Below are 232,455 nucleotides of genomic sequence, written 5' to 3' on the forward strand. Positions count from 1 at the left end.
ACGCAAAGAGGAGCCACACAACCCAACGTATTTTTTTTTGCACTGTTGACAGCTGCTTCGCCTTCCCCCAGGACCTTAACACAAGTTGCCTTTCCATAAAGACACCCACAATTTGTTTTAGGTTGAGCTCCAATGGACTCTCAACAGAGATCTGCTGCTTTTAGCCTTTCTTCATTTACTCTCTACCATGGCTGCTCTGGGAGAGCTACGACTCGGGGAACTCCCCTGTTCTGGGCAGTTTAGGGTTGGGAAATTGAGAGACCGCTACAGCTTCCCCCCCCGAGGCCACCACCGCTATGACACCTCCCAGGCTTCATGGACTGGATTGGTACAGAAACTATTTAAATATGGTTAACTTAGCAGAAATTTGCATTGTTTTATCACCACACCCTGTGCATTAATGAAGAAGTGACAGTAAAAACACAACAAAACATGAGGTTTTAAGTTACCACCAAAAAGCGGCAGTCTTCCAAACGAAAATTACTTGAAAGAGATTGCAGTTTTGCTATGTAAGCACAAAACTGGACTAAACATGATTTTGCCTCATTTTGACAAAAGTTTATTGAAAAAGGATGTAGAGTAGCAGGAAGCAGAGATCTTGAGGATCCTGCAGGCATCCGTACGTTACTCCGAATCCTGTTCCTATAACAGAAAGGCTTCCTAGTGAAAGGAGACACCTGCTTTTCCTTAGTGCGCAGTTCCCCTATGGGCCATGAATAATCTGATATACTTCAGCAGTGGTTTTCATCCTTCTGAAACCAACAGTAATCCAATCTAAAATAAAGAATGGATTTTCCAAGGTAATAAATTATATTTATTATTGACATAAGATTTTCAGGCAAATTTGTGTTTACAAAATTAACTAGAGTTTTCTAAACACCTGGATAATTGGTCAGTACTGTCTATTTAGGTATCCAGCTTTCTCTGTATTGAAATTATACTATTCAAGCTGAAATACAAGTCAGAAACAAGGCAAGAAGGCTAGCTTATGTTTCATATTTTCACATTGTTACACGTTGAACCAAACGTTTAGAAACAGCTGGGAAACTAAAAACACTGGCGGAAAGCTAAACCACATGATATATTTAGTACTGGCACACTAATATCTTTCCCAAGTCCAAAAGTCCAAGGCTAGAAGAAATATTGATTATTAAGGACTCCCTCTACTACGACTTTTAAATCAAGTGTTCCTGTTCAAGTTTGTTTATACATGCTATACTGAATTAAAAATAATAATCTTCAGTTAGCTAGCGATGCTTTTGCTTTCTTGCTCTTTCTGGCCTCAGGAATATTACACAATCTTTGCTGTGCATGTTTTTATAAAACATAGCGATGTTAGACGCACAAAAATAGATGCTCTGTATATACGGCACTGGCAGCAAGAAGCTAAGTCAACGTTATGATCGCATTAAAAGTGAACATATTTCCAGGCACCTGTAGCATGAACCTAGTGAATCCAAGAAATGCAATTCAAAACCAAATTACTGCTAATTTTCTAATTAGCATTAGTCTAGCAACTGCCACTAATTGTCGTAGATTAGGGATTGCAGTTCTGCTGCAAGTTTATGCAGCATCTACAACAGGGTCCTGGTGCTACAATGGTAATACTGGGAAACAATGACGAGCTGACGTCGGACTGTCCCAGCAAGCGGCCCGTTTTCAAAGGCCACTTGCCACATCAGAGAGCAGCATTAGTGACAAGTTCAGGGGTAAGGCCTTTTATACCTGTAGCTCAGGACTGTAAGCGATACAGGTTTAAAAAAAATTACCTGCAAACTCCATCAGCAGCTCAGAGCTCTTTTGAAGGGTTTCCACAAATGTACACTCATTTTTAAAAAAAAAAAAAAAAAAAATCCCTTTCTGTAAAGCTTACTGCAAATTCTATTTGATGAGTTTATTTTAGTATTATTTTACATGGCTACGTTAATTTCAGCAGCCCAGAATGGATAATGAAAATCATTCAATACAATTGCCTTTCCAGCTGTAGTTCTAGCTGAAACATTAAGCTATCACATAACAGTGGCAACTCTCCAGGCAGGGAAAAAAAAATGTTTTGCACCTGTTTACGAATGTATTTAGTCATTATTCATCATTACCTTGACTCTACATCTGATTAAATACATTCATGCCACACTCACTTTCCTTCCCAACTGCTCCAATGCCCTTTTACAGTCAAGCTTCAATCTTTCTCAATGACAGGGAACCCCAAATGCACGTGCCATTTTATTTTCCTGCATCTATCTGCCCAGTCTTCTGTGATTTAAAGAGATCTTTATATGTGTTCATTCGACATTTCCTTGAAGATCTTTGAAACTACCCGTCTGCCAACCTACGTTAAACGTACTTGAACAACCTTCTCCAAGATGCCCCTTTCCAACTGAAGACTGTCATTTGCTACTGACCGTACTCCTCAGCTCCAGCAACTACAAAAGCATCCTTCCAAGTGCGGAGGCGAACGGCATTTTTATTTATGCAAACACTAACCAGTCTTACTTCCCATTTTCAGTATTACAGTTGTTCTGGGAGTTTGAATCAGGCTTGAATGATTGTGAAAGAGTTACACAGCTTGGGAACTGAAATCAAAAGCACAAACCAAACATGAGGACAATATTTAGTTGTTTTGGAGTCGTAATATGATGTAAGGAACTACTGGGAAAATGTAAAACTAATGTAGTTCCTTTGCTGAACTTTGTCCAAGACACTGACATCAATGCTAAAACCAAAAAAATACAGGAGGTTGTTTGAGGAGCAAGTAGGACCATAAGGAAGATGTATGAATTTCGCCATAGCAAGACTTTGATGGATTCCAGCCATCATCTACCAGCTATGGTCAATGTATTTCCCCTTAATTTCCCAGACTGTCTCCTGTTCTTAAGGAACGTGTCAAAGATGATAGTCATAGAGGAATATATGTTCAAAATGTGTTTTGCCCACGCAGGTTATGCCTAAACTGCATATTTGCTAAATGCCTCCAATCAGATTTTCTTGGAACAAGCATTCCTTTAGGGGTGACTGTTACTTTGTTTGCCTTAACTGCACTTCAGCAGCGTTGTTTGGGGGTTTTTGTTTGTTTGTTTGTTTTTTTTAACCTAGACTTCAGAATTTTGAATCTATATTGCTTCAGCTAATTGGGACTGAGGTGGGGGGTGGGATGAGGGAGTCAGAATGAGGACCGCTGCAACTATGCACAAATTTACTTTGGAGGTATACACGTATTTCAGCATAAAGGAAATTTATTCCCCAAGCAATTGCCCACACAGACACTCATCTACGTGACTGAAAGGTATTCATTGAGCTTCAAGAGAGACAAGTGCTCTAATTTGAAGAGGTGGGAGAAGAGACTACCAATCCTTTCTACATCTCTGCACCAACAGGTAAAGGAAATGAATGCACATCTAACTCTAAACAGCAATACCTGAAAAACCTCAAGAAACTGCTGTAGTTCCTAGGGAAGCAGCAGGGACTGTCTGAGCCTTAGAGGAGCAGGGCTTTAATACGTTCCTTGTTATTTGATAGCTAGTCTTAATATAGTTAGAAGACTTTGAAACAGATGAAGACTGCATTTAACAAGACAGGATTGATAATCACAACTCTTCATTTTTCTCTGCATTGAACCACAAAAACCTGTGTGAAATCTGGCACAGTTCAGAATAAAACGTGGGCTTTGCGAGGAAAAACAGAAGATAAATTATTTGGTTACATCGAAAGTCTAAAACTAACTTTTACAGAAACTTGAGAACATACCTAAATTTTCTTGTAACATAGGATATGAAAGATTTTCCACAAGATCCTTCCCATACCATCTCTTCCAGCTGAAGCAACAGCCCTAAGAAGACTATATTAATTTTAAATTCCCAATACTGGGTAGGTGGTTTCTTGGTACGGGTCCAATGACAGAACAGACACGTGAAGCTCCTTGCAAGTTCCCTCTGATGGAGCTGTGGCTTCCTGGCAGGCAGCCGTCGGGAGAACAGGAAGGTGTGCCATCACCGCATCCGAAAAGGACACGGACACAGGGGCTCTGTCCTACACAGACACTGATCATAAGTAAAAAAAAAACCAAAATCCAACCCCAGGTTGAATGGAAGATGAGACTCTGTTCAGGGAATATTTCCTTTAGATGCTCTACAGGACAGAGCCAAGAGAGACAGAAGTGCTAAAAAGGGATTTGTGCTGGAACAGTCCATGAAGGCAAGAACAGGACCTTTAAGGAGATGATCAGCCCTGAGGGCGAGGCAGCCCATAACGTTCTGTCCAGCAGGGAACATGAAATACTGAAAAAGTGGGTTGGAGGAGGAGATGACGATGTGGTTGAAGGGACTTACCTTTAGGTCTTCAGACACAAAGGTGCCTGCCACAGTACAGGTGGCGGCAGTGTTGTTTGAAATAATCAAACTTACATCTGTAGGACTCACACAAAATTATACTAGCATATATACTAACACAAGAATTTTCATATTTCCAGAATGAAGTGTGCGTTACCATACAGTTATATATAGGTTATCTGCATCTATCATACACCTTCAGCTCTCGGTGTCCAAGACCATCACAACATACTCTTCGTTAGTCACACAGACTTTCCACATAGTCTTGAAGCCGCACGTAAGCTGGAAGCCCAAGTAGATGCAAGGAACAGGGTGGTGGTATTCTTCAGAGACACACCTCAACAACAAATCGCTGTTGTGTTTCAGGAATGAAAGAGAGAGCATACAGACAATACATCAGTAACACAATGACTTCCCAAACATCTCCAACCTAAGCTAAGGAAAAATGGACAACTGAGGCACCTGAGAGGAGCAAGTAGAGCATAAATTCTGTTTCACTGATGCCTTAAAAAAAAATAATGAATTAGAATTGAGGTTAAATTCAGATCATTTGGTCATCAGTTAAGGAAAAAAGGGAGATACTCTAAAGGATATAAAAGGCTAGAATAACTTTTGAACCAGATGATGAAGCAGTGGCAAACTTTACTTGATATCACTGAGTTTGTGATGAGTTCTGAAGAGAGTGACTTCTCTTCAAGACAAGGCAAAGGATCGGGTTTCTAAGGAAACCAAGAAATTTAAATTACAAAAGTAATTTAAATGTGAGAACATTTTGAGGAATTCACATATACACCTCATCATCTTTATAAATGACTAAAAAGAAGAAAAAAACCCAACCCAAAACTGACAGCACGTGGAAAGTGCCATTGAGTGTGTGAATCTTACAGTGTGAAAAATTAATAGGAAAACGGCATGAGATAACTCTAAATGGCAACGTCTCCATATTAGCAATTGTCTTTGGGTGATTCTGTCAGTCCAGTAACTCTGCCAATGCAACAGGAACAACAGGTACAACACGAACCGGTCACAGGTGTCTAGTTTTTCTCCCGGGCACAGACAAGCCATACAGCTGCAGCTGGCACCCGTCCAACAGTCACAAGCTCCTCTTGATGTCACAGATTGACTCCAGGCTGGCAAAGAGGGGAAAAAAAACCCTCCCAAATTCATGCTCCGCTGTGCATCGAGCGGCACAAGTGCCAGAGGAACTACAGTGGGGAGAGGGAGGCTGCGGACTCGGCCATGCGAGGAGCCCTGGCCAAGCTGCTGCTCCCACTTCTGCCATTGAGGGCTCGGCCCGTGGCCGCTGCTTGCCCTCAGTGGAAAGTTAAAACGCCAGAGTGGGAAGAAACAGGAAGGTTTTGCATTATGCTGTTATTTGCAGTGCCAGCAACAGCCAAAACAGATTAGTCGGTGTCCAAATTCATGAGCACGTGCTTCAGAGCCAGCTTCCCAGTTGTTCACCATTTATCTACCCCTCATCTCCTCCTAAAAGAGCGTTAACTGTTTCAAAACTTGAGTAAGTCACCCTCAAATTATTTATCTCAATTGCAGCTAAAGTGAGTATTCGTGGTATGACTGGTTTCCCCAAGAGTACAGCGAATTTTTGTGTAAATATCCACCTGTCTCCACAACCAAGTTAACAAAATAGCTATAAAAAAAAAAATAATGGAATTTAGAGCAGTCATTAGAGACAGCATCCCATAATGATGATGAATTTTTGGACTATGTACAGATACTGCTACAGTTTCACTCTAACAAATGGCAATAATAATCTACTCTTCGGTGTAGACTACACAATCGCCTAAATACGAGGAGTTTGGGGCTCTGAGAAAAATGGCTTTAATGTTGTTTTTTTGTTCAAATTTCTAAAGTATGTTTTCCTACGTTGACTGAGATACTAGCACTGAAAATTATTTGCCCCCAAAAGCTTAATGCAAATCCACTGAAGTGAATTTTGTACATATTTTAGAATATTTAATTATCAGACTGTGTCTTTAATCACAGGCAACCACAGAAGGGGGTTTTTGAGCTTGGAGTGCTAAAGAGACAGGTTGAGAAAGAAGAAAAATAGCATCAATGAGGGGGAAAAAAAAAGAAGAAATAGATAGGAAACTGTGTGGAGCAGAAAAACACTAAAAAACTTTTTCTTTCAACTGTAGATGTGAAAGCTTCTACTGAGTCCTACAAAATTGAATTTATAGCTCAACAAAAAGGCAGTTCTTTTTAATTTGAAGTTGTTCATGAGAGCAGCGAGTGTTGGGGGGAAAAAAGCTGTAGATGGAGAGACAGAAATAAGAAAAAACAAGACAGTGATGGGTAACAAAAATAAAGAGCAAGAGACAGTGAGAAAGCCATGCATGAGTAAAAGGAAAGAGCACATTCCTCCTTTCCAGAGGGAGAGGATGCAAGAAGAAGCAGCAGCAAAAAAACAGCAAAGGAGAGAATTTACCAGAGAAGAATGAAGTCTGATAATTTGGGATGGGGGCGGCAGAAACAGCAGAGACTATTTGCTGAAGGAATAGAAAATCAGAATTTCAAATAATTCAAAATATAGGTAAATTGAATACACTGTTCTTTGATATTAATTTCTGAAAAAATAAATTTGATACTTACATTAATGGAAAACAGATACTTAAAAAGTTACACCATACAGTCAGGTAAAGAAAAAGAATACAAAACAAGACAAGCTAGAAAGAAAAGCACAAAATTATGGGGTATGCATCTCCACGATATGTAGCTATGAATCATCTTCCATTTAAATAAACCCTTTGCTGCCTTATTCTATTAGATTAACTTTACCTAAAAATATTATTTGATAAAAGAAGTGTTCCTATAGTCTTAAAATACATGGGGTTTTTTCTGCATGAAAGTTACCAGGAGTTTGTGTCTCATCTTGGAAACAGAAGCTAGTACAAAACACGAAAGGATGCTGATTTACCAAAGCTCAAACAAATGAAACAATATAAACACTTTAGAATGCTTAGAAGACATAAGCGCATGTGAAAGTTGATGGCAAGAGAGAGTACATTGCTCTTGTGCCTGTCAGGAGACGACTATGAATAAAGCTATTTATATTTACTTACACATAAACTAATTAAAAATAACACATTTCCTTCTGTAATAGAATTACGAGCTAAATGTATTTTTAAACTGCACTGGTAATGTTAACTATAAATGATCATAAGAGAAATGCTTCAAGCACAGCCGCATTTTATTCAAATATTTACTATTATGTATTGCAATTTAAAAAGCACGTTCTTAAAGGTTACAGTACTAAAACTATACAAATGGCTTATTTTAATTGGCAAACTGTTTTTAAGTAAGAATATGTCTGAATTGGTCATAGGCAAGAGAATGAAATTTCCTACTCCAAGTTAGAATGCGTTAAAGCCACACTGAGCGGGTGCACATAGGTATAACCCCTGTTAGCATCCGGCCACGTAGTCAGTACGGGCTCCTTTCTAAGCAACAAGCCGTAGAGCACATTGACCTAAATTCAGTGTCAAATATTTAAATAAATTTATTTCAGCTTTCATCACAGGTCAAAGAGAAAGATATTTATGTTCATAATAGCATACTTTTTTTTTTTACAGCAACACCTTGCAAGACATTTTATGCTTCGATCTTTCAAACTTACTCTATCACAGTAGCCAGGTATTTTTTTAATGTCGTTTTTACATAAAAAGGAGTTTCTTCAGTTTGTTGATTGGTTGGGTTTGCTTTTTTAACCTTCCTCAGAAGCCCCGGAGAGCGACTGGCTGATCGGGGCGCTTGGAGATCTGCACTGACTCGGGAAGGAACACCAAGAATCCCCTCAGGATCTCAGGTAGTGCCTCGCATTCACTTGCACGGGGTCCATATATTGATCTTTGCCAACTGGAAATACATTTCTCATGCTACCAGACAAGTCGCCTGCAAAATATGCAACTTTCCCTGCAGCGTGGCGAGTAGGTGACCTGCTGAGACCACCTTGAGAGATGTCACTTCACTAGCGAGGACGTTATGGCACAGGTGAACTGTCATCTTCTGTTTCTACCAGTAGCCTATGTGCTGATGTTCCAGGAGGGAAATATCTGACCTAACCAAATATTTAGGCTGGACACTAACACCAAGTGAAATGCCAGACACAACAGACCAGACTAAGTGATCTCACTGTCCTGTTTTGAGGTAAAACAGAACCAATTTTCTGATTTGTAATTTTACTTTTTAGCTGGGCCTCTTCTAACTGACTGAAGTCTGAAATTGACAGCGTATTGTTCAGACGCTGTTCACTCTCAGAGTGATAAGACCTGGTTACACCAAGGAACGGTACGCACAGAGGCTCTCGCTTAGACTTATTGCTGTAACAACCAAGGTCAGTTAACTTTGCTGTTTTGCCCCGTTAGAGGGTTGGAAGCGGAGAAGCATAGAGGGGTCCCACCCGTAGGGAGGAGCAGACGGGACAGGTGACCCAAAACTGACCAACAGGGTATTCCATCCCATCTGCATCACGCTCAGTATAAAAGCTGAGGGATCAAAGGGGCAAAGGGGGCTTTAGTTCATTCACGTAGTACGGTTAGGCTCCGTATGAGTCACACCACAAGTGAAGAGAGAAACTAACTTTAAACTAAACACAAACGCATCCCCCAGCATTGCTTTATCCTAGTGGTATTGCAGGTACATGATAAGCAAATCCCACATTTAGAGAACACTGTATTTGAAGTCTCTGTGTATTTGGCACATGCAGATATTCCCTGACTATCTTGTCGAACATTGAGTACTAACTCCGTCTCTGTCTGCTTATAGGCAACATTTAAATTTACATATGATTTGTCTACTGCCGGTAAGTATGCAATATCTTTGATAAAAATTATAGTGTTTTAATAATAAAAGGCATTTCTAGTATAAGAAATAGTAGAAAAATCGTGAGTTTTAGAACATGAGTGTTTAGATGCTGCTCTTCAGGTTACCACAGAATCCCTAAGCAGAAGCAACATATACATATACCTATATATATATTTCAATATGTACTTCAACTGAGGCAAAAATCACATTAGGCTTACTACATAGGTCATAGTCTTCCTATTTTGTAATGAACCCCTTAGAAAAGCCTTCCTACATTTTTAGTTTGGTCTGTGACTTCTTCTGTCTAAAAACCCCTGGGATGAAGTGCAAAGGAAAACCGAGAACAGTTGTCGATACTGCCTCAGTCCAGGTCTGTTGCACACAGTTCACACGCATTCAAGGCTCAGATTAACCAGGTCCATTTTAAATAGCAGATAATGACAAAAAAAAAAAATTAAGCATCGTAAATTACATTTAATCCAAAAGGCTCTTAAAATGCTTTGTAGACTCTACACACAGATCACTCCAACAGTCACTGAGAGCAAGTACCTCTGGGATGAAATGCAACAACTGTTCCACGGGGCACGGCAGAGGAGAGGAAGTGAGGAATACCAGCACATCGAATTGCAATTGCAGGGGGAATTTAGGTAGGAAGAATGTAATTACCCCGTTTGGAGCCTGGCCAGACCACGGGGGTTAACATCTTATGAAGAGCCCTATGAGAATTTTAACAACCCCTAGTGCTCAGGACCTTTAATTTATGTTAGCCCTGGGGAGCAAGGCTAACAGCTCAGCTCAACTGGTTTCGTATGCCGCTGCAGGAAACGGGGAAAAATCAACCTCTCGTCATTCCCTGTGGTTTCCACCCAACTACTAAGCAGATTAATAGTCCTTAGCCTGCAATATCTGATGAAAATGCAGCAGAAGGCAACATGATTGAAAGCTGCAAGGCATCAGAGACATTTGTACTGATCCTTCGAAAGCTGTAGAGGAGGAAAATGTTTCCTACTCCAGTAAGTCCTAAGTCCTCATAAAGAAAGCATTCAAGACCATCTCAGCAGGTATAATAATAAACAAAGACTGTAAAGATACAGAGATAGGAAGATAGCATCAGAAATAGCAATTCTCTCTCCCCAAGGGCAATCCCTGAGAAAGAGCAGCAAACTAAAGCATGTATACAAATCAGTTTCTTTCATACACCAAGTAAGCAATTGTCACCAATTACACTTATTAATATATCATATGTTAGTAGATACATGTGTGTGTGTATTTTAATGCTTTTTTGCTTAAGTAAGACTGGAAGTTAAAGGCAACAATGAAAGTAAGAAAGATGAGCAGGTAGGAAGAAATACAAGCATGCAGCTCATCTTACTTTTTTTCCACTGTCACCTTTCAGCAATGAAAAAAAAAAACGTAGACGTGCTTCCAAGTTTCCTTCCTCCAAAATCAAATATCAAGTGAGGCTATAATGGAGCATAGCTTTTCACTCCCATTGAACCAAAAGCATTTGGAGCAAATTCCAAGGCGCTGCCAAATAGTCTTTGAAATTGTTTACATTATGTGTCCATACCCCACAGCAGTATCTTATTTCTTCAAGTAGGTTACACGCAATTTAGAGCCATTTAACTTCTTTAGCACAGTCTAATGTAACGCACCACAGATATTTTTATTTCATTGTTTTTAAACTTTTGAATGTCCACAGGGGTGCTTTTTAATTTTCTTTTGCTAATTTATTTTGTTCACATCAGACATTGATACTAATAAAATTATCATGGTTTTCTATAGGCTTTTCTCTTAAAAACTGTTATTTGTACCATCTCATAACCAGAATTACTCATTAGGATGCAAGAAACTGTGAAAGAAGAAACAATGAAAGGTTTCTCCAAATCAAGCGAAGTGGAGCGTTTTGGGCTGTAAATATGCCTTGGCCACAGCGGAGATGCTGTATATCATATGGACAATGCTACTGCTGCAGGAGCTCTGTGATTTATGCTAATGAGAAAAGCCACCTTGACGAACAGAAAACAAAGGACAGAATAGTTCAGTGCTGATGCAGATTTTGAACATTAGGTTTATGTTTCACAGGAAATACCGAAGGCCAGTGGTTGCAGGAATCTCACCATGCTGGTACGTATCTGGGAGTCTTCACCAGAGGGATGTCAGTCAGAGGCACAAATCAGTTACGAGTGATTTCTACCATGCAGTTCTATCCCAGGTCTTACCAGCTCTCCTGCATGCTCTGGTGAAGAGTGGATGGTCCCCGCTTTTTAAAGACGACTCACAGACCAGTACTTCAACTACAAAAACACCCTTGAAAAAGCGCATCATTCAGTCTTTTATGTAAGACCATCATGCAAGAGTGCTCCGTACCATTGCAGCTATAAGGGAGAACTTGCATTGCTACAAGTTTATGTTTAAGCAGGTCTCAGCACTGGATTGGTGTGATCCTCTCCTCCTTCTCAAACAGTTCCGGTACATTTTTCAAGAGCTAAGCAAGTGTTTAGGAGCCTATTTCTTCACTGACTTTCAAGATCAAATAAGCTTTCCTGAGTCCCTAAGCAGCAGCTTTTGAAAAGCATTTAGGCATATGCGAAGTTTTCGCATGTGCTCATCCCTCACCGACCCTAGAACATTGAGGAAAATCCTAGCGCTGGTTTAGAATCTGTGTGTCCTTCCTACATTCAAAGATGACCAAACCCAACAGTGTAAGGTCTTTGAAAGGCCATAAAAGGCAGAAATTCATACTCCATGAACTTACAACTTGTTACAGAAGACACAGATCAGCTCTGCTTGAAGGTCTGACTTCGCTCCACGGAAACTGATCCAAATAGGTAGGTTACTTTTAGAGATAACATGTGGTTTTAACCATATAAAGAACCAGTCTCTAAGTTACAAACTCATTTCTTGTCCATACCTACTAGGCGGAGATCATGTCAGCTTGTTGGCAAACAAGAGCCAACAGCAGTGACTTGAGAAGTGGATTTATTACTTTATAACAATCACGCTGTGCAAATTATCATGTCCATGAATTATCTCATGCTTTCACTTTTCACTTAACAGAGTATCACAGGCCATGGAGCAAATTTTGTCCTCGTGATTGCTAGAAGCGCTCTCCCCCTCCAACATCTGTGAGGAGGAGACCTGTGCTCACATGTTATTTGCTTTCAAGCTATTCATGCCTCACCCTGAATATAAAAAGTGCTATACAAGTAAAGAAAATGCTACACAGGTAAAGACAAAATACAAAACCCCCGACGCAGACAACCCAGGTTGGATTTAGGAGGAATTCCAATCAGGCTTCCATGCAGATAGCAGCTAGGAAGTGTTCCTATGATCATGAAATGGATGATTAAAATAAAACTGATTAAAAAACGTAGCTAAACTCACTGGCTGGAGGGGATTAAACTGCAGAAATTTTTATGCTGTTGAAACATAAGTAAAATCTTTTTCAAACAAACAAACAAACAAACAAGAGCACGCGTGTGATTTGCAGGGTCAGCACTGTTGATTTATAGCATGACCATGGCACACTGAGGACCCTTTTTGTATTTCTCTAAACACATACTATCGTACAGATGCTGCGCACTGTGTCCCTAAGCACAATAGTCGAACAACAAGGACAACTTCATCTAGTTGCTTGCTATGACATATTAAAAAAAAAAAAAAAACGGGAGTTTTTAGGTTTAATAAAGGTGGGGAAAAACAAGGACTGCATTTTGCCCCATCGGTTAAAAAGTGAACAAAAGTGGCCATGTATCTTAACACCTGGGAAAAGTCAGGGCATGCACAGCTGGCCGCGAGCTGGTCACACATTCCTGAGGTTACAATTACGACCAGTGTTCTCAAACCAGGCTCATTGACAAGCAGTTGCAGATGGCCAAAACGCTTATGTATGGAAATAGCTTTACTCAGCAAAATCTTAGAAAAATAACATATCAATAGGAACACTTGTATATGGGGCTATAGCACTTTCTCAGTGATGTTTTCTTCAGTTAGCCCACAGGTCATGTCATATAAACTGAAAACAGGAAATCTTTTGTATTGCACATCATATATATCATTTGGTACCAGCATATCATTTTCCCCCACAAGTAGACTTCCAGTGTAGTTAAAGTGGGGAAACACTATCAGCGTGTTAGGTTCTGTTCCCAGATTTGCCAACAACCAGCTACGTGGCCAATCCTCTTTTCGATATGCCAGTTTAATGAGCGGACAAATGGGCATAATGTGACTCTCATCTGTGTATACAACTTCACGTTTACGACCCTTGGACAAACAGCAATGAACACTGTAAAGTATCATTTTATTATCTGTGTAAGTAACACAAGAAAATATTCTCATGTTTTCTCCCTTCAGTAATGACATTTAAAAAAAAAAAAAAAATGCACTTACATGAAAACTTCTCTGATATTCACTGAAACAACCAAAATTCAAACATGGTAAAAACTGAAAAACATCCTGTTTAGATATGATAATATAAAGTGAAGGTTTTAGTTATTTGCAAAACAATCCTTGCAAGATACTTCTTTAGTAGTGATGGGGTGATCACATGATCAGGTGACATTTTCTGTGATGCGGAAAGCCTGGACACTTAATACAGAAGAAAGGAAAACAGTTGTTAACATCTTAAAATACAGGAGGAGAAAGATATTCAAGCGCAACTTATAATACACTTTCAATTCAATGTTTTCAAACTCCTGTTTGGCAAAATCTATACCAGAAATGATATAGTAAAAATGATCAGACTTCACACCAACATTGCCAGCGCCAGCAGTAGGGACGGAAATTTGCACCACTAAATGAACCTTATTTTCATAGGAAAAGAACTACTATCTTTTCCAAAACTGAATATGGAAAAATTGCATCAAGGTGTTTCATTTCAAAATTTTCTCAACAGAACTACACAAGAGCGTTGGCTCCTGCCTGCTATCCCCCGAGCAAGAGCCCTGTCACTGTGATTAGCACAGACCAACAGATGAACATCTTTACGCACATGATCAGCAAGACCAAAAGGTCACTATGGTTTTAATTTACTATTTGCTATAAAACTTGTATCTTTAAACACACTTCATATAAATTTTTCAGATATTATGCATACCTGAAGTCAACAAATCACAAGTTAGATTACAAATTACTCAATATAAATTCCTATTAATATTTTGACCCAAACCAGTAGAGAAGAACTCTCCAGAACTTCTGGCTTTCCATTTTATTGGGCCTAACACTGCACTCCTTGAGACAGAGAAATCTTCCTCTATGAAGATTAGGGAATTTTACCATGGTAAAATATGCAAGGTCAGAGCTAATGTACAACAATAATCATAAAACTCTCTTAAAACTATTAGAGTTTGCACATAGCACTTGAACTCATCATTGAAAAGATTTGTAAATAAAATAATAAGTGTGATTCACAATTTTGTAGGTTTGTATTACCGAATATGCCAAAGCCACTTGAGAGAGAATTAGTTGCGAGGTAAATTTGGACTTGCATACTCCCTTCTGTATATTCAGCTTTTCAAAGATTATTTTATTCAGCTTGCAACTACCAGCACAAATGCTGATTCTAAATATATCTGCTGAACTCTAAATGACTTCTGTTTATAGAAATAGGACACAACAAGCTATTAAATCTTCCTTACAAACCGTGCTATGCCAAAATACTTGCTCCAGATTTTTGAGCTACAGTTAAAAGACTTTGACAACCAGAAGAAAACTGGTAAGACAGCTATTATAGCAATATATTTTATCATTTAAATCTTTCCTTAGCTGGACTTGATTTTAGTCTTACTAATTCTGCATCCACACAGGTTAAAAAAAAAAAAAAAATGAAAAAAACAATCTGGTGGTGCTTGAAACCTTCATTGCTTTACACTATTTAAGAATTCAATTCGCTTTCTTGCTATATAGCATCCAAATAAATTCAGAAGAAATACAACACAATAATAAAAACCCACATAACTCTCAGTGACTCAAAGTAGTATAGAGTCAGAAATTACAGTCCTGATGACTCCACAAAGAGCTCATACTTCGGCAAGAATTAACTGCACCCACCCATTAACCATTAGGTGTCATTAAAGTAAATGCTCATTATAGTAAAAACGCAACAGTGGGAGCTGAGTTACAGAGTTTGGTTTTTTTCCCCCTGTAATGTCTGCCCCCAGCTCAAGGCCGATTGAGCTGTTTCTTCAGTTTCCTTAATCTACAAGTCATTGATGCACTAAAGTGTTTTCAGGTTCTACAGTAAAGATAACTAATAGTGTAAAATACTACAATTCTAAAAGGCCAGTATCCATTTTATTGCTGTTCTAGTTGACGCATAATCACGTTTACTGATCTGCAAATGTAGACCAAAACTGAAGTTTCAAATCCATACTTCCTCAAGGAGTTGGCAGCATTTTCAGTTGCTCAAAGGTCACCGTAAATAAAGCATAGAAGTTATGTCTCTCCTAAATGGCAACGGGATCTCAGGCAGGCAGTTCTGAAAAAGAGGATTCTGAAGCTGAATGTGAAGCTGTGGGAGAAGTAACTGTATGAATTCCTCTGATGAGGGAACATTTTTCTAGAACTACATGCATATAGTTTCACACGTCTTAGTAACTATTAACTTGTTCTAAATTATACACACCTAAGCTGTCAGAGAACATCAGGAATGTTAACTGACCCAATGACAGTCAAAGTCTGCCTGCTTTAAGTGAAGAACAGAAATCTAACAGCACGTTCCTTTGAAATTTATTACAAGTGAGTTTTGGCCAAGTTTGACAAAAATCATACCTAGATCTGCTCCTCACAGCTGAAACCATTAGCCTTTCAACAACTACTTTACATGAGATAAACTCAGACTGTCTCCAAAAGAATTTTCCTTTCCATTCTCTTGAAGTGACATGACAGAACTCTCTTAAAGCTACTTAAAACACGAGAGGGTTCCTCCCTCCCTCTTCTTTTAACCGAGAAAGTAAATTCTCTCACCTTTTGTCAGGAACATCTCTCTCATTTATCTAACATAAACAGTACCAGGCTAACAAGAACAAGGAAAGATATTACCTCTTTGTTATTTTATATCAATTTGGATAATTTTACCTGACTGAGCATCTTTAAAATCCTCCAAAAATAGTCTGTCCTGACATTAGAAAGAAGGTAGAACCTTAGTTCTACCAATGCAATTTTATTACTGCAATGACCTGACAAGGGAACGCTCATATATAAACGCTTCATACAACGTTCCTCTGTCAAAATGCTTGCTGCTTGTGAATATTTTGATTTAAACAGGCATTTTAAGTGCTGAAGCAAAAAATATCAGTGACCTAAAATATCTAAAAAATGTAATGATTCAATTAATGCTGAGTTACTCCATGCATGAATGAACAATTTGACCTGGGCTTGAATACAGTATTTTAATAACGCAGCTGCCATATTCATTGGTCTCTACATTTCCTGAAAACTAATCTGCCAAATAAGTTATACAGTATTAATCTTCTGCGCTTCCGTTCTTGGAGTGCTGAGTTAGTAATGCTCCACAATCGCATGCCATTTCATTGAAAAGCCAGATTTTTTAGAACATTTACAGATACTAGAATTCTAAAATGAAGACAGACACGTTTTCCAGCAGAAGAACTGCTACTATCATCTTAGAGCATCTGAGCAGCAGGTACTGGTTTCTTCAGGTCAGTTTAGGCACTAATCTTTAAACATTTTGACATACTTGTTGTTTTTTTTACTAGGTACATGTGGTATTGCATCTGCAGTTTTGAGGTCTTTTTTTCCCGGAGGCTGTCAGAACCGTAGCTGTTCTGTATTTCAAAACTTCAGCAGCACAATACGGTTGTCATGAGACATACAGGAAATAAATGAGCTAAGACTAAACTTATTTTCACATAAACCAAAAAATTTCACGCGCTAAAGAACCCCTCCTGGAGCACTTGATTGGGACTATGCCCATGCGCAGTGCTGGACATGACCAGGCGTGCTCTGGCAAAGCTTCACCTGTAATACCAACCCACCTCATACGGAGCTCCCAGGAAACGCCTGTTAGCCTGGGCCCTCAAGATCAATTTTTTTCTCCCCTTACAAAGACAGCTTGTTTCATTTCAGGGTTAATATACAAAACCAGAAATAAACCTTTGAACAAAACTAAGTCAGAGCTGCTTTGGCCGAGTAATTCAGCCCGATGAAATCATCAATAAAATTACTGATGTGCAAAAAGACTTACAATGGGTTGATGAAAGACTACAATAACTTTGGATGAACATTTACAACTTCAGATACAAAAGTGATTAAAAAAATAAGAATTCTGTAACTGCAGATGACAGCAGCATTACAGTTAATATTTAATCATGATATTGTGAGAATGTTCAGTAGTGGAAGACAGGATTAACATATTGCTTTAAAACATTCCATTACTTTCTGCATCTGTTTACTGATAATAAAAGAAACAGCTGTTCTAAATGTAACATTAACAGGTGTAAACCGTTCATTTGAGATTTTAAAACAATAATTCTCCTCCATTTCCTCCATAGCTATTTTGAAATGACATGATGAACACCCCTCCTATTAGCTTACACAATTAACTCGTAATTGTTTAACCTCTCCGCATGTCCGCAAAACGTATACATGTGGAGTTAGCTTCCTTCTCGTTTTGTGCAAAAGGCTCTGTTCTTCTGCAGGGCACATCCTGAACTAATGCACCAGATGTGTCCCATAAAACGGTTGGTCACACTATTCAGCAGCTTGCCTTTAGCAACTGTTCTATATCAAATTTACTGTAAAAAAGCATCGTAATTATGAAGTAACACTGTATCAAATTCACAGACTTAATATCTCACTATGTTTAGTTAAACTATGAATGATAATTGAGCTTGAAATTGTATATTTACTTTAAATAAGTCCTCCAAATCATCTGCAACAATGTGTGCTTAATTCGAAGCCATTAACAAAAGATTTAACATTTCCACATTTATACTCTCCATAATTTCAGATATGATACTCCATACTTAGAGAGAGAGACACACACAGGGAGACGAAAAAAATAAAAGCTATTCCTGGTAGCTTTCCATTTGCAAAGTTAAACGGACATACCCTAAGTTTCTTACAATTGTTAACCCAGGCCATTAAAAGCTACATACAAAAGAAACAAAACATTCAAAATCCTTCAATATTGCTGTTGAAACCAAAAAAATTAATTCAGTATTATAGGTTTAATAAAACCACCCCAAAAAATCCTGCCAAACCAAAACCCGACTTGCTTTTATGCAAGATAAAACAAGCTCTGACGACCAAATGTTACAATCCTTTCAAAACCCTAAAAAGCTGGTCTTTGATGCTTACTTTCATGACAGTAACACCAATATGCACCTAGGGAAAAAAAAATGGAAGGAAACCACTTGCATAAATTGAGACCGAAGAATCGGTGCTTGTATAACTGAATAGTGTGTTGCTCAGGAGTATTGATTCTATTGCGAGATATTTTAATTATTCCATATTAGAATATGGAAATACAGAAGAGCCTGTTTTAACAAATCACAAAATACATCATGCAGATTTCACTGTCGCCAATGACTTGCTAAGTGCTCCTGAAACAAGTTAAGCGTTCTTCTGTTTTTGCTATTATTCTCTGAACTGCTACTACTCATACTAAAGGAAGAAAAAAATCCACAGAAATACTCCAAATCTCTTCACGGACACTCTTAACTGAGAGGAAACAGAAACTTCATTATTAAGATGTCTAATACGTTCAGAGAAGAAACAGGTAAAAGGCACTACCTCCGTTTCATGCTCATACCCATATTTATATGCAGGGAAAATCATTCTTTTTTAAATTTAAGAAGAAAATTCATATTCAATAATTTCCTATTTAAAGAATAAGAGCTTTTCAGGATTTGGGCAAGGTGGGCACTTGAGCTGCAAATAGACCACCAGAACTGAACCTGCCCAAACCGACCACACAAATCACAGAATCATAGAGTGTGTTGGGTTGGAAGGGACCTTTAAAGGTGATCTAGTCCAACCCCCCTGCAGTAAGCAGGGACATCTTCAACTAGATGAGGTTGCTCAGAGCCTCATCAAGCCTGGCCTTGAACGCCTCCAGGGATGGGGCCTCCACCACCTCTCTGGGCAACCTGTTCCAGTGTCTCACCACCCTCGTTGTAAAGAACTTCTTCCTAATGTCTGATCTAAACCCGCCCTGCTCTAGTTTAAAACCATTGCCCCTCGTCCTATCGCTACATGCCCTTGCAAACAGCCCCTCCCCAGCTTTCTTGATGAGCCTCTGAAAAATTAAAAACTATGTACCAAGGCATTTTATAATTTTTATTACGAGATTGTGCTTTAGCCTGGGAAGCTCCAGATTATCACACAGGAAACGCTGCTACGTGCACTAGGCATGCTTTGGGAAGGCAAATATAGACATCATGAGAAATATCATAAGCGATAACGCTTTGACCTAAGGGTGACCAAAATTAAGGAACGAATGATGCTCATTCACGGTAAACCTCAGACCCGCCTACCCATCATTTTTAAGTGGACAAAATTGTACAAAAATAAAATGCCAGCAGAGGGCAGTGCAAATACTAGAAGTCCCCTGAAATGCCCCGACCTGGCCACTTGTGGTGGAAACAGCTGCGTAGGACCGTGGTGTGGGGTACAGCGATGTGGCAGCCTGTCCACTCACTGCTGGGACATGCCCCCACCGGGTCCTGCCCCGCTGCTTTTTCCTCTAAGGTAAGAGGTCAAGCACAACAATAATCAAGTCTACTCATCATTACACATTTTAGGTTTTGTTCCTCCTTTCAAACAGCCCGTACAGCTGGGGACTGAGGGACTGCAAGGACAGGCAGCTCTCCAGGGAGCCTCATGGCATTCATCACTTCATGAAACATTTGAGTGGCATCAGGTGTTGATGCATTAGCAATAAGTTGGTGTGCCTTCCTTTTTGAGAACCATTAAATCAAGTGCACCATTTGACTTCTTTTAAACTTCTAAATCTAGAACTGGGGTACTTCTATTGTTTAAATACAGAACATAAAACAGATGCATCACCAGAGGCATCAGTAGCATCTCTAGGAAAAGAAAGAGCATCTTTAGGAACAGGAAACAACATTTCCTTTTGCGCACACTGGATAAAGTAAGGAGACACCCAGCCTATGTAAAGCCATCTCCCGTCAGCACAGTACCAGAGCAACTCATAATTTCAACCTTGCACCCCCAACTGCAAGGACCGTGGTGGAGAGACACCCAGACTTACAGCTCCAAAGCCATTCTACAGCACTTGCTGCTGGCACCTAGCCACATGACAAGCCCTGATACCCCACAGAGACAGAAAACAAACTGTACGTGCACGTACACGTGGAAGAAATTCATAGCAGCCCTCTGAGGTTGAGAACAAGAGCTAATGGGCACAAACTCAGGACAAGAGGTAACGGGCACAAACTTGAGCATAGGAAGTTCCACCTAAACATGAGGAGGGACTTCTTTACTTTGAGGGTGGCAGAGCACTGGCACAGGCTGCCCAGAGAGGTGGTGGAGTCTCCGTCTCTGGAGACATTCAAAACCCACCTGGACGCGTTCCTGTGCCACCTGCTCGAGGTGACCCTGCTCTGGCAGGGGGTTGGACTAGATGATCTCCAGAGGTCCCTTCCAACCCCTGCCATTCTGTGATTCTGTGAAGTGCAGCAAACCTAGCCAGGAGAGGAGGAGGTACGGGACTAGGGAAGACCCAGCTCCCAACTGCCTAACCTGGTGCACCTGCACCCACAGCAATGCCTGACACTAATTTGCTTCCTTAGCAACTAAGCCCACCTTGGCACCTGTGCATACCAATTTACCAGTCCCTTATTATCCTCAGCCTCGGGTCTGAACACCTGTTAAACTTGTTCTCTACTAAACAGCAGCCCAGTTAAGTGAAAGTACTTGAGGTTGATAACAGTCTTACCAAAGATACTAGCATTTGCTCCAGTATAATTAAGAAACAGCTATTTTACCTTTTGGAAAAGAACCGGCAATTATTAATCTCTTTCTATTCCCAACTGAATAAAAGAGGTTCCAAACTTAGTTTAGTGATAAACTTCCTTTCTCCAGCTTGCCTTTGGCTTTTCTCACTGTAATGGCTACTCTCTAAACTCTCTCAGTTTGTATCTAAACAAGAATAAAAATAAACAAACTATAACCTTCTGCATCTACCGCAAGGCTGGGATCTTGTTTCCTCCTCGGAGCCAAGAGTCACGTCTCCTTCCTGTGTCTCCATCCACCTTCTCGCTTCCATTCTAAAAATTCACATCTTCTGCACCGAGTGACATTTACAGCCAACAAGCGTCCAGTTTTCCAGTGACATTCTCATCTCGTGCCTCGCTCACCGGTTAAGTTTGGAAAGATAGCCTAACTTGTGCCCTCCAAACATCCCTGCTCTCTCCCCCCACCAATCCCTGTGCTGCCCACCTTCAGTATAGCAGTAGATAGCAAACTTTCTCTTCCTCCAGGAAGAGACCTCTCCTTCCCAATTTACACTTAACTACCATCACACGCCGTTCACTTGATGCCCTTCCGCTGTTCCCACTCTGACCTTGCACATGGGCAGGGCAGAGGTGGGGAACAGCAACAGAGGCTGCACTTTCTTGTGCTCCTGTTCCTTTGCAGCTGTGAAGGATGCACACCCCAAGGCAGCAACAGGGAGAGAGCACCATGTTTGCTACTCCATCTTATCTTAGCTTGGGCCTTTGCACCACTCTGCCACATCTTAGAAGAGGTAATAAACAAAACTTCCCTTATGCATTTGCATTCTTTAAACCTTCCTCTCTGTGCCTCCTGGGCAAACATCAGCACGTGTTATGAATGGAGCAGATGATGGCCCAGCCACCTGCTGCTGAACAGAGCAGACTGTGGAGTTCAGCCTGACTTTCACCTACGTGGGGGCACAAGGTACTCCCAGCTTGCTGTCAAGAGCATCCCCTAACCAGTTCATTCCAAATGCACATATATGAACTCTACATAAGACTAACAGAGCTACTTTGAGGCAAACACACTATAATTAATGGGGGTAACTACTTAAAACAAGCATTGTAATTTAAAATGACTGCGAGAATGCAGTTAGCGTTTTCTGTACTTGTTTATTCTTTCTCCAGTTTGAAGTTATAAACCCCTCTTCTACAGGAAAACGATAAAATTACTTTAATGGCATAAAAATATAATCATTAGCTTTCAGTTTAGAATTTATACGTTTTCATGTATTGCTGTGATGTGATTTCTTAACTTAGTTCACCCGTTGAGCATTGTTTGAGAAAGAGCAACAGGTCAGTAATTTACACATTTGGATTGTACATTTGCTCGTCTGGTCCGATACTCCTGTCCACAAACCATCTCACACTCAGGTCTTTCATCAGCAACCTTCAACCATTTACCTACCAGCCACAGAAACACTACAAAGCTAGGTCTTTCCTAGTTTTCCTAGTGCAAAGGTTTGTTAACAACAAAACAACTGGGGATGGACAGGAATTTTCAGGTGATCTTTCTTGAGACTTTTAAACATACTCTTCCAGAGACGCTGCACCTGCTATGTACAGAAGGCACAATCCTGTAGCTTTACAGAAGTAGGCTACTACCTGAAATAGAGGAGTATAAATTATGTTCGGGTAGAAAGAGAATGAACAAGTTTACCAGAATCAGGAGTGCTTTCTCTAGCAGACTTTGCCTGAGTTATGCCACATTCTCCTTGAGGGAGGACTGTTTTATGTTTCCCAATCCCAAACAGTTTGTCTTTAGCATTGCACCAACACACATGTATTGGCATCATCTGCTTTCAGCGCTAACCTGGCCTCCTGTGACTCTGATCCCTTCATCTTTAAGGTCATTGGCCAGTTTTTTTGTTGATCTAAAGTTTTAAGAGTGTACTATTCTTTTAAGAATCACACTTTTGTAAGCTAAGGTTAAAAATACTCTGAATTATTTGCACAGGTTAGAGAAAAGCTTTTTGAAGACTGGACACTAGGACTTCAATACCCATTTACGCAACCTAACACTTTCCAAATAGAACACCACAAAAGTGTAACTATAACAACTGCACATGGTAACGCCGCATTTAAATACCTACAGCTATCTGGCATTCCTTTGAAAATTAACATCTCATGCCCTCAGTACAATAAACTTTGCCAGGCTCTGTTGAAAGCATCTTCTAACCAGTTCACGTATAAAAAATTTTGAAATGCTGATATTTTCTAAATCTGCAGCAATAAGAAAAAGCATCAAACCAGTTCGGAACATTTCTTTAATTTAAAAAAAAAAAAAAGATAAGTTGTTTCTCTACATAATTTATTTCCAATCTTCAAGTAGCATTTGAATTTAAATAAAAAAAAAGTCTCTAGGAGGTGAACATATGATAATGAAAAGTCATTATACAAAAGCTTTGCAAAAAACATACTGAAATTACAAAGTAATGATCAAAATTAAGCAAGAGAAATATGATCCCAAACAAAATGTTCCATTTACTGAGTAATTTCCATGGAGCCGTGCTTGTCAACTTCTGGAATATCTGTTAAATGATGAAAAAAAGGACGACCATGAACACAGCCTTTATTTTCCTTTCCAAGCTGTTGCTTCATCCTGTAAATTGTGTTTTGCACATCTTCTTTTGACAAATGTAAGGGCAGCTGCCGAGCTAAACGTACTGCTTCTCCCTGTGGAAAGGAAAAACAAAAACAAAACCCCAATAGTTTTAAAGTACCACTTTTTAACACATTAACCTGGGGCTATCAGGAATTAAGCACTCACTGTTTAAAGGTCACTATTCTCTTTTCTGCTGATAAACATTCCAAATTCCAGAAGCACAAATGTAACTAATCATATCTTATTGGTCATTTCATGACACTTCTACAATGGAGTTACACACAGTCAGTCCCCTGGTCACGTTTGCACTCTTTTTCTTTTAGGGTTGTTTGCAAGATGCTTTGTGTTTCTGACTGTCTGATTTCCTGTTGGCACCATTATCAGCTGAAGATGTTTATCAGTTCACGTGGCACACTCTACACCACAAACTTTAGAACTAACATAAATGAAGTCAAGCAGTCAGCTAAACAAAGTTTTAAAAATACTATACTGAAATTTTAGATTAATATTGTATTAACTATTGTCTATTGCATCCAGTTACCTCACCACACGTGAAAGCAGAAGTGACTGATAAACAACTACTGAAGCAGTCATCCTCAAAGAATCAAGCAACTTCAAAAAGAAGTTGTCAGTTTTTTTTCTTTCCTGCTCCAAGACGGGCCTTCCTGCCATTGCCTTCTCTTCTGTACTTCAGTAGTGCTGCCTAGACAGAAATGGACGTGCCATACAATCTCCCTTCACACTGTACCAAACTGAAGCAGTGTTTATGTTTTAATCTGAATATTCTCATTTTGTTTGTCTGGGATTTTCTCCCACTCTTCAAGTGGGAAAAAGAACATTGTGGTCTATTTCTCTACCTGGGAAGGTGGCTGCTTTAACCATTATCCTATTCTTTCTTCAGTATCTACCAAAGACAGCAAAAGCTGCAGACACGCTGCCTGCTCAAACATGAAATTTCTGATAAAAGTTGCAATTCTGAACATGATAGTGAACGGCGTTTCCAGTGTTTAACCCCCCAGAATGGTGAAGAAAATGCAGGGCTTATTTTTCTATTTTTTTTTCATGACAGCAAGCCATATACTTCCTAGTTAATATGTATTTTCCAGCTGTTACTGCTGCACATACATCTTCTAACAGTTTCTCAGACTCAACATTGCTCTTAATAAGCCTTCCTTTGATAATGTCTTGAAATGTACCTTTATGTGCATATGTGTGTGTTTATCTATGTATGTATACAGATACATACATATATATGTACATAAGTGTGTATGTATATGTATATAGATATATACAGGTATCTGCGTATACGTGTGTGTATGTATCTCTCTCTATATATAAACCAACTCCATCACACTCAATCTGACTGATGGGTATTTTGTAAGTAGACGAAATAAAGCTTCCGCCTCCAAACCAAGTTACAAACCATTCCTGTTTCAACACAGAACTCATCCCTTCTTTAAGCTTCTTTCATGAGTGCACAAGAACGGTTCAGTAGTATACACCAACTCGCACCAAAGGCAGCTGTATACTTACCGCCCCAAAAAGACAGGGACAGATTTGTGTAACAAATGTTTGAAAGATAAAACACATACCCTCTGTAAATGCCTAGGTTCCATTTTGAAGTAGCCTGATTCAGGAAAGCATGTTAGCGAATGCTTAAACAGGAAGAGACCTGACATGTATTTTGGTAACCTTTTTGAATAGAGATCCTAAGAACCGTGATTAAAGATAGCATTAGTAAAACAGAAATGATAGAAAGTGACAAGACAAGAAGCGATAGAAAACTACTGTTGTTAGTTACTCAGCTTTAACTAGTACCACATATATTAGTTGTCTCTGAAACTTCACGCCCATTATTGTCTCTGGATGGAGGATTTTATCTATTTGCATATCAAATATTAACAAGAGTCATTCCAGTTCCAAATGTCGCATAATAACTTCTGTAAGAAAACAGATTAAAGATTCTTTTACTCAAGTACTGTCTTTCTGGCAACTAATAATGCTGGCTGCTTGTGAAGAACACATGGTTTGCTCTCTGTCAGCACACTGCAGAACTTAGTCACTACTGCATTGGATAGAGTGGACTCACAAGGCTCTTGGTTGTCAGTATGTGCTTCCTTTAACTGCAGTAGTTGTTGATGTTAACTAAACACAAGCATTTGCAGAGGTATATGGGGTACACCGTATGTGAAACTTCATTTTTTACTTCAACATCTCAATTCCAGTGGCAGCTTTTCTGGAAAAAAATTTTTCCCATTTGTCTCTCTCTACCCTTTCTTCCAATGAATCATAGGATTTTTTTCTTCTTTAAGTGGAAATGGTGCACTTTCTGATTTTCAGGATGTACATCTTGTTGAGGTTTACATGAGAATTAAGCTTCAGTTAAAGCCTACTTTTCATAAACTATTACCTTAATTAATTTTATAACTTCTTCATAGGTTGGTTTATAAAGGAGTTAAATCTTGGTGACCGTTCTGGATTCAACTGCCTTCTGGACTTTGTAAAGCAATTTTATGGCAGTTCGGTATTCTAACATGGAGAAATGCCTTTCTAGTCTGAAAACTGCCTATGTAAAAACATTTTGTGCACATCAGCTTTCAGCATGTATGATATCACATTGGATGACTTGTTTTGGATATGTCCAATGGAAACACTTGGATAAGCAATGCAGAATCCATACACATTAGAGAGGATACAGCATTCTCCTTTTCAAAAGTAACTTCTGTTTAGAATAGCGCTACATTTAATTAAAACAGAAAGCTGAAGAAAGATTTTCAAGCTGTTTAAGGATTTATTATAAGCTTAGCTGGCCAATACCTAAAAGCAAACTTCTGTCTCACCTCCAAGTAATTTATCACTTTGAGAGGCCTACATTCATGTACTTCCTTTGCATTTCCATGAACTACTGCATTCAGAATTTCTTTCAAATCAGAAATACCATAATATTGCAGACAATTTGCCATCCCTTCTATTTCCAGGTGACTTTCTGTAGCTGAAGCACCTGAAAATACAAAAACAAAACAGTAGTTTATACACTGCTTTGATTTCTATTCTGGAGCAAGTGAGAGAAAATTAAATAGATGTAAAATCACCTAGTAAATTAGTCTCACAAAGTCAATAAAATCAGGAAACTTTTTTTGCTCCTCCCTAGGAGTGAAAAGCATCTATTTGTCCAATGTTTCATTATGATGATGTGTGCCTATTCACATCACATATACCTCATCTTATTTTAATTCAAATCCTAGCTGGCATTGTTTAAATGCTTGAAACATTTTGCAGCATTCCCAGTCTTGAGCCTACCTTTAATTAAAGCTTCTATGGCTTTAATTAAACATATATGAAATTAAAGTAGAAACAAGCAATAAAATACAATTTAGGTCAAAAAAATTAAAACAGAGTGTTGGCTCTGTTTTTTCTTTATACCTCTGTAGAGTTCAAACGTTATCATAACAAATTCAGCTTCTACTGAAATAAAAAGCAGTTTTTTCTCCTACCGCAGCAAAGAACAGCTCAAGCCCATGTAACTAAAGGCTCTATGACAGACTTCATACTATCACTCATATGGTACCACTGCTACAACAGGTACCACTCTGAATAGGAATGATGGATAAAACATTTAAACAACCTTCCCAACAAAATATCTAGTCAATCTTTGACGTGTAAGAGATTTCACTTCTCGTTCACGCTACTCACAAAAAATTTTAATGAAACTGCTACTGTACAGCTAACTTTTCTTCCATTCCCAGTCAGAAGGAAGTTCTCCAGGGGTCAGGCTCACATATCCTCGCGTGGTCCTTCAGGGCTCCTCCTCTCATTCACGTTGGGTGCACAGAATTCTCAACCCAAACCACACGGCTACCTTCCCTTTCCCTGCACAAGTCTAAGTAGTGAAGAGCTTCAACAGGGAGGGCATGGAAGACGACAATTCATAATGAAAATAAACCCACCCTTGTGTAGTGACCCCAGGTAGGATAAATTATAGTCAGCCTGCTTCAGGAATGTTTTTTGCCTTTTTGCAAAGTCAAAAAAGCTGGAGACAAATAGATTGCTACAAGGTGGCTTAAATTAACAAGCTGTTATAAGGGATCATTCACATTTCTGATTCAAACGATGTGAAATATTTCAGAAGTGCAAGAAAAAATACATGCAATATAAGTCACCACAATGTACTTTCATTAGCTAGTAGAATGAGACTGTTATCCATGACCAGGCACCGTTTATTTTACAGTCATTAAATAAGAGCACAGATGAACAGGAGGACTGTGCAGGTTGAAAATTTTTCTAATATGGTGTGTCACCAAGTAAATAATGCTGTTGGGCCTTTTTAAGCTTCACGGCTTTAAAGGTCGGTTACAAGAGCTGAGATACTTTGACAAGAGTGGGAATTTGATATAGGGAAAAAACTCCCCAGCCCCCCAAAAAGTCACGTAACGTCCTTCCAGCTACATATTGCTTTAAGTTTGAAATTTTATTTCCTTTTTCACCCAGCATTGTCTTCCTTCTCTTTTTCAAGCTGTCTTTCCCTCATCGTGGCCAGCAAAAACAGACATATTTTTTTATGTACTACTGTAAGCCTGTGATCAGATTCAGCTTAAAGTAAAATGTTAAACTACCTGAAAGTTCGCCAGTTATTAAAGGTGAGATAAGATGATGTACTATGCCAATATTTCCCCATGGGAAAGTCTGCCAGTAAGAGGCAGGAGCATAAGATAAAGTCTGTTTTTAATCTCCTTAAGCTCTTTTCTCTTCCTTTTTATCCTGATTTTGCTTTAATGAAAGACTAGATTTGAGAAACTGTTTCAGACCATCTGATTACACTGCTTTCTCTCTAAAAGGAAAACTTAGTCTATTTGACAACCTTTCAATAATTACCTCTCTATATGCTACTGAAGACAGTACAGAAAATTTTGTTAAGTATCAAGTGTTAAGATTTTAATTTTAAAAACTTGTATTTCCAGTACTTCCTTTTAAAATTTCATGACAATGAGGTTCTGGATTTGCAAAACATTTTTTTTTTTTTTTTTTTTCAAATCCACTAAACCAATGATACACGCTTGCTAAGACGACTGCTAATGCTCAATACTCTTCACTTTTACCAACAGCAATTTTACTGTCTGCAATTTTGACAGACAGATTTGACTTCACCATGTTGCTCATTAATCTGAAGTCAAAGGGGGCTTTAAAGAGTCTAACATAAAAACAAACAATACAAATCCTGGCTAAGAGATTTTCTTCTTTGGTATTTCTGTTTGTGTCATTCTCCTTTTGTGCTTACATTCTTTAGACTGAAAAGTACCCCATTGTATCCTGATTAACACACATTTATCTGCAAGCCTTTGCAGGAATTCTGATATTGGCAACATTTGACGACATAAGCAGACATCTGAGCCTCAGTGTACTTGTAAATTTTTGACAAAATATACATTAAGATTTTTGAGTATTCAAACAGCAGTCTTCAAGCAGTTTCCACAGTAGTTTCTATGAAATGCTTTGGAACTTCCAAGGAAAATATTTCCGTGAACAAATAAACTAGCTTTCAATTGACTAAAAATGTGGATTTCTCATTGCTACAAATTTCCCCTTTCTCTTTCCAAACAAAGCATTCGCAATCATCTTTGGATAATTCCTTCCTGATGGCCAGGAAAAACTCTCCTCTTCCAGCTGCCACCTAGATTAGGTGACACTATAAGACTATCCATCTTCCAGTCTATGGTCAAAATCAAAGTGAAATTAAGTAGCAGCATGATTTTCCACTGGTCGGTTACAAGAGCTGAGGCAGCTTGTATTACCAGGGAAGATGGGTTATTTACCTATTACTGCTCTTCGAGGCCTTGTAAGCACATTCTTTGGATATACATATGTTGGGTACACATATTCTATCAGGCAGACAATTCCACCCTAACAGTCTGCCTTGGACCTCGGCCCAAGGCCCACCATTGTTACAAAAACAGGTAAGACATGTTCCTTGCTCTCGGTTCCTTTCCATCCAAGAATTCACATCTCTCTCGGAGTTTCACGGCGGGAAACACACAGATGTGCTGTGAAGGTATATAACAAACACATCTTAAGAAGAAGTGGATGGAAAGCAATCCATCCATCTTTTTTGAAACGCTCCTCTGTATGCAGGGGTCATTGCAAGCTATACCCAGCAAAAAAATGCCTGGCAGATCCCAGAATACTGAGTTAAGTAAAAGCAAACAGTCTGCTCTCCCAAAGGTAGCATCACTTAAACCTCAGTAAGGCCAGGACATGAGGGGGCGGGAGGGCAGTGGAAGACGGACTGGAGCTCAGCGTCACAGCTTTGCAAATCACAACAACTGGCACGTTCCACAAAGAAACCATTGATTTTGCCTAACTGACATACTTACAGCAAGAAGCTTTTTCTGAGCTATTTCACAATTTGTTTTTCACTGTCAGCTATCCAGAGAAAATCTAGTTGAAAACTCCTTAGACTGCTGAGAAGTCAATACAAAGAGAAACAAGGAGACATTAAAAAAGATCTTAGTCTACCAAAACAAGAAGATAGGGCATGTTCAAGACCTAGGATACTTGCAACAACTTTGGCTGCAATTATACAGAGTCTTTGAACAGTAAATTACATTCCTGTCTTACAATAAGAGAGCATATTAGCAACAAGAGAGCAACAGGACTTACCCTCAAATGAAAAAATAGGCAAGTAAGGCCTGAAACTCTTGCAGTCTTGTGAAAATAACTATCCAAAGGCTGCATTTGTGAAAAACTAAAACATTCCCAGAAGTTCAGTTTGCCCACCAAAATGACAGAACAAGAATGAAACTCCATGTGGAACTGAGTCCTTGTTAGGAAGAAAAGGCCTAATAAGACCTTTCAAAAACCGACTAGGAAGAGTCCAAGAAAAACTTCTCAGAAATATAAGGCTGACATAATTGAAAATGTAACCACCTAAGCAAACAAGTCTAATAAATAGTTGATAGCTTTCTATTATTAAGAAAAATCAAAAGACCATTTGTGATTGAAAAAATCCAGCCCAATTCTAACTCCAAGAACAGTTCAACATCCCAACTCTAACATGGCAGAAGGTGCCCATGTGCAGTGGCAGAAGATCTGGTAATAAGGGCATGGTTCTGGGCTTCCAAACACTAGGCACAAAATCCTGAAATTAAAACTGCCTTGACCACTGATGAACTAACGGCATTGGCAATGCTCAAGCTGAGGTCAAGTACATCAGTCTTGCTGTCTGTGGGATCAGAAATACACCAGAATCAAAAGAACGGGCTCCTCAATCAGAAAGAGAAGTGCCTGCAACTAAGCAAGTGGACCACAAGAGGGAGGAGAACGAGAAGGGGAACAAAATGGCATTACTATACAGATGTTATTTAGCACCTGCCCAGACAAAGAGAACAGAAGACATGAGTTAGGACAGATATCATAATTTCCAACTGAATACTGGGAAGACAGCCTGGTATTCCAGAAACAGGCGAATTTCTGTCTGCTTGTGCATCTGGTGTCACATGGTGCCACAGGGTTCAGAGCGAGCCATGTCTGTGCTATACCTTTGAGAAAGGCTACTGGAGGTTATTGGAGTAACTAAAGTTCAAAACCACCCTACTAGCTAAAAGGTCTTGGCCATTAAAGAGTATAGTTGTATTTCTGCAAATTCCAAGCACTGTGAGGGAATAAGATTCAATTTCTGAGTATTAATCCCATGACCTGCCAAATTTCGTGCAAGACAAATGAATTATTTTTTATCCTGTAAGAGAAGTTGTCCCTTACAGACAAGTCATCCAAATAAGGAAAAACTAATACTATGTAGGGTGTGGTCTTTGTTAAATAAGAAAGTGTCAGAATCAAAATCTTTATATGAAGTTCCTCAACGCCGTAAGTTGCCAAAAGGCAGGAATTTAAACTGCGAGAAGCATCTTTAACAAAGACCAGTTGAGATGCAAGCCCAATGCAACAAGGGAACTACCAAAGTCACCTTCCAAATTAAGGCAGCTGTTCAGATTTTCTTGTTATTTAATAACCAGTCCTGTAAAACACCCCTCACACCAAGAGGAAATAAGGAAAGAATTTATGGTCTTATATTCAAGCCATTACGCTCACCTAGGAAACAGTCCTAGCGAGGTGCTCAATATCAAAGCAAGAGGTCTTGCGTTCCAAATTACTGAGTATTATGAATAGACTTAATATATGATAATGGACAGCACTTCTCCTTTGGCAGCAGGGTCCTTCTCCTTTGGCTGAATATGTGTGGAGATTTAAACAAATAATCAATGCAACCTACTAGACTGACAGTCCTCTTCAAGAGATCACCATGGGTCAAGGAAAGCCTCTTCTTCTGCTAAAACTGCCAAACATTGAATTGGAGCAGCTAAGTTTCCTTTCTTCTTGTTATGGAAGGTATCTTAGAGCTACTGATGGCATCACAGACTTATCCACGCAGATCAAGAGAAAGGCTTGTTATTTTGCAAGAAGAAATCACCAGAAATAACACTTTCACATTCGAATTCAAAGCTAAAAACATGGAACCTTTGCTTGTGACATAAAAAAGGATGTCTCTGTCAGAAAAAGGAAATTTTGTACCACAGAAAATAAAACTCCTAACCCACGATGAAAAAGGAAGCCATGCCCTAGTGGCTATTAATAAGAAAATGACCAGCAGTGAGAACGGGACATCTAGTATGACCATGTCAAGGTTGGAATCCCAAAGGAAAGTACAGACCTTCAAATATACTACAGAGGAACTTGACAGTAAGGAAGAGTTGATAGTTTGGTTGAGAAACAACAAATACTAGGACTGATCCAATTCACCCCAAAAGTTGGAAAAAAAGGAGTTATAAAGGTAGGTGCACAGCGAATAGGGTTCAGGTGTGCTCCTATGGATGCTGCTAAGGTGAAACTAAGGGTTAAGTGCACATTTGCATTCTGGACACCTCTCTCTACAGCAAGCTATGACTTTATCATTCACCGTGCAAAGCAGCAACTCCTGTCACAAAAAACTAACAATATATCCTGAAGGAATAAAACTTTTCTGAGGCAACTTATAGTTCAACATCTGAATGCCTCCCTTTCAGGCTGCGTCTGAGTTTCAAGAAACCACAAAAATAGACACTGAATTCAGACAGCAAACAAACAAACAAAAAAATGCTTCTATAAGGATAGTGAAGAATGTTTTACGAGATGAACTTATTCTCTCAAAGTTGAGAAATCCTATAGAATACTCAGGTATAAGTGGGACAAATCACTCCTGGTCTGCAGGTCACTTTCCTGTAAAGATTATACAACAAGAATCTACAAATTAAAGAATCGCAAACTGCATAGTGAAATTCCCAGAGAAGGGCGCATAAGGAGTGTTAATAACCAATATCCGTGTTTCTAAAAATCATCTTTAATAAGTATTTGTAGAAGACGGTAGCATATTTGTAGAAGACAGTAGCATATTTCAGGGATGAGTTTAAGAAAAAAAGAAAAAGGAGGGTCTGATGAAGTATTAAGTAAAAATCCTTGGGTCAGCTGGAAAAAAGGCCGCAAGAAATTCCATTTGTTTGCTGGTATTTCTACCTTCATCTGCAATGGTATGTTCTTCTAATAACAGAGGCTGTAACTGCAATAATGTCATCAGCAGAAGCTTATAAACATGACTGACAAGCCTCAGATGTTATTAACGTTTCATTGAAGTAGTTAAAAATCTAAGACTGGGACAAAGAACTGAATTACATTCCCATTCTTCATACGGACGAGCCGTATGGTACTGATCAAGTCCGCGACCACGGTGCATCGACCTGTATAGTGCATATAAAGCACTTTTACCTTCCCTAACTGTAAACCAAATGAGAACAGTTTCCTCACAAGATTTCATTTCCTTAATTTCATGTACTTGGTAACACAAGTTTGGAAGACGGTTACTACTTCCTGGTTACTGTGTGAAATCGCTTGCTGTTATACTGTACAATTCTGCTCTTAAACTAATCAAGCTATCCTAAAACTAGTTTCCCATTTCCAGCACCACAAGGCCGGCCAATCACGCTGTTGCCTAGAAACTGTCTTCAAATTTTCACATGCAATTTATTCACATCCAGTTTACATTAACTAGATTTTGAGCAAACTTAAGGTATCAGGAGGTGGAAAAAAAGAAAAAAAAAGAGTACGCAAGCAAAAGGCAAAGCAACAATCCCTTTCTCCCACATTTGTCTAGAGACATTTCATAGACCTCCTCAGCTTCTGATTTGCTGGACTGAATAAACCTTTTAAGAGCTGCCTCTGACAACATGCACTTTATTCCACTAGTCATACAATCTACGATTATCACTACGAACACCTCTGCTACAAAGTTTTTGCTATTTATCTAGGAATTTAGCCAGTCAGAAAGAAGTCTCCTTGGATTTGCTGTGCATGATTCAGTAAAGAAAACTAAGCTTAGGCTCTGTTCTTCCCAAGAGCCAGCCTCTAAGTGAAGGAGTTGCTCTACATCCCTTTTTTTGTACCTACCCTTAAAAGATCCCATATGTTACAGCAGATCTGTCATCACTGTACATATGTGGGGATCTGTAACACATGAAGCTATAGCATTTCTAACAGCTCTTATAGTGAATCCTTTCTCTGAGCTGTCAGCTAGGTACTACCCCCAAAGACGTCTGCTTTTCTCGGAATTTTCCTGGAGAAGTCCTGGTCTGAAGAACTGACCCTTGGTGGGTTGCCCCTGGGTTTCCAACAGCATCCCTATAAATCATTCTTCAGAAAAATATATAAACATTTGATCTCTCTTGCTAAGGTAAAAGGATCTTATGTGAAACAGATTTATTCTGTGATCAACATAGAGGCATTTAAAAATAGGCTGTCTCAAAAAAAAGTTCAGATCGAACTCTATGAAAAGGTATGTTGATGATCCTGTCACCCTTTCTTTATTGGCCCCTTTGGGCTCTGTGTTGCAACCCTGATATAAAAGTGAGTCAATAACCAGATCCATCTCCTCACTGGACCTCCTCAACTGCTCAACAGCAGAGGACTAGTCAGCTAAAGCGTGTACTGGCATAATCTTCATCTTAGAAGAAACTGCCAAGACCGAGGAAGTCTTATCAGTTTAATATAAGCTCTGACAGAATGCCAATGAAGGATATCAACACCCAGCATTTTGAGAAAAGGTGAAAAAAATAAGTCAGGATAATGTGGATTTCAGAGCATTCTTTGAAATACTATTGAAGTATTCTGTTCAGCTATCAGTTTCTATTACTCAGTGTTCTATGTAGGAGATTACATTCTTTGCCAAGGAATAAAATCTCAACATTAAGCAAAGCAGGATGTCAGTACTTTAAATGATAAAGTGATGTAGAATAACATGATCTACATTAACATCATTTAAATCATTAAATCAGAAGAATATGACTAAAAGATTTTAAAACCATCATACCTTCTATCACTTTTATCTGGAATCCATTTGCTACAAGCCTTGGATCTGACAAATACCCTGATCCATTGAAACTTTGGTAATCCTTCTGCATTTTATAAAGAGCAGCCATATATTGAGATCCACCAAGGAGACTGGAAAAAAAAAATATCCCCAAAGGGTTAAAAGCCAAAATCCTTAATTTGAAAATTAAAACTGTGAGAAAAATACTGACAAAAGTAGTTAAGTGATTAAAAGTGACCAAGATTTTTAAAGGTATTCTGAAAAAGTGATTGGTTTAAAGAAACAAAATAGCAGCTATTCACATATCTTAAAGAGTGATCAAGTTTAGGCATATAATAACAATTACATAATCCATGGGGGAAGTCAGGTAAAGTTGTGAAAATGTGGAACACTTAATTTTCTTTTGGGGGAGGAAATTTGTCTTCACTGCATTACCGATGAAAATGGTCAAAATTCATACTTATTTCAACTGGAGTATGACCAGGCCTGCTCATTACTAGAAGGTAACAAAAATCTGTTCTTACAGATAAATGAATGTGCAAATAATCACATAATTAGCAAACAGGGCCTTACCAGAGTTTTCTGTAAATAGTTATCAAACAATACTTGAAATAATATACAATTTTTTTGCTCAATTGTACTATACCTGTCCATTAACACAATTGGCTTGTCCAGTTTCTCTACTGGAAGCTTATGATTCATCAGTAACCTTTTATGTAGCAGGGCTTCTTCCAATCTATATGGATTCAGCAACATTAACTTTTTTTCAGTAGCAAATATCCAGACATCAGGAAAACTCTGACGACGGATCAGGAAAAGCTTCTGTTCATCTGAATTATTTTTCTCATGTCTCTGAAGCTGACATCTACAGGAACTCAGAGAAAAAGGCACTGTCACAATTTTCGTAGGCTGTTCAGGTTTCCGCTTCTTTTCAGTTTGAGCATGAAATATCTTGTCAAGCTTCTGCTGGTCGGATGGCGAAATCTTCAGCTTGGGTTTCTGTTTTTCTGCCTCCTTTGTTGGTCGGTGCACTGTCTGCCCCGTAGCCTTCTTGACCTCTCTGTTGTACCGTTCCAGGTCTTTAGCAGCTTTTATTTCATAACTTAAAAGAAAACAAACCAGTAGCATAATCAGATAAAAAACCAAACCAAACCCCAACTCCTAACATTCTAAAACAAAAGGCAAGGTAACCACTCCAACAGACAAGAATGACTCCTATGGTTCATTCAAGTATCCAAATCACTATGCTTTCCACAACGATGCAGGTGGAAGGTGATCAGGGACTGTGCCCCTATTACATTATTCTGTAAAGATGATAAGTTGGAAATTTTCCTTTATCATGACAACCAGCAAAACCTGAATGACTGAAGGGGGCGGAGTAGAGCTCATGCAGAGTTACAGCAGGCTGCTTTTGACCTCAGTCCCAAAGACTATGTTTAACCCTAATTCACAAGCAGGTATCTAGTTTTGGAAGGAGTTTTGTCCCGGGCATATCCAGTCCAATTCACAGAGTCATTTAAGCCTCTAGAGCTCTACAGACTGCAAGGGGGGTCCACATGGTTAGGTAAGAGCTTGGAGCCTAAATAACTTTATATTAAATAAAGCCTGAGGCTTATACAGAAGTACTTTTTACTTCAAATGGCCTAAAATTAACCACAAATAAAAAGCATGAGAATACAGCATAGGTAAGATTATTACAAAATTCTCTAACTTACAGATTTTTTTAAGTAGTACTTAATAACGAGCTACTCCTAGATGCTGTCTAAATAGTTAAAACACTACTACATACTTAAGCTCTGCAACCTGAATCGATTCTTAATGAGTTTGCAAATGTCAGAAAGATAGCTAAACTTGTATAGATGCCAGGTTTATGCTTGCCTACTACATACGAATCTTACTTTTTTGAAGGAGAAAGGCGGGATTTGCTGAATTCCCTCTTTTTGCCATTATTTGATATTCTGAATTCTAGCAGGTAATTCAAGGCAGTCCGATTTTCAATTAAAAAAAAGTAGTACTATCACATGTAAGTATTGGAAAGAAGTATTTTAGCTCGTCATATTTATTTATTGCTACTTGCTGGAACAGTTTGATTCAATTATGTGTATGCATGCTGGAAAATTAAGGTCAACAAAAGGGTCAACATTTGCAATTAATTATGATGTGCTAGCATTCACATATGGTACCAATATTTAGTTAACTAAAAAAGTCAGCTTAAGTAGTTTCTTGCAATAAATCATGTCGTAGAAAATATGGAGTAAACGTTAAGATAGAAAACATCTGCTCCTTTTAAAATGAATGGATGAAATCACTTGACCAGAAATTTTTTTATCCCAAATACATTTATAGCTTTGACCAGATCAATAAATACTTTGTTCTGAATAGACTCAATTGTAATGCAGGAGAATATTTAACTATAAGAGAAATGAGCTTTCAGTGATACACTGATAATCCAAAAGCAAAGCACTTCCAAAGAAAGTCCAACTTGCCTGTCACTATAGGCTACCAGAAAAATTCTAGCCTTACAAGCTTTGATTGTGAGGGTTTTGCAAATTCATATGTATCACTATCAGTGAGTTCACAATCAAAGAAAACAACAGGTTTACAAACTACGAGGCAACATCTTTGCCTTTCCAAAAATCCTTCCACAAAGGCAGGTATAATCAACAAACGCTACAAGAAGAGTTTCTTCTCTGCTTTGTGAATTCAGCATCCTTTCCTCAAACTACAAAACCCAAAGCCAAGGAAATTTGCAAAAATGTAAGAAGGGAGGTGGAACACTAGAATGAAGTGTAATTTCAAAGGCAGCTTTGGTTTAACTAGAAAAGTGGGTATCACCACTTACCACTTTCCCTTGCTTCTTAAACCCAAATGAAATATTTAGCATATAACAAAAACCTTTTAATATAAGGTCTCTCAGACCTTGTAATACAAACAAGACTATCTGAATTTGACTATCTGGAGTAAACTCTGACTGGAGATCTCCACTTGTGTAGATTCATACGTGTTCAGAATAGAGAGGCATCCCATTCTGAACATAGTATCTCTCAGCATCAGCCTCTTCACATAATGAAACCAAATCAACTGGAACTATCACCATGAGTAAGTATTACATTCTACTTCTGTGTTTCCTTCCTTTGTGAAGAGGATAATAAAAACAGCTTTTAATTGCCCGTATAAGCATTTCACAGTCGTCTTCTGAAATGCATAGGTTTCAGGTACTAGCACTGTTTCCCAAGGGTGGAGAATATGGACCTACTGTCATGACTGAACAGATGCTGGGGGCAAGCAACAGATACCAATTATTAATACCATTATTCATGATTAATATCTAGCAGCAGATGAATGGCACTGGATACAATGGATGGCCAATGACCACATGGTACCACCAAAGTACCCCCATCCAAAGGAAAGAGAACACGTTAACTAAAAAATTAAAATACAGTAAAAAAGAATTTTTATGGAATTGCTAAGCAAGCGTATTTGCCCCAGTGTAAAAGAGTTGCAAATAATGCATATACACACATACAAGCCATGAGATGCATGGAAAGTTCATCAGACAATAAAAAGCTATCACACATGAGCTAGTTATGACGAGCCACTAATTACTGTCTATGTGCACACTCTTACCTGTCAACAGACAGCAGCAAAGGCCATGCTACCTGAAATGATGTTTCTCCCACAGTACAAATATACTCATGAAGAATTACTGTAGAGCACTGATGAGGTAATTTGTTAGCCCCAAGATAACGTGTGTGTGGCTCTGAACCTTTCCTATGCCTTCAGGATAACTTCTGCTGCCATTCTCAGGGAACTTGGAGGGATTTCTCCCACTACTACCTAAGCCTGATACAGAGAAATATTAAGACCAGAAACACACGCAAGCTGTATTAAGTAAGAGCAGCGTGAGCGCAAGAAATTAAATCCTGGCTTTGTAAGGCAGGGGGATATATGATGCTGCCAACATGGACACGCATGGAAGCTTTCCTTTTCTATTATAACCTAAAGACCATAACATTTTACATTCCGGTTGAGTAATAAATGCTGACTTGTTTTGAAAAGGCTATCCTATGTCACTGTAAGACATCTGTTGGTTGTACTAGTCCCAAAAAGGATTTAGACTCATTTCGACCTGCTGGAGAGGCAACACAGAGGAAAAAAGAGATGCTGAAGCCAAGCACACCCATTGTAGCATAAATGCATGACTATCACAGAAGGAAGGAGGACTAGAGCCCAGGAAAAGTGGTGTCTTGCCAGAAAGGTTGCATGAAGTTGGAGGTATAGCGTGCTCGGTAGAACTGAGGCAGTTTGGCTGCCCTGTTGTATATACATTTGTTGTTACCTCTAGGTGGCCCAATTTATCCAGAGTATCTGGTAGGCAAGACTTAACGTTCTCTGCCAGACATACAACAGTTCTTCTGGATTGTTGCCTTGGAGGATATGACTGCATATCTCTTCCTATTTGTTATTTTCTGAGGCAAATTAAGAAGATTAAACGCAGAAAAGAAGTACATCAAAGCTGAAACGTATGGATACAACTAGTGGTAAATTCTTCGTTCACTTCAACATCCACTGGACCATACTTCATTCATTCTTACATATAAGGAAAACTTCATTACCAGAGAGGTTTCCTTCCTGAACCAATACAAAGCTAATCTGTAGGCACGCTCTTAAACATAACAGTTGTACCAGGAAAGCAACCATGAAATCTCAAAAGCTAAAGCAGAGCAAATTAAAATTTTCTGAAACAGCTGGCAGAACCTTTTGTTTCATTTCATTAAAAGCATGAATATAATTGGAGTAGATTTCTACTATTACATTAATATTTCTGCTAATGCAGAGATGGACAAACCACCTTCTCACACGTATGATTTTGTGTTCATGGCATGTTGCTTACTTAGTGAACTTTAAGTTTGTTGAGAAGTTAGACAAAAAGTTAGAGAAGTTAAAGGTTTCATTTAACTCTGAGACAGCTGGTATTCAGAACAATGCAGATGTTTTCAAACAAAGTCAAGAAGTCAAGGAAAAAACAGTAATTCAACAGGTACAGCTTCTCTTTCTTACCATTTTCTTAATCGAATCTCTCATTAGAGTTAAAATTACACTGTTTTGGCTAGTGTAATTTCCTTTTCAGTGCTCTTTCTTAATGCCCTCTCCTTGCTTCCACAACACGAAGAAAACACATTTTCACACCACTTGCAATGAGTTTGTTCTTCAGAACCAAAATTTCATTTCCCAAACTTTCTGCTACAAATCACAATACGCATTCAAATCATTACACATAAAACAACTGAAGAACTACTTCTATTTTCCTTGTTTGTGTGATGCCCTACAGTGTTTCAGATTTTATAAAATTACAAACAAAACGTGGAAGGTTTGGTGTTTTGGTATTTTTATAAACTGTCTTAGAATGTCTCACAATCTGTTATTCTAATTTATCTTTTACCATAATATAAGTTCCACCTAAAGGACAACATATACCTAGTATTTTAACTAATCCTCCCCTGCCCCAGATTTGGCTAAAGTATTTCCCTTACTTGCAGATAGATTTCAAAAACTCAGTGACAATTTGTTTTAGAAGAATATGGAATTTAGCTGTTCAGATTGTAATCTAAAAAAAGATTTGGTATTGATTGAAACAGGTTAAAATTCAAACTGTACTATATTCTCTGAACCAGCACTGGAATAGCTGTTTAAGGGAAAAAGAAATTCCTAGCATGATTTCATTGGGTTTTATAAACACAATTCTGAGGTAGCCAGGGTTGGAATACATACGAAATCTAGAGGAAAGGAGTTTACCAAATGTTCAAGTACTAAAGATCCTGAAAAGAATTCTCACTTAGTAGCAATAAAAAAGAACTGTTGGTTGGAAAAAGCTCTGTAGGAACTATACGGTGTCTCGTCCGTGACCATGCTGGTTTTCATTCACAGTGTATCAGGAGTGACAATATACAGGCAGCCCTTAGAAAACAGAAGCTTGTATAATTAAAACAGTACATTTTCTTGCCTGTTAGCTCTAAATAACAACTCAGCGAAACTGTCCCTACCTAACTGCTGCATGGCACAGTGGCAAAATGAGTAACTGAGGTCAGCAGTGCAAGTATGCACACAGCAAAGGACGACAACTCACAATATCAATGCTGATCTTGAAAAGCCAAAAATAATTTTCGTTCTATTTTTACATAAATAACTGGGAAGTTATAATTCTTTTCATTCACTAAAGGTTGACTTACTAGTAACTACCAGATTTAGAAGCAAGACAGTCTGAAAACTTACTTCTTTTTTTCCTCTTCATTCAAATTCTTCCACTGCTCTTCAATTTTCAGAAGGATGTCCTCCATGCTGGTCTTTGGATTATCAGTTATCAATTTTGGACGACATTCTTGAGTGAAAAATCCAATTGCAGACTTTGGTTTCCTTATTATTCTACTACTAATTAAGTCATAAGCTGTCACATGTCCAAATTTATCATTTATCACATTTCTTTTCTTTATGCTTTGATTTGAGATTTGTGGATCATTGCTTTGTTCACCACTATGTTCATTTTGCTTATTACTTGTTCCTCCAACTTCAGGAATCAAAATCTTAACAGGTTCCAGGTTGTCTCCTAGATGGTTTTTAAATCCACTTCCCATACTCCAATTATCAGCAGAGATTTCAGGTAAGTCTTTAGGGACTAAAGCTTCCTCATTTTTTTCTGTTTCGTCAATATTATCAGAACTCAAAATATGCTCATCGGCTTTTTTCGACTGGGGGTCCACGGGAACACTGTTGCTTTGAATATCGGTCATATTCTGTCCATTCTGTTCCTCCTCACACAATAAACTTAAGGAATTGTCTGGGAAGGCATCACTCTTAGAAACCTCTTTTTTGTCCCGGCAACTATGTACATTATCACCACAAAACGTCTGATGATTTAAGCAGATCTCTGTGTTTTTTCCTGCTTGACAGTTTTGCACATCACTGCTGAATGAAAGGAATGAAGTATGAGCGTGTACATCATCGTTTCCAGATGGTCCCGTTTCATTAACAACCACATCTGTTTGTTCTGTTCTATAAACAAACATGTCTTCTGAGGTAACATCTGTTTTATTACTTTCACCAGGGACTGTAGCAGGTAGTGGCCCATACAGTGATTTCAACACGTTTTCAACAGCAAGTAAGACAGATTCCTAGGAAAAGAAAAAGAAAAAAAAAAACACCAAAAAACAAACAAAACACCAAAACCAGAAAAGCCACACACAAAAGCACACCTCAAAATGTAACTGACATATTGAGAATATAGAGCAATAAGCAAAGTGATCTTATACAGAATAATTTTCAGACAAATTTAGACAGATTACTGCATTTCAGTTGTTCAGACATGCTCAAAGAGACTCTAAACTGGACGCCTTTAGTCTCAAATATTGTGTGATAGGTATTCTGTTTCACTGGTTTACTCTGATATCACAAAACCAACTAATTGCTTTCTTTATAACAGGGTACTGACTGCTTAAACCAGTATCAGGTAAAGCTATTCCCACCTAATATGGAGTTAGAAGCATACAGTCAAGACAGATGCACCAATAACATCCCATTTCATGTAAATGTGTTTGTGGAGGTGTTTTTATGGTGCATGCTTCCAAGACAGCTTTGCACCAAATGACAGAAATCAAAATGAATAAGAGGATTAATGTACTTGTGTGACTACCTACACTCACTTTGAATAACCACCTTACCTATGTAGCCTTCTTAATTTCTGTGGCACTATTTTTCATATGAAATGCTAATAAGTGAAAGTGAGTTTATGGAAATTTATCACTGCACACCCTCTAAAACACAGGTATATATGGTCTAAATTTCAGGTCTTGATAGTATGAACAGGATACCCTACAACTTAAGTGATATCAACGATAATCTATACACATAATGGCAAAATATTGCTTTGAATGGAATTCAGCCCCCCCCCCCCTTATGTACATGGTGTTTAAAAAGTGATTACTTAGTGTATTTATGAAGTTAAGAATGAGATTTATATAGGGTCACACATCATAATTCTATTTAGCTTCTCTCACTATAATGCCATCTGAAAACAGTGATACACACATATCTGACAGCATAAAAATAATCTTTGAAATCAACTAGTAAATGAATTTTGAATAATCCTCCACTTAGCCTACTTAAGACTTTTCAAACAAAACAGTCCTGTGATAAAGGCAAGCTATCATGTAACTAAAAAAGAAATAAAAAAATAAAAAATCAGTGGCACTGTTTACCTTCAACCATTTCAGTAGTCCCAGAAGCCCTTATTATGCTTACATAAGTAAAAGGTTGACAACTCAAAACCAGATTAAAACCCTAGTTACCTTATAATGCAGTAAAACTTGAGTTTTGTCAGGTGTTAAATTCACATCCACAGCAGAGGCAGGTACAGTAATATTCAAAAAGAAAACTGGATATAAACGAGTACAGTCCTTGTGCGTCACCAGACTGTAGTACTGTCGAATTAACTACAGATTGATTTAATAAAGAGATGTCAGTAAAGGCAATAAAATAGACACAAAGGCAAAGAAACAAAAATTGACATTATAAAAGTGTAACTGGTTTGTTGGTTTGGGTTTTTTTTTTTTTTTGAAGGAATGCTAAAAAGGTCCTTGTGGGTATACATGTATGCCAGAATAATCACCAAAAAAAGGGCATGTACTGGTGGTCTCCATGTCTTCACAGATAAATTAAAAAAAACAACAACAAAACAACCAAAAAAGGAACCAATCCCAAGATGCTAATGGTAGCTACTTTGATGTTCTGAAAGAATGTATCAATCACACTTGGAAGAAAAGGTACAATATGACCAAGTTGGACTGCAACTCCCACAATTACTTCCTCAATCAACACAAATACTACTATTTGTTTGTTATTTAAAGAAAATCTTGTAGCATGCAAATACACTGCTGTCACTTTCAGCCAAACTAAAGTCTGTTTGAGAAAGTAGCTCTTGCACCACCGACCTACACCCTTCCCAGAACAGGATTAATTTGTTCCTTGTATTAACCCAACTATAAATTTACATCTTTTCTCAAACTCTGCTCTCCCTTACTATTTTCTCTATAATGCTCCCAAAAACTCCTCTAAAAGATGACAGAATTATTCAGTTGTTTCAGAATTTTGGTCTCATTAACCAGAAGAATCAAATAAAGATCCTTGCATTTCCCTCTAGTACCAGGGATCCTTCAACAGACACACCTACTGGAGAAAATAACACATTAACGAGACAAAAAAAAACCCTGAAAGCATAAAAAAATAAAGAGTCACTGCGGATTAAATTTTAATTTAATTAATTTTTAATTCATAAATAATGTTTAAATAACTTCAAGCTTATTTAAATATTTTCAGGTTATTCTAACCTTAATATTCCCATAGTCTGTCCTCAGCGGGCACTGAACTGTAGCAATAAGAGGTCTACCAGCACTTCTTCCCCATACGTTGTGTGGAAACAAAAGTCATCTATAGCTTGTTTTGCATACCCACCAAAATGTATTCTTATAGATGTATTGTTAATCTCACCTGGCCAAAAAAAACCCTAACAAAAAACTGGCAGGAAAAAAAAAAAAAAAAAAAAAGGCAGTGGAAGACTATTGCTTGCACTACTTCAAGAACAGCCCTGAATGAAGGACAAAGTATTTTTACTTTACGTGATAGTACTGTGAATCCCACCTTGAATCTAGGCCTCCGTGCTCTGGTTAAAAAGCTGTCTCTGACATGGAATTCAAGTTGAGCTTTGAAGTCCCGGAAGAACCCGGCACATCTAATACTACGTGGAGATGGATTAGCTTCATTTGTCACTTAACGTACCAACACAAGTTCAGGGTTTACATCTACAAAGCTCTGCTTGCCAACTGAAAACTACTTCATTGTTTCCACTTTAAAACCTACACGTATGCTCTGGCATGAATGTGATTTTCTTTTCTGGGGAGGGCAAGGACTAGGAGAGCAAGGCTGCTCCAAGGGAGGCGCTGCAAGGTTCAGTAGTGTGAGAAACCCAAGAGTATCAAATTCTGCCTACACAATGCCTAGCTGTAGCCAATGCTGCTGCACTATCACTTTCATTTTTATCCAATGCATACACAAATTTAAAGGGAAAGTACAACTATTTGCTTGATAAGCCCACATCAAGAAGCGGACAAAAATCAAACCTTCATTTTCTGAAGAATTCTCTTACAAGAAACCACATAAAGTTTCCTCACGGAAAACTGCACAGGTGTATTTCTGCAAGCTAATACAAAGAAAGAATCCACTATTCTATGGGAGAGACCAGAGTATCTGAAATGACATTTTTTTTAAACAACCATAAACATAACCTCCAGCTCTGTGGTTGTAAATGACTGCAGCAAATGCAATAGAACTGAGGCACCAGGAGCATCAGACTTGTGGAGGGCGTTTCTGTTGTAAATGCTCGTATCTTCACCTGTAATACTCCAGTTATTTTATGTGGGGAAGAGGCTGTAGGTTGCATAGGTGTATCTATCCTCAAATAAGTCATGTTTCTATTTCTTGCATAAAAAGCTAGACGATGTTACCTTCAGTATTTCCTTCTGATGAACTGGACGATTATTTATAAAAACGAAACTCCTTTCTGAACTTGAAAGACTTGTCAAAGAAGCGTCTGACTCAGCTTTTGGGAGAAATCCAGAAAGATTTATCTGCAATGATAAAAGAAATACAGTACAAAAGTCTTTAAAAGAGAACCCTAAAAAGTTTTTTTTAAGAGGTGAGATATTGAAACAAAATTGTACAAGAGTCCAAGTCATTCAAATGCAGCACACACTGCTTCTTGAAAGTTATGATTTTAAAAAATAAAAGTACTAAAAATAAAAAAAAAAAGAAAAAAAAAAGAGATTGAGAAGGATGGGTTTGTATCTATTTTCCTCAATCAATTTATTGAGAAATTTCCCTTTTGGACTGCCAGTTGCACCTGGTTGTTGTCTGCAGCTGAGGGCTACAGAGAACACCACCAGCCAGCTTTAGGTTTGCTGACTGTATGGTTGCCAACTTAACCCCTACAAGCCAAAGGCATGCACTGCTGCCCAACCTGGTGAAGGCAGCAGTGAATTTCCCCTACGTGAACAGCCCGAATCACACAATCCCTCCTTTCTACATGCAGGGCACCTTAAATAGCCTGTCATGGGGCATTTATTCAGGGCACTAAATTTACCTACGCCACCTGTATCCAAATCATCTGACTCTCAAGAGCGCTGAGCACCCACGATTCACAGAACCTGTGGGCACACACCACTGCCAAGGAGCCTTAGATTTGAGTACCTAACATTAACTCCAAGTTTTAAGATTTTTCTGTTGTCTGAGTTTTTAGCTTTTTTTTTTTTAGGTCAAAAGGAGGCCGATGACTTGTGCTGCCCGTCCCGTCACCTCCCCCCCTCTTCCCCAACACGCAACTTTGACACTGTTGGATTGGTTTCAATTCAATCTGGTGAAGAAGCATAAATCCCAATGATATTATATTTCCACAATTTCTGTCATAACTGACAGCTGTTTGGAGAGGAGAGCCTAAAGATAATGACCTTACTGAGGAAAAGACAATTGTAACTTTTCAAAAGACAGGATCTATCAGCATGTAAGCACTGACCAGCCCCCATACTGCCTCACGCATCACCCCACTGCCACTTGCCCAAACTAACAGGTGAAGGAACACCAGGGCATCATCAGGATGGAGGTTTTGGAGATATGGAAAAGTCTGGAGAATGTTCGGGTAGCAGGGTGGATCACAGAACACAGAAATCAGACCTCATTAGCTTTGCTTTTGGCAGAACCACTTGTATTTACTAAAATCCAAATTATCATGCATTTGAAACGGAATTTAAAATCCCTGGGATTTGGCCTATCCTTCCCATTCATCTACGTCACACCAGCTATCTGCTCATGTGCTCCCTTATTCCCTCTTGACCTTGTAATAAGCATTCTGTGCTAAAGCTGGAGTGTTCTGGTCAGCAACGTCGCACATAACCAAACACCACTGGTCAAGTTAAAGAGGTGTCAAATATCTGTTGGATGATTATCAGAAAACAACATGCAGCACTTCTAGATTTTACTTTGCAGCTTTAGCACATCCTCCCTGAATGTTCCTCCTCTAAGCTTCAAACTCCTTTTCTAATTCCCAAATATTTGTACAAGTCTTTCACTTCAAACAATATTTTTATATACAGACAGCATTAAAGCAAAACTGAAAGTCTCTAAATAACTCATTTAAGGAGTTGCCAGATTTAGAAATGGCTGACTGCTGTTACTATTTAAAGCCATGCAGAATATCAGTATGCTCATTAAAAGTTAGCACCAATTTCTAAAACTAGTCTTAATTATTAGAATTTTCATGTACAAAAGTATACGAAGTTTAATGACAAAGCTACAGAGACTGGAAAATGTTAAAGATGTTTTGTTTCTAAACTAGATCCACTGTTTTCAAAGTTAATACTTTAATTAAAAAAACCCTTATAGACCTATTAAAACATATCTGTGTTGAGTGGACAGTAGAACGTATTTCTTAAGTACTTATCTTTTTCCCAGGGCATGTGTATCCATGCCACTTAACCACAAAAAGAAGAGACTAGGAAAATTTCCTGTGTGAAAGTTTTTGGTCTTTTACAAGACTGGGGATGTGAAAAGCAGAGATGCTGTTTTGTACATCTAAACAGTTGTGTCAATTCTTTATTTTCTCAGTTGAGTTTGCATGCTTTGGAGACAGCTTGAAATTTGTTCTCATTTCATTCAGACCTCATAATAGAGATGTTTTGAAGAAAAGTCTTTAAAACCCCTGGATCACTTGTTACAGAAGCTTCACCTCTGCAGTTAGTAAAGTACAGCTTACAGAAAGTTGTTTATAGCAACATTAATTTTGTCTTCAGAATAGACTTTGCAGCAAAGGAGTATGAAGCCACACATGTACGAAAGGAAAGGAATTAAAGAGCTGCCCTCTGGTCTGTGTACTGAATGAGGCAGGCACCTAATGGGAAGGAAAAAAGAAGCATATGCTTTGTCAATAAATACCTATCCCAATACCTGCACGCAAGGGAGAAAGAAAGGGATACACAGGCAACCTTAATTCTGTCATTTCATAGTGTTTGTGTGCTTAATTTATCAATGTCCATGGTTTCTGAACGTAGATTTGTGTGTGAGCAATATGCATGGATCACTTATACACCTATAAATGATGCACGTGGTATTTTACACACTATTTAGAGACAGAGAGAGACAGGGAATGTTCCCCAACTTCTATTCAAGGAATATGGATGCCTCATGATATAGCAGAGAGGTAATGTGAGACCCTGAGTGCCTCCTTCAAGCTAGTCCCTTCTAAATACCCCCATGTCTTCCCTTCGGAGCCTGCTGCACTTGCGCTGCCGGGCACATCCAGGCTCATTCAGGTAGGAACAACTCTGGATGTTCTGTTAAGACATAAGAAACTAAAAGTTTGTAAACTACAAGAAACAACTTTGCTTCTTCCCCCTCATTCCCCTGCATATGTGTACTATAAGCATTCTGACAAAGTCAAGATTTAAGTCTGAATAATGCTGCTAAACTCTAATACATGTATATATTCAGACTTTTAATAAAGGCTGAAAAATGCTACTAAATACAACTTACCATGACGAATGCAGCATGGTTAGTTGTGTTTAATAGCCACTGTGACTTTACAGATGGCAATTCACGTCATCTATGTGACTGGTCAAGATTTATTACTACAAGATACAGGAAAATGCAACTTTGAAGGATCAGCATAAGCAAGACTCCCTTTTATAAGAACGTCTCCAACAAAAATGAAGGCAGAGTAAAAAGTTTTTTGAAAATATTTGACAATTTCAACAGGTCCGAAGAAAGCCAAATGGACTAAGTTTTTTTGAATACTAACTAGTATTTCCTTGAAATATATGTTTAGTGGAAATTTTGCATAACTTGCCTTCTAAGCATGTGTTCCTTTTTCTGCTCAGGTGCCCCTCGCTGAAATTGAGGGGATGTTCTTTACAGTATAAGGCTAAGAGGCCACAAGGATGAGAATGATATAAATGCTTAGATATTAATCAGAGCACAACCTGCCTGTGGGCCAGGAATCCCAACTTAGACAGCTCTGAGCAATCAGCAATTCTGCATTTGTCATCACAACTGTTTTTACTGCCATTTGATCAGTGCCACATGAGTCCTGACTAGATGATTCTTGGAGTGGATTTTCAATCACCAAACCAATTAATTTTACAGAGAGGACAGTAATAGAATCAAATGCATTAATCAGATGTCAACCTGAAGATAATATTCTCTTTTTCAAAGTCTCCTTTTTGAATATCGATTTAGCTCTCTTGATTGACAGGCTTTAAGTGGATTTGGGAGAAGGAAGTTAAAACTCACCTCAGGATCTTCACAGCAGTGTTGAAAAGGTACCATACTGCCCATAACGGCTGTTCCCAGAACTGACATACAGGCCATTTTGTGATCCGACACCCTGGTCTTCTGCCAAATAACTGCCTGAAACAAATGGCACAGAGTCAAATTTTTGACATTATATTTATATTTGTTGAACTCAAGTCATGTCTATGAACATGCATATGCAACTGCACACATACTGTATATGTAACATTCTGTACTTTGACCCCCTTACATTCACAACTTTCAGTGTTAACACTCACGATATGGTACTTTTTGGCGTGTCTTCTCATATTGTATTACTTATTTAGACTCATAGCAATCAGAAAATTAAGCAAAGCTTTTATTTATGGATGTTACATAGCTAATAAGGACTTCTGCACCTGAAATAATTGTTAAAAACAAATCAATGAAAATACTACTTCTCCTCTTACATATATAGCGGTAGGCTTTGTGTTTTTTATGGAGCATATAAAGTGAGGGTTTACGACATGTTTCTGGCACAGTGGTCAATGTGTGAAGGTGGGCACTGCAATGCTTATGGTGCTTATACTCAAGAGACTGGCCGTTTTGGTAGAAATCAGGCTATTAGATGTCCATTCATAGCTCTCATCTGGATACTCCAGGTCTATGACAAGCCTGCTATTTAGAAAGGAAAGCAGCTTCTAAGAAAGTATTTATAAGGAAAGCAGTTGTTTGTCTAAGGAAAACTTTGTAATAGTTAGAAGGATAAAATGATATCTGCTCTATTAGCTACATATCTTGCAATACTATTGTCAAGATTTAATAAATACAGTAAGGTGGTATGAAATGCAACTTGCATCAGAAGATACCTGCCAAGTACACTTAGATATACAGAAAGCATTAGCTACTTGGCAAGGTGAAATTTTGTCACTCACTAATGAGAAGCCCTATACTAAACAGCCACAAATTTAACTTTGAACCTGCTGTCTTTTATTGCTGTGTATCAACAACAAAAAAAATTTTTCTTAGTTGGCTTTCTGCTCCTAGGCAACCAAGACCTGCTAGATTCAGATCCGCTTTATATCTATTTCTATCACTGTTAGCTGACTGAGTGTATTTCAACGTGCAACACTCAAACACAGAAGAAAAAAGGTGCAGCAAGTTGCACTTTAAATCTTACGTTACGGTGCTGTTTAGAATTGATATTTTAAATAGGTGCTAGGTGTCCAATGAATTAAAAAGGAGTTCACAGTATTCTGGTACAGGATGTTATGTGAAAGCATGGTAAGTGAGCAAAGAACACACATGCACCCATCTCAAGAAATGCAATACATAGCCTTAAAATTCCACCTGTCCAGTGGGATATTTGCTGGCCTTGAGGGGTAAATTCCATGGAAGAACACGGTGCTCCTGTAAAATGATATTCCCTTCCTAGAGGACAGGTGGAATTGTAAAGCTTTGAGACTGTTGAGCCTAGAACTATTCCCCAAATCTTTAATTTTGCATTTCCATGTACACTCTGCAGCATTTGTGAAGTGGGATTTTCAGTCCTGCCTGAATCTAACTCACCTCCTGCACATCAGCCCGACAGCCCTTTGCACATGCGGGATTACAGCGCAGTCACTCTACAGTGAGCACAAACCCCTTAAAACATTAAGGACAACTGACATCACGGAGAGCAGGGAATACAAAAGGGGGAGAAGGAGAAATGAGCAAGCAGAGCCATGGGCCGGGTGTCCACAGCTCTGGCAGGGAGAGTTCCCACCATGCTTCGGCAGCAGCGAAGGACAGCCCGGGGCTGCCTCTCTCCTCTACACCTGCTGTAAATCTCCTCAAAGACATTTTGGAGTGATGAAAGAATTTGTCCTCTTCTTTAGAGCTCCTCTTATAAAACATATCCTGTACTGCTTCTATTTTAAAATTGATTACTTAAAATGGAAACACAAAGTGCCAAGCAATTTTTTCTGTAGTGGATATATTTTAAATAAATGCATGTGACCAAACCGAGAAAGACACTTGTTACATGACTAATATAAACGTCATGCTGTTTATTTTAGGTTATACTAGTGTGATGCCACAGGTACAGATATAAATCTTAGCTGCTGATTAATGCAAGGTTATTACACTGCTTGACCTACTGAATGGCTGATACTCAGAACTGTGAAAAGATTGCTTCGGTAAGGTGGTTTTAAGAAAGCTGTGGAACACAAGAACTCCTTAAATGCAAACTTGCTAAAAGCAGATACTGTTAATAAGTTCATGGGGTATTTTTTTAACTAGTCATATATTTATTGGATATTAATACCCAGAACTACAGATAAAGTTTTAGAAACTAGTTACCACTGTAGGTAAAAATACCCTCTATAATTAAAAAAGCCTATATACTAAAGAGACCAGGCAACTCCTAAATTTCTATACTATATAAACACAGAATAGACTGTGTGCTCATTTTTAGCCCTGACTGCACATTATAAAGCAACAACATAGGAATAGCTGGTCATTTAAAGAAAATTATTTTTCTAGACTCTCCAGGTATATCAAGAGGCATTAAAAAATCCAGTAAGAAACAATGCCTGTTCCATTTCATTTATTTTAGAAAGTGCCTGTTTCCATGAGGTTCCTGCCATACCCTGTTTTTTTAACCTTGATTATACCCTTTACTTTAGCTAAAAATACACACCCACACACATCCCCCATATTTTTTTTCTAGGTCATATAAAGCGGGTGTCCAGGATGAGCCAAGGAAGAATCTGACTCTAGTCAGTATGATGACACTGCAGAAACAGCCTACTCAAAGATATATAATTACATATGGCCCATCTTAGGTTTTGCTAGAGCTAGTCAAATATATCCCACCTCCCTCCTTGTTTCATTGAAGGGGATTACAGGATCTAGATCTTACAAAATGTCATAACGCATATAAAATCTGTTGCACATATACAGAAGTACGTGTGCATGTATGTGTCTCTGTATGTATTTCTCCACCCCCACCCAGCCCTAGGACATACGCACATGCATAGTTTTGTGGAGGATGACAACATACATGCACACATGGAGCAGGCATCTCTGTTATTTCAGGATGCGTTATTTCAGGATGCACAAACGTAGCCCAGAAGGATTCCTTGAAAAATGTGAAAAGAGTGGAGGAAAGAGTATACAACCTCTTCCCACTGGGTTCCCTTGTATATGGCACTAAGGAGAATAAGATCTGCTCGCTATTTGTCTCCTCTAAGACACCAAGGAAGGACAAGGAAAAAATGCACCCACTTCTTGTCCCTAACTATCCTTTGTATTTTAGAACTTCTACCAGCAGCCACAATGATTTGCAATCACAGACAAAAGAAAAATGTTAATTAGAGCTGGGGACTGGATGCTGTTGCTGACTATGGCTACTTCAGTGCAACTATGATGCTACAAGTTAAACAGATTCATCCTGTTTATCTTATCACGACATAATGGCAGTAACTTAATGAAGTGGACTTTTACGACCCAGAAACCATCTATTTTCTTTATTTGTCTTGCGATAATCGTTGTGTTATTTATCCTGCAATAAAGTTTGAGGGTGTAAAAGTCTAGTAGAGCAAACGCTGTACACGAACTGTAGGTTGGTAATGTAACATGAGTTAGCTTTGTAAAAGAGAATTGTATTTCAGTCTCTCTAATTTTGTTTTACAATGCTTCAAAAATCCTGTGACCCTGGAATCCGAGATCTCACTGCAGATAGTTAACTCTTTGGGCCAGTATGTTCCTTAGCTTTCCTGACTTCAAAACAAATAGTTTATTAGGCTCCAACATAACTGAAAACATCGCTACCTACTTGTTAAGAGAGTATAAAAACAGGAACAAAGTCAGGCAGCAATATCCAAAAGTTTGAATTTAGCCTAAAGGAAACAAAAAAGACATCACCTTGTACCATGTGTATGATCTCTTTCGCTTACGATGCACAGACACCTAGCTGCAAGGGCTAGCACATTCTCTGCAGTGGAAGAAAGCCTGTCAGCTAAGATCAAGAACAGCCTTAACCATTTTCTGTAAAATCCCAGCCTTGAAAAGTGTCGATGTTGTTTATCAGCTCCATGCCAGAACTGCTGTCTCGTTTTAAAACCAATGGTAAGTTACCTTACTAAAAGAGAGCTCTTGCATAATCTTCCCTTGAAAACAGAAGTCATAGTAGTTTTTCAATTTAGCTTAAAGAAAAATAACGCAACTCTCTACATAATCATAATTATTCTCCCCAGCTATTTTATACTTGCCCCTGAGGAATCAGTTATCTCATCCATTTCATAAAACATGGCGGGTCAACTACCAGTGGAGGTATGCAATAGAGAAACTTAAGGCACCATTTTTCCCCTCATCAGATGCAGCCGACATTGCCCGTGGGATAGACAGGTATCGGACATTACACCTATCAAGGGGATTTGTTGAAAGACAGTAATGTTCCACAGCACTGTTCATCCTACAAATTCCGACATATTTCCTGCTGAGACTTCCCTTCTGTGATACGAGAGCACCCTCTTAATGAAAAGGTTTTCTTCAGCATCACACAGTGGAGAAATGCTTGGATTTGGGAGCTGGAAAGTAAGTTAGGAGGGGAGCTAACAGATACTACAAAGAGCCAAGGACCTTCATGTGGCAACGCATGTTTTCAGAGCCTTTCAAGAATTACAAAGACTATCAAGAGTTGTAAGTTTTTTGGCTGCTTTAACCACACACGTTCAGCTGTGGGTGTTTAGAGAAACTCCACTTCCATAGCAAAAGGAAAAAAAATAATAAAACCTCTCACACAGTTAAACTACTGTCAAAAAACACAGTTTCTAAGCCTAAACTGTCATTCAGATGTACATCATCACAGTGAATTCCATTTAAATAAAGGGAGGTTTAAAAGCCTTTTGCAAAAAGAGTGGTTAACAAAAATAACATACCTAACTGTGATGAAGTACATTGGTAAGGAAGAGGGAAAACTCCCATGCGGCTTTAGAAACATCCTTTTTCTGCTAACCTTTTTTAAGTGTACAAAGTAAGCGTGAAAGCCTAGCAAGAGCTAAAGGCACATCTCAGATGCTGCAACACACACTGCATATGTGAAACAGTAATTGTTTTGAGATTTCAGATATATACTGTGCTGTCATTTGAAAAAAGTGATGGATGAGAAACTGGAAACCTCAAGGAATTAGTAATAGGATATAAAGCATTTCACCTCTAGGTCACCAGTTCAAATTCAACCAGGTTGGTAGTGACCAAAAGTAGTTACCATCTGGCAGCTGTTCTCTGGCTGATGTAAATTGAGTTGAGGGTCTCAACGCATTTCCTAGTGGACAGGTGTCCTCAGCACAAAACCCACCATAATTAACTCTCTGTTTGGCTTTCTCAGCAAAGCCACTGAACAACGAATGGAAGTAAAGGCTGAGCTATATTCCAGGTCAGCATGAAAGCATGCTGGGTGCAGCGCACTGCAGATTCTTAATCATATTTCCTCTTTATATTTTAAGACACACAGATTAGGGAGGGACATAATATATCATCATTACATTAAAGGGAGTAGCCTTTTCAACTCAAGAAAGTGCTTACACGCTGCAGTTTCTGCTCAACGCAGATTTCTTTTCAACATGCTGCTACAGTAGAGTTTGGAAGCACAACGGATGAATGCAAAGCACAATCCCATTATTAAAAATGGTAAATCTACCCCAACACACTTACTTTGTCTCAAAGCCCCCACGCTTATTACAGAGGACTCAGAAACAGAAAACAAACTGGTTTTGGACTATTGGATACAGACTGTAGGTTGAGATTATCCAACTTTGGAAATGAGACTTATTGTAAAGAAAAAAAAAAAAAAAAAAAAAAAAAGAAGATGGCATCCCTTAGGTCAACACCAACCGCAACGGGCATCTGGGGAAGAATACTATCCACAGTTATAATAGCTTTAAAATGGTCCTCTTGCATCCAGAAGTTCTGACCTGTGTCTCTCTCAAGAAACAAACAGGACATAGTTCTACGCAGAACTGTGTGTGCCCAAGGCTTCAAAATATTATACATGAAAAAAACTCCGGGAAAAAAAAATAATTCCCTTACACAGATTTTTCCTTAACAGGAACTGGGAAATTTATTGAGTCTACTTATGGCCCACCTGTGCTTTGCACAAGACACGGACCAGTTGTTTATGGTGTGACCTGCTGATAGGCACCATCTAAACCACCTGTTGCCATAATTTGTTCAGCCCTATTATATCTGAAATTGTTAAAACAGGTATAGTTATTGGGTGTCCTCTCTCATTTCGGCGTTTGTGGAATAAAGGCAACTAGAATAGGATTAAAGTATTCCATATCATCATCCTTTCAACACACAAAGGCATTACTTGAACATCAGTGGCTTGTAAGACTGAGTCGGGGGCTACCAGTGTTAAACAGTGAAGAGTGTAAACCGTTGTTGAAGGGAAGAGCTCTCACCTCGGGTAAAATACAGCCAGAGCTCATAGGTGGCTAGAAGATGGCATTTCAGGCTGAAGAGTATGACGTGGTTTAAGCAGTAGCTGACTCTGGAATGTTCTTAGCATGCCTTCAGATAATGTTAACTTTAAATAAACTTGCTGAATACTCATGTAAATTATTTCCATTTGGCTGTCTCATTATTCAATATGCTTTCAAGGAACACGGTGATGAAAGAAGAAAAATACCTCTTTCTAACATAACCATACTGGCAAGAGGATCAACATTATCAGTATTCAAAGAATGTCTTGGCAGGATAAACCTTCATAAAAAGAAGGAGCACTAGCTAATCCAAGTCGTCAAAATAGCCATAGTACTTCAAGGGTTGATCTGTAAAGTGATTCATTATTTATTGCTAATGCAAACAAAACATTCTGACCAGAAAGAGCAATTGAGTGTTTCCTATCTTGGAAAGCCACTGACTGAGAGTACACGATAAATGAACCCTAGGATGACTGATAAAAGGATATCTATTTTCTTATTAAAAAACAACCCAAAGGCAGGAAAAGCATTGTGGTTCTTCACAGAAAAGAAATCAGACACCTAATGGTAATATTTTCATCTGAACTAACACAGATATGAGAAGTGGCACAGCAGCAAGAAAAATTTCTGGAAATTTCATTCAGAAGCACAAGACATACACCATTAAAAAAAAATGGTGGAAATAAAATATGCAATGTATTGTGCATCCTAAAAACATATACACACTCAACAGCTCAATAAGATGCCTGACGTTCCAAAATAAGTTTCTGCTAGAACCAATTAGGCACCCATTCTCAGATGCTTAACCTCAGACACTTCTATCAAAGTTGCAGCCTCATTATAGTCTTCCTCGATAGAGCCAGGGCTATGCTTTCTTCCGTTCTCCTTTCATTTCTCATAAAACCCAGGATTTTAAAGAATGTACTTAAAAATGTACTGGTTGTGTCACTTATTTTCAATATTTTTTTGAAATACACTGTATTGCACTACCCTTTCTACTCTTTTGACCCACCTTTCTTCATCTCCTTCTGTAATACCTCATCTCTGCTACCTTCTTGCTCTTTTAAGCCTCGGAACCCGATCTTACTCCTGACGTGTATCTTCTTCCATTGCAACAGAAAGTATTGGCTCAGCCTCAAGAATTTGGGATTCTAGGAACTCCTCTGAATAATTGCATATACCATTTTTTTAAACTAATATATAACCTATGAGATCCATGAAAAATAAAGCTAAGAAGTTGATTTTTTTCTCCTAGTACATTTCAAACAGAAACACAACAGCCTCCACAAAAAAAAAAAAATCACACACAACCCTATTATTCTAGCACAGACATACAGTAGTATCATTACAGTAAAAACACCTTCTGATCCAAATTAATAATTTTAATTACAATAATATTTAGCATCTGAAGGAAAAAGAACTAATGAATATTCATGTTTTGTGATATTACAGTAAAACAGAGGCACATAGACCTGTTGAATGTTGTAACACAGTGGAATTTCAGAATTTAAAATTTCTTAAAAGGTATGATGCAACAGGTAATTTTTATTTGACCAGGAATGACAACAGCAGTATAAAACCAGGAATCTGCATTCAAAGTTTTTTTAGCATTTTCAGACTATTATAAAGGATTTACACATGCACAGAGACAGACTACACTTAACTGTACAAGTTCTTTAGCCTTTGATTCTCCCAGCTCAGCATTAGCTACTGAGTGACCTCTTGTGTTGAAACATGTCTAAGCAGTTCGTTTCCTTTTTAGCTTTTTCGCTAAATAAATTAAATGAACATAAGGCTGGCAGGTCAAAGAGACCATCTCTGTCATTACACTGAATATATATATATTACCTGCAGACAGCACTTGTACTGATTTATTTTATCTACTGAAATTGTGTATTGAGGAATTTACCTCTGAAGCTAATACGATAGGTAGTCAAAAACCAATGTGCAATGGCTACTATCATGCCGCTCCCCACACCATTTTGGCAGTAAGTATTGTGAAAAAGACATGTGATCAACTTCTTGCACATTACTGCCATTGTATTAAAATAAGCATACAAAAAAAATTAAAGACAAGATATGTAATAACCTAATCAAAGGGGATAAAATCAAAATACCATAAAAAATTAGTTTGCAACTTGTCAGCAGCAATCTCACCGCCTCTCCCCTTCTCCTTATTCCTCTTTTCCCCCAAATCATTTCTGTCTTACTCAGGAGTCACATTCCCATGCCTCTCTGCCAGCACCCAGAAACATCAACAGAAGTTTCCAAACAGACTAGAAAGGCTTAACACAGACTCTGTAAGCAATCGTGCAATAGATGTCTAGTTCAGAAAGGTCAACTGAGCAACCATCTTCCACAATAAGATGTTTCCCAACACAATATATCAAACTTAAGATCTGTAATAGAAGATAACATGCTGCAGTTGCCACAGAGGGGGATAAAAAAAGGTCCACAGAAGGTACTGGAAATGAACTGTACAAAGTCCTTGCAGGAGCCACCCGGCACAACCACAGAAAAATTATACCACATCCATCAGAGAGGGCAAAACCAAACCACGAATAAAAGACTAAATTAGTTTTATTAACCAATATTTAAGACCAATACTGTGAAAGCACTGTTAGATAGTCAGGGAGCTTAACACAAATGAAGAAGTGCACAACCCTGAGATCTCCGTTTTCAAACTTTCTGTAGTCCCATTGAAATAAAAGCGAAAGTAGCTATGGTTATTCAGCTTTGGAATACTTATTCTAGACACAAGGCAGGCTTTTATCTTCTACAAGATCTATACTTTGATATTTGGAAATAGATACATAAATATAATCAGAGCATGTTATACAACTCCAGAAAAGGATGGGCAATCTGTTGTCTTTTCAATACAGTACAGCGTCATTCGTCATTTCCCCTGACAGGGGACTAAAGTGTTAATGTTTGGTTGATAGAGTAACTGATGAAAAGTGCTCAATGAACAGACCAAATAGCAAGATCAACAAACAAAAGTATTTTCTAACAGAACAAGAATTGCTGAGGGATCTGGCCGCAAGATGGCACTCTCTACTTTGTGGCAACTTGGAAATTCTTTAGCATAGCTTTTCTCTGAGGTGCCAAAACCAGGAGTACAGCCAATAAAGTTAGCTATCTTAAACCGGGGTCAGGTAATGGAGAACTGCTCAGTGTGTAATTTCTGTAGCTGTGTGTGCAATTTCCGTAGCTGTGTTGTAAAATTACTGTTCAGTATGCTCTGAAGTCAAAGCAGCCTCTGAATCTCTTCCTCCACGCCTAAAGAAAGAACAACTAGCTCAACTAAAGCCTGTTGTTATAACGTTATTCTTACTTACACCAATGTAGGAAATTGTTTTGAATTTTTTAGCCTTTTTAAATAAAACCATCATTATGTATTGACCTCTTATGACTCAGCATACAGGAAGCTACCTGTATGTGCTATAGTGTCTATCCAGATAGTCTAACAAAATGAGTTTTGAGAGTTTTTTCAGTTGTCTTCAGATCAGGCCTTGTAGCCCAGTAAGGTCTCACTGCTTTATTCTGCAGAACACCACCGACAACTTTACTAATCACTAGCATGTAAATTCACTAGCAAGTAAAGTTAATTTTTATGCTTCATATATCTAACCAGGCATCTGTTCGAGCATATGAAAAGGCAGATCCTAAGTTTTAGAAGCTTAGGATCAAAATCTGTAGCCATTATAAATATACATTTATGAAGGCAAGAAAGAAGTCCAAAAGAAACCTACGATGAAAGAAAATTCCTAGGAATGAAAGATTTTATGTAACTATTAGATGAACTGCATAAATTAATCAGAAACCAATCCTTAAGATAGCTGATAGAGTAAAACTCATTATTATTACCTTATTATGCGTTAAGGTTATCCTCAGGTCTGGTTTTATGATACCATATGCTACCAGTAGATCTTGGACTTTTTTCAGTTCTTCCTTACATTTTCTAGTTGTTGAGTAAAACTGCTTTCTTACAGGAAGATTCTTAAACAGCTTCAGGACTGTTACTGTAGTACCTTCGAGCAGGTGACAAAAAACAAGTAGAAATTATACTGAAAGCATACCACTGACTGGATATTGAAGAAAATTCAATTTTACTTGAAGACACCTGTCTGTAAGTTGCTGCATACAAAATAAACCCTAGGAATACTAAATTAGATTATATTAACATGAGAAGAAATATACCAAATAGGCAGTGATCCTCCCCAAAATGTACCTATAAACCTCAAGAGCTGTGATTCTCCTCCTTTACTTAGAGTTATGATAGCAGCATTAAGCTTTCTTTCTGTTCGCACTGACAATAGTGAGAATTAACAATAAAGCAAGCTAGAGACTCTTTCAGTGCATATTAAGTTATTTTCTATTACTAAAATGATTAACAGACTAGAATCTAACCAGACATATCTGGGGGAAAAGGAACACTGAGCTCCATTAAGGCTCTTCACAAGCGTTTGCTTTAGGGTAGTACCTGAAGAGCCAGATACCTCTGTTCAAGGCACAGCACACAGTAAGAGGAGGAATATTCATCTGCCAACTCATTCATATAAATTCCTAGCCTGTAAGGATACTGCAAAGTATTAAATGTGTGTCACAGAATTCAGTCAATCATTCAACAATTTTGACAAAAGACAAGGCAACACAACCCACAGACTTTCTGGCTGTGGAAAATACTACAGTCTAGATCTTTTTAAAAGGAGTCCCTGGTTAAAATCAGAGTTCTCGGCTTCAGCTCTTTCTTCAGTATTTGCCCTCTGACTGGCCCTCGGCAGTGTCTGGCTTAATGGCTCCCTGCAGCCAGTCAGTGCCAAGGAGGAAGGGAGCCGGGTTGGCAGTCAGCTCCCTGTTGGTGTACAAGCACTGCAGCCAGCTGGGGGACAAATTGTGGCCACAATATTGACAAGCAGCTGCTGCGGCTCAGCTGGGAAAAGTTGAGCTTTACGGAAAATCTGCACCTGTTTCGTCAGGAGCACATCCTCCTCACAAGAAAGGAGCACACCACTTCTCTCCTGGGAACACACACTGGCTGGAGTGTGAATGTGAAGACACAGCGTGGTCTTAATGGTCCTCACCAAGCAGCGCATGAAGTAGGGCAGATACTGCCCCAAACCTACACCATGACTGAACTACCAAGGCCCCCCTCTGAGGTGAGGGCAACCTTTAATCTTTCACACAAACACACAGAAGGATTACTAGGGACACAGCCTTCCTGCAAGTTGGAAAGAACTGTGATTTTGCCTGGTCCTATAGCCACGCTGCTTCCAGCAACACCTTCCTACAGCAGCAGGGCAACTCCTCCTCCTTTAAGCAACGATTTTGCTACTTACAGAAATGTTGTTTTGGTCCCGAACAAATCTTTCATATGCTAATACAGCAAGTCTGCCTGGACCCGGGGCATTGAATTTTTATAGCTTTTATTTCTGCTGTCAGCTTGAAGAAGTGAGTCAGAGAAGGAGAAACTACTTTATAATTACTATCCAAAGCAACTTCCAAGACGTATTATTTCTTACAATAACAACACATTCTCAGTTGACAGACATAAAGCAAGAAATGTTTATAGCTCCAAAGACTGCATACTCAGCCTTCAAGTACAGAACAGGTATTTCAACACCAAATAAAGTCTCAGAGAAACATAAAATACTTCTGTCACAGCACAATGCCAGAACAACAATATCCTACCTTGCCCAAGATGGGAAGGCTTTTTAGAAGTTACATGCCCATTGCTATCCAAAGCATACTGAGTGCTGAAATCATCGGCAGCTGTCTTTGTTGTGATCAAAACCTGAAAAGAGCAATTTAGAAAAAAAGTATGTTAATTAAGGATCCACAAAGTTCAGAATGAGCTTAAAGCTTTGCTACCACTCTTACCATTGCATTTAGTCACTACAGTTACATTTAATTAGTTTATAGAATTTTTCTTCCACGGGTGTTTCTTACAGTCACAGAAACATTCTGCATTATTTCTCATTTTTCCATCCATTTAACTAAAAGCCACACATTTTTATCACACTAATACACAAAGCATAGCAATCCCTAGTACCTACAGCACACACTCCTATACCTTCTATTCTAACACAGATTAAATAAACAACTACATCAATTGATAATTTTGCATTTTCATCCTCCGTGAGAGAAGGCATACTATGCCAACTTCTTAAACTCATGTGAGATTCCACAAACATAACAACTACTGTCAAACAAACAGTATATTATCTTTCCACGCCCAAACATATCTAGCAATGAGTAGTAGCATGTTTTGCAAGCTATTAACACAGATCAGCTTTAGCAAGACCAGACATAAACCAGAAGTTAAAAAAAAACTACAGTTCCCTGAGTTCAGGTAGCAATGTTTTGAACCATAGAACCACTGCACTTTAACCACCTGAAAGACATAAAGGTTATCACACATACAGAGCTTCGGGATATTTTGCTTTATTTTAGTGTCTCATATGAATCATTAAGAGTTCAGCCGTCCCTCTGGAGAGAAAAAACAGTGATTGATGAACTGGAAATGTACAGACCTACTTAAGGGCCAATAGTAAAGTACCTCTTAACTGAAACTTCAGGGGGCAGTTTGGGTAGGCAGAATGCAATTAATGCCAGGAGAGTTTAATTAACGTAATTACCGATCCAAGGATTAAAGTAATACCTATTAAAGTACTTAACACATTCAGGCCACCTCCCATCTCTTATGAAACGTACCACAGACCTGATTAAAAGCTCAGAACAGATGGCATCCTGCTCTGACAATTCATTAGAAGGAACCAATGATTGAGGTCTATCATCATCTGTCAAAACACCAAGACTTTTGAAAGCATCTTTGGAAATCTCCATCCAAATACACAAACCACTCCTGCTTAGTGCAACGTGAATATAGCCCAAGGTAGCAAGCAGTGAAGCTCTAATCTCTCCTGACCTTGAAAGTTGATGGTTCCAATCAGACACAGGTATCAGTGTCTTCTTGCAGGATCTAATCCTTGTCTGACTTTGAAAGAAGAATCCAAAACTTGACCTTGGCGCAGCATGAATACAGGAAGGCAGAGCACAATGGAACTGGCAGATGCTGTGCCCTTAACAGCCTGAACGCTTTTCAGATGGTTTTGAATCAACTTACTTTCGGTCAACAAGTTAAATCCTAAATATAAGTACACTGTCAGTCTTCTTAACATAAACAGATAGGCCAGGAAACAGGTTCCTGTTTACTCACACGGACAATGAAGTTTGTGCAACTGCAATCATATACATGTCAAGGAGCAATACAAGGCCCCATGACTGCCGATCACCTAGATAACATCAAGGCAGAAATTGTTACTGGAACGGTAGCTATGTGGGCTATCAGTTCCCTGAAATGATTTCTCCTGGTCACCTTCTTCTGTTCCTCATTTTGATTTACCCTAATTGAAGTAGCAAACTCAGCCGTACTCTTTGACATTATATTTGATGGTAACACTAAAGAGGATAAGCCAGTGTTCTAAGGAATCATGTATCCATACATGTATGTATAAGGAATCATTTATCTATACCCTGATACAAAAGAAAAGGAAACAACAAACAATCTGTCTCTGACCTGTTCTGACGGAGGAAAATAAATAGAGCACTGCTGTGACCAGTATGACAGAAAGGCAGAACTGACACTAATGAGAAATCCATATTGCTTCCTAATCAGGTGACGTACCTTCTGGGGAGGGGGGGAAAGGCAGTATATACAAGCAAAACTGTTCAGAAAACACAACCCTGGCAGCCTGCTGGAACAATTTAAAGCCTTTGCACTGATATTTTAATAAAACTTTCACAAACACACACACAAAAATAACACAACACAAAAGACTAGACACATTTACAGCAACTGCTCACCTCTGATATGCAGCAAATTGATCCCAAAGCCTCCCCACGGAAACCGTATGTTGTCAACCTTTCAAGGTCCTCAGAAGAGCTTATTTTTGAGGTGTAGTGTTTAATTGCCATAACTGGCACATCAGCAACCTTGATTCCACTGCCATTGTCTCTTACTTCTATTTTGTTAAACCCATAATTCTCCTAAAAAAGAAGAAAACATAAAGGAGCACTAAAACAGCTGAAGGAATTGAGATTGAAGCAGCTAAGGTTACAGCTGCTAGCTGTCTAGATAGAAGTGAGAGTTTTGCTTATTTGGAGAAACTGCAACCATTAAATGCATGGGGTTTTTTTAAAAAAAAAAAAAAAGAACAGAAAAGGACAGGACAGAACGGAACTGAAAAGAAAAATACAACGTGTTAGGATAGTAGTGAAGGTTTCTCTAATTAAACTATGTAATTCATACCCCGTGGTTTGGAAATAGCACATAAATATAAATACATTAAATTGAAACAGGAATTAAGTATTTATTTTTTTAAAACTATGATGAAACTTGAAAAACCCAAGCTTAGAAAAAGATCCATATCTGGAAAGCTAAAGACTTTTCACCTCTCTTATCTGTTTGTTGTCAATTTTTTCAAATCACCACAAATGCAGCCCTGCGTCCATTGAAATCAGTGAGCACTCACTGAGAATTGTTTTCAGTTTCACTCTCTTTGTGATTTCAATTGTGCAGAGGTTTTCAAGTCTCTGTATTGTCTCTCAATATGCAGAAACTGCAATTCTAATGGAGGCAGGGCATGAATGGGGAGAAGAGAGAAATAAGAAAGCTTGTAAAGAGGTGCAATGCTTTACAGAAAGAAGTAAAGGCTCTTAAAGGCTCTTCTAAAAACAGCTTTCTAGGAAGCAAAGTTCAATCTTTGTGATTTACCTTCACATATATGCAATACATATTTTACTGAATTCTGATTTAAATATGTCATTTCAATAAACACCAGCATAAATAGAGTAAAACTCTGAAAACCCAGATAATTAGGACAGCTAAATGAAATATGGGATTCAGGTTCTGTAACATTTCAAACAGGTGCAGCAAACAAATGCTTCCATCTACAGCTACGTTATAATCTGCACATGTAAATCGCACCCAAAAAGAATCCCAATCCATGAGGAAAAAGTAATTAAAGCTGCAGGATCACTAACTAAACTTCTTTTACAGAAGCACGCCTGACTCTTGGAAAAGATTATGATGTAACATACAGAAAAATGTGCTGTACTGTGTAATACATCTAGGAGACCTCAAAAGTGGTTTTGCTTAGAAAGGATTTCTTGAATGAGTGGTTACTACCACCGATGCTGCACAGACCACATGATGGTTGCTTACAGAAAGCCAACTGATGAAACAGAACTAACTTTGTTGTCCCATCTGGGCATATACTGAAGACAGTTATGAAAAAATACAGCGTACTCCCAGGGTTATTTCTCAAAGTAAAAAAATAATGTAATTAAAACCATAAGGAAGGTATCTAAAGAAATTATCTGTACTCACACACAATCTGCATTAGGAAACATCAAAAGCCTCTGAGATAGGCATAGAACCATACATATTTAATTAACTGATACACAATAGAAATGGGAGCACATTTCACTTTCCCTATTAATGAATGGTGCTAAAGCTATTTTCAGGAGAAAAACAATGCTTTTGCTAATATTTGAGACAACTTCCTACTGGGAAGCAAAACAGAACCTAAGCAATACCCCTCAACTGAACATAAAAACACATGCAGAGGTATAAACAGGAAACATTTCTACCCCGCTGCTGTATTCACTAATGAAGGGTTTGAGCATTTGACAATTAACCCCTGTTTTCTGTTCTAATTTTTGCTTCCAGACCACTTAACTGCGTAGGAAAAGTGAGATTTATCTTCTTCAACTTGAATTAAAATGTTACATGAATGATTCTCTATTTCCTTTCTAATATTAATCATTTTTACCTGCACACATTTTACTTAAAATATTACAGTGCTCAAACATTGTATTCTGTAACAGCTTCCACCACGCTACATAACCTAAATACTACTGAGGTCATGATCTCATGAGATGTTTAAGTTGCTCTGCCAGATCACTCATGCCAAACCGTATGGTTCAACTCTCTCCTCTTTTACTCACAACTCCACGGTCCCATCTTCGTTTCAGCTACAGCTCTGTTACTCATGAGAACTCTTAAGGTCAATTCAGCTTATTAAATCAGCACAAGTAATCTACCCTTCTTGCTGCGTTACTTTTCTTTTGCATTAGCAAGATAAATGGATCATGAGAGGCAGAAGTGTCTAGCAATGCCACGCAGATGGATGTAGGACTTTGCTTTTTCAGGTGATAAGATGGATGAGGTGTACGCTGCAACGTCACCCCGAGATAAACTTCCTCTGAGAAAGTTCTAAAGATTAAAAAGCACCCCCTTCATGCATTGGGAAAAAAGGTGCAGAAATTAATGTCTGCCTTTTATAACAGCCATTTTGTATAACAGTAGCAAACCCGTAGCTAAGATTTGTCCTTCCCGAATCCCAACTCGGCTCCAACTACCAACACAGGCTGTCGCACATCTTGTCTATTAATTAAAATATGCAAGTCTCAGTCAGCCTGTGAAGATTATTCTCCTAAATTCCTGTTGTTAGAGGTCAGTAGGGAAACTGACAGACTGATGCCCATAGAGTCTCTTTATCCATACACAAGCAGTTACATTGCTGCATCAATGGTTTTTAGCATACTTTAACCTGAAGCCAGGAGATCACGTCAAGAACAAAACCATCATTCTACATATGCTTAATACAAAGCCATGCTACAGAGGCAGTTGATCCCGCTGCTAATAATAAGGCAAGCTCCGCCATGTCCAAATTTCTAAAAGCAATAAAGCTGAGGTTCCAATGAATTAATAGATACCACTCAACACCTTATAGAAAGGTCATGGTTCGGTTTCTAATCAAATGACTGGCTTTTAATTGTAATTGAAGTAATATCACATTATCTAAAACTACAATATAAGCTGATGTTCTTCCCAGTGTTGTGTAAAAGCTAGTTAATACACAGTGCAAAGATGTTCAGTAACATCACTTATTGGAGTTTGGTCAACCAAGAAGTTAACAAGAATAAAACACCAGCCAAGGCTTCCCACTACAACTTTCTACAGTTGTAGAGAACCACAGTTTCTACCTGAGAACCATTCCACCTGCAGGTTAACTCCTGTCTGTCTGTCGCCAAAAAAGCCATTCTGGTCTTTGTTCAGGCAAATTGGGTAACAAGTTTGAATGAATCAGCTAACCTTCCTAATCCATAGGGAAAAGGTTAAAACAATGAAAACTCTCCAAGTTTCAGCAAAAACCCATCAAGCTGTAAAATGAAATTTCAAAGTTTCCATTCTCTGTTATGCTTTTGAACCAATCCAAAGTTAATGTGGTCGTTCAGGCCTATTATGCGGTCAACCTTATTTAAGTGTTGTGCAATAAAAATAGTATTGTGATATAAAAACATTCTTATCACAAAAAAAATCTCAGGAAGAGAATCCATGCTTTACATGGATTATTTTGTACAGTATTATGTACAGCTGTGCAAAGTGCAAATTTTCTCTTCTCCCCTAGTATTCACAGAATAACAATCAGCAAGTCTCATTTACTCACTGGCAACCTGTGTAAGGCCAGGTTGGTTTGTTTGTTTTAGAAATACAGCAATTTGAGCTGAACTGACAAAAAATGTAACAGTAGTGCTGATGACTCACGCGCTGGAAATGTTTGAAAATGCTCATTTAAATTGATTTGGGACCTCTCACTATGGAAACAGCTGGCTTTTGCACAGTGAAACCCACACTGATTAGAGAGCTTTCTCCCCCGGCTATCTCCATGGCTCTATATCCACACTCCAGTAAAACAGACAAGGTTTGTTCTAACAATTTTTGAAGGCTCCAAAACCTTCTGTTGACTTCTTGTGGTTATTGATCCACTCACAGCATCTGATTCCGACTGCCCTACCCCCTGAACTGTGCACACACTGCTCACTTTGGAGTTACTCATGAAGCGAGATACTACACAGTCTAAATATTGAGATGACAGAGGTCATCACAGACCATAGTTAAGACAGAGTATCTTTAGCTCACTTAAGGCAAATAACAAATAAGCACGTTCCTTGGCAGGAAACCATACTCAGATGGAGAACATTTGAGACTCGTTCAGAAAAGCCAGCAGTGACATGGACAAAAAACCAAGCAGAAATTGAATCGCCCTCCAAACTAAGACCATTTGTCTAACACTTAATTCAAGAATAGCTTATACATTCACTGTTATTTGCAGGAAAGAAAAGTGGATGCAATTCTGGACAAATGCATTTACACACACTGTAACTCCTACTAAGCAGGAGATACTGCTGCTATGCAGCTGTTGACAAAATACTGCAAAACCAGAAATACTCAGGAAAGAAAGAGGAGCTGATCAGCTAGCCATTTTACACCATTAGGGGGGGAAAAGCACAAATTTCTTATTATGAACAATATCTTATTTTTTTCAGAAATTATCCTTGAGTAATATGCCAACTTTTTTTAACACCTTATAAAAATAAAATTTTAAAGTAGCCAGAACTCATCATGCTGATTAGGGACCATGCGATAATTTGTATTACCAAAACATCTAACATGGCCATCAATGACCTCTTCCATTGTTTACATTTTCACCTTCCTGGCAGTATTTTGCAATAAGACTTAAACATGCCAGTCTAGAAGTGAAATGGGAAGTTCAACATCTTTTAAAACAAGTTATTAGCCAGAAAAAGTAAAGTAGGAAAAGAAGTATTAAAGAAGCTGACAGTTTTTCCCCTCAAGATACACTCAGGAGCACAAATATGACTTACTGTTTCAGTGGGGCCTCAAAAACATTACGGGAACCCAACTTTGGACCATTTTTATTTGAGGTTAAAATATACATGCATAAACACTGTTAATACCCTTCCATTCCCAAAACCACGATAACCTAAAAAACCCCAAAAAACATTTGCAGTGAAACAACTTTTCTTGCATCTTATTTTACATCCAATTATTTGTAAGAGTAAAAGAAAGAACTAGGATTTACCAGTTTAATATCAATATTTGTGGCACTGGCATCCAAGGAATTTTCTATAAGCTCCTTCACCACGCTGACAACTGATGTGATCACCTGAGAACTTGAAAGGAGACGAATAGTTTCTGCTGGCAGCTGTTTCATAGTGGAGTAAGATTCAAAGAAGCTGCATAGAAATAGAAAAAGAATGTAAAAGGAACATTACAAAAACACATTTCTAAGTAATTATTTTACAGAAACTTTTAAATGTAGATGAAACATAACATTACAGATAAAGAGTAAAATTTTCAAGATACAGTAAGACCCAGCCTCCTCTGCAGTCAACGGGAGTTTGACCTGTGGAAGAAACAGAACACAGGTCTAGACTAGAAAACATTATTTTAAGTAGATTAAACTTCTAATGAAAAACCTTAAGAATCCTGAGATACACTGAGCAAAGGAGTATATTATATCACATGTGCACGGTCATCTCCTCTAAATTACTGTAACATGTGCTCGTCATCTTGCAATTACAAGAGTAGACAGACCATATAGTAATCCAGAGTGCTAGTCAGAAACATCAGATACGGTATTTACCCAGCAGCAGGTCTAATTCCAGCACTGATGCAAAAAAAAAAAATAATAGAACTTTTGAATCTTTGGGGTTTTTTGGTTTTGTTTGTTTGTTTTTACAAACTCCTTACATCATTCCCCCCCCTCCCCGCTACATTTACAATTTCTGCATTTAGCACTGCTGTGTTGTGTGTATGATTCCTGGCACCTAAAAATTCATGGAAGAAATATGACCTGAAGGTAACTGTTTCGGAGTTGGTAAAGAAGTGGGGAGGAAGCATAGTGGTGCTGAGGCAAAAGTCCTATTCAATGGCGATGTGATCTACCGGCCATAATGAAAACCAAAACAAAACAACTTCAGAATTATCATCTTGCCTTTCTGATCTGATTTACTGTGTGCCCTCAGGCAGGTCGGTTTATTTCTATGTCTCTGTCTCTTCCACTTAAAAATGGAGACACCATTAAAAGCCAACGGAATTTTTTTTTTTAATCACTGAGAACACTTACAAAGGGTTATAAAACTCCTGCTACATTATAGAGACACTCTACCATGAAGAGATTGTAAGTGGATCTGCAAATTTTTGCATGCATTTCTGTTTAAGTACCCAAGTAGACACAATTAACCAAGCTCGGGGAAAAATCTTTGTCGATCCTTGTAGCCTGACACAAAGAACTCAAGTGCAGTTTTTCAGGCATATGAGAAAGGGGGGAGAAAGAGCATTGCTAGACAGCTCTTTGCACCTCAAGAATGGTTCAGACTTGGGTTTCTTCTCCCCACAGCAGCACGCTTTACCGGGTTACATTACATAACGATATTTACATTGAAAGGCAAACAATCCCGGCAGTCCTGGCTCCCAGGCTCGATTCAGTCCAAGCTATCTACTGGAGAACACAGACGGCAGGCTCAGCACCCATCCCAAGGATATGAGCACACGTGGAGGAATGGAGCAAACCCAGATTTCCTCCTGACACTGTCAGGACACAGCGAGGGGCTGCAGACAACACCCCAGAGTGCCACTATCCTGCAGGGTATATGCAGCTGATAGAACAATTACAGGACACTTCTCTGCCTTGATGTCCACTCTTTAAACATAAAAGACAAAGAACATACATGCTTACTTGGGAAAAAAAAAAAGGTACGGTGTTTTGAAGAGGAAGCAGAATTAAAACTTTCCTAAGAACAGCTACAGAGAGGTTTTCTCTTTATACTTATTTACATTCCAAAGGGAGTTTGCCTTTCAGATGTGGTAAAAAGATCTGACAAATCAGTTTTCCACCAAACAAACTGGAAAAGGAGCATGAAGACGCGTGTTTTTCAAGACAGGCTAATATTAATCACGTACACGCATTCAGAGAGGCAGGTTTCACCATTCTGTGATTCTATTTCCTCACACATTCATGTGTTACACAGGCCTCCCGTGTCAAGTGCCGCATGATTAACTAATGACAAGTGCCAGATGAAACACTGACTGAGACAAGGGAGGGTCTTAAAACAAAAACGTTGCAGATCCCAAAGACAAATTTTCTGTGAGGTGTGACTGATGCAGGTGCTGTGCCCTCCCCTCCCCTGGGCCCAAGCCACCCTGCACAGGGCTGCTGGCTGCTCCATGGATGGCAGAGGGTGGCCGCACGGCCACATCTCGGTCGGGGGCTCCTGCAGGGAGGGAGCGATCTCTAGTACCTGCTACCTATGGATGCATTTCCAGCCCCCAATTACTTTTAGGGAAGAGATATGTATTTCAGCTCAAGCCGTATTAGTACTACAGCTCTTTGCTGACTGGATGTGTTATAATCCGTGCTCAGTGGGAAGGACTTTCTGAGAGCACCATCACCCATACTGTCCTTTCACCCCTCTGAAAGTGGGCAGCCACCCCAGCACGGGGGGCTCTAAACAGCTGTAACACCGCATGCCATCAGGTAAAGCACGAACAAAGACTCCTAAATCTTCATAGCTGCAGCCCCGCGGATTTCTGGAGCAGCACCCACACCCCGCTCCAACAGCCACCGTTCTTAGGAGTCCACCAAAACACCAACTCAGGAAACTCTTTCCGAGGAAAAAAAGAGGGAGAAAGGCTGCAGCTAAAACCTGCGGACAGTCACCCTTCAGTTCACCTAAAACCACACGAACGGCCCCCGGTTCCCGCTTCTGCTTTTCGTCAGGGAAAACACGAGGAGCGCCGCGCCAAAACAGCGCAAGGGAGGGGAGGGAAAAATAGGGGAGGAGAGACAAGGGAGGGCAGCCACCATGGCAAGGGACGCGGCTCCCGCCCGGCCAGCACGCCTGGCTCTCCGGCACCGCTTCGGGGGCCGCCGCGCCGCACCGCACCGCACCAGGCCCAGCAGGCCCGGGCCTAGGCCCAGGCCCGTCCCGCGCAGCCCCGGGGCGGCAGCGGTTCTCGCCGCAGTGCCTCCAGCTGCCCAGGGGAAGCAGCGTCCCCGCCCCAGCCGGGGCCTCGGGGCAGACAGCAGCGGCGATAGCGTTCCCCACAGCGGGCAGGCAGCTGCCCTCCGCCGCCCTTCCCGGGCACCCGCCCCCCGCAAGGCCCCTGGGCTGCGCTACCTGCGCGTCCGCCGCGCCCCGCTCCCGCCGCTGCCGCTGCTGTGGGCGGTGCGGGCGGCCCGGCCCCTCCCCTGGCCGCCAGCCCTGCCCACGGGGCGGCCGGCGGGGTTCTACCTGCGGCTGGCAGCCCGCGCCTCCGCTCCTGCTCCTCGGGGGCTGTGGCCACAGCGCGGCCGGCGGCGCCCGGGCCGGTGGAAAGGTGGGGTGGCGCTGGGGAGGCGGAGGATGGGCGGGAGAGCTGGGCTGCCGCTATCGGCCGCCTGCCGGTACTTGCTAGCAGGCCTCGAGGCGCCCGGCGGCGGTGGCTGCTGGGCCGGGCCCTGAGGCGAGCGGCGGCGGGAGGGGGTCTGCTCGCAGGGTGGGCGGCCGGGAAGGGAGGTGGCTCCCCGGGGAGGCCACGGCTGCTGCGGGAGCGACCTGCGGCGGGTCTTGGCGGGCGCAGCGTCCCGCCGCTTCGGTGCGGCCGGGCTGCCGGCGGCGAGGGGGGGCGGCGCAGGGGAACGGAGAGAAGGTGCCCATCGGATTAAGTGAGAAACGTGAGGAAGGGGCAGGAGGAGGCGGTAGGCTGTGCCAAGATGTAGGTCTGGGTACTCGCTCAGCTGCCGTGCCGCCTCCCGCGGCGGCAGGCAGGGAAGCAGGGAGGACCTGGCTTCGCGCATCTCGGGTACCGTGCTCCCTCCTCATGCACCTTTTGAAATACTTCGCGGCAAGTACTGATTAAAATCAGCATTGCCCCCGGTTCGGTTTCAGGTTCATCGCATCTATTTTTATTCTGCAGCCTACTCTTACTTAACATTACAAAATACTTAGGTGTTACAGTGCTTTACAGCACTCGGCAAGTATCAGAGACAAGCTTCCTACCAAAAGCAAACTATTTATTCTGGTTAAACAACACCATTGTTGACTGACTTAGAAGGAAGTCAGAAAAACTCCATCCCGGACTCATAAATGAATATAAATAGTTTTACAGATCATGTGAATATGCAGCGTGCAATGAGGTTTTTTTAATTATCGTGAATTTTAGTACAACAGGCCAAGTGAGTCACTTCAAGTAAGTTCTGTCAATCTCCTGCAGAAATCAGCGTTATGAAACTGTTCTATCTCTGCATATGTCTGTCAATGTGAGAACTTTTGAACCCGTTGGCTAATTTCAGCCAGACTTGAAAGACAGAAATGTCTGCCTGAAAACTAACAGGTGGGGAGAGGAGGAAAATCTGAAATCTGGGCTCTGCTGCAAGAGAGGCAGGCATAAATTAGTCCTTATTTGTTCTTTCTAGCAGTAGGTAGCTGGGCAATTGCTATATGTAGAATTCTTCGTTAGCCGTTACATGAATGGGAAATGGGGAAAATTGTCTGATATGGGAAGTGGAGAAAGACCTGGGGATATTGTCGTGGATGGTGAAAGGAATTTAGAGGACAAAAGTTACAAAGCTTGTTTTCTTACAGGTTTGCAACTTTAGCTTCTAACAGCACAGCTTACTATTTTTTTTAAAATGTTCCTTCTGTAGCAGGCTTTGTGGGTTTTATTTGTTTGGGCATTTTTTAAGCAAACAGTTCCTAACAGCCCCTTTGTACTGACTTCTCTGTAAACCGTACTTGAAAGATCTTGAGGTACATCCTGGCTTATGCACTTACATGTTCCTTCCAGACTTTTAAAACAGCCTCTTCCCAATTTTGAAAATGGCGCATGTTAGTTGCCTTCCTATAACAGTAGTCTCAATCTTCAAACAGTTGTGTTTTGTAGAGTAAAAATGAACGTAGGAGTTGCCCACAGCGAGGTAAATCCAAACACACGGGTGATGAACAGTCGTGGAATGTGGCTGACGTATGCACTCGGAGTTGGCATGCTGCACATTGTCTTGCTCAGCATTCCTTTCTTTAGTGTCCCTGTCGCCTGGACTTTAACAAATGTGATTCACAACCTGGTAAGTACCCTCTCTTGTAACAAAGTTTGAAAAGTTGTTCATACGTATTTATTTTTAGTAGCAGGAGAGGAGGAAAACACCTAGCCAAAACGCCACCTCTGCTTGGTTTGTCCACTGTTAAAGAAGTTGGCTTTTTTGGGGAGGAGGAGTGAGTGATACACATGATCACTTCGGGTTTAAGCACAAAAGACGTGAAATATTCCTTATATATTTTATGTATTCTTTTAAAAGGCATTTAATTAAGCTAGAATTTTGCAAACATAAAATCATCATGCCAGCCGACTTTTACAGTGTTCTGCATATTATTAGAGAGCTGTACTGAATCCATAAAATATATTACATTTTTAATTCTTGCATATTATCTACTAATGTTTCTATACAAATCTGTTAGTATCCCAAAATGTTTAATTTCAGCACTTTACCTGTTCCTTGGCCAGAAACTTTTGTGTTCTTTTTCTTCTCGCTTTGATTTTTGGTCAAGCTAGATAAATTTTAGCTCAGAATGACTTCAGCATACAATTCTGTCACTGTACGTGCCATAAGAAAAATCTTACTTGAAAACAGTGAGGAAAAAACTGGACTACCTTGACCCAAGCCCTGAAATAATTTGTTATTCAGTGGGTCGTGATTTGCATGGTGACTTTTGTATGCAAAAGGATGTGGAAGCTGAAGACTTAAAGAATCTTTCTGCCCCCTCTCCCCAGGGTACTGTAACTTTGTTGTAATCATTTAACGTAAAGCAGCTTTGGATATTGGTCCTGCCAAGCTTAGAGAAAAGACATCCATAATCAGCAATTTCCATCATACTTGAAGTTTGCTAACTCAGCTTTCTAAGATTAACAGCAAAGTAGTCTTGACAAAAAGGTAGCTTATTCCTTATTTAGGAAAATGATAGTTCACTTTAAAGACTGAGGTTGGATAATACCCTCTTGAATCCTGTAAAAAAAAAAAAAAAATTGTTTTTTATTTTTGTAGATAGGTTTAAAACGAATAGTGGGATTGTAAGCATCATTAAAGCATTTTGTACATTATCTTTGACAGCATCAGACATGCCTGACTTTGGAAGATGTTGGCAGAGACAAGTATTACTAAATATTTCCCAAATGCCTTACCGAATTCATTGCAAGTAGCTATAATGACAACAGGGATGAGAGCATGCACTGGCAAGTAGTTTTCTAGTGGATCACTAGAAAATGAGTATAAACTGCACTTTTGGATATTTCAGCATCTAAATGGCACCTTTTTGGAAACCAATCCTTGAAGAGTTTGACAAACAAAAAAAATCCTGGATTTCCACTAATGGAAAACTCTTAGCTGACCTTGAAAACATTTTTGGTTGTCCTTTTTGCAAGTACCGGTGCAAAATAAAATGTGTATTAAGCATTTGTATCTGTCCTAAAAGTGCTTTTTGGTTAAGTTATTCAAACTGAGAGGCTGCAAACATCATGAGTTGAAGAAGTAATTAAGCAGATGAATTCTCTTAGGTTAATAGGCCTCCAGTCAGGGGGCAGTTCCAAAAAAAAGTGGAAGACGATGTGAAGTGATTTGCTCAACTTTTAACTCCCTTATAAGAGTTCAGAAGAAATGTGATTTTTCAATATAAAGCTTTATATAAAAATTTCTGTATGTGCATAAGTAATGAACACACCTGGAATAAAGGAAATGGAAGTCTCTCATATTTTCTGGTAGAGACTCATCCTTGGAGTCGGTATGCTCTCTTCGATAGCAAACAAATGTTCGTTAAAACTGGAAGAGGGTGGACACCCCTGTCTGATTGACCTCTGGGCCCAGATTGATCTTTCAGAACAGACTAGGCATGGCATGCTCCCATCGAGCAGAAACAACCGCAAAGAACAGGAGAAGCAGCAAAGAGAGGGACAGATGGCATTCAACAGATTGCTGGTAGTCAGCTTCGAAGTATTTGAAGCTGGTGGGGGGCTTGAGAAAGCTTTCAAAAGTTCCTGTAATATTGCCAGTGTTTGTAGATAGTTTTTTTGCTTTGTGCAGACTCTACCTCCTAACTCATTTAACACTGTTTTCAGAAAGCGGTAATATAAATTGGCAGCCCTAAACTTGTTACAGTCCTTGTTGAAATTCTGTTGATTTCATATAATTTTTGCCATCTAATATAGAAGACAAGGCAGTGGATCGGATGTCACATAGATTTTGGCTTTAATTCTGACTCTGCCACTGACTGCGCAACCTCGGGCAAAAAAAAAATCACTTTTTGTCTCTTCCTGCCTCTTCTGTAATTTGTCATTACACACTAGCAGCAATTTGGGTGAGAATTCATTTACTCTCCCTTTTTTTCTTTTTTTTTTTTTCCTTTACAATGTAACAATTATAAAAAAAATACAGCTAAAAGTGCCACTGTATTTACTTTTTATTTTCCCCAGGGAATGTATGTGTTTTTGCATGCAGTAAAGGGAACTCCTTTTGAAACACCTGATCAGGGGAAAGCTAGGCTACTAACACACTGGGAACAACTGGATTATGGAGTACAATTTACATCTTCAAGAAAATTCTTCACAATCTCTCCTATAATTCTGTGAGTTCAAAACTGTATTATGGATTAACTGAATCATAAACTCATGATTTCAAAAGCAGCAACAAAATGAGTTGCAATTTACATTCTAAAAGAATTTTCTCTCGCTTTTTTTTGTTTGTTTGTTTTTTTCCTTGCTTATTTGTTCTTACATCAGAGAGATAAGGAGTACATACTTACAGGCCATATAATCAACAGTCTTTCTTCCTGCAGCTTTCGACACTGCAGTTCACATACTGAAGTCGAAGTTCGTAAACAGTTATTAATGGGGCAGGTTTTAAAAACCAGAAACGTTATGAGGAAAACTTACTGTTAACTCTTGAAGTTCCTTAAGAGGTTGTGAAGTCATAAATATTGAAAATCGAAACTAAGTGCCTTTAGCGCATGCACATGGCGGCATTTATTAACCATTTTGCAACTTGTGAGTTACAGGGAAAGCGGCAGTCCTCACCGAATGGGGTCCAGGATTTTGTATGTCAGTTTTGCTTTGCAGTGATTATCTTCTGTTTACACTAGTTATGTAAAGAGGTTAGAAATTCTACGCCGCCTGTCTCTGTTGGCAAAAGTATGGTTGCATAACTGAAGAAAATCAGATACGTATTTAATATCCAATTCTAAAAAGTCTTTCCGTCTCCACTCAAGGAAGTTGTCCACTTGCGTGGCAGGATCAAGGGGAAGGGAAGAAAATGCATTGTGTTTACAAAATTGTTCACAAAGGGTAGACACTGAAAATATATATATTACTCCTCAAAAAAACCTTCTCTTCATTCGAAGATAGCTTCCCACGTTCCAGTGGAAATTGTGTGTAACACTTGTGTATTTCTCTTCATGCACTAATAATGAATGCATCAGCAGCTGAGTAAACATCTCCCTTTTGCTGGGGGAAAAACCCACAACCCCCGAGTCTGATAGCCTTGTTTCTGTGACTAGTTTTTGCGAAGAATGAGATGAAATTAGCGGCTCAGAGTGTAAAGAACCTGGTAGTGAATTGGATTTTCTGAGGCATATTTCTATATTCTTCCAGTTGAACAGGTTGTGGACTAGCTTAAAAGAAAAACGTGCTGGAAACATCTGCCAGGTGGGAAGCATTTTAAGATCACGCCAATCACAGATGTGCTCGGTGTAAATTATTTTTGCACTGAAAAATGTCAAATGCGTTGTCACTTGAGCTTGCTAGGGTAGCAGAACTGTGAGTATTTTGGTAACAGATGTTACGCTGTTTAAAACCTGTATCAGAAATCAGGCTTGTAGCTGTAGAAGTCAGAGACTCCAACTAGAGGGGCAGGGAGAAATTCTTGAGGAAAATACCAGCTGAGAGTTGCTTTTTAGCACCTTGAGAAGTACGGGAAGAAGAGACAGTCCATTTCTAGAACCTCGGGTGAGATATTTGATACAGGAATAGGTCGGTTGTTAATCGGAACACTATGACTGGTTACTAAAGCACCTTTTCCAACCGTGCTTTGTTTGTTCATGTTTTAGACAAGAGTGTTATCAGCTAAGCTTGCTCTCTTTTCCCCCGCAGGTACTTCCTGGCGAGTTTCTACACAAAGTACGATACAACACACTTTATCCTCAACACAACCTCTCTCCTGACTGTGCTTATCCCCAAGCTGCCACAGTTGCATGGTGTTCGAATCTTTGGCATCAATAAATATTAAGCAGGAGGTCTGACACTGACTGCCCCCTGCCGTGGCTACTGGTGCTCCCCAGGTGAAGAAAACGAGTAGCCTGCTGTGCTGCGTATCTAGTCGTATTCAGTGAGAGATGCATCTATATCTGAGATGCAATTCCTACTTCCTGCTGCAGCGTTGTCTGGGATGAAAGTTGAGTTTATATGAAGATGCCTTCTAATATTTAAATGTGAATCGGAAACCTCTAGAAGAAAGATTTCCATGAAGAACTGGGCAGGCCCAGCTCTAAAGCCTAATCCCCGCTGAGACTGTATATATGCCTGGCTGATGCGAGTGACTTGAGGAAGGTGTGAGTGACAGTTGAAATGGAGAGAGATGTTTCACAAATACCCGGTCAACCATAATGCAAATGGTGACTTTACATATAAATCCAGGATTCCCAATGCCAAGGACTGGTGAGGTCTCATTCGTAGATTAAGTGAAAGTAGGTAGTTTTCTGCTGTAGGGGTTGTAAGTGGTTGTGCTCGTTATTGCATTGTAAAAGTTTGTCTCACAGTAAATACTGTGACAGCTAGCATAAACAGATGGTGTAATTCCTGCCTTATCTGTTCTTGTGATTTTTATTTTTTTTTGTCACGAAAACATGAAAATCCTTAACTGTCAGCTCAGGGGATTTCTATATCAACTTCACAGCTCCGTTTATGTGTGCTTTTACAAGTTGCGCCGTGGTGTTTATTTCATTTTGCGTACCGGGATGCTGACTTTTCTATGTGTAAATGGCACATCCCGAAAAAGTGAAATTTCTTTTAAGGTGTGGATTTTTGACTGTTTTCTCTGATAGTTGACTGATGGGCCATTTTTTAGTAGTTGAGAGGCCTGTAATGGTGAGGGAAAGCACCTGCTGTTGTAGGAGAAGCAGCTCCATTGTAGAGCAACGATGTCAGAACACATAAGAGAAACTATTCAGGTCATAAGTTAGAACAGAAGCTGAATGAGAAGTAAGTGAATAGGCAAATCATGTGGACTAATTGTATGCAGAAAAAGGTGTAGATAATTTGCATGTCTTGGGAACGTGGAGGAATGCTGTGTTTGAAGGGTACCATGTAGTACAGAGTAATCTTGTATATAATCACCTGGAACTAGAGTGAAGGTGCATCTAGAGCTCTGAGCGTGCACTTCTCCATCTTGGAAAAAGGATGAATTTTGAAGTCTACCATACGTCTGCCAGCCAAAACCGGCCCAGATTTAACAGAAGACTCCATTTAAGACTTGATTGCCATTTTGGTTGCAGTGACAGACAGTGAGCTGGAAAAAAAAATAAAGGGGGGAAAAAAAAACCCGAAACACCTACAGTGGCACACTTATTTTCTTGTTAAGCGAATTTTCTGGCTCTTTACTGATAAAGACGCTGTTTAAAAGGAAAAAGAACACACGGTAGTAAGTTATGAATTTTAGCAATTAGAATTAATTCCTTGTGTTATTTGCACGGGAGGTGATAACGGGCTCATTTTTTAAAATAACGACCCTCACGAGGCTATGGCAGCCCCTTGAAAGGCCACTGTTTTGTGGACGAGTGGAGCGAAGGGACGGACGCGGGGAAGGGCGCGGCTCGGCACCTGCGGAAGGCCAATGACTCGCCCGCGGCCGCCTGAGGTTCCCCCGCGGGTGCGGCCGGCCCCGGGGTGACGCCCCGTGACGCGGCGGGAGGCGGTTCGCGGCGCGGTGCCTCCGGTGGGCCGGGCCGCGGCTGGCGGAAACGGGCCGCTCGGAAAAAGGGGAGGTCGAGGGGCGTGAGGGGGCGGGATATCGCGATGGCGGGGCGCAGCGCCACTGCGCCGTGACAAGCGCGGCTGCGGCCGGCGAGAAGCGGCCCCGGAGGCGCCGCGGTGGGGCCGGGCCCGGGCCCGGGCCGGGGCCGCTGCTCGGGGGCCGCTCGCTTGTGGCTTGTGCCCCTCCCCCGGGACCGCAGGTGAAGGGCTCTCTTGAGGCACGATTAAGGTAAAACAAAGACATTAGCTCCCAACTCTTAAATTATTATTATTTTTTTGTTGTTACGGTCTTAAAAATCATGTGTGGTCATCCATAACTTTAAAAGCAACACCGCCTCTTCAGAACATCAAACCACAGCACCTGCTTAGAGACCCTCCAGTAATAATAAACCGTACAGTTCGTTTCTAGGCGTAACCGCCACATAGGTTTTTAGCAATGAACAGCGTTGCCAAAAGCCTTCTGCCATGGGTTAAGCGCGGCCGAGCTGTGTGGCTGAGAAGCAGCTCTGCGCGCGCTGGAAAACAGCATCTTCGGAAGCTGGTTCTGGGCATAGAGACCAGCTGCGATGACACCGGTGCTGCTGTGGTGGACGACGCTGGCAACGTTCTGGGAGAAGCGCTGCACTGTCAGAAGGAAGTCCATTTACAGTAAGGGTATTCTTTTCTCAGGGCTTTTGCCTTAATAATGATTTTACTGTTTTTCTTCCTTGTAATATCATCCATATAAAAGTCTTCTCTCCTCCAGAAAACTCACTGAGAAGTGGGGAGGTGTAAAGACCCGGCTCTTGGGCCGTACCACATCTGCTTGAGATATTATTAAGTATGAGGAAAGAAAAGCTGTGCGTTTGACAAGTTTCCTCCAGTATTTTCTTTCAAAATGAGACAGATTACTTATCTAGCTTGAATTAAAGATGAATTCATTATTTTAAAACCACTAAATGTCTCAAATTTTTTATGGGAAAATTAATCAAATATAGGCATTGTTGGCTAAGTGCGTGAACTGACAAGTGATAAGTTACAGACATTATTTGGGAACATCATTGAGATACGTTTAAGAGTTATGCGTACCAAAAAAGGGCAAGTTAGATCCTTTTCTGACCTCCCAGCAATAATTGCGCTCTCTTCAGGGCATTGATGCTCTTTACGCTAAACAAGGCATTTGAGAACGTACTAAAGAAACAGCCGGGTTGTGGCAAGGTTTAAGAGGTGTTTGGAATCTATTTTTATACCATTCTATCTGTTGTGAAATGCAAATGTATTGTGATTCTTTGTTGCTTTTTTTTCCTAGAGCAGGTGGAATAATTCCTGTGGTGGCACAGCAACTTCACAGAGAAAACATCGAGCGCGTGGTGAAAGAAGCGCTTAGTGTCAGTGGGGTTTCTGTACCTGAACTCGCAGCTATCGCAACGACAGTAAAACCAGGACTTGCCCTAAGCCTTGAAGTGGGGCTGCAGCACAGCCTGAACCTGGTGAGCAGGTACCAGAAGCCCTTCATACCCGTCCATCACATGGAGGCTCACGCGCTCACCGTCAGACTGACCCATCGCCTGGACTTTCCCTTCTTAGTTCTGTTACTCTCTGGAGGCCACTGCCTCTTGGCAGTAGCACAGGGAGTCTCAGATTTCCTTCTGCTTGGGCAGTCCATAGACATAGCGCCGGGTGACATGCTGGATAAGGTAATATTTCCTTACATAAGCAAATCTAGGCTTTTTTTTTCTTTTTATTGCAGTTATCCTACACAGCGGTAGTATTATCATCAGCCTGAGGGCAGTAATACAGTGCAATGTGAGCTTTACTTAACTTTTTTTTTTCCTATTTTGAAATACCATAGATATAAGGCACGAGAGGCTGTTAAAAATCTGTGCATAGCATCAGTTGTAAATATGTAAATTAATAATATTTTTAGCAAATAGACAACATAACCAAAACTGGTGTTGGAATTTTCATTGACACCCATTATACAAACAAGTTTGAGAAGACTGTGATATTTTAAATGTTTAAAACAATACGTATTAAAAATACTTCTTAATATTTCTGTTATTATTTCTTAATATTTCTTAGCATTTTTTTCAAAAACAGTTTCAAAAGCCTGTTTTGGCTTTCAGAATCTTTGTGGGTCACTGAGGAAAATCTGTAAAATCAGTTTTTACCAAAAAAAAGTTTTTACGAAACTTGCAGTTTTGTTCTTAGAGTTTTTGAACAGTATTTGTGCGTATTAATTAAAAAAGTGGAAGAGCGAGTGGAGTCAGAAAGGGAATTGTTGAAACCGACTTTGTTCCTGTTAATCTGGTAATAACAGAAAGGCTGTCCGTGTGTTTCCTATAGCATAAAAATTGGGTGAGTAGTGTTTCCTGCAAAATTTGTTGATCCTCATGTTTGCCCAAATTGTTCTAGAATTGCTCCGGGGGGGAGGGGAATCCAACTGGTCGATGTCTTGTCCTTGTTGTGCCCCATTTGTAATTTCACGTTGGAGTGGATTTTGTGGTGTCTAATTTTACTCCACGGACGCCAATACAGTGATGGAGTTGCGGGAGGAATTAATTTAGCTCTCTGTGCTGAATCCGTTGTTTATTATCTCCTTAGGTGGCAAGGAGACTCTCTTTAAGAAAGCACCCGGAGTGCCGCAGCATGGCCGGGGGGAAGGCGATAGAGCACTTGGCTCGAACTGGAAACCGGCAGCAGCACGTGTTCAGACTTCCCATGCAACAATACCGTAACTGTGACTTTTCTTTTTCTGGACTTCAGAACCTTGTCAATAAAGTCATTATACAAAAAGAAAAAGAAGAAGGTATTTTTAAACGAAGTCAGATGCAGACCATGTTTTTCATGATCTGTACCCAGGAAAACCCATTTGATCGTACATTTTTATAGGTATTCAAGAAGGCGAGGTCCTATCCTGTGTTAAGGATATTGCAGCTGCTGCCCAGCATGCAGTGGCCGCTCATATTATCCAGCGGACATATCGAGCCATGCTGTTCTGCATAAAAAATAGCATATTATCATCAAAAAATGCAACTTTGGTGGGTATACATTTTTTTTTTTCTCCTTTTTGTATTTGGCTGTGTAACGTTATTGGAAGATGCGGATGACTTGTTATACTTTCTCCCTGACAGCTGAAGATGTCAGTATGTATTACATTGTGAAAATACCAGGATTAAAGTAATAGTTATATAAATATTTACAATAAAGTCTTTCATAGTTTGGCTTTAAGCGAGAAAGAGATTTTCTTGCCATCTAATCTGACCTTCCGTGACAGTTTAGGCCACATAATTTGATTTAGTGCTCCCCAATACTTGACAGCTGTTCTGGTTATAACATGCTTTTATTCAGGAATCTCTTTTAGCATAATAAACTCACTTATCATACTATTTTCTGATATGTTTTTATCTTCAAAGATATGTTTTAATCTTCAAATGCATTATTTATTGCTGTCTTCAGAACTTCATCTGATAACCTTTCTTTAAATAGGATGTTAGCTGCGTGTGACCCATCAGTACTTTTAAGTTAATGCCTTTTTCCTTTGTGAAACTGCTGTTAGGTTGTATCAGGAGGAGTTGCAAGCAATCAGTATATCCGAAAAGGTCTACAGACTTTGGCAGATGCAAATGATTTTGCTTTACTGTGTCCTCCTCCAAGACTGTGCACCGACAATGGTGTTATGATTGCATGGTAAGAGTTGTTTCTCTTTGCGTGTGTTCATAGAATCATAGAATCTTCATGGTTGGAAAAGGACCTTTGAGATCATCGAGTCCAACCATACACACACACACACACACACACAAAAAAAAACACCAAAAAACAACCAAACAAAAACAAAAAACCCCAACAACCTACAATCTTTGCCCTTCAGAGCATGCCCTGAAGTACCAAATCTAGAGGTTTCTTAAATGCCTCTAAGGATGGTGACTCAGCCACCTCCCTGGGCAGGCTGGTCCAGTGCCTGACCACTCTTTCAGTAAAGTAATTCTTCCTAATATCTAATGTAAACCTCCCCTGCCACAACTTCAGGCCATTTCCTCTGGTCCTGTCATTATTCACCTGGGAGAAGAGGCCAACCCCCACCTCTCTACAGCCTCCTTTCAGGTAGTTGTAGAGGGCCATGAGGTCTATATGAGAACATTCTATAATGTTCTTTAGAATAGAATGTTTTAAAGAACATTCTATAATGTTCTTTAAAAGCTGGCATCAGAGTCAAGAACAACTGCGTATGGTGACTGAACCACACACGCATGTTCACGTAGTTACGACGTACGTTTTCACATCCTTGCTTTCTCGCTTAGGAATGGCATTGAAAGGTTACGTGCAGGACTTGGTGTTTTGCATAGTACTGACGGCATCCGCTATGAACCAAAGTAAGTGCCTCAATTAATTCACAGTCTGTTTCTTCACTTACTCGCTATGGCCAATGAAAGCGGGAGGGGGTGTAGACTGGAAAGAGGAGCAGAAGCTGATGAGGATTGCCTTTGCAGTGCATATAGGCTTTAAAATTTACCAGCACGTCCTTTTCAATGTAGTTGTGAAATACAAATGATCGTGTCTGGCATTTACATTTGTTTTATCTCAGAAACTTAAATTAGCATACATCGTAACAGTTCTATGTGCTTCCCTATTACCGTTGTGGTATGGGAAAACTGGAGCAAGTTAAGCTGTAATATGCTCCCCCTGGCTACTCATTCACTGTAGACATAAATCAAAATGCTCCAGGTCAAACTGTCTATTCGTAATGAGCAATCAAGTCAAAAAAAGAATTTGACATATAACACCGGATAATACTGGGGTTTTTTTTACTGATAATACTGATTTTGTTAATGACTTGTTCTATAGATTTAAGTTAATCTAGGCTTAAGGCCAAACAGAATTCTAGCATTTCAAAAGTACCAGCTGGTCTTAAACTTGAATTTTTTTTTAGGGTTTTCCCCTTTATATTTCCAGGAAAACAGACTCGGAAGGTCCCAGGACAAAAAAAAAATTGTTTTATAATTGTCACATGAAAAATGATAAAATACTTTTCTTCAAAAATAACTTGTTTTATGTATCTCATTGAATAATCAATCTCATTGAATAAAATACTAAGTTTTATTAGCTGTAGACTATACATTCTTTAAGATACCCCAGAGATACCTGTGAATCTCTAGTATGTCTTGCATTCATCAGTGAGACGTAAAATGAATTATCAACTAAAATCACAATTCAAATAAAAAAATGTCCCCAAATGAAGGCTTTGAAATCACAACTGTGTTTCCTGAATTTGGAATGACTACAAATGCCAACGTTTCCTCAGTGTAAAGAGGTTTCTAGGTATGGCTTCAGATGGACCATTTTCACGGTCACAGAGTTTAACAGTGCAGGGAATCTGCAAAAGTGAAAAAAAAAAAAAAAAAAAAGAAGGTCTGTGAATCTGCACATCTGTGTGATTTGGAAATAATATTAGTTATTTTTAACACATACATAATTTTATTATTTTCTAGAGCTCCCCTTGGAATTGATATTTCAAAAAGAGTTGAAGAAGACTCCATCAAAGTGCCAAAACTAAAAAAGAAGATACAATGGTTGGCATCTTAAAAAATAAAATAAAGTAAATGTAACTATAAATTGTTAAATAAAAACCGTTTCAGTGCTGTTACATTTACTGACAGTAGTTGGTTTACAAGTGTTGAAGATCACCTGTCAGAGAAATCAATGCTGTGTGCTGTCACCAAAATGATTCCAGTTACCGCTCCACAAATGTCTGAGTTCTAAGTATTAATTAAAAAAAAAAAAATTAAAAGTGCACTTTCTGATAAACAAACTAATTTGTCTAGTGAACTTAGGCAAATGAAAACATTTTCAGTGTTTATACTTTGTAACTTATAATAAGGTGTTTACCTATTTATAATGTATACCATATTATAATTCAACAATATAAGGTTTTAATTGACAGTACGTGTTGAAAAAAAAAATGAATACTTTCCATGATTGAAAAGTTACAGAAAGTGAACACAAGAGAGCACAGATTTTCAAGATGATCTCAATGTGTTAGCTGTGCCAGTACAACTGAATTTCAACAGTGCCTAATTTGCTGCTGCTGGGGTGAGAAGCCTATTATACAAAATTAAAATGTTGGGGCCTAGGGCTAGTGCCCTTAATTTTCTCCTTTTTTTATAAACAGCTCAGTAAAGCTAATCACAGTGTAAATGAGATGCAAGTTCTGAGTTTTGATGTGGATAATGGGTTATTTGACCTTGCCTTTTGATAATAAGTATAATACACTTTTACAGTATTATTCATTACAATGGTATTCACTGGAATAAATACTTCAAGTATTAAGCATCTCTTCAATAAGAGTTTTCTAATTTGTAATGCGTAAGTTTAAAATTGCTTCCATTTAAATACAAATAAGTAATTGGGATTTGCGGGACAGTTAGACAAACAAGTTGCCTGTTTTTCTAAAATATTTTAATTAATTCTTTTTTAACTTGAAGACAAGATGTAACACATTTACAAGGTACACGCGTTATTTTTTTCTCCAGTACTGAATTTTTGGAAGGTTAAGATCCCTCATTGAGTGCAAACCACTGGAACAAGCCATAGTATTTACATTTTGTTTCTGGAGTCTGATTTTCATGGGATTTCAACTACAAGTTAATTTTATCTTTTGGTAATTTATCTGTATCGTTAAGTAGTTTATCTTCTTGGTAAAATAATACCTCATTTAATAAATTTCACTACCACATTTCATAGGCCACATCCAGCAGTATGTTTATACGTCTGGCTCACTGATTTCAACATACATGAAAGACTGGAATTTGTGAAACAAACAGCAAGCAAAACCTTTTTCCTCCCCCGCATTACCTCTAATCTCTCAGTTATCCCAGGTTTTAGTGCTGGTCGTACCTTCCTTGGGATCAACAAGCCAGTCAGTCTTAACTGCTCGAAAGTCGCTCCCTCTTTCCAAATTTTCTGAACAACGAGGGAGAAATCCCTAAATAGCTGGGTTTTCTGATACGATAAACACTAATAAAATCCAGATACAGTGACCTGATCACTATTATGTTTATCTCATCTCAATTAAGTGTTTAAGAGAGAACACAGCAAAAATGATTATTTTTTTTATTAAAAAAATACTTAAAGTTCTTCCAAAACAAGTACACATGAACGATGCCCCATGTAATTATATGAAAGATCTTTTGTAATATTTAAGTGGACATGTCTTGTAACAAGGAATTAGAAATGCTTTTATGACAATTTCCTGGCCTATCTCAGTAAAACAGATTACACGGTTGAAAGTCTGTGCTCAGTGAGTCGTTATTGATGGCGTTTTGATGACCTGTGATTATAGAGCACACAAGGTCTCGAAAGGTTTGCTTCAATGTCGCATTCTGTGCGTTATTTTTTTTTTTAATTTGTGCCTGAAAATTGAAAGCACAAAAGGAAGCGCTGAAATGGCAGCTTATACCCTTTTGAAAGCAGCTGCTAACCCTTCTGAAAACCTACTTAGAAATATGATGATCTTTGGTTTAAAAAAAAAAATCAACAAAATAAAATTCAGGACTCTAGTACACTTAAAGACAAGCAAATACAAAATACCAGCTAGGAATAACGAGGCAGATTTGTAGAACGGTAATGGAATCAAATCTATTATGAATCAACAATGTAGTTAAGGCATGTGTTTGGCCTTTGTTATAGGAATAACACATAGGAGACAGGAAATACAGGTTTGGGAATTTTTGCTGTAGTGAGCCGCTGACTGCAACGACAAAGGTGATGCACCAAAGAACTCTCAGTCTACTAAGATGTGTTATGAAACCAGTGTTCACTTGTTCTTCATTGCAGGAAGGATTAAAGTATTTAGCTTCATTTGCAGGAAAGGATTAAAAAAAAAAAAAAGAAAAGCTTTCTGTTTTAAGGAAGCTTCCTTCTTCGTTAAGGAAGTAATGGAGCATGTTTCCTATTGAAATGGATTCCTCAGTCACTGCATGTTATGTATTAAAATAACTTCGAATGCTCTGCAAGTATTTTATTCTTCACTTAGAAAAAGGCTGTAAACTAGATGACCTCTGGAGATCCCTTGCAGCCCTACACTGCTATAACATACGAGGTACATATACCTTGCCCTCATTGCTTGTTAACCTCCTGGATATTATTAAAACCCCCAAAATGTAATCATTTTATATCACTTCAGGAGTCATTGTGCTTTTCAAGTATATTCAGTAACCGTAACAGTCAAACAATTGGTAAGATTTTAAATCTAAAAATAATTTAATCTTGAAATTCTCTCTTCGTAAGCTATGTTTGAATAAGTTTGAGAGTATTTAGTACAATTGAAAACATTTACTTGGAATTTAATATATCTATACCAAGATAAGTAGTTTTCTTACATGAAATAATACAATCACAATAATACAATGCCTCCTATAGGACATTTTACAGTGCTCAAGTAAGGGAAGAAAAAACCCTCCAACCACAATCTCTGCTTGTTTACAATGTAAACCTTAGTTTTATAGTGCTTTTGTAAGGATATTTTCACACGCTTGAATTTAAAGCATGGAAAAAACCAGGTTCTTATTTTGATGAACGATGATGCTTTTCATTTGTTTCTGCAGAACTTTTGTTTCCTTATTTCCAGAAAAAGTAACTGCATTATGCAAAATAGTCACACAATATTTGGCCACCAACCCTGGATGTTGCCAGCAACTGTACTATAGGTACAGAATTTTAACTAGTGTTTGATAGTATCATTTAATCTGTTAAAAAAATAAATCAAACTGGAATGAAAATATATTTTATTAAGCTACAAAAACGTTTATTCCTCTCAAACCTTCACAGTATACTCAGCAGTTTCAGTTAAGTAAATGCCAATCTCACATCAGAAAGGACTTGTATTATTTTAAAGACTACACTATAGTATCTGTATTACTGTGCACGTTCCTTACCTCTTACCATCAAATTCCATCACTGGAATGGGGTAGCGTTCTCTACCTGGCATATTCATGTCAAACAACTGAGCCTTAGAGCCCGACGCGCGACAGGCGGCCTGTGAGAAAACAGTTACTGAACCAGCTGTAAGGATTGTTTACATCAATACCTAACTGCCCACTTCCTTAAAATGACCAACAGAACTGCAGCTTCACCAGCCTTACCAATGATCAGCAACCAGGAAGCTGAAGTACAATTTTGATTTCATTTCACGTTTAAAAGTGCTTTGTCTCATGTGCACGTCACAGCAAATTAAACCCGTATCTAACGAGAAGCATCCCTCAGGGACTACTTTATACCTTGTCAGGTGAATCCGTTTTGTTCATTCCTCAGACTACTATTGTGCCATCCAGAAAAGCCACCTAAAGGCTGGGCTGCTTGTAGGGCAATGCTGCCCTTAAGATTAAGGTATCTTGTGCCACCTTGTACGGTTCAGTATTAGCAGCAAATATTCTTCCAGCATACTCACAGAAATAAGTACTGAACACCGTATCAGCCAGGTCTATAAGAACTAAGATAGCCAAGTAACAACATAGTCTAGTCAAAACTATGAACTCCTGGATTAAGCATGTTTTCCCTTATCTCTGATGCTAATTGTAACCAAGTACAATATTCTGTCATGATTTATTAGCTGCAAAGACATACACACACGCACGTTACAAGACAGACAGCAAACTAGAATCACGATCTCTGATGAAATATCCTTTACTGACAGAGTACCAACATCGAAATCAGTTCCCCCATGGACATAAAAATACTCTTTCTGTGCATATTGAAAATGTTGACATTTGAAATTTGGTCCAAAAAACCCAAATGGTTCTCTTTCAGTTTTAACTCCACAAGATATAAAAAAGTGGGGTTTTTTCTTTCTTAGAAGTAGCAATAAGTCAATAGCTTAAAACACTCAAGTTATTTTAGTATTTAATATAAAAGATACATATATATATATAATTTAAATACAAAAAATCTGCAAGGTGTGATATTTTGGAAGATAGAAAAACATCAATGCAAAATTTGAATTTAAAAAATCAGTAAATTTAGGGTTTTTTACTGGAATATGGCTGAAGATGTTTACTTAAATTTGGGCATTCCACCTTCTTTTTAAACCCCAGTAAAAATGGAGCTTAAGGTACTGTATATTCCTGCAGATAGCCGTGATTTTTTCCAATTATTTCTTCAGAAGCTTTTGCTGAAGAGATAGCCTCTGCTGCAATCTGGTTTGGTTTGTATCTTAGTATGCCTCTGTTGATCTTACCACATTGGTGAACCTATTCGCCACATGAAACCTAAACACATTTTCATGTAGCTTCACTTCTGTAGTGCAAGCGTCAATTTAAATAGCCTATTATCAGCATATTGCATAAAGACTTTTTTTTACTGTACTGTTTGGGTTGTAAGTTGGATCTTCGTTCGTATTTTCATCATAGGTTTCCTAAAATTCATGCTTAGTGGAAATATCAAGAATATCAAAATATCCTGCAAAACCAGGAATGAGTAGAAAAACCTAGAAGGTGAAATGAAATATTTTAGAACGCTATTGTTGCCTTCCATAAAAATACGTTTGTACCACCTAAATGCAAACATTAGTCTTTATTTTTAAAAATGTATTTGTAAGATGCACTATAACCTGATAGTATTGTTATTAATACACTGGGAACTATTACTTCTATGTAAGTTAGAACATTAAAAGATTCTTTTGTCTCTAACATCATCTTTTTTATTATATAACAAGGCAACTAATTTTGAATCTTAATTATACAGATATGGTAAATGATATAAATAGAACTACGTAGAGTGTTTGGGGAAAAAGTATATACACACGTGTCTTATGAATTCTTCAAAATACATCTCTTAAGCCTGGAGCTCTTGTTATTCTTAGAGAGAGCTTCCGAGTACTGAGGACTTTTGGAAATCCAACCAATAACTTAAATACCACGGTGGATGCGGAGCTTTTTTGGAAATGCGTGAATTTACAGCACTTCATATCATCTTATAATTTTGCAGGAGATCCAGCGATCTATATTTTTTTCAAGTAATGATCCCAGCTTTAGGAACGCCATGTATAAGCTACATGCAGTATCAGGTATTTTTTTAATGGGAAAGTTTTCGTACTCTCCTCCTGAACAAAACTCTAAAAATATTTCCATCTGTCTGGGTTTTCCCATCTGTATCAACGTTCATTTCAAAGCACTCTAAGATCCAGACACATTTCTCTTTCAGTATGTATGCCCTAAGCTTCTACCGTGTAGTCAACACTGATAAAAATTTGTCCAATTTTTCTATCAGCTGGAGGAATCTGACACGAAGTACTGTGATGATAATTTGCATCTGAATTTATGGAAGGTTTAAACAGCAAATTCCAGCAGCCAATTCTCACAAAATCTGATGGACTTCTTAATAATACCAGCACATACCTGAATCCACCAGTGCTTCCAAAGTTGCTGTCTGGGTACACAGATTTTTTTAGCTGGCCCAGCAGTCTCTCTCTGGGAATCTCTACTGAGCGCTGTCGCTCATATTTTGAAGCCAGCCAGCTAGAGGACACAGTAGTAATTAATTCTTGCTACTTGCTTTTGTCAGACTTTGCAGACAAGGCACTAGCATTTACCTGTGCTACTGTCTGACAAGCGGGTTGCCTTGTCAGCTTATTCAGCTCTAGGCAACGCTTTTGTGAGGCCCAAGTATTCTTCAATATTCTCCAGTTTCTAAAATACAATACTTAGAGGGGCTAAAAAAAACAACAACAAAAAAGAAATAGAATATTATTTAATCAAGAACTATACTAGTATTTGCAAGAAAACAATAAATTTCTTAAGGATGAGATTAAAACACAGTAATGTTCCTGTAGGTTGCTCCAAAATGTTATAGAATGCGACTTAAATACATCAAGTATTGAATTTAAAATAGCTTTTTTTCTTTTCCCTCTCCCTCTGGAACCAAACGTGGTCAAGAGACTCTACAAATAATAGTATTATAAATAATGATAAATTAATTTCTCATGAATAACTGGATAAAGTTTGCCAACACCAAATTATATGTTTTCTTTTTAACCTACCTAAAACTATTTAGAATCCTTCCAAAATTATTTCTCATGTTTCCCTAAATATTAGAGGCCTCTTAGTTTGGAACAGAAACTATTTGCCTGGGTACAAAAAGCGCAACTTTTTTTCTTAGTGGCCTAGGTGACACATAACTCCTAGGAACACTCCAACACTACTACAGAGATAACACCTAATGAACAGTAGTTGCATTTCATCAGCCTCATTTTTCCTCTTGGTCCAACCTCCACCTGCTTTACAGCAAGATGCAAGAACTCTTGCAAACATCCCAGGGTAAGGTACTAGGGAGTCACTTTCCTCAGAGCACCGGTAAGAAATCTGCCAGTGCTCTGAAGCACTGAAAATTAAGTTTTTTTAATATTTCTTTACAGACTTGAAAAATTATTTTGAAAACCTACTTACACCCTTAGAGAGACTTTGTAGGAATCGATGTATTATGTTTTGTATGAAAAGTGATTATTTTTTTTCTGGTATGATTTTTGATTTCTCCACTTACTTGGACCAACAGAAAAAATATAATTGTGAGGTAGCATGTTGAGTACTAAGCTCTGACCTTACCAAAAACACTGGAGAGCATGTACCCAGTTTTTCTTACGTTAACTTTGCAATCCTTCCATACGCAGTTAGAAAGACAAGCTAATTCAAGCTTTTTTTCAGAGGAAGTCCATTCGTATTTCTACCCCATGATTGCATCGACATACTTTTTTTTTTTTTGAAAGAGGGATCTTTTTTGTTTTGTTTAAAAGAGATCTTACTTGAAGTAAAAGTAGCAGAGCTAAAGCTAAAAGCAGAGGCAGCAAGCTAGGGAGCCAATGATGGACAAAGAACAGCCTGGAGGGAGCTTCCCAGTTTCTCTGGGAGCAGAGGTAGCCCCAGGCTGCGGACCACTAACCAACGCAGTCCTGCAGAACTGGCTGAGGACTGGGAGGCTGCACAGGATGGTCCCAAAACACCCAGGGCGTGTGTGGGGTGTCTGTTTCTCAAGTACTGAAAGGGCAAGCATGACTCTTAGAGGGCAGATCTCTGAGGTGACAAGGCCCAAGACCCTCAGCTCTTTTTGCCTGTGGCAACCCAGGCCAGCTTATCACTGCACCCTCCCTTCTAAAACCATAACCTGAATCCTCTCCTAAAGCACAGCTGCAAGACCAGCCCTGTTCTACACCAGAGGAAAATCTACCGTACCGAATTCTATGTACGTGACAGATTGGACAGATTCAATATGCTTTTTGCGCCACTGACATCAGTTAGGAAGGGTGAGAAAGCCAACCTCTGGCTATCCTGTCTTCTCCAGAGCCCAGTATTCCCTTCCTCCCCCAAAGATGGATTCATAGTGAGTCTCTAGTAGAAGTAGACATCTACACATATTACTTTGATGATTAATAATAATGTCCAAGTGTGTAAAAAAACCAGACCAAACATTCTAAGAAAACTCCAAAGATTTACTGAATTTGTATATAGAATAAATGCAGCATCTCAAGATGTAGCTTTATAATTCATCTACTGAAAATAACTTCAGTCTGCTGCATGTGTCAGATGCTTTTTCACTGTTGTTCTCTAGTTTTGCAATCCGAGATCCAAATTGTACAGCCCTTTTGGGCAAAACGGTTGAGGCTGTAAGGCCAAGCTCCTTGGCTGCAAGGCGTAGAATCAATTTCTCACCAACTCCTCGAGGTAAAGTCAAGTCAGCTTTTTCTGAGATGGGCAGAGAATTGAGGAATGAAACAACTTCTTCATCAAGAAAAGGAAACCTAAAGGAAGACAGACACGTGAAAGAACTCTTCAAAAACTTCATACTGTATGTATCTACACTGTAACTTTGAAACAAAAATATTCACACAACAAATTCTGACAACATTCCAAATTCCAAGCATTCATATCTAATCACATGCAAGCTTAACAGCATGGCCTGTTCACCACTGCAACTCCTAAACTGAACACATGCAACTAAGAACCGATTTGGAAAAACACTAGCACAAAGATCACGTGAAAAGACCTTTCATGCACCTGTTTTCCAGTAGCAGAGACTGCTACTGGACAACACCCAAGGAATTTTTTACAAGTTGGTGGTAGCATGGAGGAAGTAAACACAAATAAAATGATTCTTGAACTGTTCTGACTTAACCAGGAAATACAGTAGATATTGATCATGCCTTTACTGCACGGGCAGGAATACATGGCTTCTATGTTACACTGTCATTGTTCAAAGTCACTCCCCAAATGACCGCACCAGAACACTTCAAAGTTGTGCAGAAGACTGTCTCACTTAAAATAATAAAACCAACTTGATGTTGACTATTTCAACATCTGTTCTGCTTCTTAAAACTTGCAGATGGAAATCCAATGTTCAAGTTGCTTAATTTGCTTAAGTAACTCTTCCACAGTACTACAGACCACTTCTTAAAAAACAAAACCAAAAAATGCCACAAGACAGTGCATATTAACGAAACTGCAACAGAACTTAGAGACAAAATGCACAGAAGTTTCAATTAAGTTTTCTGTTGGAGTGTTAAAAGCAGAATCTAACCGGCAAAACCAGTTTTGCTTCATGTTAAAACAATAATACCTGGCTTCTTTTCCGTGATCGCCAATAATCCTGTCATCTCTACCAAGATTTCTAGAAGAAATGCGATCTAACTCCATTTCAAGTTCTTTATTCAGACCCTCTAATCCATATTTTTTGAAGCAAACACGGTGTCGAGAATACCCAGCAAGCTGTTCATCTGCTCCAATTCCTGTAAGCACAACCTAAGAAAACAGAATAAAAGAAATCTTTCTTAATATCTATACAAGCTAATAACACGTAACAGGTCTTAAACGTTTAATTACATTTTAAGGAGAATAACTTTAATACACATCTTCTAAATATATTACATATGATGATGGGATGTGCTTTACATATTTGCAGAAACAGTTCCCAATAAAGTCAATGGAAACTTGAAATAGGTTCACAATCAAACCTAAAAGTACACACCGAGGCAAGGAAAAATCATGAAAATAATGTTGTGTGCATCACAAATACACCAATATCTTTGAATAATGTCTTTGTTTGTTTCTGTTACAATAAACGGCATTTGTTAAACACCAGCCTTTATCAAAGAAATTGTTGCCGCAGATTACGCAGTATGTTGTAGGTTTTAAACAGTCATCTGAATGTACTCTCAGATTATTATTAATTTACCAGCTACTGGGTTAATAACAACTGCATTATACAAAATAAAAACATGCCATATTGTTCTGTCTACTCAATGATAATCACATAAAATGCTATCAAAAAAACCCATTATTACGTCTGGTCCACTACTGTGCCTTCAACAGCAATTCACTACAAAAGTGGAAGTCTCTTAACATAAACAGTAAAGCATGTTTTACTAATCTGACACCAGCTAGCGGTCAACTAATTTTTTAACCTGTGCACAGTAGTAAGTAACTAATGACAGAATGATAATTTTGCTTTGTGTTTTATTAATTCATGACTCATTTCAACATATTCCAGACCTAAGGTGAATTTTTATGTTGTGCAAATCTGAGATGCACATCCTTAAGTGGATCAGTCAACTACATCAACTGTGTTCTACAGCAGTAGTTTTTACGCAAATTATTGTGTGTGTTGTTAGTGGTTTTTTGTGCTTTTAAGATCTAGCAATTATTAGAAAAGCAACAGAAGCCTCAAAAAGCAAAGGCAGCAGTGGACTGCAAACTCCTGAAATTAAAGAATTTATTCTTCCCTACGCAAAGCATCAGGAACTGGGAAGTGAGAAATAAGAATCAAATTCCCAAGAAAATAACCTAGTTATTAAAAAGATTTTACTTAAAACTACGTACATGAAAATAAGTTACGAAAAAAGAAAGAACTGCTTTTTGTAGTTCTGCCATTCAATCATACTCTAATTACAAAAGATTCCAAGTAGTCATGTTTTCTACCATTATTAATTGCGATTTTATCACATGCTGTGCCTAAGTAACAAGCTAGTAATTTTACAGCCATTGGGGTGCTGGTGTGGCGGTGTGCTCTGCTCTCCCCTGTCTCCCCCCCTGCCCAGCCCCAGCTCCTGCTGGAGCCACAACCATCAGTGGGAGTTATGAGTTGTTACCAGTTGCACCTGGGCTTTGGGGGATGGCTGGCAACACTGTCAAAACGCTGTCTGGAGTGGGGACTTAGATATTTTGTTTACATGCAAATATGACTATAAGTCAATTATCTTACTCTATAAAATAGCGGACAGCCCAAGAGCCCTTTGAGCTCTCCTGCACGGCAGTAGGCTGCATGCCAGGATCTCCCCTTGAGTGGGGACGCTCGCTTAAGGTTCTGCTCCTCAAGGCTGAGAAATTCCTTGCCACAACAGATTCTTGCTAAGTGGTTAACAGCATGCTGAACTTTGAAATCTTAACTAAGTGATCTAAGGACTGATTGCACATATATAATCCTTTAGACATAAACCGCTGAACAAGTCTGGGACTAGGATTGGACCTAGCCGCACCTAGACTCCTCTCTGAGTTTAGAAAGCAAGGGGGTCCTTTCTGAACCTTGTGACTCAACGGGAGGGTCTCCCTGACAACTTGTCTGACCCTGTCCTCTATCCTCTATGCAGTAATTAATCAAGTGTACCTTTCCACTGAATCTCGTAAAACACTGTCGCATTCGCTACTAATGTTGTTAAATCACTGTTTTATGTTAATAAATATTTCACCACTACTCTCTTACAAGTAAAGTTAATCAATCTGCCCACAACAGCTAGTACACAACAACAGTACTTAATACTTCATTAACATGTATCTCTAAACTCGTTAACCTATGCAATTTGGATTGAATAGCAGTTACCCACTACTGGAATTGAAACACTGAAAATGATAGATGATTGTTGTTATTTTTTTCCTAGTCACACTGTTGCTTATTCAAGCTTAATGAAAAGCTACACACATTACCTGACAAAAGAACTGAATGCAGTTTTTAACTCCAGAATTACACAAAGATCATCAGTACAGGACTATCTGATATTTTGCCACTGAATTTCAGAAGCCTTATAAATATTAAGGACCCCTGCTGATTTCTAAAACAACATAACTGTTTTTACATTCATAGGTGAAGCATAAGGCAGAAAACAATCAGTACCTTTGCAGGACTTTTGTATGGTTTCAATCTTCCTTGGTTAGTAATAAAACCCTCTCCCCTGGAAGCAAACCAAATTGCACAGCCAATGCTGTCATCCAAGACTGTATCCAGTGGATAAATTAAGTGCTTAATGCTTTGTTGTCTCATTTTTTTCAATTCCTCTGGTGCAACATTAATTTCCACAAAGTTCCAGGTTCTTGAAGGGTTAATGGCTTCTAATTCTTTCAGTCCTGCCCTACCAGTGATTCTGTCCGGAACATCAAAACAAGATAAATGAGCACCAATTTTAGCATGAAGATCTTTACAACTTTCTTGAGGACAAAGCAAGTCAAGCTGTACTTCCTGGTTGCTATGTTTTTTAGTGTTACCCTTTTGCTTAGCTTGTTCTTTTATCATGAAAGCTACATTGAGAAGATCAATTGGTTCCTCCAAAGGCACATGTTTATCAGCGAGGGCTGCAATAACCATAGAATCAACGCCACCAGAAAAGAGCACCGCAACATGTGCTTTCCCATTAGACATGCTTGGAACTTCTCTTGTTTTCTGATCTTGTTCTCTAAAAAGAGATAAAACCCGTCTCTTCACCGCTTCATTCAAAACATCAATAAACTGATGGACTAATTTTTTCTTGTGTTCCTCTGCAAGAAATCCTTGAAGGGTTTCTACAGAAACCGTATGGATAATGTTGCTAATATTACTGTCCAGACGTTCACCTGAAGCTTCAGAAATTGTTTTATTTAAGGGCATAACTGGTGCTCTGAGACATAATTTTGATTCATTCATCATGAGACGTACATGGTTTGGTAAGTCTTTTGAAACTTGGTCCAGAATGTTAATGAATATTTCTTCTACTGCTACCTCTGTGCAGCTGTACTTCCATGGAAACAATGTTAAAGACAAATATGTAGTCGATGCACAGGCTTTGAGATCAATTTTGAAAATTCCAGATGCTGGGACCTCTTTCCACTGGTTACCCGATTCAGAATGAACACTTACAGATGTGAGACAGAAAGCACTGTCAACCTCATTACTGAATTGCCAAAGCAAACTGCGACGACCAAAATAATCTCTACCAAACCATAAACAATGTCTAGATGCTTGATAATAAATAAAAGACCATGGACCCCGAAGTGATGAAAAGAGTGACAAAATGTCTGCTTCACTACTGCATAATGCGAGATGATGAAACATTACTTCTGTGTCATTCTCTAGATCTCCTACAGGCACTCCATTGAAAATTTCTCCATTCCAAAGAAAAATATTGTTATTGGCATCTTCCAGAGGCTGAGGAGTCACCAGTCCCCTCAAGTGAAGTACATGGCCAGAAAACAGACACTCATAACATGGATCAGACACAGTTTTTATCAACTGTTGGCTACTGTCTGGTCCTCTTCTTCTAAGACGGCAGAGTATGTCTTCATTAAAGAAATCATGAATAGCATGCTGGCTACACAAGGTAACAATGCAACAAATACCACACATTGTGACTTTGAATTCAGATAGATTATTTCTTCATTTTAATCTTGTCTGAATTTTCCATCTCCTGATGTGCCTTCTTTAATTCATCTAATGTATCTGTGTAAGAGAAAAATACACAAATAATCAGCTTCATAAACTGATAAGTTTATGAGTGAGTTTATGAGTAGTTAAGAGTGTATCTAAGAAATGCATAGCTCCAGCCACTTGTTCAATTAAAGAGATAAACATGAAATGCTAAGTAACAAAAGTGCTATGTTTGTGTTACATCAATACTATAGCTCACTGTAGCTTATTCCTCTTTAATCATACAAAGATTATGAATTTTTTTTCTCCCAAAGAAAGCCACAATGCAAGTAGAAGAATTAGGGGAATGGTCAACTATTGACTATATGATCAGTATGACTTACACATTTATAATAAGAAAAGTGAATTGTCAATTAAAAATATCAACACTATCAATCCAAATCAAAGGAAACAAAATGAAAGTAGTAATTGTTGATTCCAGAAATAAATTTATACTTCTAAATTTATACATTTCTAATGTTTGTACAATCATCAACCCTATCATCCATTCTATCTTCATAATCCCACAGATCCATTCTTTCAACTGCCTAAAGATTTCTAGCTTAATCTCCAGTTTAACTTGTCATTATTTTCTTCCTACTCATCCCATGCAATTTTTAGACTTTTTTTTTTTATTTATTTAAAGGACAAAGGACTATACAGCTTCCCAAAGCTGAGAACAGTGACCCCTCTGTGGGGGACTTGCTCTTTGTACATCTTCAGCTCTTTTATCAAATCCATATATCAAATGGAAACACTTTCATATTTATCCAATCCAGAAAAACAAGCACGTGTCTGAAGTCTACTTTGTATTTGATATACAGTTGCCAGTTTTTCATTGCAATATACCTTAGAAATCATTAACAGCTACAAATACAGCTTTTAAATAGCTAACTATTTGATCAACTTGATCAAAATTAATCAATTTGATCACTGCAGACTTACTTTTGCATTGAGATAGCATTTCTGTTCGGTCTACAAGGAAGAATATGTTGCTATTGGGTTGCTGCCTGTAAACTTTCTGTAAAACAAAACCAACACTCCATTAAGTCAAAGCAAAGAACTCCAGCAACCACACTGCAGCAGAAGGTGATGCAGGTCCACCGAGATACCCATCTGACATAAAAGTGAAGGGGTAAGTTCTACCCCGACAACACCAATACGCTAATGTCGTACCATCAAAAACATTCCATGATCAACGCATAACTACACTCCACTTCTCTTTTCCTCATATGTGAGGGATCACATTCTATTTTAAAATATACACATGAAAAGTAAGAATACTTCATGAAGTCTTCTGACCAACTCTACCATTTTAATGAAATGTCAGATAAAACATAAAAAGGCAAAAAAACCCAAAACCATACTGTGTTACAGTGCACAATTGTACATAATCAAATCATTTGGAGGACAAATTATTCTGAGAACATCTGTACCAAAATCTGTATTACAACAAATTAAAGAGAGCGTGCTCTGACTTTGTTTCCCCTCTTGTCTCTATGCTTATTTCTTTGATGCTAAAATGAAATAGTCAAAAGCAAATTAATAAATACTTACACGGTTCTTCTTCAAATTAGAAAGCTCATCAACTACAACCTTCTGCTCTTTAATCTGAAAGGCAAAAGATGCACCTCAATTTAATTCTTAAAAATAAACTACTGTATTATAATCATGATGGTGAAAACGCTTACTGATATTTTAAGACAGCTACAGGCATACGTAGTTGCTGTTCTCTGCATGGACCATTGAAGACAAAGTGCTAGTAGACATAAAATGAAATACTAAATAACTGCTCTAAAAATGGGTTATCTTGCACGAATTGATATTTCTCCTACCCTCGAAAGCAATCACTACTGGGAAGCCAGAGTACTTCTAGCTATTTATAATCAGAGATCACATTTTTCCCCCAGGAAAAAAGAAAACATGCAAACAACTAATAAAACATCAAATAATAATTAGAAAACAAAATTTAGCATAATACCTATAGCAGACATTATAATCACTGGTATTCTCCAGATTCAAAATGGAACCAATAAAAACCCAACCCCCCTAACACTGCACTAAGAGCAATGGAAGCCTTTCTATTGCTCTGGAGTTTTGCACAAACTTCCTTAGTGGGATTTACCACTCTGTTCGACAGCACTGGCAGAGGTGGCAGATATTCCCAGTTTCTTTTACAATGATAGCAGTCAATTCTAAAGAGCAATCAGGATGACTATCATAAAAGCCAATAAAATAGAACAAAATCTGGTCAGCAGGCACCTAATGCTTTTTGTTAGAAACAAACAATACGGTTTTCTTTGTTCTTTTGTGTCTCCTGGAATTGGTGCAAGAGTAGAAAGCTGCCCCAGAGCTAGGTTAGCATACAGAATGTGGCATACAGAAAAGACAAGTTTTCCAGCAGCTACATCAATAGCTTATATTCGCAATTCCAACGGACAAAACAGCAGTGTCATTGTTTGCTATGGACTAAACCAGACACTTAAGCATAACAGAAATTACAACCTGCAATACTCTTATATCCTAGCTTTGTATCTTCCCAGTCAATCAAAAATACCACTGACTTTATACAACATGGCCACATGGAAAGGAGGTCATTTTTTGAGGGAAAGCAGTTCCATAGGACTTGACAGATTTCATCTTGAAGAAAGCTATTGGCACTACGGAAAATAGAGCAGATTTACGAGGAGTGCCAGCCCCTGTGACTGAAATCCCCTGGGACTTTTTGAGCAGGTACAGCTGAAGCAGGTACTACAGAGAAGAACCTCACTGCAACTCACCTGACATTTCAAGCTCAACTCGGGGCTGTAAGAACCAAAAAGCTAATTTGCCAAGAGAGCTAACAGCGACGCCGACGAGCTCGCTACACGACAGCCGGTCTCCTCCGAGCCCTACACTCAGAACCCGCATCACCACGGCCCCAGCTTCCGGACAGGACTCGCCCACCTCTCCACGCTGATCACACCCGAGGTCACAGGCTTCGGGGGGCCGCCACCCCTCGCATCCCGCCCGGCAGCACGGCCCTGGACGCGCCTCAGCCCACCCCACGCAGCCGAGAGCACCGGGGGGATACACGGGGGGGGACGCGGCCCTCCGCCCCACTCCCGGAAGGCCGGCTCAGCTCACCCTCCGGCTCAGCTCCTCCTTCTGGCGCAGCTTCGCGCTCTCCCCCCTCTTCTCCTTCTCCTCCTCCTCTTCCTCCTGCCGCAGCGCGCGGCCCGACATCACCACGCGCACAAACCCAACGGCAACTGCGGCAGCTCCGCGCGCGTCACCCACCCCGCCCCCGCAACGGCCGGCCGCCAGCCGCGGCAAGGCACGCGCACAACAGGCCGGCGGGGGGGGTGGAGGTGCGCATGCGCGCGGCAGGGACACGCCACGCGCAGCGCAGATCGGCAGGCGTAGCTGAGCACGCGCGAGCCGTTAAGCGCGAGCGAGCGAGGCTGTGGCTGTCGCCCTCGCACCTGCAGCCGTTGGCGGTAACGGACCAGCGGGCCCGCTCCTGCCGGCACCGGGAACCGTGCGCTCCCCTCGTCCGTGAAGTATTGGCAGGGTCAAGGCGAAAAAGCAGTTCGGAACAAGGGCTGTAAACTGGGCCTTGCGGAGTGTGAAGGAGGGGAAAGAAGGGAAAAAGTAGAAAAAGGAAGTGCTTTGCCTTGGAACTGTTTGGTGTGGTGGTGACCCTGGACTGGCGTCAGATAGTTAACTAAACGGTATTCCAGATGAGATATGAATTATGTTTATGGGTATTAAGTTTATATGCCTTCCTCTTATTTCCTCTTAATATGTCTCTTCCATTCTACTATAGATATATCGCAGTGACACATCTGTCTTCCTGTCTTTATAAATACGCCAGGGAAGAAGTTGTTTAAGTGTCAGGATGGTGATGGCCTAAGGACAAATAGTACTGTCATGATTTGCTATCATAAATAAATCTAGGCTGAGAAGCGATAAAAGGAGACAACTACTGTGACAAGAAGGTTTTGAAAATGTCTTCCAGTAGCACCAACGAGGAACAAAAAATTAGAGTTTGATTTACTTATGAAAGGAATTATATATGCTCAGATCACAAAGTTAATTGGTGAATTAACTGCATATTGCAGGAAATCGTAAGTCTGATTTTCATGGAAAATAGATCATATATTAATGACTTAGTGGATATTGTTAGGGAGTTTGGGTAAGACTTTGTCAAGGTGGTTGACGTAGGAACACTACAATTATTTCTTGGTCTCACGTTGTCCCTTTCCCTCTCTAAATATTACCATGTAATTATTGTAAAGACTCAAGAGCCATTGCAAACTTACAGACTGCTATCAAAAGCTCAGTTAGGATAGAAATGTCATCAAATCCTGTAAGTCCTTATGCTGCTGACTGCACTGCAAATATTATGCAGATCTTCAGGAATTATTTGAAATATTTGTTACTTTAATAAGTGAAGTAGGATTGTTGACTTTTGCTGCTTTGTGATTTGTAGCTCGCATAATGATGTGTTATGTATTTTGATAATACTTAGAGCTTGTAAGCAAGATAACACCTGGTTTTGGTGGTATCCGTGAGCTTGGTTGGAATGTCTGTGGTGTTGACTGACATTTTTAGCAGTGGTAGAGGGAGACCGTGGATTTTGGCTCCTAGTAGAAACATGAAAAAAAGAAAATTTGGCTGTAAGAATATTTAACAGTATAGTAACTTGCAAATGTTATGCTTATTTACTTCAACAGAAAGAGAAACTGAGGTTACATAAAGTTTCATATGTTTCATAAAAGGTCATTCTCGCTTTTCCTTCTACCTTCAGCCACACATTTCTGCCTCCACCCTTGCATCAACATGGCTGCTGGTGGGATTGTGTAGTGAGACAGGTTATGTGGTTGATCCGGCTTTCTCTGCAGTGTTCTCTTATGTGGTTCTGGCAGTCCCAAAGGAGAATAACTGAAGCTGCTGGGAAACTGTTGCCTAGGGGTTGGAGAGGTTCTAGGGCTTGTCCTTCAAATCCTACATGAAATACGCATACCTGGGTCACGTACAACAGTGTTGATGCTATTGCTCTGTGTCCTTTGTAGTTTGTCACTCTTGTTCTGTGGAGTAATTTGTTTAATGTGAGTACCTCCCAACTCTCTGCTGCCTGAGTGTTTTATTTGCTATTGATATGTTACAAAGGTTGATGATCAAGTAACCCAGAAGTCAAAGTATAATTACTGGTAATCCTTTTCATGTTCAGTAATAAATACAGTTAATGTTTATTAATCAAAGATTCATCACTCTATTCTTGAGAATGTTTCATCAGTTGGCTCATAAGAGTGATAATAATGGTCTTGAGGCAGGATAACAAATGTGGAATGTTTTCCACTTCTGGTCTTACCGCAAGTTGCTGATTCTTCTACTGATATGGAATGTTCTTTTGGTAACTCCTTTTCAAAATGAATGGATTCCTGCGACATGATTACTCCTGAAATTACCCACATTCATACCCATGATAAGAGCAGCTGTGTTTAAAAGTCAACAAAGGAAAAAAGGTCAGCACCTTTTATCTCCCTGTGCAGAGCTGTGACATCTTAATTCAACCTTATTTCAGGACTGCTGTAGTTCTGTTGTTTGCTATGCGCTTGCACTGTTCTTCGTGAGAGGTGGTGAGGTGGCTCAGGAGCTGAGCTGGCTAACAGCTAAGTGGGCAGAGTAGTTCAATGATACATCTTCAGTCGATCTGCTTGGGTCTGTGCACTTCTCTTGTGCTAGCTCAGGTGCTCTGAACTGTTTTTGGCACAAAACTGTTTTGGGGAGGTTAATAACACCTGACACATGTTAATAAAGTATCAAGGATATTTCAGAGTCTTTTGAAGTCCTCACCTTTTCAGCATCTGGGATCTTAAAAAATATATAAAATAATGCAAATTACACAAAAAGCAATGTAAACAGTTACAAAGCAGACAGTCCCTACCGATGCCAGAAAATATTTTAAGTTGTCATTGTGTGTCAGCAAACACATGACCAAAAATGAGTATCCTCAAATAAACAAGCTCAAGCTCTGACAGGCTGTTGTTAAAAAAATGCTGAAAATGTTAAGCCGTCCTTCAGAAAACTGCTGTCAGTCTTGAAGACCTCTTTTCAAGATGTTCGCAGTATATTTGTATCAGATGATTTTATGGATGTGGGTGGTACAGAGTGGCATTGATAATGCCTTTGGGGCTTGGCAGTGCCTAGTTTCCATGCTTTGCCGAGAGCTAGAAATCTGCATGTACTCAATTCTGTATCTAAGCTGATGCTTGGTAACATGTTAAGCCATGATAACTTGATAGTGGGTTCAAACTTGAGTCATTTACTAGGTTCAGCTGTAAGTGACTGCAATCTGAGGAAACTTGTCATGCTTTAGAAGAACCACTTTGAAGGCCCTGGGAACTAAACAGTAGCAGGACAATTGTAGCTCTAATGTTGGCCACAAGAGAGCAAGCTGAAACTGTGCTGGCTGTTCGGTGAATCCACACATAGTCAAAGAAAGAATGGCACCTGGGATATAAGACAGGTAGATGAGTTCTCTAGAAGGGGGAGAGCATGGTCAGAGGGTATTTGCAATTATGTTTTTTTGTCTTTTTTGAACATTTTCAGTTCTGATAGTGGGTTATTTTGTATTCAGACATTGTAAATTCAGAATCTGCATGAGTGAGTTCTGAGATGTAACACTGATTTTTACATTAACTTCTCAGCTGAACCTACATTTTAATAACTTACTAACTCATACCAGTCTAAGAAAATTAAAATCAGTGAAATTAATTGGGTTTGTTTTATTCTGATTTGATTGAGACATTATGATTTGAAGGGAGTTAGCTTAGTTTACACAACCAGGGATCTGAATCTATATACTGGAATCTATGTAAAGTTCTGGTTTGTTTCCTTAGGTTAAATATCTAGATTATCAGTTGCGTAAGAAAACTTACAAACTCTCTAATCATTCTGCTTTAAAAGTCCTATTACTGCAAACAAAACATGAAGTCTGAGCACTTTTATGAGCTTGAATTACAGTCGGTTTTTTCAGTATTTAGTTCTGATACACGGTTAAAACAATCTGGAAAATCCTTTGCACAAAACTTCTGTATAGGTCTGCATCTGCATAGGTCAGATGCATAAAATTACTAATTTTCTAATTAAAAGCAGAATTTCATCTCCTTCACATAGAAAATTTTAAGGCAGTTGTGAAAATAGCTGAGAATTTGCATGGCATCAGTCATTAATTTTTACAATCTGATTTCATGCCTTAGAGCTGCTAGAAGTATTGGACCAAGCACTTTGCTTGTAAAATATGCCAGCATAGTCTTTAATCTGATGACTTAAATAAAAGAGGGTTTAAAAATAGACTTTTTCAAGTCTACTCTGTGTTCTTCAGTGTAAAACTGAAATAACTCTCATGAATACAAGGACCTTTCTCCAGGTTCCTGCAGCTGAGAACATGGTTTGACCTTTAATTCTCATAATCTTTCCTTCCTTAGTGCAGAACACCTTGTTGTGCACTTTGTTAGAGTTTAGAAGAGAGTTGAGAAGTTTCTGTGGGTGGTAGTTTGACTTAGAAAGGTAGAAACAAAAGATTGGGGTTTGTCTCTTGTTTATGAACTCTTTTTTGTTATAGAGAGTTCATAATCTAGCACGGCAGTTCCTCACGTGCTTTGAATAACCAACACACAGGTTTACTATGGTTGCTGTCTAGTTTGAATATGGGATCAGATTTCCAGATATACATTTTGAGCAGTGAATGTTCAGGGATCTTAAAAAAACCAAGTGCTCTGTCTTATAACAACTAATGTTTTGTTTGCAGCATGAAGCTGGAAGTCTGGTGGCTGAAAGCCCTCCTGTTGATGCCACGAAGGAGCAGGGGTATGAGTGACTTAGAACTTCTTGTGAACACCGGATGGACCTATGCCTTATTTGTGTTACCTTGGATTGGGACATCTTGACGCAAAATCAAATCAGTGCTAATATTTCTGCCTAATGAGAAAAGGAGAAGAGAACTGTATCAAGTACGTTCTGAGTGAAGAGTCAGCCTGCCCAGTAAGTCTGCTTTTTTGCAAGCTGAGCTAGGAAGCCTGGAGAAGACGAGAGGGATAATTATGTGCTTGCTTCTATTTCTTGTTGGGAGTGCCTCCCTGACAGTAAGTACTGTGTTTAATACTATGTATGACTGATATTTTCTTGGAGATAAAACACAGAGGTGAGATTGCTTTGAAGGAGTAGGCAGGCCTGGGCAGGATGGTCTGAAGGTACAGAAGTAGCAGCCTGCTTGTGTTACGCTAATATGGCTCTCGTAGAATCAGGGACTTGGTCATTTCGGCTGAGATAGGTTATGGTCCCATAAAGCATATTCCAGCAGACACGAAATGTACTGCCTAAGTGTGAGCTTAGGCGGACTAGAACACGTCCGAGTTGGCTGGAGAAAGGGGGAAATGCCTAATACCTTTGCAAGGCTCTCTGAGGCAAGGGTGAAGGTAAGGATGTTTGTTCTAAGACCTAAGACGCCCAGTTGGATTAGGATCTTACCTAGATGGATTTATTATATGCGTTGCTCTGAAATGCTTTTTGTCCCTTTGTTCTCATTGTTACAAACATTTTGACTTGGTGCTTGCTGGTGAGCAAATATAGCCACTTGGAGAGTTTTTCCAGGTTTGGAGAGGGGAGTTATTTGAAAGGAAACTTGGCTTTTCAAATTCTAATGTGCCAGAGGCCATGTTATCAGACAGTTTGTTGGGCTTTGTTTATTTTTGTACTTCATTCTTTGTGTCAGGCTATGCTGATGGCTTCCCGTTTACCCATTGTCCTTATTCGTCTGTAGCCTTTTTTTCCCAATCTCTACTTGAAGTTTTGGTAGAAATCAGCCTGCACATGTGGCAAACCAATCTGGGACCCAAATAACTGAAATCTTAGTAGATCTTTCAGTCTTGAGGGTTATACTTGTTCACCATCATTTTATGACAAATATGATACTTAGTTCTCTGAATGCTTTAAGGGTCCATAGAATTCAAAATGCCTGACGGAGATAGATAAATACAGAGAGCAAATCTAAGCCAAAGTTGTGTGAGTTGGCAGAGTGAGGAATGGAACTTCGAGGTCCTGGCTTTTCTTCACATGTTCCACCTATGAGCATTATTATTTCCATGTTGTCTACCTAGACTTCAGTAAACCTTTTGACAGTGTTTCCCACAGCGTTCTGCTGGACAAACTGGCTGCTCATGTCTTGGACGGGCATACTCTTTGCTGGGTAAAATACTAGCTAGATGGCTATGCCCAAAGAATTGTTGTGAATGGAGTGAATGTTGTGAATCCAGTTAGCGGCCAGTCACAAGTGGCGTTCCCCAGGGCTCAGTGTTGGGGCCAGTTCTATTTAATATCTTTATCAATGATCTGGGCAAGGGGATTGAGTGCACCTTCAGTCAGTTTGCAGATGACGCCAAGTTGGGTGGGAGTGTTGATCTGCTTGAGGGTAGGAAGGCTCTACAGATGGATCTGGACAGTCTGGATCGATGGGCCAAGGCCAATGGTATGAGGTTCAACAAGGCCAAGTGCCGGGTCCTGCCCTTGGGTCACAACAACCCCATGCAGCATTACAAGCTTGGGGAAGAGTGGCTGGAAAGCTGCCCAGCGGAGAAGGACCTGGGGGTGTTGGTCAACAGCTGGCTGAATATGAGCCAGCAGTGTGCCCAGGTGGCCAAGGCGGCCAACAGCATTCTGGCCTGTATCAGGAACAGTGTGGCCAGCAGGACTAGGGAAGGGATTGTCCCCCTGTACTCGGAACTGGTGTGGCCCCGTCTTGAGTACTGTGTCCAGTTTTGGGCCCCTCACTACAAGAAAGACACTGAGGTGCTGCAGCAGGTCCAGAGAAGGGCAGTGCAGCTGGTGAGGGGTCTAGAGCACAAGTCTCACAGGAATTGGGGTTGTTTAGCCTGAAGAAAAGGAGGCTGAGGCGGGAGCTTATTGCTCTCCAGATCTACATGAAAGGAGGCTGTAGTGAGGTGTGTGTTCGTCTCTTCTCCCAAGTAACAGGTGATAGGACAAGAGGAAACAGTCTCAAGTTGCGCCACGGGTTAGATGGGATATTCAGAATAATTTCTTCACAGAAAGAGTTGTCAAACATTGGAAGAGGCTGCCCAGGGAAGCAGTGGAGTCGCCATCCCTGGAGGTATTTAAAAGATGTGTAGATATGGTGCTTAGGGACATGGTTTAGTGGTGGACTTGTCAGCACTAGGCTAATGGTTGCATTCGGTGATTTTAAAGGCCTTTTCCAATCTAAATGATTCTATTCTATGTTTAAATTACCATTTTCATATTTAAAATGAGTCCGGTTTTGCTTTATAAAAGCACTATCAGAGAACTATTTAGTCACAAGTTGCTGTGTTGTATGCATTACTATGATTGTCATCTTATTTAGAGTCTAAACATCGCTGAGATTTAACTGTTCTCCCCAACTGTCCTGTGAAACACCATCACTGATCCTATACTCTTTCCCACTTTTACCACAATTTTTGGACTAATTACAGCTGCTACAATTAAGGACAAAGGACATACAGTAGTACAAAAGGGCTGTAACTACTGTGACTTGGTGCAAGAACCTCATCTTTTAGATAGTATAATAGCCCTCAAAAGATTTCCTTTTCTTCCAGGCAGAACCATTAGAAGCTAAGAAACCACGAGTGTAAACGTTGGTAGGTTTTGAATGTTAATAGCATTATCTTTAGCCAGTACGATTACTTGAAATGCAGTAATGTTGACTGAGTTCCTAGTATTTGCAGCGCTAATTTTTGAGTATGATACTTCTTCATTTGGAGCAAGAATGACCACAAGGGAGAGTCATCGTTAGATAATTCCTGGCATGTATTTTAACTGGTGGATATTTAGCAAAACATTGCCCATGGCTCAGAAATTTAACAGTAGTTTAGGTAATAAAAAGCTTTAAAAAGGTCTTTCTGCCAGTGACATACGTTAGCATATGTGAGAAAGGTAGCATAGATAAATCATACAATTTTGCAACTTTGAACATTTGAGTAACATATAATTTTTATAAATATTCCAATATTTCTTTAATGAAAGATACTGGTATTTAGCACTTCTGAAATCAAGACAATAAAGTAGCTGTCTGGGAAAAAAAAAGCAACCCTAACCTAACATTAGATACCTGTAAATTAAAATATCAACCTACAGACATATTAAAGTCAGTTAATGCTGTTAGAGTGAACTTTTAAAACCTTTTAAAAAGAATATGAGAGTATCAGTGTAACTTGACAGACATACTTGGAAGTAGTGACCTCGGTTAGCAGTGGAAGTTCGAAATAAGAATACTGAATTTAGAATAAACAACCTTTGCCAAATTTTGCTTACAATCTCATAGGTTGAAGGTGACAGTAATGCCAATATCAGTTTACATGGGCATAAGGAGGAAGATTTAGAGTGGTCTAGCAGTAGTAGCATATGAAACGAAGCTATGGAACTACCCCTTCTTGGTAGGATTGCAAGCAACTTGAGCAAGATGTAACTACATGTGATTCTCTTCAGACCAGAACAAAAACAGAGGCATGACAATGAATTGTAATGAAGGAACATAAATTTCTAAAATTATTCCAATCCAAAAGGATGAAAGTTGTCTCAAAAGAAAGGAAAACTGACAACTATTTTTCACTCTCTTTGTATCTTCTTAGCCTTCTCAGTTGGTTTCCATCTTCAATGAAATGTTGAAAAATTATTATCAGGGACATAATAGATTTCAGTCCTTGATATAGAAGCTGAAAATAGGTACTTGGGGTATGTGGTAGATTTTTCTAGTGTGGACTATGTGTATGTTATATGGATGTGGCTCTTCTTTGTAATGCACCAAAAATAGTCAATAATGTTATCTCAATCATAAATCTATGTCAGTATAGTTATGTTGGAATTACAGGACCAAATTGGTACAATGAAAATTCTGCTACTTCTGATGCAAGGCACTCTGGGTGTGTGTGTGTGTAAATAAGTTAGAACATAAGATGCCACACAAGTGGCTGCACGGAGTCAGATCAAAGGTCCATCTAGCTCTATAGGCTGACTCCATCTGTATTTCATAAATGAAGCCCAGGAAGGAACACGCAAAGGCGTTTAAACAAGAAAAAGCAATTTATTTCAAATGCTGATTACACTAAAAAAGGTGATCTATGTGGCAGAAGTTCTTTTGTTTTTTGAAATCATACTACCTCCTTTAACAAGATGGGATGGATTCGTCTCCTACTGTTTGCTGATCACAGAGGAGTTGGGTGTGTATTTTCTGAGAGCAGAGAAAGCAAGCTAAGCATGTAACAAAATCTCTTGGGAACTTGGTTCTCAGTTGTTACAGGTGGATAGCTAAGCATCTGGGAGGAATTTTTAAGGAATAAATGGTTCTTGTTTCTTTTAACTTATTAAACTGGGAGAACTACAGTTTTCTAGCACAAGTGCATGGGGAAAAAGGAAAAGCAAGCCACACTTTCTTTTGGTAACAATCTGTGAAAGAAGTTATATTGCAGTAATAATGTGTGTTTGGGGCACACAGAAAGTAATAAGTGGTAAGTAATTAATACCCAAAATAGCTGTTGGAGACTATTTTAATATGCACATAACATAAGTTAAGTAGGGGACTACAGTAAATTGATCTGCCCCATTCTCGCTGTTCATGTCAATGTCAGGATTATAATTTAGTCCCTGGTTTCTTGCTATGTAGAATGCACAAGACTGTGCCACTTCCTCTTGAGGAAGTGTTCAGATTTACATTTTGTAATTTATAATGATCATCAAAATCTTCTTATGAACAGTGTTCAAAACTCAAAAGGCAATTCAAAATTTAAAGCAATGCTTAGGCTGAAGAATATGGTTGAGATGTTGACAGTTGGATTGCAAGGATTCTTGAGTTATCTGTCCCTGTGGGGAAAAAACCACCACACCCAAGCCCCTGAACAGCAGTGTCACAGGCTGTGCCTGGCCTATTGGTGAGCAGAGTTTAAGTGGTAGGTTTGTCACAACTGTTAAAGAATTTATACTGTATTCAGCACAATTAAAGCAGAACAGACAGGTTTGGCAAATACCTGCTGAAAAGGCCTCGTAGCCAGTCCTTGCAACTATCAGATTTACTCTATTAGTTAAACAGTTACTGCAGAAATTACATTAAGATATCTGATTAAAAATTATATTAACTAGAAGGAGGTCATGATATTTTTGAAAATCAGAGGAAGATGATTATAACCCTTGTGTTTTTGCATTTTACTTTTTATCTGAAGTATCTAATTGACTTTTAATCCTCTGTTAAATAAATCCACTAAATACAGTCTTACATGGATTATCTGCTACTGAAATGAGCGCAACAGCTCCTTAACAGTAATAGGTAGAACCATTCAAAATATTTTTGGATAAGAAATGAAGACTCTCCCATTCAGTTACTGTGCATGTAACTTGCAGTTACTTGTTTACTTCATCTTTACACGAAGTGTTGCCAGGAGACTTTGTCATGCTTATTTTCAATCATGCACTAGGATAGACTCCTGCAGACTGTACGCTTCCCCCTTTAGTGCTCTACCTTTATTTTTTTAATAAAAGAGCTAACACCTTGGAGAATAAAATACATATCTGTATGACTGAAAAATTGGAAAATTTTGTTTATATTGGGAAATAAAAAGCATTTCTTGTTCTGAGGATTAATTGGAAAATGGATTTATTTTTACTTTGCAATCATATTGTTATTTTTAACTGTAAATAAACGTCATTATCGTCTTATTATATAATAACTTGGACATATGATCTGCATCTTCCTTGTTTAAATGAGTAGTGGCCCTCAGCCAAATTCTGCTGCTTTCCTCTTCTAGGTAATTTGAATTGAATGACTGTTGATTACAAAGCAAGATGAGCAAGATTTAACTGGTAAAGAACTACTTTGGTGACTGCATTCTTTCTGTAGGGAATATATAAGAAACAGTCTTGAAAGTTTTTCTGCTGGAGGATTTCCATTAGCTTTAATGGAATTTCATGTCTCCTTTGTATAAATTTAGGTATGTGCAAGTCTGTGTGTGAGTACAGAAATACAAGTTTATATAAATGCACATAAGCATACTCTACTAGATAATCATCATCCTAGATATTCTGATTATTGTTAGTAGCATTTCTTTATGTTATAGAATTCTGTTTCACGTGTATATATGGTGTCAAATAAGGAGTTTGTAGTTAAACTGAAAAAAAATATTTCCAAGTTAGTGTCATGCCTAGGAAAAAGTGAAGCAGAGATAAAATATTGGAAGTGTAGACAGAAAAGCTTAAGAAATTGTTAATGAAAATCAAACACAAATAATGTGGAAAAATTGGTAAGGGCTGAATCATAGAGAAAACAGTTTGGAAGCTGAGAACTGTGTATTAAAATTGTACACTAAGAAGAGATTAGGAGACTTTTTAGAAATCAAAGCAGAGATGATGATACAATACAGATCTGGATTTGGTTTGCAGAACAGCTTCTCTACTTAAATAGTTCTAGATTTTCCTGAATTTTGGTTAGGTCCAGGTGTAAATCTCTAGGAATATGTAGAAAAGAACCCACAAGTTTCAGCAAGCTCTTGTGTTGAAACCCACACTAGTTTCAGAATTAAGTTTGGACTTGATCGGATTCTGGTGATACATTATGTATAAAACCCCAAACTACTATAAACTATTTGGAAAATATTGTATGGGTGGTGGAATATATGGGAATAATTGGTGTTCTGCGTAGCTGACAAGGTCAGGCTTATCCTAGAGCACAAACTCATTTCAGGATGAAGCCCTAAGTGACAAAAAGTGTTGTATTGAGTAGCTGTTCCCAGCGTGAAGAATCTAGAAGTTACTTATGAGAAGAGTCTGGATTTTTAGTGGACCAACATTGTTTGAAATTCACTATTCACTATTAGTTAGAAGTTACAGAAGGAAGTTAGGTGATACTAAATACATTAAAAATAAACAAACAGCCCAAACAAACAAAAAAAACCCAACCCAAAATCAAAAACATTTAAGGAGAACAGGAAGAATTTTAAATAGTTTTATACCTTAATAGGTGCTGTTCTTACTCCACTTTTGATCTGCCTTGCCTACCGATAAAAAAACTTTCTCTTTGGCTTGATGATCTCTGAGGATGCCAGATCCGGTTTTGAAAAGGATTTTAAAATCATCATAGATGGCTCAACTAATATTTTTTCAAGTTTATGGAAGTCATTAAAACCTAAAGTCGGGTGAATTAAAACACTGGTACAAATGGAACAGCAAAGGGGTCAGTTTCCACATCACATGTAATGAATCAGACCTAAATATGCATCTAAGATTGTTGGAGTTTACTGTGTATTGCAGGCACTACTCCATTCCAAACCCATGCAGAATGTCTTAGTATTTATCTGGATATTCAGTATTCACTATATACCTCAATATATTATCTTGATAATATATTCAGTCTTATTCAAACTACTTTTAGATTTTCAAAACTGAAGGTATTTTTGTTTGGCAAGGTAGGACAGATGGCTGCATCATGCACATGGCTGGTGAAGAAAGCTGCAGATTTAACTCTAGTTACTGGACAATTCAGTTTCTAGCCATTGCGAAGTTGTGTGTCTCATTCTGATGCTGAGGACAAAGCTGAGGTCATTGATGGTAAAGATTTTCTGTTCTAACATGTAGATAGGGAAGTGATTTTTGCGGAGTGGGGGAGGAGGAGGTTTGTAGTATTCAGTCGCTTCCCAGCAGAGCTTCTAATGACAGGTTGCACCATCTATTCTGCCTACATATCTCGCCATACACAGAACAACAATGAGGAAATACTTGCTAGATGATTGGCAAGATGATTGCGAACAGTGTTGACATTAATTATCTTTCTGATCTAACACTTCATTGATACTATATAGTTGATGTGTGGGAGAACTTATTTACAATTGTATTGGTGAGAACTGAAAAAATGGTTGAATGGGAAGTCCAAATAGTAGGGATTGTTGCCTCTTTAATTTTTTAACAGAAAAAGCACTGATAGGCGGTGGAGTTGTAATATATTTAGAACTGAAAATATTCATGTTGCATACAGTTGGTGGGTGAAATGCAATGCTGCAGAAATTCCTAGTTTAAAATGATTTGTTTTTTTAATAGACTAATTTTATGAGGACTAATGATATTTTTTTTGTCATAGGGTATAGTAGGAAAAGGAGAACCAAATCTCATGCTTCAGTGTATAAGCAGGTGTCAGAAAGGAATTGGTTTACGCCCTTAAGTCTCCTTCTGCACTCAGTGTGTGCAAATGCAACAGTGAATTGTGCATCCACTGAAATCTGCTCTGTTGTACTGGCTGTTGGTCAGAGCAAGCCCAGAACGTCTGTCACTTAGATGAATGTGCTAGATCTTATGCTCCAGTATCAAATGTTCCTTTTAAGAAGTCAGCAACAACAACAAAATGGCATGCTATCTTGTGCTATACCTAACTACTGCTAGCTGTTAAGTAATAAAACAGTGTCACAAATGCCAGTGTAGTCTGAGTTGTCATCTTGTGTGGGAAGATGGGCAGTTGGCAGTGCTAGCCTTTGGTTATCATCTTCAATTTGGAGGATTTTCTGTGCTAATTAGCATGATCAGTTAAAAATAACTGGATTCACTGAATTTCTTTGAATTTCCGTTTTAGCATTAGAATGTCTTATTTGTTTTTCCACTGAAGCATTTGCTATGGTTTTTACTGAGAGATACAACAAAAGAGAATTCTGCTTAGGCATTAATATAATTCATTTTTAATGATTTTCTAACTAGTTTATCTTTAAAAGTAAGACTTTATAATATAGCTATACATAGTAAATAGGTCTTTTTGCAAGGGTTTATATGTCTGTCAGTTTCTGATTAGCAGAATAGATGGCAGTTGTTCTAAAATAGTACTGACCTCATGCATCGAAAAATGATTTAGCAGCACTTCATTATTTAATTCTTAATAGTTTGTTTCTTATCAAACAGTGTAGTGTGTGCTTGGATCAAGTACTTCTTGCTGCCTATAAGCAGCTTCTGTATGATCCAATAGCAAGCTAAATATTTTTAGTAAACTTAACAGTTGAGGTGAATAGGCTGAGGGTATTTTTTTGTTCCATGTGTTACTGTCATTTTATGTTAGACTGTAATTTTAGTCCTTCATATTTGGAAGTTATTAAGCAGGCTTCCTGCTTGATTTTGGTGCCATTGCTTCATGTATTTATTTATTTATTTACTGTTTTATTGTGAAATAAAACTTTACCTCTGAGAATTTTTAAAAATCATCACCAGCTCTGCATTAGTATGAAGTAATCTCCATTTCCTGGCCTAAATTATTGCTTAGTACCACATTGCACAGCGGTGGAACAGCTGCAACATCCTGACTGAAACTTTGCATTTTTCTGAGGAGGGAGGGTGGTGTAATTGGGCCAATATTCTGCCCTTGAGCACATTGCAGTCTATAGATTTATCAAAAAAAGCCATCTTCAAACCGGAAGGATTATTAATTGGAGGAAATTTCCCAGGTAACCCAGCCAAGGTTAGAGTGTGCATTATGAAAGGCTGTCACTATGCAGGAGCTTTATCAAGCAAGCTGTTTTCCTGCAAACAGAGATTTGATGAAAGACCTGAATGCCACACCTCTGTGCATAGGTGTGGGAAGAACATTTATGGTTGCTTTGTCTGGGACACAAATGATGTTGCTGATTTTTAGTTCTCTGAGGTGATGAACATCCTGGCCCCATCTTAGAAGGCACATATGCATACCTCAGAAAGAATAAAAATCTGTATCATGCAGCATCTTGCTGTCCTTTTCTATTTCCCTATTACTTCCACAGCTGTTGCTCTCACTTTGACGCCCTGCGGTTCTCGGGGTGCAAAACATATAGTCACTTACTCCAGTTACTGTTATTTACTGTTTTGTTAATTATTTTGGCAGGAATGCTTGCACAGCTGCTTCTCTTTTTTCATAAAACATCCCTGGGGACTGAAATCCTTGTTCTGATGACAGTGAGAATGTTTCCAGCTTGTACTGAAGTCAGGTGGGAGCTTCTAAAATCACTACACTAGAGCCTTTTAGCCTACAGAATTTAAATATACCAACTGTGAGACTGTTCATAACACGGCAGTGCCATCTGCTAATGCGTTACATCCCCCTGAACAAAGTTGGGTTTTTTTTAAGTTTGTAGCACAGCATCATCTCCCTTGTATTTTATTCTCGTCACATTGCCACAGTTCATATTGTATGAAATCTGTAAAAAGAAAAAAAAATAAAAAGAATTCAGCCAGTTATGACTCCTTAGCAGAATAAAAGCAATTCCAGGGTGCCAATAACAATGAGAATGAATCAGGAACAGATACAGGAGATACTGGCAACTGGAAGCATTAATTAATTTCTCAGATGAGATAAAGATGATGCAGATGAGGACAGAGAAGCAGTGGAACTGGTTGTCCAGGGATGATTTGTAGTCTCCAACCTTGGAGGTTTTCAAGACCAGACTAGATAAAGCTTTGAGTAACCTGATCTCATAGCTGACCTTGCTCCGAGCAGGAGATTAGACAAGAGACCTTCTGAGGTCCTTTCAAACCTGAATTGTCCTATTATTCAAATTTTTGAGATCAAAAAAAGCTTGAAGGTGTCTAGCACCTCACAAGGCCCGTAAAACTTGCCACAATCTGACCTGATGTTTACCTGCAACATTGTCCTTTAACTGATTGCCCTTCTTTCCAATGAGGCTGCTTGTGTCTCCTGCTTCTGTTAGATGACCTGCATCTACGTGGAATGCTACCTAAAACCTTATTCCCATATCCACTGATCTGCCCCAGACTCCAGTATAAAGATTGTACTCATGAGTTGTCCCCACGGCTGCAACAGAATTTCTGTTTAACTTCCATGAAGTTATACTGGAGAGAGGTCAGTGTGTACCATATTCATTATATTTGCAGGAAGTCTTCCGTTATTTTCTTTTGTGTGCGCAACTACTGAAGTTAATTTCCTTACCTCTTTCACGCTGATAATAGTACTGTATGTGATCAATTAACCTCTTCTCCCACCTTTCATGGTTTTATCATACTGTTTGCTACAGGGTAAACTTTTTGACCTGGCCGGTCAAGCCATTTTCATCCTTTTACTCCATCTGTTCTTTAGTTCCCATGTTTTTTCTAACACCTAAAATGAATGAATTGCATTTCAGATCTTGCTTTTACTAATTCTGATTCCCTTCTTGTCCCCTCCATTCAATAGATAAGCATTTTTTGTTCCTGCAGCTACACTGCTGTAGGGCTGCACAGTCACTGCTGCAACAGCTGTACTTGATCGCACAATTCTTGTGCAGATTGCTCACCAAAGAGCTGTTTTGCATCAGAAAGCACACGGCAAACACACTGGGAACACGTGCAGTGGTGAGAGGGCTCTGAAGACCTTCAAGGAAGGTGACGTCTGTCTGAACTTCAGCACCTCTTCACTGACTATATGAGGATCTTCGTTCCTTGGGAGAACTATAGTAAGGTCAGACACACTGGATATTCGCTGGTCAATAGTTTTCAGTGTCACAAGTCCAGTGCTGTTAGTTATGTATTCATATATATATATAAAAATGGTGGTTGAATTACCGAAGCATTTAGTATAAGATATCTCTATATCTTTCTAGTAACCAAGTAGGTGAGGAAGAATATAGTGGTAGCCCCCATACTTAGCTTTGTTGAACTGCTTTGTTCCCTGAGGAGCGCCCAGTACTGTGGACAGTGTGTAAACATATGTTTTAGGTGTTAACAGTGTGACTTTTCCTCCCAAAGAACAAATCATGACATGTGAATCCTGCAAACTGCACACTTTCCGCTGCGATTTTTAAAAGTGCTCAGCATCCTACTACAAAGGACCCTTACTGGTACCACTGCGGGAAGAATTGAGTTTTAGCCGTTTTGAGTTTCTCATTTTTTAGTAAAGTAGATCTGTAAACTGAATTACGTATTTTTTCCCTATACAAACAATTCTCAACAAATAGTCAAATACAATTAGCCCAGAGAACTGACCTCATTTTTATGATCTCTCTGATTTATAATGTCACAACTAATAGAGTCCTGGATGCTAAGCCTTGGACATTGTTCTGTTCAGTTGATAAAGTATCATTGGCTTATAATGGTCATTGTTCTAATACCACTCTGGGTACAATAGCATCACTGTTCTCTGTTTCCTGCTCCCAGGCCTTTCTGTAGACTTAAGCTTTATGTAATATGCATGTGGTGAAACTAATAGTAATATTCTTTGAATGCTGCCTCCAGAATACTTGACCGATCTTCATGAATTTAACCTCTTAGCGACTTGTTAATTATAACACATAAAATAATCCTCATTCTATACATGAGGAAATTGGAGGATATAAAACTAGACATGACTGCATGTAGCTGCACTCAGAATTTACTGTGCAGGACGCTATTCATCCACAAATTTTAAGACTTCAGAAAATCTCTCTCTTTTTACAGCACAGGAAACTAAAACAAAATATGCACTTGTTTGGGAATACACAAAAGACCTGTAATAGAACCAAAAGACTCTGACCAGTGGATTGTTGCTCTACAGCTATCAAGCTGCTCGTAAAGCTCAAAGGAAAACATGACACACTACTGGTATGTTTTTCCTGGAGTTGGTAGCATGTGATGTATTAGTTCAGTATCAGTACCAGGAGGTATGCAGCACAAAGCTTGACATAGGCCAACTGCGCATGTACCCCGTGTCCTAGACAGACTGTGCAGCTTCTGCTCAACTCGGTGCTGCCATAACTAGATTGCTATTAGAGATGGCAGTATAGGTGCAACCCTGTATCAGTGACAAAGCCAGAGGCAGGATGAATCCAGGATTACCGATTAGCAACCTGCTATATAATTGCATTTTGGTTAGGCAGTGAATTATCAGCGGTTCCACCCAATTTTCAGTTAAGCCACTCAAGCCACAAAATTACTGTTGTTTTTCTGTCATATTCAGATATGAATATTTAGATGTAATGCTACTTTTTGTAACTTCTCAAGTGATGTTATACAAAGGGTTCTTGAAAACTACTGATTGTGTGGGATGGCTTGGAGATACAGCCTGTGTTCGTTTTTAAACTAGCTGTTATTTTGTTTGCTAAATTGTTACAACTTCCTGTGTTTTTTTACAAAACCTATGTGTGTGTGTTCCCATTTGAAAATGGGCTGAACAACCCAGTTTTCTTTTTGATTGGGTAATAAAGCACATGCCCCTGCTTTCTGCCTTGCAGAGATGATAAATTATTTTTCACTGGTTGTCCAAAATTAAAAATGTGCTAGGCCATAAACGCAAATTTTGTTTCAGCATTCAATAATATTTTTCTTGTTCTCCTTAGACTGAAAAAAATGGTTTACTCACTGATTAGGTACAGGAGAAGTAAAAGTGGACTAATCATTTGATTAGTATGGCATGTCTGGTATTTCATGTACTAATTCACACTGAATAGCATTCTTCTTTTCTATTGCTGTATTAGATCATAATTTACTTAAGTCAGTGGCAGTACTTGACCCAAACACAGCAAATCTTAATTGATTACGAACTAAATATATAGTTCAAAAATATTAATTAAATAATTTGTTTGAATATGTTATGAACAAACTTTATTTAGGGATGGCTAGTGAACTTTCTCAAATGAGCTTTCTTCTGTTATTCAATATTACTAAATTAGGTCGAGTTGTTGTGATTTCATAAATAGTTGCATATATAAAGCCTGACACATAAAACTTTAAATAGACTCATAGAAAGGACAAGCATATTAAGTTGGATAGAAATTACTGTTGACTTACGGCACCTGTAAGACACTAATGGCCTAACAGCTAAGACTGTTTTGCCTTCCTGAAAGACCTCAGCCTTGAGTAGAGGAATCATTAGGGAAAGTAAATAACCAGAATTTTATCAGCCCAGAATACCAGTCTGCTTCTGGTCCGATTGTGACCAAATAAACACGAGCTGCCTAAGATGTAGTAGGCTTTTGACATTAGATGAAAGAATCATAGAATCATAGACCTGTTTGGGTTGGAAGGGACCCTTAAAGGTCATCTAGTCCAACTCCCCTGCAATGAGCAGGGACAAATGTATCCTATAATAAACATATCCTATAGTTTGTTGTGATTTTTTTTAAATTTTATTTTAATAATATAAAATTGTAATGAACGCCCACCATCAACAGTATACTTTGGTGCTAAGGCACAAAGATAGGCCTTAGAAATGGTCCCAGCTTCAGAGAGCTGATGACCAATGCTAAATGTATTTGTCACTTTTTATAACTTACCAGCTATTATTATTTGTATTTGAAAAAGTGTTTATCAGATGTTTATGTAGATATATGATAAAAGACAGCCCTCTACACACCATTTAGTCTTGGAATCTAATCTGACAATCGGTTGGGCACATAATTAACTTTAGCTGATAAATAGTTGTACACATGTGATTTGCTTGAATCAAACATTGGCTAAATACCGCGTGCAATCATAGGTGAAAACAGGTAGAGGAGAGAGTAGTCAGCAGCAGTAACAAATCTATGTTGTCGGATTTTTTGCGTGCTTTCTGTAAGTATAGACTGGTTTTGCTGAAAAGGAATAAGCAAGTTATTTCAATGCCCTCCTAGCCATTACTGTGGATTTGGCCTTTCACCTTCAAAGTACTTTTCAAACATTTATTAATTATCTATACAACGTTCCGTGAGACTAGTAGATAAATATCACCCTGCTAATGAGAAACTGAAACACAAAGGTGGAGTCATTTGTTAGTGGCCACACGGTGAGTCAGCAATGAATCTAAGATCGGAATCCAGAAGTGCCTGGCACCCAGGCTGTCGGTCAGTCGCTGGATTTGGTCTCTTTCTCAGTCCTGTCTTCCTATGTGCCAAAGCTTCTTTTTTTGTTTTGTTTTTTTTTGTTTGTTTGTTTATTTTCTCCTCCTTGCTTTTTTCCCATTTGCCTTCTACTTCCCACAGGCCCCATTGGATATCAGATCATGTCCACACTGGCAGGTACAGTCTTGAATTTTTCTTCTCTTATCCTTTGCTGCTTAATTAAATGTCCAGCCTTCATGTTCTCTTAGGTCCCATCTTTGGCCTATGCATTTTAGAAAAAGTAATAAACCTTGAATTGAATGTATCTTGCATTTGTTAATTTGATATATCAGAGCATAATTATATAATTCTACTAATTAAGTGGCTGTACCTAACAAAGCTGAATCACAAGAGTGAATCTCATGCCTTGAATTAGTTAATGAAATATTTCTTTTGATGGCTTCCTTTTAATTTCTAAGTCTAGGCACCTATACAAAATGTTAAGGAACTGAACTATTTTATTCCAAACAGTGATTCCGACAGCCAATTTCCATGTTTTTAATTATCTGAGGAACAATAATTGTGAAGACAAGCATGTTCCCCCAGACAATTTGGAATGATTCTCACCTTCCCAGTGAGCAGGCTCCTTCAGTTACTACTACAACCTGCTATTCACTACAACAGCACAAGCCCATGTATTGTAGAGCCCTCGTTTTCTCCTTCCAGGCTGCCTTCTAAAAATCATTCAGGACAAGTTCCCCATTAAGACTCCATCCAAGGGTTCTGATGGCTCCAAGTGATCATCCTGGAGGAAGTTATGCAACGCCAAACTCACACCATCCAAATTGCAACTAAGTGATAGTGTTTCGATTGGCTGACTATAGGCTTTTTAAGTGGAAAATGCTGGGCAGAAAGACTGAAGAAGAATTTAGGAAAACTGAATGTGGCTCTCAGTCTCCCCAAACCTCAGTTCTTCCACAGTGTAGCTGTAATACCTAGTGCAGAAGTGCTGCCAAGTCTCAATGTAGAAATATTGGCAAAGTACTCTGAAGATAACATACAAACCAAAAACTTACCATGTTAATAAACACATGCTGTCCTAAAGATTTAGCATGTCTCCAACAGCCTCAATGAGGTTTTCAGAGAGAAAGAATTTGTTCTGTTTTTCTAAATTTAGACATCTATTATCATCTGAGGCGATAAGAGGGTATCCTGTCTGCCACCCAGTTAATACACCAGAAGAGCACAGGCCTCTCACAGGGCTTATGCTGTATTTGCTGTTTGGGCGTTTCAGATAACACAAGGGTCTCTCAAACTACATGCCTATGCTTAGGCAGCTTATTTTGGCCCTACGTAGCATGTTGTCACTGCAGTTTTTTAGCTAGATTAATCACCATTTTGAAATTTGTTATGCACAACAGCATAAACGAAATACTTGTTTTGCAACAGGAGGTACGAAATCGATTGGTGACAATAAAAATGTGGTCAAAACAGAAAGACTACAGAAGAAAGGAATTCACAAATGAAAAACCTGTGCTCCTCAGGATGGATGTGAATATTGTGTAAATAGACATTAGTTAGAGGTTTAATTGTGTCAATGTTTTCTTTAATAATTATATGTTACAACAACTCTTCTATTTGTTCGCAAGGTTAAATACATCACAACAATGCTTCTGACCATGTCTAACATCCAGAATTGCACCTTCACTTAAGAAACATCCTCTGCCTGTTTATCCTGTATAATTTCCCAACCACTTTGGAGCCCTATACTTAATTGACTTTGGCATGGACTCTCATCCTAAAAACACTTGGAAGCACGTGTATAATAAATACTTAACTATTTCTACTGTACATTTCTACAGTAATGGGCAATTACGTGTTTTTATAGGACTGAAGACATAATTAGTGAGCAGCCCATAGATTTAAAATACTACTTACTTGAAAAGCAACTTAAGTCAATCTCTTTTGCAGTGAAGCAAGAGCCCTGCCTCAGCCTCATCTGAGGTCAGAAAAAAGCATCTATATATGGTATTAAGAGACAATTTGAAATCTATTGATCTTGCCATTGTTTTACTTTTTCCATGTGCAAACCTGTGCGGTGTAGTTTAAGAATATAGCTACTATACAGCTGTTCTTTGCAGTACCAGTAATATACAGACTTTGTTAGATCATTTTACTGCTCATAGTTGTTTGAAGTTGTTTGAAAATATTTGCTCTTTTTCCTAACACTGGTATGGCAGGAAAGAATTCTTGCTAACTCACAGTTGACTCACATGCCAGGCGTCATATGACCAGGACCCCCATGATGTTGCTACCTTTCCATATCAGTTCCCTTAAGTTATTAATGTTTGATCTCCTTATATGCAAAATCTTAAAGATCTGATTGTGTTTGTTATATTAATTTAACTTGATTTGAATTGAATTGACTCATGAGCACTGAGTATGGACTTATTTTTCATGAGTAGTTCTTCTGTAATATCTAGTTATTTACAACCCTTCCCCAAATTCAAATCAACATTGCCTTTTCAAACAGACAGGATCAGGTTTTGACCATTTCTTCTTCACATACACTGACTCTACTTGGTAGATCTGTAATGGGATGTATTTATAGTTCCCCCAAAAGAGAGGACCACAGCCTGCAGTTTGAGAAATTGAGTGATGAAGGTGATAAAGTTTCCATGATCATAGAATAATTTGGGTTGGAAGGGACCTCTGGAAATCATCTAGTCCAATGCCATGTTCAAAGTAGGTCCCAGAGCATGTTACTCAGGGACTTGTCCAGTTGTGTATTGGGCACCCTCAGGATGGGAATTCCCCAGCCTTTCTGAGTAATCAATTCCAGTATTTGTCCACCTTTGTGTTTAAAAAAAAGAAAAAGCTTGTAGTTATTGAAATTTCTCATGTTTCAACTTGTGTCTGTTGCCTCTTGTCCTGTTACTGTGCACCTCCGAGAAGAGTGTGGCTCCATCTTCTCTGTATCGTCTGACAGTGTTAAGATGTTCCCTGAACCTTCTCTTCTCTAGTGTGAACAGGCCCTGCTTGCTCAGCCTCTTGTCTTACGTGGTGTGCTCCAGCCCCCTGACCACCTGTGCTGAACTCACTCCAATATGTCAATGTCTTTGTTGTCCAGAGGACTGAAACACTGGTCACAGCACTTCAGCTGCAGTCTCACAGCTGTCACACAGGGGAAAGGATTAATTCTCTGGGCCTGCTGACTATCCTCTTGCTAAAACAACTCAGGATGCAGTTGTCCGCCTTTGCTGTAAGGACACACTGCTTCACATTCAACTGATTCATTTTCAACTTCTTGTGCACCAGGCCTCCCCCATCCATTTCTTCAAAGCTGCTTCTTACACAGTTGTCCCCCAACCTGTACTGTTGGATGGAATTATTCCATCCCAGATATAAGACTTTGCATTTGCTTCTGATGAACTTTTTATTGAATTGTTGACCACACTTGTTTTTCAGTTTTTCATTGGGTACTTATATTGAGTCTTGATTTCCGTAATTATTTAAATGTATCACAATTTGGGCCATTGAGCATAATTGTGCCATGAAAAATTGTACTTTAGCCAGCTATCTGGGTTAGGATAACAGGTCATTCCATCCATTTGGGAGTGCTAGCCATAATAATAGGGTGGAGAAGTATTATGGCAAGATAAGAGCAAGCGATCAGTCATATTTGTGTTTTCTTGCTAGCTTGATTTAAGCTAATGAGTAGATTTGTGCTTAGGATATTGGAAAAAAAGAGCTCTGCAAATACTGTACCCCATTTTCAGCTTTGGTACAGCAGTGCTAGCACAAAGCTGAAACCGAGGGCTAAGACCACCATTGTGGCCAAAGACTGTCTCTTTGAAAAGCATCCTGAGGCAGGGAGTTTGCATCTTGTCACTGAGCACAGCAACATAAATATGCCAGTGCCAACAGATGCCACATACCATTTTGGATATTGGGGGAGTCTCCCTGGCAATATCTCTGTAATATAATTTAGGCCATGGTTGTCATTAATGGAACAGAGAGGGAGTGCTTCCCTTGGTATTACTTTAACTTTCACTTCAGATAAATTAGAAAATCAATATAACAATATTAATATGAATGTTCTTGTTAGAGCCACTATAAAAGAAATTTTAGAGCAAACTTATATTTTTCAGGTTTTCTTTTTAGTTTTTTAATTACTTATTAATGCTAAACACATTTTAAGAAAAAAGCCTGAAGATGGATGTTTTCTATGGGAACAGCCTTTCCTATTGAAACAATAGTTAGTTGACATTTACTAGTGTTAGTGAAGTCATATACCATCAGTGACAAGAAGGTATCAGCTCAAGTCTGATGGGTAAGCTACTCTTTGAAAGCCAAGGCTAGAATTTATGACAATTGAAAGCTAAGTAATTGTAGAATGATGGCTAATTACTAGGTGGGCTATTATGAGTAAATAATACAGCTCTAACACCAAAGGATTTTATTAATGATATTGCAAAAGGGGAAGAGACAGGCTTATTAATTCTTAATAAGATATGGAAACTTAGTTAATCAATGTCTAACACCAAGAACAGTCAGATGGTAGTATGAGGTTTTTCTCATGTCTACAAATGCATGCTAGAATCATCTATGCAGGCTTTGCTAAAGATTTTTTTGGTGAAGTCTCATGTCCCAGTGCAGAGCCCTGTTCACATAGGGTGCTGTATATGGGCAAAGGGCTCCGCCTGTATTCATTCACCTGCAAAATTGATGCCTACAAAACTGATGGCTGTTGAGGTGAATGTTATTTGTATAATTGCAGAACAGTTCAAATTAATCATAGAATCATAGAAATGCCTAGGTTAGAGGAGACCTTTCAGATCATCTAGTTCAACCATCAATCTAACACTGTCAAAAACCATCACTAAACCATATCTCTAAGCACTGTGTCTACCCATCTTTTAAATACCTCCAGGGATGGTGCCTCAACCACTTCCCTGGGCAGCCTGTTCCAATGCTTAATAACCCTTTCAGTGTAAAAATCTTTCCTAATATGCAGTCTAAACCTCCCCTGGTGCAACTTGAGGCCGTTTCCTCTTGTCCTATTGCCTGTTACTTGGGAAAAGAGATTGACCCCCATCTCACTACAACCTCCTTTCAGGCAGTTGTAGAGAGTGATAAGGTCTCCCCTCAGCCTCCTTTTCTCCAGGCTAAACAACCCCAGCTCCCTCAGCCGCCCCTCATGAGACCTGTTCTCCAGACCCCTCACCAGTTTCCTTGCCCTTTTCTGGACCCGCTCCAGCACCTCAATGTCTTTTTTGTGGCGAGAGGCCCAAACTTGGACACAGTATTGGAGGTGCAGCCTCACCAGTGCTGAGTACAGGGGGACAGTCACTTCCCTAGTATTCCCTAGTATTCCTTCATTTTCAGCTGGCAGTCGACCAACACCCCCAGGTCCTTTTCTGCCAGGCAGCTCTCCAGGCACTCTTCCCCAAGCTTGTAACGCTGCATGGGATTGTTGTGACCCAGTGATTTTATTTACTGACGTATACTTATTTCATCATGTAGTTCTAAGTGCTTCTTGTACTTTATGCTTTGCCTGCCAAAAAATTACTTTAAAAGTTGTGGCTAGTTTGAACGTAAGTGAATATTGGTCTCCAAAGACAAACATGTTTTTATAAAGACTTCTGGAGACACCCAGAAACAGAAATTGATAGTGCAACTGAAGCTCTTATAAGGGATTTCCCCTTTCCTGCTGTGGGATCACTGATGCTACAGATTGTTTAGTTCAAACTAATGGCAGGTTAAAAGAAGCTTTTATTCGCTGGTTCACTTCTATTCCAAAAAGTCTTTCAACATTGTCTTAAATCTAGGAATTATTTTTTTTTTATTTCATTGAAATCAGTGGAAACTAAACATATGCCTGGAGTTAAAAATGTGCTTTTAAGTATGTTCTTGGCATAGAATCAGAATAGACTATTGCAGAAAGGTGAACAGGGATGTCAAAATCTGACTGTCTTGAAGAGGTCAACCATAATCTTCAACAGGAGTTCTTCAAGAGAAGAATGCCTTCTGCTTATAACAGGGTTTCTTTCTTAAGGGGTGCAAATACTGTCTGACTGGCTTTCACATTTGATCTTATTGTATGTGTCAAAATTCCTCAACATTGAATTAAGAAATAAAAAGGCAAGATTTATACATATTAGAAGGCTTTAGGGAAAATAACATATCGCAGTGTTTTCATACTGGACACTAAAATACAGACAGGAAACATAATACTGTTTATTAAGCATTGTTTTATTTTTTAGTGACAGAACAATGACACCCTGTAGGAGACAAACTGTAGTTAAGTTCTAACGAAGGAAACTAAAAAAAATGAGCTTAAATTGCAGATAAGCTGTTAATCTTACCCTCCAGACTCATTTCAGTCTCTTCCTCAACACACAGTGCTCCAATTCAAGTCAGTATTCCCACTCTTGAGAATTAATGTTCAGTATGATATAGGGAATGTGCAGAAATGCTACTATTGACATTTGTGTGTGAAACATCCACTTGTTCCTAGATGTGGTGTTTTCTTTCTTTTAATTACTTTTTTCTCATTTGGTACAGGATGCTTTCCTTATTTTTGTTTTGGGTACAGTGTTCTCTTATGACCGAGAAAGATCAGACAAAAGGAAATTATTGAAATAAGTTGTTACACATAACATAGGATTTTAAGCAAGTTGTTTTGCTCACTATTTAGGCCATCACTTTTCAATTACAAACATCTTAATTTGGGCATGTGGGCACTGAGCTGGTTCAGCCCCCTGGCCGGAGTTTTGTACAAGCTCGATAATTCTAGCCTCCAAATAAACCTCTGAATACTGAATATGCTAGAGCTCCTGGATGGTTTTTCTTCAAGAGTTTGTCACAGGAGTCTAGCTCTGGTCATGAAAGTGATGACTGTTTCAGGTTAAAATGATGGCAGTCTGTCATCTAGCCCTGAGAGACAGGAGCTGTCACTTTGAAGTCTGAGAGAAACAAATCCAATAGGAGCATCACACTATGAATCTTAGAGAAAGTGTGAGGGAGTGGACATTTACTTATGTGGATCAGTATGTATAGATACTCAGGTTACTTGCATGTAAGTGAAATAAATCTCTTTTGAAGGGAAGCAGGAATCCTAAGAAACCTGGAAGACTTTTCTCCACCCCGTCTCAGCCTGTTTCCCTGTGCAAGTGCATTGCAAACTCTGAGTGTCAGCTGATACGGAGACGGTGGTTCTGGTGGTTGAATGTGTGGGGTTATGAGCAACAGAGCCACAGCTTTCCATGCCTAAGTCATAGCAGGGGACAGTTCAGTAAAGGCTTCTATGCTCCACCCTTCAATAGATGGCAAATTCTTCCCAGTTTTCCTAGGCCTTGTGTAAGCTAGTTGAGTAAAAAACCACTTTGCTCACCAAGAGGGGCGTCTTAATGAAATATATAGTACCATCATGATAATTAAACTTCATGAAACCTCTCGGCTGAGTGTAAGATCTGAGCTTACATGAGGTCTCTCACTATTATTCATGCCTCTTTGGTTAAACCATGATGACGTTTGTGGGTATTATTTTGTAAAATTGCTATTGCTCTAGATTCAGCAGCTCTATTTACAAGCATAGTGCTTAAAGAAGCTGCCACTGATGTGGGTGGTTGTTTAAAGCCAAAATATATCCTGTCTTATTTTTCAAGACATGGCCTTCCTGGAAGTATATCTTTGAATATTCTTGGCATCATAGTTATGCGCTTACCAATAACTAAAACATTTTCAGTTGTTTACATCTTCTAGTTGAATTGTTGCCCATGTTGCCAGACAAGTTAAATATACTATAATTTTTTTTGAGACAGCTGTCTCATTAGAAACGTTTTGAAGAATGTTTCTGTCTTTTGAATGAAATTATTTTCGTATTTTAATCTGAAATGTAAAAATTCTAAAACCTAGTCCAGTAGTTGCATTTCTTCACTCAAATAATAACTGGAGAGATTACATTAGTCATATATTTTTAATAAAGCATAAGGAATTTATCCACTGAAAAACTTTGGCTAGGAAGACTAGAACATAAATACAGGTCTTGTTAATTCCTGTACATCTCCAGTGATAGGCTGTGAAGAATTAAGAGATTTCTGTTAAGAATAAAATGCCTTTGTGACATCTACAATAGCAGTACGTGTAAATTCTGAACGGGTTTTCCTCACCTGAAAATAAACAAAACAAAGATAAATTGTACTATCTAATAATCTGGAAAAGTAGTAATAAAAGAAATGGTTAAGCCTTCCCATAGGAAAAGCAGAAGTGTAGGTAAGAACATCAAGTTATTAAGTAGGAGGCTAGGGCTGGCCTTGCAATAGAAGATGCTCTCGGGCTGCCCACAAACATGTATATTCCAAAAAGTGGTGGAAAGCCAGGGTTATGTGCATAGTAAGGTTGTCTTACTGTTTTGGTCAACACTTGTCTCCAAAATCCCACTTTTTTGTCTCCACTTCCACTCTGCTAGTGACAATTAGTCAGACCTGGGCTCAAATCCACGGCTGGTATGCTGTCCCATTATGTAAATTATTGCTGTAAGACTGCTGAGTCGGGTCTTTACCAAGTAAAACTGGTAACTCCTCTCATACAGCTTCCAGCTATTAAACACCTCCCTAAATGCATCTGAAATCTGTAAATATTGTGGTGAAAAGACTCCAGTGAGCCAGCCAACCTGAAACAAGAGCTGCCTCTTTAAAAATATTCACAAGGGCTTCACAAAGCAACATAATAAAATTTGGATTTAGCGAAGTATTAATAAGAATATTTGGGACTCTTTTAGCAGCATCTTAGATGTAAATATCAAAGTGCTCAAGCTAGTGTATTAGGTTTAGCGTTGGTCTTGTAAGGAGTATTCTGTTATTCCCTGTTCGACAGGGAAAGAAACCTTACAACAGACTTATTTTAATAAGCCCCTGGGGAAAGATCATGCAGAAAAGTGGTCGCAAATTCAGGAGAAAAACTATGGATTTCCCCTGCCTGCCAACTCCGCTGCTTTTGGAAGTAGACAAATGCTTCATAAATCAGCTATGGCCTTTTAGCTGTATGTCTAGGACCTCTGGATATTCGGCAGGCAAATTGTTGGAAAAGGTGCTGTTACTCCCTTCAGATATAACAAATTCCGGATGGTACTTACTGTACTTACCGGGGCAGGTTAACTCTACATCAGATTTGCAGTGAGTCTGTACATCTGGGACATACATGACCTACAGTATGTGAACTGCATGGTTTATTTGCACTATGCAAATCATTTGCATCATACATTGTGCACTCTGGACAGGCTGACTTCATTGTGTGCAGTTCAACTCTACGTTGCATACAGTACAGCCTTTCACTGATATCCACCAAATTAAATATTTCATGGACACATTAGATTCACTCTGTATACACTGGACAGACTATACATACTTCTGTCTGAGAAATCTCAGACATATGGGAACTATTGCTTTTTATATTCCAAAGGATGGTAGGTACGTTTTCTTGCCCTTTTCTCATGGCTTAAATATCATAAAAAAGACTAGTTGTCCTGTAGGAAAAAATAATGAGGGTGATGATTTCCGGTATATAATCCAAGGCACAGGTAAAGTACTGCAAGCATTCTATCAGAAATGGTTATTTAAAATGTAATTCATCCAGGTTGTTCTCTAGTAACAAAAATAGGGTCTAACCAGCAGGGCTTTTCTGGTAAGTGTTCCTAGTGTCATTGCATGGAGAGTAAATCTCTTTAGGATCCAGCTCTGCTGCTGTATTATGTATGGTACCTGGCAGACTAGATCCCCAGAGCTATCTGGTCCAGTAAACAAACTGTGACAGTGGCCAGAAGTGCCACCAGGGAGAGGGCTAGAAAAGATGCAAGTGAAATGCGTTGGCCTGTGTGGACCACTACAGGCTTCTCACAGTGCTGCTAGAAATTGTGCGTCACCTTACTGCCTAAGGTGCAAGTAACTTGGACACTAATCAGAGCCTTGCTTCAGAAGAAACCCGAGTTAATTCAGTGCACCAAAATTGTCAGTAAAGATGCAAGCACTGACAGTTAATAGACTTAAAACTAAGAAAGTATCAGTTGATTTTGATATACTGTACGTTATTTATTTAATAAGGACTAATAATATTAAAAATGTTAAGTTTTAGGAAAAAAATCTTTTTATTTGTTAGGAAAGAAGCATACAGTTCAAGCAGTAAGGCTTATATGACAAGCCATCAAGAAAATTTCCTCTGCTTTTGCTACCAATCTGAGAAAAGATTTTTTGCATTTTCTATGGAACATACTATAAGAAGAAACACTTAACTCACCTAGGGTAACCAATCCCATTAAAATAGTCATTTTAGGCTTCCTATGTTTATATGAATTTTTATTTCCGTATTACTTTTTCCCAAGGTATAGTTCCCTTTATGCAAAGGATAAACCATGATTCATGCATAGAAAGTCATCTAATTAATACAAGAAATACTTTGAACAAGATCACAGGAGTAGCAAAACCAGAACAGATTATTGGTCTGTTACGTCAGGCATTTACTTCTGGGATGGCCTATATACTTGAGAAAAAAAAAAAAAGAAGCCCAAACCAGAAGCAATTCTACACATATAGGAGGGAACTCTGCAGTATTACACAATGAAAAAATTATTTCAGCCCTGGCAACCAAGAGAAATCATTATGTTTTCTGAAGTACAGAGACAGATACTTCTTAATTATTTTCATAGCATCCTGAGAAAACTAACCTGATGTACATTTTGACTGTTTTTTAAGTTATGTAAAAATGCAGGTTTTGCTGGTGGTCAAAACCAAAAATAGGTCACATAGGGTGCAAAAAAAGTATTTATGGTAGGAACGGGGATACTTGATCTGCAGCAGACAGGCTGAGCCAGCATCGAGTGAGTGAACTCTGCACCATCTCATTAGAACGGCAGGTTATTTCAGTTAAAGACATTAAATGTTGTGTTGGGTTTTTTTGGAAGGCGATGAATTGGGAGCACTGTCATTTGCAGGTGTCTTGTGATACTTGGTGCTTATCTTACAACCCCAGCTTCTTCAAATCGAACGTTCCAGAATGTCACGTTTTTTAAAAGGTCATAAAATAAAAAGGCAACAACAAGAATCAACAAGGACCCAAACCAAACGAAGGAGACTTGTGGCCCACAGTACCGAAAGCGCGTTATGACGGTTTTCAGGCGGGTCTCCTGTTGCTCGGGGTCCCGTACCCGGCCGCAGCAACCCCAGCCTGCCGAGCACCCCGCCGGCCGCCCCGCGGCCCCTCGGGCGCTGCTCCCGCTGGGCCGGGCTGGGCCGCGTCGGAGCGGGGCGTGGGCGGGGCCGGGCCGGGGGCCGCCCCCGGGGCGGGCCGGGCCGGTGGGGGGCGGTAACCGCCACCGCCTACAAAGGGCGGTGCGCGGAACAGCGCCCAGCCCGCAGCATCGGCGCCTGCGGCAGCCGAGGCCGCGCAGACCGAGCCGGGCGTCGTGCGGCGCTCGCTCGGCCCCTCCGCGGCGGAGCGTCCCCGGCCGCCCGCGGGGCATAAGGCTAAGGCTTTCCGACTTCAGCTACAGTGCTAGCTAAGTCGGGGAAGGCAACACGGAGCAAAGCCGCGCGTCCCCCCGCCTCCTCTCGGCATCGGGCTCTGGCAGCGGCTGAGCGGGCCAGCATGGCGTGGGGAGCGGAGCCGGCGGGCGAGCGGCGGCCCTGCGGTCAGTGCGCGGCGGCGGGGGCGGCCGGGGCGCCTCTCGCTCTGTTGCCGGGCGCGGATGAGCGGGACGGGGGGGCGAGAGGCCCCGCCGAGGCCGCCGCGCGGTGCTGCCCGCGGGTGGGGGGCTCCGGAGAGGCGGCCGCCGCCCCGAAACGCGGCGTGTCCCGGTGGCAGCTGCGCTTGGAAAGCGATGTTGGGCTCCTCCACGGCAGCGAATAGTAGCCGGTGTGTAGCGAAACGTGGTGGGTGTGCCCGAACCTCCTTTAGCATTTGTTTCTTATTTCTCATTTAGGATCTGTGGTTGCCTATTTTACGTCTGCAAAGTTTCTTCTTTATCTTGGACATGCGCTGTCCACTTGGGTAAGTAAAATATTGGCCTGGGAGAAGGAGGACTTCATTAATCTAGCTATGACTTACCTGATTATTGGTACTTTCCAAAAAAATCTTCACAAAATAGCCACAAAGACAGAGGTCTCTTTACAACACCTTGCTGCTAAAAGTCTTCGTAGTTGCAGTGATTTCAAGTTTTCATTAGTGCCGAGTAGTGCAGTACTCTCTTTCCTGAGAATCTGGTTCTGTACCTTTTTATGGTTTTAAGTAACTACAGAACCAGTGAGACTCCTTAGAGGGTAAGCTCTGAGTGAAAGAAATGAAGCACAGTCCATTGCAACATGTATTTGAAGGGCTTGTATGCTTACTACACTAACTAATGGGCAATACTCCATGTTTACAATGGATGCATTACTGACACTGTTTAGCAAACCTGTTGAGAGTGTCAGGGGGATGTCTGTCTTTCTGTCAGAATGTTTGCCTTCTGAAGTGCTTTCCTGTGTAGAAACTTACTACACCATTTTTACTCACTTGAAAGGTACTTAAAAAAATCTTAAAACATGCTGAAAATGGACAGTGTGGTTCTATTCCATACAATAAAATTAAGAATATATGTATGTGTTAATACAATATTAAGCCTCCATCCGATGGCTTGATCAAAAAAACCAAGTGGAAAGTTTCCTTCCTGATATTCTCTGTTTTGTTTTTAGTCATGGATTTGGACTGTGCTTTGTATAGCACTGAAAAATGGCTGATATACAGTTACAACATTGCGTGCCTAACTTTGGCAGCTCCTTACTTTCACCAACCTGAAAGGTCATATTGATGTTTCTGTTAATGGAAGAAGGCTTGGAGTGGTATCAAATGCTTGTTTAAACAAGTGCAATATTTTAGCAATTATTAATATTATTGAAGGAGCTCAGTGGCAGTGTTTCTCTTTGGCTCACTGCTTTTCAGAGACCAGGGTTGTTACCTGCCGCAGTTTTTTTTGTCAGTAATACCCACAAAGAGCCTAACCGGCGATTCAGGCAACACTGCTTACTCCTCTCTGACGAGCGCTTCAGAGCTCGGCAGTGGGACTGCGCTCACAGTACATGAGTAAAGATGACAAAGCAGAGTTCGAAAATAATATCGCACACTGTAACAAACATTAGACTGCAAGATGTCTACTCAGCTTGATTTAACAATATTAATAGTATACTCCTTATTCCAATGTGTTTTGTGCTGAAAATCTTGACTCAAAAAAACCCCAACCAAACCTGCTGAAACAACAGAAATACACCATATTTCGACAGAACTAGGTGCAGGACTGCACCTTTTGTATCTCCTAAGCTTTAGTGTTCCTGTAGACTGAATGGTTTTGCTAACAGGAACAGTAAACAACCGCCTTAATCTTCAGAACTCAAACTAATCATCTTTGTTATAGAATGGCTATGTCCACAATAGGAAACCTGATGGAAATGTGATTTTTGCTGTAGTTGAGAGAGCTAATTTGGTTTCTGTTTTACTAAGCCATTCCCAAATACAGGGGGAAGCTGTAAATGATTAAACGTGTCACATCTCCACAAATATTCAGGTTTGAACAAAGTCTAGGCTATGTCTTAGGTTCAGCAAAGCATTTGAATGTGTGCTTGGCCTCAGTGATCTTAATAGGCTGGACTGCGGTTCTGAACTGGAGTCTCAGACCTTACGCTGTTGCACTAAAGAAAGAACAGAATGAAACTGGGTTCACCTTGTTGGTGCCATGCCTAATGCTTGCCAGGAGATCAGTTGCAACTTCACAGCCTTATCTGTGCCACTTGGACCTCTGGAGGCATGGCAGTAGGGCAGTAGTGTGGCTGCGGCTTAACTTGGCTTCAGTTCTGAGATGGGATCGTGTATGTTCAGTCTGAGATAATTATAATGATAATTATAGTGACAGAAGAGGAAGAACCATCTTAAAGGATGGTGAGGCTAAACAGCTGTAGTTATTTATTTAAAAGAGTTGAAATATACACATTTTGAGACCTTTTAAAGTGGAATGAAGTGTGTATAATCAAGACTTTGCCCATTTCTGAAGGCAGTATTTACTGTTTAAATTTCAGTAGATCTTAGCTGGAAATTACATACCTGCTTCAAACCTCTGTAATTCACTAATACTGCCCTTCTGAGACACTGATTTATCTTTGGTTGCTCTTTATGGTTTTCAGTTCTTGAAAGAAATTCATTCTTCCAGGTCGCAATAGCTTTAGTTACCCCAAAAATGATCTGTGTGGATTGGCCTGATCTAAATACTCTGGGTAAATGCGTTGGATAAGGTTGAACAGCGTTCACAGGCTCCTAATGAATTGTATAGCAAAATCACGATCTCACTGGAGTCAAAGGAATCTTTCTGTGAGTTTCAAGTGCGACCAGATTTTTCACTCTGACAGTAGTGGCTGCCACTGACCTTTGCATATTTCCATTTTTTTTTTTAATAAAGCCTTCTTTATCTTGTCAGAATTCAGTAACTGAAACATCTCTGCCTAAAGAAAAAAACTAAACTTCTGTCACAAAATTGTAATGTGAAAGTACTCTTTTGGCTTATTTTTCTACCTTAATAAACAGTTACCCAGGCTAATAAAAACTTAGTTAATCCACCTACATGTATTTTAAGTGAAATTCAGTAAGGAGGTACCTCAAGTCATACTAAGTTTAAATGAATGCTAGACTTGGAAAATTATATCCCTGTGTTTTAGTTGCTGGAATACTTTATATATACTTCTAGCCATGGAATAAATGGAACATATTTTACAGAAGACTTGAGGTGTCTCTGGAGAGTGAAAAATGGTTTATTATATACGAGAGGGCACATTTAAGCTGATCATGCTTATATTTGCATTTTTTCATTGGTTTTAGTTAGAAAACAAAAAAAATACCCAGAGTTTTTCCTTGAACAGGTGAAACTTTTCTTCCCACATGATTGGGATGTAGTTATTTTTCTGCCTATGGTTAAGGAAACAAATATGAATGTTTACACATTACAGTGTTTGAAGAAACCTCCTTCAGAGAGCTTCAAAAACATTAAAAGGTGAATTCTTTTTGTGCATCTATACTGCGTTGAAGACTTTAATCAAACTTTGCAATTATTTTGATCCTCCAAAAAGCATGCTTTTTATGTATCTCTTGATTGCTGTGCTATATGGTATGTTAGATTTGGCAGACTTTGCTTTTTAAAAGTGCTTTATATTACACCTCCCTCAGCCCTTCAGGATATTTGAGGTCCTTAGAAATTTGTACTATTTGATGTATCGCATAGCAATTGCTTATTTTAGATAAGGCAGCAGAAGAAAAGGCAGCAGTTTCGTGTTTGGTTTATGCAAGACTAACATTAGGAACCTTTATTAAACAAGCTGTGTGCCCTAGCATAGTATGAATGATTTCTATTCATCTGCTTTGTTATTGATTACATAAAGCATTTTCTGTAGCACGTATCTTGTAATATGTTTAAAAATACAAGTGAGATGTGACTCCCATCATGTGACAAAAAAATGCCTCGATTTATTTGTTAGCAAGCCACAGGTCTGCTTGGTAGCAAACCTAAAAATGTTTTGAGTAGTATGAAAATTACCGCACTTAAACATGTTCAGCATTTTGGGCTTTTTTTTTTTAACCTGTAGTAAGTAGTATCAGAACATGAAAATTCTGTATTCTGAGCCCTAGGTTAAGCTAGCAATGGGCTAAACAGGTTCAGCTAGCAATGAGTTTGTGTTAGGCTAAATGAGCTCTGATACCCTGCCTCTTAGTAATATGCTGATGCTAAACATTATTAAAAGCGTAAGTCCACTGACTTCAGAAACTTCAGTTAACATTTAGGATAACAGCTTCCTTGATTTACCCATGTCTATCTTGAATTATATTATGACTTGCTTTGACTTGACTGGCTCTTGTGTTTTAAAGCAGCATTTAAGCTTTGATCACCTAAGAGCAAACTGCTGTCTTGAAAAGTTATTTAAGTAGTACTGGTAATCAATAACTCTGCTGATAATTGAACTGTGCTGGGGAATCTATCTTTCTGAGGCTTGTTGGATGTGGCAGGTAACAGACTTTGTCCTGTAATGCTATAAGGGAAAATACTTGGGATTTTTGACATGGTATTGCAAGCTGTAATGTTGCACTTGATTAGGACAAATGATCTGAGTGATATGGGGATAAAAACAATGGTGACAGGATGTAGTCATTAAAAAAAGCCCTAAATAAATAAATAAATAAACCCCCAATAACTAAATAAAAAAACCAACCAAACAAAAAAAAAACCCCACATGCCACTGCTGCATATATAACAAATGTTTATTTTAATGCAGGCTTTTGTCAGGGCATTAGTAAAATAGTCGGCTTGTGTGCTTGCAAAGTGCAAATAGTAATGTTGTGTATGTACTCTCTGTTACTCTTAAAGGGAGATCGTATGTGGCATTTTGCCGTGTCTGTATTCCTGGTTGAACTTTATGGAAACAGCTTACTCCTGACTGCAGTGTATGGACTGGTTGTGGCGGGATCAGTTCTTCTCCTTGGAGCCATTATTGGAGACTGGGTGGACAAGAACTCCAGGCTCAAAGGTTAGATGCCTAGAGCAGGTTATTTACTTAAGGATGGATCAAATTAATGTAAAAAGATAAAGCTAGAATTAGCTGCTCCAGTCAAACATGAGAATGGGGCTTGCTCAGTTTTTTTCAAGAAGGGTAGTGTTTCAGTGGTAATGATTATACAAAGATACAAAGGAAAACAGTTTTACATCACTCTGTGTTCACTACTTAGGCTAAACCTGTGTGATGTGTAGAAATGCAAAAGGTCAAAAGCATGTAACTTAAAGAACTTGGTCTGTAGTCATTAACAGTCTAATACTAACATACATTCATATTATTTGTTGTTTTCTGCCCGGATACAAACATCTTCCACTTAAAGGTAAACATGCACTGCATTTGCATTTTACATATTTTAAATATGTGTGCTCTAGTCTGTTTATCAGTAACATGGCATCAAGTTCTTCATACACGTTTTTACTTTCCAAGAGTTTACAAAATAGCGTCACTTCCATGGTATGCCAAAGATGAATTTTAGAGACTCAAGCTAAGTCTTGTTTTTACCCCCTTAAAAATAGTGTCAGCATTTAAATAGGTAGCTTGATTTTTGATTGAGACTTACTTGTGCTGTAAATTGTTAAGAGCTATGAATTGCAAAGAGCTACAAAGTCACATCAGACGTTAACTTGTTTCTGTAAGACAATAGAAGATTCAAAATGTAATATGAAGTATAGTTTTACCACTTATATTTTGGGGGGAGAATAGGAAAACAAAAACATTTAAAGAATCTGTGCGTGTTCCTTAATTATAACCTCCTTAAGCTTACAGTTACGTCATTCTTATGTTCATAACTGTTGTTTTCTGTTTTGATTTAAAACAGTGGCTCAGACATCTTTGGTTGTACAGAACGCGTCTGTCATCCTGTGTGGTATTATCCTGATGATTGTCTTCTTGTTTAAGACACAGCTTTTGACCTTATACCATGGATGGCTTCTTGTGAGTGCTTGAACTTGTTAATAAGGAATTAACTTACAAAGAAACTTTGGGGAGCATGGGAGGCAGATCATTTTTTATTTTTCTCTCTAGTCTGTTAAGACATTCTTGTGAGCTAAAACTAGCAAATGAAACTTTGAGCTAGTTGGGTAAACAGAGGTGATTGTTTTCTGCCAAGAATTGTAAAGTAGGCTTGGTCTTGTTTTATCTGAAGAATAATGGTAAAATGTATGGACTCAAATGTGAAAGTGTCTTTTCTGGTTGTACAGGGTAGGAGTGGAGCTCTGCCTTCATCAATTTTCTTACCTTGTAACTTTTTCCCCCATTTCTCTAGACGGTGTGCTATATCCTGGTTATCACAATAGCAAATATTGCCAATTTGGCCAGCACTGCCACAGCGATCACAATTCAGAGGGACTGGATTGTTGTGGTTGCAGGGGAAGACAGAAGCAAGCTGGCAGGTGAAACATGTTGCCTTTTTAATGCCTTAAATGTTTTATTTTCCAAGCTAGAGTTTTACAGAGGTCAGCGCATCTTTGAGTTCCAGATTATAAGAAAACAGCAGATAAAAAGGGCAGCCTTTATTTTCCTCTTCCCTGTTGTGGACTGAACTTAACTAAGACTAGAAGTTACTGTTGTGATTACAGTTCAGTTTTTAAAATTCATCCCTAAACTTGTTTTGTTCCACTTTTAGTCCTACTGCAGCTTTGTCAGGAAAACTTTATTCTTGCTGAACAAATAAACATACACCACGCTCTTAAATCAAATAACCAGTGTTTAATAGAAAAGCTATTTAACTTCCAGGCACTTAAAGCCAAGTGTTGCAATGCTTTATTTTTAGGTCCCTGGAATGAAGCAGAAAACTGTTGCGTAACTGGGCTCCTCACATAGGGATCAAAGAAAGAGATACATGAGAATGAAGTCCAGAACAGTAAAGTAGGTGGATCAGGAAGTTGCCAGTAGGAAATGCTGTACGTGCAGATATACTTGAAATCTTGCACTTCTCTACCATTAGATGTCTAACTCAGAGCTGTGAATGCTTCTTCAGTTGGAACTGAAAGCTCTGTATTGTATTCCTTGACATCGGATACCTTTGGTATTAGACTACAGGCTTAATCTTCTTTTTCACCTAGCGAATGTTTTTCTTTTTCCCCCTTTCTTGCACAGTAGCATGGCATTATTAGGAAAGCGAATGAGTTCCCATTCAAATTCTACTGCAGCTTGGTGGCCTTGACACTACTTGGATGTGAGAGATTGCTTGGGGTCCTCCCCAAGGATGCATTGAACCTGACTCTCCTTTGCTGGGGGCTACTGCTAGCTGCAAGGCCACTCACAGTAAGGGATGTGTGACTGATCTTTGGCTATGCTGCTGCTCTGATTGTAACAGATGGCATGGGAAGCAGCATTCTTTGTGATGAACAGGCTGTATGGGCTCTGAATCAACCCTGTAAGGGGATTTAAGCCTTCCCAGATAGAGGAACTGATACTGAAGTGCAAAGAAGACACAGAGCAGTTTAACGTTGCCAAGACATTTATAGCTCGCACTTGAGGAGTTTAGATACCTTCAGGCCTAGACAGCATTTCAGCTTCTGGACTCTAATTTTTTATTAATTGCCTAAATTGCCTATGAAGTTCAGTTTACGTGCCAGAGTCCTTTTAGAGATTTGAGTCCTATATTGCAGATTTATTCTTGATGTTTATCTCCAATGAAGGAATCTTATTTCCCCATCTCATCCAGGAGAAGTTAGTTCTTAGATGTATAAAAAGCATCTTGCTTTCATTTCCCAGCATATAAATTTTCTACCATAGTCTTTTATTTTGTCCTTGCAGTGCTTTTGTAGGTCATGCCTTTTTTAGAGCAGCAGTACAGGTTAATTTTCTTTATGCATCTGAATTACAAGTAGAAAAATCTAATCTATCCATAAAAGCCTTAAAGTTCTAATGGTTCTCATTAACCTGTCTTCTTGTGACAGATCTTAATTAGCAAATCTCCCCAATCCCTGTACTACTTAATACACATGAAATGAGGTACAGATCACACCTGCAGAGTGCTGCTGCATGGAAGGCGGTTCTGCTTCTCTGCTGCTTCATGAGCTCAGACAGAATTGTATGACCACTTATATTCTGTACTGAAAAATCAGACAAGAGATTACCCTAAATTCTCATGCAACTTAATTTAAAAACAAAAGCCCCACCAAACTAAGCACCTTAGTTCAACAGGTCTATCTAAAGGATCTTCCAGGCTGAATAGGGGGGTTATGTGTTTAATCAGAGTGTAACTTGGAGGCTGTTGAAATTCCTTAACTTAAAAAATTAAATGCCAGCATTGACTTTGCATTAAATACTGTTGTGTATCTCTGCACTGTTACCTTTCCTCGAAGAGGAGCCTTGGTTAAGTAAGTTAGTGGAACAGGGAAATAAAAAATTGCCTTGGCTTCCCCTTTTTTATTGTCCTTGATTCCTTTTTCCATTCACTCTTACTTTGTACTTTTCCTGATTGGAAATATTAGCCTTCCTCAACTCAAAAAACCAAAGCTCAGTTCTTGGAATTTCTAAAGCCAAATATTATGCAAGTATTTAACTTAACTCATCTTAGTTAACCATCAGTCAAATAGTTAAAGTTGAATTGACTTTGAATTTTAAATAGAATAACCTAAACATTTCTTTGAATAGCAAGGAGTAATTCTCCACAGATTCAGAAAAGCAGCTTCACACTGGTATACGGTTTCACTTGCTTTTCAAAAGCTCTAATTTCATAATAGGACTCTAAAATGGGTTTGAGATGTACTTCTAAGCAGCCTGAAGCCCTGATGCGCAAAACCATTGAGCATCTAGCAACTTTTTGGAGTGGAACGATGGCACGAGTAATTGGAAACTTTACAGGAACCCAGAGGGTGTGATGACACTAAAGCGGATAAGACTGGACAGGGTGACGCATCCAGCAAGTGGAAGATGTGTTCATGCTAAGAACAGGCTGCTTGTTTTGACTCTGAACATCAAAGTGTGGAACAGAAAGTAGTGAGGACTTTGCTCAGTAAGGTCTGAGAATGCCTACAACTGCCATCAACCAGTGTGACTCAATAAGGAAATTTAAAGCCATTTCAAAGGTCCACTGGTATCACAGTGGGTACTGTGGCCACCAGTTACTAGAATTCCATGGAGGAGATTAAGAAATAGATGGTCCAGTACTGGGAGATGGTAATTGCTGAAGTTATTACATAGGAAATTTCTTGTATTATGCAGGAAAGAATTCTACCATGTGAGTTTCCTATGAATGTCCAGAGTTGTGCATGCTAGGTTTGAATGTTACAGAGATAGGTTTAGGAGTCCATAATGTCACTATGATGGAAAGGCAATCTGATCTCATGATTAAGTTTTACCTGCAGGATTAAACTTCCACTGTAAACACAGTATGCTCAATTTGGAAGACCTCATGCAGGCAAAACTGACAGGGAGTAGGGAATTGGCTTACAAACACCTTGGTTGGTTGCAGTAAACTTTTAACACTGGAACACTCTAAAGGTGCCTCTGGTTAGCAGTCTCACAGTGCTGGAACTGCTTACACTTGGAACAAGACTTTTTAGCTTGATGTGTATACATACGCAATCCTCGGTTATGATACTGGGTATTTCACTGTAAGTGTTCAGCAATTACTCCAATTTCATAAAATCATTTCTGACAGATATGAATGCCACAATAAGAAGAATTGATCAGTTGACCAATATCTTGGCACCAATGGCAGTTGGCCAGATAATGACATATGGCTCTCCGATGATTGGCTGTGGATTCATTTCGGGATGGAACCTGATGTCGATGTGTGTGGAATACCTGCTGCTCTGGAAGGTTTATCAGAAGACCCCTACTCTGGCTCTCAAATCTGCAAAAGTTGAAGAATCGGAACTGAAACAGTTGAATGTAAAGAAAGGTATTGAAAACACAAAAGTAACTGTTGAAATTCACAGTATATTCACTGTGGCAGTCAAACTGAAATGCTGACTTTTGCCTTCTACAGACACTGCTTTGAGGCTTTCTACTCATAGCTTTGAGGTTTCAGGTTTTGCACATAAATACCAGAGACTCTTAAATAGCAATACTTTGTGCAGCAATTTGAGGAATCCCATAGAAGGCAGCCAAAGAATGAATGCTCTCAATTAGTCCTTTAGAGTAAGTCTGCCCTGTTATATAGGGCTGATCACAAGGAATGCTCCTGTCCATCTACAGCATAGCTAATAAACTAATAAAGTCCTTCACTCTGTAGCATCTAAAAGCAAAACAGCCTGTGTAGGACTCTTTCTTGCCAACTCATCTCTAGTTATGCATAGTACTAACAGGCTTTCAGGAGATTGTAGAATAGGTGATAATGCTTCAATGAGTTCCACATGCTGCAGGAAATGATGGAGGAAAAAAAAAAAATCTACTTTCATCTTGTACTCTGCTTCCTTGGCCAAGCTGAACAGCTGGGATTTGCAGTGCAGATGACTATGACTATAAGCAACCTTGAAATTGATATTACGATTACTTTACATAGTCTTAATAGCAGAAATTAAAATTGCTTGAGAAGCAGACTTACTGTGCCAGTCAGATACTGGAATACAAAACTCAAGCATTTTCACATTTTAAGACAGCAGTATGTGAGCACTACTGAAAGCTCAAGCTATGGGCTCACATGTTGTGTATTTGTTTTCTTTTTAAAGGAATGTTATAAAGAATTCTTTGGTTGTTTTTTTTTTTTTTTTTTTCCTTTAAAAGCTGGCTGGCAATCTGTTCTTTGCTCACTATATAGTGAGGTAGGAGTTATTAAAAGTGCTGAAGAGACATACCTTCCTGCCGGCCAGCAGATCCATTGTGGTAATAGCTGGTCTAGTAAGCTATTGTAGTAGGCTGATGGCAGCCTCAGACAGGGGAGCAAGATAAAGAGCATAGAAGGCTCTATAGCTTTGGAACTGGCTCTTGAATGCTCCTGAAGAGCGAAGCGTTTAGCAAATGGCAATATGTAGGAAGGATCTCTTAATTTTTGCTATTGTAGTAGCAGTACAGTAGCAGTAGCTACTGATTTCAGTAGAAGACTTGCGTTTTTAAAAGTTCTAAAAATACTTTATTTGTGTCACTTGCTATATATGGAGTTTGTTTCAAACTTGACAGTGTAAAAACACTGCTCAGGTATCCAAACATATGTATCGTTTCTATCCATATTACTAATCTAAATACTGCTGTAGGTTTCTGGATTTTTGTTCGTGACCAGTGGAAGTGCCTGCCACCTAAATGGGGGTGAAAATGGAATTGTAGAAAAGCATGGTATGAGATTTCTTGGAAGTCAAGTTTTGAAAGCTTCTTGGCTTTCATAGGCTTCAGCAAGCATCTCTGCTTTGGTTCTTCAACCATGACATGAGATGTTCCCAGATGTTTAAGTATTCCCTGCTTTCTGTGATTAGTGCGTTTGGACATACAAGGCTATGTAAAAATGACAACTAACACTGGCATTCATTAAACAAATAATTTATTTATGGAAATGGAGCATTTGGTCACAAGTCTATTGAAAAGAAGCAGGCTATGCTTTCTCGTACCACTGTTTAAATAAGCAGGAGTTTTATTTAAACTTTACTTGATCTTACTATATAGGTGGGATTTAAGGACACTTTAAAACATTTAAGTAGTTGGAGGAAGGCTGATTGCAGAATTTAACTGATGCATTCTGCAGCAGTGACCTTACTAACTGCAAACAATTGTCTTGCAGTTTACACTGGACTTTGCAGGCAGGACCATATCTAACAGTTACCTTTCTGTTTACAGAGAGTGACGTGAAACCTGCTGAAGGAGTGCAGTTAATTGTTGAGAAAGATGTAACTGGCTTTGAGCCCCAACAGGAGAAGGAAGTCAGCTGCGGTGCCCGGATTGCTGAACCTTTCATCACATTTCGTGATGGATGGGTTGCGTACTACAACCAGCCAGTGTTTCTTGCAGGCATGGGTCTTGCATTTCTGTATATGACTGTTCTGGGCTTTGATTGTATTACTACAGGCTATGCATATACTCAGGGCTTGAGTGGCTCTGTGCTAAGCCTCCTCATGGGTGCCTCGGCAGTCACTGGAATCATGGGAACAGTAGCTTTCACTTGGCTTCGTCGCAAATGTGGCCTGATTCGCACGGGCCTTATTTCTGGAGTTGCTCAGTTTGCTTGTCTGGTCTTATGTGCCATCTCTGTATTCATGCCTGGAAGTCCTATGGATTTGTCTGTTTCCCCATTTGCTGACATCAGTGCCAGGCTGTTTGAAAGTGAACCATTACCTACTATAGCATCTCCAGAAGATAAGCCTGAAATGGTTTTTGCAACTGGAATGCCCAACTTGTTAAACGGGTCTACTACTCCTGCTAACGGCGACCCAGAGATGAGTCCTGAGCCTGTGCCTTTAATCTCTGTTAGTCTCCTGTTTGCAGGAGTCATTGCTGCTAGAGTTGGTAAGTATTGTGTCTCTATTAAAATCTGATCTATGGACTGCTTTTTAATTCTAAAAATTACAGTGCCTGTCAACTAAGTACAAATTTGAGTTTAGAATTGTAGGCTACCGTTGAAGTGTTATATTGCATTTCTAAGGCTAATTCATCACACTTCACATAAAAATGAAATGATCTTGCAATAGTATCACCAGTGCAGAGACTGCAGTACTGATTTCTTGCATATCATATATCACTAATAGGAGAAAAGTTACTGCATTGGGAGTGAATGTAACTTGTTGTTTGGAATGCTCATCTCTAAATGATCTTCTTTCACAACCAAATAAAACCATTTGTTAATAGGAGACAGAACTAAATACATCTGCTATGAAAACATTAAAACTTAGCAGTTTAGTACATTAATTCTTTCTTTAAATAAACTGTCTTAACCTTTAAACTTGTGACCAGCAAAGGAGTTCAGAACAAAAACTTTGATTTGGATGACAGCTTAATTTTTTGAGGAATTGCTGGTTAGTGTGGTGTTAGTATCCGTCAACAGGCGAGGCTGTCAAATACATAAATGTAACAAACAGTAATTCTCACCTGTAGAATTCTTGTACTCTTAATTTCTGCGTTTTCTGCTGAATTTTGGAGGAATAAAATACTTGAATTACATGTATTCAGTTTGTTCGCAAGATAAACTTTTAAAACTGAATCGTTAATAGACTAGAACAGTATAGAAGCTAGTGTCGACCAAGATTCTTGTGAATTATTAAGTATTTTGCATATTTTAAAATGTGTTTGATATTTTTTTTTTGCAACCATCTTACAACTTCGCAATTGTAGCTAGCATGAATACACTGTGAATAGCTGTAAAACGGCTATTGAAATAAGGAACTAGTGAGCAAAACATTGTTAGCTTGATATGCGTGTTGAAGTAAGATGGGACAGGCAAGTTAATGCGTCAAGATGTATGTATGTATTTCAGGAAATACTAGTAAAGGGAAAGTAAATTGTTCTTGACTGTCAGTGTGAAATCAGTTTGAGTCTGACAAGAGGCTAGCTTGTTGCACACATTTTTGTCAGGAGTGAGTAATTGGAAGTATGAACTGAATTGTGTCAGTAATGAAAGCTTACCATGAGAAGCCCAGTGGTATGGATAACTGTGTTTTGTTTTTTTTTTCTCTCTCTGTAGGCCTTTGGTCCTTTGATTTGACTGTCACACAGTTGCTCCAAGAAAACGTGGTAGAATCTGAAAGAGGCATCATAAATGGTGTCCAAAACTCCATGAATTATCTTCTTGATTTACTGCACTTCATCATGGTCATCTTGGCCCCAAACCCTGAAGCTTTTGGCTTATTGGTGCTTATTTCTGTGTCTTTTGTTGCAATGGGCCACATAATGTACTTCAGATTTGCCCAAAAAAGCTTGGGAAAACAACTTTTTGTTTGTTGCACTCCTGATCCCAAAACAGTCTCTGACAGTTCACCACCTGGTAATACATCTACTGTCTGAAAGGATTCACTTCTCTTACTAACTTGCTACAAAAATATCATGGTTAAATACATTACCGCCTTTTGTGACCCTGTCTGAGGTGTTTCTCTAGAGTTGACTGCATAATTTAGCTGTTTGAGGAACCTGTCCCAAGAGAGTTTAAATTTGTGTTACAGTGACCCTGTAAAAATGTTTTGTTTGGCAGAGAGCAGCCTAGTTGAATCTTGACAGCAGGTGTTTCAAAGGATCCCCACAAGTTGCACATCTAGTATTTGATCAACAATCATGAGGAACATCAGCATTGATAATGTTGAATTCTGTTGCCAACCCCCACGGCATGATACTGTTCAGTGGTTATACATACTCAATTTGTTCATGAATTCGGAACAATTCTTGTGCTCATTGAGCAAAACAAGAGGGTTTATTTTTTAGTTGCTTCAGAAAAACTTGATATACAGTATTTGGTTTTGTGGGGTTTTTCTGTTTTTCGCTTGGCATGAACAGTTCTGCTCCCCTATTTTCTCAAATTCATATAAACATACTTCTTGGATTCCCAAAGTGGACTCTTTTAAGTTCCAGTGTTTTAACAAAATACGTTTTTAGTAGTCTATCTGTTTTGGTTTAACTTTACAGAAACACCTTTGTAGGGGTTTTTTTGCATGTTTCCTTACAAATACAAATTAGGCGAGTGCTAGGTACAGTATATTGTATTACACTTTTGTTGCACTTGATATCAAGTAAAACATAGCGTCACTTAGCAGAAGCTATTCATATAACATTATAAAGCATGGCTTTTTTAATTGCAAATGACAGGTCTGCTCAGGTTTTATGTAGCAGAAAGTGCTAAGGTCAGGAGTACTGGTACAGAAAGATAATGTCTAAGGCTAACTTAGTTTTTGCCTCAGAGTACAAGCAGCTTTAGTTTATTTTTGAATGCTGTTGTCCCTAATAAAGCCTGATGTATTGGAAAATTATTAGTATCCCAGGCAAAAGAAGTAAAAAAAGTGGATTGCTTGCATTTACCTGTTTCACGTGTATGTGGATTTTGACTTAGTTTGTTCTAAAATAGTGCTAAAACAATGAGATGTTTGACTGTGTGGCCCTGTTAAGCAACTTCAAAACAATGAAGAATGATATTGCTCTGATTTGCAAGAAGTTCTTGCTGTTTGTTTTGGGTGTGGTTTTGTTTTTTGTTTTGTTTTTTTTTGGTTTTTGTTTGGTTTTTTTTTTTACCCTGCATGTGTACTAACAGTACTTCCATAGTCATTAACTGTATGTGCACTTTTGTGGAAACTATGCTATGCGCTTTGCTTTCTCAGTAGAGTTGAACCCGGTGGTGTTCTGAGTTTTCCTATGGCATGATGGTATAACTTCTAAACTTAAATCTTTGTAAAATGTTTGTTTGCAAAATAAGTAGTATGCAAAAACATACATCAGCAACTTGTGAAAAGTATCCTCTGTAACTTTTAAGTTGTTTTTTTGTTTTTTTTTTTATTTTAGGTACTATCCTCCCACAGTCATTTTTGTTGCCAGACTTCAGCCCTGGAATGTAAGTGTGTGAACTCCATTGACATTAAACATGTTACACCAGGGCTGAATTTAGGCCATTCATCTTAAAATTTGTAATGATTACATTATATATCAAGCTAAATAGAATGTAAAAAAAACCTCTAGCGGCTTTTGTCTCGGAATATTTTGTAAGAGGAGTGAAAGTCAATGAATGGGAATCCAATGTACTTGTAGCCTTCAGTATTCAATAACTGGATGTAACAATTTTTCTCCTCTAATGGACCAAAACCTAATCATTACAGCTATGTTACTGAAAGTTTCTCAGGGATGTTTTCACTAGGTTTATAAGTGTTTATACTTTGACCAAGCTTTCAGGTTTTGATATAATGAAGTAAAATATGTTAATTAGAGTAGTTTTAAAATTTGTGACTCAATCCTAAGTGTAACTTTTTAAGCAAAAGGGAATTTTGCTGTCAGCGGAATTTAAAAGTCAGAAGACAAAAAAACCCAAGCTTATCTAGATTCATAGAACAAATATACCCAAACAATATGTGATAAGTAAGCTAGTAAATAAAATACATCTGATTTGCCAAATATGCTTTCTCATGTGTATCTAATCAAAATTGGGACCAGATTTTAATATCGCTGATTATAAATAAAGGTAGCCCAAACGTCAGTGGATGCCTCTATACTGCACTTTGAACATCTGAATGCCACTGTAGATATTGGACTCGCTGGCCATCAGGGAAACAAAGCTGAAAATGCAGCTTCTTGTGGGCTGTCTGTAGTCTAGAGAACCCAGTGTGCCTAAAGCCGAATGCTGTAGCACTAAGCACCAGACATCCCAGAGAGGATGTATTCCTGAAATCCTAGAGAGCTCCAAAAACATAACAGAGGTGGGGAGCGTACCATGTTCCCATCTGTTCCCAAATTTACTTTTTTTCCAAGAGCAATGTAGTCTTATTTGAGTTGAGTAGCAATTTGTTTCATAAATAGTTCCACTAGATAGTGCAGTCTGGATCTCAAGACAAGAAAGTAGTGTTGGGAGGGAACTAGACCTTTGTATTTTGTACACATAATGTTGCTAGGATTCACATGTGCAGATACAAAGCCGGAAAGCAAGACAATCCTAAAAGAGAAAGAAAAAGGTGTATGCTAGCTTTAAGAAGAGTAGAGAGGTCTGAATTGGAAATCTTGTGTGTATTGGTCTGAGTCAGATGTCAAAAAATGTATGCTGCTTGAGCACAACCTATTTGTGTATAAGTCTAAGATGTACGCAGACACCTGTACTGATTAGTGCTTTGAAGCAATGTGGAACCTGAAGTCTTACTTAGCAGGACTTTCATTAAGTAAGCATTTTTGGCCTTGTATTTATTTATTTTTTTTTAAAATGTGTCCAATCTGGATGAAAACTGCCCTTAAAATGTACGCACTAGAAACCAATCTTACCAGAAGAGCATATTTTATTATACAACCTTATGCTGGACATAGTATTGATTTATGTATTACTGTTGTTAAAGCTGATGAATAAATTTGCATAAAAATTTATTTGTCCTGTCTTCTTCATCTTGGTATGCCGTATTTTGCATGGATCCTGTAGCTGAAAGTTTTCTATAGTGATGGGCTGGAAACAGCCATGGAGGACAAACAAATAGCATGGAGGAGGAAGCAAATGACAAGTATAGTAAAAGCCTTTCAACAGCCCTGTATTTAGTCACCTCATTTTTATTTACCATCCACAGTGGTAACTTAAGACACAACAGCTGAAGGAGAAGTTGTGGTCTTCCCTCAACCCAGGACCAGCATTGGTGACACAGCAGCGTTGTATATTGGCTTGCTGAGCAAGTCATTTCTTTTTTTTACTGTATTGAATTTGAGATTATGGCCTTCTGTAGCAGCAACCTGTAGGGGAGAACACTAGGTATAAAAGTGGTCACAAATAAATGCTATACTTCCAATATTCTGGTTTAGCCTTGAAAAGTACTTCAATTAAGTATTTTATACAGGACTGTTTCTTGATAGGTGTACTTAGGATATGCTTGCGTGATGAACTGATCTTTGGAAGGATGCTATGCTCATGCGCTAGGATTTCCCTGAGCAGATTCCTCTTTGAACTAGCGATTTTCCTAGAACAATACCTTTATGGATTGTCCCCAGTTATGTTATTACCATGTTATTCCCCTATGGGAGTTAGAAGAATTATTAGTAATAATTAGCTATTCCCGTCTGGGAATTAGAATGTGGTGGGTTGAAACTACAGGCTTTGTTGCGTGTGTCAGATTTGGTAGCATTAGGGTAAGCGATGTGTCTCTTTAATACAAACCACCAAAACGTGGCTTCATTTTTAGGAATGTTTACTTCCACTGCCCCTTAGAAACTAAAAAAATTGTTAAAATACTGGCTTGAAAATGTAGTTACACTGATCCACCCCTACAGGCACAAAAAAAGATTTGTGAATGGTATTGTGCAGTATACTTAATGGGTGAAGAACACTTTCTTGACTGAAGAAGGCCCTTCACAATTTACCATTTGATGGTTTCACTGTTTTCCTTTGCTTGGGTGTTCATGTTTTGGAAAGTTCTAAGACCCTGTGGAATTCAGTGCTCAGCAACCAAAGGTATGATTGAAGATACCTACCACCTGTTTACTTGCTTATTGCATTACTTGGTTTACTAGGTAGTTGAGATAATCCTGCCTGTGGAAGGCAACGTATTTTGCTCTGGAATATGTAACTGCTTTTATTTTCAAAAGTGTTTTCTTGAACTGAGCCCTGATGAGACAGGGATTGAAAATTGAATCTTGTTAAAGGAAAACGGATACAGTGAACTCGGTCCCTTCAGTTTAAACTATTTTCTGTTTCTTTAATGAGAAGACTGTCTCTTAGAAATTTTAAAAGAGTAAGTAGGTTCATATCTAGTAGTTCGAAATTACTACAGTTACTGCTGTCTTTGCTTCTACAAAGTACGTGGTGTATATGTCCCAGGTCAGCAGAGCAAGCTCACTTCCTTCCTAATTTGGCTGAGTGTTTCCTCAGTGATCACTGTCAAAGATGACATTTTTTCATGTCATAGCGTTACACTCCTTTCCAGCTGGACAGAGGCTTCTTTCACAGCGCCCTACACAATTGGTTTTGCAAAGCATGTATTTTAAACTCATAATCTACAAACGATCACATCTTTAAGGTAAAGCTTCATAAAGAAACCAGAAATGAACAGGCAATTCCGGACACATTTAAAATAATTTCTATTGCTTTTTAGTATTAAAAACTAGCAGATATTAGAGTCAATGACAAGTCATAGGCTCTTCATGACTTTGAAACAATACAAAATTACAAGCAAACCTGAAGTAATTCAGAGTAAAGATTGTTTCTGCTAGAGAAAAGTGCAACCAATAGATCTAGCTTTTTGAAATCTAGCCCTGTTGAGATGATAATGCTTTTCTATCTGTCTCAAGACTGACCTATTTTCAGGTCCTCCCGGAATATATTGCGCTGTACTCTGCATTCGTATCTTTCTCAAGTAGTTAGTACTAGAGAAGCTGGCAGTAAGTATGAAGAGTAATAGTCCGTGCCCTCTGTACTCATACATTCTTTTTCCTGCTGGTAGGTGCTGTTAACTGCGTGGTGTAACAATCACTGTAGGATTCAAAGTATTTTATTCCTGGAGTAAGGCTATGCCTCTAGCTTCTGCTTTAAATAAGGCAGACTGTGTTTTGCAACTCTGAAGGGCAGAAAAAACTGAACAAGGATGTTTGCTTAAAGGCTTGCAAAGCACGTGGACAAAGTGCAGGCTGTTCAATAATGCTTTTTCAAATACTTCAGCTTGTTCTTGTGTGGGTCAATATTTCTTTCTAGTTAAACTTTATTGCATTTGGTCACAAGAGAAGCATGCAAACGTGCATTCTGCTCGTTCTCAGTATAGAGTGATGGAGCAATCTGTTTTCACACAAGCAGAGTTAAGAGTTCCTAATCCTTTTAAATGCATGGGAAGTTACTTACATTCAGAAAATCTGATTCTCCTCCTTTGGGAGATAAGGGAAGGAGAATGTACAGTAGATGCTGCTGTTAAAACTTCAGTAGGTATCTAAGCATAACTCTGCCCCCCACCCTGTCCCCCAAAACCGCAGAACACTTGTTAAAGCTGTACAGATTGGCTCGGAGATCGCACCCACTTTATTCATGGTAAGCCATTGTCCGCTTCAGTCAGGGGAAAACCAGGCTATCTGCATCCCAGTGACACCATACCAGCGTCTGAAAATGAGTTCTTCCTCGCGCAGCAGAACTAACAAAGCATGGTTTTCTGTATCTACGTGTCCTCGGTCCCTACAGACCCACAGGTGCAATAACCGTAGCTCCTACCCCTGTCTTGTGTAATCCTTGCTCTTCCCCGAGGCCTCCTCGCAGTGCTCCCCTCTCCCCTGTTTTACCAGCACAGCAAAGTAGAGCATGTGCTCTGCCTGATCCTTGGGAGCCACGCGTGTGCGGCAGGCCCAGGAGTGCTCAGGGACTGATTAGCCAGCTAACAGGACAGACAGCACACACGAGGCTTGTACTCACGCCAAAGGCTTTTCCCTTGGAGAAGGAAAACAGTTCCAAACTTCTCTACCCAGCTGCTGATTCTCACAAAACTGTTATTCTTTGAGACCTCTTTCGTCACATTTAGACAAAATTAACCAAGTGGTTCAAAAGCTGTTTTTCAGGAAGTGATGGAGGTGACAGAGAACAGTGTGATTGCGCAAGTCCCGTGTCCTCAGAAAACACAGGTGAAAATGTGATATGCCTGTGATGTGATGTGTGATATGGCTTTATGTCTATTGCCACCAGCACGTCTTAACAAATCAATAAAGAGGTCTAGAAAAAATAAGATGAAATCCAATGCAGACAAGTGCAAGGCACTACATTTAGGCAGGACCTAAATGTTCAGCAGAACTGCTGAAATAATGGATAGGGAACACCTATCTGGTTTTGTAGAAAAGAATTGCAAGGTTATAGCACAGCAAAGGCCAAACATAAGTCAGCTACATAACACAAAAAAATAAATGGAAACAAATCTAGAGCACGTATGATTCATCAATTGAATCATACAAGCTGCTGTTCTCTTTGAATTGGGAAAAATGGGGTACTGCGCTTTTCCTTCGTGTCTGTAATCAGAGCTCTAGGAAACGAGACACGAGCGAAGGAAGTCATTTGGAGACTAAGAGGTGATGCACTCACAATACCTGACTATGTAAAAGGGGATGGGAAAAAGGTGTAATCTTGATTGGGAAGACAAGCATTAACAAAGTCAGATTACAGCATGCTTGAAACTCCGGAGGTTGTGGAGTTTCTAATCCTGAATATCTTCAAGGGCAGGTACCATTTTTCCAGCTCTGTTTTTCTCCAATTGCATGTAAGGTAATGTATTTCTGCAGTTCTTCAGTATTTCCTCTAGAACCACTGCTGAGAGAATAGACTAGTTCACGTGGACTTTTCACACCAGCTAACCACCAGTTAATTGCCCTCCAGAGATTGTCCAATGGATAGCTTGTCCATCAATAAATACATCTTTTCCTTTCATTTAGTGTCTTAATGTTTGCCTTCAGTTTATAAGCGATCTATAATTCACTATTACAAGCTGCTCTGCAGGATTATTAAAGTGTTCAGGCATAAGTGTTTATGTTATTAAAGTGTTATTAATTTGTGTTATTAAAGTGTTATTAAAGTGTTATTAAAGTGTTCAGGCATAAGAATGAAAGCTTTTTCCTATGGACTGTCAAAACTCCACAATTTCTACAGCCAGATTTCATAGAGCAATGATACAGCAGATCTTCAAAGGGGCAGTGCTGAGGACAGATAGCTGAAATACATAGTTGGAAGAACAAAATGGTTAGTGGAAAAACCCTCTTTATGCTTAGAAAGTAAAAGTAAAGCAGCTTCAGCGCCTTTTCATCTAAGGATCCTTTTTAAGTAGGACAGCTGAAGTGAAGAGAACACACATTCCTCACATTAACATTTTTAGTACTGCTCGAAGCATTTCACATTGTTTTATCTTGAACTAAATGACTCAAACTGATGCCTCTTGATTAATATTCGTATAATTCCAGCAGAGAATCTTGTTTAACTAAACAAGGTCTTCTGGATTATTTAGCGTGACAGTTAGGAATACTAGATTTTCCCTCAGGTTATTTTGGTACAACAGTACAAATATTCCTGTTTACATTAAGCAGACTTGCCAAAATTGTTTTCCAAAATGCTCACATGCAATATTCCTGTACAGAGCGTGCCTGAATTATATGCATACACCTCCTATACAGTCTGCTGCGTTGAGCTCTTAGCTGGCTGTAGCCTGCTGATTTAACTAAGAGCGGCAGAGCTTAACTGGGAGAATTTGGACCATGTGTTTTCTGGGGCTGCTCCTAGAAATGCACATTTTGGTTCTAAGACTGATGAAAAGGTACATGCGGTGTCTGAATTCCTTTATTTGTGGGAGCTTCCTTTCCCTGGCTGACCACATTAGACCTAAGAACTGACAGGGAGTTATAAAAATATGTGGTCTGTCCAGCTGAGAAGGAGGGAGGAGCAGTTGTCCATGTCAGAAATATTTGTTCAGCTGCTACTGGAGTAAGGCCAGTCAAAGTTACTGTTTACGGTATGAAGTGTGCTGCCATCTATTTATCTTCTAAAGATAACAAAACATGATAAAGAATTCATTCTTTGGGACAGTTTTGACAAAAGTTTCAGAATAATAAAAATGACTTGCTCGAAACTTTAGGAGTTTGGCTGCAATATACCGCTCCCTGTCATGCTGTACTGACCTCGACGTTGTTCAGCCATGCCCAAAAGGAGCAAACTGTGACACAGCTGGGGCCAGAGAAACACTAACCAGCCCATCTGAGCTGCAGCGCTGCCTGGGTGGAGGTCTGAGCACAGACACTGCTGCTTTGCAGAGCCCCCCTGCAAATTTCAGTAGCGTAGTCTCAAGGTGTCAGTGGACTGAGTGGATGGCACGTGGTGGGGCGGTTGGAATACAACCAGTTCCTGGAGAGAAACACACAAAACAGTAGTGCAAGTACTATGTGCCTATGGAAGGAATGTAAAAAAAAAATTAAATGTTTCTCCTGGGAGAAAAGTTTTGTTCAATAAAATCTGAATGTCTTTTGACATTTTCTTCCCTATCTGAAATACCAAGAAATATTATATGTGTCAGGAACCCTTTATTTACTTATTTTTAAGACAAAACATTTCTCTTATTATATGTCTTACTATAAAGCAGCAGCCATTTTTGTCATGCACACTTCCAGGACCTTTAACTTTACAGCCTTTTTACTGCTTTTACTGTCCCAGGATAGCCTTTCCAGGGATGTGCAGTTGTCAAAGAAGTAGAGTCATGCTTTGGCTCTTTTGTTTTCAACTATCTGTCCCCCTGTACTCAGCACTGGTGAGGCTGCACCTCCAATACCATGTTCAGTTTTGGGCCTCTCACCACGAGAAAGACATCAAGGTTTTGGAGCGAGTCCAGAGAAGGGCAACGGGGCTGGTGAGGGGTCTGGAGAACAAGTCTCATGAGGGGCGGCTGAGGGAGCTGGGATTGTTCACCCTAGAGAAAAGGAGGCTGAGGGGAGACCTTATCGCTCTCTACAACTGCCTGAAAGGAGGGTGTAGAGAGGTGGGGGTCAATCTCTTCTCCCAAGTAACAGGCAATAGGACAAGAGGAAACGGCCTCAAGTTGCACCAGGGGAGGTTTAGACTGGGTATTAGGAAAAATTTCTTCACAGAAAGGGTTATCAAGCACTGGAAGAGGCTGCCCAGGGAAGTGGTTGAATCACCATCCCTGGAGGTATTTAAAAGGCGGGTAGACACAGTGCTTAGGGACGTGGTTTAGTGGTGGTTTTGGCAGTTTTATGTTAATGGTTGGACTCGATGATCCGAACCTTCCAACCTAGAGAATTCTATGATTCTGTCATCTTGCCTGCTCTAATTAGTGCCTGAAGCTGGCAGATACCACTAGCCTCAATCACAATATCTGCAAAAAATATGTCTCATCACCTTTAACTCCTTCCCCTGAATCTTGTCATTAGGCTCATGCTTAGACAAAAAAGGGAAAAGAAACTGTTCTCCCACTGTTTATTTCCTCTATTTTTTTTTTTTTTTGTGACTATGTGGACACAAGTAGGAATAGATTTTCTGAAAAGAAGAATTCAGTGAATAGAGGAATCAGACCTGAGGATGTCTAATCTTTGGACTCACGGCAAAAACGGCCCGATTAGACAAAAAACAGAGATTTTTTTTTTTTCTTAAGATGAATGCTTAGGTATGTCCTCCCTCCATAAATAAAGAATTTTTATCCAGTTCTGCTTTCCCAACTGAGACTAGATTTTCAGTAACAAAATGGTAACTTGACTTATTTACTTGGGTTATTAGCATAGGTAACCAGTTCAAGTTCAGGGCTATAGAGGAATGTATGGTTTCGTTTTATCACTTAGCTGTGGTAAAATCTAAATGTTGTCTTATGTAAATGGAAGAGAGCAAACAGAAGAGCCCAAGGCTGATAGCTGGATGCTCATCAGAAGGCTGTTATTTCAGACTGATTTTGTACTTCTTTCCCGTGTTGCATCTGTTGTCTAGTTGGCATTCCCCACGCAGCCACAGAGCACATAGGCGAGATGAGTATCAGAGCATGGAAACGGAAGTGCTAGAAGATCATATTAATAACCTCAGCTCTTTCTGGCAATTATAAGTCCTCTTAAATGTGGTAAAGGAATTGAAGTACAGAGCAGTATTCTCCTCAACCCTAGCCACGTACCTTCACATCCGCAGAGCTACAAGCCATGGAAGTTGCACCTTTGTGTCCAGCATAGGTGCTGATTTCTGGGCCTGTACATTTCCCATGCATCATCTATGTGCTGAAGATAATTTTGTATTCATTGACAAATTTGACACCAGAAAAGAGGGATCTGGAGGAGCTACCCAGTCAGCAGCCCTTCAGCAGGGTTATCGGTGTTCTTCATGGACTAAGCTTCAGCGTGCAGGCCTTACTTGTATGTAGCCCAGTGCCAAACAAGATGACCAAGGCAGCAGCAATTTTCTTTTCTGTAGTTTACTGAAAGTGTGCAGCATTACTTGGGATCATACTTTAGCATTACTTGAGGCCATTCTGTGCAGACCTCCATGCACTGCTATTATAAATTCCAAGAACCTTCACCTTTGGAAAGGACAACACGCAAATGTTGTACCAAATCAATAAAGATAGATATTCAGAGACTGATTTCTCTGTGACCATTTTGGTCTTCTAATTCTTTTCATTAAAAGACAGAATCGTTAAAAAAAAATTACAGTCCTAATCCTCCTTGTTAACACTTCAAAATAAAAGGATATCAGCATGTTATCCTGCTTCTTATCAGATGCATTAAAAACAATTTAGTCATTATATATTGCTGTCTGTGAAAACTGTTACTGAGTAAAAGTTTAAGCAACAAAATAGGTAGGAAGAGCTCACCTCGGTACTATTAACTGCAATTCCTACAATGCATTTTTATTTATCTAACTCTGCTTCCATCTACGAATAACACACTTCAAAAAAAAGGGAAAACGCAGTTTCGCAAGATCATCCTGAGGAAGTGATACAAGGCATTATTAGATGTGCTTGGGGATGTGTCAGCAATTCTTACCTTACATCATGCTTAACACAATATACCAGAAGTTTGGCTGCAATCACGAAACAATAGGATGGAAAAAGTAAACCAATTCTGGTAGCCTTAAGTACAAACCTTGGTTAGAAATGGCAAAGACAGTTCTGACTGGGTTTCACAGAGCAGCAAAGTATGGCTGAGAGCAAGAGAGGCATGGGAGAAAGCACATTCTGTAAACCAAGATTTGTCCAGTGCCCGTGGAAGAGTCTTGGAGAGCTCAGACTGGGGTGATAAAAGTGTATAAAATGTTAAGGAAGGGGGAAGTAAGACGGCCCATCAGGAGCATGTGACAGAGGACACACAGATACTGCAGACTGAGATTAATTGCTTTCACGTTATTACCTCGCTGCTAGCCATTATTTAAATCCCTGCATCCTTCAAACCTTTAATTTATTCAGTGGACATCCCTATCTTTCCCTGCTCCCTTCTCTGAAGCATCACTTGTCACGCTACAGTAAACCACCTCTAGGTCTTACTCCTGCCTCCGAAGTCATCTGGAGTGAGACGGTTCTGTGCCATCCTAAGGATACTGACTGAAAGTTAATTAATACAGGTCGTTTGTGTCTTGGGCTTGATAAATGCAGGGGACTGCCATTTCTGGGCTCTGATAGTCTCAGTCATTTGCTGTTGAAATCTAAAGAAGTAGGACCAAGAAGCAAAACGTGTTTGTGGATTTCAGGAAAAAGAGTAACTTACCAAGCAGACACCAAGAGGAATTACCTAATTACAGCTGTGCTGAAGAGTTCGGTGAATTACTCATGAACTTGTGAGAAATATGTAGCACAAAGGTAACTGCAGTTACCGTGTGTTGAGGGTTTATTCTCTATAGCAGAAATATATAGCACAAAGTACTTATAACCCCCTATGTGGTATGGATTCGGCAGGTGGCCTGTGCCAGGGAGCTTTGCTAAAGCAGCAGATTAACTCAGCACATCTCTTCAGCAGACCGCATGTGTCCCACCTACCGCGATTTAAAGTCCCGTAAAGGAAACTCTGGAAATACCATCCTCTGCTTTCTGAATAAACTACCCTCCCTGGAGACTGGAGAGCTGGGCTGCCCACGCTTCCTGCCTAGAGATTATTTTTCTTTTCAAAGATGGATTTTATTTGCGGGAAAAATTACATGATTATATGTAAGTTACAGACAAAATGCAAGGGCTGCAACTTCGAGTGGCTGTGTCACCACAGACATTTTTCTTACCCCTCCTGTAATAAAAAATGTATGAGAACATTTCATTATGTGATACCCAAACTCTTGTATAAAGATTTCAGGGCAGATGGTTAAAAGGTAATATACTTTCTGTCCTTTTAAAAACCACCACCGTGTTTTAAATGGTCAGATGTTACATGGATGGCAGTCAGCCACTGCGGAGAGGTCAAGTCAGCCAGAGGGCTGGGAGGTAACACTCCCAGACCGAGCAGAGAAAACTGCAATAATATTTCTTCTCTTCTTAGGCTTCTCCCTGCAATTTCTCAGTGCCTGTCCCCTGGCAGCTCTGCCGAAGAGGCTGCTCTGCATGACCTATCCCTCCAGCTGGGCTAAGGCTCCCCGGGCGAGGCTGTGTGGCATCGGGGCCAAAGCAGGAGGTCCCTCCACACCGGCATAGGGACCAGAAAGAGGATGAAACTTGTGCTGCTGGAAGAGGGGTGCCTAGCCACCTTGGATGGACTTTGCCAAGTTCATACCAGCAGCTTGCGCTGCACCCTTTCTGCTGATAAACCCAGGACTTCAGTCTAGGTCTCCATCATACCGGGGCAGAAGGAATAAGGGAGGAGGTAACGAGGCACCCAGAGAAACTCAGAGGGCAACTCTTGTCTCTCCTTCTGCCTATGGGATGCCAAAGGCCAGGAAACACAGTCATTACAAAGCCTATTAGAGAACATAATTAACTCCAGCTGGAGCTTTTGAACTCAACTTTTTAAAACCTCTCCCTCCTTGTTAAGGGCATTAAGCAGTCACCTTTTCCAAGACCTCAGAGAGAGCTACTTTACTCATATTAATTCAATCTTCTTTAAATGATCGAGAATGGCTCTTTTCTCCCCTTAAGTCTAAAAAGTAATTTATAGACTATACAGTGAGAATATCACAGTCTCACCAGAGAGGACTACAACTGAGAGATGAGTGACGCCTGCTACCCATCAACGCTGCATGTGTAAAAAGGCAAGTAAAGGTTCTTCTAAGGTGTCTCACACTCAGAAAGCTCACAGAACACTTTGAAAATGTGTTAGAGACTTTCTTTTTCTGTTAAAAGCTACTGCGAAAGGGGGAACTACTGTAGGATAAAACATACTTGCTATTGCCTTTCTTTCAAGGAGGCAGAAAAGTTAGGAGAATGCTTCTTCATCCTTCCTGATCAGCAGCTATTCAGCTGGCGTTCAACAATAGGGAACATCAATAGCTTGTATGTGCTTTGCCAAACGAAACACTATTTTCAGTATGAGCCTAAGGGCATGATTCAGCAGTTTCCCAGCCAGCAAGTAGTTCAAACCTATCCCAGAGTATTTTAGGACTCGCTATCACATGTTTCTTAGTAACAGTTTTCCTGTCTTACTTTATCTGTGATTATGTGGTAAATCTATTAATGTATCACTCATTAATAAGTATGGGATCACATTAAGTTATACACTATAGTGAGAGGACTCGGTTAAATGGATCTCTATAAAGGTATTCCCATTGAATATAATTATTTATGGCAGTCTTTAAAATTAACACTCATTTCCTGTGAGGAAACTAAGTTTGAAGCAGGGAGACCTGAAACCAATGAAATACAACCATGGCAGGGTCAACTCTTTCATATTGTACCATATTATTTTTATGTCACTTTGCACACAGGTGGGAGGATTAGTAATCTTCTCAAGGCTACTAATACATAGGAAGCAACTGGTCTGTTTTTCCTGGATTGGGGTTCTGGTTGCAGTTATTTATTTGATATTGACAAGAAAAAAAAAAAACAATAATCAGAGGTCAGCTGTAAGGCTGGAAATTTGAACTGGTAGTGTAAGTGTGAACATAAGCATAATGAAAAAGGTAGGATTCAACCATCTTAAAACATGGGTGTGTGTAAGATGTTCTTGTCTAATCCACAGTCAGGTGCGCGTTACTGTAGCCGTCACGTGTTGAGGGTTTGTTCTGTATAGCAGAAATACAGCATCATGAGCGGCAAGCAATGCTCTTGCTGCCTTTGCCATAAAAATCTTGATTAGAACTAAAAAGGAAACAAAACTCATGTGATGGACACTTCAGCAGTTTATAAATCCCCTTTCTTTATTCACACAGGAAGGCTTTGCACAGATCCCCACTGCTCCACCATCTCCCTGGGTAGCTGGCTCATGGCATGTGCAGGAGGAGTACCTCCTCCTTCAGCTTCCCTGGCAAGAATCCTGATGTGGTGCTTTACCGTGGGAACGTACTTTGGCCTCCTTCCTAGAGTAGCCCACTTCTCTCATAAACTCAGCTTTCGTGGCTCCCCGTTAATTTTCAGGCAGAAAGCAGGATGCAGCACATCTGATGCCCCTTGACACGTCCGCCTCATTCCTTGCACGGAGAGGAAAAGCCTGTGTGTGAGATGCTGCCCCTGGGAGCCGCTACAATCTACAGAGTTGCGAGGTGGCCCCAGCCCAACAAGTGGCCTTCCAGCGCCCTGTGGAAGCGGCCTTGCCGGGGACTGCCCACCCAGTCCGTCTTCTGTGGGGCATGAAGAGCAGTGGGAATGTAAAGGGCAACTTTCAGTATTCATGAAATCAAATGTGTTCCTCTGGAGAAAAATTCCGTGGTATTTCCTTTGCAGGGAGGGGCAGGGAACAAGAGGTGGGAAGTATCTGAGCTGATAGCACAATGCCCACTGAGAAAGTGAAGAATAATCAGCACGGTTCTCAGTGGAATTCAGTGATTCCTGTTGTTCCTGTGGGAGTTAGGCACCTAAATGCCTTTGCAAATTCAGTCCGTGACCTAGAACTAAAGTAAAGTTTCCACCTAGGCAATAGATGGAAAAAGCTCCACAGTTTCTTCAGTGACTGAACTGGGGGAAAAAGAGATTTCTTGAGGAGGGAAAAAAACAAACGACATGGGTCTCGCTCAACCTCAAACACTTGAATGTTCTTGGCAAAAACAACAAAAAATTAACAACGAAAGAACACGCACTCTAAAAATATATTTTGGGAAAGACAAAATAGTGAGCTTTATCCAAAGTATGACTTAAAAAGCAACAAAAGTAACTAAACAAAACAAAAGTAACTCTGCAAAGTAGAACATTACAATATTTTCAAATGTCAAACCTCAAACAACTTATTTGTCTTTTTACTCAAGTGAAGAGGGAAATCTGTTTATTTTGGTTGAAGCTGTTCTGTGATTTAAATCAAGTTTACAACAAAACTTCCTTAATGCTGTAGTCCCAGCCTGCTGATTTGTGTTTTGGGGGGTATAAGATCTATGAAGATGAAATGGTAAGAGGGAACGTTACATCACATCAAGGCACCAGAATAGCAACAAACGAAAGAATTAAGAAAATAAAGCCCCTCCAAGAATAAATCAGTTGTCCTTCGGCAAAGGTAACTGAAGAAAATGGCTGTCGAAGGTTTTGGGGCTCTGTGTTCGCTCAGCTGTTCACGGGCAAGATTAAACACTTTGGCAGCGAAATGCAAATATGTGGCACGTCCCGTGAGGTTCTCTCTCTTGGCTATTTCTGGCAAATCAGGGCCCTTTAGGTGAAGAGAGGAATTAAGCCACCCTATCAGTCAATATGGGGTGGGGGCGGGAGGTGTTTATGAGAAAGTATGTTAAAAGAAATCCGTAATAGTTGGATGCCATAGCGAAAGCTGACCTATAACTACTGGCTTAACACAGTATGAATTAGTAACTTACAATGAGAGCTTTTTTTTTTTTTTAATTTTCTGGATTCCCACAGAGTTTACATTTTTGTAAGCAAGTAAAGCCAAATGAAAATAGGAAAGCCTTACAGACCTCTGGGCTCGTCAGCCACTATGTAAGGCAAAGTTCAGCTCTCTGCTCTCCATCGCTGAGATTCTTGGCAGGCGCGACAAAGCTTTCCTCCTACCACTGTTGGAGCCTTGCCACGGCTGTTTTGAGTATCTCCCTATTTTAGCCTCTGAGAAGCTGAGAGAGGACATTTGACATTATACCTGTACCTTTTTTGTGGGGGGGAAAAAACCCTAAAATTGACTCTTGAAACTGCTGTGTTCGTTCCTTGAGAAATTCTTAAAATATTGAAATTTGAGTGGAAGTACCAAACGTTTCCAACAGATGCTTCTATTAAACAGAAATCTGTGGCAAACTAGAGCACTAGTAAAGGTAACGATTTTACAGTACCTTGCACTTATTTTAGATTATTTTAGATAGGTTCTGTACACCTGGAAAATCAAACACCCTTTGAAAGTAGGCTCTGAATTCATTTCACCTGGATAACACTGTTTAATTAAAACAGAGAGAAATCTGTACAGGACCTTCTGTCATTTAAAAGAAAAAACAATACTGCCTTTACTACTCATCTTTAATTTCAGATTCTGAAAATGTTTATTATTAGAATGAGAAGGTTATATACACAAAGGTTGGATGCCACAAATCTGATAAGGCTATTGATTTGAGCCTAAACCTTTATTTTTTTAAGTACTCTTTCATTTTAAACTATTGCAGCAAGTACTTTACACGCATAGATTCCCTGCAGGGACTATGGCCTTTAGGAACGAGAAGGAACTAAAAACATTGCTTGCCTTACTAATAAAGTATTATCAGAATGACAATTACAACTGATCACAGAATAACAGTCCACTTTTTCGACTGCAGACTTTGATTCTTTACTGATGTGAGCAGAAGGTCTGTTCTCAGGTTCAGGAAATGTATGTTGTCTACTATAAGATAGGTTTATTACTGCTAATATATACTTGAATTACAGTAAATCACAAACCTGGATTCTGGTTATCAAGTCACAAAACAGCTGTTGCAGAACACAGTAATGTATCTCCTTAATAAGAAAAAAAATTGTTGCTTTGAGGTAGAGTAGTTATAATCCAGTAGTTAGGATTTTTAAATTTTTTTCAAGTTCAAGTTTCTCTTTTAAGTTAGGCTTCACATACAAGAAATGATAGGGAGCAATCACTAAAATGATTTAAGCTTTATGAACCTAATGGCATTCCAACTCAAATAATTATTTCTCCCTTTCTCTGTAATAGTTCTCATTATTGGTTCTGTTTCCTGAGTTAAACAGAAGCCAGGAAAACTACACAGTTTGAGAGACCACAAGTGAAGAATGTGAGTAGAAGGAGCCTACGTTCTGTTGGCTGGCTGAGGTGTAGAAGTGGACACAAGAAAAAAATTACCTGCAACATCTGACACTCTAGAAGCAGCTCTCGTGTTTTGAGAACAGATTGTTGTTCATCACCTGTTGCAGAAAAGCAATAAAAATTTGTCACATTCTGGAAAACAACTTCTTAACAACTATCAATAAGGTGGAATTTTCAACTCTCCTGCTCTCTAACAGAGTGAATACAAAGGGTCCCTATAAACTAGCAGTTAACCAACTTTAAAGGTTACTTTAACATTCAGATCTGCTGATCATCTTTAGCTTGATATCCGAGCTTGAGCTTGTTCCTCCCCTGAGCTTCCACCTGAGTGGTGGCACTTCACAAGGATTCCTTAAGAAATGGCGCAGAGCTCCTGAGCACACCTTCCCTGTTTCCCCTCCGCCCTCCCTGGAGCACTGCATCTCTAACCCCAGCGTGACGCAGGGCTCGGTTCTTATGCCACAGACCTCTCATAGTGGTATCTATTACTGGAAAATTTTAAGCAAATTTGGATGGAAAATCAGTAGTCTTCATTATATTTTTGTTAGGCTTCAAATACTAATTCGTTGACAAAATAGAAATACTTCCTTAAAGAGAGATGCAGGGTACAGTTAAAACAATGTGGATATGAAGTCAGCACTGTATAAAACACCATCTGTAGCGTACCAAGTTTATGCTTAATTTAATACAATGAATTTCACCTCAGCCATGAAATATACACCTTCCACGCAGCCACCGATATGGGAGAAATGTGCTTGTTCAGAGGCTGCGAATACCAAGGATGGATTAGCCAGTAAAGAGCCTGCTCCAGGGCCTGTTCACCATCAGGAAGGCTTCCTAGGACTTGTAATACAAGGATCTGTTAACTCCAAAACCTTATGTCTATGTGAACAAGAAAATTCACGTGGTACCACTCATCTCAGGATCACTCGTTAGCATACTTGCCATTATTTCTGTATTTGGAAGTACAGAAAAACTTTCTCAGCACAGATAACAGCAAATGTAATCATGCTGATACTTGACACTGGGGAGTTTCATTTCCTTGAAGCTCTTCTCTTTGCTCTGTCCTTGGAAAAACAGAAACGCAATTAGGAAGTCAAATTGCTGTCTATTGGTTATCTATGGAAAGTTGGCACATTCCTCACATGATCTTTATTTTTGCCTTGAAAAGACCTAATGCATATGGTCTGGAATGAACCTCTAGCTCCTGTTTATGCTCTTTCAGAGAAGTTACTTTTTTTTTTTTTTTCCTAACGCAGGCTAGAAATTAAAAAGAAAAAAGACAAGCTGAAAATTGAAGATAAATATTTTACGAGTTATAAATACGTATGTGTCTAAAATTAGTTTCAAGTAATTTCAGATGCTAGCATAAGAAGGGATTTTCAAATGACATTTTAATTAGAAAGTGGTTTTGTAGAGTTGATGTTATGGGCCCAAAGTTATTTGTCGTGTCACAGAGATGCTTTGCGGGAATGCAGGGATGACCAGCAGCAGCTGCAAAACGGCTGCGTATCGCTAGGAGGCACTGGGCAGGAAGATGCTGCAAAGACAGTCAGCTACCTGGAGAAGTGCTTGATGGAAACTTAACTAGAACAGGATAAAATCCAGTAAGGGATGTAAAGGCATACAGTCTGTCTGCCTATAAAGCTGTAAGAATGCATTTTATTACATGTCATCTGCTAAAGTTTCTCAGCCAGGTGTTGTTTCTGCCTTTTGGTGAATGAAAGTTATTTTTCATTCAATTTCTTCACTACAGGATCAGAAATACAACTTTTTTTTATAAGTCCTGAAAATACTCGGGCCGCTACAAAGAGGGAAAGTGGGTTTCTCAGCTAAGTTTTGGTGGCTCTCTCTGCTGGATATTTACATGTTCAAGGGAAAACAGGTTACGCTATATCAGCTTTAGCTATTTAGTACCAAAACCGTAATACGTGCATCATGCATAATAGCACATCCTCATGTACTATCAAACGCTAAATGTGCAAAAAAAAAAGTGAGGTTTCGGAAGGGGAAGTTTCTTCAAAAAGGAAACCTTAGCTGTAAATAGTCTATTTTAATAGATCAAAACCTGAATTTAATGCATTCTGATTCTAGCAATAAGTATGCTCTGTGATTTGCCCCGGGGAGCAATCCCATTCATTGTGCTCATGACATGGAAAAATATACAAGAAATAATACTTCTGAAGTTTCACATCCTTTCACAACGTGATCAGAAGACCCAGGAGTAGATGTCTGAGCAACGATAGGAGTACTGTGGAGTCATATGTTTCCCATGGAAATCATTTGTGACTTCCCGCTCTTTATGCCACACATCTTCAAAGCAAAACCAGCTTGTGTTTTGAGCAGAACAATTATTTGCTTTACATCAAAGTTTTATGTAGTTCTTGATTCAAACTAGGTTTCAAAGGAGTAAAACTAATGCAGGTCTGTATAACACATGGGTTGTGATATGTTTTCCGCTCCTGGTACGCTTTCAATTGATAGATCTCAGTATACTTTAGAAACATTAATAGTTCGGCTGCTTGCCAGAAAGAAAATGTGCTTTGCTGTTTCAGAATAAGAACTGATGATAATTATTGCTAATTCCTTCTACTTTTGCAAAGAAATATAAAAGCAGTCATCTCCACGCCTTGCCTGCTGTGTGATTGTAGTGTGATTATGGTCTGATATATCTGCAAGTATTTCAGTTTTAAGTGTCTGGGTGGTCAGACTATACTATATAGTATAATTTTGCCTCTCGGGATCGTGCTTGCCTTGTTCCTATGGGTAAGAGTTTAAAAGAAGCCACAGGCCTGTTGTTTTAGGCGAAATGCTTTAAACTGCTGTCTGAACAGCTTGTTTAACGTCACGCTTATGATGCAACTGAAATACCTGGAAAAAAGGAATTAAAACCAGAAATGGGATTACTAATATTCTAAAAAACTGCGTTGTGCATATTGTTCTGTAAGAGTCTATCAATACAGACAACCCATGAACGTAGGCAGCATTCCGTGATAATCCCAAGTTTTTTGATCCAACTATTAGTCTATTTATTTCATCCTCGAAAGAAAAGTTCAGTGTTAACTAGTAAAAAATGTGGACAGTAATATTACTCCCTTCGTGCTGGTCGTAGAATAGCTCAAAGCCTTGCCTGTGGTCACTCGGTGTAGCTGCCTGCAGCATTTGCCACCGTGGTGATGTGACTGTCCTGTACTGTGGGACTCTTAATTCTGTCGGTGAAAATTGCTGGTTCTGCAGATCGGTTGCAGAAAGCCACTTGCGAACGTTTTGCGTTTGAAATTCATGCTCAGTCCAAAAACTTGTGTGAACGGATGTTTTTTTTTTGTTTCCTGAAAAGGTTAAAATGGCTTCAATTTGGTAAAGCTTTCACACTAAACTATCCATTGGAGCCATTATGTTTGTAGGTCTCTCAAGAAGCTGTATGCCTCCAAAGGGAGAGAGATGAGTCTAGTTGTTTTTCAGTATTCTATTTACCTCTATTATAACCCTTTATTAAAATGCTCTTTAGACTTGAAATTTTTTAAATGGGGTTAGGTCCTGGTTGGGTTCAAAACCAAAAACCTTCTAGTGGGAGATGTCCCTGCCCATGGCAAGGGGGTTGGAACTAGATGATCTTTAAGGTCCCTTCCAACCCGAACCGTTCTGTGATTCTATGAAAACTACGCCAAAACTTGTTTTCTTTCATACTTCAGTTCCTTGTGGTTAGGAGCTGAGGTAGGAAAAGTATTTTGCTTTCCAGGCCACTGTTATGCTGGTACCAGCAACAGCAGAGATGTTGGCTATTGCAGATAGAGAACTGTCTTCCTGACCGCGTGATGTGGATGGTCAAAGGCTCCTCTCGGAACAGGGAAACCTCAGCCCCAAACCTCCATCTTGGGCAGAGTCCCAGTCAGGTGTAACAACTGAATCTCTCTTCTTAGTGTCTAACTACTTGTTACACAGTGATGTGTATTTTATATTTTTACTTTAAACCTCCATGCTTTCTTTTTGTACTTACAGAACCTCAATTCTTCAGCAAAATGCATTTCTTCCAGGCCAGCCCAAGAGAGGAGTCTTAGAAAGAAAGAATAATAAAAATGAAGTGTGTAAGGAGTCTGATTTAGACATTGTGCTGTCTTCTTATCTCTTCAGTTGCCTTTAATCTGCCTGCCTTCAGACTGACTGACGTGTCCAGACTGGCTGGAGTTAAACCCAAGGGAATAACACGAACTCCATTAACCCGACGCACAGCCCCATTCTCCCATGTGGCTCTATCTGTCTGGGGGCTAATTTGCATAGTAAGGGTCAGAAAAACTTGAAAATTAAGATTGTTTCAGGCAACCAGAGCCTAATGGAAGTCATCACTCCGTGTTGTCTTTCAGCAGTGGATGGGGTGAATTTGCACGTTCTGCCTTCTTTTTTTTTTTTTTTTTAACTTCCCCCCCTCCTTTTCTCTTCCACAATGTATTTTCTGCCAGGATGGCTCGGCGGGTGCAGCTGAGGGCAGGAGAGCTACTTCCACGCCCAGCCGTATGAAACAGATTTTGCCTCATGAAGGAAGTCAGCTCTCAGGAGCCAGAGGAAGGAAGTACTTTTCCTGTTTCATATTAGCCCCGCAGACTCTAAAGCTACTTTTGTGATTAATCTAACCAAGTTGCAGGTTGTCGGCATGAAAAGAGATGTGTACGTTGCTAATCTCTGAATGTCTTTCCTCTTTGGAATTCAAACGTGGTATAAAATCCTTGGTACAGGCATATCTTTAATAGGAAAAATGGTTGGTACAGGTGTATTTTTAAATAGGAAAAAGGGTATATTTTTTCATGCTTTCTCCATCTCAGATATTTCATAGTTCTCTTCTAAAAATAGATTTTTATCTAGGAAAAAAGTTGCACTTTGAGACAGTCTAAAAGATGCTTCAGCGGAATGAAGCCACACAGAGCAAGGTATGCTTTGTGGGAAGTAAATGATTAAGGGTATTTCCTGCTTCTCGCTGTGGTCTTTTCCTGGACCGTGGAATTTGTGGAATATATTCCAGCGAAACTACAAAAACAGTCCCCATACTTTATCTCCCGGGTGGTTCGTTCCTTGGCAGAATACTGAAAATAAATAAACGATATGAGAAAACGCAAAGGAAAAGCTGAAAAACAGGTTAAAAACTGGACACAACGAGAGTGCTAAAATGAAGGCAGTGCATTACTCAAGAGTTGTTTTGTTTTTGTGGTTCGTCAAACTGTCCTTTCTCTGCACAACTGTGAAGATTGCTAAGCATAAAAGATCCCCTTTCGTAAACGGTCCAAGCCACAGCATATTTGCTGTGTCAGCTTTCTCATCGGTTTAGGTACTGGTAGCAGGAAAGAAGTGCTATGACTTGTGACTGGTTCAATGACCAGACGTTTCTGAAGTAACGCTTAAGAAATAAAAATGACCCTTAAATCAGATGATTTTGATCTGGAGAATATATTCTTGGGATTAAGGCACAGTTTGGCATGGTTTTCAGCTTTGATTTACTAAAAGAAAAATTACATCAAATGGAAAAATATAAACCATGTGGGAGAAATTAAAAACTACAAAATACTAACGTAGACTCTAAACTGCTGTGGTGTACTGTCCGCAGTAATATTGTTGTTCCCATGTGAGATCAGCATTCCCGATAGCGTAAATACTTGTGGATTGTGCTCTGCGCTTTAATCTTTGGGATCTATCAGGCCTCAAAACTGTCTCATTTCACATGACAATTTGATTCTGTTACTATTTTTATATTTTCTGAGTCTGTGATCATAAACTGGGACTGCTTTAGATTCTCCAGAAGTGAAAGTGAAAAATATATGTATTGAAACATCACCAGTGTACTTGGGGCACTGCTGCTTTTTTGAATATAGGTCCCTCCACTGGGTATGCATCAAGAGGCCTTTGTCACCCAATACAAGACGCCTCTTTCATTATACATATCCCTAATCCTTTACATAAATACGGAATATTTTTTTCTGCATCTCTCTTAAAAGGCCGTAGGTTTAAAAGCTCTTCAACAGTATGATGCACGAAACAAGTTTCTCAGCAGGATCCTTAACTTTTCTAGCAGAGAAGCCTCAAGTTGTGCCAGTAATGCTGATGGTTTCCCAAATGATCCCTAGAAAAAAGCAAGCCTTTAGTAAGTCGCTGGCACAAATTGAGACTTTTCAGAGAGGGTTTTGTTTGGTTGGTTGGTTTTTTCCTATAACTGCTCATGTTTCACAAATCCCTTGACTGCTGCAATATTGTCCAGTGACATCTTGCACTAGCTTCCTTAAGGATGCAGAAAGTTAATACCAAATTATATATGATTTCAGTGCCATGGAGCAGGAGTCCTCACCCTTTTGCTGGCAACCTCACTCTTGGGTTTATGGTAGCATGATATAATTTCTCGGTATGAGCCCTCTCTTAGAATTAATTGGGTTTTCCACTGCATTTACAGCTCTTAGCTCCTTGTTTAGGAGCTATTGCAGTAGATAATCGCTTGTGCTGAGTGAGTGTGTTAGATCACATGCGTCTTATTTGGAGACAGTGCAGCTCGGGGACATGAAGTAATCTGTTACAACACCAGTATTCATTTCGTATGCATAGAGATAGGTATATTTATAATGGAAAATGTGGTAAAGCATCTATAGATATGCACTGCTATTTCAAAGCTGTAAATTCTTTTAGGCCACGCAACCTTAGGAAATACAAAGATACAAAGTACACATATAATTGCATGCCTGATGATTACCTTGAATTGTTATTGTACACTACAAGCATGAACTGAGAATGGTCATGTCTATGTTTGTTCGGTTGAGACTTTTGCGTAGCAAAAGGGTACTATCTACCCAACTTTTCCAGCCGATTGACCTCATGGGGTTTGTTTGTAATCTTAAACATGGATGTATGTACAAGTAGCTGAATTGCTGTCCAAGTAGGCTTGCTTTTTTTTTTTATTTTTTGATAGATCTAGGAACTCAGGTCTTTGGGGAGATAAAGAATGTCATTAAACTTAATAGACCGGTAGCACATGCTTAATCTTGTGGAACCTCTTCTTCTTTATATGGTGTTGGAAAACCAGAAGCTTGTTAAGAACATATGGTGCCTATCTCCTTGACGTGAAATTTCTTCATCCCCTCCTACCTCTATTCCCCACTCTCTGAAGGGCTCTAGAAGTCTTTGATTTTTGTGAACGTGTCAGTCATTTCTAATATATCTGAGTTGTCCCAGATAAATGAAATTAGTCAAACTTCATATGCTCTAACTTGTGGAAGGACTGCGTATTTTAGTTCATGACTTTAGTGATATAAAAGTTCTGAGCAGAGAAAGACTGAGTGAGATTTAGATCTTGTTTGGATTGGTAAAAATCAACACACTAGAACATCCAGTATTGTAGGAACAACTTTAAATGTTTGGCAGAGTGAATCGTTTCTCTGAGTAGATTTAGTTAATTATCAGTGTCCTTTAGTCTACTGCTGTGTGTTTGCTGCACGTACAGCTTTATGTGTCTACAGTTAAGGCTTGATTTGTGGGGAATTATTTATTTAGTGTGCTAAACTACCATCATTGCAAGCTAAATTTGACTAGAATTGTTTTTTTTTATCCTTTTAAAGAATAATATCTGCTCCAGAGTTTGAGAAAAATCAAACCAAACAAATCATAAATGTTCAGTGTATATCATCTGGTTCTGATCACCTACTTTATTTTCTAAATAGCACTGGAACTTAGCAAATAAATGAACAGTCCAGAAACACGGTACTGATTAGAGAGATACTTGTTTTCAACTTGCCTGCGGTATAACTCAGTGGTTTCTGGGCATATTGGTGCATTGCAGAGAGTTCCCTGATTTTTCTTATTAGCACACAGTTGGGAGTTAATATTGCTTAAACACAGACAAGGCAAAATGCTGAAAGGAAATAGATTCTTTGCCATGCAACAGTACTGTGTATTGTATTTATGGAGTGCTTAAAGGATCCTTTTACTATATGAAATTAACTATAATTTCAGTAGAAGAAAGTCAGAAATAAGTGGCTGAAGTATTCTAGGAATATAAATTAATTATAGGCATGAAATTTAAGGGAAATAAATAGGAGACAGTTTCCTAGTAACTTCAGAAAAGTAGATGAATTAAAAAACGAATAGTCATAAAAGTTGCATTTCCTCTTTCAAAATGACCAATTATTTTCAGAGTGCAACAATGTACGCTATTGAAAGAGTTTAATGGCACAAGTAAAATCTAAGCAGTGATATCTGACGTTCCAGGAATGACACTTGATAAAGGGTATGGTAAGAAATTATTGTCTTGTTCTATGGAATATACCGTTGATGTGTCAAATTCCTTTAAAGATATAGTATGCATGTCTAAAATGTGTTCTTCCTTTCTTTTCATCTTTTCATTTGCTCCAGTTGAGCACAGCCGTGGGATAGTATTATATTAGTAATGGGTGCCGGGTTTCCTTCCCAACTGTTCCTGGGGCACCAGATGGTGTCTTCCCTAAGCTATTGGTTAGGGCCTGTCATGTTTCTCTAAAGACAACATGCTGTAAATACTAACATCTGCTCATGTACCTGTTGGATATATCCATAGATTTGCAGGAGGGGGAGTAATCGAGTAAGCCAGAGGCACAACTGTCAGGTTAACTTCTACAATATTTTCCCTCTCTTTTCTCTTGAAAGAGCAGAAGTGTAACTGAACCGTCCCCCCTGGAAACTTGAGGCTGGAGGTAGATTTACTGTCAAGAAAACTTTTCAAAGTATTTAACTCACATTTCACCTTTTATTTCTGTCCATTATACTTAGATGTACAAATGTGGTGCGCCTTCCCCTCCTTGTTTCCAGGTACTGTTGAAATAAAAGGTTACATACATAATTAAATTAGTTAAATTCTAATAGTCTACAAATATTTGAAGGATGCTATGAACTTTCTAAACAGTTTTTGAGGTTACTCATTACTGCAATCAATTAATGTTTGTTTAAATGCAAACACAGCTGTTTCATATGTTTGTTTGGTTTTTACTCCTCTTATGAGGGACTCATGAAGTGGGCAACTGAAACACACTGGGTTGACAAACCTTATTTCTTCAAAGCCCATAATCTCAAATGACAAATATTCTTGCTCTCCGGACTGGCAGGGGGTGGGGGGAAGGCAGAGGTGGATGGGAAATTGGCTTGGGTTTTGGTTGGGTTTTCTCCTGATGTTGTTGCCTTCTGGTTTGTAACTTGCCCCCGAAGCCATAAAATGAATAAGGTTGAGCTTCCAGGAATTGCTTTTAAGATGGATCTTGCCTCCGTCAGTGTAACGGCAAAATGCGCAGGCAGGTATGTTCACAGAGTCCCCTCTGTGCCGTATCTGGAATATGTATTTGGCCTAACGGGCCCTGAGTATAAAAACCCAACAAATTTCAGTGGGTTTGACTCTCATCTCTGCTTGTGTCGGCGACCACGCACAACCCCCGCCTTTGCCCCGGGCGACATCTGGACTGTATTTAAGCAGCAGCCACCCCCATAGCACAAGGCAGGCTTCGCTTAGTCAGAAGAAGCACCGGTAACCTTTTTCCCTGGAAAAACTTGGACCAACATAATATTTGCCCGTACCTTTCAACCCCTCTGATTTGAAATATGCACAATGTAGCCCTATTTCAGTATTGCTTTACAGAAAATAGCACCAGAAATACCCGCTTCTTTCGAATCTCTCTCAATAACGCCTTCCTACAGGGTGCTTCAGCATTTCCCAGATGTTCAAGTTTTTCCAAAGATTTCAAATGTTCTAGTTTTTCCTTTCTTTAAATATGTTCTTCCTTCATTTGATGCTGATTTTTCTTTATGAACATGAAATGCCCAACCTTTTTGTTAGTTTGAGCAAGTAGTAAATAGAGGATTAGCAAACTTGCGCAATGGGTTGGTTCACATTTCTTTCTTTGCAGTGTGATCTCATTAACGAATAGTCAAATTGAATTTAGGAAATGAACACAGGATTAAAAAAAAGCTGCTTTGTACCTCTCAGATTCTACTCAAGAAATAATTAATGTTGACTGGATCTAATGAAAAGGTAGACTTTTCATTTTTTCATTTTAAATTGAATGTTTACTATGAAATTCCTTATTCTTCTAATTTCTTGAGGAATAACGACACCTAAAGATTCTGAGATCATTTCTGTGGAACCCTGCTGATTTCTTTCTTACTAAATCCTATAGATCTGAGACTGCAGCTATTATGAAACTTTAAAAAATGACAATTAAAATGATTATTTCAGTAAAATGTTAAGAAAATTAACCTAATCCCTTTCGTTAAGTGGACAGATATTTTTTCCTATGGAGAAAAAAATTATAACAAATGACTCATAAAAAGATGTAGTTTTCTGGGGTCTGTTAAGCTGTTCATATTTTAAACTTTGTTTAGATCACAGCCATCTTTGCATTCGTCTAGATGTGGTTTCTTCTTTTCAAAAAAGATGTCGAAAACAACTGTATGGTGTAGATTCCTTAATGAAAATAGCCTACTTCTATGGCTCGATTCTGTTTTCTTGCTAAGGAATATTTAGCACATTAAAGGGAGCGCAATGGCTTGTTCCACAGTTCATGAAAGATACCCAGCACCAAGTAGCTGTGAGTACTTCATGTCTATCGCATTTTGTTTGATCAGCAAGTACTTGTGAACGGGAAAAGCGTGCGTGCTTTGAAAACAAAAGTTCACTATTCCCGCCGGGGCTTTGCTTGTGCAAAAGCAAACTCCGCTTCAATTACGAGTACCACAGACAGGATGGCCAGAGCTTCGTTACGTGTGGAAATCAAAACAGAAACAAAACCCAGCAGTTTCCAGATGCTACGTATATCTCCCTTTGGAGACCCTTTACCTCTCTGTAAAGCTCTTTCTTCCCCCCTTTTTTTTTTTTTTTCCCCTCTCCAAGATCCCTGTTTGTTCTATTTTTTATCCCTGTGATTATCAATTGGAGGATTATACACCTGATAGTTATTTCCTGCAGATTTACTGAAGTCTCATAAATTTTGTCTGTAAGAGTGCTCTTTGTAATCTACTGCCTGGTTACTTTCATCTGTTTTGATCTCTGTTGTTGTTTTAATTATCTTCTTAATAGCCTGCTCCATACTCACAGAACTTAGACCCTTACAATTGCCCGCAGTCAAACCTAATCTGTTATATAGTATTGTTTTCTATTGCATGATCTGCTGTGTTGCACATGTGAAGTTTGAGTTGTCTCTGGTTGAACATCTTTATACTAATCTGAATTACTGTAATAAAATGATTACAAAATTTTAGTAGCTTTTCGAGTCCGTTTGATGTGGCTGCGGGAAGCCTCCTTTATGCTTCTCCTGATTATTTTTACTTAGAAGCTATGATCTAGACTGAATTTGTTAGATTTCTTTTTCTTGAATACATTTTCAAGTCCGTGGGTCCGCAGGGTCTCGATGTGAGGTTCTCGTCTCTGTGCATTAGTGGGTGATCCCCCGGATCCCCTTCCATCGCCTGGCACCGCAGGGGGCCGCGTGCGTGGGAACAGGGGAAAGGCGCAGCAGCCGCCTCTCCCACGTGGCGTGAGCGACTGGCGGGCAGTTACACAAAAGGAGAGCATTGATTTCTAGGTTGGTTCCATTAGAAAAATGAAACTTCCCGCAGTTTCTCCGTGTGCGTCTCCCTCCCCTCCCCTTCCAAATAACTTTTGAACCCTCTGGTCAGTTTTAAGCCTGTTGGATGAGAGGTTTACGCTACGGAAGGTTAACTGAGATGAGGGGTTGGTAAGAGGAGAGAGTCACCATGAGTGTCCTCCTGAAGAGGAATCTTGTGGCTTGGCACCAGAGACTTCATATGGAAGAGAGACCTGAACGCTCCAGGTAGATGAAAAGTAGCCGCTGGAGATCTAGCAAAACCCAAACAGACAAAATTATGGGAAAACTAGCAACACTGTGCTGTGCATAGAACCTTTTTCGTTTTCTTTTCCTTAAAGTTTTAAGGCGTGTTTCTCTCTCTCTTTTTTTTTTTTTTTTTTTTTTTTGTCAGTTCCCCTTTGCTGTTCCTTCTCTTGCTGACACTACACTTGCAATCTGAGCAGGTAACTGTGAGTCTCTGCAGATTCATTCTTTCTTGAGTAACTAAGAGCTAAGCATGCTTAAAACAGATGTAGGATTTCCGTATTATACATCAAACAGTTGTATTTAGCCTGAAAAGCTGCTTGAGAACTCCTGAATGTTTTTCTCTTGTAAATAGGCAGCTGTCTTTTTTTTTTTTTTTATAAATGCCCATATTTGAACCAATACCCATCTTTAAGTTGAAGTCTCAAGCATGGTTGTGTTATGCGTATAGATAGATATAGATATATAGTACGTATCTTCACAGCATTGCTGTGGGGTTTACTGGATTGTTTTGACTCAACGATGTAAGTGGCTTGATTTATTACTGCACTGAGAAGGGCAGCAGGAAACCTCCACCGTTTGTATATGCCGGCCCATCTTTAATTGTTTTGTAAGTGGTTCTACTGACAATGCATTATTCAAAGTTGAAATGTTTTTGGAACATTTCTTTGCTGCTTCACTGGAAAGCTGTTATTGCTTGCAGGTGATTTGCGGTGATGTGCATTCAGGGTGGTTTTCTGGCTTCATCTAAACCAGTTGATTTAGAAGTGGTTTTTTATTTTGCAAGTGATGTGCGTTTTTCTTTCCATTTAATCCTTGAGATCAGCTAGTGGATTTCACATAGAAAAGGAAAGATAAACCGTCACTGTATTCCCGAGTCTACTCAGAGAATATGCAGTCCAGAAATAACATACTGCACCGACCGATGGAGCGAGCACTATGAAAATTTTCCTTTCCTAGCATTTGTGATAGTTCTCAGAAATCCAGCTTTCGTTTGCACTACGCCAACTGAAAAAGGGCTCTTTTCAGTACGGGGTATTTCATAAATAGCCTCTTTGTACTAAGAGCACATGCGCTCCTTTTTACTTTGGCTTGTATTTTTAGGTTTTTTTCCTTCTACGCTTTTGAAGTGGCATGGGAAATAGAGCAATCTGCAGGCTCTGGGGGTTCACGTGAGAAATACGGAGACTCAAGCGTTGCCATTTGGGACTTGCGGTTCATGGTCTTCGCAGTCTTGATGGCAACAGCGTGTGCTCCCCGTGGGCCACGGTGCGTACGGCACAAGGTGACCGCCCCCCTCCCCTCCTTCTTCCAAGTCAGGTCTTTGGGTTTTTTAAGTTGTCTTTCCTACTGACAAGTCATCTTTAACATAATTTTAATTAATCCCCTGAACTTCTTGCTACATTGAGCTTAATTTTCAAAGTGGAAAAGTAAGAGGACTGTGACAGATCTCTCTGCTTTCCCTGTATTTCTTCCTTAGAAGAGCAAGGACTGAAAACAAAAGAGGAGCAGAGCCCGGGGAAGCTGAAAGCACAGAGGAAACTTCACCTGAACAAAACCTTTCATTGCAGAAGTGTTCGACTTTGTTGGTGAAAATTGCATATTGCCTTTGAGTAACAAACTTCACAAGAGCGCCAAGTTACTTTTTCTTTATTATTTGTAAAGTAGGTGGCTAAAAATGAAAGAGATGTCATCTCAGATAATGTTGGGGAGTTCGTTTGTTTGTTGGCTTGTTTTACCGGTTTGAGGAAGAAATGAAAACTCCTTTGGTCACTAAAGGAATTAAAATAGCCAAGATATCTGAAGCTTTGATCACGGTCTCAAATCTAAAAATACAAGAAACTAAGTAGCACTGCAAATAAACATAAGTTGAGGCATCAATAACAGAAACTGATAAGCAGCATTATGGCTGAGGTTTTACATTCTGGGCTGTTTTAAAATAAAGGAGTTAGCAGTAAAAGAAATCCATCTTGAAAAATCGGCAAAACAAAATCTTGCTTTTCTGGGTAAAAAAGCATTTTCTATCTGAAAACATATTCTTTTGTTCCTGCTCTCATGAAGAAGTTAGATGAGTTTATGGCTGCAGTGTCTGTTCTGGAAAGATAAGCCTAATTCTTAGCAACACAGCTGTATCTGTGAAGGTCAACAGAGGACGAAGGTCATGGCTCCAATAACGATACTTCATTACATGTTAAAAAAACTCGTAATTTCTTAACTGATTCATATTAGAATCTAAGAAAAAATTCCCCTTCAACTGTTTAATGACATGCTAGTATCAATTGAACAGCATTTTCTTTGAAAAGCAGGCCGCCGCTTTCCTTGGAGTTTGTTTCCTTAGCCCATTAGTTTGGGAGAGGAGGAAGAGGGTGTAAGGGGAACCGGGGAGCTGCTGCTCGGAGCGGAGGTGTCTCGTGCATCACCTCGAACAAACACCCCTCAGGAACGCTCCGGCTGTGGTTGCAGCTCTCATAGCACATGGGACAGGCTCTGTGAGAAAAGAGTGGGATTTTGGGTGTATAACATTAAAACCTCATCTCCTGAGCGTACAAAAACCTCTTGAAGATAAGTCCTTTGCTGTTCTCAGTGGAACTTGGCTGTCGTTCTGTGAACATCTTAAACTATTTATTTGTGTATTCCCTGGTCTCGCTGTAAGGCAGAATTCCCCCCCCAGCCTAGCTCCCCACAAAGGCAACGACGGCGTGTGTTGGCAGGGGTGGCGCAGGAGCGAGCAGCAGGCGTTAGCCCGACGGTGGGAATGCCGCTTTCCAGGGTGGCCGCTTACGCCCTGGCGCTTACGCTTACGCTTTGGCGTCTGAGAAACCTGCAACCTCAGAACCTGCTGATGTGCACGTTCCCAGAGCTGTGCGGTAACCCTCCCCCCCAGCCACGTTATGTTATTTGCCTAAAGGGCTTCACTCGCTGTATTATGAACAATATTAAGAACTTCTTCATGAGCAACGTGGACTACATTCACTTTCGAATCAAACTCAGAGCGCTGTTTATAGCGGTGTTTTAAGATTTAGTACTTTTATCTTGTTGGCTATGCGTCTCCGTGACACTGGACTATGAAGTCAAAGGGTGCTTTGTCAGTGATTTCTGAAGAGTCAGGATTTCATGCTAAGCTGCTTTACGGTAACACAAATTTCATTGACGATTCCTGAAGATACTCTGTTGTGACAAGTTCTCCCCTTTACGTGCTACGTTAGTAAAGTAGTTAAAATCCTGAGCTGTTCAGAGTATTATTTAAATGTCTTTTGCAACCTTAGAGGTGAGTGACCCTGCTGCCCTGGCTAAATTCCAGTTTACATAATTATAATCTAGTACTTAACTCCCTGAAGAAATGCTGTGCAGAGGCCAAAACTAATGCCTGCGCCGTTCAATCCGAACTGGGGTATCCGTGCAGAATGCTGCCCTGCGGAGATTCAGCATCTGAAGCGATGTTTGCTGGCCGAGGTATAAATTGCTGCCTTTGCTTCTGCCGTCACCAAAAAAGACCGTGGCAGATGCCAAAGATAATCAACCCAGGATATACGCCAGAGCAGAAAAAGAACAGGCTTTAGGATTATCCAGAAACATTTATCAGTATTAAATGACCCTGACAAAATTTGCCCTTGGAATTATAATACATTAGTCACAACAATATTTGACCTGTAAGCAATTAGCCCAAAGAAGGTCTGGAGGATAGTTCTGATGCTTCTAAGGGCCTACAGAAAAGCAAAAATGAAAGGTTAAAGGAGATGATTTTGTGTTTAAAGGAAACAGAGTAGCATGCTTTCATTTATTTTTTAAAGATTATTATCAAAGAAGTGTACAACAAACATGGAAGAATAGAATAGACATTTTGCAAGAAAGAAAGATTTATTTTATTAGGAAAAACAGTGACCACCAGAATCAGTAAGCATTGAATAGATTACTTAGATCTTAGCATAACTTTTATCAGAGGCTTACAAAATTAGACAAACATCTGTCAGGAATAAGTATACCTCGGTTACTCTGCTTCAGGGCAGGAGGGTGGACTAGAAGGTCTGATGAAGTCCCCCGAGTTATGTTTCAAGTTGTTGGTGTTTGCCTCTGTGCTGTTCTCCGCTGGTTCTAATTCTGGCTGTTACCGCGTGCTTTAAAGGGCTCGTTGCACACTGGGATTTGGCAGATCAGGGTACCTGAAAGAGGCTCCCCCGAGGTCAGACAGCCAAATGATTGTTAGGGGGAAATACACGTGAAATACAAAGATCCGGGTGATGCTAAAGCAGCCTGCACAACTCACAGTTCTCGTTTTTTTCCCTATTCTTCACCAACTGAGAAAATACAGCTGCCAGTGTTTAGTAATACTAGCCCTTCGCGTAGCTTTCTGGCCAAGCCTGCACACCACGGGCCACGGTGTGTTTTGGAGCTGCTGTTTACTAGCAACCAGTCTGGGCTCACAAAATAGGGGCGCGCAGCCGTGATTTTCAGTCTCTGTGGAACTAAGCTTGACTGGAACCAGAGGGTTAAAATTACTGGCCACCTCCCCACTGCATTTAGAGCAGTGTCACAAGGAAGCAGCAGCTCAGTCAAATCGCTTCGTAAGGCCTCGCCTATCTTTTTTTTTTTTAATTATGCTGAATAGCTGCTGAATTGCGCCTGAATTGTCTCTTGTTTGTACCGGGTTATTTTCCAGTAAGGCACTGCACTTTCACAAGAACGTGGGAGGTTTAAAAATTCCCACACTTAACAAGCGCTGAGATTTCCTTCTTACCTTAAAGCTGCACGGGAGTGTTGCTGCCCCAGTAAGACAAGAGCAGGCTTTGGTGCAGCAGCACTTCTGGAACAACACGCGTACAGGTCTCTCTACTCAGCTTGCTCTTGTTTTCTCACAGAGCTGAAGTCTGATGTTATTTAAGAAACAAGACAAACCCCTTTCAGTGTGTCTTGTCTTAGTATAGTGCAGGCGTTGTTTGGGTGGGCAGGGGAGAGGGGGAGAAATCTTGATATTATTTTTTTTTTTCCTTGTACTTTCTATTTCTTAAAACCTCTGAGTTTTCAGAACGTGGCATTTGTCAGTTACAGTCTTAACATGTTTTTCCCTATTTGTTCTGTTGAAACTTTTCATTTAGGGAAAAATCCATCAGGTCCAAGGGCTGAAAAGGCCGTGTCAGTTCTAAATCTGTAAATAAGAGGGATGGAAATAAAAGTTGCATAATATTTGGGGAGCTGCGATTTCTCTACGTATACCAGAAGGTTATCTAAACAGCTGTTATAAAAAGGGAGAAAATACAAAAACAGAAAACTGGCTGTAGTTAGGACAGTGTCATTGTGTTTTTCCTCCTCTTTTCTCTGCAAGTTTGCAAGATGGAAATAAAAAATATACATGAACTTTCAGGCAAACAAATTTTGAAAAAAACCTTCGTGGGTTTTAAAATACATTATTTTTCTGTCATACCAAGGCCTATAAAAAACAAACCAAAATGCCTAAAACATGAGAAACATTTCTTATAGTCCTATGTAAGTAATCTATGACAGAAGAAAATGTTGTCCCTCGCAGTCCCAAGCAATAAATAGTCTGAAGATCTACGGGATGTAACTTTATCGCATGAGGAGCTGCGGAAGCCCTTTGCTGTCAAGTAACTAAGTGAACCCTGGCCAGTTTAAACTGTAACCAATTTTGTATTTTTCATATTCATGTCTGATTAAAAGAAAATACAAAGACGGTGTAATGTGCTGTCATTGAACAGTTCACTCTAAGTGGCGTGAAACAAATTCTAAGTCAGGCTCTTTATGCAAAGCAAAGTCTATTGAAGTGTGTTTATATTCCCCCATGTTCATGTATTGACACCCATACGATTGTCAATTTACAGAACAAAAAAAAAGTGCATTAGTTTTCCCACTTTTCTATAGTAATGAGCGTTTAGTACCCGTGCAATTTTCATCATCTTACCTTCACACTGTAACACTGTAGGAGACTGTAGTCACTTTTAGGTCTCCAAATTAACTATACACTCACAGCTACCCAGTTCAGCGACACATAGAAAGCGTAGCTGATGCAGGAGAGGCCTGCTGAGCTGGCTGTCAGGAAAACAGACACCTCTCCTTCCCCATGGTGCCATTTTCATTATACTCTGATGCACGTAAGTACCCTACGCCTAAGAATCTCCCTACTCTCTGAAGAGCAGCAAACATGTTGGGTGTCTGTATTCTAGAATCAGGTGTAGTAAATCATTTGTCATCTGTCTCAACGGTTAGAGAGGAACTTCTGAAGAGGAGACTTGTTACTTACCTGTATACAGCACTGCTAAGAACTATCCTGATTTCTCCTACCAGCTCTTGAATTAAGTAGTCTCATTAACTGAAGCTGTTTGGGCTACTGCTCGAACAGTGCGGCTCAGCGGGGGAGACTTGCAGCAGCCTAGCTGTCACTTCGCTAACAGATCACAAGTCCGATAATGAACTCGGTTTTGCTATTAGCCTTTTAAAGACATTTGCAAGGGGGAAAAAAACCCCACAGGTTAAATGTTTTCTAAGGTCGCAGAGACTCAGTAATAAACTAGAAGCAGAACCAGCTTTTCAAAACTTTAATCCCTCCCCCCAGTTCTCCTTTCTTACGGAAACAGAAACTGCTAAAATTTATGGCCGAAGGAGTTGGAAGATTTTTTTGAAGAATATTTAATCCACAAAGCTTCAGTTTACAGTATAAAACCCACAAGATGTCTGTTTAGAAAGCTGATATCCAACTGTAGTCCATTTTTCTTATTTTTCGTAGCTCTTTTTCCTGGGATTTAGACAGTTTACATGTTGTCTCTCCTAATAACTCCAGCGGACTTGTATCTTCTTGTTCCATTTCAGTAACATCTCTTTCCTCATCTGAATCATCCTCTGTTTTTTCACTTTCCATTTCTACTTCATCAGCAACTTCTTCAGCACTGTTAAGAGGAAGATGATTGGAAACAACCCAATTAATGAAATTAATGGGTACTTTCACATACTACCGTATTACATACTGTAGTAGAGCGGTAAGTTATCATGCAAATAACTAAGTAAACACCAGATTTTATTTATTTTTTTTTTAATCTCAGGCTACTTCCAAACTGCTCTATTTCTCTTGCCATCTCAATTACAAGCCATTTTACAAATAGCTGTCCTCTGTTTTGAGTAACTTAAAATATTTTTCTTTCTTCAAATACAATATACATGATGTCAGAACAAGCAGATCAGCATTATGTAAAAAGTTATAACCTCACACTCCTACAGGCTTAGAAACGCTGGATACACTGGAGGTGAGACAACATTCAAGGCGGCCATTCTTCTCTTTCAAATCTGAAAAAGGTCACTTGATCTTAAAAATTGCTACAATAAGACTGTTACTAGAAAAGAAAAAAAAAAGTTTGTTTCGTTTTAAGCAGAGAGAGGTACTTAAAAGTTGCTGCTCCCTTCTGACCTCAAGAGTTAAACTAGCGCTGAAGTAGAAAGCGCACTGCTAAAGAATTATATAGAACGGTTACCATTTACACTGTGGTAATTAATAGTATTAATTCAAGTGTCGGCTGTATAAGTCTTTTGGATCTCATTAGGAATGACCTGCATGGCAGAACAGTACTGGTCTCCTAAAAATCACCTGTTCTAATACAAACTACTTAACACTCACAAAATGTAAATGGTGAAACGTGTGTATTACATGAATATTATACTGCCAAGGAAAATAAAATTATTTAACATTAACAAGAAAATTAATCTATACAGTGATATATTCTTGTCATTCTTCAAGAGCCCAATTCTACAGCTTTTATGCGTAACTTTAAATGTGCAGTCATACAAATTACCAGTGTCAAAGTACAAGCTCTACGTGTGCAAATATTCACACAGGCCACTGAACTCCCAAATTCTTTGGTATTGAAGCTCCATGCCAGTTTCTGTGTACTCCTTGTATTAGATTTTTGCCAGTGTTTTGCTGATGTGGCAAAAAGACTTTTACTCATGTTATCCAGTAAGAAAGCTAGCAATACTGGTCAACACAATGCAGCAGAACTGGTTACACTGCCATTATGGCAGAATATAACACACATCCAAAACCTACACAAACGGGTTGTTTTTTCTGGGCAAACCCTGGCCGTGTAAACCATCCTCTCATTGCTCTTTGCAAATGCAGAATGGCAGCTGATACCAATGACAAGTTTTCATCTCCAGCCTAGCAGAGTTTCATTGAACACTTTAAAGGACAGATTGCACAAAAAATGCAAGCATTTAATTGGCTGCAGTGCAAGAGACAAGATATTAATTGTCACCATAATGACACGGTTACAGTGTCATAACCCCTGTGTCCGCATTCATTTTCTCGAGGCATACATCCATCTCAGGGGAGCAAGCTGCCATACGTTTTAAATATCCAACAAACTACTACGTTAAACTGGGATTAATGCATTGTAAAACAAGCTTAGCTAACTGTGTTCACAGTATACGCTCATATTTTGTAGCTTAATTAGGAATGAAATTTGAGTTCTAAACAAACTGTTACGATTAAACCTAAGGACTAACTTTTTGGTGTATCTAGAAACCGAAACAAAGAATTACGCAGGAAGTCATCGTAATATCAAATAAAGTTGACAATCTAACACTTATCCAAAAATAACACTAAAATCCCTGGAATAAAGTTAAATAAAGAACATTTGACTACCAAAGGCAACAGTTCACGAATGAGCACATTATACCAAACAACGGCAAAAATAACAGCAACAAAAGAGCCAATAGCCTTAATAGCCAGTCCACGTATCTCCCAAAACCTGAGTTGCTTTAAAGAAAATCTTGCCACAATAAAGTGTTCTACTAAGTTCTGTCAATAAGAGATGAAGAGTGTTGGAAAACTGCTTTTACGCTTTAAACAAAGATGTACATAATTTACAGTAACTTCAATAACTAAGGAGAGGGCTTCAATTTTTCTTACCTTTTGTTCTCTTTGGAGATGAGCAATGAATTAATAAATATAGGACAGAGGAAGGAAGCAGATGGCAAAACATGTGCTGGAGTGTGCAAAAGCTGAAAAGATAAAACAGAGGTTTTATGAAAGCTTTTGTTTGTCATGATTTTTTTGGTCCTCTTACTGTAATTACTCCTACCTCTTTGACAGCAGGTGAATCTTGCTCACGCTTATTACGAACAAATAGTTTTCCAAGGTCTATATCCTCTTGTGATTGCTGACGTCTGTGCTTTCCCAATAGCAAGCTAAATGGGGTCACAGGAAGACTTTCTTCTACTGCCAGCTTGAAAAAAGGTGAAAGTTAAGGAGAATTTTAGTGTTGCAAATCTAAGCCCTATCTCATTTGGAGTTACCAAAATTCAGAACCAACCCAGGTGACTGTACCTGTTTGCTTGCCGGTGTAAGCCTTTCTTGTAGAGACTTTGTGCTGAGCGTCATTAGCTCCTGAAATACAGAATGATGTAGCAGAGTTACAGTATGTGAAACTGCTTTCCACACTTCCATACCTTGCCTACAGAAGCTTCCAACTGGCCCAAAAGCTTCTATCAGTCAAGTGGAAGAGGCAAACTCTTCCTATTTATTTTATAAATACACTGAAAAGGAAGCAGGAATGGACCTAGAGGATCTTTATAGACTTTTTGGGAAAAGAAACAAAAAAACACCCACCCACAAATTACAGGGAAAATTGAATATCATATGAAACATTTTGATAATCAGCAATAATACAGCTTCTGGGTGGTTATTTAAGTTAAACAGCATAGGCAATATTCCCAAATTATCTAGTTTCTTGTATGAATGAGGCAGCAGAAACTGTTAGCAGTAGAAAACCAGTAAGTAATCAATTTTGAACTTAAGCTACTTTGGCAGTTGAAAGCTTTCAATAAAGAACAAAGCGTTGCTTAGGCTGCCTTGAAATCATAAAAAGAAACTCTTACACTCAACAGCAGAACTCTGAGTTTGTATCAATCCACGTTCAGGAAAATACTTTTTCCCCAGGAACCACCTGCCCATCACTATTTCTTACTTGCGTATCCGTAAGAAAAAATAGTTGGGATCTTCTTAGCCAAAGGTATTTTTCGGAGCCAATTGTTTCAGGTTCATCTCTTGGAACAAAGGCAGCAAGCTGGATCTTTTCTCTACAAAGGTTTCTCTGGATATAGATTGGCCGTGGCTCATTTGGTTTAAACACAAACACTGCAAAACCAAGAAATGTCTTCTCTTTAAATCATGAAATTCTTACCTTCCTGGATAGCTGTCAGAGCCCTCTGTATCATAGCCAGGAAGGGCTGGACGGGATTGCCTTTAAGAACTAGTTTGCAGGAATTATAATTGGATAGCCTTACTGTATTAATAGGAGGTACCTTTCACAGTATGCCAATCTGGAATATATTTGGACATTAACTTTTCTGTGTAACAGTAGCTCTAGGAAGAGTAATCATAATTTACAGTCAAAGCTTTAAAACAGCTGTACAGTTCAACCACAGTTTTGCATTTACAGGAAAAGGTCAAGAACATTCAAGACCCTCACCCAGAGGAGGTCATTAATCCTGTGCTATATCCTGTACTGGACACTAACTGCTGGGAGAAGAGACGGGCAGCCAACATGCTTTACTTGACTGCTGCTCTGAGACACGGCTCAGTTTTCCACAGGTGCAAACACAGACTCAAGCCCATCTTATGGCCTTCATGGGTCTGAATTCTAAGAAAACCTTTTCTAGAAATTACGCTTTCGCGGTTTTAAATTCCACTCACTGTTACTTGTCAAAGAAGCCTTTGTACTTACAACTGGACTCTTTCGAGAGCCATGAGACAGCAGCAATATGTTCTGAAAGGGGATCAGGCTGCAGGACTAAGACGTTGAGGTGGGCACTCCATTCCACTGAAAAGCAAACACAGCAACAGCCAGACATGAAAAGGCGGCATTCAGTTCTATCCCACTACTTTGCCAAACAAAAGGTTAAACTAGGAATGACATGCAGGGCCTTAACCTCTGGAAGAGGCAAGCCACTTCACTTATTCCTAAGTGAATAAAAATAAACAAACGTGATCAACTTCTACAAATGCAGGAAATACTGTTATTGTGTTGTCAATCGTCTAAGTTAGAATTCACCGTGCACATCAGACAAGGAAAGCACACGCACGCTGGACAGGATACTATATTGCCTGAAGTATGAAAATCATTACATTTCCATAGGGCATTTTGTGGTGGGTCAATCTGTAATCAAACTAGACTTATTTAACGTTTCACAGTAAATTCAAGTGTTAAATGTTACCCCTCGAGCATACACTTAATCTGATCTTACATGCACAACTGAGCAGGTTCCAGCAACACAGAAAGCCATCATCACTGGCACCAATAAGGTACTTGGAACATGTTAGTCTCCCAAAGCAGATGTTCCTACAGAAGTAGAGAGTCAAGAGAAGTTACTGACTTTCAGATTTCATCTTTGCTTCTCTATGTAGTAATGATTCACAAGTCACAAAAACATTCAGTTAAGATTTAGTTCTGATATTTAAATCAGAGTAAGTTTCATTTTTGCTTTCACCTGTAGTGGCATGAAACTTCACACGCAACAACCAGATAGGTCTGGGAAATTTAAAAGCATACATAAATCCATAAGGATTACATGTTCCCACAACATTCTGATTTCAAGGAGTGATTTTTAAGGTCTTAAATAAGTTACAAACCTGTAAGTACTACTAAGCGTTCACATTGGGACTGGAAAATAAACTCCATATTTAAAGAATTCCTACTATTGCTCTAAGCACTAGGAAGAGAGGAGTAGTAAAAACAAAAGTTATTCTTACAGGCTGCTCCAAGTAAGGAAAGTGTGTGATTTGTTTTCACTTATTTTAATTTCTGATTCTCTTGTTTGGGAATAATAGAACAGCCTTTCTAGTGCTATAGAACGTTTCCAAAAAAGCTAATCAGGGACAGAATTTCTGTAATAAGACATAGCCCTTTGAAGTTATGCAATTAATACAGTCATTCAGTATAGTCCTAGAGTCATTTATTTCCTTTTAATATAGCATACAGCAAAGGCTAGAAAAGGAGCAGCTGGCCTGGAAAAGCTTGCCACTGTACCAAGTTGTCAAGAGATGTTTTCTCTACAGATACAGTAAAGATCTGGCTTACACGCCTCCCACGATTTTCCTGCAGCCCAGTTTTAGAATGACATTTCTCAATTTCTAACCTTAGAGGACCAGTATAAACAAAACTGACTTGGTCACACAAAAGAAAAGCTTACAAACATACACAGAAAAACATGGAAGCAAGAAGTCTCTGTATCTTTCTAGGATTCTGTATGGCTTTAAAACATTGTGACCACACAATGTTTTGCTTTCCATTTTAGATGTTTCCTGGAAGTGGGTACATGAAATACCTCTAACATTACTGCAGTAATGACTTGGAGAAGCAAGTTTGAGAAGCAGTTAGAAAAACGTTAGCACTGAAAGAGAATGCTACAGTAGGTCTGTAGCACCTTCCTGTTTCAGCAATTGTTTAGATACAGAATCTGGCACAGAGATTAAGTAGATGAACCAGTGAGGTCACCTATATCCCTATTTTTTCCAAGAGTATTGTAAGAAAAATTATATTTCACCTGGATCAGAAACTGCTGTACATTTGCAGTCTCCATCTTTTACCTCCACCATTGACCTATGCCAATCCTCACTATCCTTAACAACAGAACTATATCTAGACCTTCAGAACGTCTTTTGTCACGACAGCACACAATGGAGCATGCTGGGATAGTCTGCCAGGCAAATACAGATCTTCCAACAGAGGTTAGAAAGGATGAAGATACATATTTTATAATAGAGATACTAAGGTCAATATGCCTTTATGGTTTAATGATGGAATTTCTATTTGTATGCATGCATACGTAAATAAAGCACAAGCTTCTTATATTTATACTTTTAGCAGTACTTTGATTTACCCTAGATTAATGGAGAAAAAGAGAAGGGCTATTAACACACTACTGTGTGCCCAAAAATACATAGTTGAGCATGGGAGGTACAAGAGTCATAAGCTTGATCTTATTTTTAACCGTATGTTACCAACCACCTAAAAGCCATTTTAGATTCTTTTCTATATATGAACGTAAGACTGTGAAATTCAATGTTTATATGAACATATACAAGGTCTTGGACTACTATGAATTGATTCTTTCTGTTCCGAGAGTTCAAGTAAGACATAAAAAGCCAGATGAAAAACATACCTTATTTTTCCAGGTGGATGGCAAAATGTACACTTGAGATCCCAAGTAACTGAATCCCACACAGTGACAGTTTCTTCAAAGCTAACAGCAAGCAAAGAGCCATCTTCTGAGAAACAGCAGTTAGTAGCTTGGTAGTTGTGGTAGCTGCCTACGAAGTCACAGCTCCAGCTCACACTTTGCTGTGCTGCATTGAATGAACAAGCTAGTTAATTCAAGTCTGTACATGAAGAAAGAAGAATTCAAGTATTAGGGCTGCAAAATAGGCTCAAGAGCAAGACAGTTTTGTTTCAGAAGGCTTACCATGAGCTTTGTTGGACTCAAATACCATCTAGTTGGTTTTCCATTTGTCCTCAGTTTTGTGTTTGAATAGTCAATTCTGAGATTGACACCGTACAATATTTATGTTTACTTTGCCAACTACATTAACTGTGCTCTCAAACAGGCAGATGTAGATAAAAGAAAAAAGATACTGAAGTAGATTCAACATTTAGTGTTCTGAAACATACCGTTCTTTTAAGACTGCAGCAAGCACATAAGCGTTACTGAAAATTTGAACACAGGTTACGCTGGAGTCCAACAAAGCTCATGGTTCATTTACATAAAGCTTGAGGATCACAAAAGTGACTCATCAGCACGCTTCCCTGTGCTGGTTAACCTGCCGGTGCATTCACTTGGGATACCTTTCCCATTGTTTCTGTTTATATTATGGTAATTATCAACAAAGTCATGTACTTGCCACATAACATACATTTCCCAGCATAAATAAATTCACACAACATGCTTTTGAAACACATGAGTAGGATGAGGAAAGAAAGGAAAATAAGTTCACCCTACGCTAGGACATCCTTTATATCATGGCTGGAAATTGATGATTAAAAGAACTGCCTGTAAAAAAGAGCCAGAAACAATTCGCTACTTTAAACTCCATGGCACCATCTAGAGGCACAGTGAGAGATCTGCTGCAAATAAAAACATGCCGGAGTGCGTTCTACATATGAATTAATTAGTTTATCAATATTTGCCGCACAGAAGCCTGCAGCATGTTGAATCCTTCTACCTGAGCATTCCTACCCCGTCCCTGCTGGACAAATACACCACAGAAGCCAGCACGAATTTGTGCTTTCACACAGCTGTGGAACAGGAGTCTGTAGAGTCACTTAAAACACGGGCAAAAAAATCCCTGATGAGGCCAGTCAGCAGATACAAAACTATCTTGTTGAAGGAAGGAGACCACATTAGGTTTCATCCCCAGCCCACACTGCACTCAAGATCAAAGTATCTGCTCATTAAGTAAGATACAATCTAGGCTTAGAATCACTTACAATCAAAAAAGAAAAAAATCCTCTTTCAGAAACCACTGAGGGAGTTGCTATTAAGTAAATATATGCATAAATCCTAGTAAATGAATACAAGCTTTTGTTTTTCTTCTCATGAGCAGCCACTGTTGAGCAAACAGCTTGGAAAGAGAAAGTAAATTTAGCAAAGTTAGTTTATCAAATGGAAACCTTAGTAGTTCAAAAGTACTTCTGAACATGTTCTTACCTGCCCATGAAAAGACAAACATGTTACTAAACTGCAAGCAGTTCATGCAACACCACTACCACATCTATTTGGGAATATGACAAGACACCCAAGTGGCAGGAAAGTTCCAGCTCACTTCGGTGTTCCTAGCACCGTAACAACATTTACGTAAAAGGAAATTAGGAAGCGGGAAATCTTTCGTATTTCACATCCAAAGGCACATAGAGTAATACAGAGCTCTCAGAAGTTCTGTTCGAAAAATAGTAAACATCAGCATGCATTTTGAGAGGTGAAATTTGATTACTTAGGTATCTTGGAAGTGGATCCTAAATATCCATTCTAGGACATTGGATCCTAAATATCCATTCTAGGACATTCAAATATGTAACGGGAAGGAAGGGTGTTCAAAAAATTACCTCTGAAGTGGAGGAGCTGCAGACTCGCAAAGTGCTATCATTTTACACTAAGTCAACTATAACAGAGTAACACGCTTCTGCATCCTGCTCCCTCGAGCAGAAATCTTAAATAAAAAGACTACCCAGAGGAATGACAGAAATCCATTTTCCCAGCATGGAAAAATCATTACCACAAACAATCCTTTAAACAAATCAACACAGGCTGCCATTCTGTTCTGCAGCAGGCTTGGCAAGGTCTTTGCTATTTCAGAAATGCTCCATATCAATCCATAATACTGCAAAACTATGAGAACTCCATCACAGAAGATGCTCAGGAGAACACAATACTCCATGCAACAGCAGAAATAGATAAATGCATGGGATGCATTTATGGATGAAGTTAGGGTCAGAATTTCTGTAGCATGTTACAAGGTAAGCAAGTAAGAGCAAGTTATGTTTTAACCATACTTACCCTCTGGATCAGTATCTTCTACCATCACCCAGACTTTAAACACACAATCTCTGCCAGTTGTTACCAATATCAGAGAGTCATCTTCCAATTCATCCATATCACGAAAGCACATGTCTGTTATCTGGTCCTCATGGGGCATATTTATTCTAGTATTCAGCTTAAAGCTATAGGAAAAGAAAACAGAAGCATAACATTTTATTTCATTTTGAACTTTTGGAAGATCTCAGTCTAAAATGATTCTGGAAGGGCAGGGAGAAGAAGAATCAAAGAAATTTCGGTCTACTTACATAGCTAAATGTTATCGCATTTAGAGATTGGATTTCCCTAATCACTTTGACACAGCGATAGAGACTGTAGCCCAGCACTGAGGAAGAATTATCACTAAGCAAGTATCACTCTCAGATATTCAGCCTGAACTCTGGGCTGTCTTTCCAGTATTTAGACAACCAGTCACAGAGCTACTACACAGATCAGCTTTCTTTTGCTTTATTTCTTAGGAAAATAACAATTTGTAGTCAAAAAATATTTTTTCTTAAATAAGAAAAATCTGGGAAAGTGTATGAACCGGATGCATATGTTAGCTAAAGAAAAAAAAAAAAAAAGTCATACTCTTCTGTACTCTAGAAGGGCTAATCAATTGATGATGGATTAGACAGAAGTGGGAAAACTGAACAAGCTATAGAACCATCCTGTCAAGTCCACGATTGTCCCATGATTAAAACAGCCTGTCCGATTAACATAACTAAATTAGATTCAGAGCAATTATTTCCAATCTGTATTTACTTTAACTCTGGGCACCATTTCAGATGCGTGTGGTGTGCATGGTAAACTCTCCCTAGGGCCTCCCCTAGAATTTTGTTACTTGATCTGGAAAAACTCTGCCTTTGCAAGACAAAGCCTGTGTAGATACTTGTGTGATACTTCAGATTTTGACACCTAGAAGGCCACCTCTATTATCATTACCTTTGTGTTTCTTCATCGTAGAACCACAGCTTCAACTGTAACTCAGGGTCAGTTACTTCTTCTCTCTCTTCTACTGTTGCTAACCACTTGCCTTGCGCACTGAATGCGACTTTTACCAAGTCGGCTTGGTTTAAACCTGCCTGATGAATGTATTGTCGTTGCACAATATCCAACTGCAAAACAACATGACAAAAATTAAATTTCAAAATTCAAGTGTAGATTCAGAGATATCATTCATAAAACCACGAAGAAAGGATGTTCTGAAAGCACTGATTAGAACTGACTGGGCTGTGGCACAAAAAAAATGTGGTAAGGCATAATTAGGGCATGTACATTCCACAATAATATTAAGTGTAGGAAAGAAGAAAAAAAAAAAGATATTTTAAAGGTATATTACCTAGAATTTTTTCACATTTAACTTCAAAACAGTGTGCTCCTCCTATATTTATTCAGCTGTCAACATTTAGCTATGGTTAACAAGCAAAAGAAGTTTGTGACAGAACTGAAAACATCTCAGCTTAGAATCCAGTCTCACAGTATAGCTGCTGGCTTTTTTCCTGTTTGCCATATTAAGTCTTCGAATAAATTCTGATGCATAATTTACTTGATTGACTAAGTTAAAAGTTTTAGTACAAGCCCATCGAACTTACACTGAACAGCTGTTGGTCACTTTGGAGACAATAGAACTGTAAGTGGCCAGGCTCTCCATTCAGGACCAAAGCTTTGGTTCTAGGATCAACCACTAGACCAGTCTTGACATCTGCACCTGGAAACAAAAATAAGATGACAAATGACCTAAGATGGGAAGTGACATATTCTACCCTCAAAGCAGAAGACAAATTTTATTGCACTTACTTTTGATAAGCCCTTGAATACTTTTGGCAAATCTTAGGTTGCTGTTGATTATTGTAATTCCTGAAAGGAAAAGCACATCGAGTCTTGGAAAAGGCTTCTGTAATATAACCACATTTCATAGTGGGGAAGGGACCTTAACCAACTGTACTCAATTCTATAAATGTATCTTTTTTTCAATTTATGACACCCCTACATCAAGGTGGAAAGCCAAGCTACAGCAGTCATCAGGCAAATTCACAGAACTGATGAAAGAGCTAAAGATCACTTCAAGCATCTGTTCTTTCAGACCAATATTCAACTTACATAGTATCTGGTTAATTCACCTGAAATTAACAAAATAAAGCTCACACAGATTCTCATTCCATTTTGCATTAAGTGATACTTAAAATAAATTTGGCTTACTGTTGTCTGTATGCAAGGTGCAACAGAGCGTGCCATCAGATGCCATGGAAATGTACTCAATAGGAGATCCCAAACGAGGAAGGAAATCCTTCTGACAGTCTGATTGATTGTGCCACAGAACTAGAACAGATTCAACTCCACCACTCAGCAAGCTGGTTCCTAGTCCAGTAATAAAAATGCAGTTACAGGTTTTGGTTAAAAAAAAATAATAAATCAGCAGCATGCGTGTTTGCAATGACAAAGAGATTTCTCAAAAACCTTTCTTAAACTGTCACATACAAAGCAATTATTCCTTATATCTAGCCTGGGCAATACACATAGATATATTTCTCGTTATCCCATGTTAAATTGCTAGAGAAACTCGGATTAAGTAATGAGAATTTTCGCCTACAGTGCCTACAACGCTTTGGCAGCAGTAGATCCCATTACTTTCTGAATCAGCTGAGTATTTGTTATAATATAGCTGAATTGTTCTCCTTCTATCAGAAGTACTTTGCAGTAAGAAATATGCTAAGAATAGTTCAGATCACACAATTCAGATAAGAGTTAACTGTATTTTTGCCACTAGGTTAGAGCTCAGGCAGGACTGCTTGTTTTATTTGGATGCAAATAAGACTCTGACAAGAACTCATCAGTATTGCTGATGAAAGGGAGGCAGGGCGGGAGAGCGGAGGTGAGGGAAAAGAGGTAAGAGGAGGGCTTAGATTTTACAGAAGGTGGATATTTGATGTTATAAATGCCAATCAAAAAATATAATAAAATAACAACTGATTCCACTTTTATTTCAGATCCTTCTTGGACATACTTAAAATTCTAGAAATTAATTTATTAGCAAGCAGACAAACTCAAACTTCTGTTGATTTTTCCCTCCCCACTGTAATGCTTTGACTTTGAAAGTTGGGGCTTGGTTGGTTGGTTGGGTTTTTTTTCCACTCACCCTCCATAGAAAAAGCTAGATCCATGACGGTGTCATGATGCCAGTGCAGTGTGGAATATGTGTACTCTTTCTTGTGGTAGAAATTCCTCCTATGTGGGGAGGAACGGAACAGTTCTTTAAGTACAACATCAACAACAGGGCAAACGAAAGGAAATACTGAATTGAATCAAGTATACCATCCTCTCCTCTAACTTATACGCTACACTCTTATATGCTCAAGTGACGCAAAGGGAGGGAAGGAACCATGCTAGCTGGTTTTCAGCACCTTCCTGCTGCACACCATACATCTTAGACATATTCAGCAACTTAGCAAGCGTATTGTTCTTAACCATGCGATTTCACCAGCGTGCTCTCCGTAGGGCTCTACTTGTCCGTAAGGAGTTTTTCAGCTGCTCCTGCGTTACCTCTTTCAAATATAGTTTAGATTCATGGAGCATAGCTTAACAGGAATATTTTCCCATTTGACATTAAACTGAAGCTGTACATGGAAGTCAATGTCAGTACTGCAGGTTCACAGGGCTTGCCATTCTTTGCTTGTTATGACTTCTGAAAATGGCAATGCTAAGGATGAATTCGACAGCTTTGGTCTAGTTTCACTTAATTCCTATGGTCACATCAGTTTACGGGGGTACACAGTTGAATCAAAATGCACATACCAGACGCGAATCTTTCCATCAGCATGGCCAGTTGCAATACAATCCTCCGTAGGATGACATGCTATGCAAGTGAACTGATTATTTCCACTTTTTGTCTTCACTGCACTTACAGAAAACCTTCAAGAGTTAAGAAAGTAATTTTAATTACATGAGGTTTTGTTTGTTTTCTTTTTTTAAATAAAGCTTCAAAAGGATCAGCTAATCCACATCAAAATAATTCTGACTAGCAAAATTAAATATCTCCAAGTTGTTATAGTTACATGCACTCTCCAAAAAATCACGACAGATTTATTTTTCCTCTTTATTTCATTAGTTCTTTGCCTTCAATCAAGCTGAAACATTTTTCCTTCTTTCCCTCTCTCTCTCTTCTTCCACCGCCCTTTCTCCCCATGCCGGTTTTCACCCTGACCAAACTTTGTCACTTGTTTCAGTCCAGCTCCAGCCTAAGCATTTACCTGAAAAAAATACATGCCTGAGCTGGAAAGATAAGCTACCAATGCACTGCAGCACCTCACTGTCTGCCTGTACAAGGAGCTTCTTATATACTGACTACATCCCCTCCAGCATAAAACCAAATGGTTGCTGACAAATATAAAATAATGTGTGCACACGTGTCATGGTTTTATCCAAACCTCAAACCACGACAACACATCAGCAGTTAACAAACATTTATGATATATCAAACTGAATCAATACTTGACATTTTCATTCTTACCTGTTCAGCTGTTTCTGTTTAAAAAAATAAACTTGGAGATTAACCTCCTTCACTGATGCCACATATTCACCCTGTTATAGTAAAAAAACAACATAGGACATACAGTTTATGTTCTTACACATGAAAGAAAAAAAACCAACCCCTGTTTCGCTACAAAGTACTTAGAATTGGAGATAACACAAAGTGATGTTAAGTAAATGTTTTCCTATTATAAGTATTATATGGTTTTTTTAATGAAAGAAAGCATAGGAGTTACAAACGCACAGATTCATTTAACTTCAGTTTTGTTCCAGTGCTGCTGTGCTTCTATAAATATACTTCATTTGAGAGGAAAAAAATCCCCAACCAACCAATACCCAACAGAAGAAAAAAACCCCATAAGGCGAATGTACCTCTCTTCCAAATGCAATAGACTTTGGTGACGCGTCCACACGGTCTAAAACCACTGACACTTCCTTGGCTTCCAAATCTTGGCCTGCTGCTTTTGTCAGCTTAACTGAGACCAGCTGGAATGTATCTGACCAAACAAAAATGTGTAATCAAAAGGCTTTTACGAACAAGTTTATGTATGCCCATTAAAAAGGAGATTTGCACCCCTTCTCCCTTAAAAGTAACGTGCTAGTACCTTCCAATATTTTTTATAAGTTTGAAAAAGTTTGTAATACCTTTCAAAAACAATTGTTTCAGATATTTTGATTCAAACAATAGTATTGAAGATTGAGATCGATGATAGTGGATACCAGTGCAACTGGTAAGCAGAAACCAAGCAAAGTTAAATAATATTTGCTGTTGCGTTGAAGTGACATTTGTAGCAATATAGTAAGAGTAAGGTCAGGCTATATTTATATTTGTTTCAGAGAAAATTCTAGGAAAACATATCTATGTATGCCGTTAAATAGGACAAGCCTATTTATGTTAATACTGCTTAAGGTGGAAGAGTAGTCTCAAATACTGTAGCATATCCTATATCATAGTAAGCACTGCTTAAAGATTTATTGCATCTACACCATCATATACATACAGTATATGCTTCAAAAGTTAAGATAAGCACTCTTCTAGACAAATATAAAAAAAGCCAGATGTCATAGAATGAAAACAGAAAAAGGGTACAAAATGCATGACTGCAGACATCTGTCATAGGATTTAAGAATTTTTTTCAACATTAATACATTAAAGCGTGTTCTTGCAGCATACCATTCACAGACATGACAGTAGCTGTGACATAGCATGACTTAGATGACAAGGATGATGATAATCATACCATACCTCTTTCACCACTCTTTGGAATTACAACGAACACCGAGTCCTCAGAACTAGCAAGTGCGTACAGTGCCAGAAGTTTGGATCCTACAGTGAAAGTCTGAAGAAAAAAAGAGGAGGTCATCAATTATTGCACTTGTTCATATGTTAATTTTCAACAGTGTTTAACGCTAAGTTTTTATAATAAGGAAAACACATATGCTTTAAGGAAACCTTGATATATTAATTAAAATTCTTAATTCTAAAACAAATTAAAAGACCTTTATTCTATCAAGGGCTAATACAGATGTTAAAGCAGTACTAATAAAATATGAGACATCAGATTTACTGAAAAACCTGGAGATGCCTTACTCCTAATACAAAGCAGAAGGTCTCTTTTAGGAAAGTGCCTCTATTTATCAGAAAACGGGAGCAACAGGACAGTTAGCAGCCCACGTTTTCAAGACATCATATCAGCTCCTGTTGGCACATCACAAACTGCAGCACGCTCCCTAAGAGCTACGCTGGACTCTGAGCTGCAGCAAGCTGTAGCAAAGTTAGTATGTCAGTACACATCCCATCTTTTTCCCCAAAAGATCATCATGAATTTCCGCAGTGACACATAGGTCAACTGCCACATTCTATTACTGCCATAAATAGATGGTTTTCAGGCTCTGTTAATGGCAGAACAATGTATCTGGGACTGATTTGTGCCCATATGTAGTAATAGCTGCAGAAATCCTTATTCTATTATCAATGGGTCAAGAATTATTTTGTCACATGCTCAACAGGAATAACTCAACATACTTTAATGGGAATCCCATCCATGAAGTCCCACAGCTTAATGGTGCCATCAAGAGAGGAAGAATATAGCTGAGGGGAAAAAAAACACCACAACAGTTAAAGTAATATATCAAGGCCAGCTTTTACATAAAATCACAGCTTAAAAGTTGAAGGATTCATCAATGGAACTACAATTCCAGGTCGAGATGACTGAATCATCAAAAATACAGGACATGGATCAGCTCTGTGCTGCCTTCAAAGAAAGTGCAACAGAAATACAGCACTATTTTGAATATACATTTTCATGAAGTGTGAAAGAAGCAAGAGCTATTTGTGTTTAATCACTTGAGACTAACAGAGTATACATAGATATCCATTATGTGAACATTTATTAACATTTGCACCAGATTTTGCACAGATAATATGCAGATGCAGTCCATCTTGCAAAATAATTATTTTTTATATAGACACACCAAAAATCCCAAGCAAACTGAGAGCCACAGCAGGAGCAGCAGTGAACAGGGAAGGCAGGCTACCGGCACACAGAGAGCCACTGGGAAATTGCAGGGATTTAGTCAAATCTGCATCTTTATCAGCAGATAGAGAAGGCCAAAATAAATGTTGCTGATTTCCTCACGTGATTCTTTCCCCCCTTTAATAATTAAAAAAAAAAAAAAGGAAAATTTGCGGGTATTTCCATTTTGCTGTCATTCCATTCCATCAGTGTTTCGCAATTATTTTTTTTGGGTACAAAACATATAACGTTTACCCTTCCAGCCAGATTTAGGAGAAGCATCAGCTCGACAATACTACAATTGCTTCCACCCCGTTCTCAGCTTCCACCCGAGCTCCAGCCCCCCGGGCCCACCCCAGCAGCAGCGGATAAGCCGCGCCAAGGGAAGAGCAGCCCCCACGGCCGGACCTCCCCACGGCCGGACCTGCATGTGGTTGTGGGGGTTGAGCTGGATGCCCGTCACCAGGTCGGCGTGGCCCCCCATCACCCGCAGCGTCTCCTCGGTGGCCACGCTGTACATCTTCACGAAGTCGCCGGAGGCGCAGAGCAGGTACCTGGAGGGGAGGGGGGAAAGCCGTTATCCCGCCGCCTGCGGGAGGGGGAGGCGGCCCAGGGAGCCTTCAGGGAGGGGAGGCCGCGCTGACACCAGCCGGCAGCCGCCCCCGCTGCGGAGCTCAGGAGCCCCTTCCAGGGGGAGGGTGGGTGGATTGGTGAGCGGACGGCCCCGGCCCCACTTGCTTGGAATCGGCGGAGAAGACGGCCCGGGCGCCGTGGAGGCTGCTGCCGCCGCATCGCACCACGCGGAGCCCTGCCGCTGCCGGCGCCACCATCTTCCTTCCCCCGCCGGAACCCCTGACCTTTCACCTCTGCCCCAGCCCCAACACGACGCCGCGGTGCTCTCGTCACTTCCGCCCGCATGGCGGTGGGGGCGTGCGCTGGCAGGGGTTGGCTGCCCGGCAGTGACGCGCTGAGGGCGGGCTGCTCGTGAGCCCTCGCGGCTCCTCAGGGGGCTCTGCCGGTCGTTAACGGCCGCTCCTCTCAGAGGCGGTGAGTGCCGAGGGCCGCGAGGGGCTGCGACGGTGCTCCCGCTGTCCGGGGTCGGGGGAAGGAGCCTGGCCGCCTGCCGAGTCCAGCCCTCACGCAGAAACCTCTCCTGGACCCGGTCGCTCTCGTCCACTGCCGCGCTGGAGGGAGACAGAGAGGGAGCCCGGGAGGAGCGGCACCGCTCAGCTCTAGCGGGTGCGGGGTAGCTCTTGTTCGCTGTGTCACCCGAGCACACGGCTCTTCTGGTCCACAGGGGGTGGCTGCTGAGCCCACGCTACAGGGGGTTGCAAAGGCTGCCAGGCGACTGCCAAGAGAAAACCCTCTGGTTGGGCCTGGGTATGATAATCTGAGGGGGAAAATGCGTAACACACCCTTGCCTAAGTAGGCAGAAAGGCCGAGCAGAAGAAATCGATAGGTATGCTTTGTTAAAACCGCAGTTACTCACTGACTTGGATGAATCGCAATTTTGCCAAGTTACTGAGGATGTAATGTTCTCATGTCTGAAGGAAAACTGTCAGAAGCGAACTGAATGTCTGGAATAAGGCATGATTTATGGTGACTGGGCCCTTCTCTTCTGCTTTAGAGTAGTAGTTAGGATTCTTGCACAGCTGTGTATTTTTGGCTGCTGTTTACAGTATTGAAACAATCTCTGGTATGCTTGTAATTGATTTTTAAACAGTCCCACTTAAAATAACAATAACAGCTGCATTCCTGTGGGCTACTTGTGATTATCCTGCTGTAGGCCAAGTTATGTCCTTTTCATAATTGCTGACTTAATTCTAGTTTGGAGGTTAGGTGAGGATCGTGTAGGGCGAGTAGCGCATGCATTGGAATATTGTGGTTATAAGGAACTGGTCATGGGTGTGAGAGAGCATAATGCATCCAGAAGCCTGGCTCCTAATCTCAAATGCTTAACAGTTAAGCAGTACGTATTTTCTGGAGCTGAGAGCAGAATTTATAAGTTCTGCCTAGTTACTGTTATTGGTCTTAACAGCTGTGTCATTCACATTCTGGTAACTATTTTAGAAAGTGAAGGCAGATGCACTTGAATGCTCTTCCTGTGTGGGACAGTATGACATGACGGAGTTCTGAGCCACAGGTACTGAGTAAAGCCAGAGTTCTGTCCTGGGGGGAAAAAGCAAAGTGTTTAGGAAAAGATAGTCCCTTTAATTTAATCCACATTAATTACGTGAACAGGAAAAGTTATCTCTTTAGTCCAAGTTAACAGTAAATCTAGTTGAGCCTAGTTAAAACCCAGGAACTTGGCCTGTTTAACTTTCTCCTTGATGAAGAAGAAAGGCAAATACCATGTGCATCTTAATGCCTATGTTTTTATTACGCTGTTGTAATACACATTTAATTTTATTATTTTAAGAAGTCTGTCATAAGCTTTGAAGGTGATAAACTGTATAGAACGCAAGACTACCCCCAAACTAGGAGAGTATATATCGGGTCTCCTATAGTGACACAATCCAATTCACTGTAATGTTCCATATTTAAAATAGCACTACTAATGCCTTTAGACGGCATTACTTAGAACAATTACACAGTGCACCTACAGATGAAAAACCCCTGTATATCATAACTACCCAATGGTCTTTCGCTACTGAAATCACATTAATTGTAGCTGCATTACTGGGTTCTAATGCTTAAGTGTGGGAAGGAAAATACAAATTAATTGCGTTGCTGGAAGCAGAGAAAGCCGGTGCTGAAAGCAGTGACTGTGCTGTGGGGGAACAGTGTTCTGCACTGGTACTGATGGCATATGGTTTATTTTATTCGTCTTTGCTTCTGCCCTATGCTGTATGCTCCTTTTCTACTCCTTTCTCTTTTTTTTTTTCATATTATATTTAAACTTTGTACTGACATATTTTTCGTCCATTTGGGTGTGTTTATACTATGATATTGTGAATAAAGAAATTTGATCCGTAAAACCTTGTCTCATATTTAGTGAATGTAAAGTTATGTATACAACTTGTGGTCAGATCTCAATTCATGAAACAGCTGATAGTACTTTCACAGCGTTTAGTTTAAGAAAAGTCTAAAAGATTTTTGTATTCAAAGTTAAAATGGTTGCCATAAATTTATTAGGAGTCTTGTGTGTGGTTTGTTTTTTGTTTTAAAAAAAAAAGTTTTGTTGTTTTTTTAAATGCGTGTAAGCTTTGAGTTCAGTATCAGAACCTGTATTTTTAAGTGGGGAAAATGTGGCTTGAAGAACCAAACCAACCGTAGCAGTTTTGGGAGTTTGAGGTAGTAGGAGATGCTGAAAGTATCTGGTTTGTGGTATTCAAGTGAGTAAGGAGCAAAACTAATCTAACCTGTTGTTTGGTTTCATTTGTTTCAGGTGGGGGCTTTGTATGGTTTTCTGATTTATTTGTTTAAATTTACATTTCCAGTATATAAAATTTATGTTTGAAGAAATTTGCCTTTGTCTCTCTGGAAGTGTTTTGATTCAGTAAGAATTCTACTGTGTTCAAACGGATGGTTATTTAGGAGGAATTAATTTGTGACTCTTTCTGAAGTGGTTGTAAGTACTGCAAGGTAACATTTTTACAATTGTTTTTTATGTATTGCAATGAATCAAGCAAATAGTCCATGTGTGGGCCAAACATTTGTTCACATTTAGAATTCACTGTGTGACTGTGTGAATAATTCTAGGTAAACTAGTTGGAGAGAGTGCGTTTGTGGTTCTGATACATTTATTTTTCATGTTGCAGGTTAAAACAGAATTACTTATGAATACGTTACCAGTTTAGAAGCAAATTCTTCCAGGCAAAGAGGCAAGTTTTTTTCTAAACAAATGCTAGTAGTTAGGTATATGTACTATATCGAGATTGTAAATTTCTTAACTGTTCAAAATTTGTGAAAGCCCGTATAAATAATACTGTGTAAGAGTGATCAGGAAAAAAATACAGCTCTGACTTCAAGGGAGCAGAATGTCAATCCCTTATGGCAGGTTGTGGTACAGTACTGTACCATTGTACTTCATGAAGTCAGTAATACAATTTAGGACAAAAACTGTTTTGATGCTAATTATATTTTACATTCAACTTCCTTTTCAGCAGATTTATTTATTTCTTAGACCTTATTTCATCTAAACTTTGCACCTTATTAGAATATCCAGCTATGTATCATTGTCTGTTCTGATGACTGCTCACAGAGTTGTAATCGGCTCCCTCGCTGTCCCTGGCGCACTGCTCTAACATTGAGATCCCTGTTGGCTGAAATTTCAGCATGAGGGCAATGTATCTGGTACTTTTCGAAATTTGATGTGTTTGTAAACTCCAGTGCTAGTCTTGAATGTCTTTTTGTCATCATAAATCAAAATAATAGAAAAAATTGCTGATAGTGACAGGTCTTCCATTTTGTGGTGTGTTTTTTTTTTTTCCAACTGTCTTGTGGCTTACAAAGAATAGAAGAGGAAAATTTATGCCTTGCAGTCTTCTGTAATGAAATAAGATAAGAAAGGCTGCTTGTTTTTATAACTCCATCATTTAGGAGGTGGTGTGACTGACTCAAATAATTGATTACTGTTTTGCACGTGTAAATTTGCATAAAGCAGAGGCAGTGAATTCATATGTTAATTTCCAGTTTGGGGAATATATTTATTTGAAGGGAAATTACACTGTTTTCCTTTCTGTGGTACACAAAAACTAGCATTTATTTACTGAAAGAAAAGTTAACATGACAGCGATTACAACTGCTTATGTGTCAGGGACACGTGCTGTTATGGGAAGCTGCTATAGGGGAGCACATCCGTAGTTTTCTTTTTCAATTGGCTTTCCTGCAGAGGAAGATGGGATTATAACGACATCATGTCCCCGTTATAATAACGATTCATAGCTGCCGTGAACACTAGAGGGCGCTAGAAGAATGACTGCAATATCAAGAACGTAGTATTTAAAGCCCAGCATACCAGAAAAGTGGAGCTTGCTTGAGCTGTGATGTCCCTTGGAGATCTCTGTTCCAACCCAGTCTTGCCATAAACAGCATGCTTATGTTCTACTACTACATCTGCTACAGTCAAAGGGAAGGTGGTGACCTGTAGTGACTCTGTTTCTTTAGCAGTGTTCAACAGATTATAGCATTTTGTATGAGACCATGAAAATGTCAATGTGTCATCAAAAGCAAAAAACATAAAAAGAATTAAGCTGTAAATGCTTATCTTAATAACTGTTGCCATATGTAGTAGTGATCCTGTCCAGAAGACATTTGTACATGGAGGAGTTAGCGCTCCACAGTACAATTAAGGTGAGTGTGCCCAGGCCTGTGCTGTGCAGCGCTGTGCTGCCTGCACGGCTTGGCCTTCGGGCCTGTCCTGTGTTGCACGAGTCCCTTGTCCGTGGGACAGGGTGAACTCAGCCAGCTCAGTCGAACAGAGGAGCCTGTGGGCAGCTCCCACCCAGTACCGGTGGTTATGCTGCCTGCGTGGCCTTGCCTTTAGGAATGCAGCAAGACGTTCTCCCTTCTGTTTGACAGCGGAAATGATGAATAAAGTCATTTTCTCATAAGAAAATCCTATGGTAGGATCTTTGTGACCATCTCCCACCGTCTAAGGGAATTTAACATTATGTATACCATTCTCTTCTTATAGTGTTAGCCCTTAAAAATAGCATTTTAAATGATACTTTGCAAAGTCTGAGAACCTCTCTTACTGAGATCATAATGGATCAGCACGTCCTGGTGCAAAACATCATAATAAAAGTATTTTAGCCAGTATTTTTTATTTAAAACGTGTAAACTATTTGAACTAATCATTTTTTCAAAGAAGTTTTGTTTTGACACATCTCTAAACTGAGGGACTAAGTTAGCATATGGCAAGAATTTTTTCTTTTTAATGGGAAAAAGCGGAATAGGCCTTGTTTTCTGGCCATTTCTAGTAGTTAATAATCTCTTCCTTTTATGGAAATCGAAAAACTGTATGTAAAAGGCCAGCAGAAGCTCACCTCATGGTGGTGCAGGTGTGCTTGATCTGAGACCTTTTCTTCATTCCCTTTGGAAAGGACATTCTGTGGAGATGCAGTACCAACTGAACTCCATACAAGTACAGCTATGCTTTTGTGTGTAGGTTGTGAATAGTCTTCTATGGGGCATGTACGGTCATATGTATGTATTGCCCCATAAGTCAGTTTTTAAAAGCTGTGCATCATCTGCATTTTATGCATCTGTATATGCTTTAATCTAGTGCAATCATAGAAGAGACAGGGCTTCAACTGGGTGAGCAAATGCCTGGTAGAAAAGCACCAGGAGAATCTTCTAGATTGATTCAGGAGCCAGAGTGTTAATCCACATGCATTTTACATCTCGTTTTCACTTACTGAAAAATAGATATTGTGTATTGTACACTCCTGTGATGGCAGTGCCAGTCAAATCCCGTTGTTATTAACTGCTTATTACTACCAACCAGATGTAGCATTGCAATGTTGGTTTTATGTTCTGGCGCCTCTCTACTATTCTGGTAATGAAAAGAAGCTCTGGAATAAATGAAAATAAGTTCTTCCTAATCAGCGATGACACTAAATGACTTCAAGTTACTTTATTGATAAGGCATTGGCTGCTGCTGGACATTTTTTCCTTTCCACAAAAATGAAAACAGGGCAACTCCAGCTTCCTGAACAGATGTTGAGTAGTCCAAAGATGCCCCGGTAAGCAAAACAGAGCCTGCATCTTTAACTTCTTTCTGAACTGAAACTGTTCTATGCAGGGAATCTGCTATAGACAGACAGACATACTTTAAGAAAATAATATTTTTTGTGAATATCTTGTTTCAAGGTTTTGTTCTCTTGAAATAGTGTCTGTTAGTAAGCAAGGATGCAGTTTGATAGATGTGGGGGTCAAATGAGCCTCATGAGCTTATTTACCTCAAGCAGTTTCTGAATCTCGAGTGTTTCCTGTTCCATAATATCTTTGAAGATTTTTTTTTTTCTTGCCACTAGCAACGGGGGCCAGGCTTTGTCCGGATAGGGAAAGTGAGTACTGCAATATTTACAAAAAGATTCTGGATTAAAAAGAGACTCTCGGTCTTTTAGCAACTAAGTGCTTGTAGTCTAACAAATGTTCATGGCCTTTCCTCTGATACAAACCAGCTGTAACTATGCATTAATGTGTGTAAACAGTGTTCTCCTGCTCTTAGTGTTTCCAACCACAAAGCAACAGATTGTAAGCTTTACTGTTCTCTTTTCATCTGATTTGTGTTACTTCCCTACTACTGATAATCACTCAGTTTGTTAAATCCCATCCTGTTCCTGTTGAAACCAGCAAGAACAGGGCCCAGCAGTGGATTACACGCCCTGTGACTGGGAGGAAGCAGGCCAAAGAGGCTGGGGTCTTGGTGCAGCTTTTAGTGTCTTTGTGAAAAGTCTTGTTGTAAAAACTTGGAACTCATGGAGAAAAATGGTACTTCTTTTTGCATTAGTTCATTAGGATTAACTTTCCTCACTACTTTTTGAAAAGCAATTCAGAAAGCAAGCATAGTATCTATATTTTCATTAGTTCCTTTAAAAAATATTCCTAAGGAGAGGTGTTTATCTTTAATGGGAGAGAACTCTGAGAGGAGCCTCAAAGTTTCGTAGATAAGATCAGTGGGAGGGATGCTTCAGAACTGGGGTGTGTCCTGTCCCAAGTAACATAATATAATGGGGTCAGGTCATGGCCCACTTCCCCTCTTCTGATATTGCAACTATAGGGTTACCTGTTTTTTCCTCTCCCGTACCTGTTTCTCATGAGAAATGTATTCTCTGCTTTCTTCCTGCATTTTGCACAGATGTTTCTTTCATGGCTTGGCATTCGTGTGACACACACGGGCTGATACTTGCTGGAGGGTATGTACCCTTTCCTATTTACAGGTCTCATCTGAGATAAACAGTGTCAACGGAACTTTAGTTTATAAGTATATTCAAGTTGAGGTAAAATTTATTTCCAAGAGTCAAGTCCAGATGCCTGTTGGTAAGGTTTGGGTTTTTCTCTTGCAGCAGCTGTGGAGTGGATTTTTTGAACAGTTGTATTGAGTTTCATAGCAGGGAAAACTGTTCTGTTGCCAAGTGGTCGTTACCGTGATCTCTACTGAGAGAAGGATGTTGGAGGGGAGAGTGAGTCCAGATTTACTGTTTATTTCAGTGTGTGGTGTCTTTCAATGCACAATGGTTTTATTATTCTGAGTAAATGCTGCTGCCTTAAGTAGCAGGAGAAAAGCAGCATAAACACCTCCAACCGTGATGTATTCTGAACTGGGGCTTGTTAGCTGTTAGAAACAGCAGTCAGTTATCATGGAATAGCTTTGTATTTTAAAGTCTATTGGACTGACAAGCATAAGTTAACAGGAGCATATCTCTTAGCTTAAATGCAAGTACCAGGTTACGTGAATGTGTGAAGTGTGATTTAGGATGGCAGCCTCCGAATTCACTCCTACCTAACCCAGACACAGTTGCTTTGTTGTACAGCTGCATGCCTGCTTTTTTCACAGTCTTAATTCATAGTCACTAATTCTAACGAAAGGATCTTATAAAATGGTATGCACATATTAATCCATTACATACTTTACATACCCTTTCCCAAAGTTTACTAGAACTTGGTAGCTGGTGGAGCAAAGATTGTGTTTGAGTTTAGGTTCATGTTACCTTTAGCAATTGTTGCTATCATTCATGTTGTTAATGTTTTGTAGCTTTTATTGGCACATTTTTTTTTGGAGACCGTGTGTTGTTGGCACAGTGTGCTCCTGATCCACACAGTGTACTTGCAGGGTACTGACAGAGTAAAAAATTCATAGTAATGAACTGCAGCTGATTTCATGACTTGGAAGGTATTGTTCCAGTGAACCTAATAAGCATAGCGCCATATTTTTGCAGGCAGAAGTAAAAACATCTTTGCTCTCTTCAAATTACGGTAGGTCTAATTGGAGGATCCCAGCATGAGTACTTGCCTGAATTTCTGGGCTTATTTCAGGACAGCCTTGAAATGAGTTCATGCAGAAAGGATCTGGGGTTGCTAGAAACCATGCTTCTGATCCATCTGGACCAGAACACTGTAAAAGAAACCTGCTTTTATGACACACAGAACTGGTGAAATTCACCAGGTATTTGGTACAATTTATAATTAAGTTAAATGGAGGTGTGAGAAAACACACTGTTGAACAAAAGTATTTATTTGGGGTATTTTGGTGTTCATGAACGCTAAGTCAGCCTCCTGTTCCAAATTATATTTAATATGTTGGACTAAAATGTCTTTTTTTTTATGAATAATCACCTCAGGTTGTACTGTTATAGGACATTTGTGTCAGTTTATGCCAGTTAAAATTCTCTGGACATTGTGATAAAATTAATGTTAATCTGTTTTACTTGTTTTTTGCATACATGTTATTCCTGTGAGAGAGAATCTTCCTGAAACACCTGTTCCTCTAGATCGTTTCCATCCAAAATTTTTAATTGGAATTATTTGGTTATTTGTGCTGGTTCCATTTCTTTTTTTTTCTTTCTTTCATTTTGATGGATTTTCCTGTCTTGATTATGTATTTTTATTCGTGGCATGCTCTAGGTGAATTAGCACAACCTCAAGGTATTGTGGTTTTCCATGGCAGACTTCAGTTTGACCTTACTGCTTCAACTTTTATTCCATCCTCTTTGAAGGTAATTCATATAAATTCTTGTGATACGTTCTGTGTAGTTTCACTTGAAGAGCCATAGTAGGCTTTGCGTTGTCTTCGGTGCTGTTCTACTTGTAAACTGCAGTAAAACTGTTAGATGTTTTTCTTCTGAAGCCCGTTGTCTTTACTGTGCTACTATTACACCTTTCCTGCTTAGAATACTAAACTTTTAATTTCCAAATTATTTTCTTCCAAATTTCAAATATTTTATAGTTTCTTGATCAATATCAGAGGTGAAAAAAAGTGACACTCCCCAGCAATTTCCTCTCTGAAGAAAAATGTCACCAGCACGTTCCAGGCTGGTGGATGGTGTGTCTTGCTGTTCTGCTGCCTTAATAGCTATCTAGGTAGCTAAAGTTATAGAACCATAGAATCCTTTAGGTTGGAAAAGACCTTTAAGATCATCAAGTCCAACCATTAGCCTACCACTGCCAAGTCCACCACTAAACCATGTCCCTAAGCACCACATTTACACATCTTTTAAATACCTCCAGGGATGGTGACTCCACCACTTCACTGGGCAGCCTCTTCCAGTGCTTGATAACCCTTTCAGTGTAAACATTTTTCCTAATATCCAGTCTAAACCTCCCCTGGTGCAACTTGAGGCCATTTCCTCTTGTCCTATTGCTTGTTACTTGGGAGAAGAGACCAACACCCACCTCTCTACAACCTCCTTTCAGGTAGTTGTAGAGAGTGATAAGGTCTCCCCTCAGCCTCCTTTTCTCCAGGCTAAACAACCCCAGCTCCCTCAGCTGCTCCTCATGAGACTTGTTCTCCAGACCCCTCACCAGCTTTGTTTACCTTATCTGGACCCGCTCCAGCACCTCAATGTCTTTTTTGTGGTGAGGGGCCCAAAACTGGACACAGTACTTGAAGTGGGGCTCACCAGTGCCGAGTACAGGGGGACGATCATTTCCCTCGTCCTGCTGGCCACACTGTTCCTGATACAGGCCAGGATGCTGTTGGCCTTCTTGGCCACCTGGGCACACTGCTGGCTCGTATTCAGCCAGCTGTTGACCAACACCCCCAGGTCCTTTTCTGCCAGGCAGCTCTCCAGCCACTCTTCAAGCCTGTAACACTGCATGGGGTTGTTGTGACCCAAGTGCAGGACCCGGCACCTGGCCTTGTTGAACCTCATACCATTGACCTCAGCCCATTGATGCAGACTGTTCAGATCCCTCTGCAGAGCCTTCCTACCCTCAAGCAGGTCAACACTCCCACCCGACTTGGTGCTATCTGCAAACTGACTGAGGGTGCACTCGATTCCCTCTTCCAGATCATTGATAAAGATATTAAACAGAACCGGCCCCAACTCTGAGCACAGGCCTGTAGTTCCCTGGATCCTGCTTCTGGCCCTTCTTGTGGATGGGCATCACATTTGCCAACCTCCAGTCAACTGGGACCTCCCTGGTTAGCCAGAGTAAATAATGGAAGTGGCTTGGTGAGCACTTCCACCAGCTCCCTCAGTACCCTTGGGTGGATCCCATCCGGACCCATAGGCTTGTGTGTGTCTAAGTGCTGTAGCAGGTCCCTCACCATATCCCCTTGGATCATAGGGGCTTCATTCTGCTCCCAGTCCCTGTCTTCCAGCTCAGGGGCCTGGGTACCTGGAAAACGACTGGTCGAACTGTTAAAGCCCGAGGCAAAGAAGGCATTAAGTACATCAGCCTTTTCCTCATCCTTTAATTACAGTAAGATCCTGCCATATGCCTACTTTTTATCAGGTATATTGACACATCATGCAGGTATTACCTATTTCTGAGATCATTAAATGAGTTTATATTTGACATTTGTGGATAAATATTTTGCCTCCGCTCTTCCCTAAGACTTGCAGCTGTCATCATGTAGGAGAACTCATGGTTACTGGCTGTGAAAGGCCAGACAGTGCTCCTGCCAGAGCCATTAAAATCTTCTCTTTGGTCAGACAGCAGACTTGCTGTTGAGCAATTTGAGGCCCTCCCTTCCCCCAGAGACGAGGTATATTGTTACTGCAGTGCTTCCAGTCGCTTCTGCAAGAAGGAGAAAAAGGAATCGGAAATGTTTAGTCTCTTACATGATGGTATAGGAGGAACTAAAGTACTTGGCTGGCAAGACACAGACTTTGATAAGTACTCAGTTTCTGTATAAACTGTATTGTTAGCCACGTAATGACTTCTGTGGCATCCGTGCTCTTAAGTAACTATCAGGTCTGAGAAGCAGGACCAAAGGTTAGTTTGCAGTGTTAAATAATCTTGTCCTACAGGATGTGTAGATTTTGAAATACCTAAAATAATCTAGGTTGTCAAAGTAAAATAGCCGAGGTGTCCGCAACTGACTTTATTGGCTAAATTTTCTTCTTCTATTGAGCAATTATGTCTGTAGACAAAAAAATCCTGAGAGCTCCACAAAAGAGTGGCTGCCAAATACAACAAAGGTTTCCTGTACAAATCTAGAAAGCCAGGCCTCAGTCAGCCCTATGGCAAATGCTGAAATTTGCTTCCACCTGCATTTTGTTTGAATGCGTATGCTTCAGGCCCACGGAAGTAACCGACTGTTAACTTTGTGGATTACAGGTTTTCAATTTAGATTTTTTAAAAAAGGCTACTGGTGTAAGAGAATATCATATTAAGTTATTTGAGTGAAATTTCATAGTTTACTTTTACTTGGATACTGCTATTTATTATTAAGAGCCCACAAGCAAAAGAACTGTAGTACTACTGTATTTCTAAACTATTTCCATGGGCAGTGCTGCAGGGTCTTCCTATTTTCTATTACTTTTAAGTTAACTGAATGTTAACCAATGAAAGGTAATTTCTGAGCGTCGCTTTTACGATGTTGTAACAAGAAGCATCTTTGTTTCCATCACGCTGGCAGTCCTTGCTAGTTGTGTCTGGTTGGCAGGTATCTGGCACAAACAGGTTAGTTGGGTAACTTTCCTTCTTGTTCTCTCTTCTGGGTACACGTGTTGATGCCATAAGAAAGTTTTCTCACCCTCTTGTCCCCCTGTTGTGGTGGAAAGTCTGTTATGGGTGTATGCAGGAGGAGTACTGATTGGTTTTTAGGTGTGTGGAAGAAGCTGAAACGGAAGCCAAAATAAAATGGAATAAATCTGAAAGTTCTGTAACAAACCCCTCTGGTATGGACTGAAATCAACAAAAATATTTCTCCCTGAAACATACTATCTACACCTTAGTTGCAAGCTAAGCTGTTTGCTGCCTTGGAAGTGCAAAGGAAATAAATCACGTTTATACTTTGTCACTCTTCGAATTACACAGACTTCCAGTACAGAGCCTGCTTTGACCCAGGACGTCCAGATGTCAAAAAAACAGTGACCCGAAACTAAAATGGAATAACCTTGAAAAAAAAAATCACTAAAGCTTTAATTTTCTTTCTTATTTGTGGATGCATATGTGATAATTATTTTGCTTCAAAACTTAAAAAAGCTAAAAAGTAGCTTTTGGTATCTCTCAAGTATTTCCTTCAAATGTATTTAATATTTTATGATAGATTCCTAAGAGACATTAATGTGAGGTACAGAAGGATGAAAAAGAACCTCCTCTTTGCACGGACAAGAGGAAAATTTTTTGTTGAATAAATTAGTTTATTTTTTGTCTCTCTATGATTTTGAAAGCTAGAGGACAGCTGTGTTTTCCAGCAGCAAAAGAAGCAATGTATAACAAATAGGGGGGGGAGTCAAGACAGCAGAGTAAGATAGTGTGAAGATAGAAATATTAAGTCTCTTCTTTTGACAATATTGAAAAGGCAATAGGTGAACAGAGTGTGTAAGTGAGGGAACAAATCTCAATGGGATTTTACAGCTCTCTGACTCATTAAGCACACCAGGAATTCTTAGAAGATCCTGAACACAACAGTACATTTGGGGGGAAAAGGTAAGGCTTTTGGAAACACGGGAAAGACAAATGTTAAAAGCTGAGTGTTGTAAACTGTAATTACAGTCTGGAAAGGCAGACCCTAGGTTGAAACTTTCAAGACTTAACAATGAGGAATGTCCTTCCCTTTGTGTCATGTGTTAAAGGATCTGAGAAGACTAAGGTCAAGAAACAGAAAAGATATTTATGGAATGTCATCAGCACACCCAGAAGAAGTTTGTACTTGGGGGTGGAGGAGCAGCAAAAGTACAAAGGACTAGAAAGACATGAAACTGAATTACTTCCATTTGACTCTTTTCTAGGGATGGTAACTAGCCCAGCATTTTGGGAAGCTGTGGAGACAATTAAAGAGATCCCATACTGCCAATGGCTTGTGATGTGCGGGTGAAATCAGAGTTCCTAGTTTTCACCATTGTCTCCCACTTCGTTAGCCATAAAGTTACGTATAGTCTGAAGAAAGAAGAACTTTTAAAATAGACCGTGGAAATTGTCAGCCTCATCTTTCACAGATAACAAAATGAACGTGTTCCTGGCAGCAAAGACAGACGTCTTTCTATCAGGGTCTTGGTATCCCTCCCAAAGGTTTATTCCAGCACAAAGTATGAACATCTAACTTTTCAGTTTGCACTGGATGATCACAGAACCACATGCAACCATGCTGCAATTCCATCAAAACAGACGAATTATTTATGATGTAGGTACTGTTTACCCTGAATGGGAGAACAGAAGGAGGTTTACAGAGGTTTATTTCTATATTGCATGTGGAAGATGCAGCTTACAGACAGGAAAGTGAAATTACCTGAGAGAGAGCTTGGTGATAGTCCTTTTTAGGAAAAGACCTTGCCAGTGGCAGTATCATGCAGGCTGGGAGGATACCAGTCCCTTTTTTTCTGAGGATAATATGGAAAGCATCTGTTTTCAGATGCTTTCATTAGGTCATTCCATTAGGAATGGAAGTGCTGGAAATCTTTTGACATGAATTATGCAGTGAAAAAAGAATGCAGTTGTATTTTATCTAGAAGTTTACATAAAAAAGTGGGCTACTAAGCATATGAAACAAGTTTTAAGGTGCTAAAATCAAACTGTAACTGAACTTGATAATTGCATCTTCAATTCTGACGTAAAAGTGGCATGTGGTGAGCATTTTTAATTGTTACTCAGTTTAAATTATTTCACGTAAAACTCATTCTTGTATTAAGTTAGATTTTTATCTAGAATTGATTTGGCCTGTTTTTTGCTGGGGCCTAATGTTACTGTCTCATGGCACATCTATCTTAACAAATATATTTTCTCTGTCATTTTGTATGTGATACTGAGGCCCTTCTCTTCTCTGAGGACAACTTTCATAAATGCTGAAGCACACTACATTGGCTTGATGAGTATGGCTGTACTTATATACTGCCTCAGAGCTGGGGAAGTCATGATGGATGACCGTGTCAGAACTGAAGCATTCTCTTGCAGTTGATAGATCTGGAAAGAGGAGGCAGAGCCAGGTTGTTTAGTAATGGTAAACAGTGCACATCACCAAAGTTTGCAGATAGCAGAGACTGGTGTCATGATTAATGAGGAAAAGGACAGGTTACAGATGCAGAATATTTTGGATCTCTGCATGAAAAGGATAAAGTCAAAGAATGCGTACTTCTATCTTGTAGGTAGAAACAATTATTGTTGTTACAGGCATATGAGAACAGTCTGGGGAAATGGTGATTGTCTGTAGGAGCTGGAGCCTGGATCATCAGGTGACTGTGATGAACAGTTGTGTACAGCTCTAGCTAAGAGAGCTAACTGCTCCTTGGACGTGCCTGGGGACGACATGGTAATACTTGCATTTTCTTAAGTAACGTTTCCCTCTCAAGTTACTCTGTTTAAATACATACGTTTAGTTTAAAATGTGTTAAAGAAACTAAAACTAAGAGCAGGCATGATATTGTTAAGGCATATTCTCTCAGGTAACTAGGTTAATATTGTCAGATATTTGCCCAAACCTTGGCAACAATGTTTTCTTGTTTGCAAAGGCAAAAATAAAAATCAAAAGCCAAAGTTTTGTGTGGTCTAAATTTGTTAAAAGACTAAATGAGGGAGACAGGAGGAGGGAAGGAAGGTGCTGGACAATCTTTGGCTAGGAGGACTCATATGAAATACCCCAAAATGAATGAAGACAGAAAGGAGGTAGAAGAGTAACCTCTGTGTAGCTTTCTGGGGTTTTTTTTTTGGTCTTTGTTGGCCTTAGAAATCCTAATTCCTGTTCAAACTGTTAAAGGTATGGAATCGCTAAAGCAGGGGACCTCAAAGGGATGGACGCTAGTTTAACTGCTCTGCAGCTGTCAAGAGTGTGCAGCCTTGTCTCTGCTCACCTACAGCTTTCTCTGAGACAGTCTCCTGTGGTCCTTACAGGCGCTGTGGAATATGATCAACTTATGTGACTGCTTTACTCTCCCGCTTGGCAGCTGCCCAGCGTTTTGGCAGCGGGCTGAGGGAGAAGCAGGCAGAGGAACAATTTTATCATTTTTTCCACTGAGCTAACTGTTGAGTACCTTATGTTACACACTGGTGTTTAATAAGCATGGTTGGACTCGATGATTGCAAAGGTCCTTTCCAACCATGAAGATTCTATGATTCTAAGTTAGCTCTCAGAACGTGAGTGTGAGGAAGTTATAATTTATGTACAGCAATAGGGTATATGTTTAAATGCACACTGTGTAGGTACTGATATCTGCTCAATAAATAGTCACCATAGCAGGTTCTAGGGTGTTTAAGATTTAGGAAGAGTACACCTATGATATATATTAGGGAACCTAATCATACTGCATCAGATCATACTGTTCCCTGTTGGTTTAGTTCACCTTTATGTATTTACATGGTTTCAAAATCCATTCCTCTACTTTCTTTGTGCCATTCTCCTGTTTTTGGATTCAGGGGACAGCCCAGTTTACATGAAGTCAACTCATAAGTCATCCTCCCCACACTCTGGAAAATGCTTTGGCACAGAAGAGGAGTGGCTGGAGCCTAATGAGTCATATCCAGCTGTTAAGTAAGATTTATGTTGATCAGTTAATTGAAAACAAAATAGCGGCATTTTTGTTTTGAATGAACTACTTAGTCTTCTACCCCTCTTTCATGAAAATAAGTGTCCTTCAACTCATTTCCAGACGTGCCCTTTCGATCCAGGAGACCTTACCATAAGTAAGGTGAATGTTGGGAATAACTTGCCCTTTGCCTGAAGGCTTAGCTTTTCTTTTAAGCCTGTCCCCTGGCAAATACAGGATCTACTTTCCAGAATGTGACATCATATTTTTTAAAGGAAAGAAAATACTGATTACTAATTGCTGAAGTAAGAGGTCTTCAAGACAGTCTTCCATAAAACCTGAATGAATTCGCTTTAGTCCTCTCCACACAATAGTGTCCTCAATTTTAAAAAATCTGAGGGGAGTCTACAGCCATAGCGTAGTCAGGAGTCCTGAGACTATGGATTCAATTTTTAAAAAAGTAAAAATTTCCTAAAATCTGAAGCACCATCCAAAACCTATGGAGAAGCCTGAATTGTGCATGTTTCCCTTCAGCCTTTAGTAATTCAGCTGAGACTCGGAAAGATTACTTCTCCAAGACAAAACATTTTGCTTGCAGAATTATATAATTTCTTGTTCTGTACTGAGACATAAATGCCAAAATATTTAAAATTTAAAGTGTATGGTGTTTAGGTAGGAAAAGGGCACAGCCTGTATCTCATCCTAAATAAACTGGCTCCTTCTAGGTGTGCATTACTCTGCATTTCCTACGTTGAGTCTTTCTGAGTTGAAAAAGATACAGAAGCTGTTAACAAGAATAGCATTCAGTAGTTACTAGTTCTCTAGCAGTGAATCTGATGTGTTCCTTTTGTTATTTTGTGAATGATAATGAACTATGTATGCATCGAAAAAGGAAATATCAGACTTTGTTGACTTTGTTTAATGTTTAACTTGCAGGTAAAATTTTGACATTGGGAACGCACATTGGGAGCCTAGAGCTACACTGGTTGATGTATATACTTTTAACAACATGTATCCTGTAAAGTATTTCTTACCTACATCAATCATTACATATCCCACCTTCTCTGAGTGGGGAAACTTGTAGTTTACCAGTATTCTATTTGGGAATAGAAACTATTCTTTAATATTTTAGTTGTAGTTATTTTGAGCATCTTAAAACCTGATTCTGTTTCCAGTGTTTACTCAGAGTGATGTCTAGTAACTGACCCTCCCAGAGAGTAAAAGAAGTATCCAGCCCTTGTTATTTTTAAGGTGTTGCCTAAACCCATTTCAAAGCTGATTCTTTAGAGGAAAGCAAAGTCATAATTCTTCTGCTGAATAGGAATAACTTTTCACTAGTTATAGCGGAAAAAGCATTCCATCATGTTGTTAGACCAGCCAAGCAAATCTGTGACACGTTATTAATCAAAATAATATAAGGGCTTTTAGTAGGAAAAAGAGAAGACTTGTATTCCCACTCAAGGAGGTGTCCTGATGTTTTAGCCATACCACAAAATAGGTATTTGTATTAGTGACTGTAACAGTAGGGGGGGAATTTGATTGTTGTCTAAGTTTTTCTGAGGTCTTATTAGAAAATCAGTGTAAACATTAGAATATTTTTAGAAAACAAAGATTTTTGCTTATTTTGCATAATCAGACATATAAAGAATAATTTCCTGTCTTCAAAGCACTTAACATAATGCCACATCAAGCGACACTTTTCTTCCCAATTCCGAGTTTGTTTGCAACCACCTGTCTTGACTGGGAACTATACATGATCCACCTATTCTGAGAATCAGGCCTTAAAATGTAAGATCACAAATAGAGATGTAAATGTTCATTTTTGGCTCTTTTGTGTTCAACTTCGGTGTAGGGGTTTGGTACTCGTAAGTATCGTTGATTCCCCACATAGCTCTTTTGACTTCACTGCACTACACAGCAGTTAGTTAGCAGTGTAAATTGTGATGTGCAACTGGGGTTGATACTGGAGATGATGCCATAAAAGGTGGGGGTAGGGGTAACTGGAATACTCTAACTGGATTTGCACCTGCAGAATAACAGCAGTAATGCTAGAATAAGTGTATTCGGGAGGTAAATAGAAAAGAAAAGTAATGTATACATTTTGAACTTCAGAGTAGTTCAGCTGTAAAGATGCTTTTATGGGATATGGTTGCAGAAGAGAAAGTATAGAAATCTCAGGAGGAGCAACACAGTATGCTGCATGGCCATCCGTGTGATGTTGCTTTTTTCATGTTGCAGTGCTCTTCACTAAACTATAAAGATAATCCTTGCAGTTCACAGACTCCATGTAGGAGCATCAAATGTCTTATTTTTTGTAGCAACATTTGGAATTTTTCAGCAAAATGCTCTTAACACAAATATTTTGCATTCTTTCTTCCGGCTGGCCTTGGTCAGTAGTAGGATTATTTTCTTTTAAAACCCCTATGCTGCTTTCTGAAAATGTGGCACTTCAAAAAGGACACTCAGGTATTAGATACCTAAAAGAATAGCTTCGTCTTGTATTCCTGAGACCTATATTGACAATAAATGAAAATAGATGTGTCTTATTTGGCCTTTAAGAATGATTGTTTTAGCCGATACTTAAATTCTTCTTGATTCAAGTCTCTCAAAATAAAATACAGAATACAAAACATAATTGTGCATGTTGCTATTTTCAGTCACGCTGTACATACTTAGGTTGCAATTGAAAGTCACCTACAGAGACCAGTTGTGTCTCAGATGACTAGACAGTGGGAAAATATCGGTACAGGTTTGCCTTATACATGTGATTATCTCCTGACACCTGCTGTTGGCTGTTGTTGGTGACAGGATTATTGGTCCATCATTGTGTTTTTAAAAGTGAGATTAAAAATAATTTTTGTTTCCTCATTCTTCTTTGTTTTTAGTAAACTAAACACACATTCTCTCATTCTTTTTGAACATTTTCAGCCTTCATAAGGGTAGTGATATTTTTATCTTGAAAACCTTCCTTCTAACGACAAGCTATTTTTTTTATCTTTTGAAGATACCATGAGGTAGTTGAGAGATGCTGAATCATAGAATCATAGAATCCCAGGTTGGAAGGGACCTCAAGGATCATCTGGTCCAACCTTTCTTGGGAAAAGCACAGTCTGGACAAGCTGGCCCAGCACCCTGTCCAGCTGAATCCTCAAAGTGTCCAATGTTGGGGAATCCACCACTGCACCAGGGAGATTATTCCAATGGCAGACTGTTCTCATTGTGAAACATTTTCCTCCTGTGTCCAATTGGAATCTCCCCTGGAGTAACTTGTACCCATTACCCCTCGTCTTTTCCATGTGACTCCTTGTAAAAAGGGAGTCTCCATCTTCTTTGTAGCCACCCTTTAAATACTGTAACACGGTGATAAGGTCTCCCCTGGACCTTCTTTTCTCAGGCTGAACAAACCCAATTCTCTCAGCCTTTCCTCATATGGCAGGCTTCCCAAGTCTTTGATCATCTTTGTGGCCCTTCTCTGGACCCTCTCCAGCCTGTCCATATCTTTTTTGTCTAGTGAACAGTATTCCAGGCGTGGCCTGACAAGTGCTGAGTAGAGTGGGATGATGACTTCTTTATCTCTGCTGGTGATGCCCTTGTTGATGCAACCCGGCATCCTGTTGGCTTTCTTTGCCCCTGCAGCACGCTGTTCACCCACACTGAGCTGCTTGTCCGTTAGGACCCCAGGTCCCTTTCCACAGAGCTGCTCCCCAGCCAGGTAGATACCAGCCTGTGCTGCACTCCTGGATTATGTTTTCCCTGGTGCAAGACCTTACACTTGTCCTTGTTGAACTTCATGAGGTTCTTGTTAGCCCAGTCTTCCAGCCTATCCAGGTCTTCCTGCAGGGTGGCTCTGCCTTCTGAAGTGTCCACTTCCCCACTCAGTTTGGTATCGTCAGCAAACTTTGTCAGGGTACACTTGATCCCATCACCCACATCACTAAAGAAGATGTTAAACAGTGGGGCCCAGTATGGATCCCTAGGGGACCCCACTTGTGACAGGTTGCCAGTTTGAAAAGGAGCTCTTTACCACCGCCCTCTGGGTGCACCTTGTCAGCCAGTTCCCCCACCCACCACACAGACCACTTGTCTGGGCCATAACGCATCAGTTTCTCTAGGAGGAGGCTGTGGGGAACCACGTCAAATGCCTTGGAGAAATCCAGGTAGACAACGTCCACCACTTGTCCCACATCAACTGAGCAGGTTACTTTGTCGTAGAAGGGGATCAGGTTTGTCAGGCACGATCTGCCCTTGGTGAATCCGAGTTGGCTTTTCCCAATCACATGCTTCATTTGACCTGTGATGGCCCCCAGGAGATTTGTTCCTTAACTTTCCCAGCGGCTGAAGTAAGACCCATGGGCCTATAATTTCCTGGATCCTCCCTGAAGCCCTTCTTGTAGATGCAGATGACGTTAACCTTCTTCCAGTCTTCTGGGATGTCCCCCGATCTCCACGACTTCTCAAAGATGATGCAATGATGTCAGCCAGCTCTCTTAACACCCTTGGGTGGATAACATCAGGGCCTATCAATTTTTAGGGGTCAAGCTCCTGTAACATTTTGCATACCAACTTTTCCTTCACTGGCATTGGATCTGCGTTTGCACCAACCTGGATTTTTGTTCCCAAGGCCTGGGGCCCAACAGTGCTGGTAAAGACAGAGGTGAAGAAAGTGTTGAGAACCTCTGCCTTTTCAGCATCATTGGTGACTAATTCACCTCTCCTGTTTAGCAGTGGGACAGTATTTTGCTTCTGTTCCTGCTTGTTGTTTACATACCTAGGAACCCTTTCTTGTAGAATGTGCTGATGGAATATATCTCCTTGACTCCACAGTGGATTCTTTTCAGTTTTCCGTTTTATTTGGTTGCCATTTCTTGCAAACTTAGCTTGTAATGCTCTAAAAAAGAAAGAATGCTGCAAACTAGTCATCTATCTGATCATTTGAGCTTAATCTCTAAAAAATCTGTACTCTCTTGGCTGTTGTGCCTTTGGCTAATGTTTGTGCCTTTGGCTAATGGGACCAGAACAGTTTAACTTTGTGTTCTAGGGTCTGTATTTTAATAACAAACAGCTGGTAGGTTAACAACGATAAGAAAGATCCATGTGCTGCCTTATCCAGTTAGTGCATGGGTTCTCTCCAGTCTCTACCCATTTTGTTATATTTGACATGTAATGGGCAACTTTGCAATCTGTAAGGTGTTTATCATACTCTAACTCTCTCCAATGTGTCTGATCAGCAGTTACCCCCTGAACAGAAATGACAGTCCAGCAGTAACTTCACTTTATTCTTTTCTGGCTGACGTGCTGGAAAGTCTACTACTGCTCTGGAGAACAAGTGACAACAGCATTTGCCAAGAGTGGAAAGGCGGAATAAACATGACTGATGGCCAAATCTTCCCTCATTTTTGTTACTTGGCACTCCTCTAAAAGTGTCTATCAGCACTCACTTTCCTTTCTATTGCACAAAATGTTGGATGTTCCCTGGTTAGTAGCAGTAAGGATGGAATTTGTCATGTGATGTACGTGATAATTTCAGTTCAAACTGTGCCTTAACTTTAAGGGTTACTCACAACTCCTGCTTCAAAGCTGTTCTTTCACATAATTTACGAAAAGTCACTGAAGCTACCCAGTTTGTAAATGAGACAAATAACAAAGTCTTCTAGCAGTACCTGTACGGAAACAACTGGAAAAGCCAGGTGATGTTATCAGTCAGTGTCATGCTCTCTTAGTCACTGGCAAGCGTCAGCCAGGTAGTAAACCTCTCAATCAGGAAACTGAAGCTTCCTCTCGTTCGGTTTATTGATTATTTACAGGTACTTTTTTTCAGAATATGCAGAAATAAGATTAATTATTGAAGGCTAATAAATCATTTCTTTTAACTCCAAGGCACCATGGCATCTGAACTGTAGAGATTAAATTATTCATGCCAAAACAAAAAAAAAACCCACCCCGAAAAGCAGAAGAAAAATCACAGTGATATTTTCACATTTATTAAGTTAAGAATTGCTCTGTGAAGATTGCTTTTTTTTTTATTATTTAAAAAAAGTCATTACAGTTTTAGGACGATGAAATAAACTACAGCTTAAATATAGTCATCACAGTTTTAGGATGTCTTTGTTTCGAAATGTGTTTCTTTAAAAGTATAATTTGATCACTTTGATTTGTGTGTGCTGCCTGTGTCAGGTCACAGGCTTTATACAGTGGTGTAGTTTCTCTCCAGGAAGCAATCAAAGGAAGGAAAAGGAAATACTCCAACCCTGAGTATCTGAAAGCACGCTTTAGTGACCATCTCCTTTCTTCATGAAGGAAGAGGATGGAGGAAAAGGAGATGGGAGGCTGAAGGAAAACAACGTGTCATGTAGTTTGCATTATGGTGTTGTAATGTTTTCAGTTTAATGCACTTACTGGCAATAATTCAGAAAAGTAGCTCTACAATTTAAACAGATCTCTGGATCTCTCTGAAGCTTTCCCCGTTCCCTTATGGGTATCAGTGTCATGTAACAGTGAGGACTTGTCAGCCATGTCTTAAACTGCCACACAAAACCCGTGCACATCAGCACATGCAGCAGAGCATGATACTCTTCTTCAAGTGGGACTTCGTTGACACCTGAAGTAATCGGGTTGCTGTCTTCTTTTCTTAAACATCCTCCAGGTGTGTGATATGTATAGTTGGCATCACAAGTAGGTGTGCTCCTAAGAGGATACATCTTAAGAAAGTGTTATACTAGTCCATCTCTCCCCAAAGATGGAAGCAACCAGAGGTAGCAAATATCCATGCTTGCTAGTACCTCCACTTCTGCTGCCTAGGATATCTTCTGACTACTCTATTGCTGTTGTGTACAGTATTAAAGTAGCTGAAAGGGGATTGTTTCTGTAAGTGATAGTAGCGATAGAAAAATTTTCACTACTGTCTTGACTATTGTTTTTGCCTAACATGTTTGAGATGGATGGGAAGAGAAAGTATGTGGCAAGCTCCTACTGCTAGGTAAATTTGTACTGCTATGTTTTGAACCTCTTCTGAAAAACCTTTTGTCAGAAAGTTGGCTTACAGATAGGTTGGTTTGTTTATACAAGTCAGCTGTAAATATTTAAAATTTATGTTAACAAAAACAAAGATGAGTTGACACCTATTTTTTTCAAGATCTCTATTCTTTTGATTGCTAATTAGTTTCTTGATCGATATATTTAACAAACTTCTTCAAGCTGCGTCAGCAGTCTGTTCTGACTTCTTAGCTGTCCTGTGCTGTTCCATGACCACATGTCCTGGATATCATGTGTTGACTTAGCTAATGAGGCCATGAAGTATTTCTGTGTGAAAAGGTAAATATTTGGCTTTTGTTTTCTTGTCATGAATTTACTAGCCACTACCTAACCATGAACGGTTCAGAAATTATGAACTGCTGATTCATTTTCTGTCTCTGACTTGGGCAGCTTTTCATTGTCAGACTTGAGAATTTGTAGTTCTTCATCAGCATCTGCTAACGCCTCTGTGATCAGTAGCCAATGGTGTATTTGTATTTAACTTGTCACTTGCTTTCGCTTGAGCTGTGTACTCTATGTTCTGAGGAAAACTAAGTAAATAGTTAACTCTGCTGACTTTTGCACTAATACAGTTACCTTGTTAATTAGCTAGCATCAGCTCCGTTCAAAGCACACTTGTGTAGGCCTGTGTATGTTTGGTCAAGATCATTGCTAGAAATAGCCTTAATAAATGTTTTTTTCTAGAATTCTTAGCAATTGCTTCTTGCTGACAGTTTTAGTACCACACATGCAATCTTCTTTTTCAGAAATTTTACTAATCTTCTGATTCATAAATCTAAACTAAAGCCCTTCTGTATTTAGCTGTTACCTGGCCTTGCTATGAAAAAGTGCAGAACCTCATGTCTACGGCATGTTTTTTTAAGTTAAGAGGAAAGGAAGCATATTCATTAAGCATTTGCCAAAGCATGCCTTTGAATTATTTCTGTCCATCTCTTCTCAAATATGCACGTGCTGTGAAATGAGTGTTTTGTGCATGAAAATGGATTTTTGGCAACTTGTCTTCTGACCAGCAGCATCAAGTACACTTTTGAAAAGCTTTTAATCTTTCTTCACCTTTTGCACAACATTCCATAAGAGATTCCATTTTGAAGGAACGCTGAATTTTCACCTGTGTTTTAGTCCTAGTTTGATGCCTTATTAAGCTTTTTTCAAGCAGCAGCCTTGCCACTCTTTAATCTTGTGTTACAGTGAATGACAGTAGAACTGCATGAGAGAATGACAGCAGAATAGTGCTTTTGCTAAGTATTACAGTTGCATCGATTTATTGTATTTTTGTGACTACAGTTGCAATCAGAGAAAGTCTAGGTGGAATATGGAATTTTTGTAACGCTACAGTGTTGCTTTTCTGGAGTTTAAATGCTCTTTTTTAGCTGTTAAGAATCTACAGCATTTCTCAGTAAAGCAGATGCCGTACAACAAAACCCCTTTATAAGGTGGCGTAGCTTGCTTCTGCAACCACAGGTTTCTGGTTTGGATAACAGCTTAAGTTCTAGGTGTGTATGTTTTTTAATGGGTCTGCTGGAGTAGCAGCCATGACATCAGTCCAAAACAGAATTACATAGTCACTGGAAAATGCACACTTTGAACTGGCCAGCAGTGAGAGAAAGAAAGAGTGTTTTAGACTGTCAGGGTTTATGCTGTGGAACAGATAAAAGGCCAAGTGTAGCAACTGCCAGTTAAATAATTTCTAAAATAAGCCAGTGGATTTTTTTCAACTGAAAGGTCAGTTTTTCCGTAACTCCTCTACGCTTCTAGTTACGGTTTCTGCTTTAGAAACGCTACTGCAAAGCAGAGGCAGCAATACATAATCCAAGCTTTAGCTTGTTAATGAAGTTTTTATTTATATATGTATATATTTTTTATAGAGAGATATATGTCAATTTTTTAAAACATCACTATTATGGCAACATGGGACGCTATTTATTGTCAATCTGCCTAAGTCTTTGAGAAAAGGGGTGGTGAATTTATTTCTTAGGCCTCTTTGAAGAGACTTGGGAAATTTGTGGCATCTCAGACAACACTATCAGGTAATGAAAAATGGGAGTGATGGAGTCCTAGAGCTGGAGGTAACTTCCGAGTATTGAAGACTTGGCCTCCTGCGCACATCTGTAAGTGCTGATGCAGGACAACTGGCAGTATCTCCCTCTCTTCTTAGCATGGAGTCACCCACGGAGCTCTCAAAACTTTTTCCAGAGAATTTTTGAATAATTTTTCTTCAATCTTAAAATTTAAATTGTTTTCTGTGAAAATTATCAAACTGCATCTTAGCTCAGTTCCTTCAGTTGCAGAAAGCAAGTTGCCTTTGCTTCAGAATTGTGAATGAATGTGGATAAAGCATTTAACAAAAACCCATTGCATTTCAATTTGGAGTTGAAATCTACTTATATCTGGATCAGCTGCTAACATTTTTGTCTGTGCTTCCAAAGATTAGTCCAAGCAGGATAAAAAAAAACCAAACCACAACCCAACGTTTTTCGTCTCTACCAGCCTTTGGAACATTCTGTGCTGTTTGTTACCGCTCTTTCCATCCACAGCGTATTCAGTGGCAAAAGATGTGGTATTACAGCTAAAAATCTACTTCTGGTTTTGTTATCCCACTTCTGGTTCCAACAAAACTGTCAATACAAACGTGAATCCAAACTTCGCCGTGGGTTTGTAAAACATCAGGCGTGTGAAAACAAGGTTAATTTAATAACTGAACTATTATTTCCTTCAGATCCAGCCTCCAAAGATTTCTTCCAAGTCAGACTTGAGAGCTATGTATTCTAAGTCATAGCCTGCTTTCTTGTGAAGTGTAGGATTATAGGGTCCATGATGCATCTTGTGTTTTGCCCACATTAATGTGTTTTTGCTTTTTGTTAACAAACTTTAAAGGGCTTTAAGTAGTTCTACTGGCAGAAGGAGCTCTATGAGCTGACAGAGAAATCCCTCGGTTTCATTATTAGGAAGCACGTGTACCTCTGAACTTTGCATTCGTGTTCCTAATTAGTATTTTCTGATTAACATTTCCCCTTCAATGTTTAAATCTTTCATTTTTTTGGACTGTCATATCCTGCTTGCTTCCTTGGTTTCTCTTAGAAGAAACCATAGAGATACTTCAGTTTTTCCTCTATAAACCTTCACTTAGTGAATTTAATCTTTTTTTTTTTTTTTAATTTTTTCAGTTTATTTTCTGTTTTGGCAGAGCTGAACTGGTTGTGTGATGCTTTCTCAGAAAAAACACTAACTAACAGAAAACTGATACAATGATTTTACTTTATTTTTTCCTCTTGAAAGTTTGGGGAAAAAAATTTAGGATGGTCTCATAGTATTGGGATTTCTACGAAGTGTTCTTTTTTCATGTATGCCATATAGGCAGCCCACCACACTCAGCACATAACTATTCACTTGTTGCAAAATGGCAGGAGCAATTTGCAGGTCATCCTGTACATCATTGAATAGAAGACGCCTCCATTTCTTAGCTTTTCTTTAAATGTGTTTTACCACAAAACTAGTGATACCTTTTTCAGCAAACATCTTAAATTGGGGCTTCAACTATGTACTGTAGTTTCTGACTTTAATTTTTTTCTCACTATTCAGTTGATTTTTTTTCTTCCAAAAATAGTCAATAAAGTCAGCTCCTATAATAATGATTTTAGAGTCTGATGGACCCTATACATGAAGTTTCCAAGTAACCAACAGTTTTTTAAGTGTTCGTGCACTGTAGGTTTAACCTCTATCAGCTTCATATACATACAAGCAAAACTCGGTTGGATACATACCAGCAGCTTTCCAATACATTAAAATGAAACAAGCTTTTAAACCTCTTTAATGGGCTATTATTGAGTATTTTGCCTTTGTATTCTATTACCCGGCCTCTTGTCTCAGTTGAGGGTTTATTTTCGAGGTAGAGTTGATTTACCTTACCGCAAGTAACAAGAACTCTGTGCTGAGGCACAGTTTCTCCCCGTTTCAAAGTTGCTTCACAAATCATGTGGATAGATCTGAAGCACAGCAAGACAAAATTTGGAAAAGCTTTGTTGTGAGGGAATGGAAAGTTGCGGTGGGTTTTTTTTTCCCTTTATAGGGGCTATAAAACTACAGAAGGAGAATAAAACTGAATAAACGCTAGTAGATATTCCAGAGATTATGTCCAACTGGTTTTGATGCCATAAAAAGAAATCCAGGAACCATCCAAAGCTCTTGTCAGTCAAAGAAAAATACCCTGAAATTGAACTTCATTGATACTCCTTGAAACTCCATTGGCCAGGAATATAGCATAGCAGCTGCCATGGGTAAACTTCATTTACCCATTCACTTCAAGCATTTATAAAAGTTTGTATCTGGATCAATGGAAAGCATTTTCATGGACTTATGTCTGTCCTCCTGTAAATCTTTCTTTAGAATGCCAGCACTAGCCTATGCTTAGCAGAGATGCTTTTATTTCTTCACATACTGCCTTCTGCACTATCTCCCTTTGCCATGTTATGGCCGTAATTCTGAGTTTGAGGATTTACTAAGTAGTTTTATTGCAACTATTTTACCCTTGCTTATGATGCATCTGTTATTGGGCTCAGAGTTGTGCTGTTGCCTGGTGCTTTACAAAAGTGTATTGCAGGACCGTTTCCTCACAAAAATAGATTTACCCACACAGTCGCTGGGTAACTGAATGCTAGATAGCCACCACAATAAATGCTTTTTGAGAAAGAAAAATAATAAGGGGTTCCTAGTATGTGTCTCCATCTGGTTACACTTATGACCCTTTTTGACAATCAAACAGCACATAGTGTTCTCATGATTGAATTTTCCATGACAAAACCTACCAGCAAAGTCTAGGTTTCTGCTATTGGAAATTACTACCTGTTTCTAATATGTAGGCAATTTCGGACAGATAAAATGTTCACATTTTTGAAATATTAATTGCACTAGAAAGTAATTTCTGGAGAAGATGCGGAGCTTTGAAATGTAGTAAGAGTTAAATTTTGAGGAGTCTTGCCACAGGCTAGTCCAAAAAAGTCAGTAATTAATAGGACTTAGCTCGGTGGCAGGGCCAAGAAGAAATATGAAGCACTATGAATCATATGAAGAAACATTTTCTGAAATGTAAGTTGAGTTTCCTAGTGTGTGAAATCATTACTTTTGACATGAGATGAATGCTGTAATAGCTGTGCCATAGTGTACCAGACGTCTGTGGATCTTTTTGGAGTTACTTTCTGGAGATATTAATGTTAGATTTTACCCACAAATGCAGATGAATTATGATTTCTTTTGTACAGTAAAACTTCACAACAGTACCCAGAAACAAGGATTAATATTTTAGGAAGCAAATATGTGCATTGTTGTAAACGATGGAGAGGAGATGAAATTCTATAGTATGAAAAAATAAAAAGCCCCCTGGATTTCTTTATGAATTCTTTATGAATTTTACAGCCATTTGTGAAACTGCCACCAAGGATCTGTCCATGCTAATTTTCAGTAACACAAGGAAAATTATATGGACAAACGCTTACCTGTGTAAACTCTTAGTCCTGCTGGAATAAATGGGGCACTGGTAACTTCTACTATATGCAGCTACACTCAGATAAGTATCTAAAGGCAGAATTACTGTCTAGAATTCTTTGTTTTCAAGCAGTTGAGCTGTTGATTGCATTCCCTCTCAGTTGTTACACTCAGGGTTTGCACATGTGTGAAAAGAATGGAAATAATTTACTGTCTTTCGTGGACTTGACTTTCTTCTCTAATTTGCTTTAATAAAATAGAAAGAAAAGCTGAACCTATTCCATGAAAATGACTACAGTAACTACAGATTTTCTCCAAAACTCAGTTTGGTGAATTCCTCTCCTGTCTCAAGCTTTGTTAGTTTTGGGAATGATTGACATTTTAATGAAAGCTTCATAAATTGACAACAGAAAAATGGTAACATATCAGCTGGTCTCGATAAGGGTTAAAAAATTAGACTGTGCGTAGACACCAGATGGTTAGGTCTATGTGCAGTAATAAACATGGTATATAAAGTGCAAGTTGTTTCTTAAAACGAAAACAAAAAACCTAACTACAAAGCTGTGAACTGTCTGATCTGCAAACCATGTGTTGAATCTCTTTGAAGTTTTGTTTTTACAAGCAGCCCAATACTCTACAAGAGAAATTTTATAGAAACATAACAGAGCGGTAGTATTTGCTAGTTAAAGTAATATTTCTTAATCTGGATTGGATTGCTTTTTTGATTCTCAATAAAGCTAAGCTGTTTTATTAGGGTCTAGTAGTGGTAAAATAAGTTTTGACTGGTTTGCTAATACCAGAATGGATCTGTTGACCTGACTGAAACTTGTTTTGGTTGAAAGTCATTTATATATTTCAGCTTGTTCTGTAGGTGCTTCTCAAGGCAGCATAAAATGATGTGGAGGTGAAACTTTGTTTTAATCTGCGGATTATTCACTTCCAAAGCGACAGTTTTCTGTTACGCACTTGAGAAACCACACATCTATGTAAGATATGGGAAACACAGGTAAATAGTTTTCCCTACTTCTAATATAAGGAAGTAGAGCTTACCAGTTTTTCACAGCCTGGACTGCAATGTCAAAACAAGTTTAACAACTCTTCTCTTTAAACTTCCTGCAATGACATAGTTCATTTGCACATTTGAAACTCTCTCCGTTGTTTGTAGGAGACCAATGAGGTATTTGTATATTAAGAGAGTAGAATTATTGATGTCATTCGTTAACTGGACTTTGTTCACCATTTGTCTTAACTACATAGATTAAGGAGCATCAAGAAACAGTCTCAAAATGCTCATCTTTCCTCAGGCACTAAAATGAATATTCTTTCTCTGAAAACTGGCAAGTAAAAATGTTAAGCTTGCAGAGGTATGTTTAGATTTAAAAACCGAAGTAAATCAAATGGTCATCTGAGTCCATGAATGTGTGCTGTTAATTTCATTTTCTCTTTTAAGCTATCAAAACGTATATGTGCTTGTGTTGCATGTTGGATTTGAAATCCCTTACAGAAAGACACATTGGTAGTGACTGCTGTTGTAATAGGTAGGGGTTTCTGGTCTTGTTGCTTTCCAGTATCTGCTGGCCACAGAAATTTAATCCAATTCTCAAAAATCTCTCCTTCTATATTTGTAAATCAAAACCATTTTTTTAACAACAATGTGCTTCTAAGTAGTACCTCTCTGAAATACATCTACACCCTTAATTCATTTAATCCTACATCAGAGGAACCACAGAGATCTCCTAATACCCAGATGACCAATTTTTAGTCTAAAGCCTCTTTCAAACTCGTTGCAGGACTTGAATAAAGGACCTCAAATATGTATCTAGTAAAAAAAAATATCTATTGTGGCCAAAGGAAATGTCTTTTATCTGTGTTCAAATATTCTCTTCTGACCCACTCTCCTAGGCATGCATTAATTGCAGTATTTTTACAGGTGCTAAAGGGTATGCTTTTTTTTTTTTTTTTTTGCAAGCTCTGAATTAAAACCAAAGAAATCATCAACAGCCTGGTAATTAATGTGGAAAACAGAAGTGTAACTGTTTCTCTGAACACTTACAAACATTGAGTATACTCAAAAAGAATCAGCAACTGAACTTGTCTAGCCTTGTCTTGCCGTAGTTAATTATTTTTTCTCTTGTCCTTAATGGCCCTTCTGTGTATCCGTCAATGCCGGGTAGCTTTGTGCTTCCCTACAGTTTATAAACTACTATTCAAGTTGGTTTTAAAGACGTTTGCTTGAATTCATGGTATTATATTGTGCCCTCATAAACACACACATATAACTCCTTAAAAGTAGTAGATGCTACATCTGTGTAACAAGAAAAGTACCATCTGTGGTAGATTACAGAGCAGAACACACATGGTTCAAATAAGGGAAAAAAATCCATTGTTTACTAAATTTTTGTGTTCTGCAACAGATACCACATGAAACTTGGACCCTTTTTTTCAGGCTTCTGTGTCAAATGTCAGGGAGTAAAGCAGGAAGAATGCATGAATGGTAGTGGCAGAAAATCTAGTGTTGTATGTCTTTTTCTTGAAGTATGCTAGAAATCTGTTTTCAGAAAGGGCATCTGTAAAGAGGTAAGGAAAGAAATACTATCTCTGACTATCTAGGAAGTCCAGCCTAGGACAACCCTCGCTATTCCCTGCACGTCTCTGTGTTCACATGGATGTAATAAAGCCTTCCAGACGTGCATACACTGCAGACTTTCGTCCCCACCATGCAGATTACTACTCAGTACACCTCTCGCACAGCAGATGATTTTTTCCATTGCAGTCAGCAATGAGGTGACACATACTTTGCCAACGTCAGCCCACCTATTTTCATGGAAAGAAACGAGAAAAGTCTCCACAGCTATCAAATGTCCCAAACTACTTGAAGCAGCTGTAAGGATTTTTTTTTTTAATTGGAACATAAGTAGGAAAAAAAAAAATCTGTTTCGCCCCTGTTTTTTTTGTTGCAAGTATAAAGGTACTTTTTTAAAAAAATATTTTACATTGGTGAGCAAGTTGTGCCTCTGACTTCAGGGTGTGAAGCTTGCAAGGGCAGCAGACTCTTGATTTCCCCCGGTAATCTCTTGTAGATCTACATGCACTTGTAACAAATTACCCCTGAACTGGTGTGCATCAGGGAATGCATGGGTCTGTTAAGAGAAGGTTTTGGAGGAGCATATCTCGGCATTTTTAGGATTTGTTTTGAATAAGTAACCAGAGTGAAAATGGCTGCTGCTATGTGGCTGCTAAGTAGGGAATCAGCAGAGCTCTAGGAACAAACTGTGAGAACCTAACTTATAAATCAGGCTGAGCAAGGTAGGTGATATAGACAGGAGGACAATTTCTCCACGTATCTTCAACTTCCAAAGGCAGCGTGACTGGGTTTGAGTTTGGCTGTTCTTCAGTGATGCCCACGGTATTCTATGGCGTTTCAGGCCTCCACACTTGGAGGCCTGGTCTGAGATTCCCCAGCGCCCAAAGCACAAACTTCAGAGTCGTAAGGCAGCTAGGGGCTTCTGCAAATGCATACAAGGTTGGTTTAAAAGCCCTCCAAGCACTTCTTGGGAGTTTGAGAGCTGGCTAACCTGCTGTATAGACAGCTGGAGCTGTCTTGCTCTAAAACTCATCTAGAATGCCGAGAAATTAATGTGTGCATTTTCACACACATTAATGTGTGGAACAGTTTCACGCACATGTTAATGTGTGGAACAGTTGATACTGAAGTGTTTAATCTCAGGCTAAAATCATATCCCAGTGAATTCCATGGAAAACCAACCATTTTAATGTTTACATTGAGTTCAGGCTTAACTGAAATTGGTGAAACTGTGCTTAAAAAACAAGGACAGTAGACTGAAGTTGGTCTCAGGATGCTTATTATGGTTCCTATAAGCTTTTTTAGACACCACTTGTGTATCTTGTTTAATAACTTCTTATTCAGGAGTCGGTTGTCCCACCACGGAGACTAAAAAGTGAGCAGCGATTACTTCCACAGTGTTCGTGAAGAGTTCTGGTTGATGGTCATGGAAACTTGAGCCTTGCTTTGGCAAGGCCTTATGTCATTAATAGGAAAGGGCAAAAGTTTCACTTTGGCATGGTGCCTCTGCCCCGAGAACAAACCCGTACCTATCAATACTGCGGTCTCCTGGGGCTGTCCCCATGCCTGTCACCGTTGCTGTAGGTGTTGGTGGAGGTGGCAGCTGGGAGAGTGGCTGTTCTGGTGGGGTCAGCGTCCACCAGCCCAGCCTGCGAAGGATGCTTGGTGGTTCCAAGCTGCGCAGGATAGGAAAGGTCGCAGAGAAGTGAAAATTCTGTGCAAGTACCATTGGTAAGAAGGCAGCCCTTTGCATTGCAGCAGACTTAAGGAGGTGACAGGAGATGAGTGAACAAGTATTTATTATGGCGGTTCAGTGTGTGTTACAGTTGCTGCAATGAGAAGAGCTTGCAGAAGAAGCAAGCTGGGACAGCTTCCGTGAATGGAAATTCTTCAAACACATAGATGTTGCACACAGGATCAATTTAATATTCATCAAATTTTTAGCTCTTTTAGTAGAGACTGTACTTGTCTTTCCTAGTTGGTTTATTTGAAATGTGAAGACAATTGAGTATTAGGGTTGAGTATTAGGCCCTGACAGGCTCCCAAATTGATCGTGTTT

The 232,455-nt window shown here is 39.3% G+C and overlaps 7 protein-coding genes and 1 long non-coding RNA gene across 14 annotated transcripts; 4 read left to right on the plus strand and 4 right to left on the minus strand.

The window, feature by feature from the left end:
* Positions 1–23,407: 23,407 nt before the first annotated feature.
* PMS1 (PMS1 homolog 1, mismatch repair system component) lies at positions 23,408–73,358 on the minus strand. 2 transcript variants are annotated; one of them, XM_063341624.1, is made up of 13 exons: positions 72,120–73,358; positions 68,906–69,059; positions 63,819–64,001; positions 61,644–61,746; positions 59,820–59,983; positions 49,507–49,623; positions 45,675–45,797; positions 43,464–43,607; positions 41,395–42,290; positions 35,768–36,223; positions 35,122–35,252; positions 26,576–26,736; positions 23,408–23,806 (listed from the first exon to the last, which is right to left on the minus strand). In XM_063341624.1, the coding sequence occupies exons 1-13, from the start codon at positions 72,662–72,664 to the stop codon at positions 23,615–23,617; spliced, it is 3,369 nt and encodes a 1,122-aa protein (XP_063197694.1). In that variant the 5' UTR covers positions 72,665–73,358; the 3' UTR covers positions 23,408–23,614. The 2 variants fall into 2 exon arrangements, with proteins under 2 accessions (XP_063197694.1, XP_063197695.1); XM_063341625.1 differs by having other exon boundaries at positions 72,006–72,137.
* On the plus strand, positions 72,074–79,453 carry ORMDL1 (ORMDL sphingolipid biosynthesis regulator 1). Of its 2 annotated transcripts, none has more exons than XM_063341631.1 (4): positions 72,074–72,204; positions 73,737–73,930; positions 76,327–76,478; positions 77,998–79,453. In XM_063341631.1, the coding sequence occupies exons 2-4, from the start codon at positions 73,757–73,759 to the stop codon at positions 78,131–78,133; spliced, it is 462 nt and encodes a 153-aa protein (XP_063197701.1). In that variant the 5' UTR covers positions 72,074–72,204; positions 73,737–73,756; the 3' UTR covers positions 78,134–79,453. The 2 variants fall into 2 exon arrangements, with proteins under 2 accessions (XP_063197701.1, XP_063197702.1); XM_063341632.1 differs by having other exon boundaries at positions 72,079–72,204; positions 73,750–73,930.
* A 420-nt stretch (positions 79,454–79,873) lies between these two features.
* On the plus strand, positions 79,874–89,290 carry OSGEPL1 (O-sialoglycoprotein endopeptidase like 1). Of its 2 annotated transcripts, none has more exons than XM_063341628.1 (7): positions 79,874–80,523; positions 81,164–81,551; positions 82,459–82,663; positions 82,747–82,895; positions 83,414–83,544; positions 84,156–84,227; positions 85,344–89,290. In XM_063341628.1, the coding sequence occupies exons 1-7, from the start codon at positions 80,312–80,314 to the stop codon at positions 85,435–85,437; spliced, it is 1,251 nt and encodes a 416-aa protein (XP_063197698.1). In that variant the 5' UTR covers positions 79,874–80,311; the 3' UTR covers positions 85,438–89,290. The 2 variants fall into 2 exon arrangements, with proteins under 2 accessions (XP_063197698.1, XP_063197699.1); XM_063341629.1 differs by having other exon boundaries at positions 81,169–81,551.
* A 145-nt stretch (positions 89,291–89,435) lies between these two features.
* Positions 89,436–98,481, minus strand: ASNSD1 (asparagine synthetase domain containing 1). The gene is made up of 3 exons (XM_063341627.1): positions 97,000–98,481; positions 94,453–94,634; positions 89,436–93,637 (listed from the first exon to the last, which is right to left on the minus strand). The coding sequence occupies exons 1-3, from the start codon at positions 98,479–98,481 to the stop codon at positions 93,376–93,378; spliced, it is 1,926 nt and encodes a 641-aa protein (XP_063197697.1). The 3' UTR covers positions 89,436–93,375.
* Positions 98,435–101,877, minus strand: ASDURF (ASNSD1 upstream open reading frame). Its single transcript, XM_063341630.1, has 4 exons — positions 101,668–101,877; positions 100,099–100,152; positions 99,487–99,562; positions 98,435–98,574 (listed from the first exon to the last, which is right to left on the minus strand). Exons 1-4 carry the CDS (start codon positions 101,764–101,766, stop codon positions 98,504–98,506), a joined length of 300 nt encoding a protein of 99 aa, XP_063197700.1. The 5' UTR covers positions 101,767–101,877; the 3' UTR covers positions 98,435–98,503.
* A 30,841-nt stretch (positions 101,878–132,718) lies between these two features.
* Positions 132,719–149,857, plus strand: SLC40A1 (solute carrier family 40 member 1). Of its 2 annotated transcripts, XM_063341426.1 has the most exons (8): positions 132,719–133,014; positions 133,306–133,373; positions 137,758–137,917; positions 138,762–138,877; positions 139,209–139,335; positions 142,557–142,799; positions 144,665–145,330; positions 146,502–149,857. In XM_063341426.1, exons 1-8 carry the CDS (start codon positions 132,972–132,974, stop codon positions 146,819–146,821), a joined length of 1,743 nt encoding a protein of 580 aa, XP_063197496.1. In that variant the 5' UTR covers positions 132,719–132,971; the 3' UTR covers positions 146,822–149,857. The 2 variants fall into 2 exon arrangements, with proteins under 2 accessions (XP_063197496.1, XP_063197497.1); XM_063341427.1 differs by lacking the exon at positions 133,306–133,373 and having other exon boundaries at positions 132,719–133,238.
* Positions 149,858–173,018: 23,161 nt separating this feature from the next.
* Positions 173,019–199,625, minus strand: WDR75 (WD repeat domain 75). 3 transcript variants are annotated; one of them, XR_010071962.1, is made up of 22 exons: positions 199,464–199,625; positions 199,150–199,279; positions 198,236–198,301; positions 197,456–197,549; positions 196,582–196,706; positions 196,190–196,260; positions 195,475–195,591; positions 194,819–194,907; positions 193,882–194,040; positions 193,480–193,539; positions 193,275–193,390; positions 192,625–192,797; positions 191,662–191,825; positions 189,274–189,457; positions 187,357–187,451; positions 186,837–186,932; positions 186,078–186,247; positions 185,438–185,497; positions 185,193–185,336; positions 185,021–185,112; positions 180,093–183,005; positions 173,019–173,086 (listed from the first exon to the last, which is right to left on the minus strand). XR_010071962.1 is itself a non-coding variant. In XM_063341231.1 (21 exons), exons 1-21 carry the CDS (start codon positions 199,553–199,555, stop codon positions 182,798–182,800), a joined length of 2,505 nt encoding a protein of 834 aa, XP_063197301.1. In that variant the 5' UTR covers positions 199,556–199,625; the 3' UTR covers positions 178,924–182,797. The 3 variants fall into 3 exon arrangements, 1 of the variants encoding a protein (XP_063197301.1); XR_010071963.1 differs by lacking the exon at positions 173,019–173,086 and adding an exon at positions 177,994–178,596; XM_063341231.1 differs by lacking the exon at positions 173,019–173,086 and having other exon boundaries at positions 178,924–183,005.
* LOC134518429 (uncharacterized) lies at positions 175,958–177,389 on the plus strand. The gene is made up of 3 exons (XR_010071964.1): positions 175,958–176,091; positions 176,258–176,309; positions 177,214–177,389. It is a non-coding gene; the product is annotated as an uncharacterized LOC134518429 (long non-coding RNA).
* Positions 199,626–232,455: the final 32,830 nt, after the last annotated feature.

Source organism: Chroicocephalus ridibundus, chromosome 7, assembly GCF_963924245.1.
Source record: "Chroicocephalus ridibundus chromosome 7, bChrRid1.1, whole genome shotgun sequence".
In the NCBI taxonomy this organism is placed as follows: Eukaryota; Metazoa; Chordata; class Aves; order Charadriiformes; family Laridae; genus Chroicocephalus; species Chroicocephalus ridibundus.

Excerpts from the sequence above, each read along its gene's own strand:
- ASNSD1 (XM_063341627.1), bottom strand. The coding sequence starts at position 98,481 with ATGTGTGGTATTTGTTGCATTGTTACCTTGTGTAGCCAGCATGCTATT. Across the intron at positions 94,635-96,999 it reads CATACAAAAGTCCTGCAAAG|GTTGTGCTTACAGGAATTGG; the intron begins GTACTGATTGTT and ends CTGTTTTCTTAG. Across the intron at positions 93,638-94,452 it reads GATCACGGAAAAGAAGCCAG|GTTTCCTTTTCTTGATGAAG; the intron begins GTATTATTGTTT and ends GTCTTCCTTTAG.
- SLC40A1 (XM_063341426.1), top strand. The coding sequence starts at position 132,972 with ATGGCGTGGGGAGCGGAGCCGGCGGGCGAGCGGCGGCCCTGCG. Across the intron at positions 133,015-133,305 it reads GGGCGAGCGGCGGCCCTGCG|GATCTGTGGTTGCCTATTTT; the intron begins GTCAGTGCGCGG and ends TTTCTCATTTAG. Across the intron at positions 139,336-142,556 it reads AGACAGAAGCAAGCTGGCAG|ATATGAATGCCACAATAAGA; the intron begins GTGAAACATGTT and ends CATTTCTGACAG.
- PMS1 (XM_063341624.1), bottom strand. The coding sequence starts at position 72,664 with ATGCGCGAAGCCAGGTCCTCCCTGCTTCCCTGCCTGCCGCCGCGGGAG. Across the intron at positions 45,798-49,506 it reads ACTGCTGTGAAGATCCTGAG|ATAAATCTTTCTGGATTTCT; the intron begins GTGAGTTTTAAC and ends TTATCATTGCAG. Across the intron at positions 23,807-26,575 it reads AAGTGATAAATTACTTGGAG|GGAGAAGCAGTACGTTTAGC; the intron begins GTGAGACAGAAG and ends TCCTTTCCACAG.
- ASDURF (XM_063341630.1), bottom strand. The coding sequence starts at position 101,766 with ATGTCGGGCCGCGCGCTGCGGCAGGAGGAAGAGGAGGAGGAGAAGGAG. Across the intron at positions 99,563-100,098 it reads CTAATTTGAAGAAGAACCGT|AAAGTTTACAGGCAGCAACC; the intron begins GTAAGTATTTAT and ends TTTGTTTTACAG. Across the intron at positions 98,575-99,486 it reads AATGCTATCTCAATGCAAAA|ATACATTAGATGAATTAAAG; the intron begins GTAAGTCTGCAG and ends TCTCTTACACAG.
- OSGEPL1 (XM_063341628.1), top strand. The coding sequence starts at position 80,312 with ATGAACAGCGTTGCCAAAAGCCTTCTGCCATGGGTTAAGCGCGGCCGA. Across the intron at positions 82,896-83,413 it reads CATCAAAAAATGCAACTTTG|GTTGTATCAGGAGGAGTTGC; the intron begins GTGGGTATACAT and ends AACTGCTGTTAG. Across the intron at positions 84,228-85,343 it reads GGCATCCGCTATGAACCAAA|AGCTCCCCTTGGAATTGATA; the intron begins GTAAGTGCCTCA and ends ATTATTTTCTAG.
- ORMDL1 (XM_063341631.1), top strand. The coding sequence starts at position 73,757 with ATGAACGTAGGAGTTGCCCACAGCGAGGTAAATCCAAACACACGGGTG. Across the intron at positions 73,931-76,326 it reads CAAATGTGATTCACAACCTG|GGAATGTATGTGTTTTTGCA; the intron begins GTAAGTACCCTC and ends TATTTTCCCCAG. Across the intron at positions 76,479-77,997 it reads ACAATCTCTCCTATAATTCT|GTACTTCCTGGCGAGTTTCT; the intron begins GTGAGTTCAAAA and ends TTTCCCCCGCAG.
- WDR75 (XM_063341231.1), bottom strand. The coding sequence starts at position 199,555 with ATGGTGGCGCCGGCAGCGGCAGGGCTCCGCGTGGTGCGATGCGGCGGC. Across the intron at positions 185,337-185,437 it reads TTACACCGGCAAGCAAACAG|CTGGCAGTAGAAGAAAGTCT; the intron begins GTACAGTCACCT and ends CCTTTTTTCAAG. Across the intron at positions 185,113-185,192 it reads ATTCACCTGCTGTCAAAGAG|CTTTTGCACACTCCAGCACA; the intron begins GTAGGAGTAATT and ends TTATCTTTTCAG.